Genomic DNA, 268316 nt, shown 5'->3' on the forward strand with positions numbered 1-268316 from the left:
TTTCGAAGTTTCATAAGAAACAATAAAAATTGCACTTCAGGTCACTTTTTTCATTGTACGAAACCGAAAAGTATTCAGAATTTACAAGATTTATGAGGAAAATGGAATGACATTGTATGGAGATAATTCTTTCATCTGCTAATTTGACCATTTGAAGATGAAATTTTGTAATGACGAATCAATTAGATTACTTATACCTAGATACCGATGGTAAATCTGTAAAATATACTTACCATATTTTAACATTCTATATACTATTGTTGTGTTATTTAATACAAAATAAGAATGTCCATATTTTTTAAAGTTTATTCACATTTTAAATGGTGATGTAATGATTATAAAGAAGAGTATTTAATCGATTCCATAGAAGATGGGAGAATAGTGCCTAGTTGAAAATACTGATTTTGAGCATCCAAAACTGGAGGGAAGCAGCTTTGGACAGACGTGGATGGAAGCAGATGCTGGAGAAGGCAAATACCTACTCCCAATATAGAGTTGTGGCGTCAAGAAAAAGAAGAGGAAGATAAAGATATAAAAAAGTATTAGTTGGTTAGATCAGTTTTCGTTTATCATAATTTACAAAATATTATAGCTGTAATAATAATTACACCCGCGATGGCCGCGTGGCTTAAGCGTCAGTCTATAGCGTCGTGGGTCCCAGGTTCGAATCCTGGGTCTGACGAACACACATATTGTTTTTCAATTTGTGTATGAGTCAGAGTATGGACCTAATAGGTTGAGTAAGTGGCTGACATCCATTTCTTGTAAAAACAAAATCTGTTAATACAAACTCCACCCTGTGGAGGCCCATATTTAGTAGGATCGGACATGGTCGAAAGAAAGTAGAATAATAATTGAGATAGCTACCATTTACTTGGTAAAATTCAATTTCACAAAAATATTAATAATAATATGTATACTGTTGTTTAAATCAGGGATTTTCAAGCTTTTCTTCAACGTTTCAAAAAAATAGGAACGGGATATAAAATTATTTATTGGGTGTTTTCAAGTCTCGTAAAATATTTCGCGAGGCACACCGTTGTATCCCGATGAAACGGTTGAGAATGGCTGGTCTAAATGATATGATATCCAATAAACGAATAGGTACACCTGACTTACTACCTACGTAATTAAAAAAAATCATAACCTGAAAAGGCCTTATCACCATGTGGGCCTTATCAGAGGAAGAAAAAATAAACAAAAAAAAAACATTCACCGAAAAGTCATCCCCTATCCATTTACTGTTTGTAAGTACGTAATGACAATATTAACAAAACAAAAAAAGCCGCGAACAACAATAATAATTAATTTGGAAAAAGAACCGCTCTTTTGTGCGTTTTGGCGGGAACGCGATAATGTTCCGATAGAAGTTTTTTTTTTAATAAAGAGTGTATGGCAGTTCGTCTCCAACTATTTAACCTTTCGCGGTCAATAGTAATTAATAAGTTATCATTTTGATGTATCGCTGTTTGCAAGGAAGATTTTAAGTTTTTGCTCTTTTCGTCACCTCAAGGCATTTGGAAAGAAGTTGCCTGGAATAGTGATTCTTGGAGACAGAATCTGGAATAACCCGAGACCTATATTCGTTTATAGTGCTAGAAGAAGATCAGTGTCGTTCAGGTTAGACATTTTTTTATGAATATGCGTTAAACAAAATATATCATAAACTCATATAATATTATCAGTCAACACTGATGCAATACACAAAGAAAAACCCTCACCTATGATAATGACGCATTTACGATGGGTTTACATTTAAAATATATCTTAATTGTTTATTCAAAATTTTATTCTGTGATCATAATCAAATCTGTTGATTCTGTGAGTAGTGGTAATTCTTAGTTCAACATCTTTTCTATTTAATGATATATGTATATATAATATATTATATTGGTCTCTTATATGAATCTTCGATATGCCTCCCCAGCAGTTACCCAAGACTGAGGTCACCACGCACATCACAGTAAGCTGCCGCTACGAGAAAAAAATGTGTGTAATGTCGTTTAGAACTTTAAACGAACATTGTCAACAATGAGGTCACCTCACGTTGTACCGCACTGCATCGACACCTGCATGACTCAATGAAAGTTTTTTGTTATTTTATACGTGCCTACACATTTTCGATTTAATTATGTCAAGATCGCGTGTTTTTTGTTTTTAGCGGTTGGCAGGTTGGGTTCTGTTCAAAATATTATCTATGGATATAATATAGCAAGTAATTTTAACATACGCACATGTAGAAACTGTTAAAATTAATTAAAATTAGCATGAATAATTAATAATAATTCAAAATACTAATACATTAGAGTTGGTACTTTCTATCATTGAATGTACAGAGGTGGTGTGATCGTTCAAAATATTCTGCAAAATGACGAAACCATAAATACTAAATTTGTCGCCGTGACAGCGGGATAGTATGCGACGTGCATCTCAATATAATCAAACTTTATTTACCTTTTGCACAAATTGTACGATTATCAATATTTTACATAATATATGTCTTGAGGATAAACCAAATGTTTCCACAATTTTAGATATTTCCTCATCTCTTATAGAACGGTGGCCAAATTTTTATCCCGAATCTCGGTGACAAATTATCCGAATTCAATCACATCCCGTGAACATGATAAGTGTGTGTGTATAAATCGGTCGGGCGCTGGGTGGGCGGCATGCTTCGACCGATTTCATTTGTTTTCCCTCCCAAAAGCGACTCCACGAATCGCGCTGAACAGCTGAACGGGGCGAGCCACCTTCCCGCCTCGGCTCCTCATTTCCCGCCCGTTGCGGGTATCAAACAGTTTTTGTATTCGCAGACCTGTCCTTTGTGCGTTTGACGTTTGCAAACTGGCCAGTGGCGGCGCTCGGTATTTTTTTTTTGCGGGGACAAAAAATAATTGAATTCCTTACCCGTCGAAAATTATATGAATAATTATTATAAGGCGAAATTGATACAATGAGAAAAGTAACAACGATGAGTTGAGAGCACCTGTCGTTTAGTAGGTAGGTTCTTAGCATGGGCCCCCAGGCCAAGATGTTTGGCGCCTCTTCCCAACCTACCGCAAAGATTAAGGGCCGTGTAATGTTCTACAATAGTGATCCCCAAATGGTATTCTGCGGGTTCCGTGGAAAATAAAGGGTTTTCCGTGTATTTTTCGAGATTTTCGGCATTTTTAAATAAATCAAGTTGAATTGTCGGCAATCGGTATCATATTATGAAGCACTGATCGCGACCCCCTTTGTGACAGCCAAGTAACATGTGGCTCTTCGCCATGTTGGATAAATAGTCGGTTTTATTAATCAGGAAACACTTCAAATAATTATAAAATAAAATTACAGTCGTGAAATAGCGTCGCAGGCGACTTGTTTTGCTATTAGAGCAAATTTGTAGTGTGTGGTTATCTCACTGTAGTAGTCGATCTGCCACGCCGGACCCCCAGACTAGAACCTTGTCATCCTACCCCTTGTGGGGGGCATGTATCTAGGTACCTACTGATACCAATTAAAATAATAACTATTGCCTAAATCTCCCATCAAAAATCGTATAATCGACAGAATTGAAGAATAAATAGCCAACCCTATAACCTGTTTAAAGTTATTTTTTATTTATTAATTTAAAAAAATGAGTACATAACAAATTATTAATTCAAGATGTTCAGAATGAAAAGAACAGGTAAATCAAGTTAGTAGAGAAAAAAACTGACATTACATAAAAGACAAGGTTAGTACCTAAAAATGATGAAGAAAACCCTATTTGATTAGTCAACCTTATGACGCTATGAGATGAAATTATTTTGTTAACTTATAAACCTTATAATATTATGATCTGTTTGTTAACTGTGATGTGGTAGCGAATTAGTTTGTTAAATGACTTGTTGTTAATCATTTTAGTTTTGATATTTATTTCTAAACACGGTCAATATTGGAAGCTGATAGTGATAGCTGTAGATATAGGTAATTAAATCCGCCGCCAGTGCATTCCGGCCCCCTCTCGATAAGTATGACGTTTGGGGGGCCCCAGGCTACCCCCGTTTAGGCCTCATCCTCCGCGCTTAGTTTGGGCCCCCCCAGTCCCACTTACCCGCAGGTGAGCGATGTCAAAAACAGTGATTGTGTTTTCCCGCCTTTGCACTCTTTCCTCCGTGCCACGGGAAATACCCACCTACATAAAGAGCTGTGTTGAGTTGGTCCGATGGCATTATACTGAGCAATCGCAGGCCTAATTATTTGAGTATTTGGGAGAATGTGTTTACTTTGAAACTACACATAATATACATTATTAAGTTGTTGTGAGATATTGTGCCTACTTGGATACGACTACAGTGGCACTCGGTTATTACGATCACGGATATAGCGAGATCTCGAATGTAACAAGGAAACATTCGTTGACATTTTAGTTTATGATTTTCTCCATACATTTATTCACTTTTATAGCGAGCTACTCATCGGTTTTACCGAGCTAAAATATGGTCAAAATTTTTCTAAAAACTGTTAATGGTCGACTGTTTAAAAAAATTCGACCCTAAGACCCCGTCCAGGGTAGGCGCGTTCGGCGGAGCGTTGAGCGGCGCGCGCAACTCAAACGTATAAACGTATAAACGTATAACAAAAAACGACATTGTTTACGAACATTTTCAAACACGGTTAATACGTTTGAGTTGCGCGCGCCGCTCAACGCTCCACCGAACGAGCCTAAGCAATAAAATCCGACCGTACGGGATGCCGCCGGAATCTGATTACGTTTATGACACCAGTTAAGTGTCTAAGTACCTACCTAATTGGTGTTTTCGCCGACAATATTGAAAAAGTATACACGCATATGATTGAAATTACATGTAAAAGGTTGTGAAGTCACTAGGTACCTACCAGCGTTCATTACAATAAACAACTTCTTTAGTTTATGAATGCCATGTTTGTTTCGGGGAAAAATTCTAATTGTGTATTTTTGTGTTATGTGACCGCTCATTTAAAAATACCTATTCTCTGATATAACGAGTAATGATTATTACGAGCAAATTCAGTCGGTCCCATCTTCCTCGTAATAACCTAGTTCGACTGTATTATAATATTATGTCATTGGGTGACTCTGGTTGGTTCAACAAATTAATTAAATGGAAAAAGACAATGACCAAATTGGCTATGAGCCGCCTCTCATGGAAAGTTCGTAATAACTCAGGTAATAAAATGTTATGGCCGGTGCAGACTTTGATGTTTTTCAGTTAAATGTATAGTGTGAAATTCTAGATATTATGGGTTAACAAAAAGAAAATGCTACAATATGTATTCTAGATCTGTTACTACCTACGACTTCTGTTGGTCTCCTGGACGGAGTACAGAATGCCTTGTTACTGCAGGAGCTGAACATCAGTGAGAGACCGTTTTATATGCGTCTTATTACAACTTACCAGTAGGTTTCGAAAAATCAAAAGTTTTTGGACAGTATGACAGATAAAAGTGGAGGAGGGCGAACGCAGACGAGATGGAAAGATTTCACTGGAAAAGTTCTAGTATCCGCCAAGAGTATTGCATAAGATAAAGAAAGGGATTATGATTATAAATTGTTTATGGCCGGGTGTTATTTTTGCACTAGGCACTAGGATTAATTGTAATCTTTAGAGATTACTAAATTAATTAATTTCTTCTTCCTGGTGCGATATTCCTACGGCATCATCTCGTATTTGCCTTCACACAGGTTTGCCCAAAGCCATTTTCCTCCAGTTTTAAAATGTCTTTAAATCCAACTATAAATTATCCCTCTATCTTGTATAAGGTTGACCAGGTCTTCCTTTGTCTTACAGTTTTCTGAATGCTAGATTTTTATCATGCGTGACTCGTCCATCCTATGTACATAGCCCAGCCGCCTAAGGCAGACACATTTGATGGACTGTACTCTGTTTGGGCTCTTGTATAGGCCATTGTTGTGTATTCACCAGTGAACCAAACTAAGTTAGGCATTGGTTTGGTTTGGGGTTTATGAAATATTTTTTTTGTAGATGCGAAAAGTGGTTTTACTTTAAGCATGCAACTATCTCGGTGAATCTGAAAGTCAAAATAATTTGTTTTAAATACAGTCCTAAATGAAAATTGTATATTATTATATTATCTCTAGGATCTTTTTCGATTGACGACTATCCAAGGCTGTCTACTTTCGATTTTGGACATATTATGAAATATTCAGGTTCGATGTTTATATTACCCATCCATCTTGTACTAGAGCAACAAGCTCGTTGTTTGCATACTAACCTCCTGAAATAACCATAATAATATGAACATTATTTTATTACTCACTCGTAAAAATCAACATACCCATTCTTATAACCCATTTTTTCATGATATCCATACTCATAACAATATCAAACCTAGGCAAAATTGTTTTCTTATTAGAATCTGCTGAAATTTTCAGTCCGTTTTCCCAATTTCCCACGATGGGAGTTTTTGAATTTCGAACATTTATAGTGCTGTCTCATTCGCTCGCTGGTTTGACAGCTCGTATAGTAAGTCCGCTGTGAATATGTAAATCTCGCCGTAGCCACCCCCGTAGCAATGCTACGACATGCGTTTAAACTGCAATAATGTGTACTGAACTTGCAGAAGAAATGAGTCATAAAACATTTTTTAGCTGGGTATGTATGCGTATTAAGTAAGCATGCGAGATTTTCTTTAGTGTCTTAGAGAAGTCTTAAGAAGATCAAGACAAGCCAAGAGACAAGATATTAGTGTTTCGTAGAATTTCAATAAAAACAAGTTTACAAAACTAAACACATATTTTTTAGCTAAAAAATTATTTTCTCATTACACTAAAGGTTGAAACAGACACAATGACGATCTGGCACATATATGCTAAGAGCGTTTTAGTGCCTATGTTCATATCTATGCCATTCCGACATATTATACATATATATTGTATGACAGCTATGACATCGTATTTTCACTCCGTGACACATGGCGTCAACATAAAAAACGGGTTTTTGCGGCATATATGTGCCAGATCGTCATTGTGTATGTTTCTACCATTACACATATAACATATACGGTACATACGAGGCAAAGTTTAATAATATAACACCACTAAAATTCAAATAGTAAAACATGTATTTTCTTTCTAGTCCGTTGTCATGCACATTTTGTGTTGATAAGGCCTACAATCAATCTTGCATGCAAAATATACGTAATAATATGCCAGAGTCCCGTATGTATTGTTAGTTGCCACAACGTACCACTATATTATATACGATTACAATCTTAGGATGATTTGAATGAAAGTTATATTACATATAAAATATAAAGGAAAGATTATTAATAATTGACCCTCATTGATAAAGGCTAGTTCTTTAATTAAAATATGAATACAAAATTTTATCATTTATTTTCGAATTCATCAATTCGAATCTAAGACAAGTGCATATGTCTTTTGTTTTTAATACTTTGGAAAATACACTATATTCATAATAGAAGATGTGTGCCTGCCAAATTTTAAATATGATCACTGCAAAAGAATTTTGCTAACAATTCCATGATACCAAAAATTTGATAAGGATTCAATAATTATTGACGCCATTTTGTTTATTAAGTACTGTAATTAATGTGTGCTAGTAATAGACCGGTCACCAATGTGTGCTTTATGATTGTATTAATTATATCGTGCAGTATCTGTCACTATGGTAATAAAGCTACTTTGCCAATAGCGACGAAATCACTTTGTAAAAACATACTTACACATTGTGAGCCAGAGGAATAAGAGAATTTTATTTTTTTATTTTTATTAAAAAGAAATCTTTTAAATTTCTTTCAATCTTCGTCAACGTACTATATATACCCTCATACAATTGATAGAATTGGACAGAAAACCAAGCGCCTTCCAGTCTACGAACGTCGCTTGCTACGGTTGGTCGTGAGGCGCGCGTGGTCTCGCGTTCGAAACGTTCTCGCCACGTTCTATTTTCAAATATACCGCGATTTTCTTTACGGTATTATTAATTTGAATGTCGAATTTTCTCGTCTATGATTAATTATTTACCCAAATAATATAGGTAAATAAAAAAAATGTCAATTTAAGACACGTGAAAAATATAATTTTATGATTGAGAGTTTTCATGAGTTTTGTGTGAGAGTATTATTATTATTATTTTACATTGAAGGATTATTTTGAGGTATTTATTTTATTTTTTATTTTCTGTTTGTTAATATAATTTATTTATTTTTGTCAATGATACATTTTCATATTATTCTTTTGTTACTGTTAATTCTTGATGGAACAATATGTTATTAAAAAAAATAAACACAACAAAATGTTTTTTTATAATTTTATTAGTACTAATTCAGCAATTATTAAATAATTGAATAAACGTACTTATTTTACAAATTATTATAAATTAAAATGTTGTGTAAAGTGTAATTTTATTAAGATATTTTCAGTTTATAAGTAATTTATAACTGTATTAATAATTAATCTCCTTCGTATTTAAGTACTCGTATATAATAAATAATATATTCGAATAATAAGGGGAATTCAGTTGAAAAAGAAAATTTTAAAATTTCACATTTTTATAAGCGTTTTTGTTTATATGTTTTTTTAATTTATTTTAAATATTATTATAAACTATATTTTGAAATTGTATTATTTGTATAGAATAGACGACTCATGATTAAATTTTAATTAAAGACATCATTTGATTAGTGTACCCACGTTACGCTTACCGTTTTAAATATATCGTCTTCTCAGCATTTGACAGAAAAGCATACGTCGATCAGTTGAATGACAACTTGAATTTGGTAAGTTAAAGAAAAACCTTATTTTAGATACATGTTTAAATAATTACATAAAATAGCATAAACATGGGTCAATCATGTTCTATTTTTATAGGAGTAAATAATTAATTGTTGAAATTCTAATGGATTTAAGTTTTTTACTACCATATTTGAGAATGGAATAGTACAACACTTAAATCCATTAGAATTTATATTCAAATTCCATGAAGTACCTTCAGTCTTCAGTATTCATATTATTAATTAATTGTTGGTTAAACTAAGCAGATAAGTCCTTGTATAATAATTATTCTCATTGCAGAAAGAAACTAGTTATTATTTTTAAAATTCAAATACTGAAGCAATGACACCGTTTATTTATATTATGACGTAGTCTTGATAATGAAGTGACATCCACTTATTCAACGAATAATTCACAAGATTTGAGAATTTAACATTGTTTTATTGAGCGTAGGTACATCATTTGAAAACATCTCATATACTAAAATAAATCTTTGAAAAAAATACAATGCCAGCGGAATTCGAACCCGTACCCACTAGATTCATGCCAACGTGCATTGCCGATTGAACCATGTGAGCCTTATCTCATTACGATGAAATTGACAAGTAGTTTTTACATCTTGAAGAGCTTTAACAAGTTGCGCTATTTTCTGGCAATTGGCTTTTGTGTTTTAAATTAAGGTTTCAATTACCTTTATTAGGTAGGTACTAACCGAGGTCAGGATCTCTACAAATTTTATTTATAAAGTATTTGCTAATAATTTTAAATAAACTATTTATTTAATTCAACGAATAATGTACTTACAGGATTTTAAAATGTATCATTCTGCGTCTTCTTTTTTTCAAAGATTTTTTCTTCCAATTATTTATGTTCGGTAAAAACTAATATTTGAAAGTACAATGAATATTAGTAGGTATTATTATATCAATGACGAAGGGTGGAGGTAAGCTGTGAAGATCCGACATAAATAGTCTACAATAAACATTGTCAGTCAAAAATATTTGTTTTCATTGAACTAAGACTATAATGTGTAGATAGCGTTTGTTAGCTTTTAAAATTCTATTAAGTCATGCCTAATCCAAACCATACTAGATTAGTAAAAACATATTCGTTTAACTATGAGCTTAATGAATTTAAAAAAAACTGACCAACACCATCTGTAATATAATATATTCTTAATTAAACGAAAATAAATATATAGATATGACTTAAATAGCTGCACTATTTTTCAGAATGCCCATAGCATACTTAAATTATTATAGTTTGGTTTGGATAGGGTTAAGTTAGTTGGATTTTAAAAACTAACCCGTACCATCTACAAATTGTATTCTTAGTTCAATGATAACAAATAAGTATGGCCAAAAAAATTTTGTGTGCACTATTTATGTCAAATCTTAACAGCCTATCTCCACCCCTCACCACTGTATTATATTATACGATGAAAAATAGATTTATACAAAAACCACTTAAATGTTGTTACATAGTCAATAAATTGAGATGCTGATGATTAAACTGGTACAAGAGACATACTACAATTATTAAAAAATTAATAATGATCAGTTTTATTACCACATACCTATTTATGCGTGAAATATCATTCGAACATGTAGGTAACGACTTTGTATGAAAATATTATAGATATGAGTATGTCCCATGGACATGATGTTTAAAATGTCGTTGTTATTTTCATAGCAACCGTATTATTATATAAAATGATTCGCCTTCCACTTTCCAAAACTATAAAACATTAATAAATTATAGGTAGGTACTTAAAAGAAATGTCAATATATTTTATAGAATAGTAATAAAGTGATATTTCACAATGATATTTCATTTACAGAATGTAGAAATAATTTTTACAATCAGATTGGTATTTGTAACTTGTATTCATTCAATCATAAGTACATTAATTATAAACAAATCGCGTTTAGGTATTTAAATTAAAATATTATACAATATTCATCTTCGTCGGGACATCATGACTGAGGATCGTGCCTCGATGACTTGGCTGTCTGACAGCGTTATCCACAGTAGTTCAACTAATACATCTCGCTCAGCTATATTGTATTATAATATTATATAGTAGTTATTTAATCCACTTACTTCAATAATTATCACGACCGATTTCACCCACTTAGAAAAGTCTTAATTTGTTGGCATAGGTTTCGCCGATTTACTTTCATAATTACTGACAAACCACCCAATTTGGCTCCTTCAGATGGATCAAGATTCAAGACCCTTGAAGTCCGGTGCGTAAGGCGCTGGCCTTTCATTCTAGGCTTGGCTATTTCTGAACTTGCTCCAAATTGTGAATAGTCTTTGAGTTCAATGATATATTTTTTTTATTATAAACATACGACATAAGCGTCAAGATTGATAGTTTTGACATAAAATAAGTCGTAGTCGGAGTGACACCGACAGTAAGAAAGCAATGCAAGAGCAGTCAATAATAGCAAATAGCAACCGTAACAATAATCAAATTCGCCCTGTGTAATTCTTTTGGAGTCACTATAATATATATTATAATCAAGTAAGTTAAATTAGTTGAATCGTCAGGTTAGGTAATTCTTTTAGATGGGTCTTACAATGCCATTGACTGTCTGTCACCAAATTATATCGTCTGTCCCATGGGTTTTAAGACATTTCGACACTGGGGACCGTCTGCCTTGAAGACGGTAGCTGAGATCGGTCGTTGCTTAACTGATATGATAAAACAGGTTAGTGCCGTTCAACTGAGTACCGGAGACAGTGAATGAACATAGGAATTCAAAAAGGCAATGCAGTCGTTGTTTTGGGTACTCTTCAGGTATTCAGGGGATTGGAGGTATTGTTTTATATGTTACGGAAACCTAGGGTATCAATAGTTTCATATGTGTACTTATTTCATTTAATATTAAAGCTTTTCTCAATGTGTACTCTTTTATTATTATTGTATAATGTAATTCTTTAAAAAAATATATATATTATAATTTAATACTATGGACGCTGAAGACGCACCCGGCGCGTAATGACCAGGCGGCCGATCGATGTAATTAACGTGCATTTTAAAGGTGGTAATTAAAAAATCATTATCTAGTCAGCAGCGAATGAACCAATGAAATACCTAAATATGTTAAAAAAGGATTAGGTACATACGTAATAAAATGTGAAACAAAGAAGAAAAAAAGTTAACCGAATATCTGAGTAATGAATCTGGAAATATTCGGTTATCCGTTTACGAAAAACATCGAGTAATTTAACATGCCTACCTGTGAGTAGTCGAACTTAGAATTCCAATCTGAAAATAATTATGATTGCTATTCCACTGCAGTATATGCTAACTAATGACTACTTGATTATATAAAACATAAGTGTGTTTTTTTAATAGCAAGTAAAAACAATATGCCGATTCTGCCGGCCATATGTTGTGTTTCGATATTCGAATGGACGCCATATGGCGACGCTCTCAAAACATTGCGACGCTACGCGATAGATACAAAGTAATGTATTTCTGTTGGCAGCGGCGTGCGAATCCGGCGAATGCGCAGGGCAATATTAAATGTAAAAAAATATCATTTAAACTTAACATATTTTTTAAAACAGTTTTTGTTATAATATACAGCTAAAATTCAAAAGGACAGAGTGACAATAATGAGTGTAGTGTTACTACCTTAAACTTATATATTATATTGTTATCTATCGACAAAGCAATAATTATAGTTAGGTACAATTGAAGCGCCTAGTTTCAAAACCCCCTAAAACGGTTTTTGAAAATTTTTGAGTTAGATATGTATTTAGATGGATATTTTTGTTACCTATATTATGGCCAAAGATTGAACTTTATAAAACGCCAAAAACCGTTAATGTGTATGATCAAAAATTAGGGTAAATTTCAAAACCCGCTAAAATGGGTGGGTGTGCTTTTCAAATACCCCTAAAATGCAAAGCCAAAATACTCTTTATAATGGAACGAATTAAAAACAAATACATAAAGTTCACAGATTTAATAGATATGATTTTTTCTCATTTTTCTCAAAACCACCTAAAATAGTTTTTCTCATTTTTCTCAGAACTACCTAAAACCGTTTTAGGGGCTTTTGAAACTAGGCGCTTCAATTTACCTACCTATTTAGTTAGCCCGCAGTGAGAAATTGTGAATTACGATTGTAGTGAAAATAGTAATCTTGCATATTTTATTGCATGCCATTCACAACAAGCGTCTCAAGTAAACTCTTCTCAGGGCGGTGTAAAGTATGAATATTAAAAAAAAAATAGGTAGAGGTGTTGAGTAGTATCAAAAAATATTTATTGCAATATGAAAAATACGATAGAAAAGACTTGTGAAATAATTATTACATAATTATAATAAATCACCAGAAGAACGCATTGAAGATATGAAATTTCAAGAATGTAAGTAGTATTTTTTGCATATTAGGCTAGTATTACTTAGTAAGTGCACCACATGTGAGACCCGTTCATCTTAAGCCCATATTCCATTGGCAGATTGCGTCTGGCCCGATCGTCTGCCACGACTGTCAAACTCTATTCTCTATGGTTTTCAAGGATCGTGAGCGATCGGGTCGAAAGTGGAAAATTTTCTATTATCCGTCGTGCGATCCTTTCATTATCAAGCGAAGATTGCCGAAAGCGTACGAAAATAGCCGAATATGCGCCTGAGTCATGCAAACGGTCGTTCATTTCATTCTACTGGTCGATTTCAACTGTACAACTACAAGATGGCGAAAACTTAAAAAATATATATGGAGTATCACCGAGGACACAGTCCTCGTCGAATAAATACACGCCAAAGATATAGTGTGGAACGTAAAAAACCCGCCATATTCAATGGCGATCACGCTGTTCTTCAGTTAGCCAACTTTTGACCCAGTGTTTTCGTTTACGGCGAGTCCTGACCGCCTGAGCCAGTTAAAATATAGCCATACTTGCTACAATAAATAAATTAGTCTTTGGATTATTCGATTTCGATATTCGAATTACTCAATTGGTTTGGAGATTCAAGCTCGCCCAGTTATTCATGATGTAAATTAACAATAAGTATACAAACTTTCTATAAATGTCAAACGGCCGCATAAATTTTAACAGATCTGATGCTCGCTAGCATCATGCTAGCATCTCGCTAGGTTTGACAGCTGACAGCTCAGTTTTGTTGACGTAAAATTGCGCGAGAATGCGCTCAGTGTAGCCACCAATCTAAGAAATATCTAGTTTTCACTCAACCTATATTTTTAATAATAGCAACACTACTATTATTTTAACCAATCAAAACAAGGACCAACGAGATTGAATCGTTGCGTGTAATTGCAAATAGCTAGCGACGACGGTTGGCGTCGATCGTTGGATCGGGTTGGGTCTGTGCGTCTGCCAATGGAATATGGCCTTTATGAGACCCATAGATATCTGTATTATTCGCAAACTAACATTTGTCGTATAAATTTTAAATTATTATAATTGATTTCGAAACATGAAAATCGGTCGATAAAACAGTTAGCAACACATTCTTGAAAAAGTTACCAACAAAAAGTTAGTTAATCATGGCTTGATCAACACAATACACGTCATAGTAACAGTTGATTTGTTCAATAAAATTTATTAAACATGCAGGATTATTTATTTGATCCATAAGTATATGAGTATTATAACATAACATACACATACATGCATTTTTATGCATACATGCAAAATAGGTCATCTACCACAATCAAACAGTACAAGTTCTTCGATTTATATTGTTTCCAACGAATCATTTTCTTTTTTTTTATGTCTAATATGGTCTATCCATCTATGTCTTTCCAATGTATGTGCTTGGTGGTCATTCGGTCAACCCGTTGGCACTTTGGTCTGAATTATGAGTTACAGAAAGTAAAATAAGTATTTTTCTGAGTGTAGGTAATATTAATACATTTTTTGTAAGTACAGTGAACGAGCAACTCATTGGGTCTTTAGTCTGGATTTTTGTGAGATACGAGATCGAACCTGCACTCACGAGCTCAGGGATCAGCGCTCTACCAACTATGCTATCGTGTGGCGTATTTGACGGTGTGGGCTTGAAAAAACACCGTGAGAATTTCCCCAAACGCGGTAATCGAACCCGTAACATACGGCCTCCGAGGCGGATACTCTGTCACTATCTTAGCGCAGGATTGATTGATTACCACTCGAATTAAATATTTGACCCGCGATTTTGAGTTATTCGAATTGAAATTTATTTTTTTCCCACCCATTAAAAAACATCCGTCATACCTAGATTCCAATGCCTAGATTATACCAAAGAAGAAAACCATAGGAGAACGGTTTTCTTGAATCTGAAAATTGAAAAATGAATAATAAATCTCCGGTGTTGCATATTAAAACCAGAGTCCAGATATTTTCGACAAGAAATGCATGAGTCATTTTCTATTCAAGACAGGTGTTTTAGAAAAGCTGTTATTAGCTTCCACCTGTTTTACGAGTTTGATTTTGTGTGTTTAGTATTGTTTAAAAAAAAAGTTGAAACATGCATACAGTTATGCTTCGTCGAACACCTGTTTAAATATTGGCAGGTCTGTGTACTGACACTGACATGGATAGAATATAAACACAGAATGTATATAGCCACTCATATATTGGTGATCAATGTTTTATGCATATCTCTGCAGGTGTTTAATGAGAACAGTTCTGTACCCCACAGGTAAAATACAGTACTTGCAAAAACTAACATTTTTAGTAGAGGCAAAAAATAATTCATACTGTTGTTTTCTTTAGTCATTCGCAAATATATGAAGAACTCTAAATCCATCGCATCTGACAACGCTGTCGGCCCATCTGAATCTTTGCGCCCTCAAGGCATCGGCTATAATGAATGGGCTTAAATGTTTAAATTCAAAGACTCAAAAATTGTGTTTTTGAATACTTGTATAGCCTTCATTTGTTTCTTTGATAGGGCTCCAGGTTTCACACTCATATAGGCGAATTTTGTCTTTTCGGACAGTAACTTAGACCAGAATAGATTCTTCAGTGTGAAGAACGCTGAATATTCACTCTTCACTCTTCAGTCTGCTGGCGAGTTAGGAGTTGGGAGATATTGGTTCCCAAGTAGGTACTTAAAAGCAGACGTTCAAAGATATGATTGATCTAGAGGTATTTATAAGGTTTATGAAGAAACTCTTATAGGCCTGGGTCATCCCCGGAGGAGATGGGCGGATAACGTCAAGAGGGACACAGAGAGGTTGAGTGTGACTGACTTGAGAGAGAGCTCGGCATAGCGCTTGCGCAGTCGGCCACGGCCTTGAATGGTCTGTAAAGTTTAAAGTATATTAAAAGTGAAATTATTCGAGCGTAATAAATCTAAAAGTACCTAATAAATGAAAAAAAAACAAAGATTTGAGTAGGTACATACGTAAAATACAAAATTCTTTTATAACACGAGTATTCGTTTCCATTCATCTTATTGAAGAAAATTCATCTTACTCATGAATTGGGCTATAGGTACAATGCTTGCTTTAATATTCTGATGCGGCATGTCTAAAAGACAAGACGGTGTAGATGACACAAACGGACACTAATTATCCTAATAATTATGACCACGCTTGCAATAACTCGTAGGTGAGAACACGTAGTTATATCCATTGCTAGACTCAACGTGCGGAGTGTTTGGGCACGTGGAATGTACCCGGAAAAGTGCAGGGGTCTGTGGTTGGAGCAAAGAGAAGTACCTAGTAGGCGAAAAAAATATGTAATACTGAAGTCAGCGGCACCTGTTAGATTTTGTTCATCCCGCCCTCTTCCACTGCCAAAATCAATAATAATTTATTATCTATGGATAATTTTTTTCTGAATGAAATCCCATACCTACTATATTGTGTCTGTGTCCGTGCTTGATATATTTTGTTAGTTTTGACAATGGTATTATACATGGCCCCCACAAGGGGGGGCTGACAGGGTCCTAGCCTGGGGGCCCGGGCTCAGGAGGGGTCCAGTAAGGCGAGTCGACCAGATAAGTGAGATAAATACACAACACAAATTTGCTTCACCAGTGAATAAAGTCGCCTTTATCAGCCCTTATCCTTAGCGATAGGTAGGGGGGCCCGCCAAAGATCCTAGCCTGGGGGGCCGCTTTAGGTTGTGGGGGCCATGGTATTATATATTATAACAAAATCGAATTAATCTGCACTATTTATTTATTATGTTACATGGTCGTTAATGAACACACTAAATCACTGTTGAATATTAGACATTATAACCCAAGAGAAGTTAGTATAATGTTAGTAGACCTCTTTCGTATATTATAGATGCAATTTGGCAATTTCGACTTTATTTTATTATTCTACATTTGAATCTATGTGTTGAAATGGCAGCGAAACGTCATCGAGCATAGACAAACAGTGTGATTATTTATTTAGTCGATAAATGGCGGTCACAGCTGCTGCCACACTGTACCGCCTCCATACTAAAATAGAACGCACGTGCGTCCATATTGCTTTCCAGAATGACGTTTCTCTTCCCGCCAAAAGAGAAAAAATGAATATCTCTCGCTGTGCGCTCGATAGTAAAGCGAATCCGAAACTTTATTCGACTTCGAAACTACGCGGAAAGTATTGGATGACGATTAACATAAACTTTATACATTGGTAGGTACACAGAATCGTAATATAGGCGCGCACACAGAAAAATGATATGGAGGATCCATTTTGAAAAAATATTCATAATTATTTTTTTTATTGATGATTAAAACAAAATTTAGCAGGTGTCACTGACTACCACATTTATTCCGCATACCTACTACTACTCATTGCTTCCCGTCGCTTCAACTGTGAACCAACCCCGACACTTTTCCGGATACATTACCTATACCCAGACATTATTCACCGATAAACACGTGGTCTGCAAGTAAAAATAAAGGTGTTCACCTAAGAGTTATTGCGAACTGTACGAACTGAAGGCTGACCGACAGCGTTGGACTATAACGCCGTGGGTCTCAGGTTCGAATCCTAGGTCTGGGAAGTACACATATTGTTTTTCAATTTGTGTCTGAATCAGGGTATGGACCTAATAGGTTGAGCAAGTGGCTGACATCCATTTCTCGTAAAAAAAAAACAAAATCTGATAATACAAACCTCTACTCTGTGGAGGCCCATATGATCCTATTAGGATCGGACATGGTCGGAAAAAAAATATTCTATTTTCCTAAATAATTTGTATTTTTCGACCTATAGGTACAGATTTTTAAATTTTGAAAGGACAAAAGTACGACATTCCCTAACTTGTTATCCAAATGGTTCACGTAGCAGAGGCTACGCCACATTTCGTAGCTTAAGAACGTCCGCAATTAGTGCGGGTGCAGCTCTATCCAACTGTTTCAGGTGATATAGCAATGCCCGCCGGATGGTGACCCCGTTAGGGGATGTCACGATAAGAAGAAGATAATATTTTTCAGTTTATTATATAGTTGGCAACTCGCTATAAAATATCTCGCGTCCCATGGATTGGGAACCCATATGGCAACGCATATACACACCGTAATAATCCTAATTAATAATTACATTGAAGAATAGTGATCAATAAAACTTCGCACTCTACACAACAATATCATTAAACCAGCCATACGGTATTTAACGATGACAAAAATTAAAGGGAGGAAGCACGAACAAATGGCTCTTCCCTCCTCCCGTTTCCAGAGCCCTCCCCCTCCACCCGAACACGTCACCATCTGTCCAATCTCAAAAATAGAACGCACGTGCGTTCCGTATCCGTTTCCTTATTAGAATTCCTCTTTTTTCGAATTTAATTCCATCCGGAACATCTGTGCGCTGCTCCTCCCGCCATAGACAAACGACTATTGCCAGAGCGGAGGTGGCGGCCATGTTTGAAAGGAAACCGGAATAAGGTATACTTACATACATAGTCTCCATTATTTATCGTTATCAGTCTGTAAATTATCTTTCTCATTCCTTGTTACTGTTCAATAATGAATTACAATCAATTTAGTATCAGTCTTCCACCACATAATCGAAGAGATATTATTTTTCTGTACATGTCACATCTCACATAAACATAATTAAATAATTAAATGACATAAAATCGGATATACCGTTCTGGGTTTCGCCTTTCTTTCTGCTATTACCGATAATGTCGTTCTAATGTAATAATACAATATTAGTAAGATGTGTGAATCTGTGCACTGCTGTGTTTGTTATTAATTATTGTCCAAAGCAGAACTAGTGTGATTTTTATTTAAAATTCGCGATCTTCGGCGTGAAAACGGTCGAGCAGTGGTCAACGCAAGCGTTTTTGAAGATTTTCTACCTGATGGAGTATCAGTTGCTCGCTGACAGTATCCGATTCATAATGTGACTTCCCCAGGCTTGTTTATGTTGTAATCTTGAACCTATTATAATAAGTTAAAATCAACTCCATCAACGTGAATAACTATCATATTAAATGTGCTGCATCAAAAATATGAAATGTCTACATAAAAAAAACATCCGGGGGATCCGACCGTAAATCAAATACCTATAATCATTTACCTGCCAATCCACTTGCACTAATTAACGTGAATGCAACATTAACGTTGTTATAATTTACGAAAAATAGTAATTAGAAAATGAAGCGACGTTGCCATGTTGTTTTTAGTTTGTTCTGGTAAAATAATATTATCTATGCATAGGTATTGTAATTAGTTTCACATAACGTCGATTCTAAGCATCTATGCATAGGTCATTAACACTTTTTTAAAAATATTTTTCGACAAATTAAACTACTTATGATTTAGGTATGTATAGGTGTGTATATAGGTAAATATATATTATATTAGGTGAGTTTATATATATTGTATTAAGGGGGGACATGCTCGTCGAAGGTCAAAATTGAGTTTTTATTGTATTTTCAAACCATGATCCTGGACACTCCTTAAACGTTGTAGATAATCTATTTATATAATTTTGAAGCCTTATTATCCTTTATAGTTATTTTACACATTTGATGACTGCATGAAGTATTTTTGTTACATAAAATAGTATTCTTTTAAACCTCTCGCTCTAATGTTTTAGAATATAGTCATATTTCGGTACAGAACTGTGCAGTGGTGTTAAGATTTTTTACATTTATTAATTTTTAAACGCATTTATAAAACCATTAGTATAATTTATTACGAGATAATTTTTGTAAAATATTCACTATAAAAATTATTTTGATAATCTCTGTGATCCCAAATTTGACAAGAATTAGGCATTTTATTATTCAAAAAATCGGCCAGATTAACACATTTGAAGATGATTCTAAAGATACTTATTATAAGCTATGTCTTTGACCATTCAAGTGTGATAAAAATCTTATGAATAATGATTGCTTTATAATAATTATTGACCTAAGAATAAGGTAGTGTTTTTTTGAAATACGCCATTTCTTTTGTCATTCCCTAGTGGTTAAGCTACAACATACGGCCGTAGCCATAAAATGACAAACTATAATTAAAGTAGGGAGTAAAATTATGTTAACGAGCGTGTTTGAACATGTACCTAACCGAATTTTTTTTTATTTTTTTTTAAACGGTACATGTTCAAACACGCGCGTCAATATCATTTTACTCTCTACTTCAATTATAGTTTGTCAATTTATGGCTACGGCCGTATGTTGTAGCTTAACCACTGGGGAATGACAAAAGAAATGGCGTATTTCAAAAAAACACTACCTTATTCTTAGGTCAATAATTATTATAAAGCAATCATTATTCATAAGATGTTTATCACACTTGAATGGTCAAAGACATAGCTTATAATAAATATCTTTAGAATCATCTTGAAATGTGTTAATCTTGCCGATTTTTTGAATAATAAAATGCCTAATTCTTGTCAAATTTGGGATCACAGAGATTATCAATATAATTTTTTATCGTGAATATTTTACAAAAATTATCTCGTAATAAATTATGCTAATGGTTTTATAAATGCGTTTAAAAATTAATAAATGTAAAAAATCTTAACACTACTGCACAGTTATGTACCGAAATATGACTATATTCTAAAACATTAGAGCGAGAGGTTTAAAAGAATACTATTTTATGTAACAAAAATACTTTATGCAGTCATCAAATGTTTAAAATAACTATAAAGGATAATAAGGCTTCAAAATTATATAAATAGATTATCTACAACGTTTAAGGAGTGTCCAGGATCATGGTTTGAAAATACAATAAAAACTCAATTTTGACCTTCGACGAGCATGTCCCCCCTTAAGGGGGATGCTTATACTATCAGAGGCGAAAAGAGGCACCTAACGGAAAAATACGAAGCTTGCAATTTGAGATTTTTTTTGATAATTTACAATTTCAACTGTAGTAATAAATAAATATGTATCTCAAAACATTAAAAAGATTTTTTATTTTTTTTTAAATTTAAAGATAAACTGGCAATTGTAAAAAAATGTAATAAAATGTGAATTCGTTGCAGGGTCAAATCTTATTACTTATTACATTATATTTTATGGCCATATTTATCATTAAAATTTAGTTTATTAAGTTTTAGATTTTATGTGGTGTAGATTTTTGACTAATTCATCGTTTTAATATTTTTTATATATATTTTAAAAAACATCGATTTAAAAAAAATATATAAATGTGTATAACTTGAAATCCTTTTTATTTATATCAACTCGAGCTTCAATACTGAGTGTAGTATTTTTATTGTTTAAAAAAATAATGATCTATTATTAGGTTTTGACGATTTATTATAATATGCTATCGAGTGTATTGTTATTAATAATATAGGGTTTTTACTAATTAGGTTTTTTATTGACACTTCAACTATTCATAATTTGTTTATTGTATTTTTTGTGACCTTTGAATTGATAGGTAGGTAATGGAGTTTTTACCTACTTTATTGTATTGATTTATTATATAAGCTAGAGTTAAGAGTGCTCGTTGTCAGTGTGTGTTTACCTTTGGTGAGTGTACACGGCGCCTGAAGATGCCGAAAGGCGAAACCCGGGTCGCAAAAAACGACTTAAATGGAATAGTACAGAGCTTGAATCCATTAGAACTTAGGATTTTGTTCAACGAATTATTGAACAAACGTAATTTAGAAGCACTTAAAAACTCATAAAGGTAAATTACATTGACTAAAATCAGATGGATGTGAGTTCAATCCAGTCTGGCCCCATCACGATTTATTCTAATGGATGACATTCGGTGTTTCTGAATTTTGCATTTTCGCTGTTTTTAATAATTAATAATCTCGGAATTGAAAATAATGTCCGGGATACCAATCCCTATATATAATACGTGCCGATCTTTTACCATCATACCATTACGGACGAACCCCCTTCTTGTAAGGATTAAAACCTCTAAGTCTCTCAAGATTCATTAATCATCTTAAAACCAGAATTTACAAAGGTATAGCAAACAAAATGCACTCGAATACTCTCTTCCCCAGTCTTGTATAAATAGAGAGTATACACTACTTATTCAGGGCTTGTTTCCTCGATATTTCGTAGACTTTAGGAGGAGGGGGTAAGATATTTTTCATAAATCCGAAGTTATTCGGAGTTTTAAGCTTGTCGCCAGCATCTGCGGTTCCTTAATTAGTGACTCAGACGTTTGCTAAGACTTCAAAGGGGTACATGCACTTCGCGAAACCACGGGTCGCAAAAGCTTTTGGTTTTCATATTGAACGTATTTTATTTTTTTGCTAAAACTAAGTGACAGTTTTATGTAGATATCTTTTACAATATAAAATAAGACAATCAATCAACAGTAAAAATAATAAAAAATCATATATAAATGATAACATATTTCACTAGGGAAAGCCCGCGATTTCATTCGCGTGAAATACGAAAATAAAAATCGCGGGGTTGCTGGCAAAAATTGCTTAGTCGATAATTAACGTATTTAGATGGATTACTTGTCTATATATCGTCTTTTAAGAAACAACACCGCGTAAGTCCCCATTTGGCGGTTTTGAGTTTTGAATAACATTCTGTAGGTAAAAAAATCCTACACCGTGTTTCTTTTATGGAAAAATTCTTTTTGAATGAAAAAATGTTTTTTTTAACTAAACACAAAAAAAAAAATAAGTTAAAAAGTATCAATTTTCAATTTTTTGAGACGTTTTTTGTTTCCCCTGAAAATTTTAATTACTTAATTGACTTCCGCGGTGTTGTTTCTTAAGCGACGATATTATGAATATGTATGCTAGAAAAATTTCAAGGTCATCCGATAAATAGGACATGTACATATAGCGCGATGAAATAATTACACTTATGTCTGATTTTAGTGGGCATATCAAACTTTAAAATTGCAATTACTCCATAACATGATTTAGAGTCTTACCAAGTTTGGGAGTAACCCCACGAATTATACAGAACGAAGAAATATACTAATAAAAATGGCGTACTTCAAAAAAACACTACCTTATTCTTAGGTCAATAATTATTATAAAGCAATAATTATTCGTAAGATGTTTATCACACTTGAATGGTCAAAGACATAGCTTATAAGTAGTATCTTTAGAATTATCTTCAAATGCGTTAATCTTGCCCATTTTTTGAATAATAAAATGCCCAATTCTTGTCAAATTTGGGATCACAGAGATTATCAATATAATTTTTTATCGTAAATATTTCACTATAATAATGTCAACATAAATTATACTAATGGTTTTATAAATGCGTTTAAAAATTAATAAATGTAAAAAATCTTAACACCACTGCACATGCATGTACTGAAATATGACTATATTATAAAACGTTAGAGCGAGAGGTTTAAAAGAATACTATTTTATGTAATAAAAATACTTTATGCAGTCATCAAATGTTAAAAATAAATATAAAGGATAATAAGGCTTCAAAATTATATAAATAGATTATCTACAACGTTTAAGGAATGTCCAGGATCATGCTTTGAAAATAGAATAAAAGCTCCATGTTGACCTACGCCGAGCATGTCCCCCTTAACTACTCGTGAAGAATAATTGTTGCAAGTGCGTTATTTTCGTGAAGTTTTATCTTAACTTCGGAACCAGCTAGTGTTTAAAAAAAAGCATGACCCGGCACTATTTTATTTAGCACTATACCACAGTTTATTGATATGTCGTCCATTTATACTACATATTAAATTGGCCTACTCGTATAATGCTTATTTTGTAACGTAAAAAAATACTTTCTATTTTACCTGAAACGTTATGTTGTAATAATCATAGCTAAATATGTGATGATCGCACCGAAGCTCAATTTGTAATAAATATTCAGAAAAAATCTAATGAATAGGTAAGTACATAAAATATACTAACTTCGTCAATATTTCGTGAGGTGGTAGTGTTAAGTTGTGTTTCTCGAGCGGAACTCGTGTTGATGACACCTGCGCGAAAGCCAATATCCTTAACGATATTAAAATCAAAGAACTTTTAGTTTTAGCAACCGCTGCCGGGAGCATTGACATTTCAAAGTGTAGTGTAGAGATGCAAAACATTTTTAGTTTGAGGGATCCGAGGGATATTTTATGAAAATTCGAGGAACCTCATATCATAATTTACTGGTGACAACCAAACATTGTTTACGAACTACGTATATTATTATAAATTGATGAATTTTCTCGTGCAGAACCCACTTTCAGTGTTGACTTACTAAAATATATTGGCGATAGGTATAAAATCTCATTGATTAGTCAAAGACTATCCAAGTTTCTTTTTCGAAGTTTTTGCGAATATAATTTATTTGGTTTTTGAAATATTACACATGTACCACAATATCATGATCTGCTTATGACAATTTTAGATAACTTTTTGACACCTTTCTATAATATCTCGGCAATAATGGTATGGATGTTATCCTTAAGTGCGTCAATAGTTTATGGATTGTTGGCATGTACGTATTCTTTCACATAACCCCAAAAAAAATCCGATGGTGTTAAATCGCATGATCTTGAAGGCAAATTAAAGACGCTAAATCTTGAAAATAAACGCCAATCGAACATTTCAGGCAAAAATATTTCTTTTTTTAATTGATTGTATATGTTGCCTAAAGTTACAGTAGATTACAGCATCATATCCCTATTATAATTGCCATTAAATCTCTTGGATAAGACACTGATAATTTCTAGATACTCTAATCACTCAATATGTTATTACCGCTCTATAAGCATCTGTCAAAATATTATGAGAGTATCATTTGTTTTCTTTCATGACCTTATTAAAATAATTAATGTTTCATCAGATTTTTCAAATTTAGAATTTGCGTTTATAGTGTAGGTATGTTTAATACGTATTCTCTTTGCCTCGCTCTCTTATACATATTTTCATATACGTCATCTCATGCGCTACATATAATTCAAGCCAAATATAATAATATATAAGGTGACAATGTGTTCAACAATAACCGTCACGGTAATATTATTATAAAACTAAGCTTAAAAAATGGTTTAGTATTTTTAAAACATCCTAATGTTATTTTGTTTGTGGGATTCCACGTCGGCGGTGGATAGGTGTTGTAGATGTGAGACGGTAGTAGATGTTCGTGATGATGGAGGAGTTTATTTACTGTAAAAAAGCACACTCGGTACAATATAATAAATACATCAGTGTTGCCATATTTTCAAATTGGAATTATAATACAGAGCCTCCAAAATTATAGTATTTGGGGGAAAAATATAGTACGCGTTGTCATCTGTTGAAAATGTATAGGTTTTTTGTTTCTCAGAAAAAAATAACGGAGAATTTGAGAAACTCAGAAACCCCTTTTTATTTAGGTACCTCTTCCGACCAAAAGTGCTTACGGAAGAATTCAATAAATTTCATTTTAAACCAAAGTCAAGGGATTTTTTTTTACGTTTTTCGAGCAATTTTTTTCTAAGTTCTCCAAATCTTCCTTTATTGCGAAATTATAGTACTTTGCACCAATTTATCGAACGGCAATCTCGAAATTTGAGTACTTTTTACATATTTTTTTCCGATATTCACAATTATAGTATTTTGGGCGTACTATAGCTGTTTTATATCGTACATAGTACGCGGACCAAAATTATAGTAAAAATACTATAATTATAGTACGGTTGGCAACACTGAAATACACTGACAATACGGTGCGATGTGTTTTTACCGGGAAGTTATAATCGAATGGCATTCCCAAACAACTACTGTGATCCGGTATGTATCGACGTACTCACAATCCAGATAATATATTGAACATAATATTTAGGAAATAACTATTATAATTCAGTCAGCTATTTTATATCGAGCTTGCGATAATTTAATATGGCTGACTATATGGAAAAAACGGATATTACCGTAATTATAATAATTGAAAACAGCAAACAGAGCGACGTTTGCATTCATACACCTAGACTACACTTCATCATAACACATATCTCTTGATAATGGCCTCTGCAACGAGCCCGAAACATCGAGGAAAGATGGAATAAGTATACGCGGTGGAAACCCAAGCATCTATTACGATAAAAAAACAACCGCGAAAGTCTCAAACATTATGCAAACAGCTATTTACTGAGTTTGATATAATTGGAAACTACGGAAATGGATATTAAGGAATTCGTAGTTGTGGTCAGCTATTTAATATTGCCGATTAATATGCCGACACGGCTTGAGTTGTTTATCCCCATATGTTTTAACCCAATTACAAAAAAGAAGTTGTTTTTTTATTTAGAAAGCTCTTGAAATTTTACGTGGAACCTTGGACACGCGGTACCGTGGATGGGAATTACTGATATTCAAAAATGTTCGGTTTGCTTCAAAATACCTACTCGATTTTACGATTAGATATGTAAGTTATTTTTCTGTAAGCGTGTACTTGAATTTCGAAGAAACTTACGTTATCTTTTCGCCAGATGTCAATGTTCAAAATTTCTCGCTGCGGTCTCTTTTTCTTAAAAGTTTTCATTTTTTGAATGCATGTAATTATATACATTAAAGAAAGTAATTCTTGATCGATCGGGAATGCTGCCGAAAATTTCAACGGGGTATTTTGTTATAATGAAATACGATTTATAGTAACAAATGCAATACGCCTGCGGTAAATAGAGCCAGCAGGGGAGGATTAGCCCGGCGGGAGACCGGGAATCCCGGTAGGCCGTCGTGTCCGAAGTGTTTTTTTAAGTGATTTTTTTACGCTTGGAAACTATAGCAATTTCAACAGTAGGTATAGTGAATCCAAGTAACGTCGAATCGTTATAGGCGACCAGTACCCCCTGACGTTTCGGTTTGACAGCCAAGCGCACTACCATACCGCCAGTTGAATGCAGTATTCTAACTCACATTTTGAAATATTTTGCAGAAGAATTTTTTGAAACGGCCTACTTCAGTTATTTATTATTTATATGGAAAAGTGTATGCACCATTTTTTTCATCAATAATCCTACTAAAATATTATGATGCATCCATTTATCCATAAAGATAATAAATAATTTCAGTTTGTTTCAAAAAACTCTCTCCTCAAAAATTTCAAATGTAAGTTAGAATAGTTCTGCATTCAGCTGACGATGTGCACCATTCAGGGAACAGAGTATTAATGGGAACTGAAATACCTAATGGGTGTGGAGTAATAGGCAACCGATCTCGAGTGTGCAAGAATATAGGATAAACTTAAAGACGTGTCAAGAATACGTAATTCTAAGCTTGTCCTTCGTTCTGACAACTGCTCTCGGTTTATTTACTGACGCTCATTCAATATTGGTGGATTTGGAGGTTGCAACTTACAACACACACTACTGCACGTCTATAACGCGTGTTTCATTTTCGTAGGATACACTCATATTCAAAAATGTAGTGCTGCTTCAAAATGTAGAGTATTAGGGTAGGTATAGCCTATCGGAATTCCATTTATTAATATGTTCTGTGGCACTATTGATGCCAAAATAATACACCAAAAATTTAAATCGCAAAAATTGATAGTGGAACCGCCAAGGCGTCTATCCATGCAACAGCCTCTGGTTCAGCTCGGCATATGGCTGAAACTCTTCCGCAGTATTCACATAAGCTGTAGAACTCTCCAATATGGTCCGTAGTCTGAATCTAACCACACTCTCAAAGTAATGACTCTTCAAGATGCAGGAGATATGGATATGCACCATATTTGCGTGGAAGCCTAATAGAGCTGCACACGTGCATGGATATACATACACAACGAAGTTACCATGTGATGATAGGTATGGGTTTACGAAGGGTGTTGATTTATACTTTTACACTTATTGAAAACACTGATTCAGGGACATTACGTAAGTATATTTCGCTTTACAGGAAACAATTAATTATTAATAACATTTGTAATCGTAGGCTTTGGCGCGAAAAAGGTAGCGAATCGTATTTAGAGGCGACGTAAGGGCCCAAGGGTAGGTAGCCGACTGCCCGTACCTACCCTCGATCCCTCGTTTGCCTAGAAACAGATAACGGTAACGTACTTTTTGTTTGTTTCGCTGTGCATCATCGTTTAGCCTTGACTCATTTACAGTTACAATAATATTATCATTATATTCTCAACTCTGTCGATTGGAGGATTGTTGATGGGGGATTTAGACATTATCAGTGCTCGAAATGGAAAATTTCACGAACAGGAACGCTCGACAATTTTCCAAAAATGTGTGATATTAGATATAATAATATCTGTAACATAAAAATATCTTTTAGTTTTACATGATGTACTTTTTTCATCATCATCTTCGCCCAATACGCTATCGGCTATAACAATTAGTGGTAACATACAAATATAGAGTCATTTTAGTTTACGAAATCGTTTTCTAAAAAATACATTAATAATTATACAAATATAAATAACTAAACGTATATGAATCTAATTGGAGTGGGAAACATTATTAAAATACATGAAATAATAGACAAACTAATCACAATTTCCCATTGGTTTCGTTAGTAGTTTGAATAAAAATATGCAACTAAGAGTGGATAGAAATATGAGTGAAGATACTTCGGTTTAAACAAAATACGTGCCGCTTTTTTCAAAGCTCTGCTTTTTCGTAAATTCGAAATATTTTGATTATGGTAAACTATTTTTAATCAAATTAAAATCCATCGTATACGAAAAAGCAAGGGCATGGTTTTTAATAAATTAATTAAAAAAGTATGCAATACGCAAGATTTACAAATGTAGCATTCTTTATTAAATATGAATCATTTTAAACAACCTCAGAAGTCTAGGTACATATTATTAGAAAAAAAATATTTACATCATGTGGACATGTAGGATAATTTATTCTAATAGGTTTCCAATGTTATAGAAATTGTTATATACAGGGAAATTTTGCATATATTTATCCCATTGGATTCTGATTGATTTATTTAAATATTTTTATTTCGTATTGTACCTTAAACAATACAAAAAATTTTAACATGCATACGATGTTCACGAATATGTATCTATATTAATTATGGAATTATTTGATTAAGTTATTAAATGTATTATTATATAAGTTTAACCATCAAAAACACAGTTCATTCAACCCGAAAAATATCCATATAAAATTAAAACAATAAAGGAAATGATATTTATTTTTTTTGTCACTCAATGTAAAATATTATAATAGATTAGGATAAATAATTATTATCTGGCGATTCCGTAACGTTGAGTAGGTAGGTAAAACAGCAAATACGTAAGTTCTGGTCACAGGGAAAATCATGACTGTATTTACTATTTAATATGAAATATTTGACCCCCTTAGAAATTATTAAAAAACAATTTAAGCTATTAAGTACCTACAAAGAGTTTTTAAACGATGTCAGAGCACAAGTTTTTCGGAAATTTAAAAATTTAGCAAAGCAGCTGCAATAGTTAGGTTTTTTCATGTATGCAATAATAATTATTTAGAACCCAACCCATCAACCTTGGTCGATCTAGTGCTGGACGAAGGCCTCCCTTATTTTATTCCATCTCTCTCGGTACCTACTTAGTTTTTCACTGCAAAGTATTTCCGCTGAATTTCGTCAATTCATCAATAATGTAAGACATATAAAAAATAAATTAGTGTAGAGCAGCAAAACATGGGGGTTAGGTAATGGGAAACCAACAAAAACACAACTTAAAATGTTTAAATTTGGAAAAATAAGGAGTCTAATTTTGTCGCTTCCTTTGATGAAAATACTTATCATTGGCTGCATACAACTTAATATTGATAAACAATAAAACTGTATTAAAATAATATGTATGAACTTGCAAAAAATAAGTGTCTCGTTTTATAAATTAATACTACAGTAAATCTACATTACAATGTAAAATAGCTTCCAACCTTTCCTTACAATCAAAAAAAAATTCGAAATACATTATTGTCCCATACATGCGACAATGCAATAAATCTTATTCATGCCCCTGTGCATTTCTTTGTATACAATTTTATTGTTTATCACCATTGACGCAAAAGGTTCTGTCTATTGGTGCATTAAAGGCCAAATTCGTTGAAAACAGTATTGTCTAGAAAATATGTTAGTTCTCAAATACGCTGTCTTACACTTACTCTATCACTATTTCAAAAAAACTTAAGTACATTATGTACGGGTCATAGAAAATTCAGTGGTTCTAAACCAGTAAAATTATTTTTTAATAAAAAAAAATATTTATGTTTCTGTACCTTTGTACCTTTCAATTCATTTTTGTAAATTTTAAATCTAGCCCGGAACGTAATAATATTAAGTATGACGCTTGAGGATTTTACTAGACGACTCGCTGTCCGTCGGATATTTTACGAACCGGTACGCCATTTTCGAGATTTTAACGAACAGGAACGCCATCCTTGGAAATCCCACGAACAGGAACGGCGCTCCGGGGCGTTCCGCTCCATTCCGAGCGCTGGGCATTATGATATTTGGTAACAGTGACCATGTTGCAATCGACCAAAATCCATTCCACGATTGACACATTAGACATGTCTGCACTCTCAGCAGGCGAAAGCAGCTCTTCCTGTCGTTGTTGTTTCGTATTATTTAAAACTGTTTATATTTTCTCGACGTGGTTAATTTTCACCGTATTTTTACTGGAAATATCCTGGACAGAACAAGTAAGAATTATTATCTAGTATTCTGTCAAAAATTCCACAAGATAATCTTATTCTGATATAATAAATAAATCTGGGCTACCATACATCATTTCGCCCAAAACCTTCATCTCTGTTTAGTTCGAAACAGATACATACAGATCGTATCTACTAACTGAAAATCTCCCCAGCCGTAAAGGGTAGACTAGGGCAAGCACCCATCTGCGAGAAAATTACTTAAAATCATAATATATAACGAGATTAGAGGAATTATTTCGCCCGTATGAACCTGCTACCCGTTCCTCGATATAATTTTTGCTCCAAATTGCCTGATAAACGCCAGCGTTAACGATTCGCTAGGTATTTTCTTCCATTATTATAATATAAGTATACAATTGTCAAGACTTTCTTTTCTCGTCACAATCTTTAGCTGCATACTGCAAGCAAGGATGCATGGTTGTAGCAAGTGCTTGAAATGGAAAATTTTACGAACCGGAGCTCTCGATAATTTTACGAAAATATCGACTATATTATACTATACTAGATTAATTGTAAAAGTGATTTATAAAAAAAGTGTGTTATTTTTTTATTATATCAAATATCTAGCTTAGACGGTCAAATTAATATTTCCACGAGACGGAGCGATAATTTTGGGGATTTTATGAACCGGAACGGCGCTCCGGTGCGTTCCGATCCATTTCGAGCCCTGGTTGTAGCAGTATCAGTCCCGTGCAGGTTCATTTTGTTTTTCTTCTACAATGCTGAACATTCGTCTTTCCTATTTCTTCCTCTCTTCTGATACCATCTAGTACAAAATCTTCCAATACTTCGGCGCACCGTTCAAGACCTATATACTAGAATATTTATTATCCACCGATCATATCTTTTCTTACGGGGCTGGCCCACTGCCGGTGGAATCTCGGAATGGTATTGACGAAGTCTGTGAGCTTTGTTCATCGACGGATTCAATGCAATTAACATCGATTGTTCCATAACTCGCAGTATTCAGTTAAGACTAGGGATTCCAATCCCGGGATCCCAAATCCCGGGTTATTTTCGATACCTATGAATCCCGGGATTGATAAACATAATCTCGAAACTTTTGGGATTGATTTTTTTTATCAATTTTTATGGAAAATAAAATGAAAACGAAAATATAACAGAAAAAATACTTAACAAATAACTATATTAGAAATAAACTGAGTTTGAATGAAGTTTGATTTATACCCATGTGTAAGTTGCCGATTCATTTTATTTTTTCACATAAATTAATAAAAATGAGAAAGATTGGAAAAAACAATGTTTCGCACTATTAACTAAGTAATTCCACCATGAATGATCTCATACGTTAAAACGTTTAAAAGTTTCATATTTGGCTGACTAATTAGATTTATGAAGCGGAAAGGCCATAAGTACACCATAATTTGCTTTACTATTTTAAATCTCGCTAACCCATTCATTAAGTCTTTACTATCAGAAACAGCAATCTCATATTAAATTCACATTATTATTTATATTAGAATATTATTTATTCCATTAAACTTATGTATTTCCAAGATTGAACGTATACAATATTAACAATAAATGTCTTTAATAGTATAAATTATACTTGATTTATTTTTGACCGATTTTATCAATGTTATTTGTAAATATAAAATTTTTATATTAACAATGGAAAAAAAATACTAATCCCGGGATTGTTAATTTGTAATCCCGAAATCCCGGGATCAGAATTTTGGCTCGGGCTTCCCTAGTTACGACTTCTCAAACATTGCGTTTAAAGATTGGATCCAAATATATCCGAGTAGAATTTCGGGTATTAAAGATTGAAGCCGATTTATAAAATATGGCAATGACTTCTGAAGAGAAACCAAAACTACACACGTTTGTAATAAATGATAGCCATTTAAATGTAAGTTTTTAATATTATAATTTTACAAGTTAGAATCTAGACGATTTACCCGTAAAAAGAAAATAAAATTGGGCAAATGGTGAGATCGACATACAAGTAAGTCTCTCGAGCCGTGCTGTCATGACGAAAAACAAATCAACTAAAACTGTAATCGACAACCCAGTATCTACGCTGATCGACACGTAATAATAAAGTAGTATTAGCTCGTGGTCACAAAACCCGCATACTTATTTGCGTGTAGATCAGACCACATGAATCGATAGCAACATTTGAGTCACATTTATTATATAGGGGTATATAATGTTATCTCTATTTAATGTTATTTATATAATGACAATTAATAAAAAAAAATGCTTATAATTTACAATATAGAAAATTACTGTAGATGTAATAATAATATATATCAGGTAAGGTTACTTCGTCTTTTTCCAAAATACGACCAATGTCACAGAACATATCCGTGGCTTTATCCAACTGACTTTCTCTTAGGCATGCTTACATACTGCAGTCTGCAATTTAGAAGAAATCTTTATTTAGCTACGTATTCTTTTCGACTTATACGAGGTATAAATGAGAACTCTGCCATTCTGGGCAGTGTTGACCTGTGTGTCCCTGATAACTATCTTAGAAATAGAGACCATCAGTTGTTTATTCTCCCAAGGTGCAGAACCAACCTGCCATTGGTAATGCCAATTGGGAGAGCGATAACTGTGTTCAACGAAATTGCTTCGGGTGTTGATATATTCCACCTACGTGAGAATGAGTTTAGGTGGATGGTGGATGTTGTTTTATAAATTATTAAAATAGGGTCTGCTTAACTCATCCGGTGTTATATTTATATATCTTTGTTTCTATATGTCATGTTGTGAATGTCTTAAACTTATAATTTGTAATGTCCACAATATGTTAAAAAAATAAATAAATTGAACAACAGCGACAGACATTCTGATACACATATCTACAAATATTCAAAGAAATTTAACCCCGCAGTCGAAAATTTCGACATCTCCACGGAATCTACTTTCAAATACATTTTGTTTAAAAAAGGTTATGTTAAAAAGTACTATATTATATTGCTGCGAAAGCTGCGAATCCTCGTGAAACACTTAGCAGCACTGTGAGGTCGCAGAGTTCCACGGACCCGGTAGGGAATAACTGAGTCCTAGGAACTAAAATATGTTATTCAGTACGTTCATTTTCGCATAATTTATAATGATTTACATTATTTACAACATGGCGCGGTAAGTAACAATACTTTGAAACATCCTCATATCGTATACCTATATTGGAAAAAAATCCAAGGCAAAATAGCAATGTGACTAGGGATTCCAATCCCGAGCTATTTTCGATACCTATGAATCCCGGGATTGATAAACATAATCCCGGGATTTCGGGATTGATTTTTTTATCAATTTTTATGGAACATAAAATAAAAGCGAAAATATAACAGAAAAAATACTTTTAATAAAAAATAACTACATTAGAAATAAACTGAGTTTGAATGAAGTTTGATTTATACCCATGTGTAAGTTGCCGATTTATTTTATTTTTCCACATAAATTATTAAAAATGAGAAAGATTGGAAAAAAACAATGCTTCGCACTTTTAACAAAGTAATTCCACCATGATCTCATACGTTTTACGGCAATTTCATATTTGGCTGACTAATTAGATTTATGAAGCGGAAAGGCCATAAGTACGCCATGATTATTTGCTTTACTATTTTAAATCTCGCTAATCCATTCATTAAGTCTTTTATTACAGTCATTTATTAGTATTATATATGTATATTATTAGTCACATTATTATTTATATATTATATATATTTAATATTATTTACTCCATTAAACTTGTGTATTTGCAAGATTGAACGTAGATATACAATATTAACAATAAATGTCTTAAATATTATAAATTATACTAGATTTATTTTTGACCGATTTTATCAATGTTATGTGTAAATATAAAAATTTTATATTAACAATGGAAAAAATGCCAATCCCGGGATTGTCAAAGTGTAATCCCGAAATCCCGGGATCAGAATTTTGGCTCGGGATTGGATTCCCTAACTGTGACTACACCTCTCAACCAGGAAGCGAAGGATGTGATATCGAATCCAACTTGGTATTTCTTTTCTTATGTACCTACACTGTTTCTGAGGTTTTTCTAGATTTTATATTTTCAACAAAGAGAATTGTTGTCTTGAATAAATAAGATTAAAATAACAATTAATTATTACAGCTGCTGGACTTTAAGACAATTTTAGAGATGTCCACTTCATCAGTTCATAATGGGCCAAATCAGTATTAATTATATAGCTCAAAATGAATCCATTTGACAAATTATTCACTAACCGTTTAAAACTTTCCGCCGATGAATTATACCTACCTGGCAAAAAGTTTCAGATTAAGCTGCCGGAAAATAAGTTTGGGAATGCGCCCCCTGCTTAGTCCGCCACTGCCCCGACGCCATAAATAATGGCCGACGGCGCTGTGGGAACCACCTGCGACCGCCAGCGCCGTACCGAGGCGCGAAAAAATTGAGCCCAAAAAGTGATTAGTTGAGACAGCGCGAGTTATGTTTTTTTCCTTGTACAATATAACAGCTGATAAATCATAGAAATCTTTGTTTTTACAAAGAAGCGATCCGAGCAATATACTTTTTATCAAGTAATTTCACTATTCAATATAACCCCACGATGGCCGCGCGACTTAAGCGTCGCCCTATTGTGTCGTGGGTTCCAGGTTCGAATCCTGGTTCTATGCTGTAACTCGGGACATTGAAGGCACTCGCAAAATGATGCCATCGTGACGTGTGCGCAATACACGTATCGACGCGAGGCACCCAATGCGCATGCCCACCATAGATATTATTATCCCCACACACTTTTGTGTATAGGGACATATTTTGTTAATAACGATACTATTTGAGTAGCGTAAATTCACTCCGGTAGGGTCGACAAAAAATGTGTCACAATGATGTCATATAACGTCATTTTCGAGTGACTTCAATGTCCTGAGTTACAGCATAGCGGTATCATACATATTATCAGCGGTATGAGTCAGAGTATGGACCTCATAGGTTGAGCAAGTGGCTGACACCCATTTCTCGTAAAAACAAAATCTGTTAATACAAACCTCCACTCTGTAGAGGGCCCATATTATGATCTTAATAGGATCGGACATGGTCGGAAGAAGAATTTCACTATTTTGTATGCGGCTGATTTTCACAGACCATTGAATCCCAACCTTTTTTGTTTGGTGGAACCCTTTGGACATTTTCTTGAATATAGAGAAACCTGAAACCTGCGGTAGGCTGAGCGACATATTATGAAGATCCAGACAGGGAAATTACAAAATATATGTGTGAAGCGGTAGATAATGACATACCGTGTCAACCTTTTACTATTTTTAGCTTCGAAGACCTGTATTAGCGTCGCATTTGAAATTTTTGATAGGATAGTTATTTTACATAGTTTTGCCATGGGGGGCTGACAGGACTCTAGCCTGGGGGCCCGGGCTCTGGGGGGCCGGGCGTGGTGGGTTGAGCTGATAATTGAGATAAACACACATCACAAATTTTCCCTAATGCGGAAAAAAGTCGTCTGCGGCGCTATTTTATTTACAGAGTTTTATTATTTTAAAATGTCTAGTTCCGTGATGTAATTTTTGATTATTGTGTGTCGATATTCGTCAACTCCATGATTCAAATGGATTTATTCAACAATACAAAGAAATCGCTAAAAATACACGGAATACCTTTAATTTTACCTGAAACAACATTTAGAAAACAATTCTGTAAAAAGTCCCACTGCCTTTAATCATAGCGATAGGTAGGGGGGCCCGCCAAAAATCCCGGTCTGGGGGCCTGCTTCAAGATGTGGGGTCATGAGTTTTGCCCACAGCTAATGGTCAGCTGAGTAAACACACACTATACAATAATTAATAGTATAGCAATAGAATTCATTACAGTGCTGACAATATAATATCGCTTGAACACCTGCATGAATTTACTGGCACTAGTGTGTAAATTAAATTATCGCGATAATAACTGTATACACATAAAAGTGCTGACTGTCTCGCCAATATCATTCTTCAAGCGTAAGCAAGACGCGTTGTTGCCATTGTATGGTGCTATTTTTAATAGGATATGAATGTTGGTAAACGTCAAAATGCATGCAAGTTCCATATATCGCGTGAAAAATCAGAAGCTTCTGAACTTTTTGATTCATGTATGCAATCTTGAAACTTGCACCATAATACGTGTTTACACGTGCATTTTCTTGTTATGGCCGCGATAATACGTACTGTCAGCAGTAAATACATTCACGTATAAACGGTGTATAACGTTATCGTGAAAGTTTTAAATGCTTTGACGCAAACAAATTGAACAGTGCGCAGTAGGCGGTGGAGTTTATTACAGACAACTGGGTTCTTCAATGTTTACTTTAAACTTTAAAATACTTAATTTTGATAGGTCAGATTAAATCTTTTTTTACTCTTACAAAATTAGTTTCAAGTTATAGGTTTTCCAAATTCTCGCGTAACCTTTGATTCGGCTCGCGTAATGCCGTAGATATAGAGTTTCCAATTGATTTGTGATTAGTAGCATATTAGCGATATATAATATAGATATATAAGCAATTCATGTTTATGAGATCAATTTTTGGCTTTTCTTGCCAATTTATATTATAGACCACCTTTTCTTGCTGTGAGTCGAAAAGGTCTTGATCAGAATCAGAACTATGTATTTACTTAGTTTTTTCTCCTGGTCAGTGAAAATAACAATAAATGAACAAGTGGTTTTTCAAAAGAAATTAAATCAAATGACAAATCACTTAATTATGAAAGATGTATGGTCACCGTACTGATAATACATGAGTATCTATTTAAATAATAGTCAATATAATATGATCTCAAAAAGACACTCATGCAATACCTACGGATAGAAAAGTCCTCATCAATGCGATAGTGTATTTACCGTGGGTTAATCTTGTTTATATGTAAAATGTATTTGTGCTAATAATGGTACCAATATATTGTTGAATCTATGATCAAAGCTTAGTCGGCTCGCACATCAAAGCGCGTCTCGTCTGCAACGTGTTGAATACGTCGATAAGACGTCATCGTTATTTACAAAACACACGTTGACAAATCGCATGCGTTTCGGGCTACGAGTCGAAGCCGCCAGAACGCATACGCACATCTACAAATTGGTCATTATTATACTGGCTCACCGTCCGCCGCAACCCAATATATCTACGTTTCGAGAGGTTACGCGCAACTTTCGGTCTTAGAAGGTTTGATTTATGGCTGTGCGGCAGACGAGGCGAGTTTGTGTTGACCCTTGCACAATATGTATTCTTTATATTTTTTTTAAATATTTTATTAATTCAGTATTACAATAATCAAAAATTTTATTTGAAGTTGTACAATGATAACGGGTTTTTTTCATTTTATTAAAGACATACATTGGGGACGATTATGAAACCAGTGTATCCCGAGTCCCGACTTGAAAAAATATGTTACATATTTAATTTAGTCCCGGATTGAGAAAAGAAATATGGTAGTTAAGGTGAAATTATTATAACTCGCTCTTTGTCAAACGATCATATTCTATTTCATGTTATTAAAAAATAATAATAATTAAATTAATTGAAAAACCTTGCGGCCGCCCCTGCGCTCCGTCACCAAAAGGGTTTGATTGAAAACGGTGCGGCGGGTGGTGGGCCCCCGCGGGAGGTTCGGCGATCCAAGGCTTCCCAAAGGGTGGCCCGTCGTAAGATGGGGGAGAGGTGGGCAAGTCAGCACCTGCGGCACACAGCAGTATAGGGGCCACGTACTTAGTTAGCCGCCTCGCCGAAGTGGGGTAATGTGTACGTACAACTATTTCTACAGACGGCGTTGTATTTTTCAAGTTTAAATTGAGTTTTTGATTAAGATGTACGGATTATATTAAATTTAAGCTTTTGTTTTAAATATCTATTGTGCATCAACAACTAAACAAATGTAAGTGCGTACATCTTGACTATTTTTTGCGTTTCCATATATTGGAATTCAGTGATTTCCAACCATTTTATTTGGTGGATGGAATCCTTTCGACATTTTCTAGAAACCGATAGTCAATACATATTAAGTTTTGGACCTAGCACAAATTTTTGGTAAAAACTTAAAATAAACTATTGAGTTTGGTTTTATGACGAAATTAGTCTTGAGTAGGGATTCCAATCCCGGGATCCCGAACTATTTTCGATACCTATGAATCCCGGGATTGGTAAACGTAATCCCGAAACTTTCGGGATTGATTTTTTTATCAATTTTTATGGAAAATAAAATAAAAATGAAAATATAACAGAAAACATACTTTTAATAACATATAACTACATTAGAAATAAACTGAGTTTGAATGAAGTTTGATTTACTACCCGTGTGTTGCCAATTCATTTTATTTTTTCACATAATTTATGTGAGGTATAATGAGAAAGATTGTAAAAAAACAATGCTTCACACTTTAAACAAAGTGATTCCACCATTATCTTAGACGTTTTACAACAGATTCATATTTGGCTGACTAATTAGATTTATGAAGCGGAAAGGTCATAAACTATGATTTACTTATTTTAAATCTCGCTAACCCATTCATTACGTCTTTACTATCAGAAATAGCAATCTCATATAATATCTGTAAACACTAAAGACAATATTAACAATAAATGTCTTTTTTTCAAGATTTTTTTTTGACCGATTTTATCAATGTTTTTTGTGTAAGTATATAAAATTTTCATATTAACTATCGAAAAATGCCAATCCCGGGATCGTCTAATTGTAATCCCGAAATCCCGGCATCAAAAATTTGGCTCGGGATTGGATTCCCTAGTCCTGAGCATAAAAAAGTCTCTAGACTTCCTTTTCTGACCGGAATTTGTAATTTTGATTGAAAAAAATTTCGGCACTGAGAAAAAAGTTTTCGAATACCTGCATTGATGTTTTCATTCAGTATTGCAATTTCTATGTACATAAATTATGCAACTAAAGGGTTCTCAAATTAGTGCCCGCACTTCTCAGCAGCTTAGAAAAATTCAGAAAAAAGTGGGAAAGTATATATTGTGTGCGTAATGAGCTCTGTAAATGCAATTTGAAAACAATATTTTGGAGAACTTATTTGTGTTCAGCACTAGATAATATGTTCCTAATACTTGGTGGACAAAGCAATTCATTCATCATTCCATTTACGACGATATACTTTTGTGAATCTGTATTCAGTTTCTTCTAGGCGGGCATGAAAATCGTAATTAGCAAAAAAATATGTATGACAAGTATATCTGTATATTTATATTTGCATTTTAGGCAGTACAAAGTTCATTTTACAACGTTTTTCTTAGGTCGTATTCTTATTTGTCCGGTGGTTGTTTGTCCGGTACACATCTTGCAATCGATTTTTAACTAACTTCCCGACTAGCTAGACATTTGAAACTTTTAGAATACATCAGAACACGATGCCAATGCATTTTTTAATACTTTTAGCCATCTTTAAGTAGAATTGAATTCATGTTTGGTTAATTCTGTTTTGTATAAAAAGTTATTTCGATACCATTAATGGTTGCTAGGGGGTCCTAGCAACTAAATTATTAAATAATATATTATACGCGCGTTACTATGGAAATCAATATGAAGTGAGATTTCATTATTCAGTATTTCTAACAAGTACAAATATTTTTGATCGTTTAAGCTAGTCAAGTCAAGTTTATATGATTCAACAGAAAATATAAAAAGTTCTTTTTATCTTGTAATTATTTTAGTATTATTTGTTCACGTGAATGTGAATGTGGTGTGAAAAACTACAATAAGATATTAATTTCGTAAGGGATGCCAACATCAATAAAAAAAAATAAAGGTGCGGGAAATAGAAAAAGTTGAGAACCTATGATATCACTAATCTGAAAAAGTTTAAGTAGGTAGGTACTGAATAATTTTATTTACTTTGTAAATATCACGTGTACATGTTGCACGTTAGTGCTCATGCTATAAATAAAGGATTATATTGTACCTATAGCTGTGAATGTAAATTACGGGTATTAATACTATCGACTGAGGGTGCTTGATGGAAATTGAATTTAAATTATAATTGATTTAAGTTTTCTACTATTCGATTTGAATCGTTTTTGCGACCCGGGTTTCGCCTCTGGGCGTCTTCAGGCACTATGCATACTCACCTATGGTAAATGCACACTGACATAACGAATACAGTTTTAATTCTCGCTTATATAAAAAATGAATATAATTGTTGGGAATAGTGGATTGTTTGGAGGATCGTAAATAAGCAACGTAGTTTTAATATACGATTAACTTTATTTATATTAAGCTGCATGAATATTATTATACAGAAAGATCACATTTTATATGCGCGCGTTACAAATGACCGATGAGAACTAAATACTATTACGCCACACACACAGGTGCGGCGTAAGAGTGGGAAGTAGAATCTGTCTCCCTCTTACAAACAATAGTCGGTATCTAGCAGAGTCGCACAGCGAGCGCTAGATGTCGACACATACTTCTTTATTCTTATATTATTAATTATATTATTTAATTATATTGTTATATTATTCTATTAGATGGCTATCTCTCAACAATAGTATTATAAGATAATTAAGAAAGTAGATAATAAGGTTATTGAAAATTTGATTGTTTTATGATGATTTAATTTGGTTTCTTTTATTGAGTTGTTACCGATTGTATGTGGCTTCCAACTTCCACGCAAATATACAGTGTGTGACCGAATTCGGCGTGGCAATTATGTGTTTATATACTGCATACGTGGGGCTTGAAAGAATCACCACTTTGCGAGTGTGGTGAGATTCAGACGTGCAGAGTTGCATATCGTGGAATCATGCAACTTGTATGCTTTCCCCGAAGGAGTTTCAGCCATATACCTACACCAGACCAAATAGGAAGCAATTGAATTAATTGATTACTAGCCAATTCCATTGTGTCCTGTTACATTATAACTACCTAGTAGTTCTGTGATTATTATTTTCTGATGTATTTTGTTTTTAACAAAATGTTTTTTACTATCGCCTTATCATTACATAATATAATATACTGATAGGTCTATTATATTCGTAGTTTTCAGAGATATAATAACTAATAAGTAGGTACATATTAATTGCAAATAATGCAATATGATTTGGTTAGCGTCATCGTGTTGAAGTAATATATTATGCTATGATTAACTGTCAATCATGTGCGCAATTTTAAATTTCACGCATTATAGATTATACATACGCTATAGCAAATAATGACGCTTTGAAAATTATTCCGTGTAAGTAATTAGCGATGCTATTAAAATTCTACAAAATAATAATTATCCGACCTTCCATTGGTATTAACCACTCATGCCCGACGGCCTGGATATTAATTTATGTATTCAAAAATGTCAAAATTATGTGCACGCTGCGCCATATTCTCGTTTCTGTAAGCGCCAGCTGTCAAACACCCTTTGGCCCCCGTCGCCTTGCGCTCTGATTCTCCCACGTCTCCCCCCCAGAAAGCCTCTACTTAACGAATAAAAACACAAATGCATGAATTATGTTCAGTAATCTTCTGCAATTGTATTGCGAATTTTGCAACAAACTTTCGCGCCACGCTGGCGACACTGGAAATCTGGGAATATTCGAATTAGGAATAATATTATTGGAATCATCAACAATTAGACTTTGTGAAGATTAAAATAGTTTGTTGTAGTAGTTGTTATGTTTAAAACAAAACAGAAAACATTTTTTTAAATATTTACAAGATAAAAAGAACTTTTTATATACAACGTTTTTTTGAATCATATAAACTTGACTTGACTAGCTTAAACGATCAAAAAAATGTCTACTTGATAGAAATACTGAATAATGAAATGTCATTTCACATTGATTTCCATAGTAACGCATGTAGTACCATTATTGGTTGCTAGGACCCCCTAGCAACCAATAATGGTATCGAAATAACTTTTCATAAAAAACAGAAATAACTGAAAAGGAATTCAATTCTGCTTAAAGATGGCTAAAAGTATTAAAAGAATGCATTGGCATCGTGTTCTGATTTCTAAAAGTTTCAAATGTCTAGCTAGTCGGGAAGTTAGTTAAAAATCGATTGCAAGATTTGTACTGGACAAACAACCACCGGACAAACAAGAGTACGAGCTAATAAAAACGTTGTAAAATACCCCATTAGGTATATTCCTTTCCTCTCGACCACGACGTATATGATATTTCGCATAGATTAATAATAACATAGTGTTTGTACCAATTTATAAATGTTGACTGTTTGTATTAATTAGTAAATACAAATTAAATGTAAGTTTCACAGCAGCGTTTTTCTTTGATGCAGATGACGCAATCGATTCGTCAGAAGATTTAAGAGGGGGCCTCGAAACAGTTCAAAGTAGTCATTAAATTATTCCGAAATATTTAAACGCGTATTTCTGAGAAATTAAATTTAGAATATTACCCATAGCATAACAAAACCCATGAAAGTCTTTGTACACAAAAAAGTAAACCACTGATGTTAGTATGTGTCATAACTGACATCCTCATTGATATGTAAACGGGAGAGATGAAGCAGGTACTTACATTGTTATATTAGGTACGTTGGTACTATCAATTTTGTTTTATGGTTTTTGAAATATTTTTTAGGGATGGGTCTCAAAATCATTCAGAGCCTCTGGCCTCCAAGTCTTTAAACGCGCCACTACAGCTACAGCTAACAACGTTCTGAACAAAAGTGGGAAACAATGTACGACTTGATGTCTTCAGAAGTAGAAGTAGGCACCTGTCTCGTGTGATACTGATACAGATCATTGAAGGATACAGAGTATCTCATAGAACTGTAGATGATCCGAGACTAGATATTGGTACTAAGAACTACTAGAAACTAAGACAACAAAATATTCCACTAAATAATACTGATATACCTAGTTGTCAATTGAATTTTTAAGTGGTACCTATGTATAGGTGTGTATTTTCGGGTCAGGACCTTCCCAGCGTAGGAGCAGAAAAAATACAACTTATTTAAGAGTACGGAGTATTCATTCTTCTTCCTCTTCGCCAGCACCTCATGACTGGAGATCGTGACCCGGAAAATATGGTTGTTGAACGCTTTCTCAATGGGTGCGATCCACTACTTCGGTATTTACGACACGCAAGGCTTGCGGCCACTGAAAGACCCATAGGGAACACTTTTCGGTGTAATATCATTATTTGGTGTATACAATGTGTGCTATAGTAATCTAATGCAGACAAAACAGCGGGGACAATACAAATGCATACTAACAAAATATTGTTAAATTAACATTAACGTGGTTAAAAAAACAAACGATTTTTGATGGGAAGATAATTTTTTAAAGTTTGTTATTGAAGGAGAGTAGCAAAGTGCTTCATATTTATAGCCTGAATTTAAATTCCCGGCAGTATAGGTTCACAATTTATTGTTAAATACATGTGAACAAAGATTTTGAAAATTTCATTGTCTTATAGGTATAATATAATATGAGAATAAGAATATTAAGATATTAAAAAATTTAGGTATTATGGTACAAGTTGGTTATGGGGAAACCAGGCGGGAACCGCGCTAATTGTCATAGCCGATTTTGGCAAAATTTATGAATTTCAAGAATGAAAACCTAACCTAACCTAAACTAACCCAACCTAACAAATAATCCAGTATATCGGCTATTTTCAAAATGTGTTTGCCGCTGGCTTCCCCATAACCATAACGGTAATTTTTCTAGTTCCTTATATACCTACCTAGTACCTACACCCAAGAATATAAAAAAATGAATCAGATAAATATTGTTTTATAGTATAACATTACTACATGAATATAAAAAAGATTCGCATTAAAAATGTAATAAAAATGAATTCGCCATATTCTGTGTGTGTTCATGAAAATAATGTATAAATTGACCCGGCGGCATGTTCGACACTGGCCGATAATAATTTATGTTGAAAAATGCTCAATTTATGTCCACACCGCTCTGGCCACATTTCGCCAGCCGCCAGCTGTGCCTCTCCTACATTTCCCCCGCGGGTTCGCCCTGCCCCCATCTACTCACCACGTAGAAAACAGTGATTTGTAAAGAGACGCATGCGGGCCGCATTATTCCGCATTTGTGCGCTTCCCAACCGCATCAAGGCACGCGTGCGATATCATAATACGTTTATACATAATTTCGGAGAATGGTACTTGAATCCATATCCATCGAAATTAGGGCCAGAGCTCATGAGACTCATCCATAGACCGAAACCGCATGTCATTTTAAACCGTGTGCCGTACTAAACTTATGATTTCTGTTCATGGAAATATATTTCCACTAAGAATATAAGAGTCTGACCTTATTTGTTTAAGTACGTACATGACGTATATATTTAATAACAATAGATACTGTTCGGTTATCAGGAATACAGCGGAAAACACATTTTGAAAATCCCCGATATACTGGATTATTTGTTAGTTTGGGTTAGTTTAGGTTAGGTTAGGTTGGGTAAGGTTAGGTTAGATTAGGTTTGGTTAGGTTAACCTAACAAATAATCCAGTTTATCGGCTATTTTCAAAATGTGTTTTCCGCTATATTGCTGATAACCGAACAGTACCTAACAATATATTGTTTCCGTGTACAGAAATAGTTAGAAAAGTACGGCACATTGTTACAGTCTGTGAATTGGTAGTATTTATTCTCATTGGGTGCATGTTTATTTTAAACAAGGGGTTGAAATGGACCGGAGCGTACGGGAGCGCAGATCCGATTCATGAAATCAAATAAAAAATCAAGTAAAAAATAATTTGACCGTCTGAGCGAGGTAGCATTTAGATTTAGCAGGTAGATAACAAAAAAAAATAACACTTATTTTTTACAAAATATACATCAAATTAGATGTGTGGTAATATTTTCGGAAAAATTATAGAGCGCTCCGGTTCGTAAAATTTTTCATTTCAAGCGCTGTTTTCAATATATTTCCGAATGAAGTACCTACATAATATTATGTTTCTGAGGCTGATGCAAATAATAGATATGTAGGTATTCAATGAGGAATGTGGCATTCTTGTTGTGGATTTAGTATTGGTAAAACAATAAATTAACCATAATACGTTTATTGAAATTAATTCTTATTGTGGCATGCCTTTATTACTGGGTTGCCGCGGTTGACGTGGATATGCGGTCGAGCTTTGCATAGACATCTGGCCAAAGCAAACCGACCTAGTATCCGCGTCAACGTGGCAACTTGAAGCGCCGTTTGGCTTAGATCTTAGAGATGCGCTTACATTTTGGCAGTCCAATCCTTGGCCAATGTTATGGTCCCATCACGGGCTTTAACTCTTTTACATGTTATTAATTGTATAGCTGGACGAGTCAGGCATGACTTCTGTGGTTTCCTCTGCATGACAGTTGAAATTTGGAGGTTCATCGGAATATCCTCATTTTTTTATATTATCCATTGTCCTGATCATTTATTATTCACCAAACTACAACGTTATTACATTGTATATGACCAGACTATTGTTTCACTTTGGGGTTTTCTCTCTCTGCATAAAAGGTCTTCTGAAAAACAAGAATCTTAAGATTTATCAGGGCTCGAAATAGACCGGAACGCACCGGAGCGCCGTTCCTGTTCGTGACATTCTAAAAGATACCGTTCCGGCTCGTGGATTCTTTGAAAATTGCGTTCCGTTTCATGTTATTGAGATAATATTGCATGTAGGTATGTAGTTTTTAAAGTTGTAAGAACTGATTCGTGGGAAAAAAATTCGCCTGCGGCGCTGACAAAGGATGTATGTTATTTATTAATGATTAGTCCTAACCTGAAAAATAATTTGAAATCACAAAAGAACCTTGCAGCGAAGGAATACACAAATGTACGAGCTTCTAGAATTATGAAGATAAGAGCCCAATTCTAAGAAAATTGACGAAAAATAAGTGATTTTGCAAAAATGAGTAGTGTACTCATTTAAAAAAAAAAAACTACATTTTAATGTTGTATTGGGGGGGGGGGGGTAATGTGTATTAGCGCATAGCCCCTTCAAGTATAAATGAAACCCGGATTATTAGGCATATCGCCCTTATGATATCCGAAAAATATTTAACATAATTTGATATTTTTGAATGATTATTCAGCGCTCCGGTTCGTAAGATTTTCTATTTCGAGCACTGAGATTTATATTTATTTATCATTCTCGAGAAAGAAGATTGCAGATTTCTTAATATTTCACGAGAATTCTCGATTACAACAACGAAGCAGCGTAACAAATCAACAACAGCACGCTATTTAAATTTTATTGTATTTACAACGAAAAAAAAATCTGATGCTACCATTTCAACCTTTATAAAATCGTTCTTGAATCGCCATTAAATGTCGTAAAATAGTATAACATATAGTTTAACATATTTTCATCAGATAATATTTGTGTTGTGTTCATTAGGTAAATTAAACATTGAATATTCCCATACGAAATTTTCCACACGGTTGGCAATATCTGAAATATGAAAACAACCCAACCCGTTCTACTCGCGCCGTCTTCACCCCGCAGCGGCCTTCTCGCTTGGCCGGCAGTGATTGCGAAACTTTTCGTGGAACGACCTGCCAATTATAAGGGATGATAAATCAGCATGTTGCCTATTTCCCTCGCAAACTAACTACCCCGATAATTCGATTGTTTTATTTCAGTAGCGTAACAAGCCTCCGCCAAACTTTTATAAACTTATCTTAAAATAACACATTAATAATTAATGTTGTTTTAAATCATGATTGATCCCCACTCCTCACAATTCTCCCATTACACATGTTCCACTCAATTTGGCAGTACCTATATTCAAACGTTAAATTTTCGGCTAAAGGCTTTATGTTACGAAGTTATCCAGTGATGCAAGTAGGTACCACTGAATAGATTGGTATAATTATTTTCTGTTACCATTGTAGTGCTGTGATAAATTAATATAAATTGGATTGATTTATTTTTCCAAGACATTTACGCTCAGAGTAATAATATAAAGAGTGTCGGCATTGTTCGGCAAAATGAAGCCGTGTTTCTTGCGTATAACGCACAGTAGAGTCTCAATTTTTACAACGTTTTTATTAGCTCGTATTCTTGTTTGTCCGGTGGTTTTTTGTCCAGTACAAATCTTGCAATCGATTTTTAACTAACTTCCCGACTAGCTAGACATTTGAAACTTTTAGAATATATCAGGACACGATGCCAATGCATTCTTTTAATAATTTTAACCATTTTGATGCAGAATTGAATTCATTTTCAGTTAATTCTGTTTTGTATGGAAAGTTATTTCAGAAAAATCTGTAAAAAGTAAAAGACTATTATTGGTTGCTAAGGGGGTGGTCCTAACAACTTAATTATTAATATATACGTCCGTTACTATGGAAATAAAAATGAAATGTGAAAATGACATTTCAGTATTCTAGATTTGTTTGTTTGTTTGTTTTTTATTTACTTCATATCAAGTACAAGTTTGAGCATATTGATCATAATAATTCAACAGAAAATTTAAAAACGTTGTATATAAAAAGTTCTTTTTATCTTGTAATTATATTATTATTAACTTAACTATTAAACGTTAACACCATGCTGCTTCTCAGTACGGCTACGAAATTAAACACAAAAAATAATTACTACTTTTAACACAAAAACAATAAATTCCAGCAACACGTGCTTGCAGTTTTTAAATGACTGCAGTCATTCCAATAAATATTTACCGGCGACGTGTACAAACATTATTTAATTCAGCCGTAGAAATTATATATTACTCTAATCCATATTACGTAGATATAAGCATGCGGAATGCTTTCTCACTCCCACTCATGGTTCGTTATAATTTAGTAACGTTGTATTTAAAATTGCTGCGGAAACTACGTTATACTACTTAGCGAGACGTCGCTCTTCTGATGAATCTGACATCCGATTGGACAAACGTGTCGTGAAGTAATATTTTAACTGTAAATAGTCCCGAAACGTGCGATAATCTATGTATGTATTACCTATCAAATTTTAAAGTAATTTAAAAAATAAACTTGATTATCAACAGTTAAATATTGAAAAGATAAAGTAGGTATAAAAACCAAACGATATTTCTTTGACATTTCCACGCAAACTTTTGGGGTTATAAAAAACCTAAAAATTGTTTAAATAAACAGATATATATATATATATATATATATATATATATAATACTTAATTTAATATTAACATTAACATTCTTTGTCCCTATTGCTTCATATAGGTTCCTTTATAATAGTGTCGCTACATTTCAAAAGTCCACATTGAGGTATTTTTGACTTTTTTGCGAATTGCTGAAGAACTACTGCTTTCTAACATTTCTGCATTATCAAAATGTGGAATTTATTAATTTTAAATATTCTATACTCGAAATAATATAAACTTTCACCCTTGTGACTGTGTATTTGAGAAAACAAAAAGCTGTTTTTCTCCTATTCGTCTATTATGGACTTGGCTGATTTTGAAATCTAGCGACACAATTTATGTTTGTTATGAAAACAAGTTTCAACCGTGTACCCTCTTAATACAATAAATTTAACAGGGTTGTGCTATTTTTATAAAATTTCGAATATAACATTTCTAAATTTTCTAAAATTTATCTGTCACTAAGTCGCACAAAAAAGAATATTTAAAAATAATTCCCACCAATTTAAAGAAAAAAAATACCGGCTGTCTGTTTCATACATGCTATAATATAATTCACTTGTCCTAACCCTCACATCAGTCATGTAAATTACCATTTTCGTTTCTAAGCCGTGCATGTGATTCACTTAGTTGAGGCTATATTAACATTGTTTTTACGAGGAATGCGTGTAACCTAGTCCATTGGGTCAATATTCTGATTCAAATACGGATTGAAAATCAACATATATTATTTTTCCCAGCTTCGGGATTGAACATGTGACCAACAGCTTTATAGAGAGCGCTTTATTAACTACGCCATCGTTCAATATTGTCTTAAAGAATAGTTAAGTTGCTGAAGGCATTTTAGTTATTTCCCTTTTTAATAATATTTTTTTCGTTATAGGTACACATATTCTTGGTTTATGAAGTAATATTCTTCATTGTTGAAGATTAATTATTGTACATTAATCTAAACAAAAACAATCATATGGCTGCTGGTTATCATAGTTAGAAGAATCTGATAAAAACATACATAAATCGACACCAATAAATCTAAGAGGGCTCGCACATCAGAACTCGCCGCATGCGTCTTACGACGAATTCGTCGATGTGACGTCATCGTAAACCAAGAAACAAACGTTATCAAATGGACCTTCGCAGATTGGCCGATGCAACTGCAACTCTGCGACCCTGCGACATTCGTCTAGTTGCAATGGCCATAAAACTTAAATAATCGGTTCTCGTCTGTTTAGTGGAAGCCAGCGAGAAACAAATTTTGAAAATAGTAGATATACTGGAATATTTGTTGGGTTAGGTTAGGTTATCATTCTTGAATTCATGAATTTTGTCAAAATCGGTTATGAAAATTGCCGCGGTTCTCTCCTGGCTTCAAGTAAACAGACTTATACCATTAATTTAATCTAATATAACGATTTGAAAACATTTTTCATTTTATAATTATTTGTCTTTAATAAAAAACAGGGAAATAAAATATTAATAATAGTCGGTTATAAAAACTAACTAATGTGTAAGGACGAGACGTCCGGGGGCTCTGGGTATGACTCCTGATGAAGTCACAATAAATTTATGTAATTTTCATAAAGTCTGGGAGCGCGGAGATCACACACGAGTATTTTTACCGGAAGCAAGCCGCTCCCGGGTTTTTGTACGAAGGGTAGTGTCTCCTTCTCATCAGTGACGTCCCGTGAGGGTAGGCAGATTGAGCGTCGCTTGGGGGCGGCAGTTACTCAAAGGGCGGCAAATCGAGGAGAATCATTAGGTATATATAGAAAGCTACCTAAACTTAGTAATAACGGAAATATCTTTCCATTAAAAAAATCAGCTTACTTGTTGAAAACAAAATATATCTTTTAATTAGATAAGTACTATACAATTTTCAACAGGGCTTTATTTTTTTGTTGGGTTCGGGATGTCTAGTTTACTTCCGTTATCTTTGGACATCACGTTCTTCACAGTTACTCGCGAGTTATGGAAGTTGTCAGGTGTATTTTTAAATGTACCTATCTGAACCGTAGACTCGCAATATTGTTTATTGAAGTAGAGATGGCATTTAAGTTAAATTTAGTAGTATAGGTACCTATATCTTGTTAGTAATGTATTTATACAACACAATTCTTAGATATTAGAGTCATGAAAGTATGATAAAAAAGTACTGTATAAAAAAAATGAGGCGGCATTTTGGCACTGCCTAGGGGCGGCATTTTGTCTAGGGACGTCACTGCTTCTCATCAAGCGTCAATTTTGTGTATTCTATGTTTCATGTCTTTGTGCGAGAATACAACAATCTTGCAGCGTCACGACACTGGAGGAAAGAATATCGACGACCACGAAATCAAACAAACATCTTTACATCGGTCTCCCCGACCAACCCAGAGATAAAAACTACAGATGAAGAAGATAAGGGCCAAGTGCCCAGGTGCCTTATGGAAAAGGAAAGAATACCCCGAATAATAAAGCCTGGGCGACTGAACTACTATTTCACTATTACTACTACACTGATGTCATTAGGCCGCATAGTCTGTTGCAGTGTTAAAACAGAACAATAATAACCCAGTATTTTTCGGAAAATTTCCATAAACCCTCTCAATAAAATTCGTACATGAACAATGTTTGTTGGACACTCGGCGATTGTAATTCGCAGCTGCCTTCATATCGATATTGTTTCCCGCCTACGAGGGAAGCCCCTGGCTAGCTTTTCCCGCGCAGTTTTCGCGCCCTTTTGCGTCAGGCCACAGGTGTTGGAGATAACTGGGTATCTATTGTCTTATCTGTCTTTGATCTAATAGATTTGATATTTATCGCTTTCGTATTCATTTCGTATTTATTGGAACGGTTCTGCGACTTATTATAAATAACAATTCGGAAGAGCTATAATCAAAAGCGTTTCTTGAAATAACTTTTACAATTATGCCGCAAAAAAATCTTTTTAATAGGTACATTCAAAGGGCGTGTAATTATTAATAAAATCTGAAACCCTATTCAATACATAGGTAAATTACGTGAATACAAGACGTGATGGTTGAGTTGTACGGTCTTTAAAACTACTACAAACTATGAGGCTGGTGCCAAGGCCCATTATGATAGCCAGGTCGTGGCACGAAACTGTAAACTTTGATAGTAGTGCTAGTTATTGTTCATACTTCAAATACATTATGGTAAGCTGTTTGTAGAAAGTCATGATTGTTTCATAAATAAATGGTAATACGTTAATTGATTTTATTGAAATATGCAATGGAAAATCTTCATTTACTGCGAACAGGTTATTACATTATATTCGAAGATAATCATTTTGTAGAAAAAAAAATCGATAAGCATTTCATAGTTCATAGTACAACTACAAGTTTAAATCGTCGTAATTTAGTAAGATGCCCGTAGCTTAATTGGAAAAGCATTCTGGCGCAAATCCAGTAGATACAGGTGCAAGTCCCGTCGGGTGTCGTATTTTTACTACAAAATGATTTTACAACGTTTTTATTGGCTCGTATTCTTATTTTTCCGGTGGTTGTTTATCCAGTACAAATCTTGCAATCGATTTTTAACTAACTTCCCGACTAGCTAGACATTTGAAACTTTTAGAATATATCAGAACACGATGCCAATGCATTATATTAATACTTTTAGATATCTTTAAGTAGAATTGAATTCATTTTCAGTTAATTATGTTTTTTCTGAAAAGTTATTTCGGAAGAAATCCGTAATCCAATGTACTATTTTTTTTTTTGAAAATTTAAAAAGTTCTCTTTATCTTGTAATTATTTTCTAGTGTGTATTATGTATACGATATTTTTTTATTATATATGTTCAATATATAGAATGTTACATTCTCAAAGCTTGTGTCTTATTCGTTGAATAAAAGAGATTGTTTATTAAGTAGGACGTATTGCATTAATTACTACAGTTTCCGCCCTAGAAGCGTCACGAAATGAAAAGTTCTGAAAACCTGTTAAATTACTTACCTATTAAGTGCTTTGTGACAATAATAATTAAGTATTAACGAAAGTGGTCATGCCTACATTGAGGTTAAAATGATTGTCTTTAGAACTATTACAAACTGTCAAATTAACAACAATTTTATTAATTCAAATCAATTACAATATTATTACCTATCAAAAGAATATTGTACTTTTAGTTCCTTTCATCCGTGTAGTCATTATCTTTGAGCAATAAATCTTGTCGGCGAATTAATAAAGTAAAAACAGTATTTCATAGGTGTTCTTAGTTCATATTATTCTCACCTGGTCATTTCCCACCCATCGATAACACAATCCTTTCTATATTGTAATGTCTACTAGTATTTTCATCTAGCTGGCTGGTTACTAATAAGGGTGCAATAATAATATTTTTTGAATCCTGAAATTTCAGGAATTCTTATCAATACAATAATTTTATCTCTCTCTCTCTCTTTCTCTTTTGTCGGAAGTTTTCTACTTTGTTGGTACCACTGGATAACTAGATTTGACATGCGATTGTCCCTTCATCCTATTTAAGCTTTTTAGTGAACTCTATTAGGTACATCGTGTATCCTTGTTTGTTCAGTTATTTGTCCTTTTGCATTATGCTCGGTAAGCATATCTCCATACCACGCTCAGCGCGACTCTTATGCGTCAAATACATTATCATCACGTTATGTGCTGTCACAGTAAGCTGCCGCTACGGGAAAAGTGTATAATATCGTTTTTCTTGGTATTTAAAATATTATCACACTGATGCTCTCATCCCGTAGCATATTTTGAACCTTTAAACGGACATTGTCAGTTAGCAAAATCTGCCGAAATCACCAGCATGAACGGCACTATTCAGTGAACGTTTTTTTTCTATTTTATGAAGGCCTACACATTTTCGACTCGACGTGATCATAATATAATCGCCGCTTTAGTTAATAATTTACTTTTCTTTTTATGAGAATTCGTGTCTTGTACGTCTATGTGATTACGAGAAGTAAAAAATAATGTTATATCTGTGGGATTTGTTCGGCAGACGACCAGTGAAACACGTGTGGACACTTTTGATATCCGTTCATTTGATTCGATTCTTTTTCTTATTGTGCCATCCCCTAGCGGAGGTCGGCCACCATCAAGGCGATCTTATCTTTGTCGTCTGGTACCCGGAACAGTTCAGTGGAGCTGCACTCGTACCAATCACGGAGGTTCTTAGACCACGAAATGCGGCGCCGTCCTGTGCTACGCTTCCCATTGATCTTTCCTTGAATGACAAGTTAGGGAATGCTGTATTTTTGTCCTCTCATAATGTGGCTGAGGTGCTGTAGTTTCCTGGTTTTGATACTACGTAGAACTTCTCGGTCCTTCCCCATTCGATTGAGAACTTCAACATTTGTCACCCGGTCAGTCCAAGGAATTTTGAGGATGCGCCTATACAGCCTCATCTCGAAAGCTTCAAGTCCCCGTGACATCTCTTGGTTTAGCGTCCATACTTCCATACCATAGAAAAGAATTGAGAGAACATAACAACGTACCATACGCAGTCTCAGACCTAAGTTAAGATCTCGATTGCTAAGGAGGCGTCTCATAAGGCGCTCCTTGCGATCTCAATTCTAGTTTTTATTTCCTGAGACTGGTCTCATTTCTCATTGACCCATGTACCTTAATATTTATAATGGGTCACACGTTCGACTGGTTCGCTGTTAATGACAAAATTTGTGTTGGTGTCTGGTGTTGCTATTTTTGATACTAGTAATAGTTTTGTTTTCTTGAGGTTCATTTTTTAACCATAAGAATTACTGACCTCATTAACCTTTTCTACCAGTTGATGTAAACTCTTTAAACTATCAGCACAGTATCATCGGCATATCGTATATTGGTTGATTGATTGATTCGATTATTTTATGTTAATTATTTATGAACGTATGTGTTGCAACTAGAGACGTCAAAAAGTATCTATACTTTGAAGTATCGATACGATACCGATACCTGGTATTGATAATTTTTCTATCGATATGACGTACTTAGTTGCAACACAGGACAACTTTATATGGCTGTGTAAAGTTAGTGTTACTTCTAAATACACCCGCGATGGACAGCCTGAATCGGTGACGACAAATACCTAAATAATGGCGATTGCTCACATCACAAGCCAACGAGTAGTGTCGCATGACTATTTTTTCATGATAATATGCTGTCACTCCACTTGTGACAACCGCCAAAACCCTTAGTCCATGTAACAACTATTCAGGCGCGCACACAAAAGGGGTTTTTGGGTCCGGACCTCCCCCCACAGAAACGGAGAAAAATAAGGATATTTAAGTACCTAAATACTTATTCTTCGTCAGTGATGACCCGAGTGATTTGGCTGTCAAACAGCCATCTCCGAGGGTTGATCATCTCCTCTCGGCAGTCTACGACAAGCAAGATTGTGGTCACTGGAAGACCCGCGGCGCACATAAATTGGTGCAACTGAGCCGTCTAATGTTTGTTTTGATATTACTATGTGGCATGTCTAAAGGACTAGACAACGCGGACGACACAAGCAGACACTAACAATCTAATTAGTATGACCGTTAAGTGAAGCGCATTCGATATCCACTTGTGTGAACAACCTTAGTTATACATGCAGGCCAGGTATTTATAGGTTAAATCAAAGCGCGGAGTGCCTGGGCAATGGGGAATATACTTGTAAAATTGCGATTATGACACCTGCTAGATATTGTTAACCTCACCCCCTTCCGCCAAATCAATACAAAATTTTAATGATTTTTTTTTCAAAATGGACCCCGCCCAAACTATTTTTCTGTGCTTGCTACAATTCGACAAACGTCTGCGATCTTTTTACATTTACGTTTACATTTTATCCTAATAGTATGTTGTGTTTTCGTAAGAGAGGCGATCGCCGGCACTAGCATCACACGAGCCCTGGCGCTGTGCGGTATGCATTACCCATTACCCGATTATAATATTTATTTCAATACCCCATCAGGCAGATTGGCGCGCCCCCCGGGTGGCGTTAATGCCCCACCAGCGCCACATTTTCGCTCTAATGTAAAATCCATCGATGGGATTCCGCCCGTCCCGGCGCCAGATGCGACCACACGGCGCGGTCGGGAGGGCGGCAAACGGGGACGGCATGGGGGTGGCCGACTGACGAGAGGAATTGTGGTCACTTGCTGGATTTCGCATATGGAGTTTTTTCCACTGCGTATTGAATGTGTAATTAATAATGTTTCTTAGTAATTTACATACGTCAAACATAACTGAGGTTTTAATCTGATAGCGAAATTAAAGTCAGAGGGAGAAAATATGTAGCTCCTTTAAAATAAAAGAATGCAAGGTCAATTTTCAAACAAAGTTATGGTTCGCTTATCGAGCATATCACGAAAACATTTTAACTTCAGGATTTGGAGAGTTATTATATTATTATAGAATTTTTTTCTGTCGTCGGGGCTTCTTCGGATTTCTGTACGTTATTTTGTAAATTCCACAGATACCACTCGGAACAATTCTACAAACCAGGGTTTCCCAAACTTTCTCTGCAATGGAACACTTCGCAAACCCTGAAATTTTAACGGAACACTTAGCTTATTTTTTAGATTGATTCCTACTAGTTAAAATTGAAAAAAAAATGTTATTAGAACACATTATTTATTTAGTTATTACATATGTTTAAATATACAACTATAATATAAACATAAAAATATGAATAAATAAAGCAATTAGGTAATGACTTTGATAATTTTGAGACCTTGAATTGCATATTTTCTTTATATATAGCACAATATTGGTAAGTTGCATTCTAATATCTGGTGTGGCGTCGAGCTTGTTCCTGCACTTTGTTTTCGTTGCAGCATAAATAGAAAATCCTGCTTCGGATAAATAGGTAGTAGAAAACGGAAGTAAAACAATCATGGCCCCCGCATCCTGAAGCGGCCCTTAGGCTAGGATCTTTGGCGGGCCCCCTATCTATCTCTAATGTTAAAGGCAGTGTGACACATCACATTAACATTTTTCAAATGTTGTTACAGCTCAAATTAAGGGCACTTATTCAGTGTATTATTAACTATTTTTTTTCTATTTTTAATACATCTACTTTCATCATGGAGTTGTCGAGTATCAATACGCAATAATCAAAAATTACACCGTTCAATTATATAATTTAAAATTAACAAATATTAATAGCTATGAAGTATAACAGCACCGCAGGCGACTTTTTTAAACTATTAAAGCAAATTTGTAATGTGTGTTTATCTTACTTATCTGATCAACTCGCCACGCCGGGCCCACCCAGAGCCCGTGCCCCCAGGCTGAAGCCCTGTCAGCCCCCCCATTTGGGGGCCATGAAAACAATAATAGCTGGTTTAAAAAATTGGGGTACTCTACTGAAAAATTCGCCCAGAAATCATTTAAAGGCTTGCGCTTAAGTCTACTGGTTTAGCTGTCACGGAAAATGGATTCCGAATCCAGGAATCGTCCTTACTAGTTTTCAGAAAATATTGCAAAAGTGTATAAAACCTTTCCAAATTGTCGCGGAACACCTATTCAGGTTAGGGAATTCAACATAGTTTGGGAAACCCTGCTATAAACAATGCGGTTATCTATAATAATTGAGGGACTGGGACAACTGGGCGCCACACTGACATACAGAAAGTAGACGAGAATTTATCTACTACTACATAGTAGTTTTAATTCATTTTGCTTTTAATATAATGTCTTTTATTGCGGATTGAGAATTATCATGCCTGAGGCTCTATATAAAATTAAAAGAACTCTCCTCTCGTTAGATGCTATTAGAACTTAACCATAATATGCACAATTAAATCATTATCTACGTGCGCATATTTAAATTCTCACCAAGTATTAAATAATAATATGGGTAATAATTTAAATACAAATAGTAATATTAAATATATTGTATTTTAAAAGTAAGTACCTACTATATTATAATTCACGAACGTCTATTTATTTTTGAATTTCATTCTATCGCGTGGCGCCCAGTTGTCCCGTCGCCGAATCAACCCATAATGCAGTTCTGCATTCTGCACCCGAATCGACCCATAATTATTGTTAACACACCGCACTGCGTCTTTCTTGATTCCAAATGCATCCGATTTTAATCTAGTAAGACGTGTTAACTGTGTTACTCAACGACATTTTGACAGATCGCGGTTAACGCGGTCATGGGCGACCGTGTTAAAAAATATCACGCGTGACAGTTAACTTCCCGGGACAATTAATTAACTTGCCTGGATGCGACATATCATATTTATCATTTTTTTTACTAATTGATTTTTGAGTGAAATGATGTATTTGAATATCCTTGCTGAGAATAGAAATTCCTTGTTAATTGGGAAAAAAGATAGATTGTTGCATTGCTGCAAACGTCAGGAAAATTACTTTGTCATGTTTAACATTAAGCCTTTCCACGCGGATGGTACACCTGTTGTACACTAATTAATTGGCCATTCGATATAATTAGCATGTTATTTAAATGCGGTAATTAAATAGTAATTAAATGCTCCGCAGTCAACAAGTTAAAAACATTTAGAGTTCTTGACATTAAAAAAATCATAGATCCGCTTTCTTCTGAAAACTTCTATTAACACTAATGTCTACTTAAAAAAAAAAAAACTCTTTCATAAGTGAGGGTTTTCAAAGTGTTTTTTCACAGGCCATGGTCACAACTAGGGAATCCAATCCCGAGCCAAAATTCTGATCCCGGGATTTCGGGATTACAATTTGACAATCCCGGGATCCCGGGACTGGTCCCGGGATTGGCATTTTTTTCCATTGTTAATATAAAATTTTTATATTTACAAAGAACATTGATAAAATCGGTCAAAAATAAATCTAGTATAATTTATTCTATTTAAGACATTTATATTGTATACGTTCAATCTTGGAAATACACAAGTTTAATGGAGTAAATAATATTGTAATATAAATAATAATGTGAATTTAATATGAGATTGATGTTTCTGATAGTAAAGACATACTGAATGGATTAGCGAGATTTAAAATAGTAAAGCAAATAATCATGGCGTACTTATGGCCTTTCCGCTTCATAAATCTAATTAGTCAGCCAAATATGAAACTGCCGGAAAACGTATGATATCATGGTGGAATTACTTTGTTAAAAGTGTGAAGCATTGTTTTTTCCAATCTTACTCATTTTTAATAATTTATGTGAAAAAATAAAATGAATCGGCTACCTACACATGGGTATAAATCAAACTTCATTCCAACTCAGTTTATTTCTAATGTAGTTATTTTTTATTAAAAATATTTTTTCTGTTATATTTTCACTTTTATTTTATTTTCCATAAAAATTGATAAAAAAATCAATCCCGAAATCCCGGGATTATGTTTATCAATCCCGGGATTCATAGGTATCGAAAATAGCTCGGGATCCCGGGATCCCGGGATTGGAATCCCTAGTCACAACCAAATTTTAATTCACACTCACATTACGTACCTAAGTATTTATTTCACTTATTCATGTATCCTACCTTAGATGCATTCAATAATTCATATTTGATCATTCGTCGATTTTGTCAAAAAAATATATCGTCACGACGATACAGCGTTTTAATATTTGCAACTGAATATGCAATTGTTAATTTGGTCAAGTGTTTTTTGTACTGTTTATTCAGTTGCGTACTTTTTTAGTCATTATAAAATTTATGTAAGTACCTATATGCAATTAACAAAAAAACATTATTTTTGAACAGTTGTCAAAACTGGGCATATAGGTATAAATTAAAAAAATAATTGTTTACAAAATTAATTGAGATCACAATGTTCATAGTTTTCACTAATGACCAATTATTTTTCGCACCATAGAGTAAATGTAATGGATAAATATTATTTTGTGTTGGTAGTCAGAAATAAATTGTGAATAATTTTATTATGTATTCAAATTGCTTATACTTCGAATGTAATACGGTTAGGATTTTTTGAGTTGCTGTTTATTATTTTATGAGGAAAAACATGGTACGTAATATGTTAATATTTAACCTCTCTCGTGATGTATTAAGGAATTTCATGTCTTTCTGTGCAGGCGTGCACACAAAGTCCGCGGTTTTCGGGTCCCGGATCCCCTCCCCCAGAGGTGAATAAAAACTAAGTTTTCGTCAGGGCCTCATGGCTGAGGATCGTGACCCGGATAATTTGGCCATTGAACAGCGTTCTCAACGGGTTGGCCACATTCCGTGTCAAGCAATGCCTGTTTCAATGGCACTCATGAATTGTTGCAACCATCCACGGCATACAATGTTTTCTTTAAGACCCTGAAATTTGTAAGCTATGTGTTCATCGCTAGAATCCAAATGCGGAGTATCTTTGTATAGGGAATATACATGGAAAAATGCTGGAGTCAAAAGTCGTTGGTTGAAGCGACAAAAAGCTATAAGAATAAAGCATAAACGGTAGTTGGCGTAAATACGGATGTCAGCGGCAGCTTTTAGCTGGGTCTCACACTTAAACTCGCTCGTCTGCCGCACAGCCATAAATAAAACCTTCTAGGAACGTCGCTCCGATGTTACATATGAAGACCGCGCACACCTACTTAGCGATAGTCGGCAGTCGCGAGTAACCTCTCGAAACGTATATAATTAGATGTGGCAACCAGCGAGCCGGTATAGGAATGACCAATTCGTAGGTGTGCGTATGAATTGTGGCGTCTTCGACTCGCAGCGCGAGACGCATGCGGCTTGTTGCAAGCAGCGCTAAAAACTAAAACAACGTGTGCTTTGTGAACAACGATGACGTCAAATCGACGTATTCAACACGTTGCAGACGAGACGAGATTTGATGTGTGAGCCGGCTTAGATTCTGTTAACCTGCCTTTTCCTGCCACCAATTTCAATAATAAATTATTATAGATTTTTTTCGGGTCCCCAGGGGTGTGTATAATATGCTACTTACCATGTCCATTCCTGGTGCATTATTTCACTGGTGCTGTGTTTTTTTTAAATTATTAATAACCATGTCCTTGTTTTTTCGTTCAAGGTAGATGTTAGTAATTTTAAACAATCACAAACACCCACGCTCTGAGAAAAACACATAAATATTGTGTCCTCATCGGGATCGAACCCAGGACTCTCGGGTGAAAGGCCAGCGCCATATTTGTTATGACTAGTGTTGCTAACACTAGTCATAACAAATATACGTCAAATACTTTTATTTATACATCATCAAAATACGGTAAAAACATGCTATAATAATATGATAGTTATATTGTTATCTATATAACATGACATTGGTGCGTACAGTATCGGGGTTCCTAGAATTTGCGAGCGCCACTCGAAAACAGCACGTGTAAGTTCCCACGATCTTTCACTGTTTAGTCTGTACTAGCTCTATCAGAGGTATTCTTTATTGCGGTGTTTCGTAAGCTCTGGTAGAGAGCCCCTCACACCCCAATTTTCTTTTTCTCACGGATTACAGACCACGACGGATAAACATGCTTATATAATAAATACGAGAATAATAGAAAACAAACCACAGACAAAATAATATCCGGCACTATGATTTTGATTTATTTTCTGTGCTACAACGAAGGACGCAAATCATTGTATTTATCTCAAGGAATGAGTCCAGGGTCTTCGCCTACATTATTTGCCTACAGACATCGGGAGTTATTGTCTAATACAATATTTTTTAATGTTAATTTTTTAAGTAGGTACCGAATTCTAATTATGGGAAGTTTCTAAAAGTCTTGTAGACTAGAGCTCTTTACTAAGATTGAGGGACCTTTTTTGGATACCCACTAAAAATTATTTTTGTATTAAATGACAATAAACTGTTTTGGAAATAAACGAAAACTACGAGTATCTAAAATTAAGTTTAAATGAAGGTGTAAGGATGAAAGTAATAAAAGTGAAATGTAAGTTTACAGTTTTCACTCCATCGTACCGTATATTTAATTTGGTATTATACTACAAAATATCTTTGATAAAGATTCTATTTATAGCAATTATTTCAATACGATTCTTTTATAAAACACGAGAGGAATAGTATTATAATTATACTACAAAACATATTTTATAAAAGTTATGCTGAAAAAATGGACAACGATTAATGTGTGTTGACTTGAACGTTTATAATATTATGTATTTTATTTCGATTTTTGTAATCTATGTTCCGAGTATTATATTATAATATTATATTGTAGTATTATATCTTATATTATTTGTATTCTAAGAGAAACGAATGGGTTAGGAAGCAGACAAGAGTACGCGATGTAATAGACGTTGCCAAACAGCTGAAATGGAAATGGGCGGGGCACATTGCTCGCCGAAAGGACGGTCGCTGGACGAATGCCGTCATCCAGTGGTACCCAAGGGGTACGAAACGGCCACAGGGTCGCCCTAAAAGCCGCTGGATTGACGAACTGGTAAAGTTCGGCGGAAATACGTGGCAGCGAACGACACAGGACCGAGAGAGTTGGAGAAAGCTTGGGGAGGCCTTCATCCAGCAGTGGATTGAACCCCGGCTGATGATGATGATTTGTATTCTACAATCATTAATTTTTATGGCTAATTTCTTGCCGTCTTCCATTTTGAAACGAGTTGTTGAACAGTGACCCAGTGTTGTCATGCTTACTGCAAATTCAGTAGGTATGTAAATTCTTATTCTTTCTTCTTCCTATGCCATTTCCGCCCCTTAATTGGAGCATATTATGGACACCACGCGGCGCTTTCAAAAATCCCTGTCACTCGCAAGTCTTCTTGCTTCGTTCCAAGTCAAACCAGCATCCCGTAGCTCCGCTGTATACACTCTGTAGATAAATACAGCGGCAGCGGCCTTCCAGGACGCCGGAATCCGGTCGGCTTGAAGAACAGGCAAGCCAGGTTGAGGTTCTCTTCTGGCGTCCGCAGCACGTGGCCGAGCCAGGTCCAACGTCGCCTCTTCACCCTCAGCGTGATGAGAGGCTGCTTTGTGCATTCTCTTATCTCCTCGTTGCTCAAAAGTCATACCCACCGCACACCTAGTGTCCATCGCAAACATCGGTTTTCGAAGCTCAGTATACGGTTTCTCTGAGCCTTCGTAAGGTGCCATGATTCGCTACCGTAAAGCAGCACCGTCCGAATGCAAGCGTCGAATAGGCGGTATTTGGTTTTGACCGAGTACAATCGTGAGTCCCAGACATTACGCATCGAGTTGAATGTTCCTCCAGTCATTCCCATTCGGATAGCGAGCTCTTTCTGCAAAATGCCATCTCCTGTGATGTGTACCCCAGGTACTTGAAGCTGTCGACGCTCTCGATGTTTTGTCCGTCGCTAATCAGAGGGAAATCTGGATCAGGACAGGTGCTATTACACAAAACATTGGTTTTCAAACCAACGCGAGATGAGTTGTTATGCAACCTGTCGATTGTCTCTTGAATGCCCTCGATTGAGTTGTCGAATTATAATATCAGTAATTCGAGGTAAATTACTGATATTTAATATTGGATTAAATGTAATATTTGCTTGATTTTTTTGAAGATACTTACTTATGAAATTATAATGCTTTGACGGGAACTAATTAAATTTTCATCAAGTAAAATCGTTGAGTTTTATAGGTTTTTGGCAATCTACAGCAAAGATACCTTTAATAAAAGATCTATTTTTGTCTATTACATACATTATAAAAGTTTTAATAAAAATATTATTCATAAAACGATGTTTGACAAAGATCTTCTACTGTCTGACATTGACATTATTTTATGAGAAAAGTTTGCCACGCTAATTGAATAATATATAACCTGTTTTCAGGAAAAGTCCCCCGGAAACCACTAAATCGATTTACTCAACGTGAACTCACATATGCAGTTGGATCTCTTAAAATTTAAGAGATCCAACTGCATGTGATATATTTAAGACTTAAATCATCAGTAGGGAATCCAATCCCGAGCCAAAATTCTGATCCCGGGATTTCGGGATTACAATTTGACAATCCCGGGATCCCGGGACTGGTACCGGGATTGGCATTTTTTTCCATTGTTAATATTATAAAATTTCTATATTTACAAATAACATTGATAAAATCGGTTAAAAATAAATCTAGTATAATTTATACTATTTAAGACATTTATTGTTAATATTGTATACGTTCAATCTTGGAAATACATAAGTTTAATGGATTAAATAATATTGTAATATAAATAATAATGTGAATTTAATATGATATTGCTGTTTCTGATAGTAAAGACTTAATGAATCGGTTACCGAGATTTAAAATAGTAAAGCAAATCATGGTGTACTTATGGCCTTTCCGCTTCATAAATCTAATTAGTCAGCCAAATATGAAACTGCCGTAAAACGTACGAGATCATGGTGGAATTATTTTGTTAATAGTGCGAAGCATTGTTTTTTCCAATCTTTCTCATTTTTATTAATTTATGTGAAAAACAAAATGAATCGGCAACTTACACATGTGTATAAATCAAACTTCATTCAAACTCAGTTTATTTCTAATGTAGTTATTTGTTATTAAAAGTATTTTTTCTGTTATATTTTCGTTTTTATTTTATTTTCCATAAAAATTGATAATCAATCCCGAAAGTTTCGGGATTATGTTTATCAATCCCGGGATTCATAGGTATCAAAAATAGCTCGGGATCCCGGGATTGGAATTTCTAATCATCAGGTTCTAAATAAATATCTAGCAGGTTCAAGAATGTATAAAATACTTTAAATGTAAAATGTAAATGTAATAAGCACGAACAAATTGAATAAGTAAATAGTATTAAAGAACTATATACATATATTATGATTCTACATTGTATGTTTTGAAAAAATATGTTCAATTATTTTTGATAACACGATATTTATATCACGACTTATTTTATGCCAGACAACTTTATGTTGTCATCGGGTTCCACGTATATAAAACGAGTATAAAATCATTGTTAAAAAAATCAAATTGCATGATCAGCATCTTTGTTTTGACTTTCATTATTAATTTTTGATCATTCACCACCTTCAAATTTATCTTGTTTAGGGTAATTTACCCCCGTTTATACCGTTCCACTAGAGAGACGAGAAGTATCCAGTGTATATCACACATTGTTTTATTTATATGCTTACGCCTTACATCATCATCGCAGCCTTTGAGCCCGTACAAACTGTAATTTTTAAAAGCGCATATTAAGGTATATAATATATTATTAGTAATTCATAGAAAATTGATAAATATTTTACATAATTTTTTTAACAATACCTACAACAGGCCGTGAGACTCAATGACAGTAGTGCAGTGAGACAGTAGTGTGTTTATTAATAAAATAGACACAATCATAGTCACCCAAGTGTTCAAAAAATTCTTAAAGATATTGTGACTTCATCGCGAATCGACTTTGGGGCCCTCGGATGAAAGACCCAGCGGCTTACGCCTTACGTCTTGACACAAAACTGTACTCTTTGGTGGTAGTGCTAGTTAGCTAGTCATTGCTCATACTTCAAATGGAATATGGTAAACTGTTAGTAGAAAATGACGAGTGAAGGAAATATGCAAATGAAAATTTTCATTTATCGCGAACAGGCTACCGCGTTGCATTCGAAGATAATCAATAACTTTACTAGTACTGCAATCGTAATTCTCAATTCAGTGCCACGGCCTGAATATAGTCAGACTTGGTTCTTTATACGGACAGATAGCTTATTCGCACAACTATTACGTACGCAATGTAACATTGAAGCATATTAATAATCTCTTTAACAACTGTGTATTGACCATTATTTTAATTAACCACATATACTTGTAACGTTTTACAGTATGGATTGTAGTGTATCCATTTATGATTTTGAATAATTCTATTGTATAGTAAATTTAATGAGATTTACAATCAGATTCCCCCCCCCCATTCATGAATAATGCAGCAACCATAAAGTAAACAAATAAACAGTAATAACTAATAATAAGTATCTTGTATCGGGTCTAGGACGATTCGGCGCCAGTACAACTGGGCGCAACGCAATCGAATGAAATTCTAAAATAAATGTACGAAATAAATGTAAGATTATTATAAGAACTTTTAAAATATATATTTAATACTAGCTGACCCGGCAAACGTTGTTCTGCCATATAAATTATTTCTAGTCAGGGCTCTAAATGAACCGGAGCGCCGTTCCTATTCGTGAAATCGGTAAAATTTTCGCTCCGTCTCGTGGAATAGATAATTTGACCCTCTGAGCTGGATAGGCCATATAATAGAAAATCTAACACTTATTTTTATGAAAAAAACACATAAACTTTGATAACTTTACTATGTAAAAATCTTCAGAAAACTGTCGAGCGCTCCGGTTCGTAAATTTTTCCATTTCGAGCGCTGTTTCTAGTAAATATTTTGTGGGGATGGGATCTATGACAGAAAGAGGAATAGAGCGCTGTAGACGATGACCGCCGATAAAAACAAAAAACATCAACCATTCATTTTCTCAATTCAAAATGAGTAATGATGTTCATAATGAATGAATTACCTGTGACAGGATCTCGTTATTTAATGTTTATGCAATATCCGGCTTGTCCCTTCCAGAAAATTAGCGGATATTGGAGAGCATCGTATGAACGGTGTGTGTCAGCGATGAACTCCAGATTATTTTTTCTTCTTCGAATCACGATTTCTCGCGTCGATGTGCGGTCGCCAACCATGATTCCAGCAATGTCGTCAACAACAGTCGCATTGAATCGACGTACGTGCTCCCCAGCTGGTGTTTTATCAGGATTGATGACAATAGCGTGATTGTCACTTTGCAATTCATGCATGTGTGCTTTGAAGAATTTCAATAATTCATTGTGCTCATTCAACAGGGCGTCCAGTTCGCCGACAATGCGCCTGGCATTAGGCGAATTGAGGCTATTGTAGCCGCAACGTGCATTCACATGATTGATGTCCTCACCGCCGCGCCCATGAAGTAGATTTGTAATAATGTATGTGGTTCGTTTGGCATTGGCAGCAATGAGCCTACTTTGTGGTATACTTGGCCTTTGATTTTGAATGTAGAATAGAATTGTTGACCATTTGCCGCAGTATTGTGAACTATTTCTGTTGCTCCGGACGAAGTCATTTGGAAGCATGAATTGAATGTGCGAATGGACTTCAGGAACAGGTTTGAATCTGGAACCATGCCGATGAGCAAGCCGTTCAATGGTTCTGGTGGTATCTCAATTTCTGATAGTTGCACTTTTCTTGATGCGCAACACATCCCGGCTGACTCATGTTTGAATTTGAGCGCATGACAATGGGGACATTCTTTGTACATAGCACCAATCAGCACTTTCGGATGAGCGGAATATTCAATATCTGGCTCGTACTCGAATGCGAGACGAAGGAACGAAGCGGATGTAAATGTTCGATGTACTTGTTGGCGTTGTCGGTCATTTGCTGTGCGTGTGTTAACTACAAACCGGCGCGCTTGGCTCCGTTCCAATTGTCGTTGTTGATTTCGTTCAGCTCGTGCTTCTTGTGATTGAGATGCACGCAATTGCGACATGCTTACACGCACGTTTTTGTTATCTTGTTGGATTTGTTCATCTGTTCTTTCTGCTCTACTATTTCGCATGTTTGTTGCTTTATTCGTTCGACGGCCCAAATGACCCTTCTTGCGTCTTGCTGGCATTGTGCACTGTAATACACGCACATAAAAATAGATAAATTAAAATAAATCGTACAAAATTTTGCACGCACTGCGTTGTGATATGCCGAATGAAATATCAAAATGACGCGACGCTTCTCTTGAATTCTTCTCGGACGTAGCACCATCTGTCATTCAACAACATAAATGATTTCGTTCTGTTTGAATTACGAACGACGGTTAAATTTGTTCATACAAAAATAATAAAATCGCGATTAAAAAATGGGAGGGTGGGGGTAGGAGGGTGAAAATTTGGGATTATAGGTATTTTTTGATGCCAAATAATAAAAAAAAATACAAAAAAAAAATTGTCAAAAAAATAAAAGAAAATTTTTCTGGATAGAGATACCCTAATCACCTAGCGGTATGAAATATACTTGTTGACCTATTCTCATACCTAAAAAATATACATAAAAAAATTCATAAAAATCGGTAGAGCCGTTTCGGAGGAGTTCGACCACAAACATCGTGACACGAGATTTTTATATATATAGAGATTATCATTTATATTTACATTACATCTCTATATAAAAATCTCGTGTCACGATGTTTGTGGTCGAACTCCTCCGAAATGGCTAGACCGATTTTTATGATTTTTTTAATGTATATTTGTTAGGTATGAGAATAGGTCAACAAGTATATTTCATACCGCTAGGTGATTAGGGTATCTCTATCCAGAAAATTTTTTCTTTTATTTTTTTGAAAATTTCTTTTTGTATTTTTTTTATTATTTTGCATCAAAAAATAGCTATAACCCCAAATTTTCACCCTCCTACCCCCACCCTCCCATTTTTTAATCGCGACTATATATATAAAAATCTCGTATTATTATAGATATTATTATTTAATACTTTGTGAGAATTTGAATATGCACACGTAGATAATGATTTAATTGTGCATATGTTTAAGTTCCAACGAGAAGAAAGTGCTTTTATTTTATATACCTAAAGCCTCAGGCGTGAATATCTCAATCCGCAATAAAAAAACATTATGTGGAGCAAAATGAATTAAAACTACCAAGTAGTAGATAGAAACTGATTAAAATTCCTCGTCTACTTTCTGTATAAATCGTAACAAACGTCTTTATTATATTTCATTCGATTGTACGGCGCCTAATTGTCCTAGCGCCCAGTTGTCCCTTTCCCCTTTTATCGATTGTCAAAATAATGTGTGAATTTATAAATCCGCGTGATTCGAATCCATTAACCTTGGTAAAAGAGTCGAGCGATCTGATATCTACTGCACCATGCGCACAAACACCTATCGATCATAATGCATTATAATTAAATTTAAACAAGGCAAGCTTTTAAATAAATAGTATATTAATTATAAAAATTACCCACATGCTTGCAGGCTTTACGATGTATTTTCGGGTGCAGGTGTGCGAAATCTTTTACGGCTGCGGTCGGTGCCAGGTGTTCTCAACGCAAGGGTAGGAGTGAGCTCATCCCTAGGTACAAGCTACCCCCTCACTCTTGCAGCTACACTTCGATAAGCATGCTACGCCACCTTGGTAACACACCCCCCTTAATGTCAGATGTTTGGATCATATTAATATAAATGTAATTTATCAAATATTATAATAATTATTTACTATACTTTTAATTCAGAATATGAAACAGGTGTTTGCAATAAAATTGAAAGCCGCAAAGTAGGTTTAAAAATAATTGTCTCGAAGACAAAAGTAATGATGAAACCTAGGTCTGTCTATAATCGGCCTTGTGATACACTGATTTACCGAACCAAAAGTTGAACCAAAAGCATTAATGGCATTCAAATCGAGCAAGTCAACAACTACGTCTATTTTGAACAACACATGCCAATTGATGATGGTATGTATGACGAGATTGCTCCTGTGACCTCCCATTGTGTCTTATGCGTAAAGTGTTTAACCAGTGACTGCTAGAGTATACGCCTCATAACTTTGCACTCCGGCTCTAGGATGAAAATGATGAAATATATTCTAAAAATATTTTTTTTACATATATTATCTATTTATTTATGTATTTATTAGGTACTGCATATTATATTAGTACAAGTGAATATCATTTGAACTGATAAAACGTATACTCTACCAGTAACATGGGGCTCCATGACAAAACAGAACAGCCAGGGGAAAAATAAATCATTCATTTTTGTGGAATTTATTTATTAATAATTAATAAATATATATATACATATTCAATATAACAGATAATTTGAGGTTTTTACGCCGAATGACCAACATGCAGTGATTAGGTACATTATAAAATTTTATATACTCTATAAATATATAAAAAATGCATTATTTTCAAAATAACGGTTTTGTAAAAAAAAATACATAAGTACCTAATAAACATTAAATTTGATGATTTCATTTAAAAATTGTAAACTTTTAAAATATTAAATATTTATATATATTTCGTTTATAAACTTAAGTTTTTTAAGTATTTAATAAATAAATAGATTCCAGAAAATTTCCCCTGGCTGTTTTGTTTTGTCACTGTTCTGTTTTGTAATGTTCTGTTTTGTAATGTTCTGTTTTGTTATGTTCTGTTTTGTATTTATTTAGAAATCAAAGAATTACGAGTAGCGTAACGTGACCTGGAAATGTCCATGTTGAGCATAACGTGGAAAGACTACAAAATAAACGAATGAATAAGGGCAGACAAGACTAGATTTGAGTGGATAGATTGACAAGCTTATTGACAAAAAAAACTATTACACACTCACTGATAAAATTTATGTTATTATGAACATATTAATGCACAGCATTGACAACTATGTTAAAGTATAAATGATAGAGATTAGATCCTTTACAATCCGAGTTTACTGTCGAGTAACGCCAGTCAATATTTATTTTTAGTGATCGTCTGTATGTGTCATCCGTCTTTAGGGGTGGGGGGAGGGGGGGGGGAGGATTCAGATACAATGTGATGTCACAAAACTGATATTATCTAAAAATTAAATATTGCGTGAGGATATTATACTTATTAAAATCGATAATTTTCCACTATATTTTCTAAAAAATAAATGGTTGTTATAAACAAATTTTCCTTGTACTATACCGATCGATAGTAAACTAAATTATTGCTATGCTTTAACTAAATACCTATCCTATTTTTTAAAGAAAATAAACATTATTGATTTAGCATGAACGTTGACAATATCTGCCTGGCGCAATTCCGCATCGGACCATATTTTTTTCATTTCTTATCAAATTATTATGGGAAAGAAACACCTGCCGCTCACCTGTGCGAACCGTTCTTCCTGTTCCGTTCCTGCCTCGGGTATCAACGTCCTTCCGCCGTCTCTATCGCAAGCCGCCACTGATGCAGTTCATTTTTTTTGTCATACTTTCTCTGTTAAAATACTACATTGCTGCAATTATTATCGCCATTCATTTCTGATATGCGACGGCAACTGTGATTTATTTTGACGCATATGACGCAATCGATTCGTCAAAAATTTAAAAGGGCCCTCGAAGCAGTTCAAAACAGTCATAAATATTAAAATATTCCAAAATTGTAATGAAGCTTAACAAAAACCGTGCAACTAACAATAAAGTCGCCTATAACATGAATACAGAAACGGATACTAATTAGAAATAAATATAAAGTTTACAGATTGAAGTACTTTAATAAAAAATGTGTGTCGTCGATATAATTTAGAAGATAATGGAATTTAACCACTGCATGCTTTGATGGAAGGCCCCCTTGTTTCGCCTACCCTCGCTAATGTTTTTGCAGCGTTCGAAATGGACAATTTTACGAACTGGAGCGCTCGATAATTTATGTAATATTTTTATGTACCTAAGTATTATGTTATACAAATAGTGTATTAGATTGTTTTGTTATATACCTGCCAAGATTAAACGGTTAAATGGGACAGTCTGGTGACATGCAAGATTTGGAAATAATGTTGTCGGTGCCGCAAGATCAGAAAATTGAGGTTTACGTCACATCGTAAACATTAATAATATGATTACGATAAGTTTCGTATAAACTTTTAAAATTTATATTTAAATATAATATAAGTAATCAGTTTTTAATAATTCACGTATAATCGTAATGACGGAGCAGCAATCCAGGGAATTCCATGAACAGCCGCTGCGCTGCGCTCCGGTGCGTTCCAGTCCATTTCGAGCGCTGTAATTTTTGTATTTATAAATACACAGTTTTGTTTAAATTACATTATGTACCATGTTTTATGTTATTAAATATAATTAATATCTTAAGATAAAAGATTAATCATGAATTTCCAGGATTTTAGAATAAAAAAATAAGAATATAAGTCTGATCTTTTTTATAGACGAAAGAATCATAATAAGATTGTTAGGTCACATTACTGACTACAATTAATAATATAATATACCGACTAGTTTTACTAATACTATATTACAAAATTAAATATTTTTCAAAAAGTGCACTTTTGTCCTCGCGAGGTTTATACGTTATGCGTTTATGTCTGGTGCGCATTTGTCCGGAAACCTAATTATGGATATAGTTATTATAGATAGGTTTGTGAAACTATTTAGGGCTGACAGAGTGAAGGTAAAACTGCCATGGTAAATAAAAATATAACGCCGCATGTCACAGTTCTCACGGCCCGGCCCTTTGGTCTAATTTTACCGTTAAGGTGAAAACTCTGCCTACTAGAGGCACCTGGCGGAAAATAATGAAGCTTAAATTTAATATAATTTATTGAAAATGTAAAAAATGTTATGTCAATACGTAATAATAAATATTTTTTAAAGTCATAGATAAACGTAAAAAAACGTTTTAAAATGTGAATTCATTGAAGTAGGTACAAACTCAAAATTTTACCTATACATACTAACGAAGACATCATGGCCCTTCGTTGCGGGTCTAAAGGAAGAAAATTAAATAAATGAGACAATGGGGGGGGGGGGGGGGGTTAGGTATACAGTGGTTTTTTTTTCCTTTGAACTCACAAATCAGCACTGCGAAATAAGGGGTCCTGAATAGAAATTCGTTTTTTTAATACGATGATCATTACAAATAATAAATTTAAGATGTTCACAACACGACATTTAAAAACAAAGAATTAGTATTAAAACAGTGCAAAGAAGAAAGAAATATATGCAGTATCACAAAAAACAGTAAGAAAAGTAAAATTATAAAGTATGGAAGCACACCGAATGAGCAAAATGGACCCTATTTTAATAAACTATAAAACAACGCCCACCTATACTCATCCTCACGTAAGTGGAATATATCGACATCCGAAGCAATTTGGTTGAATATATTTATTATTAAAATTTAGTTTATTAAGTTTTCTATGTTTTGTCGTAGAAATTTTAGACTTATTCATAGTTTTAATATTTTTTACATTTATTTAAAAAAAACATCGATTTTTGTAACTTTTTTATAACTTGACATCCTTTTTATTTATATCAAATCGAGCTTCGATATTGGGACCATACCTAAAATATGTGTAGTAATAAGATGGGGTCCTTTGACAAATTCACATTTAATAACATTTTTTTACAATAATTTATATATTTATATTGACTAATAAAGTTTATATATTTATATTGACTGAAAATAAAAAATATTTTTCTGTTTATGTTTTCAGACACATCTCTATTAATTAATACAGTTTACATTGTAAATTATCAAAAAAAATGTCTCAAATTGCAAGCTTCGTATTTTTCCGCTAAGTGGCTCTTGTAGGTAGAGGTATCGCCTTAATAGAAGAACATGTATAACGTTATTAATATCTACAGCCGGCTTGTTTCGGATACAATTTACCTCGCAATGAATGAATGCTACAGTGCTAATTATTCGCGATTTAAATTTATCTTTTACATCTGCAAATGTTTACAAACCGTTTGAAAATCGGCCGATGAACAGCAAAGGTATCGATCAGAAAACAGAAGCCGCATCAATTAGGCCAGTTTTAGATGGGCGGGTAGGTGTTTGATTAATCAGTTGTATTTAACCCGATCTGACTTAACGAATGTTTTCCATCACTTTCCTATTTTATTTTTCTAATAGTAGTATTAATAGTATTCGCATATCGTATCGCGTTACCTGCCTGCATTGTTTGTCGAAAACTAACTAATTATTTCGTTTTTTTTTTTTTAAATTCTATTATTCAACCAATAAGTAAATCACACGGGCAGTGCCGTAGGAAAGTATGGACGAGTGGATTACATGATGGACGAATCATCTGGGAATAAAAATGACACTCACTTTTTTGTCGGGTCTGCCGAATGGCATAATCTGTTCTAACGCACAATAAAGGTGATATTGCTATAAATTTCCGATCCTTTTAGTCGGGTCTGCCGAACGGTTCGGTTCGAACGGGCTCGCTCAAATGAACATTGCCACTAGAAACACTATGCTAACGCCATTACAATAAAGGTGATATTGCTATAAATTCCCGATGCGTGATATCGCATAATGGAAATTGCGTGACGTCTACCTATACATGTGTGAATATCGCTGTGCGTGAATTTAATTGCTAGCTACTGTATTGAGTGCGTTGTCCATTATGTAAATTATACGTATTATATTTATAGATATACCATCATATTACATCGTCCGGAATTTAGAACAAAACTTTTCTTCTTTTTCGGCCATATCCGCCCCTTAATTGGAGCATGTGGAGACCACGCGGCACCTCCAAGAATCCCTGTCGCTCACCAGTTTTCTTGCTTCATTCTAGGTCAAACCAGCATCCCGTAGCTCCACCGTATACACTCTATAGATAGTATTTAGCGGCCTTCCAGGACGCCGGAATCCGGTCGGTTTGAAGAAGAGGCAAGCCAGGTTGAGATTATCTTTTGGCATTCGCAGCACGTGGCCGAGCCAGGTCCAACATCGCCTCTTCACTATCAGCGTGATAAGAGGTTGCTTGGTGCGTTCTCTTGTCTCCTCGTTGCTCCTCCACCGCACACCCAGTATCCGTCGCAAACATCTGTTTGCGAAGCTCACTATACGGTTGCTCTGAGCCTTCGTACGGTGCCATGATTCGCTACCGTAAAACAGCACCGTCAAAATGCAAGTGTCGAATAGGCGGCATTTGGTCCCAGTCCCAGACATTTCGCATCGAGTTGAATGTTGCTCCAGCCATTCCCATTCGGATAGCGAGCTCTTTCTATAAAATGCCATCTACCGTGATATGTACCCCCAGGTACTTGAAGCTGTCGACGCTCTCGATGTTTTCCGTCACTAATCAGAGGGAAATCTGGATCAGGACAGGTGCTATTACACAAACCGTTGGTTTTCTTCGCGTTGATTTTCAAACCCTCGCGAGATGAGTTGTAAAGCAACCTGTCGATTGTCTCTTGAATAGAACTAAACTTAACACAGTATACAAAGTACTGAATTATATATCAAATATTAGCACGTGGCTCCCTCACTCAGCGGACTTATGCTGGTGGAGCTGTCGTACCGGAAAGAGATCGCAGTATAGCATTGACATAAAAAAAATGAACCGTTGTTCGTGGAACATTGCAGACAGTAATGCTCCAATATTATTATTGATTTTGTGTCAACTATCTGATAATAACACTGTCATTATTATCACATATTTGATAGCTACGACATGAAAATTACAAGCACATACTAGAATAAAATTTTATATAAATATTTACGATATGACTGTTTTAATAATAATTAACACACCTACCTATTTTCTTCAGTCTTTCCTTGTATTTCAGTGGTTTTATTACGTATTTTCAGTGACGTCCCTAGGCAGCGCCAAAATGCCATTTCATTCTTTATACAGTATTTTTTTTATCATCCTTCCACGACTCCAATACCTAAGAAATGTGTTGGATAAATTACTAACAAATTATAGACTGTAAATATTCGCAAATCTGCTCGTGTCGTTTCTGGTCACCAAGGACGCCAAAGGGTAACGGAAGTAAACTAGACATCGCGAACCCAACAAAAAAATTACAGCCCTGTTAAACCATTTATGTTAATTAATACATTATGTTTCCAACCAGTAAGCTGAATTTTTAATGGAAAGATATTGCCGTTATTACTAAGTTTAGGTAGCTATTTCTCCTCGATTTGCCGCCCTTCGAGTAACTGCCGCCCCCAGGCGACGCTCTATCTGCCTACCCCCACGGGACGTCACTGCGTATTTTTTAAGTGTTTCATTTACTTATACACGAATTTGATATCAATGGTATACGGCCATCTATTTATGATACAACAGCTCACGGTGTGCTGTGATACGGGCAACTACGCAAGTAAAAATATCCGGATAACGGGAGGAGTTTCGCTGAACGTGCAAAAATAAACAAAATGATAATTTTCTTACGTCGAGACCTGATAGATGAACGCCAGCTTAGAAGAATCAAGGTAGATAAAATTAATCTAAGATTTCAATACAACTTTACGAAATCTCTCTGTTGACCACTGGATACATGATACATCATCACCTCTACTTGTCTATGGTACGGGATATAGTATATTATATTATTATTTTCGCGCTGCAAAAATGGGCGGGAAACTAGCGGCTTCTGTTTCACGTCTGGATCTTTCCGGCCTGCCTGTTTTATGTCTTGGCGGAGTGCGATGACGCAATCCACCAGCGCTCCGGAGCCATATGGCTACTGTGGGATGCACTTGAAACAGACCAGGCTGGTAATGTGGACCCTATCAAGTGCATGCGATGCTAAGTGCATATTTAAAGCACATTTTTGTTTAGCGGGAAATAATCTGCTATTTGTCGTCTGTCAAATTAAAGCATTTTTGTTATTATGAGATATATTGAGGAGATTACTATTCACATGTCATTTTTTTCTTTAAATTTAATGTATGTTTGTATTTTCGTTGAACTTCATCAGTTCGACAATCGTTTTAGGTCAGCCTTGTCGCCGTTTTGCAGTGGTAGGCAACTGAAAAATAATCCTAATTACGGGTCTTGGATTTTGTTTTATTTTCAGTATTTTACTGATACAACTTATTGAACATAAAATATTATATTGTACCTATTATTTTATTAAATATATTTTACTAAAAAAAAAATGATGCTTGCATTTACGCTTAAAAATTTAACGACTAGTCGGTCCTTTTATCCAGTGGGTTACTGGGAATTGAGATCACTGTGCATAAAATAACAGCCATTACACAATATGCGCAAAGGTATGAAGGTTTTGTCTTTTGAAACATAGATCGTTTCATATAATGAAGTAAGTAAACAGTTTCGATAACTCGAAAAATATGTAGATATACAAAAAAACTTTGGATTACCCCAAGGGTTTGTTTGCACGTGTTTGATGGTATTGTTTTACATATACAATGTTTTTAGGTTATTTAAATGTAAATGTCTTAAAAAATAGGCTTTAAATAATCCCCAAGTATAGAGTCTTCACCACTCCCGTTTAGGGTACCTTCTACTATTATAACAGCATATGTATGTCCATCTGTTATCCATTTGCTGAACGTAATCTAAGAGGGGTTCAAAAATGACGAGTGGTACCAATGAAATCCACAAAATAAACCGATGTAGCCACTAGATCTTGGAAAACAGGTTTTTCATTTCATTTATAGAATTTCCCACACAGAGTTTGCACAGGAAATTCTGTTGGGACGTGAAAATTAATTGAAAAACTTCAACCAGGACATCACATAATGTCTTGGTATTTTAAAGGACACTTACGATACATAGCATCTGAGCAATGATGTAAAATTCATTTGGACCCAGGATACAATTTTCTTTTCAAAGAAAAGCTAAAAGAACTTCTCGACTTTGATGATAAAAATGGCGGGAACTGTTGAGATTTTTTATGCGCCCTTCCAAAGAATTTATATGCATAATGTATTATAGTGCTCGGCCGTAGTGGTTTGGCGGGCACGGCGCGGCGGCGTCTTGCGTTGGCGTTATACGTTGAGTTTCGCAAGACGCCGCCGCGCCGCGCCCGCCAAACCACTACGGCTGAGCACTTAAAGCCAAAGACGACACTTATAACGGAAAATTATTTGGGAGAAAAGCGATTGAAAAAAATAGTTGGCACATTATTGAACATAGTTTGAACACAACATTCATTATTAAAAATATTTTCTTAATTTTTTAGCACCTAATCATAAAAAGATTCACTATCGCTGGTCTATGACATATTGTCTCTATATTGTAAGCCCCATAAATCTAAAACAACCTTTTTTCGGGAGAAACTACAAACCGTATTAAACAGAATTTTGAAAAAAATAAAAAGGGAACAAAAACTCTGTAAAACATGATAACGATTCCTGGTGTTTAGAATGTTTACAAAATGTTCCCTAGTATGCATAGGTACGACTAACGAGGTTTCTGTGTATTGAATGTTGAAATGATTAAACTATTATGGATACAACTAGAAAGGATACCAGGTGGATTCTTGAATGTGGCGATGTGCTAGTATACTGCACTGTAAGCATCTGACAAACAGATTCTGTCAAGCTATTGTGAGCTTATTATATCATTTGTATTCTTTCACGACCCGATTAGAATAGGCGATTCTATTTGCGTGTCAGTTTTTTTTCAAATTCCGATTTTGCGTTTGAATACCTCTTCTTCCTGTCTCGCTCTCTCCTACATATTTGCATAGTTTTTATCTCATGCGTTACAGACAGACAGATAGATAAATCAAGACAAACATAGTATATTGGAATAATCATACACATATGTAAATATTCGATGACACTAGCCTATTCAATAAATATCTTATATTAAAAAATGGTATTTACCTACTAGTTTTACAAGGTTGACTGATGATATGAGGTCTAGGATGGTTTGGCGCCTGGACAACTGGACGCCATGCAATTAGAACAAGACGTTAGGTACCTACTTATACGTACTTTAAAAAAATATTTAATATTATTATTTATATTTAAATTATTATATTATGATTTAATAGTTCGTGAGAATTTAAATATGCACACGTAAATAATGATTTAATCGTGCATATGTTTAAGTTCCAACGAAAAAAGAGTTTTTTTTATTTTTATATAAAGCTTTAAGCATAGTAATTCTCAGTCCTCAATAAAAAAACATTATGTTAAGAATAAACTGAATTAAAACTACTAAGTAGTAGATAGAAACTGATTAAAAATCATCGTCTACGTTCTGTTTACCTGTCTACGACAGTGCGGCGTCCAATTGTCCTGGCGTCCAGTTGTCCCATCCCCACGATATGCCATCATCTTTCAATACTCCGATGCATAAAATATTATTTTTATGTTGGCTACTCCAATCCAACTATGTACAAAACTTTCTGGAATTACCATCATATTAATGTTACCATACTTACAGTTTATACTATAATTATTCAAATATAAGCTTGGTTCGTAACAAAAACAATCTGAATTGAAAATTACAAAATCTGCGTTACAGTATGGTTATGTTGTAATGAAATAGAAAATCGGTAATACTTGTACAACTGAGCAGCGCAATTTGTTCCCTTACCAAATGTTGCAATTAGCCATACGTGTTTTCCCACATATTCCCATCGGTACAGTGGCGTGGTAAATAAAAAAGTCACGGAGTGCTAATTAATTAATAAAATATATATTGTGTTCGTAGAACACGCATAGTGGTAGTGAAATTTACGAATATGATCACGCCATCTTTAGTTCGTTGTATAGTTGATTTTGTTAAATGTTGTATTTCTAAAATAACATGTTTAAATACCACAACTTGTTGGTGGTACAGCAAAAATAATTAATGGAAGAGCGAACAATAATTATATAATTAGTGGTAAATGTTGGTATTGATACAATATGTCTTAAAAACAATCAAATATTAAATTCTATTAGGAAGTATACATTTTGGTAAGCGATGCCAATTCATTGATTGACTGATACTGCAGGTGTAAAAGAGAGAGCGAAATGCAACGTTATAACCATAGAAACCCTTTGGTTTAAATTTTTGTTACAATTTAATTTCCAACGAACTTATACTCGCGACTAAAATAATTTCACTAAAAAAATCTTAGAAAGAAACTAGGCATCAGTGAGAGACTGTCTTCTGTACTGTAATTTGAATAAAAAAAATAAACAATAAAGGTGCACGGAAGCACACCGAGTAAACTAAGTAGATCCTATAATATAAAATCATAAACCAATGTCCACCTAAATTCACCCTCACGGAAGTGAATATATCAATATTCAAAGTAATTTGATTAAACACAGTTATTGCTCTCCAAATTGGCATTACCAATGACATGTTAGTTCTGCACCTTGGGAGAACAAATAACAGATGCTTCCCGATAATTAACAGGGGTACACAAGTCAATACTACCAAGAATGGCATATACTTCCATTTACAACGCGTACCTTTCTAAACTTCACATCGTAGTATGTTAGCATACCTAAGAGAAAGTCAGTCAGATAGATAAATCAACAGATAATATCCGTAAGTAAAGGAGTCTCAAAAATTTCTTCTGAACCCTCTCCATCATAAGACCGTACCTCAATTGGTGCAGTACCCAAACAATGGATACATTCTCAAGCTTGCCAGATCGGACATCGGATTTTACCGAAAGAGTCAGGAGTCATGACGTTTTCAAACGTAACCTATCGCCCTTATTAATATTGCAATGGTTACAAGGTAATTCTTTGGCCTCCTTTACCAAGAGCGTAACAATAACATGGTGTAACTTTCACGTCGTAGTTATTGTGTGTTTTCTTTTGCAAGCCTTAATTAACGTCACGTGATATTATTTTGCACGCCACTGCAAAGGCGCGCAAGTAAAATCACCCTTTTTAAGCTGTTCCGCCATTCCACTCACGGCTACGGACTTAAATTTCGATTAGGGAATGACATCCTTCTCTGCGAGAACCAATTACATAATTCGTAATTTTTTATAACAATTGTTTATGTTCGATGGCTTGGCTCGCTCATCAGCTTCCACAACTATCTAAACCCACTATTGGATGGAAGGTATTGAGCTCAATTGCTAGTCCCTATATTCTGACTGATTTGCAGAACCTTTTGCGATAAATTCACTTGTGCGTTAAACTGTCATTGGGTGTTAAAATTATACTTAGTTACGAGGTAGTCCTAGAAGTACCCGACCTAACAAAGAAAACACAAAAAATTGGGAAAAAATATTTTTATTTCTCTACGTAGTCTCCTTTTAGGTCGATACACTTTTTACAGCGATGTTCAATAGCTTTGATACACTGTTTATAGTGAGAATCGTCAAGCTCCTCAAAATGGCCATCAACCGCAGACTCCACCTCTTCTGTTGTTGGCAAATCTTTTACCACTGAGCCATTTTTTCAAGTTTGGAAACAGAAAATAATCCGAGGGGGCTAAATCTGGCGAATAAGGAGCGTGAGGAAGCAATTCGAACGTTAACTCATTGATTTTGGCCATCGCGATAACGGATGTGTGAACTGATGAATTGTCCTGATGAAACGAAACTATCTTTTTCGCCAAATGCGGTTATTTTTTCATGATTTCATCACTCAAACGCTGCAATAAGTTTGCATAATACACGCCATTGATTGATTTTCCTTTCTTAAGATAATCAATGAAAATTACCCCACGCGCATTCCAAAAAACTGACGCCATGACCTTGCCTGCAGATGAAACTGTCTTCGCCTTCTTTGGAACCGATTCTCCCCTTTCAGTCGATTGTTTTGACTGTTATTTCGTCTCAGGTGTAAAGTGATGGACCCATGTTTTATCCATGGCTATGAATAAACGCAAAAACTCTTCTTTATTTCTGTGAAACTTCGCCAAACACTCGATTGAAACATCCTCACGATGCTGTTTTTGTTCCATTGTGAGTAATCGCGGCACCCACCTTGCGCACAGCTTTCTTATGTCCAAATTTTTAGTCAATATGTGATGTACAGCACTTTTTGTAATGCCTACCATGTCTACTAGCTCGCGCAATTTCATTCGACGTTCATCCAATTCCATTTTGTGGATTTTCGTCATCATTTCTGGCATGGTCACCTCATTTGGTCGACCACTGCGATGTTCGTCTTGACAGCTCGTACAGCCTCGTTTAAACTCAGCCACCCAATATATTACTATTGTAAACAACGGAGCAGAGGCCCCCAGAGTAGAATCTAGGGCCACTTTGATATTGGTTGGACTGAAGCCTTTCAATTGAAAGTATTGTATCACATAAATATGACTAATTTTTTCCATGTTTACAAATTCACTGAGAGCGTTCACTGTTGATGGATGACAAATAATTACTGAACAACGTAGCGTCGTCAAACTACAAACTTGGGCTTTATAAGGTTGGTACTTTCTATCATGGTCATTATTTTCAAACAACGACTGCTATCTATACGTCAGGTCGGGTACTTCTGGGACTACCTGTATATTGCCGGATTGTTTTTATTCTTTGATTTTTACATTCGTATTGTGAAAAGATTTTGATCCGTTCTATCAAAACGATTCGGTTTCCCTGTTTGGCTACACTTTGCTATATTTTAGAAGTGGTACAAGGTACAATAAATAATATTGTTTAACTATATAAAAAAAAACTGCATATGATTATTGCATCCCATTGATTACCGAGTATGTATAGATACTTCCTGATCCACATAATGTACAGCAGTTGACAATATCCTTCTAAATGTGGCAAATTAAGGTTGAATATGATTAAATAACGTGTATTAGTTACATACATTATATATTTAAATTAGTTTAACATTTTTCACCAAGAATAATTATTGACAGTTAACATTATAGTGTTTTGTTTTTTTCTGCAATCGAAGTAATTAATAATGGAGCTCCGTTTATAATCCTTTCTACGGAACATGGATCTATATTTATTTGTTGTCATTATTTAATCTATTGGTTTTACTATCAGTTAGCATCTATGGCTGCAGGTAATTTGTACAAAAGCATGTGTACACAGGAAAATTATTGGCCGATACCTTCAAACCGAATCACAAATGGCAGTAAAGCATTCGAGTCAAATGAAATATTGATTTAGTAATAATATTACTATTTTTAAATAATAAGAAGCATATTATAAACGACGATATTTATTTAAAAATTCTTTTATAGTGTCTTATTATTCATTGTGGAAATATTATTAATTTAAATAAAACGCAATTTAATAATACTAATTCCACTTTTATTATGGTCGATTTTATTTAATATAAATCATTTATGCACCTAATTTTTGTTGTTTGACATGTAGGTAAATAAATTATTAAAATGCCAAAATTATATCAATTCATTCCAGATTTAATTAGAATGTGTTTTTACCCATTGTATTGTGTCAAAAAATTAAGAGATTTGATGAAGAAAATGAAAATGTGGTATACGAGATAGGCATAGCCGCATGCGCACGATCGATATTGCGAGTATGGCAATTAGCGCGGAAAAAACTCCAACAGATGTCACCGCCGGAGAGGTGTGGGTCTCGGGTGCGGGGTGGCGCCCTCGCTAATCCGCCTTTGATGGTTCGCGTCCCGGCTATAAAATACGCTCTCTGATTGGCCATCGGGCGGGCATTATAAAACGTTTCGTTTTCCCGCGCAAAATTACAACAAAGGAGGGCGACACAATCAATATAATTTGGATGCAATGAAAGAAAATATCGCACATTTTCATAATGATAGACAGATTTTATCTAATCTGGCAATAACATGTTGTAAGTAATTAATAGTAGTGAGGAGTAAATTATCATTTTCATTCCAATATAACGTCATTCGAGGATGTAAAACCAAAAGTGCATAAGCGATGTTTTGGCGAAGACGAGTTAAGCCTCAATTACATTGAGCTTCTTTACGAGCTATTTATTGGCGAATTTACAATCTGCCTGTAAAGTCGCCCAGTGTAATCATCGAATAAGCTAATAAGCAGGTTGTAAACACTCTACCGAGAAAAGTTGAAAGCCGGTCAACTTTACACGCTACACGCCGGCGTGTGGGCCTACTGCGTCTACGCAGTAGAGCGCAGTACCAACCTCCCGGTAAAAAAACGAATTACGTTCCGTCAAAATAGTCGCTGGCTTGTGGCTTCTCAGCAAATGGAAAGTTTTGTGTGTAATCATCAAATCGCAGTAGCTGAATCGCCCGCTATTAAATTCGCCAATAAACAGCTCGTAAAGAAGCTCAATGTAATTGAGGCTTTAGGTACTCACTTAGAGGCAACAGTGTGTTTGGGGACTTAGACGCCCGAGTGGATGACTGATTTAGAGGTCCCACACGACAAAAAATACATTAATAACCATAAATTCCAAATATCAACGTGCCCAGTAAAAATATAAATTTACCTCTTTCTTTTAATAAAATCTTATAGGTAACTAAAAATAATTCTTAGTGATGAGACATCATAGTATTAGTGATTATGTTATTTGCCCCTTTGATGTTAGTTGCAGGGATTAAGTTATGATTTAAGTAATAGGTACATACCTACTCAATTTGTGAGACATCTTTTAGATGTTTTATTATATTTATTGAATGATTGTATGACTGGATTGATCTGTTTCGAGGCCACCTTTAAATATTCTGAAGAATCGATTGCGTCATCTTGTTAAATTGTTTAGAATTTTGTTTTCACAACCCTAAATACCTCATAACGTTAGAAAATAATATATAAGTAATTAGCAGGGAATACAACAAAAGGGAAGTGCCTGCGTTACCTTCTGGGTGTGACTATAAGAATTTTCAATTATCGACAGTGAATAAATAGAGGATAAGCTTAAAGACGTGTTAAATAATATATTATGTGTGTGTCTGTGTTATAATATGCATTAAAATGAAATGCACATCCAATATTAATGATATTTGAAGACAGTCAGTGGGGTTTAATTTTCTTGCATTTTATGGGTTGACTGCAATGACATTATTAATGGACAACGCACTCAATACAGTAGCTAGCAATTAAATTCACGCACAGTGACATTCGCACATGTATAGGTAGACGTCACGCAATTTCCAATATGCGATATCACGCATCGGGAATTTATAGCAATATCACCTATTGTAATGGCGTTAGAATAGTGTCTCTAGTGTCAATGTTCATTTGAGCGAACCCGTTCGAACCGAACCGTTCGGCAGACCCGACTAAAAGCATCGGGAATTTATAGCAATATCACCTTTATTGTAATGGCGTTAGAACAGATTATGCCATTCGGCAGACCCGACAAAAAAGTGAGTGTCATTTTTATTCCCAGATGATCCGTCCATATTAATGTCATTGGTTGACTGCCATTAAGTCATAAACCAAAACTGGCTTCAAAGTCTTAGTCAAAGAATGTTTTTTGCATTTCTATCGTATCTATGGCAATGTATTCGAAACCAATAACAAATTGCTACCTACCCCATTTAATTTTGTTTCTACTGTAAAATTACAAATTGTCCTTACGTGCCCATTCGTCTTGATAACGTCATTATGTACGTCGTTAGGTAGGTACTTTCACACTTTACAGTGATAGTTTAAGTTGCCCGGATGAATCATTCGCAGATGAATTATTTTGAAGCCCCGTAGTATAAAGTGGTTATCTCGTCTTCTGTGACGCCATACGTCAGGATGCACTTTGAGTCCTTCGTTAAATTGTCGGTCCAGTTGATGATTCTCTCATTTTAGCCATTATGCCCAGTGGAATAGTTAGGCCGGATATTCGTCGGGTTGGCGACCCAGGACTTATTTTCCGGGTTGGAGCGCGCTCTGACAGTTCTCTAAATAGTGCATAATTAATATTAATTTTGAATCACGCAAATATAAAAAAAAATACCGCTAGTATGTTTAACGAAAGAAGAAATTAAGATCTTTAATATTTTATAATAGGTGTGTAGGTATATTGATTTTCAGTAAACATGGCAAAATACCTATATTGCCTTTTAATTTAATGCGGTTTAATTCGATGTTTTCGTCAGCTAATCATCGAAATATTTTGATTTGAAAAGCTGATCGTGGTTAAAGGGGGGGGGGGGGGGGGGGGGAGCATAATTAATATTTCAAAAACCCAGTGACCCGATAATCCCGTCAACTCTGTTACCTTCTGATCCACTAAACGTAAGGGGTTTCATTGGTATCTGTCGTCATATTATAATTCATACTTGTCACAACGCTAAAGCTTTCAATGAGAAAATTGACATTAGTTCCTTACCATTTTAATATTCATTGCTCTATGACGTAAAAATGTAATAATTACATGTTTGATTATTTTGTTTTTTTTACAGATAATGGAGGGAAAGGTGATAAAAGAAGAAATCCTCGACAAAGATTCGAATCCTGGCAGTGTCACATATGCGGGAAGCGGCGGAGAAAATTCGCGCAGGGGCAAAGGTAATATTTTTATTATTTCTAAACACGTTGTGGCTCAACAACCCAGGGATGGTTCTAGCCTCTTGCTAACTTTCTCCATCTCCTCCTAACCTGGGTCAATGTCCTCCAGATTTTGGGCCTGTAAATCAACCTCCGACCGTTCAATCACCAGGATTCCCCAACGGTTGAGCGCTGTCCATTCTTGCTACATGGCCCGCCCATAGGAGCTTGGCAATATTAAAGAATGCGGGGATACATTCTTCTTGGAAGAGGTTATAGAACTCTAGGTTATGCCGAATACGATATTCTTCTCTCTCAAGTATATACTATGCAGCACCTTCCTCCCGAATAGTTTAATGTCTGTTGATCAGCAGTTTACCATGTCCGATAATATTAAGATCACAATATAGGCCTCCACAGAGTGGAGGTTGTATTAACAGATGTTTGTTTTTATGAGAAATGGACTCTAACCTATTAATGTCTGTACTCTGGGTTCAATAATTCTTTAAAAAAAAAACACGTGAATTTTTTGTCAAACCTGGGATTTGGAACCGGGACCCACGACATTACCTGTTAGGCCATGGTGGGAACGATACGTAACCGATATTGATAAAACATTGTTGTTACCGATGTAGTTGATATGTTAAAAGTGATCGAAGTTACAAGACTAAACTTCTAAATATTAACCTTCTTGCAACGATTCATCACGATTAAGTGAAGATGTCAGATAGCAGTGATGGGGTGGTGAGGTAAAGTATGAGTAGAGTACGTGTCTAAAGTGTTGATAGTATATTCATAATAGACGGTTCGGTGTACAATATTATCAATCATTTTTATATTTATTTACCATTTTTTGTCAACGAGAGTTGGCAATACTGAATCCGGTGCGTCGACTCAATGGCTAGTCAAGGAAAAACTTTGGAATATAATAAATTATTTAGCAATGCTGACTATAAGTCAGGCCGGGGCACTGAATAGCGAGTTATGATTGTAGTTCTAGTTAGTACTGATTATTTTAGAATGCAATGCGGTAAACCTGTTCGCAGTTAATGAAAATTTTTTCATCATTCATTTTACACAGTTTACAGTTAACAGTTTACCAAATTGCATTATTTGGCTTCGTTTTCATTTGGATACCAAAGTTTAAAATTAAATGAAAAGTGCTTGATATAATTGAGTTTTTGCCTACTGTGCAATAACGCAAATTGATCCAAGAGTCATTTGGTCTAATAGCGAAGTAGGATGAATATAAACGTCATTCTGATGTTTAAAAAAAATCTCCCGCGTAAGTTGAAAAGGAAGTAATTGAAAAATGTGATTTTTAATAAATCCTATAAGTTATGATTATTTAATTCGCGCACGGGATCGTTTCACGCCAACTTCCCCTTCGACGAGAAAGGGAAAAGGGGAAATAAATGTTGCTGACTCGGAATTATCTAGATCTTTATAAACGAAAGATCAGCGTTATTCCTTTAGACTTTAGAGTTTTCACTGCAAAAATGATTTTAATACTATCAATATTATTTGAATATGTTTAGTTTATCTAAATTCGTAAGTGAATTTATCTACTTTTGAATGTGAAAAATTGGCAAGTAGGTACTATATCGAAATTAATCAAAGTTTGCTTGGTCAAGACTCTGTTCTTCTCCATTTTTTTATTGCGATGATACTAAGATATAAAAGAAAAGAAATTACATAATAATGAAACGTGTTGTTGGAAGCGCATTCTAAAGATTATATACATTAAATACAGGCACCCAGTGTCTGAAGACTAAATTGAAAAACTCATTAAAAAAAAAACTGCATCAAGCCCAAAAAAATTAGGTAGGTATGTGATATTATTATTGAACCAGTACAGAACCAGCATCATCTTGGCACCCAGAAGTCCGTATCGAACAGTCATTTTTTTCCAGAATGCAAACGACGCTTTCGGATCTCTTGAGAATTTTCACTCGCGCTGATTCGACAAATTTGCTAGTTGACGAAGTTGACTGCCAAAAATGAGCCACCCCGCTAAACGCGGGTTTCTTGGCGACATTGTGGTGTAATCGATAATACAATTTCAGTAAGTTGTTAAAATGGTAAACACGGACTAATACATCTATCAGGAAAAGACGGAAACACTTTTTGATACATAACCTCAATCGACTGTCAAAGATGGCATACTTTTATCATATTTTAATAATTATTTGCCGTTTCTACGAATCCTAATTATTAATCTAATACCTCATCAACACCCGAAATCAAAACAGCCGAAATAAAAATTTACGCGTTGCAAAAAAACTAACAGCTGGCGAAAATGAACGTACTCGGCAATAAAATTAAATATTCCATTAATTTTTATTTTTTATTACGCCCATAAATAAGGTCTTTAATATTTAGCGTCGGATAATTCATCTCAAAACTGCTACGGCCGCCATTTGCGTAATACCTTTTGCCGCGCTTTTAATTTATCTTGGAGGAGATTCTTTTTGCGCGCAAAAACGGTGTTGCCAGTAATTGGACGGCTTTATTTGTGATAATTTTACAATGTTTTCGGCCATTTCTCAGTTTATTTAGCTAATACAACATAATGTATAGTTATTTCTTATACTCATTAGCTAGAAACACTTTAATAATACGTATTCTAATCAGATAATAATGAAACAGAGCATCTCCTAATATTTTCGGTTAATTAATTGGATCACTGCTGGTCAGCGCATTGATGCCTTTTGAATGTGTTGTTGATGCCGAATGCTTAAAATTTCTTGGACCACTAATCATTCATTCAGAGACTCTAAAGTTACCTATGTCGTATACTGGAGAATCTGGAGAAACTATTAGCCTTTTCATTCTAACCTGAGAGACGCAGAGAATCGTGAAGAGTGGATATTCTTCGTTGTGCAAAAAATAAGGCAGTACTTATATCGGTACTATTCGGTTAAAGCGGATACAGCGGAAAACGCATTTTGAAAATAGCCGATAAACTGGATTATTTGTTAGGTTAACCTAACCTAACCTAACCTAACCTAACCTAACCCAACCTAACCTAACCTAACCCAAACTAACAAATAATCCAGTTTATCGGCTACTTTCAAAATGCGTTTTCCGCTGTATCCGCTTTAACCGAACAGTACCCTTATATCAAAATGGTCACGAGCCTCGGTCATGAATGAACGACCGAGAAAAAAACGGATAACATGCTAAAAAAGCGGTCCATAATGAAAAATAACCCGGTATTAGACGACAGGCTTAAACAATCATACATCACAAAGTTTTTGCATTATTGCTGAGTAACTTTAACACGTGAATCAGAACCTTTTGCTTCATTTCAGAACACTCTCATACATTTCATTCTATGCAAGTGTTTACGAATACAGAGCCATATATAAATATCACAGGAGATGAGAGAATTATAACCACAGACTGTATATTATGATTCATCTAGGGCCTAGGCAGACCATGTCTCAAGGAAAGAATATCTAAACACTCTAGAGACTAGGTAGGTACTGTAGTTTTCTGGCTGTGACACTGCGCAGAACTTCCTGGTCATTTCTCATTAAATTGAGAACTTCAACATTTGTCATTCCAAGAAATTTTCACGATGCGTCTCGAAACCATCAATTCGACGTGACTTCTCTTGGTATTGCGTCCATACTTCAATACCACAAAAAATAATTAAGAATACATAACGAATCATACGCAGTCTCAGACCTAGGTTAAGTTCTCCATTGCTAAGGAGGCGTCTCATTTTGAGAAAGACGCTCCTTGCAATCTCAATCCTAGTTTTTATTTCCTGAGACTGGTACCATGTCTCATTGATTCATGTTCCTAAATATGAATAGTGAGTGGGTCACTCGTTAAATTGGTTTGCTGTTGATGACAACACTTGTGTTGGTGTCGCTATTTCTGAAACTATCTATTTGTCTCCGTATAGGTATAATTTTCCCGGATCACTAAATAATCCTAGAATAACTTCTTATTTGAGAATATAGTTTAAGTATCGGATACTGTTTTGCATCCCTAGGATAAATTTTGGAATTTGTCTTCACTTTCAGTTGTTTATGTATGGACAAATTAGGTCTCTTTGGTCTTTAAGATCTTTAATACATATATCTTAAATATTTATCTCCAGCACGTATCTCCCTGCTTTATTCACTTATCATTAAAGTAGTCTTTCAATAGATACATAATTGAATTTAAAAACCGTAATTGTTTTACCATTGATATCATCAACCCGCATAATATGTATTTTCTAACTAAGTAAGCACTCAATTTCTAGTCCAAATAATTAATAATTCGTTCAAAGTCACAATAAACTATAATACAATGATGGAAAAAAAATATTGACGATAAAGTCTTAACCTAAACCCGGGAATCAGATCGAAAATAGTAATATGTAATGTCCTTTCGGCCTGTGTTCAGACGAACTCTTCGTATCAGTTGGAATGACAAATTTACGAACATGGCCAAGGTGATATTTTCGATCATAAAAAAGGTCAAATAATTATTAATTAATGAATGAATTTAAAACTATAATTCCAGCAAACTTTGTTAAGATCCACCTAAATACCATATGTTCCAAATGACTTAAAAAAATATTTAAAAAAAAACTATTGTAAATTATTTTATTTCAACACTGGGTCGTTGATATATTTTAAAATGCCAACCATTACATTAATTTTAAAGATAAATAATTTGAATTTGAAAACCAAAAACTAGAAAAAATCTTTGGATAAGATACGACGCTGGGGTGGAATTGAATCAGCATCCATCGGATTTGCGCTAATGTTTTTTATCATTGAGCCACCTTTGTTCTACATAATTACGACGATATTAGCTAGTATTCATACAACTGAAATGCTTTACAAATTGCGTTAATTTTGGCAATATGATTTTGGTGATTTGAATCATGGTACCAATAATTCGTAGTAATTAGTTTGATTCATAGCAGACGGCAGGATTACTCAAAATTTTAATTTTAACTTGCACGTGCTAATAATTTAATAAAAAAAAATATTTAATAAATAACTCACAATATTTGAAAAATGCAATATGTGAAGCCTATATATGGTAATCTGAATGTTCTCAAATTTTATGAATTATTTGTTGATATTGATTACATTAATATATTATAATCTATATAAAAATGAACGATATTATTTTATTTCATATAAATACAGATGTTTATAAAATACCGCTCGGTGAAATTCTTGAAAAACGTATCATACGGTTTCAATGCTATTCTTACATGTTATTTTTTTAATAAATTTTCACGGCCATAATGTATACCTAAAACTGTTAACAAACAATAATTTATATTATGTCATTATAATGTCAACAATGTTTTAATATTATGTACCTAGATAGGTATTACAGTTTTATAGATAGAGTTTCTACTTGCTATAGTTACACTATTTGGTATTATCTAATTTGTGTCCAGAAATGAAATATAATTCAATTAAAGATTCCGGTTCCTTATCGTGCTTATCTCAAATAATATTTATTTGGTGTTGAGATGAGAGGATGCGGGGGCTAAAGAGGCCGCGATTGTAAGATGCAGGTCCCTGCATACAACTTCAGTTATATACGGATTGTGTCATTTCGACAAATTACCCGACATACCCTTTCAACTTTTACACTGTGTGATCCATAGAATTCTTCAACGGTCGGCATGGGTAAGTAGTGTAAGTACTAAAATGTTTTGATAGCCTAGTATTAAAAAAATAAACTATAACAATTTACAATAAATAGTGTAACTATTTTGTATTTGGAATACCAAGTAAATAAATTCCACATATTACATAATATAATATATATATATATATATTATACACAGGCCATGAGGCCAATGAGTAATGTAGTTAGTAATATTAGTGAAATAATTATACCGAAAACCGAACCCGGAGCCTCCGGATGAAAGGCCAGCGCTTTACACACATTACGAGGGTCGCATAAAAAATCTAATATTATTAAATAAATATAACTTAATAATGATTATCGTTATTGGATAATTATTGTCAGCCGTACTTCAATCAAATCAACCAAAGACGACCGATTGTCCGAATGGAAAGGATAACGTTTTACCGAGTGCAGGAGGAGGCATTCTTCAGACAGTCAGTGGTCAGAGCGCATCGGGAGGCGTAAGCATGGTTTATTGGCGTTAGCGAGCGGTTCCGTCGCTGCACCGATAGTATAATTAGTCTTGATATCGTTTTGATGGTCATGTATGGTTTAGAAAATTTAGATGCGGTTGGTAGCCGGTAATCCACTGCGTTTCATCTGCTCGCATAGAATGGCCCTAAGAGCTCGCGCCCACTACAACAGTTAATCTTAAAAACATACTAAAATACTAGAAGGATACAATTATAATTAAATCAAATAGTATAAATAAAAATGAACGTAAAATAAATTATTTCAGAGACCCGAGAAGTTTAACCGAACAATGTAGAACCAGAATTGTAAATACTTATTATTGTATCATAATATACATTATTTTTTAGATAAAAGTGGTTTCTATGAATTAACATGCGACGACTGTGACTGCGTGTACATTGGAAAGACATCACGAAGCTTTCATATTACGAAAGACGCCTATAATGAGTCATTTTTCATATATTCTAAAATAGCCATAATTTCTGTAAATATAGGTATTTTTTTATTGTGGGAATAAAGTGGTTTTAATATTAAATATTTTAGAATTCTTAGGAATACATTACACTGTTGACAGCAATAGCGCAGTACATAACAACGTTTTGAATTCTAATTGATTCTCACAACTCACTATTTTCCAAAATATTTATTCACCACTTCCACACAATTACGTAACACTTCCACGTAATTTGAAAAGCTGTATTTAATGTGTAAATAATTATATTATATAAACTCAAACAAACGTAAAGTTTTGGGTATTTTAATGAGCGATACCATATAATCGTTTTAAATAATGATTAGGTATTATATGGTGAATAAATACTAGGTAAGTGAGTTTTGATAAATTTTATAAAATCCAAAAATAAAATTCGAATCTACTGTAAAAAACTAGTTTAAAAAAAATTATAGATTTTAAAATATCTTTAATTTTTTCCGTGTTTTTAACGTAATATTTTTGTTTGGATTTGAAGTCCCTGACGCTTTGCGAATTAATGTGAAACGAAAAAATGTTCCTCGTCTGGTAATAGAATGGGGGTACCCTCAGATCTAAGCCAGCATGAGTTTGTATTATACAGTTACTGGCTTAACTGGCGAGAGAGTTCAGTAGATTCGAACCGATGGCATTTGCTTGGGCTAATTTGTTTCGTTACCAATGTCAAAAAATATCAGAAACAATCAAACAGCGTGACATATTATTTTCTCCGCGGTATTTGAAATTCGAATATCTACATTGAAAATAGAACGCATATTGAAAACTTAATTTATTTATGCAGTCAAATTCTAAATACTATAAATTTCCGATAGACTAAGTTTTCGAAATTCGAACGTACTATAATTAGTACAGAAATTATCGAAATTTTTATAGTTTGTATTTTAAATTAAAATGCTAATATTATTCCTAATATAATGTAATGTGTATCTATGGTATATTATGCTTTGGTCAATTTAGTTTTGTTTTTATCAATACTATTAAAATGAAATATTTTGACGTAAATTATATAAAGCAATGTTTTATAATCTACAGAAATAAGTATGGTGGCCAAAAAATCAGACAAAAGAGACTGCTAGAGTTGGACCACTAATTTTCTTACGAACTCTGAAGTGAGTGACCAATTTCAATATTGTTTGCATACAAATGTGGAACTTATGTCAAACTATAACTTAGTTCAGCGATTTTCATTGGGAAACCTTAGAAAACTCCATTTAAATGCACAAAAAACATTTTACATAATATTATTGTAAAACAAAAAAACTTTATAGGCACCTACCTACTGAAGATGGTGTAAAAAAGTATACAGAGATGAAAGAAATAAAAAATTGTAAACTTAATACAGAGTACAAATATATTAACGTGAAGTTGGAAAAGGGTTAACTAAGGTTATTGATTACAGTAGTTGGAAGTCATTTTTGTTTACGTCGCCATGTTTCAATGCTCCCAAAGTAGGTATATGCTTTTAGTTTTTCTATATCTAATCATTTAATTATAGGTGATTTAGTAATTTATAATACTTATAAAGAATTTTCGTGATGAAAAACATCTCAAAAAATGAAAAATATGCAATTGAATCTACGTCTATGGCACATAGTATGTAGGTATAACAGGGCATATGAATAAAAAACATAGGAATTAAAAACATTCTGGAGTTGTCATTCAGTGTTGTAATACAAACATTTATCATGCATATCCCTATGTAGGTACCCAATACCCATAGTGAAATATTTTTGGCATGAACAAATTCCAAATAATTCGTCAGTTTATTATGTACTTACTAAAATATATTTTTTTGAAAATTTGAATGCACCATGCAAAATTAATAAGGCACATTCATTGCAAATGTTTGCCATTCTGTGATTTGTGAAATGTTTTCCCAGTTTTAATTTCCATCGATTTATGGGAAGTTTTTCCTCCAAATTTGTTTTCTTATTTTCATTTTTGTTGCGCTCCGTTCAGACAAACCGTTTCAATGATGGTTGACAAACTGTGGTGCGATAGTAGATACCTATGTATTTTTATTTTTACACATTTGTTATAATATGGAAATATTCTCTAAACATATTATGCATAATACTTTTATGGCAGATTTAATTTAAGGTACGAATAAATAAATAAATTGTAACTGTTATATTTATGCATTAAGTGTGACCGATAACCATGACTGACTATTTTTGTTGTTGGCTGACTTTGGCATCAGTACTGCAGGAGAAAAATCGAACGAATTGCACTTATAATAACGAATCAAAATGATACGCAAAAACTTACATTAATTATTAAATAAGACAGCATTTAATTGGTGGAATTACATTTTGAATGGTAGAAAATACGTAGATTCGGAGTAATTTAAAATTTTCGGAGCATTAGTATTACATTTGAGATAAATATTAGATTCCATAAGAATGAATAATACATTAGTATCATGTCTCTCAGTAAGTAATAGTTATAATATGTATTATATAAGGAAGAGAGACATCGTTTTTTCTTATAGCCTTGATAATTATATGAAAACTGAAATATTATTTAGAAAAGCATGTATGTGGATTTTAATATAATTAATATTATAATGTTGTAAAAATTACTTTAGTTCTAAATTATTTTAACGTTTTATGGAGTAAGTTAATTAAAAACGCTGTGTTTATCGTTCTTAAAAATTTAGTAACTGTTAAAAAAATTAATGAAAAATTAAAGTTTATCCTAAAATTTACTTCTTCATTCTGGTGCTTCAACCCTATGTGGACCTGTGCTTCTTTTGGCGTCTGTCTCCATCCAAGGCCATAGTCCAAGGTTATCTCCAGTTTTGGACGCCTAAGATCTTATCACTGCCAGCCAATTTTTACTAGGTAGACACGCCTTGTAGGCCAGCTATTTTCGGAATAAAATAAATCTTTTTAAAAATATGAAATAGGAACGGAATGATAAATATTTGTGAAAACTTAACAACACAACATGTTTATAAGTTTATCGTGAATATTTTCACACCAAAATGATAAATATTGTTTAGAAAATATACACAGAATGTTTATTCAGAAGTTATGACGTTTACAAGAACCCGCGAATATATTCGTCCGTGGCCTGACGCGACATAGGTACATGCTTTGGCGAGTTAATTCGTCCGGGGCACGGATTAGGTTAATTAAAATCCAATATGACAATATTATCTCTCCATTTTATACGAGACCAGGTAACTTTATTTCTCACACGTGGCTTTTTTTACCTGTGTATATAACATAGCTATATGAGGATTTGTTAGACTATGCGATGTGCGGGCTCCTGTAAAAAGCGTGTAACTTGTTATTGTACCTTACAAAAATTTACGAATATTACAATGACAGAATTTCATTAATTTTCCCATTGTTCTCAGACGTTGGTATTCGATATGATTATTGAAGTATTAGTAAGGAAATCTCGACAGAAGAGATTATCAACACTATGAAAAAAGAGGGTACTGTTCGGTTATACGGAATACAGCAGAAAACGCATTTTGAAAATAGCCGATAAACTGGATTATTTGTTAGGTTAGGTTTTAAAAAATCTTTTTGGTACTGTTCGGTTATACGGAATACAGCGGAAAACGCATTTTGAAAATAGCCGATAAACTAGATTATTTGTTAGTTTGGGTTAGTTTAGGTTAGGTTGGGTTAGGTTATGTTAGGTTAGGTTAGGTTAACCTAATTAATAATCCAGTTTATCGGCTATTTTCAAAATGCGTTTTCCGCTGTATTCAGTATAACCGAACAGTACCAAAAAGGGTTAGAGAGACTTTGAAGCAAAAAACAGAAGCCCACATGAAAGTAACTTCATACGGGTACGGAAAACTAAAGAAAACTACTCGCGCTTAGAAAAATTCCTAACCATAATGAGATGCAATATCTTACTGTTTGACGTTTGTAAAAGATTCATGAAGGGTTCCTTTCTTCTTACTTTGCTCTCGCAAAAAAGTTTGAGAGCACCCAGATAAGAGGCCCTGATTTATTTGTTTGAATTTGGAGTAAAATACTTTAATGTGTTCCCGCCTTAATTTGCGTCCCGCGTTTTGTTTATTTGTCGCCATGTTTACAACTTGTTTGCTCACGTATTTAGTATTTTGCGCTAGGATTTAAAAAAAATGCAACGGTAAAATAGCGGAGAAAAGTTTAAAAAATCTTTAAAAAAATAAGAATGAGTTCTGCGGCAGCCATAACCAAATTGTAGATTCACGGAGAATTTACCGTGAGATGAATTATTGATCGCATACGATATAATTTAGTGGAGGCGATTGACTGAAGTGGCGCGACTTTGTGCTTGCCTATGCATTAACACTCGTGCGTGACAGGGTGAAGTAGTAGTAATATTTCAGCTTGTATATATTTAATAATTTTCTGAATCTATCCGCGCGATAAATTGTCGTGTTATAAAATGGTTTTGTTGTGCAATAATATTTAAGAGACCATCCGTAGACTAAAACCGTATGTGGTTTTGAACCGTGTGCAATTAATATTAAACGTATGATTACTGTTCATGGAATTATATTTTCACTATGTTGATATATGAGTATATTTTATTCATTCATGTATAATGCAGCAACCATAAAGTAAACAAATATGTATTATAAAATTCAATTGAATTAGAATTCAGTATTCATTTAGTCAATTTTGCGCTAACCATCGGGTTTACGTGTTGAATATGATTGTAAAAACCTAATTGATCATTGATTCCTAATATAAAACACAGGACTAATACAGAATGAATCTCTATTTTAAAATATTAATAATATGTTACTTAAGCTATGTGTCTACCAGTTATTAAGATGTAAAAGGGTATAGATAGAGAGCGTGAAATGAAAAGCTTGGAATTGCTATTTTCTTGGCGTGCAAAAAACTGCTTTATTTATTGCTTTGCACAAGGCGTTTAGTGAAATTATCCGTAAGCCGGATTTGCAGGCAGTTAAGACTGACGCTTGGCCACCTGTCGTCCGAGAGCCGAAGCCCCTTCTCCATTTCCGCCAGCCATAAGTCAAATTTACCGCCAAATACGGTCGCCATCTTTTTATTAGAGTCGTGACGTCATATTTACTAGGGAAACTGGTTGCTAACTAGACACTTTTAGATTTTTAGAATATATTAAAATGTATTTTTGTATTGTCGTAGGTCCCAGCTCGAATTCTGGGTCTGACAAAAACACAATATGTGTATTTTTCAATTTGTGTCTGGAGTCAGAGTATGGACTCAATACGTTGAGCAAGTGGCTAACATCCATTAGTTTGTATTAGTATTAGCAAGTGACCGTATAGAATTCTTGCTAATGCCTATATTTTATTTGAGTGACACTTTTTTATGCGTGACAAGCCGTCGCTGTAGGATTGGTTTGTCGAATAGACCAAATGTTCAGGAGACGAAAAACAAATTTCATAATCCTATATTTAAATACACGTAAAGAAAATTGAAGTCAGCTGGCGCTATCGATCCATAGACATGCAGATTACCAGATACACACGCTGCTGATTTTCTATTCAGTTAATCGCATTAATAACAAAAAAAAAATTTGTTAATTTTTTACCACCTACTTACACAAGACATATTCTTTATCTTTTTAATGTAGTCCTGGATTCCAAGTATGGACATGTCGAATGAATGGCTGGAAACTATTTAATATTTAAATATGAAAAAAGAAGAAGACGCGTTATCATACTCGTATCGTAAAACCAATGATGATTATCATGGAAACGCATGGCGAGCTTATTTGGTATCAAAATAATGTATCGACTCATTAAATGTACACTGAAATGATATGGGTATATTTAAAAACACAAACCGATCATAGTTTTAATGGATAAATCATTAGGTGCCTATGTTCACGGTAAAGACAATCATATGATTGGTTGAATATGAGTTTATAAAGTTGTTTAAGATTGCACGGATAAAAGATTAGAAGTAACCAAAGAAATCAGCTGTCCCAAATGCGCCATATTGAATCCATTCGCATTTCCCCCGATTCATTGAGCGTCGTTTGTTTTTCGCTCAGAACATATTTGACGTCTGATGGCGCCCGCTAATTGGACGAAATTTCAAAGACAGATGACGCCACGGGTAGGTAGTACATTTTCCTCTTTTTCTTTTTATACGTTTCCCGCGGAAAACGGTCGCGGCAGATGTTGCCAGGCTGTCATATTTTTTTAACTCCCGTTTTTGATTGCCAGGCGTTACGGGAAAACTTATGTACGGCGATTATCAAAAGTAATAATGTTATTATGCTAGTTGGTTTATGGTAGACACCGAGCGCCATGGATCGATGGAAACATTTTAGAAAGTTTCGTAACGATTTCTTTTGTTAGCCTGGCCGAGAGGAGGTACACACATACTTATCTAAATCTATCTTTCGATTCTATTATTAACTAGCATAACATATTATGATTAACATAAATGTCAAATTATTATATATAATTATAAAATAAATAAACCGCTATAAGAAAGGGAGAAATAAGAACTGATTTTTGAACTATACAATGATTTTTTTTTTGTTAGAGTTGGTAATTATAGAATTGGTACTATTTTACGTTTTGACAGCACTGACATGACAACCTGCTATATTGTCCTCTTCTTTTGTTATTTACTTACTTAGGTACAATTATTTGTGATTTTCACGATTGTTAATCTAAATTTGCATCATTGCATGATAGATAAACTTGCACCAATGTAAGGCGGTTTTTCGGAGTGATGCCTTTGCAAGTAAATCGCACAGCACGTAACCAGAGTTTGTTACAAATGAATCTGCAATGCAAAATTACGCAATTTAATTATTACCATAAGGCGCAATGCTCATAGTGAGCGGCGTGGTGGTAACGCGGACAAAATTTTGACGAACAGTGTCACCACTCCATCAAATTTCAATATAAACTTATACTGCAGAGTCAATTAAATGTGACGGGGTGAAAGGGGTGGTTTAGTTTATCGCCACCAGTGGGTCTATTCTATGCTTATCGACCGCTAAAGTGATAAAGTGAAAAATATTATCAAACTTAGGGTAGGTTTGTATCAAAATATTAGCACTTATTGTAACAATTACACGAAGCCGGTTTTTATTGTTGCAATAAGTGCTATATTTTAACAGCACCTATCTTGCTGCTGTTAAAATATCGCACTTATTGCAACAATAAAAACCGGCTTCGTGTAATTGTTACAATAAGTGCTAATATTTTGATACAAACCTACCCTAAGTTTGATACTATTTATCAATTTAGTGTTCGATAAGTATAGAATAGACCCACTGAGATTCTATTGGTGGGTCGCCTTGCGGGGAGTCTATGAGAAGTTTTGATTCTTGGATGTAGATACGTATCGGATTAACTTTCAATAGTTACGTCTATATCATAACATGCATTAAAATGTGCCATATAAACGAAACACGTATTAAATTTTGGTAATAATTGAGGACAACTGGTGCGCTTTTTGTTTCTTGCGTTTTATGACATACCATCATAAATTAATAAACCAAAATCTGCTTCAAAGTCTTGGTCCACGACGACTGGTTTTCATATTTCTATCATATTAATCTGTTGTGTTTTATTATTGAGTTCAATCGGTTTGAGATCTTCGTTAATTGATAAAAGATGCCGCCGATATACTTTTCGAGATAATTAAATACACATAATACTATAATGGGCAGTACAGTGGACGTCTTCTCTTTGTGTGTGTTGAACTATGCCTCGTAATCTTATTGCAAATTTCATACCTCAGCATGCAGCCTTATGTAGATTAGTTTTTAGTTTCACTTTCATATTATAAAATAAATATATATTTGTATCAAATCAAGTTTACATTATATTAAAAAATACCAAAATAACCCCTGCACTATGACATTGTAATAAATACCTTACTTATTAGAATAATAGGAAACCTTTCGATACATTCTGACTATGTGTAATTTTTTGTCAATTCATTTTAATGGATACAGTGCAGTGAGTTTCCGGCCAAGCCAGTCGATGATTTTCTGTAGATAGTAGATTTAGTGATTTTAGCAGGGTTGTGTTATTGTTTGACTATAAATGTATATTAAATTTAAAGCTTTGCTGTAAAGTACCAATTGTAATAACAGTGTGATCCATGACTTTTTTTAAATAATCTAGTAGGAGCTTTTTACTTTTGACATTTTGAAACCATGGCAATTTTTCTTCCTTATTTTCTATGTGCCAATGCCCAGTCTCCACATTTCTGATAGGTCTTCCACTTTCATTATCCATCTAATCAGTCCCGGCATTTATAATCCTTTTTATAAGCCAGGAAGTCATCGAAGGCTTGATCATATCCTTGATGATACTACAGTGTGTACAACAATCCCTGTCCAATGTGTTCTGTTAGGATATGTAAAAGGTTGTGAAAAAATAAAACTGGAAAGCTTGACTAGATTGAGAGGATATCGAACACGATTTTAAGATTTTTGAACTTTTTAAAAATCGCTACTGTAGTTAATAATTATTTTAATTTTCTCAACTCAATAATTTATTCAACTAAGTAAACTTAACATATTAAAAATTAAAAACTTTTACCACAATACATGAAAAAATATATAGAAATAGTTGAGTACGTCGAATGAGTTACGTAGACCCTATTTTAAGAATTAATTATAAAACAACATCCACCTAAACTTATCAATTTCCGAAAAGATTTGGTTTGATACAGTTATTGCCCGCCCAATTAGGATTACCAATGGCATGTTAGTATTGCATATTGAGCAACCGATACTCCGGATTTCTTAGATTGTTATCAGGGTTACAGAGGTTAAATAATGGCAGAATTCGCATTTGCACCGCGTATTAGTAAGAAAACATACATTAGTATAAAATTATTAATCGCACGCTGACATAATAATAATATGTGGCTGCACAAAAATAAATGATACTTATTTAATTCAACCCTGGCGATCATGCTGTGCCCAACCCCCTCTCAATGTTGAGTTTGTATGCAGAGCAGTGGAACGTGCTCGCGGGCTAGCGCCGTGGATTGGCCCCCAAGCACGATCCCATTAGCGACGCCACTGTTTCGAATTAATGGGGGGAGGGGGGTTGTATCCGAGATATCAATTAAATAAAAATATACATGGAATTCGTCGCTGTTCTTTTTCATTTCATTTACATACTGCTCAGTTTTTTTATGAAATCCTTTTCTTAAAACTAAGGAGAATTTGGTATAGTACCTACAAAATTACCAATTCATTCCAAGCTGCTTTCTTTCATATCTTAAATAAAGACGATTATACACAACATAATATATTAATTAAACTGTGTTTACGTGGTAGAACTCTCTTATAATAGTTTTAAAACAAAGTTATTTCTGTTAACAATTCTACGTTAATCTAGTCATTTACGTTGAGAGCTGTTCAATTCAATGGGTATATACCCCGAAAAAGTTGTCAATCTAAATGACTCAATTAAAAAATAATTTAAATTCTAATGGATTTAAATTTTGTGCTATTCCATTTGAGTTGTTCTTTGTGACCCGGGTTTCGCCTTTTTAGGCATCTTCAGGCACTGTGTACCAATGGAATTACCAATGGAAAATACAGACTGACAACGAATACAGTTAATTCTAACTTATATAATACATTAGTAATCTACCCAGTAGGGGTCCGAAATCAAAAACCTCTTGAGTGCGCGCCTGATACAGTGTATACACAATATACAAATAATATAAACCAATATTATTTGTCATCGTAAATATTTCATCGTCGTAAATAAGGATTTCCTCTTTTCACCAGTATCATCATCAATATAACATAATAGCGCCTGTACACGTGCATGGATTTGCTGGCAGTAATAGTGTGTATTTTAAACTATCGCGACAATAACTGTTTACACGTAAAAGTGCTGACTGTCTCTCCAATCTCATTCTTCAAGAGTGAGCGAGACGCGATGTTGTCATTTTATGGTATTATTTGACAGGTAGTGAAAATCAGTTTACCTCAAAACGAGTACAGTTTATTTTTTTGCTGGCAGGTTCGCCACTATCGTTCTACTGCGCAATCCCTCCTGTTGCATGAAAATTCAGAAGCTTCCAAGCTTTTTTGATTCATGCATGCAAGCTTGCAACTGCAGGATAATACATGTTTACGCATACATTTTCTTGTTATGGCTGCGATAATTACTAACTGTCAACAGTAAATTCACGCACGTGTAAACGGGGTATATTATAAAATAATATGGCTGTAATATTTTTATTCAACTCCTAACCGATTACGAGAAATCATTTTGAAAATATTCATAACCGCAGCAAAGTTTTTAAAGTATTTTCTATAAGACCCTTACTTTAAAGCATCTGCCTATTCGCAGATTTTAACATAATATTTTCCATAGAATAAAGAGTCATGTGCGAAAATATTTAAGTCTCCTGGATCGACAATGTATGAAAGAGCCACTGGCAGTTTAACTGGAAGATAGTGTGTAAAACTTTATTTGAGGACTTCAAATTTATGACAAATAAAATCAAAGAAAGTGTTCCACACCTTATAGTGGAATACGTACTACATAGTATTGTGTTTTATTTCAATTAATAATAGTGATATTATCGAATCGTGTGTAGAGAATGTAAATTGTAATACGTACCTTCCTGCGTTTCAAATAGGAGTGAACGAGTTCGGAACGTATTGCGGGGTAAGTCTCGTTTTGTAAAGTTTAGTGTCGGAAGAAACCGCGCCGCGGGCGATTGGTGGAAATTAAATTTTGCAAACCGAACGCTGCTGTCGCTAGGGGTATGCCTGGCTAAGTTGAAGAGTGGGGTGAGAGGACTTTATTGTGCAGTGGTAGTATGTTGCATACATGTGGTAAAAATGATAGGGAATATTAAATGTCGTAGTCCTTAATTAAACGAAATAGAATTTATTCATAAATAATTACAAGATAAAAAGAACTTTTTATATACTTACAACGTTTTTAAATTTTCTGTTGAATCATATAAACTTGACTTGACTAGCTTAAACGATCAAAAAAAAAATTGTACTTGATAGAAATAATACTGGCTAATCATTTTGACATATCAAATTGATTTCCATAGTAACGCACGTATATATTAATAGTTTAGTTGCTAGGACCCCAGACCCCTAGCAACCAATAATGGTGTCGAAATACCTTTTCATACAAAACAGAATTAACTGAAAATGAATTCAATTCTACCTAAAGATGGCTAAAAGTATTAAAAAATGCATTGGCATCGTGTTCTGATATATTCTAAAAGTTTCAAATGTCTAGCTAGTCGGAAAGTTAGTTAAAAATCGATTGCAAGATTTGTACCGGACAAATAAGAATACGAGCTAAGAAAAACGTTGTAAAATAAAATAAACGTGCGGATCTATATATAGTTATACCTAGTGTCATTAGTGACTCTAAAAGTAACAGTTAATTTTGTATATTTTCTCAAATTCATTAAAACATACGAAATTTTAGCTTATTCAAATTATTGTTATAAGAAAATTGTTCATTATTTTACTTATATTTTAATTTGGTATCACGTCCAACTACTAAGTTTAGTATTTTTTATTGTATTCATAGATATTGGATAAATAAACACATAACTGTTTTATGGTTGTTTATTGTTTCATGCCTATTTTAATATTACATGAATAGTCTGATATAATTATTTTGGTAGTTTTCTGTCTATTGCGGACAAACACAGTAGGTATGCGAGTGATGATAATTCAATTGAGAGATTATCTGTGAACTGCTTAATTGAAAGGTTTGATATCGACCGATATCGTTAGTTCTATTTTACATCGATAGATATTATTATACATTAACTGCATAAAATCTTTATTTTTAATCTGGGACACTAATAATAATCAACGTATATAATAATATTGTTATATCGGTATTAGTCAAGCACACCAGTGGGTCTATTCTATGCTTATCGACCGCTAAAGTGATGAAGTGATAAATATTATCAAACTTAGGGTAGGTTTGTATCAAAATATTAGCACTTATTGTAACAATTACACGAAGTTGGTTTTTATTGTTGCAATAAGTGCTATATTTTAACAGCACCTATCTTGCTGCTGTTAAAATATCGCACTTATTGCAACAATAAAAACCAGCTTCGTGTAATTGTTACAATAAGTGCTAATGTTTTGATACAAACCTACCCTAAGTTTGATACTATTTATCAATTTAGTGTTCGATAAATATAGAATAGACCCACAGGTAAACATAATTAATTTATTGTTGTGTTATGTGCCACATTATGACAAGCAAAAGTACGTATAGTAATTTTAACAGAATTTGTTAAACGTAAGTTCAAGACATATATATTATAAAAATATATGAAAAAATATTTTTGTCAAATTATATTCATATAGCTGTAATAGTTAGTCATATTATGTCTTTGCCGATTGGAATATTTATATAATATTTTATTTATCTTTAAGATTATTATATTTATGTATCTCACAATCGCATTGATTTTTTCACTATTTCTACTGAGCTCGGTTTACCATTTATTATACTATACAATAAATTGTATTAATTATTGTGCATGAAGCTGTGATTTGAAACGTAGATAACTGATAACCTACTAGGCTAGAAAAGTGCGGTTTTATTTAGTTTCTTTGTAAATTTTTTTGGGGAAACTGGTATGCAATAAAGCAAACTTTTTGGGTAAACTGGTATAGATAATACAAGAAAAGAAAAATACGATATTTTGTATCGTTATTTGAGAATAATTTAAATACTGGACCATAAAGCGTTGAAAGATTGTGGTCCTGAAGTATAGGAAAATAGGTAGAAAACGTACGCCATAGTGGTGGAAGGATCATGTGAAAGATCTCATAGAAACTTCCTTTTTTCTGTCTCAACGGTAGTATAAGATAAAATAAAACATTCTGCCTTATTCAGATACGAATATAAGACTATTGGAAGACGATAACGTAACTGAGAAAACATGACAGTATACCTACAACTTAGATGAATTAATTTTTTACTCACTAAGTTAAATCAGCACGCCACTGCATTATGCTAGGTGGTTTTAGAATGCGAACCAGTGCAGGTGTTTTGGTACATACTGTAGTACAGCTTCTCTCTTCCTGTTTACTAAATATAATAAAATTTTACTATGGAATATATATATATATATATATACCTCAGTACATACAGAGTTTAAATAAAACGTCTGGGCACATCTGTACAATTCTATATTACAAATTACACGTTGAAGTATATCCGTCGGTTGTAAGACACCGATCAAGAAAAAATGTTATTTATTATGTAGAAATAATTTAAATTAACAATGTTATTAATTAGTTGGCGCCTACCGTAGGGCAGAGTTAGGCCCGTTTCAGACGGGACACCGGTGTCGCGCTCGATATACTATAGGAGGCCTTTGTATTCGAATAAATGGGTCTTTGTATTATGTTTATGAACGCCCCAGATCTAATGAGTCAACGCGTGTCGGTACACTTTTCCGTCGGCCGCTACATTCTCAAGCCGCCGATACACTTCTTTTTATTACCGCAGCCAGTTTTATGTTCTAATTTATAACGCAAAATTATGCGTTGACTCATTAACTCTGTGCGTTCATAAACATAATACAAATGTCCCTTTATTCGAATACAGAGGCCTCCTATATTATATCGAGCGCGACACCGGTGTCCCGTCTGAAACGGGCCTTAAGTTCGTTTTATCCGTGACTCCTGAGTTCGACTCCTATTGTTAAGTCAAAGTCATATGTTATTTTCACATATCTTACAATTTTTACGATCCTGTACCTTCACAGTATTTTACAGTACTATTTTTACGATATGACAGTAGTTTAAAGTGGAAACGTCAGTTTTGGTAGCAAATTGTGTCATCAATATTTGCCATTTTGTCTAGAAATATTTATGATTCTAGAAATAGTTAAACTATAAAGTGAATAATATCTGAAATGTAAAATATTTAAGACTCTATTTTACGTGACTTCACATCACATAACGGACGAGGTTAATCAATCTACTAGTCATTTTTTTCTAGCTCGGAGCGTATGTGGTAAATAGTATATTAAGCTAATTGGTAATAAGTCAGTTCTGTAGTTCATCATATTTATGTATCGAGACGGTTAATTGTTACAATAAATTAACCGTCTAAACTGTCAAAAAGTGCTATATTTTAACAGCCCCTCTCTTAGCTAGGTTAACTTCTAGAGCGATATAGACAGTTTTGACAGTTTAGACGGCTAACTTATTGTAACAATTATAATACCTCAATACATAAATATGATAAACTACCATCAATAGTCACTTATAGTCGCATTCTATATATAATAGACCCCAGTGGCGAAGGGTGAAGGTAGGCTGTTAAGATCCGACATAAATAGTGCACATTAAACTTTGTCAGTCATGCTTATTTGATTTTATTGAACTAAGACTACAATTTACAGATGGAGTTGGTTAATTTAAAAAAATCAATTAAACCCTGCCTAAACCAAACTATAATAGTTTGGGTATACTTTGGGCAATGACATTAATATGGACGAATCATCTGGAAAAGAAAATGACACTCACTTTATTGTCGGGTCTGCCGAATGGCATAATCTGTTCTAACGCCATTGCAATAAAGGTGATATTGCTATAAATTCCTGATGCTTTTTGTTGGGTCTGCCGAATGATTCGGTTCAAACGGCTTCGCTCAAATGAACATTGACATTAGAAACACTGCTCTAACGCCATTACAATTAAGGTCATATTGCTATAAAACTGTCCGCTTGCTTGTAGAGTGCAGACGTGTTTCGCCTCTCTCCGCAAACTTTTTACGCCGTCACACCGCTTACTATCAATATCTTATTTCTGACCCTGCTTTCTACTGTTTTCGATCCCGTTTTCACGTTACTACCCGCGCCTGCCCCTGGACTTCAACCTGATACCTTTTTCGAGTGCTTTTTCCCGGGAATTTCCCGGGATTTGTGACTATTTGTGACTTTCGTTTTAGTGCTCGTAATCCGCTCTTTGTGTACGAACCAGACGCTCAAACCAGCTCAAATTCGCACAGTGAACTAACAACCGTCTGCTTAACATAGCAACGGTTTTCATATGTGAATAGTGAAAAACCACAGTGACTTTTCACGACTTCTTAAGTGAATTGCTGTCACAAGTTGCATTAAATTGAACTTTGTACCCGCCGTCAGCTGCCATCGCAGCTACATCAAGATTCGATTAGCAAGAATTCTCCAATCAACACTGAAGACCAAAGTTAATCACCATCATCAGTCTTGTTAACGACCCAGCAGCCAACTGTCTTCTCGTAAACAGTTCTATTAAGCCCCCTCCGCTCTAAATCCACACTCCCAAATCCACGCCCATTTTTTAAATTTTTGGCGTCAGTCTCATTTCGACGGCCGTCCATAGCGGGCGGTCATTCTGCCCCACCCGCATCGATAATTTTTTGAATATAAATTCTTTTCATAACTTAATTATACCTCTCCTCTTTTCCATATTATACCTACATCCAACACATATTGGACTTGTAATTTTTTCACGTTTTGTCCTTTTTGCATATTATACCTACATCCAACACATTTTGGACTTGTAATTTTTTCACGTTTTGTCCTTTTTGCATATTATACCTACATCCAACACATTTTGGACTTGTAATTTTTTTTTCACGTTTTTGTCTTTCTCCCTCTTCTCATTATTTTTACTTATACAGTATATACTTAAGCCAATTCCGCCAAAACATCGTATCTGTTGCCTGCTGTACCCTCCCTCGTGTCCCTGTCCAACTTTGGATAGGGACCATTTTTGGACCGCGGGCCCAACTTGACCTCCCCTGACCCAAAGTCAAGGGACCCCATTTGGACCCCGACCCTTCACTTGAGTACCCCTGGTAGTCAAGTAGGTATCCACTTGGCTACATAACCACTACTTCGCTTTGGCCGCCCATAAAAGTGTTTAAACACTATCACTTCTTAAACGCCACACTACCGGCCGCGTAACGGACCAAATCCAATACAAACACCGCCCGTTTCTTTCTCTCTCACATCACGCGACGCCACGCGACTGCATGCCCAACATGATGCGTACTCCTCCCCAGGAGGGTCCTGATCCTCCCGATCCAAACAACTCCTCAACCCTCGTGGCATCCACCTCGGGGTCCACCGCATACGCCCCATCATCGGCCAGGACCAGCAAAACAAAACAACGTTCGCCTAAAACTCCAACCAAAAAAACAACGAAAAACACTTCTCCGAACTCAATCGAAGAACCTGAGTCAAAAAAATCAAAATCCAGAAACAACCACCAGCCGCCCCCCCACAAGTAGATGAAGACTCTTCCTCCTCTGGCGAGGATTACGAAGTGGACGTCTCCCGAATAGACCCGGACCAATATGAGGACATCTACACCGACGTTTCAACCTACCTTAATGAGGTCATTACGGCTTTCCGCGGCAAACAGGCAGGTGCCAAGGAACGCATAACAAATGCCCTCCTGAGTCTGTCTGAAGCCCATAGCCGACAAAATCTGGCCATGGCCAAACTGGAGCGGAAAGCAATCGTCCAAGAGGCTAGGATCCTGCACCTCGAAGGACTGCTGAAGGACAGGACCTCCGGCCTAAACATCCAAAAAAAAGCCATCAAGGACCTACACGCCCAGTCCAAAATACTCAAAACCATCCAGCCACAAGCGGCCACAAACGTCATACCCACTGTAACCACTCCTGCAATGTCATGGGCCACAGCACTGGGAAGGAAAAGCCGCCCACCCGCGGCGAATGCAGCAACACTTGCTCCACCCTCCACGTCAACTTCCGCCAACCAGTTTCCGTCCCTACTTCCCCTCGCCCCCAGACCGGGAGTTCTCTTCTTCCCGACCGGTTCTGGGGAGAAGAAGTCGGATACCACGAAGGAAATACTCAAAAAGGCCTTCGACCCCAGGTCTCTTGGAGTACAAATTACGGGTATCCGTAACATAAGGAACGGAGGTGTCATTGTTCACCCCCGTTCTGAAGTCGAGGCCAAGGCTCTCATGAAAGCCCTGGAGACCTCGGAGGCTGCCCTGCGAGCCGAACTCGCCGGGAAAAAACAGCCTCGCGTCATAATTTTCAACCTTCCATCGACCCTTACTGAATCACAACTCCGGGAAGCCATATTCACCTCCACCAGGGAACAGACCGGCCTGCCAGAAAAGGCATACAAAGACATCAGACTGAGCCACAAAGCCGGGCCAAGAACCGGCAGATGCCACTTCGTGGTCTTCGCCCCGGCGGCTATCTGGTCTGCCCTAATTGCAGAGGACAGACTCTACATGGGGTGGGAATCCTTCCCCCTTAGGGATTACGTTGGGGTAGTTAAGTGCAATATTTGCCACCTTTTCGGTCACATGGCCAAAGGATGTACGAGCAAAACTCCAACGTGCAGCCACTGTGCCATCACCGGCCATGACCGCGAGGACTGCCCCAACAAAGGAAACCCCCCCAAATGCGTAGCCTGTCACAAGCACAAGCAGCCGTCGGACCACTCCACCGGCAGTCTTGACTGCCCAGCAAGGCTCCACGCTGAACTGCGTGAGAGGGCCATGGTGGACTACACTGCCACGCGATGATCTCCTTCGCTCAGTTGAACGTCAACCTGAGCGACGCCGGCTCGGCAGAGTTAATTGAGACTATGCGGGCCAAAGGCCTGTCTCTGGCGCTGGTACAGGAGCCGTACCACTGGGCCACTGAAAGGGGCCCAAAAGCCACTAAAAAGGGACTCGGGTGTGCGGGTCTTGTCGTCAGCGCCAGGGGTGCTGAGCCGAAGGCCTGCGTTTTCGCTCTTGACCCTCGCCTTGGCGTGCTGTCGCTCTCGCACCTGTCAACTGAGTTAGTCGCGTGTGCAGACATAAGCTTTCCCGGAGGAGGCAGCGTGGTGGTTATCTCCGCCTACTTCAGCTTTAAGAGTACAAAGGAACACGTGGCATCAGTGCTCGACGGCATCCTACGCGCAGTTGGTGGCAGGGATGTCATCATCTGTGCGGATGCGAACGCGCAATCCCCCCTCTGGGCGCCCGTGGATACCCCCCTGTGCGACGCGGACGTCATCGAGGAGTTGGTTCACCAGCACAACCTGGTCGTCCTCAACGACCCTAATAGCGTGCCGACTTTTGTGTCGCACGCAAACTCCGGAAGTACCCACATCGACATCACCCTGGCCACTGAGTCCGTCGCGAGACGTATCAGCGGCTGGAGAGTCCATGAGAGCGCTTCCATGAGTGATCACCGGTTGATCACTTTTGAGCTGGCCCCTGAATCCTCGCACGATGGCGGCTCTGACGTTTCCCCAACCCCTCCCGCGCGATTTAGAACGCGCGACGGGAATTGGGAAAAGTTTGAAGAGGCGCTTTCCAAAAAGCTTGACAGGACATCCAGAACCCGATTTCCGGACCTACACTCGGCCGCCTCACGACTGACTGCAGACATCACCGGATCAGCCGAAGCTTCACTCGGACGCTGCAAGCCCAAACCACCAAGCCAGTCGCCGTGGTGGACGCAGCATGTTTCTCGCCTGCGTGATCTTTTCAGAAAAGCGCGTAAGGCCCATCAACGTGCACGCCTGCGCAAGCAACCACCTGCCTCCATCGATCCCCTTGCAACCATGGCCAAATCCACTCGAACGGAATACAAGAAAGCAATCACGCAAGCCAAGAAAGACTACTGGCGTAATTTCGTCACCATTAAGGGAGGTTCGGACCCCTGGGGCCCTCCATATCGCGCACTGAGGCTGGGACTCAGACCGACGAGCCTCTTGTGCGGCATCGAGAAACCGGGTGGCGGATTCACCAGTACCGAGTCTGAAACGGCTGCGGTCCTACTTGAGGCCCTCATCCCCCTGGATGATGAATCCAGGGACGATGACGCCATGAGGATGGCCCGCTTTGAGGCTTCTCTTCCCATCGACACGGATCACTCATCGTTGCCTTCCGAACAGGAGATCAATCACATCGTGCGTTCGTTGATTGCTGGCAAGGCCCCGGGCCCGGACTGCATTGACAATTTACTTGTCAAACGCACATGGGCCATCGCCGCGCCAGAGATTACAGCCCTCTTCAGTGACTGCATCAGAAGCGGCACGTTCCCCGACTGCTGGAAGAGGGGCTTACTTAAGGTAATCCCCAAAGCTGGCAGCCGAGAACCGTCTAGCCCTAAAGCCTACCGCCCTCTAACACTTCTGCCCGCTCTGGGCAAAGTGCTGGAGAAGCTACTGTGCCACAGGATTGAAGCCCACCTGGAGACACACTCGCCGCTTTCCGATAAGCAATTTGGATTCAGAAGAGGCAAATCAACAGTCGACGCCATTAGGAACGTGATTGCCATTGCTGAAAATTCTCGCCGTAAATACGTCCTAGGAGTTTTCCTGGACATTGCAGGTGCGTTTGATAGTGCGTCCTGGCCTCTTATACTTCGAAAGCTCCGGCTGAAGAGACTACCAGGAAATTTGTTCGCGTCAATTCAAAGTTATTTCACGAATAGATCGATCGAGTTTCGTGTTGGATCAACAACAATAGAGAGGAAAACCAGCATGGGATGTCCCCAGGGCTCAGTCCTCGGGCCCCTTCTCTGGAACGTACTATTCGACGATCTCCTTAGAATTCCGCTTCCAACCGACTGTACTGTCATTGCCTACGCAGACGATGCGCTGCTGCTGGTCGAGGCCGACAGCAGGGCGAAGATTGAGAGCACCGTTGGCGAAGCTTTAGCATCAATTGAGGCTTGGGGTAGATTAACTAGACTATCATTTGCACCTTCCAAGACAGAAGCCATTGTCCTTAAAGGACCGAGACGACTTAGCTGTTCGAGACTACCCACAGTCCGATTCGGTGACACGAGAGTGAAAGTGTCGAAGATCGTCACCTATCTAGGCGTCAAAATGGACACAATGTTAAATTTCCTACACCATGCCGAAACCCAAGTCCACAAGGCTGGGGCGGCCTTCCAGAGGATCGGCCGCATGGCTGGTGAAGGATGGGGCTTAAAAGTAAGGGCGCTCAAGATCGCCTACGGCGCCATTTTTATGGGAATAGCGGCTTATGGCGCCAGTGCCTGGTGCCCGCGCATTCCCAAGAGTGTCAAACTTAGAATCTCTCTTTTAAGAGGACAGCGCAGCGCGCTCCTGTCCATTACCAAGGCCTACCGTACGACATCAACCGACGCGCTCCCGGTCCTGGCCGGTATTCTCCCACTTGACCTGCACATTCAGGTCAGCGGCGCTTCAGTGTTGCTCCTCAAAGGTGAGGAGGCCGACGTTGGTGATTTTCATCTCGTCCCCCCCCCTGGACGAGCCGGCGAGGGATTAGCACTACTGAAGCGCAAAATTAGACTCATGTCGCTAGATGCGGCCATTAAGACCTGGCAGCGAAAATGGGACGAATCCACCAAGGGCCGGCACACATACAGCTTTTTCCAGACATTCAGTGGCGAATGGAGATAACCAAGTATTTGACTCCAGACCATTACACCAGTCAATTTGTGACTGGTCATGGTGGTTTCGCTGGCAGGCTCTTTGAGCTTGGACTTGTAAGCCATCCGACATGTCCATGCGGATGGGAGGTACAGGATGCCAATCACATCCTATGGGAGTGTCTGAGTATGTGCTCCGAACGGGAGGAAATGCTCAGGTCGGTCCAACCAGCTGTTGGACCCATCGGCCCGTCCGACCTGGTTGCTACTAAGGCCAACTATCTTGCATTCAAAAAATTTGCGGCGTCTTACTACGGGCGTGAAGATCTCTTCACATAAATTTTGCTGCCTGTATGATTAGCTTCGTTCTTTGTTATATTAAAATAGTAGCTTCTTTTTCTTTAAAGTAAATTCCATGTGCTTTTTCTCTCCCTGGCACTTTGCATTAGAGTAAACTCAGTAAACTCAGTCAGAGCTCACTTTGAGCGTAGCAACCTAAGTCTTGGGCATCTTCTCCCAGGACACTCCCAGGCCAATTTTTAGATGCTTCACATCACCAATTGATGGGTCCCGTGATACTCTCGATTAAGACCGAGGGTGGTACGGGGCGGGTTTTGGTGGAGGGAATTTAACTTCAATGCTATAAATTCCCGATGCGTGATATCGCATAATGGAAATTGCGTGACGTCTACCTATGCATGCGACTGCGCGAATTTACTTGCTAGCTACTGTATTGAGTGCGTCGTCCATTAATAATGTCATTGACTTTGGGCGATCCGACAAAAATTTTCATACCTTTTCATTCATAGTTATTTGTTTTCGTTGAATTAAAAATACATATTACACTTCATGTTGTTGGTTAGTTTTTTATAATTCAGTAAATCATGCCTAGACCAAACCATAGTAGTTGAAAATAGTATTCTATCTATTAAATATCCTAAATTATGTATGATTTAATGTCATAATTATAGATATTTTATAGATAGATGAGAATTTTTTGACTATTATCTATTATGGCTTGGTTTTCGCTGGGTTTAATTTAGTTTTAAAAACTTACCAACACTATCTGAAAATTGTAGTCTTAAGCCTCAATTACATTGAGCTTCTTTACGAGCTGTGTGTTGGCGAATTTATAATCCGCCTGTAAAGTCGCCCAGTGTAATCATCGAACAAGCTAACATGTTCGATGATAACAAATACGTATAACTGACAAGGTTTAGTATGCACTATTTATACCGGATCTTAACACCCTACCTTCACCCTTCGCCACTGATAGACCCACTGGACTAAACTTCTGTTAAAACACTGCCTAAAAGAAGACCAAGAATTAGTTATAGTCCAATAAAATTAACACTAATAATCAAAAATGTAATATGTAATTTATGAAAAGGGTTATCGCGAATTACCACCAAGTAAATGCTGAATCTCTTAAAAATATGTACATAATTATTATGTACCTTGTTCACGCAAAACTAAACAATAGAGAGACAGGCGTAGCGCGTAGTTGGAGCTTTTACTATCTAGACCGTTTCGTAGATACCACTGATTACAACAAAAGTTGAGCGCGATCAAGAATGAATTCAGAGAGGAAAATTAAGTTTTTTAGAAGGGGAAAGTGGGGTGGCCCCGGACCAGACGAAAACACGTTTTCCAGACAACCTCCACCACTCATGAATAGAATTAAGTTTGTGATAAGAGTGAAATGTTTTGCAATTTGTCTGTTCTCGGCGGGCGGGTAAACAAGAAGAAGCCGGATTTGTTGTGCTTATATTTTGAAATACTTTTTACCTTAATTTATAATAATATTGTGTAATATAAATGTATTATACCTCTAACTAAGCTTTCACGGTTAAATTCCACTATTGGGAAGAAACCCACGGTGGAATTACATTTAAAAATAGAGTTAATTTAAATAATTACAAGATAAAAGAACTTTTTATATACAACTTTTTTAAATTTTCTGTTGAATTATTATGCTCAATATGCTCAAACTTGTACTTGATATGAAGTAAATAAAAAACAAACAGATATAGAATACTGAAATTTCATTTTGATTTCCATAGTAACGCAAGTATATATTAATAATTTAGTTGCTAGGACCACCCCCTTAGCAACCAATAATAGTCTTTTACTTTTTACGGATTTTTCTGAAATAACTTTCCATACAAAACAGAATTAACTGAAAATGAATTCAATTCTGCTTAAAGATGGCTAAAAGTATAAGAATGCATTGGCATCGTGTTCTGATATATTCTAAAAGTTTCAAATGTCTAGCTAGTCGGGAAGTTAGTTAAAAATAGATTTTTACTGTATAAACAACCACCGGACAAACAAGAATACGAGCTAAGAAAAACGTGGTAAAATAGCAAATGTTACCACGTGTTAAATATAAATCAAAACACTAAAAGTACATTTTTAAACATAGTTACTAAAATCTACAGAAAGGAAGTTTCAGGGTATGGCCTGTTTTTTTATATACCCCAAAAACAATGACGGTGTGAATTTACATGATTACATTATATTCAATAAATTTAATACGTTGTTACTGTTCATAGCAAAACTCGGATGGCAGATACATAAGCGCATCTATTCTATACACAAGACTGCTTTCGGCCGCTATCTAGGGTAGGAAGGTATCCAAGTATTAGCACTTATTGTAACAATTACAATAAGTTAGCTGTAATTGTTACAATAAGTGCTATGTTTTAACAGCACCTCTCTTGGCTGTAATACATCTTAGAGTGAGATAGACAGTTTTGACAGTTCAGACAGCTAACTTATTGTAATTGTTACAATAAGTGTTAATCTTTCGATACATTCCTACCCTAGTTAGCTGCCGTAAAGGCCGAAAGCAGTCTTGTGTATAGAATAGATGCGAAGAAAGCGTTTAACGTCCCTAATTTATCTTCGTATAAATTATGAGTAACACAGTAGCCACACAGAATATTATTGGCATGATCTTAACTTTAATTTAAAAAAAAAAAAACATTATTTTTAAAATTTATTAACAACAGAACCAATTACAATAATTTATAATATTGACGAGTATAATAAATAAAATAAATGTATAAGTGATCGTCCCAATAACAGGCAAACACACAAAACATAATTAAATCAAACAGAAATACAGTTATGAAACATCACATACATTGGAGAGAGATATTAAAAGTAATTACAAGAAAAAAACAGATAGTACCCATTTATTTTATAAGCGAACGGAAAATTGAATACACAAAAAAACATTAAAACTATTTGAAGAGTGTTTGATATTATTTAAAGCTTGGTTGATTTCGCGCGTGTTTAAGTCAACCAATAAGGTAACGTTCGATATTGAAAAGGGCGTCTCCCATGCTGTAGCATCTGGCAAACTCATGATAATGCCACGGAAATATGTGCCTTATGAGGAGTAAATTAAAAAGTGAGGTACAAATAGCGCTACGTCCAATTTTATTTTGCATATATTTATTACATTTAAGAGTTTATCGGCTGAAATAAATTGCTATTTGGTTCTAATTTTGACATAGAATGCAACGGGAAAATAGTCTCATGTTAAAACAAATAATTGAAGCTTGAAACATAAAAACGTTGTTTCTCGAAAATATTGAATTGTGGACTTGTCGCTTTTTGTAATTAGATGCCTCATATGACAAATTTTGATGTCCTCAAATTCTTGGGAAAGAACCGAGACGTTCTGCGTAGTATCAAAACTAGAAAACTACATTACCTTGACCACACTTTGAGATAACAAAAGTACAGAATCCGTCAACTTAGTTATCCTAAAGCTGAAGACCACGCCGAAATTTATGGTTTAAGAATTGGTACTAGTTCAGCTCTAATGAACTGTTACGGGTGGCGGATAATGAATCTAAAATATCCCTGATGGTGGACGACCTCCGTTATTGGCGAATTTTCGTAATATGATAAAAAATATTATTTATATCATTATCATAATATATTTGTATAACAATAATTATTAATTGTGATTTTAGAGACATCCTTAGTCGAAAGATTTATTCGTTTGTTAAGAAAACATAACAATCAGAATCTTCTCAACTCTTTCGCGCAAAACTTCGTAAAACGTGGGGGGTGTTATGGGGGGATCGACTACTTAATCCTCCTTTACAGCAAGGGGCGCGAGAACAAAACCATCCAAATTTATTTAAATAAACTGAAATTCATGGTAAACTATTAATTTAAATTATATTTGAACATGAATAATTTAAAAACACCTCAGACATATACAACGACTAGGAAAAATCTTTAAACAAAAATACGAGCGGGACACGAACACGCATCTACTGAATCTGCGCCAATTCGCTTTACCGATTAAACCATGTGAGTCATGTTTAATTACGATGAAATTAACTAGTAGTTGTTAAAATTTTTGAAAATAGTTTAACAATCATGCCAAAAATATGTAATTATGCCAACCGTAATGCATATTTCTAAAGGAGAAAGGAGACAAGTCGACTGATCGCTGCTGAATGTATAGATACAACACAAAAACATAATATTATGTAAATTCACAAACAAACTTGTATTATAAATAATATTATTTGGACATATTTATCTCTCTTTTCATGTGTAGAATTATTAAACATTAAATTGGCATTTGTTTGTAAATTATGCATAACCTTAGAAATATCGTAAATACAATTTGTTTTATACATAAAGAAACATAATATATGACAATAATTCTGTAGAAAGTTATAGGTGTAGTTTTAAAAAAAATCACAGAACATTTTGGAAATACAAAAATTGAAAAAGATACTAAAAGTAGATTGTAAATATTCAAAATGATCCAAGATAATAAGTTTATAAACGTAGATACTCTTTGAGTAGCTATCAAGCATGAAGATGAACTATCACACATAATACACAGATATAGTGAATTATTGGCATGAAAAAATAAATGAAAATGTTTCGATTTGTGTAGATCATCGTGAAATGGCTCATTTTTATTTCATATGCCAAGTGAGATGGGGATTAAACTAGATCATATCCATGACGTTGATCGGGGCAGTCGAAAATTGAATTCGCAGAATCAAAAAGGATAGTTTTTACTTGACAGTTTCAAGTTTTCAACAGTTTTAAGCAGAGACAGATTATTTATATGTATACTTGATAATTGTAGAATAACTGAAATTGAATATGTCCTCCACTGTTAAGATTCGTGATGCATTTTAATCATATATGGAGAGATCCCTGTATTCCGCCGTCCGAATAGATGAATGTACTAAAACACCCGAAGAGTCCTGAGCTTGATGAGCCATTTCAAAATTTCCATTCTGGTTATGTTACGAAAGACCTGCAGATCTCTCTGGATACATAATATTTTAAAGAGCCAATCTTTCAGAATGAAGATATTCGTTATATTGGCAATAGTTTACCGACATAACTATCGACTAATAAGGAGTGTGTAGAATTAAATATAATTTGTATTGCACTATTTCTAAAATATAATTCTAGCAAATAAAATGCAAACTCAATTATTAACTAAAATATGTTAGAAAATAATGCATCTCTAACTTTATATAATCTTGTTCTTCGTACAAAATATATAAAAGTAAAAATAAAATTTATAAATTTCATTGTTGGCTCTCGTTCCACACGTGTACTATCACTAAACGTTGTCTGGTGTTGATAGGTTTTAAAGTATTCCGCCCTGAATAGAAAATGCCGCTTGCGTCGGACTGGTAGGCGGCAATTTGGCGAGTCTGCAGCTTGGATGTGGGCGGGAGGTGTCTTAAATCAATTCATATACTTATTAGAACGAACGAAATGTGGAAAATTATTCATTTGCTTACTTAAGCCTTTCAATCTCTGACCTCATAGCATAGAGCACACCTAATGTCACGCTATTCCCCTCGATCTGTTCCCAGGTCTATACAACTCATTCCATGACATACCTTTTACCACAGAACAGATAATAAATAGAATACCAATAGGCTATATTCAATACGCCGCATGGTGAAGCAGGCTTTTGAATGTGTGAGTGTCCTACGAAAATGAAGCACGCATTATGCACGTGCAATAGTGTGTGTAATACACCAACATTAAATGAGCGTAAATGCATAAACCGAGAGCAGTTTTTAGTATTCGACGTTAAACGTATTCTAGACACGTGTGTAAGTTTAACCCGGATTCATCCTTACTCGAGTCGTTTACCTGCTATCGTCTTACCCGTTGTGTATTTCCGTTCCCATTATTTCTGAGTTTCCTGCCTTTTACAGTGGATCGCCCTTGTACCTCGGGTGCCTATTTACATAATGACAAAAATTACATCTTGTTTATTTTCAATGTGCGTTAGATTCACTTGGAATATATTCTTCGGCAGTTTTGTATTACCATCTAAAGTTTAAAGTCTGGTAAACTCAGTCAAAGAACAATAAATTGAGAAGCATTGCTAACTTAGGCCTTGTCTCAGTTTCAAAACGTGTTCGCTACTAAACTGAAGAGACGCGACATGCTAGTCTCCCAGTCTCTCAGTTTCCAGTCTCCCATAAAAAAGTGGTGCCAATATCAGTAGATTCGATGAAAAATCATATTTTCTTACCAAATTTGGTAGCACTGAATTGAACTGAACAAGCAATAACAAGTCAAGACGTCAAAAGTGAAAGATGAGCGAACCGATTTTTAATTAAAAATTTGTGGCAGAAGTTGAGAAATATTCCTGCCTATATATTTACAGGCTGCCAGAATATTCCCGTGCGGAAAGCTTAGAATGAAGAAGAAAAGATAATGGGTTTGACAGTTTGTGGTTGTTAGATTATTATTGCAAGTTGATTTCAGTAGCGCCATGTGCGAAGCATCAGTAATTGGCCAGTTAATGAATTTCATCAGCAACCAGTTAGTCGGATTTTAGTTTCTCATGAGCGAAAGGCCTTAACGTTTTCCTTGCCAGATCTAGCATTTTTGAACAGTTATCTGGCCACAGGCGTTTTCCGTTAAATCTACTCTTTTCGACATCTCAATATGCTTACAATTTCTTTTAATAAAACTGGAATATTACACCAGATTTGTTTTAAAATCAACACACTAATCTTTTGCATCTTATATCGGCACTGGGACAACTGGGCGCCAGGACAAATGGGAGCCGCACTGTCGAATAAAATAACGTTCATTAATCAAATTAATAGACGTTCTTTACGATTTGATACAGAAAGTAGATGAGAAAGTTTAATAAGTTTCTATCTAGGTATATTCATAAACTGTAAACTGGGCGTAAAAACGTGAAGGAAAGAATTAAACAGTCGAATTTTGAAGTAGTCGTGAAAAATATTGTCTTTTTTTATTTTGAGGACCCTAGGCAAAGTGCTACCCTTAAGGCCATTGGACCCGTTTTTTCCTGTCTTCTCAGAATCGTGGAAATGGCAAGGACGTTTAACACGAATTGACACATAATAAACACTTTATTTATTTAAAATCTAATAAATAATATTCAAATAAAACTTTTTGTGTCATTAAAATTTTCTGATTCGCTTTACTTTTTAAAATAAATGACAAATAGTCGGTCCTGTTTTCGAAATTGGCCAAAACGACTGTCACGCCACAGTGAATTTTTGAACTTAATAATAGTTTTGCAGGTATATATTGTATGAAAGAAATGGGTAAAATAATACATTTGATTGATTAACCCACGTACTTTTTTTAATATCAGAAAAATAAATATTTTTTTATTATAATATAACATTCAAGTAATACTGTAAATAATAATTAACAATGAAAAAATGAATAAAACCCTATAAATTCGGTACAATTAGTGACGCTATATTACCAAAACACGTCGTACGTTTTCATGTATTTATCCTATTTTCAGACAATTTAGAAATATAATTATTTTGCAAAATTAACAAAAAGAGACCATTTGATCGATTAATTCATATAGTTTTTCTAATTTCTCATTTCTAACCTTAGTAGGCTTCTGAATTTCAACGGGTGATGACGTCTTTTTTTCCAAAATTTTATCCGTCGCGAACAGTATTTTAACTCATAGAAAAATGACCTTTACTCACATTGCAGTAACAATCAAATTGGCAAGACCACATGAAGTAGACCAGGTGTTATAATTTGTGTTGACAAATCAAACATCATAAAATACCAGTAAATGTCAAACAGAAAAATGTAGTTATATTATATTATTTATTATCTTGTAATGCAAATGGTTGCAGCATGTGAGATATTGTAAGATAATTGAATCTTATAACCACGATGGCTACAAAGAAGTCCTAAAGGTATTCGTTCGGTGCAACATTTTTAAAAATAAATATTTTGGACTTGAGCAGTTTAGATAAAATATAGGTGGACTTTAATTATTTTGATAAATACCTACTTGGTTGGGCTTTAAGCGATTTGAAAAACTTTGCATGTACTTAATACAGTTTTAATGTACCTGGGTCGCCATGTTTTGTTATTTTCAAAGGGACGTATCCAGGAGTATGTTTATTGGCATTATCAATAGAAACAAAATAATATTATTTTTCAAGGTCTATTTATTATTGATGGTTTATGGTTTATGTCACAAATAGTAAATTTGTAGAAAATTTAAAGTAAAATACGTTTTCGAATGCTGTCATAGTAATGGCCACTGAAACATGTGTCATAATTTTCCTAATCGTCAAAATAATAATAAAATAAGTGTTTTGGGGCACAAAATCACGTATATGTTTTATGATGTATGTATTTTTCAGATGGTTTGTGGTAAAATCTTTTTTTTTTCATACTGCCACAATTCAACTATTCATAATTAATTGTTTGTTAAATTTTTCATTGTGCACTTTGACTTAATAGGTAGGTGATAAAGTTTTTACTTTACTTTATTGTATTAATTTATTGTTAAGTGAGAATTAGCTGCTTTCGTTAACAGTGTATATTTGATGAGTGCGCATCCTGACGATGTCGAAAGGCAAAACCAGGATCGCATAAAACGACTCAAATGAAATAGTACAAAACTTTTAGAATTTAATATATTTAATGCCGAGTTGAATTTAATGGAATCACCTTAGGCATTTATTAGTAATTATTTAACTCAAGTAAAACATATATTGAGGTAAGAACCTATTTCATTGAATAATAAAAACAATATTACTCTTCACATCACAAGTGACAAGATTTATATGAATTGTGTATTGCCTGAACTCGTTGATCCTAGACTAACACGGTCGATGGATATAAGAAACCCTCAATATAATAATTATCAAGTTAACAATTAATATCTATCAATATAATAATATCAATTATCAATTAATAGCTATCAATAGAAAAGAAAATAAAATTATAAAAAAAAACAATTTATAATAGTTATTCTAATACATTGCAACCGTTAAACCTATACACTAATTAAGGAACCAATTATTAATTTTCTATACACTAATGTTCCGAAATCCTCCGCGGCGACCAAAACGTACTGCCGTCAAATACACGCTTTTATAATAATTGTTTCTTAAATCATAATTGTTGTGTACTAAATTTAAAAAAAAACGTTCCTCGACAAATATTCATTGAATTGCTTTCTTTTATGAGTCATTTTTTTATAATTTAATAAAAACGCAATAATAACAGAAATCTTTTATGCCATCTTGTGAATGTTTTAAACTTATAATTTGTAATGTTAGCTTATGAAAATGAATAAAATTATATTTGTTTACACTTTCGTGTTTTTTAGTATTAGATTTTTTTTTGAAAAATATTTGCACTGAATTTGAACTGAACTTAGAATGCCACCCACTTTTATTTTAGTTGCAAATTGTCTGAAAAATTATTAGGTACCAACACCAACATACCTATGTTATTATTTTTGCGACTATCTTAAACAGACTAAATTTAATACATAAAAAAATCTTTAAATTGACATACGCGTCATTTACAAAGAATTACAGCCTTTACACGAAACTTACCATCAAACAGTAGCACGTTTTAGTAGGTCGGTGGCGCTAGGTTTGGAGGTATCCTTGTGAGAATGTTGCCTGTGCGATAAAGTGCCTTTATAATATTGTCACCTCAATACTACGACTATATAACTTGATTTTCACTGTTTTTGAGATACCTATTGAATATGATTCTACATTATTTTCCTTCATTATTGACCACTTGAATGGTCAAAGACATAGCTTATAATTAGTATCTTTAGAATTATCTTCAAATGTGTTAATCTTGCCCATTTTTTGAATAATAAAATGCCCAATTATTGTCAAATTTGGGATCACAGAGATTATCAATATAATTTTTTATCGTAAATATTTCACTTTAATAATATCGATATAAATTAAACTGATGGTTTATAAATGCGTTTAAAAATTAATAAATGTAAAAAATCTTAACACCACTGCACATTTATGTACTGAAATATGACTATATTCTAAAACATTAGAGCGAGAGGTTTAAAAGAATACTATTTTATGTAATAAAAATACTTTATGCAGTCATCAAATGTTTAAAATAAATATAAAGGATAATAAGGCTTCAAAATTATATAAATAGATTATCTACAACGTTTAAGGTATGTCCAGGATCATGCTTTGAAAATAGAACAAAAACTCCATTTTGACCAACGCTGAGCATGTCCCCCTCAATTAAAGTTTAAATTTCATTTTCCCAATAAATGACCAAATCAGAGTTTATAGTTGTCAGGATTTATGTTTCGATTATTTTTAAATTAATGTGTCAATACTTTATAATGAAGACACCTCATCGTCTGCGTCAGTGAAAACGTATCGTTGTAATATTTTTATTCGTTCATGATCTGCTATCTCCACGGGATGTGACCGCATACGCTACAACTACATGACGTTGCGAGTCAGCCGGTCTGTGAGGGACGGTTTGGGAGTCCTGCCCGCCCGTCAGTTCACCGTAGAAGTACGGAGCATAATATGATCGATGTCATTAATTATATCACACAAGTTTCAGTACTCAACCGTTAAAATTTTAAACAAATGTGCTTTAAAAAACGTTGCTGGACGTACGGGGGTGAGGTTAATAAGTATTTAAAAGAACTGAGTGAGAAACTAGTGACCTGGCACTATTTTATTAAGCACTACACCACTGGTGTCACTTCTACCCCTCAGCTCTTCGTTTAATCTCGTAAAGCACAGTTACACATTGGTACGTAACGTAATCCAGCATCTCAATTGGATAAACGTACCGTTCTGACTGATATCTCAAGCTTCCCCGGAGGCCAAACATTAATTTATCCTTTACCTCCTTCCCTTTGTGGTCATCGCCATACCTTCGTTGTTGGTTTGCCAACTAAACACTTTGTATACAATAATGTACATTCATAATGCTAACAATACTGCCCTGAAGACGACTGTATGTCTGTCTAGATAGTTTTCGGTAAACGCCTTTGTTGGTATTAATATTATGAAAACACTATGTTGTTATAATATGGTTTATAATCATTTCATTAGTTTGGTTAATTAATTTATATATTATATACCTATATACTTTTCATACTTATAGACCATATTTCACTTTCAGTCTTAATAATCGAAGTGCTAGTATATAAAGAGATGATAATGTGTGTAAATAAAAAATTAAATTTGAAAATGCAACAGGAATATTTAAACGTATGAGATTTATTAAAACGAAATCAAGTAGATAAATACTACTGATAAAAGCATACATAGTTTACAATGCATCACTTCGATTAAACTGAGCTTCAGTATGGTAACATATCAATTAAACATATTTGCTAACTGATTTTTTTTAATTTGCAATAAAATGATAAAAGTTGATTTTAAGATAAGTATGCTAATCAATTGTTGAAACCTATGCCTACATAATGAATCACTGAGATTTTTTTTAAATTATAATACGCCGTTTAAAAGAAAAAAATACAAGTGTTGCACTCATTAAAATTGTCCAGTAACTTCTAAGTAACAGTGTGATAACTAAGATACCCACTGTTGATAATGGTATACAAAAAATTCTACCATTGTCATATATTATTATAAGTCCAGAAAAAACAAAATAAACATATAGTTAAAAGTATTTTTAATGTTTTGATATATTTATTCCAAAATCAAACAAAAATAATGTGAATTAGAATTAGGGGGATGCATATAAACGCCATTTCGTGAGATTCTTAAACATTTTCAATGTAGTCGGATTGATAAACCATAAATAAAATGTATTTTCTGTACGTTTCGTATTGAAAATTTGTGTGCTGGTTTTGTTTGAAAAAATGATTTTTGTGAGTGTTCGTTTAAATATTCTAAATAACGATAAAAAATGTATAAAAAAACTCTCAGTGCAGCCATGGAAAATAAATTTTAGATCGCAAATGTATAATGTTTAATAAAAAAATAATCTGCAATGTGAAGCGACTTATAGAAGATATCAATCATTAGCCTTAAAACCATTTTTTTTATATTTTATATAGTCCATATTATGGCCAACTTTACAGTCAGTCCAAATTTTGTACAATTGAGTTATTAATTTTTTTCGTGGTTTATGACATGTTTAATAGCAGTAAGTCGTAATGTCGTTAATAGTAAAAAAAAGTATTAGATGTCTTTGGAGGTAAAAAAATGCTAGACTGTTTTGGAAATTAAACATATTAAAGCTTGAAATATTGCAGAACAATAAAATATCTCTTCTAAAAATGTACATATATATTTATACCTAAATAACTACTTGAAATCTTCTAAATTTTCTCACTAACAATTAACAGATGTTTCATACGTAAAAAATCCACTAATTTGTCTCTACTGTAAAGTTGGCTATAATATGGACTTATCATAGTTTACCTTTCGCATACAGACGAAGGTCTATAGAACAAGGGTTTCTTCAACGTCGGAGAAATTAAATGAAAATAATTATTATTACACAGTCATCGTCAAAGCAATATAGGTAGTAATGTAATAATAGTAATAATGTATTACCTGCATTCATATAAACGTCCGAGTAAAGGCATACACAGACGTTCATTGTTAAGTTGTTTCACCGTCCGACGTCTTAAAGGACCGACGCCCGGAGGCCTCGAGGCGTCCCGGCGCATAGTAGAGTGGCGAATACTCTTGCACGGCCGAGTGTTGGCAGCGGCAAAGGGATAAAGACGCTCTGCCAGCGCCCGGAGCGTCGACGCTTCGCCGGAGACACGTGTTGCGGGCACGTGTCGGCCACACTGCCGTGATGCTAGGGGTAGTTAATCACACAGAACTGTACAGTTCATATAAAGCTGTAAAATTCTCCATTCTTGATAATATTATTATTAAATACTTATGTCAGTAGATAGCCAGACTACATAAACCACATTTTTAACAGTCAAACCTACATTCCTTATTTATTTATATATACTTACAAAAATCAAAAAAGAAAACAAAATTATTATTATTATCAAAAATAGCGACACCAAACACCAACACAAGTTTTGTCATTAACAGCGAACCAATAAATATTGAGGAACATCGGTCAATGAGAAATTGGACTATTCTCAGGAAATAAAAACTAGAATTAAGATCGCAAAGAGTGCCTTTCTCAAAAGTTCCCGCATTTCCCAGTGGCTAAGCTACAACATACAGCCGTGGCCATAAATTGACAAACGATAAATGAAGTAGGGAGTAAGATCATGGTAACGCGCGTGTTTGAACATGTACCGTTTTTAAAAAAATATTTTTTTTCGGTTAGGCCACTGCACCACTGCACATGGATGTACTGACGTATGACTATATTCTAAAACATTAGAGCGAGAGGTTTAGGATTATTAATAAATTTAGTTATAATAATATTTAGTACTTTATTAAAAAATAAAATTTTCTTTTTAAAAGCTTAAAATACCTCATAATTGTTGAATAAGCCTGCTTTGTGAGACTAGCAGTTGTCTTCAAAGGGATCTACAATCCTTTAGGATAATATTCAAGGATCAGCTAACATTCATTTCAGTTGATTAGGTGTTTAATTACTATTATTCTCCTTAAACGAATTTTGCATAGATATTAACGTCCTTACAACATAATCTTTATAAAACTACGCACAAAAAAAGTCATATGTAATTCTAGCAGTTAAACGACTCTTAATTGTGTTCAAATCTATATTTCAATATGTTAATAATCAATGTAAATCAATAAAATAATCAAAATCCTTCTGTAATAATAATGTTCACCCATGTTATAAGGTTGGATTAAAATGACTTAGTGTGATCTGTAAAAATCGAGTCATCAAATCAATAATATAACGTGCACTTAAATGTTAAATAAACTGCCCGGAACAACTTCCCATCGGAGCAAATGTGGTGTGGTGTGAGATTTGCTATTAATTGTGCTAATGTCATGTCGTGAACGCTTTAAATGTATAATTTGTTATGTTCATTATATGTAAGATAAATAAATTTGAAAATTTGAATTTGAATAAATATAAATAAATTTGAATTTGAAATAAAATTGGTATAGGGGAAATTTCAAATTTTGGTATGTAAGTATCTGTTAAAAAATATGTTAATAATATTGTTTAGCTTACGAGTACTCCACACGTGCAATTTTGTTAGATGGCAATTATTTGATCTATTCTAGTCAAAAACATAAATAATAAAAATATAATATTATAAAAATTCTAAGGCACCCAAGTTATTTTGTTGAACCAATACCATCACATGGCTGTAGGTAGGTCCAATCACTTCGATATAATTGCACTTTGCATGTTCTGCTACATTGCGTTTGAATTTCTTTGAAGTTGTCTGTATAGCTTACTCACTCCACATGCATTTTTTTTAGATAAGCAATAATTTTTAGATCTAACTAACTAAACTCATTCATTTTAAGCATATAGACATTTTAAAAAATATCAGGTCACCCAAGTTGTTCCGATAGCATTTAAAATTTGTAGTAATCAATAAACAAATAATTACAAGAAAAAAAGAACTTTTTATATACAACGTTTTTAAATTTTCTGTTGAATTATTATGCTCAAAATGCTCAAACTTGTAATTTATATGAAGTAAATAAAAAACAAACAAACAAACAAATATAGGATACTGAAATGTCATTTTGATTTCCATAGTAACGCACGTATATTAATAATTTAGTTGCTAGGACCACCCCCTTAGCAAGCAATAATAGTATTTTACTTTTTACGGATTTTTCTGAAATAACTTTCCATACAAAATAGAATTAACTGAAAATGAATTCAATTCTACAGATGGCTAAAAGTATTATAAGAATGCATTAGCATCGTGTTCTGATATATTCTAAAAGTTTCAAATGTCTCGCTAGTCGGGAAGTTAGTTAAAAATCGATTGCAAGATTTGTACTGGACAAACAACCATCGGACAAACAAGAATACTAGCTAATAAAAACGTTGTAAAATACGATTTAAAAATGACACTTTCGGACAATAGAGAATAAATTGTCATGTACATGTAGTTTGTATGCAAATGACAGAAGATGGGATAGGTATTCGTTTGTTTGATTTTGTAATGAGTGATTTATAGAATGAGTGGATAGTATGCAAGTGACAGTATTTGCGACCTTCTTTTGTTTTGTTAATCTTGTTAAAATGTGTAGATATGAAAATAATTCGTTTTGAATTTGGAATGGTTTTAAAATGTAAAGGTGTAGACAGAGACACTGTAGACATATGTGACTAAATCGGAGAATACCCCTACAAATATTATAATGGTTGATATCCAATCCAAACATTCAAAAATTACCTACGACACTGGAGACACCTACGAATCTAATATTTATTCAATTTCGATGTGTAATAATTTTATGATCGTGGTATTGAAAATCCATAGACACCTAGTTCATTATCCTGCGTCGAACGCAATAAACTGCGTTAATTTATTCAAGACAAAACTTTAAAATAATAATAAATACGAATAGGCATTTCGATTAATAACATAACTCCGCAGTGAAAGTATTTAAAATATAATATAAGAGGAATAGAATATTATTAGACAATGCTCGTGGGCCTGTAAATGACTAGCTGGCCCATTATACTTCAGTCTCTTTCAAAACTAAAAGTGGGGCATGATTGATCGCCGGAGTCCAAATCCTTTTCCACGTCTTCTTTTGTTGGGCTTTCCCCTTTTCGGTTTGCGCCTAAAGCCTCTGCGTTATGAAGGGAAATTGGCGGGAAATAAATCGGGATTTTTTTGCTAGAAAACTTTCTAAGAGGTCTGTCACATCAAACTAACCAACTGCATGCGATGATTTTTATTGTTAACTCGATCGATATATACATTTATATTCAATATTAAATTATATATACTAGTCTAGACATACTACGTCGTATCAAAATGAAAATAATTGTGACAGCCGAGTCGAACAAAAGAAATTAAAATCGAATCCAAAATATGCAAACTTTATTTGTCGCGAAAATTCAAAATTAGAATTGGCAGGAAAGGTAATATTTTGAACAAACAAGCTTTGTATTTTTATATGTAGATGTCAGTAGAGACCAAGTAGGAAAAGAAAATCAAAACAACTATGTAAAGCCGAAAAAAATATTATATCGTGGAATAGCATTATAGTTATTAAAATACTTTAATTGCATTTAATGCAGATATATTTTGATTCTATGATTTCCTACCATATAATATTTTACATCGTAATCTAGAAATCATTTATATCCTTTTATAAAAACAGTATGTATGTACCTACGATAAGAATTTGTTAATAATAATTACAGTATATTATATTATTTATTGTGTGCAGTGTCGTAAATAATAAATATGTACCCATCAACTACCAGTGTAATGATTTCTTTCACTACGAAAATCTATAATAAGGGATTGGTATTTTTCTGGCGAGTAAATTTTAGCATAGGTACTATACAATGTACATACATTTAATAGTTCAAGTGACGCCATTAGACAGGGTTCCACCCTTAATCAGAATTTACAATAATAACGACTCTTTCTATTTTTAGTCTGAAATAATTTGTTCATTCTACTATATCTTATTTTTTTCCAATATTTTAAATGAACAAATGCATTTTAAACTTACTTGCACAATGTATTGATTGATTGCATTACCTGCATACACCCATGGGAAGTCATAATATGTTGTAATACTTCCTATATTTTTATACTTGAAGCGGCCACTGTTTCATAAAACACATTTTATATATTTTTTAGCATTACAGCATATTATTTTATTTAACAAAAAGTTTCGATTCTTATTTTGAACGTAAAATTACACAGTGAGAAAGAAGCTTTGTTAATGGGAGTTTTCCGAATCTTCGGTTTGGCTGTTGTCTTTATAAATTAAAAGACAATAATGGCGGCATATTTATTGTCTGTGGAAATCTGACGGTTTTTGTCTATTGTTTATCGTATCTGCCCTTTTCTGTAAGTTCTCCAGCTATGGCAAAGGGGACGTCCGTATCTATGTGAAATAAACAGATTTAGCATTAAGTACATACATATAGACAAATAATTTATGTAATTAGATATGCAGATTATGAATTAATTTAAAATTAATAATATACAATAATTGAAATTTAATTACTATTTTTACTTATACTATTTGTTTGATTGATTAAAAAAAATAATCGTCAAGACATATCCAGTACCTGCTTATAACAGTGATGGTTATATGTACATGTAATTTATTTGTGATAGTAATGTTTAATTGCGATTGAAATAAGTATATAATTTTGCTTACTTCATAATAAATAGTTGATGATAATGATAGGTAGGTACTATCGAGTAGTTAAGTACGTATCTACTTTTTATTCATCAGAATTTTTCCTGTTTTTGTTTATTTTTAACAATCTACATTCAGAAAACAATATAAACTACTTATTACTAGGAATTATTGTGCTAAATTTTCTATGACAATTTACTGTTTTGAAATAAACATCGTATCGTTAATAAATCGCACGTATTTTTAAAATTCGTACAATTTACCGCTCGGTTCTACTGGTTTACGAAAATGTCATCCGTTCTTAATGGTCTTCTGCCAACTTTGATGTGTGTAAATGTTTTTAGGTCATGATGTTTTCGAATAGTTTACCGTATAAGATAAATATTGACATTTTTATGTTGGTAACAAATACTAGGAGTCCATGGCTTGATTAGGAATGTTGCCTATTCGAAGAAGAAGATATTATATCTATACAATACTACAATATTATAGCTGGAAAATGCACTAATATCTTTTGACAGAGGTGTCGCAACATTTATTAAAATCTATCTCATGCAAAGCGTCTTTTCTATATGTATTTATTAACGGAGGCGTAAAATGTATCATAAAAGTAACGAATCGTATAAGGATCGATGCTTTTGAGATGTGGTCTTAGATGGGTATTGTTATCATCCCTTGGTCTAGTTCATGGGTGGCCAACCTTTACAGCAGCCGGGCCAGATTCTAAAAATGAAATTTCCTGCCGGGCCGCACATCCGATTTTTTTTATTATACAAAACAAAAAAGAAATATATATTAATAAAACAAAACAAAAATTAGAATCAAGCGTATTTATTAGATTACACTTTTTTTAAATAATAAAAAATAAACAACATAATATCAAAATATTTTTTTTTAGTGAGAAGTTTTTTTTTGTGTGGCAAAACTAAGTAAGTGCATCAATATCGATATCGAGTGATGTTGTTCCTACACGCAAACAGTTTTCCAAATGCACATCAGTGATTCGTGTTCTCACTCGGGATTTGATATGCTTCATCCGAATAAAAAGCTGTTCACACGTGTACCTAAGTGTTTCCAAATAACGAAGTCATCATAAGAGTATGTTTGTAAAATGCAGGATATTTCTCCTTGTCCAAACATGTTTTGTAAAATTCTTCCAAACCAACCTGATGGAATTTCTCCTTTAACTGTTCATCGCAATATATTTCACAATGTTCCATTTGTAAAATTACCCGGTAATAAATTCACGTCTACGGAGAATGGCGTTGCAAATGCAGCAAAAAGCACACGGTACTTTTAAAAATCTTGAGCTAATATCTCAATTTGCGAAATTGGCACATCTAGCGGGAGCATTAATATTATTTTTATTTTTTCACTGCTCCATGGGCCACAAGATGACACCCAGTGGGCCGTATGCGGCCCGCGGGCCATGGGTTGGCCACCCATGGTCTAGTTTGAGTACCTACAAATATAATTATCATTGAAGGCCTAAGGATAAAAACAGACTCACAATCATCTGTCATTTGGAGTATGGAGATATTGGTCATGGTTTACAAGTGGTAAACAGATGAACCATTTAAATCAAGAATGCAACAGAATACATTGCTGTTGGCAATTTGCTCAGCTTACTCCAGAGATCACTGAAGAACATTGTAAGAAGAATAGTGATTTCACAAGAATATTTAGTAATGAGACAACAATTAAGAATACATATAACCGCATACCGTGTACACAATGCCTGAAGATACCGAAAAAACCCGGCTCGCGATAAACAATCTTAATTGGATTTCACTAATTAACAACATTTTAAATCCTAATTGCTCCCCACCCTCACGATTTTCCCATTACAAATTTCCACCCCCTCTATTCAATTGTAATTTGGAAATTTATCAGCTGCGCCGTTTTCACGTTATGTGGCTTTATTTAGACCCCCCCCCCTCAATCATACAATTAACAAAAAACTATATTATAAAAACTCAAACGTATAGTTTTTTTAAATTTTATTTGATAAAACTGTTGATAAATATTTTCATATAAGTACGTGGTAAATTCAATTTCATCATTTGGTAGTAGATAGAATATTATTAATTAAAATACAACACAATATTATAATGTAGTTCTTATTCCACTTAGTTTATAATAATAGACTATGGTGTTATTTTCACGGATTTTGTTATGCTTTGGGTACTCAATGTACTCAATTTGGTGTAAACTATTAATTGTGTAACTTGTTTGAAATCTTGCGTGATTTTAAATTTTCTAATGAATCGATTGCGTCATTTGCGTCAAATAAAATCGCCCCTGTATAAAAATGTGTGGTAGTTAGGAAAATCCTGCTTGATTAGCAATCATATCGAATAAGCTCGAATTGCGACGGATGTCGAATCCATTTCGAATTCTATATATTTTTGATATTGTTTCAAATCGTTTAGGTACCCATATTTTATAAAAAGTTTGAAAGGCCCCCCTTTATTAGTTCAAACTCATTTGAAAAGTGACGTCCCTATGTGAAATGCCGTCGGCAGACTTAGAAAACCGTCCCCTTCCATTGATTAAAATTATATGCACCTACCTATTTTACTAACTTAAACTAACAAATGCAACAAATATCTTGAAAAAAAAATGACATACATATCATCTACTGAGTATACGAGCATTTTTATGAAGACTACTCTCAAACAGTGATGGTTTTAGGTACGTGAAGGTCTGAGACACCGACAAGTTTAGAGGCCCTTATGATTTATTTAAACTAAGATGTTGGTACTTTCTAACGAAGCGACCGCATTGTTTACTAAATGGAATACCGTGTCCAGAAACTTGCACTTATGCAGTTCGCCGTATCACATTTCACCGTAAAATGTTGTATCGGAAATAAATGGCTGTACATTAAAGACCGTCCAACCTCTTTGGGTCGTATAGTCCTGACTTAAATGCATGTCTAAATAAAACACGGTTCTTGTCGGCTTACACTTTACAGGAAGCCAGCAGCAAACAAATTTTGAAAATAGACGATATACTGGATTATTTGTTAGATTAGGTTAGGCTATGAAAATTGAATTAATGTTCATATTGAATCTAATAAAATTGGAGACCTTATAGTATACCGTCATCTCTTTCCGATAAAAAGTTCACGGCGAACTGTGCTACGGTGAAATGTTTTTCGTACAATTTACATGTAACCATGGAAAACCCCCTTAATAATTTTCCGCCCATAAGCAACGCATAGCCTGCCTACCCTTACGGGACGTCACTGCTTTTGGAACACACATAAATTAATTCCTATACTTTTTCCACGGCCGCTGTGATATCAACTATCCCCGCTGGCTTAGCTCACATCGTGTTGACGATAGGCGGCCGGCGAGGGTTAATTTGGAGAGCGCACCCACCACGGAGCCGCGGCTGCCGACTCAGTGCCTACCGACTGAGGGCTGGGGAGGAAAGATAATGCTCGCACTTTAGCCCTTTAATGTTGCTTCCCACCTAAGCGAGCTCGTACATACAAACTCGATGCGAACGCAACTAGTGAAATGTATCTATGTGATGTAGTAGACTTATTTATCTAGGACACTTATTTTGGTTGCCGTATTTTTATATGCTGAAATAATCCTAAAAAGATATACAAACTATAGTTTTTTAGAACAATGATAATAATACACGGATATTTTTGGTATTGGATCTTTTAAAGGTATAGTATATTTGTCTCAAGATTATAGTATAATTATTAATTTACTCGCGGAAATAAGATTATATTATAATTATATTACGATTGGCAACACTGACAACGAAAAATAGGATATTCGATTAAATAAATTGAACTATGAAAAGAAAGACCTTACTTATACCTTATACGTTATTTCTGTTAAAATATTTAAAATTATTTAGCAAACACATGAAGCATTGTTAAGTTGGTAAACTCCACAAATATGTAGGTACACCCGTTAGTTGTCATTTCCATTTTATTATTCAGGTAATGGCTACCTATCATTTTTTCATTTTTTATGTTCATTATGATTACTTATTCGAGTGCAGTTATAAACGATTTTACACAGATTTTACAAGATTTTTCAACTGTATGAAGATGCTGAAGTGTAGTATTATTATTGGCTGCTTATTATCTTTTTTATATTCCCATTGGCAAATAAATTCAATGTTACTTGAAGTTAACTTAATCAGTGGATCATAGGTCATTTGCTGTTTTAATTTCATACATATATTTAGGCTCCATCTCTATAGAAAAAGATTTTTTCAATGAATCGTAATTATTCACTTATGAAAAGTTCAGGGATTCAATAGAATATGTGGAAATATTGCCAAAATATATAGAGATAATTTAGATGAACAATCACAATTAATTATGTATGGATAGGTTATGGCATGCATATTGCAATACGACGACTACTCCCTTTGGCACTTATTAACAAGCCGTCAAGTTTAAATTGCAATCTGTCAATTCATAATATATTAATTTTACCATAGCATAAACGTTCCGTAATGATTTTGAGTATTTTAATATTAAAAATTATAAATGGCTTTGTGCGTTAAACGTGTTTTTTATGCATATTTATTGCAACAACTAATGTCAAAACCAAAACCAAATTCTTCTTTAGAAATAGAGTATGGAAGTAAAGCAAAAGGGAACCCTTAATATTTATGAGCGTTTATGGGATACTACGGAAGGTTTAATTGGGTAGATGAAGAATTTCTTTAATAAAACTTTAATATAATAAAAACAGAATCGTGAATACAATTAGTCTCCACCAGTCTTTACTCTGGGCCTCCTTTCAAGGGTGGCGATCGCCTATTCGGGGAGAGCAGATCAACCTCGGGAGGCGGCGACACCCTCGCCCTACAGTCTGCGGGCATTCTGGGCCCAGTGTAGGCCCTAGGCAGGCAGGGGGCTCAGACGAGCGTGTCTTATCGCGGTCCGAGTGGGACACTCGTGGCGCCTCGCCGATACCTATGGCAGGGATCGACAGTCATCGCAATCGGGAATAGTACACAACCCAAAAGAAAACTACATTAAAAATATCGCCGGAAAATTAAATCGATTTTTGGCACCTTTGCAGCTGTGTTGATATAAAATATACCTCAGTGATTTACACTGTGTTAGCGTAACACTTCAACTTCGTAATAATAAAAATGGAATATGGAACCATTGACTTATTTATTACATGGACGAATGACAACAACATTTTAGTATATTCCTAAATTTAGTATGTCAGAATTCCATATTTTTTATTTTTCGCAGATAAATACAGATGAGAGTGACGGGAAAATGATCTCTACCTGCATTTTAATAGAGATCAAATCCCCATCATAGTCAGGCCATGACACAAAACTGTAAACATCGGTCGTAGTGCTAGTTATTGTAATGCAATACGGTAAACTGTTTGTAGAAAATGGTGATTGTTACATATTGAAATACATGTTAATAATTTGAACGAAATATGCACTCAAAAATCTTCATTTATTGCAAAGCAATTTACCCCATTGTATTCGGAGATATTAAATAACTAGCACTACCATCGTAATTCGCAATTTAGTACCAGGGCTTGAATATAGTCGGCCTTGGTTTAATACGTAAATTTATTGTTACTTTAATTTAATTTAATATATAAGAAAACTACATTTTGTAAAGAAATTTTTAAGAGAATTGTTAAAATAGTATGTTCTTAAAACTGAACTATATTGTAATAACGGCAATTCTTAGAGATTTTTGACAGATGTTTGTAATCTTTCTTGCAAAAAGTACAATTATTCTGTTTAGATGTTGTATGGAATGACGTCCTGTAGATATTACGATGAATTTATAGGACAAATAATTACATAACATAACCTAACTTCACGTATATGTAGTATACCCTGAAAAACTCAAGTTGCCTTCCACTACAACAGCGAGAGAACCATTGGTGAGATTTTTACTTAATATTTTGTGGTGATAGTAAAACCTTCCGAATTGAATAATTATAAAGTTAATATTGCTATTGAACGCAGAAGACGCAATAATATTGTTAAAACATACGTGACGTATAAGGAATTTAACTCCTCGCCCCAAAAACATTGACGAATTAATCTATCATCTGATGAAATGTGTATGGAAAGGGAAGAGGTGCTCAAATCGGTTCAACTAGCTGTTGGTCCCGTCGGGCCGTCCGGCTGGGATGCCACAAAGAAAATTTGCTCTAATACTGCAAACGTGACCCCTTCACCTACATTTTCGGCAGTTTTCTGTTAACTTTTATCTATATAATGCACAATTTTTATTTTTGCCTCTCTGTGCCCTCTTCTAAAATGGTCACTCGCAATTTAAAGTCGGTAAACTCAAAAAACATTTGAATACGTCACGACATCGGTCTTAACGGTTACTGAAATGAAAGTGATCGTCACTTGTTTATGGCTTGGGATAGCACTATTTTTTTAAATATTAATTCAGGTCCATATGATTGTTCGTACTTACCAATGGTTGGTAAACCCTGGATCGCGCTTATATCGAGGCGCGATGGAGATTTACATAAGACTGGGACGTCCGTCTGGGACACGACTCTCGGCTAAATATACCGATAATACGCATGCCAATGGTTGGTTTAGGCTAGCTTGTATTTCGTTGATATGATTTTCTTACATTTAGAATGACATTTATCTTATTAGTCAAAAAAAATATTATAAAATCAACATTCATATAGACCTCCAGAGCGGTTATAATTTTGACAACCTTAATTACGAGAAATAATTGTCAGCCGATCTCTCAACCCAATGAATCATAGATATGGGAAGTACCTATACAAATCTAGAGGCGAACATTCTACCACTTTTCCACTGCTATTCATTGCAGGCGTACCTAACACGATCAAGGAAACACAGGAAACAGTATAAAAACGGATACTAATGGAGGAAAACGAGGTGTAACAATTTCTAATCGAACAAAAGAAAATAAATGTTTTTTTTCTATATGTAATATCTGAATATATAAAAAACTAAAATTTTAATCGCCTAGGTACTATAACAAAAAGTGGATCTTAGCCTCCTCTGTGTCTCTTTATATATAGTTCAACCTTCAACCGAGCGTAACCTAGGATTAGGTTTCTCGACCATTCCTTTTCGATTCAGAATAATGGGTAGTCGGTTTCTCACATACTTGAGCATGGTTTATCCAACGGAGTCACCGCACTTTTACATGTAAGAACAATAATGATAAGATATCGACGTTATGTATAACTAATTATGTAGGTACCTACAAAATGCGTTGTTGACACATAGGCAAAATAATACGGCAACGTCGCTTTTGACGATTGAAAGTACTATCATTTTTTTACCGTAAATTATAAAGAAATAAATGTTTTAATTATTGACATACAGCGGTAAAAGCGAGAAAATGACACAATACGATTTGACTAATTATAAGTTAATATCAACGTAAAATTTTTAATTGTTTATTTGAATAACTGCACGAACCGTGGATATACTGTTTCTAGGACTATTTTTATTTATAATTTAAAACGCCACTATGATCATTATTTACAATTCTCGTGTGTACCTTTTTAGTTGGTGTTTGTAAGATAATCGGTACTTGATACAATCAGTGTCCGAAACCAGTAAACGACATTTAACACTACTTACATTTATTTCATTTCTATTTACAAAGAGTACTTATTGTATAGCTGTCACTTTTGTTTCAATTTGATACTAAGATAATCACGTAGGTATTATCCGTGGTTTACAAAAAAAATCTTAATCTTCAACTTATTCTTTTCACAATCGTTTTCTTTTTTCTTATTGGTAAGAATTTTTTTATTTTATATTTTTTTGGTATCTGTGTGGGTTGTTAAAAACTCGTTTACATTTTCTGTTTCCGAAAACCATCTCGCCTAATTTTTCTGTAATAACTTTATTTTATGAGTTGCTACATTTAATAAAACTAATATTAACAAACCTCTCGCAGCAAGTATACCTACTATCAACCCTGCCAGCCATTTTGTTTATTGTCTCTGTCACTTTATCTATGGCACGCCACGTGTTGACAATTTCCATCTCTATGGCTAGAAAAATGCATGGTCGCGTTTGGCGGGAAAACGATTTCGTAAAGGACAAGGGTCGCGCATGTCTATGATCGATGGATTGTCAATGTTTTTACGGGAGAAATGTTATTAAATTTGTCTCGGTATATTTACATATTCGGTGATGCATATTTATGATGTTTATTACATATTATCAAATAATATAACAATACAAGTAAGTATTCCATTTTTTTTAATAAAATGTATTGTCTCTTCTTACTCTATGCATTATGTGGATCTAAGCCACCATTATTATTTTGATGAAATTTAAATACGTCAACAGTAGTAAGCTATTTCATATTTTATTTAACAACAATGGTGATAGTGTAGTATAGAGAATTGTAATTTAACGTACAAGATGATCCTCGTAGTCCAATGTGTCAGGCAATTCTCATTCGGACGGTCCGGTTCCGATTTTCAGTGAGATCACAAAACTGAATACTTATAGGTACTATGTGATTTTTATCAAAGATGCGTACCTATAATACTACCTACTACTATTTTACTCAGGGAACTGTTCTGTGATTTTACTACAAGCCGTTAGCCAAGTGTTACCGTCTGTTAATTTTAATAGAAAGTTGTAAAAAATATAAGTATATTTTCTGAAAAAAAAATACAGTTCAGGAACATATTATTTCGTTTTGAATTCTTCAAAATTGTATTATTGTACTATATTATAATACGGTTAGCAACACTAACAACATGACGTATCATTTAGCCTCATGGCATGTGTAGTGTTAAAAAGAAAATAAAAAGAATTCCTATCAAAGATCTATTTTCCTATCAATCTTCATCCGGATGATGGACTCATCTATGATTTTCATATAAAAATCGCCGAAGGTAATTTTACTTGATTTCACACGCGATTGTGCCATTTTTGTACGTAAAATGTAAACAGAAGCCTGGACTTTATTCGGAGTTTGTATGAACATTAATGGTTAAAATTAGTGTCACCTTTATACGTTTAGAGCTTTGGCTTATGTACATCTTTGGATCCAATATTAAAGTCTGTGTTCCTCTAAGTATTATGGTAGTTAAATATGTGTATAAAACAATATTAATCACTATTATAGTGTGTTGGAACTATTATTGTAAAATATGGAGTCCAGACAATATGAACGCTGTATTCAAAAACAGTGCGCTTAATAAACAAAGGCTGCTAACAAACCTCTGCCACAGCCTGTGTGACCGTGCTGCAGATAATTTGGCATTCACTCGGGAAACCGATCACGACCTCTGTGTTTTAGATTTTCCGGCCATTTGAGCCTGGCCAGCGATCGGCAAAAGTGGCCGGCGTCCGGAAGAGATACGACCTGCGGGGTCATTCTGCGGGCAACACCGCCAAACCGAACACTGTCCGCGCCATTTTAATGACGTCACCCATCATGGCCGCGGTTTTATCTGCCAAATTGGCGGTCCGCCCTTAGTGGTAATAATAAGGAAAATCATGTCGATAATAATGGTAACGTACATACGAAAGGATAAGTTTCTGAAACCACCCTCAGTGTTTGGTGATTTAGCATTTTATCCGAACTTATATTAATATATTGTTTAACACAGGCACGTACACAAACAGTAATCTCAGTACCTACCTAACGGAAACATACACATTATTTAGGTAAATGGAATATCCCTTCTTCTTATTCTTCAACAGGACCTTATGGTTGAGGACGGTGACCCAGATGTTTTGGTTGTCAAACGGATTGGCCCATTCCTATTGGCATTCATAAATTGGTGCTATTATTTGGGGCATTCAATGTTCAAAACCACTTGAGGATACGATTAAGTGAACCCCCTTAGTTTTACTATCAGGCCAGGTTTTTATCGCTAGACTCAATATTAAGAGTATCTGGGTATGGGAAATGAACAATTCGGCAATTAAAAATAATTTATTAAGAAGATAATATTATCATCTATCATAGAGAGTTCGCCACTGCATTACATACATCACATAAATTGATGAAACTGATATAAGCCACTTTCTCAACACATTTAAAAAAAAATTGTGAATTGGCCAGACCTGGGATTAGAAACCCGGAACTCACGACATTATAAACTGATATCGTGGATCGTAGATCGTTTATTATCAATTATATGCTCCCAATAATATTATCTTCGGGAAAAACCATGTTCACTTTCAATTGTATATATATATATATTTTTTTATGTACCGAAATACTTTATGACCTACATATATTGTTATTATATACGTAGGTGAGCGTATATATAATAATTATGTCGCGTTAGCGTAAACTGTAATGTAGGTGCATATCGTTTAATGTTTTATTGACCCGTGTTTCGCTCTTTCAACATATTCATGCATTGTGCACATTCACCTATAGTAAAAGAATATACTACGGATTATCTATCTATACTAATATGGGATAATCCTTTGTCTTAACCATTTCTAAGCATTATAACTTCTTCCATTAGTTTATCTACTATAATATTATTAAAAATTAATTATTAGTGTAATTGCAGAAATATTAGCATTTTTATGTTTAAAACTTGAGAATCGTTTGTCTTCTAACGAGCTAATGTAAGGATACTAAGTCATCTTTAATATGGCTATAAATATTGTAGTAGTAACATCCATTTATCATACAAAGCTTAGATAACAATTATTATTCAAGTGTATATGTTATTATGATTTCTGTTGCCTACCACATTGAAAACTTTGTATTTCGAAAAAAAACCGTCTTCTCCAATAATAAGAATTTCGCAAACGTTTTTTCTCCATCTCAAAAGTGTGAGTTTTTTTTCATATTTTCGTTCACCATTAACCCTGTTGAGTTTTTCCAGCTGCTCTTGAAGCCTCAACGACGCGGGAAAACTGAATTGGAAGAAGGGGTGGGCAGGCGGGGGGAATCAGAGGTGGACTGGTTATCAATTATTACGATAGTATGACTATTTCTCGATATTTGATTGCATTCAATTATTTATAAAAATAAGTGAGAACCTTACAAATTATAAGTTTAAGGCGTTCACGTTATGACACGAAACATATGTGATAAAAATAAATACATACAAGTAGAAGAAAATACAGCGAGTAAGCCAAATAGACACTATTTTAATAATATATAAAACCGCATAAAATTAAATTCACTTCAAGCGAGGGGAATAAATCAATACTACAATCGGTTTGGTTAAACAAAATCATTACATTTTAAATTGGTTTACCGTTACCTATAGCATATTAATTTTACACTTTGCTAGAACAATATTACAAACTTATATATTTTAAAATTTTCAATTTGATGTGTACCTTACCTTACTTTGTGCTGAGTGTCCCACAGGGAACTGAAATACCTAACGGGTAATGAGAAGCAGGCAACCGATCTCGAGTAAGGAAGAACACGGGATAAATTTAATCACTTGTCAAGAATACGTCATACGTCGAATACTGACAACTGCTCTCGGTTTATGCATTGACGCTCATTTATTATTGCTGTATTACACACACTAATTCACGTCTGTAATTCGTGTTTCATTTTCATATGATACTCACACATGCAAAGCCCTGCGTCAAAATTTACTGTATTGGTATATAGCCTATCGGAATTCTATTTATTATCTGTTCTATGGAGTCCCAGGAGAAACTTCCCAAGACATTGGTTGGCGATAGTTGCAACTTGCATGGCGTATGCACACGCACAGTAGACAGATAATCCTTCATTTTTACGTTTACCAATTGTCATATCCTGTCAAATAGCACCATATAATGACCACAACGCATCTCGCTTACGCTTGAAGAATGAGATTGGCGAGACAGTCAGGATTTTCCGTGTCAAACAGTTATTATCGCGATAGTTTAATTTATACACCATTGGTGCCAGTATATTGATACACGTGTATAGGCGCTATAATTCTGGTGTATCCAATAGGTGTTTATGATGTCAAAATAAATTATTTTACATATTCTATCGATAGCCACTACACTTTAAAATAACAATTTAGCGATAATAACAATAGTGGATTAATATTATACAATGGTGACAACTTTTGTTGACAGCGTTTTTTTTAACTCCTGTAGGTTTATTAGTTTTATAATTATTATTATACTATAATTAAATATATATGTAGCCCATTTACTCATGAAATATAGATAACTTGTAGGCCTCATGTTCTTCTGCTGATTCCGGACCCTATTCTTGGTCGCACTCAAAACGGCCAGGGCGGCACTCGATCCAAGTACATCCGGCTGAAGTGTCGGACGTCGCCCGCAGCAGTACGTCGGCCGGCGTCCTATATTTTTCAAAAGGGCGCCGCGACGTCAAGCGCCGATCTCACGAGAACATTTTCTTTCCTTTACAATTATTATTGTTATTCTCACGGCAAATGACGTGCCTTTGTGTGTCGTACGCCTGGCGGTGAGAGTGTGATTTTCAATGGCGTCTGTTGTGCAACTTGTTACGGTTAATCTATTTTTTTTTTAAATTAATGTCTAGCATAGACTTTTATCATCATCATCATATTCACAACTCAGTGAAGACATTTTCAAGCTGATTTCACATAGATAAAGTCCAACACGTCGACGCGTATATATTCAGTAGTTGTAATATAATAATGATTTCACTGAGATTTTGATGGGAAGCATTAACAATTATTATTTTTATATTCCTAATCAGTTTACGTGAAAGTTGTTTTTAAATTAACTATGAGAAGCCCGCGTGACCTCGTTATATTATTTAATTCATATTGCATCACTCAGAAAAGATGTCATCTCCAATAAATCAGAAGGCCTATAATGAATTAGTTATATCTAGTAGTGATAAGTAGCTATAATATTTTATTTGGTTATTTCGTTATTATTTTCGCCAAAAGCTAAGCCAATTCAAAAGCGTGTATTTAAGTTGAAGGGTGGAAGTAGGAAAGTGTGATAGATTATAGTCTACTTAAAGTTGGACATGTCTGATATACACTATTAATAATATTATGAAATTATTGAGGAATTTCAATTATAGTACAATATAACCTTGAACATGCGCAAATGCGATTTCTTCTAGTGCATAACAATTATGCAAGGCGAATTGATAAATGCTATTTATCGACTGCACTTATAGAGCCTGTACACGTGCATGGATTTACTGGCAGCAATAGTACGTATTTTAAACTATCGTGATATCGTGACAATAACATTTTACACGTAAAGTGATGTCTCTCCAATCTCATGCGATGTTGTCATTTTATTTTTTCAATCATCATCATTTCATTAAGTACGTTGCATTATCCAGTCGTAGCAGTTTCAGTCATCTGGGATATATTTTACCCTGAGGAGATGCGTACACACCTCTGGTATATTAAGTGGTGGTAGCATCGCGGTCTCAACATTTCACAATATTATCTTTTCATCCCCATAAAGTGATTGTTGTTTTTATTTAATAAAACGCATTTTTTTAGTACTTATTATATTAGGACCGGTTTCGTCCGCCTCGGTGGGACATTTTCAACTGAATACATTTTTTTAAAACAATATTTATCAAACAAAATTCAAAGCGATAGAAATAATATAACAATAGGTACATAAATAATTATCCGTCCAATAATACCTTCCCAATAACAGACTAATTTAAAACTAATGAGGTTGGACATTAATATTTCATACTACGTCAGGGGCATTAAACAAATTATTTAAAATATTAAAAAAAACCACAAAATATGAAACAATCTACACTTACAATAACATTAATATCAACAAATAATTATGATTAGTCAAAATTTACAATAAAAATTGTATAAAAAATAAAATAAACAATATTATCAATTGAAGTGAGATCGAATAAAAAACAAATACAACCAAAATATGAGTCAAAATTAATTACTCTTGTCATAATGTATTCTTTATTGCGGATTGAGAATTACCATGCCTAAGGCTTTATATAAAATAAAAAAACTCTTTTTTCGTTGGAACTTAAACATATGCATGATTAAATCATTATTTACGTCTGCATATTTACATTTTCACCAACTATTTAATCATAATATAATCATTTAAATATAAATAATAATATCAAATATATTTTTAAAGTATCTATAAGTACCTAACGTCTATTTATTTTCGAATTCCGTGGCGTCCAGTTGTCCCGGTGCCAAATCGTCCTAGACCCGAAAAACGTGCAGCTGATGGTAAAAGACAAACGACTACTGCAGATCAATTATACAAGAGATATATATATAATTCTACGATGATTATAAGCGCTCCCCTACCCCTGCCAGTTCCCGTCCACTTTAAAAATTGGGTTTCGCGCCAAAAGCAGACGCTGTTGGCGGGAAAAATTAATAGCGACGCGTCACTCGCACGACGCGACGCCCGGCGCCGGCTGCGGGAACCCCCTTCTCCCGTCCCCATTATACATTTCTTGGCCGTATCGATATTTACCAGATGTTCCACGATACCATTGTACGCTGTACTTATATTGTGTGCCAGATCTTGTATGATTGATGATGATTCTATTATCAATTAATTGACACAAGGCATTCGATTTTGAGAGGTTATTATAATTAGCACTTTGCTAAAATATATTCACAAGAAGGTTTTTTTGTCTAATCATTATAATCTAATACAATTAATTCGATTATCTAAACACACTACTATTATTACGTATTAATGGACACATCACTTAAGGAATAAAAAAGGCCTTCATAGACGACACTGCTCATAAAAACTGTATTTCTAGAAAATATGAGATCAGTTTTTTGAAAAATACACTCTACCTTCTGTTACTACGGTGATTTTCCGATGCATTATTACTGTATAAATAATTGTTTGACCCAAACAGACCAAGTGTAATTTTATTCATTTCAAAAATTTCCGTTCTTTCGGGACAAAATTCGTAAAAATGTCAATAGATGACGTGTTAACAGTCTCCCAGCGACAAGACACCCCCATCAGGTTATCTACTTGAGAGAGATCCTTTTTTCAGTGAGTTGTCTAATCTGCCCATAATATAAATTCATATTTAAACAAATGAATAGGTGCTCAAATAATTATTGCTACTGGTTGTCGGGGCCCCGCAGCCTTTTTTATAGTGATTTAATATTATGTAACCGTGTTAAAAAGTAATTTAATGTCCTTTGTTTAACTAAATGTTTCATTAAATGTAGCTCTCTTTGTTTTAATAAAGGGAAAAGTGTCACCACGTGGTAAATGCAGTTTTTGAATAAGCAATTCGTTAGTAGGGCTCGAAATGGACAGGAGTGCACCAGAGCGCTGTTTCGGTTGATAAAAGCCCAAAATTATCTCTCCGTCTCGTGGAAAAAATGATTTTACCGTCTGAGCTAGGACCATATTATAACAAATAATTACAAGATAAAAAGAACTTTTTATATACTTACAACGTTTTTAAATTTTCTGTTGAATTATTATGCTTAATATGCTCAAACTTGTACTATGAAGTAAATAAAAACAAACAAACAAATATAGAATACTGAAATGTCATTTTGATTTCCATAGTAACGCACGTATATATTAATAATTTAGTTGCTAAGACAACCACCTTAGTAGCCAATAATAGTGGATTGGATTACGGATTTCTTCCGAAATAACTTTTCATACAAAACAGAATTAACCGAAAATGAATTCAATTCTTCTTAAAGATGGCTAACAGTATTAAAAGAATGCATCGGCATCGTGTTCTGATGTATTCTAAAAGTTTCAAATGTCTAGCTAGTCGGGAAGTTAGTTAAAAATCGACTGCAAGATTTCTACTGGACAAACAACCACCGGACAAACAAGAATATGATCTAATAAAAACGTTGTAAAATATATATATAATTAGATAGATAACTATGTGAATATTTTTGTAAAATTATCAAGCGCTCCGGTTCGTAAAATTTTCTATTTCATGTTCGTTATCCGGTGTCCTCGCAACAGTTCAAAGGAATAATACAATTATTATTCAATTTACTTACTAAAATCTTGATGCATAGTAATTCTCACAAATTAAATTCATATAAAAATTTTACCCAAAGCATAACAAAATCCTTGCAACGTCCATCAAATAATATATTATGGAAAATAAATGAATTTGAATTGCAGGATAGCTCAAATAGATAAATATTTCTACACAAAAAATAAGCCATAAATATTATTATGTATCACCAATGCCATTCTGAATAATCATTATTTTTAGTTAAAACCGTCCCTAAACCGGAAACTGATAGAACATAAGTTTAAATTTGAATACCTCATAAAAATAAAAAATTAATACACCTATTCAAATATTTTCCGAGAAACATTTAACTTTATCATAGTTTAAAATATATTTTAAAAGAATTTTCTACCGCATTCAGTAGTGAAATATTGAGGAGTCGAACATAACTTGGGTGTAATAGAGGTGCTAACTTAACGGTCACTGATAATTCTTCCTGAAAGTAGAACAACTGTAATTAGTTGTGAGGTAGGACGCAGGTGACAAGACAATTTGCTCTCAGTTTTAAAACTATCATTAGTCATAGATAAAGTTATAATCTGATGTGAACTGATCTTGAGGAAGCAGGAAACTGGTATTGTTAGAAACGTTATTTGAAAGTATCGTTTTAGTTAGAAGAAGAGAGTCATAATAATATATTGGAATATATTAAATTAATTCTATCATTCAACAATTTATCCTAGGTGAATAATGTATGGTAGATAGGTGATAGGAAACAGGTGTAGAGTTATTCTAACTAGTTAACACGAAAACACGTTTCCGTTATTTTGTTGATCCAAAATAACATGGATATCACTCGGGAAAATTCCGTATACGATGCAGTTATCTACAATAATTGGTAACAAATGGCACTGCGTCCTTACTTCATTCGAAATGGATACATTTGGAATCTAGTATGACGTGTTAAAAACATGTTGCGGTACTACTCAACGATACTTGACAGCTCGCGGTTAAAGCTGCCATTAAAAACATTTTTGTTGATGTTGGAGTTAAGTGATAATACGAGTATGTTAGAATAATTATTGTAGTTGTCAATAACGTCTCTAGGTAAAATGATGCCCCTAAACTGAATTATAATAATGCCTTCCCTTTCATTTTTAGCATCCACATGGTACGAGTAAATAAATTTATTACCTCGGTTATTAAAAATGATTAAATAATAGAAACAAATATTTTAACTTTTGATATACATATATACTGACGTTTATAGTTGGTAGGTACCGACATTGGCACTCTCCAGAACATCTAAATTTCACGAAACTTATTCTCAAATAATGTTCCTTCCTTTATGTATTTTAGAATATGCCACCCCTAAGCAGTGCATGATTAACCTACCCCCATGGGATGTCACTGCTCTGAGTGCGTACAAGAGTAGCAAGGGACTCCCATATTTAAAAAAAATAATTACAAAAACAATTGTTCCTCAGATATTTAATTTTCTCAAAATCATTTACAAGACCAATCTCAGAATTCACCGAATTTCAAACTCCTTTGGAATTTTTTCTCTTTTTAAAGTAAGTGATTCTCTTGAATTTCTGTAGAGCGGAGTAATGTCCAATCGAGCATGCAGATTCGCTGATCTCACCGAAAAACTTTTAAAACACCACACCGAGCCACACTAGCGCAACACCCGGTCTTAATCGGACGTATCACGGAAATCACCGTTTGATGTAAATCATCAACTTTTTATGACTGGGATGTTTTGTGACAAGTGCTTCGCTTTCAGGCATTTTCAGACACTATGCACACTCCCCAATGGCAAATGCACACTGACATTGATAGATTTTGACAAAATGTTTGTTTTTATACATGACTCTTTACTTGTGTAGGTAATGAGGTGTTTACTCTATTCTATTGTAGGTATTAATTTATTATATAAGCGAGAATTAACTATATCGATGTCATTCCTGAAAGCGTTTAGTGTCTGAAGATACTGAAAGGTGAAATCTGGGTCGCAAATAATAACTCAATTGAAATCAACGACATTATTAATGGACGACGCACTCAGTACAGTAGCTAGCAAGTAAATTCGCCCATAGTGACATTCGCACGTGCATGGGTAGACGTCACGCAATATCCATTATGCGATATCACGCATCGGGAATTTATAGCAATATCACCTTTATTGTAACGGCGTTAGAACAGTGCTTCTAGTATCAATGTTCGTTTGAGCGAACCTGTTCGAACCAAACCATTCGGCAGACCCGGCAAAAAGTTTCGGGAATTTATAGTAATATCACCTTTATTGTAATGGCGTATTGTAACAGATTATGCCATTCGGCAGACCCGACAAAAAAAGTGAGTGTCATTTTTTTTCCAGATGCTTCGTCCATATTAATGTCATTGATTGAAAAAGATAGTAGGTACAATAATTATATAAATCAATTATTTAAATTCAAATTCCATCAGGTACCCTCGGTCGATAGTATTTAAAAAAAATATTCAATATAATAATTAACGCTACTAACCATGGATTAAAAGGGCTTTTATTAAATAAAAAAAAAACAGCATAAGCGCACTGTCAGTGTTGCCTGATCCCTTCGTGAATTTGTGTCGTTATCAGCACATGTCGGGAGACAGTCTCTCCCCACCTGGCAACATTGTGTAATCCACACCCCAGTGAAGTGCACAACAATTTTATGGGAAGTATATTTTGGTATACGTACGAGTAAGTGTGAAAGTTAGCTGAATTCTAAATTTTTAAATATATTCGATATACCTATTATCTTGGGTTGAGCGTGATGCCGGTTCCAGACGAAAATATTGAATCATACCAATTTGAACTCTGCCGTGTAGACATACCAATAAAATATTTATTTTGATTTAATAGTTAAACTCGATTATCTCAACACTGCTGGTGATCAGGTTCAAATATTTAGGCGCCACAGTTGCTGACGATAGCAGTCTTTCCAGTGAATTTGGAATCCGCATGGGTGTGGGGGTGTTTGCATTCATCCAACTTGGAATCGCACGGAGGTTAGGTATATATATTATTATTGATGACAAAATTTCGTTTTTTCAACTTGTGTGTACTACCTGAGTACCTGTGAGACATTCCCTAGCTTCAAAGGTCTCGACTTTTGAGCTTTGAGAGTCGATATTGTAGTGTTTCGAATGCCGCCAAAGAGTGCGACACTCCATAGCCGTAGGCGACCCTCCACCACCCCGGAACGGTGCTACACAAGCGATCTACATGCTGCAGATCTCACATGGCAGGAGGCGCGAAACATGACAGGATGAAGTAAATAAGCTTGTCGCTCAACACTAATAAATAACACTCACAACAAGTTATAGCGATGATGATAATAATATAAAACTTTTAAGAAATCCATAATTCCATCTCCTCGCGCCAATGATAACAAACAAAATGAACTCATCGTGATTGTCGTATTTTAATATAAAACGATTTACCCTCTGTGGAAAACTATTTGCAAGACACTGCTGTAGAGAGCGCACACACAATCTCTTTGGTACACACTGAGGGTTCAAATCCCACTCGTCAAAAGTTATCTGTAGTGCACAGTCTACTATGCGTTGGCCAATAAAACAACTATACCTACTATCAGTGGTGGGCAGACGGAATATGGGGTGACGGATCATCTCTAGAGGGATTAGGTCGAGCTTCCAGTAATCTGTCGTATATTTTCACCAATAAATTATATATTTAGACAGTACAATATTAAATTATCGTCTGTATTGGATTTGATATCCGACAATGCGCAGGGCACGAGATCAATCTTTAAGAGCATACATAAGTGAAACGGCAAATAATTTTCAACAGTAGGTGGGACGAAATTTTTCACTCGTCGCCAATCGGAGACCGACAGTCGAGGTGTGAGCACGTCAATTTTTTTTGTGATGGCGTTGGAGGAATATATTCTTAAATCGTCTAAAGATGACTAAAAAACGTTACATTACATATTATGTACTTGAAAAAGAAAATATGTCAATGAATACACTATTATTATTACTAATATAACAATAACATTACATGGACACATGTTGAATTTTTATGATACATTATATTTCGTTCGGCTCGCGTCATTTGCACAATCCGCGCATCGCCTAGTCACGATCTTTTTAGACTCCACAGAGTAGAGGTTTAGTTTTTTTTCACTTGCTCAACCCATTAGATCCATACCCTGACTCACACACAAATTAAAAAACAATATGTGTACTTGCCAGATCCAGGATTAGAACTTGGAACCCACGGCGTTATAGTTCAACGCTTAAGCCGCGCGGCCATCGTGGGTGTAAGTACTTTAGTAAGATAAATATCATGATACATACAACAATATTATACTTACTGACCAATGAGCTAAAATATATAGTAAATATAAAGTATTTAGTAATATAAATAGTACGCAAAGAAATTGGTTTAGAATAAGAATATTTATAATACTTACAAACAGTGCGATAACGATTAAACCGCCCGCTATGGATGAGTGGTACAGTGTTCGTTTCCGATGCTGTAATTCGTGGGTTCGAATGCCGCATCTGACAAACACTGTCGTTTTTCAGTGTGCATTTTGACCAACTCGCAACATCAAAAAATATGCAACCTCGCTTTCTTTTTTAACAAAAAAAATGAGTATAATTGGTAAAATCGACGCTTACGACGGCTTATGAAGATTCAGAGACTGCTTTAGATCGGGCACGTGCATATAATGTCGGAGGATATACCAACAAGGTGGGCTATGTACGCAACCCCCGAAGGTAAGAGAAGACTTGGACTGTCGAAATTTAGACGGCTGGACTGTGCCACAAGAGATTTAAGATACTCGGTCAAAGCAACTGGAGAGTGTTGCTGCTGGATCGTCTAGAATGGAAGAAGTTTTTAAAGGAGGCCAAGACTCGCCAAGGGTTGTAGCGCCATAAATGATGATGATGATAATTTAACAATAATTTCAAAATACGTATTTCAGTTTCGCAAAAACGTGCTAAAACTCATTAATTGTTATTGTGAAAACGTAAAGCCTTACAAATTATTTACCACAATATACCTCCACGAAGAAACGGATACTAGAGTCTGTCTTCTATAAGCTGGCGTTCACGTCACGTCGTTTGCGGACGGAAAGCATTGTGCCATCGCGTTCGACTGTTGCAAGTTTTTAATGGGAGGGAATGCAGTGTTAAGATGCTGAAGCGGGGGGAAACTGACGCCAGCTTATAGAAGACAGACTCTAAGTGGGTACCGACGTATATAGATCCACCAGTATAAGTTATCCGCTGAGTGAGGACGCCACATGTAAACATTTGAGATATTATTATTCAATAATTTTTATATGGTGATAATCTTAGTTCTAAATTCGAACACCTGACGATTTATGATGGTATATCTATAAAAACAACCAGTTTATTTCACAATTTTGATATTATGAATTATTTTCTAAATTCGCTGCACTATAATAAGTCAATCAAAAGTACATTTAGTAAGTTTTATCTTTCAAATGACGATATATTGGTCAAGGTGTATTTATGGTATACAAAGCAGTGCGGTGACGATGAGGTATGAGCGGTGGGGGCTTAGCAGACGTCGCGGTTTCGTCTGCAGGTGATCGCTCCACAAAGCCCACTACTACACCAGAGGAACGGACAATGCCAGCTTTACCTTAGTTATATGACGCTCGGACAACTGAGCTCCGACTGCGTAATTTATTGTTGAAGATATTATGATAAGAATAAAACACGTACCTAGGAATGTATGACGTGCTTTCTCGCAGAACCAAACTGGTATTGAACGCATTTGGGCGTCTGAAAAGTAGGTATCTTCATTTTTTTCATTTCACGTTGGAAATGGTCCATGAGGAATCTATTACTGAAAGTTTCAGATCGATAGTGCCAATAGAAAAAAGTTAATTTTTTCAAAAAAATTGTATGTAGGTATAATAACAGAAAAGGTTGCAGATTTTATTTTATCATTTAAAGTTTTAAGTAGCTCGTAATATATGTATATATTTATTTAATTGGTCAGAATTGTTTCAGGATTCACTGCGGAGCATTTAATTACTTTTTAATTACCATATTTAAATAACATGCTAATTATATCTAATGGCCCCTAATCAGGACACAACAGCTGTGGCGTTCGCGCTGTAAGGATTAAATGGTCATGTAATTTTATTTTATTCAACAAATAATTCACAAGATTTAAGAATTTAACATTCTTTTATTGAATATCCATAATACTTAACATTATAACTATATTATAGTAGTCAGTGCACACGGGCGCGATTCCCGAGGGGCGCAGGTTCGAATCGTGCTTCCAAATGATGAATGTTAAAGTAACAGTAAAAAAACCTCCACTCTGTGGAGGCCCATATATCAGGATCGAACATGGTCGAAAAAAAAATACAGCAAAATTATTTCCAGTGATAAACAAGTGAACATGGTGATATACACACAGATTAATAAATATAATTCAGATTGGCTATATATACCCCAATATACTACGTTATGAAGCAGGGCTTTGAAAGTGGGAGTGTCCTACGAAAATGACATACACATTATAGAGTGCAATAGTGTGTGTTGCAACCTTCAACTACACCAAATATTGAATGAGCGTCAGTGTATAAATCGAGAGCAGTTGTAAGAACGAAGAACAAGCTTAGAATGATGTATTCTTGACACGTGTTTAAGTGTATCCCATATTCTTCCACACTAAAGATCGGTTGCCTGTTACTCCACGCCCATTAGATATTTCAGTTCCACCAAGAAAAACGACGTCACACACTTTTCCCCCGTAGAGGCAGCTTAATGTGACGTCATGTGATAGTACGCGACGTGTATTTCAATATAATCACAACTTTACTCTCCGTGTTTATAGATATCGTAATACTGTTACGCCTATGGTTTATTTCCATTTTTCCCGTGAAACTCGTTTAAAAGACAATAAATTATTAACGTCCTGTAATTTTTTTATTATGTTTTCCTTGTCATCGTGTTTTTTTGTCATGTAAAAATCTTGATAGGCCGCCATTAAATCTGATTGCATGTCCGTAAAAAGCGTCGCGTCCCACTTTTTGAGTGAATGTTTAATGGACGGCTGGTTACCCTATCGTGTCGTGAATGAAGATTCTGAATTATCAATACATGTCCCAAACGTCAAAAAGTTATTTGTACCTACATGGTCACCCGAACCAACATATCCAATGATAGAAATTGTATATTAATTGAATTTGCATTTTCGTGATAGAACATTTTACAACGTTTTTCTTAGCTCGTATTCTTATTTGTCCGATGGTTGTTTGTCCGGTACAAATCTTTAATCGATTTTTAACTAACTTCCCGACTAGCTAGACAGTTGAAACTTTTAGAATATATCAGAACACGATGCCAATGCATTGTTTTAATACTTTTAGTCATCCTTAAGTAGAATTGAATTCATTTTCAGTTAAAACTGTTTTGTATGAAAAGTTATTTCGACACCATTATTAGTTGACAGGGATCTGGGGTCCTAGCAACTAAATTATTAATATATACGTGCGTTACTATGGAAATCAATATGACATTTCACTATTATTTCTATACAAATTTTTTTGATCGTTTAAGCTAGTCAAGTCAAGTTTATATGATTCAACAGAAAATTTAAAAACATTGTAAGTACCTATATGAAAAGTTCTTTTTATCTTGTAATTATTTTTGTTAATTTTACAATTGTTAAGCTGACAGTTGTTTCAATATGAATGACTATATTAACAGTAAACTCAGTCAAATGTATTTATTCTAATTTAAATAAGACTACAATGTGTAGATAGGGTTTGTTAGTTTTCAAAATTCAATTAAACCTTACCTAATCCAAACCATAATCGATAATAGTCAAAAAATATTCGTTTATCTATAAAATATCTGAAATAATGTCATTAAACCATTCATAATTTAAGATATTCTATAAATACCTAGAAGAATATTTTTTATCGATTACGGTTTGGTTCAGCAGAACTTAATGAATTTAAAAAACATCGAAAACAAATAAGTATGACTGAAAAAGTGTGCATTATTTTTGTCGGATTGCCCATAGGATACCTAAACTATTATGGTTTGGTTAGGCAAGACTTAATTGAATTTTAAAAATTAACCAGCACCATCTGCAATTTGTATTATTGGTTCAATAAAAACAAATGATTGACAAAGTTTAGTGTGCATTATTTATGTCGAATCTTAACAGCCTACCTCAACCCCTCTCCACTGATAGTTACCTACCACGAACTTTGACAGAGCTCATTCATACTTCGAATTATATCTTCTTTGCTGAAGAACAACTCACAGCCAAACTAAAATTTATAAACATCTTAAGTCGAAACTTGAAATCGACATGTCGAAGGCAAACCAAATGTTTACAGAAGTTGCTCACCTTTCTGTAACAGTTGATGCAAACCAAAACACCCATTGTAAATCAGACGACGAGTGTTTTCACTCAGAGTATTAAAGTAAAGTTGTTAGTTTTATTTAAAAAATGCAAAGGTTTATTATTTAGATACGCAACATTCCATTAATTATAAAAAAAACATAATTCAATTGAATATTGCGCGATGTGCAATATTCAAATGATTACTTTGATCAGATTTGAAATTGAATGAATAATATCATATGCTTGTAAATTATTATGTTAAGCCGACACTAATGAAATAGACAGACAATTGAAACAACAATGGACATATTAATGATGGGTTCAATGGTGTTTGTTTTAACTATAGTTAACGCAAGACTTTGTGAAAATAAAATTGCAAGTAAATTTACTTATTCTACCAAAAATTAACTCAAAACCTTTCCTTCCCTTTGCGTATCGAAAAAGGTGCAAAAATCGAAAAAATTTCCATACACACATTTTAACAGAAATATATATTTTTTTTTAAATTGACAACAAATGCATATAATATTGTGTCAACGGCGTTCAAATTTCTTTTTATGTTATTCCGATAATCATCAAACTGATGTCACAAACCTATGCACACATTATATTATAATTACATTTCACTATAAGGCCATGAATGCTCCTATTATTTTAACGTGCTAAATTATGTTGTTTTATTTCTCACGCTACTAAATAGGTACCGACCTACCTGCACAGTCAAAAAATCGATGCGCATGGAAATAAATAAACTAAATATCTAGCGTTTTTTCAGCACATTTAAAGCTGTTGGAGGTATCAAAAACGCCACAAGCCACATGCATTTTCTACAAGCTAGATGCCTCTATATATAACAATATTTAAACTAAATGCTACATATATCAGGTAATGAAAACGGTAATTTAGCAACGCTGGTTTCAGTGTTGCCAACTCTCGTCGACAAATTTAATAGTATGTGAAAAAAGTAGAGAAAATTAACTACATATCTCTCTCTATCTCGTTTAAAAAAATCTATGTACGCGCGTTAAGCGTCAATTACATTGAGCTTCTTTACGAGCTGTTTGTTGGCGAATTTATAATCTGCCTGTAAAGTCGCCCAGTGTAATCATCGAACAAGCTAACAAGCAGGTTGTAAACACTCTACCGAGAAAAGTTGAAAGCCGGTCAACTTTACACGCTACACGCCGGCGTGTGGGCCTACTGCGTCTGCGCAGTAGAGCGCAGTACCAACTTCCCGGTAAAAAACGAACTAAGTTCTGTCAAAACAGTCGCTGGCTTGTGGCTTCTCAGCGAATGGAAAGTTTTGTGTGTAATCATCAAATCGCAGTATCTGAATCGCCCGCTTTTAAATTCGCCAACAAACAGCTCGTAAAGAAGCTCAATGTAATTGACGCTTTAGCAGCATAAAAGCATAATCAAATTAGAATGATATGTATTTATGCACAGTTATTACTGTTGGTATTGTTAAATAATTTTTTTATAAATAATTTGAAAATGGTAATATTAGTTTTAATCATTCTATATAATATTATGTAATATTATTTCTAATCTATTTCCCAAGATAACATCTCTGAAAATTGTAAACATCATCAGCTGACGTTTACGATGTTTAGTAAGAAAATTTTAATGTCGGACTAGACTCCAGTGTTACCATATCGGGAAAAATCACGGGCTCTAAAAATCACTTATTCGCTAATTGCAGAGACATTAAATTATATTAATTGTGTTTTTATAGTTATTGAATTTATTTTGTATAGTTTTCATATTTCTGTCATCGTTTAACAATTACAAAATAATTTACCTAAACAATGGGAAAGAGAAATTTTAAATATGGTATTATTTTCAATAGAAAAACGGAACGAAGCGAAGGTGACCATACGCGGCGACGTCATTTCCACTTCGGTAACGGTTTCTCAATTTCACTACGTCCCAAAAAGACGTATAACTTCAAAAACAAATCAGCATAGTAGCAAATTACATTTTCGCTACGTTAGAATAAAGTCAATAACCTAATATGTTTACAGGGAATCGTTGTTAACCATTAGATCCTTGTACCTACAGCTGTTTTGGCAGCGCCCAGATTTCGGCATTGCATGATGAGATTATGATTAACGCAATCACTGCTGACCTGTTAATTATTATTTAATTACCACATTTAAATATTATGTTAATTATATCTAATGGCCAGGTAATGCAAAAGCGCCAGTCGCGTTGTTAGCACTAAATGAGTTTTAAAGTGTAAATAGAAGAGATGATTTATTTGTAGTGGTTTAAGTGTTATTTGTCGGATTTTCTTTACAATATTACACAGGCCTACTATTTCTTATCACCCGGTATTTCTAGGGATGGCGTGCGCGAAACACTATTGGTACAAATCACATAATGCACATTGTATCATCGATTTGTCATAATGATTTAGAAACATAAATTATGCAAAAATTACGCCTCGTTATGTGGAAAATCACTTTTACGGAAATATAATGTGACATCTGTCACGCTGCCTTATGAAAATAATATAATTATTGAGTTTTTAACGTGGACAAATCGATAACATAGCATTCTGTCATTAAAATATAACGTGATTTCTATTTGGATTCTAGCAGGAACGTTCAGCGGCGATTTTATTTAACACATGCGACGTAATTGATTCGTCATAATGTTTAAAAGGGGCCTCGAAACAGTTCAAACCAGTCAACATATATACAATTAAGTATTAAATTTGGTAAATGTGCCGCAGATGCCGTCATGAGATGTTATAACTTTCTTTTTAGACCAAACCAAACCTAACATAACGTAACCTAACCTACCTCAACCTAATATTACCTAATATAATGCTAGTTTGTGATAATGATGCATCAAAATGTATGAAAATTTCAAATTTTAAATTAACAATTATTGGATCGAAAAGCCGATGCGCCGACAGAAAAAGGTATTTATTATAATTGTGTCTATGCAATAAACAGTTTTCGTAAAAAAAAAAAATATAAAAGCTCATGATGGCACGGCATCTGTGGCACAATTACCTTAAATTTTACCAATATCTTATTTTTTAGAAATTGAGTACCTACGTATAAAATATTACCCAAAACATAACAAAATTCGTACAACTAACGTACTTAACCATTATACATACCTACTTGTAAACAAGAAATCCACCACTACTTAATACATTAATAATAATATTAACACACTTGCAAATTTGGTAGTTGGAAATTAGGATTTTTATTTCATTTTGAATCGTGAGGGGGGGCCTCAAAATCAGTCAGCATCGCGGGCCTCCAAGTTCCTAAACCTGTGTACGACTGTTTTACGGGTAGCCCCTGCTGACTTACATGTTTCAAGTCAGTCGTACATGAACAACGCATGTCTGTTTTGAAATAAAGAAATTTATTGTTTCTACCAAAAACAAGCAATCGTTGGCCGTTTTGGATGGTTCTAAATACATAATTGTCATGACGTTGACAGGGATTTTTTTTGATGAAAGTATGTAGGTATATTGATAAACTGTGTTATATTATCGTATTATAAAGAATAGAAGAAAAAAGTAATTTGGTTACTCAGTGCATCATATTTGAGTATCGTCATTAATTTTCTATTATTGGATGTATTTTAATAGCGTTCCCTTTCTATTACTTAAAGGTAGCGGCGGTGGAAAGGAGAGGTGCCGGAGTCCAGGATCTCCCGGATTAGGAGGATCTCCAGATGGATCACCGTCAAGTGGAGGAGCAGTGAGGACCAGCCCACACCATAATGGAAGCGCTGGTAATATTTCCCCCCCTATTTTTTGTCATCATTCAGTGTCAAAATATTGATAGGTATATGTATTAAACGTACTTTTTTTACCATCATGCTTCGGTATTGGAATATAGGACAAACAGACACCCGCGTATCTTGTCATGTCAGACTTGCAGTGTGTAGATCGCTCTTGGATCATTACTGTAAGGGAAGGTCGACGGATGGCACAAGGGCGCTAGAAATTACATTCTTGGGTGGCATCCGAACTACATGTTCAAACCACGTGAAGCGTCTCTTTGCTATCACGCCATCTGTAACCAAGGACTGACGCATCAACTATGTAAAACAACGCGTATTTTTTATGCACAGTCCTGTTGTTTTTCATTGGCACTATAATCCAAAGTGGAACTTGGCTAGAAACCATTGTGTTTATGCTCTGGATCCAAACCAGCATTAACAAAAAGCATGTGCATTATTTATAAGACGCGGAATCGAAGCTGCGATTCACGGGTTCGGTCGTTCATCGCGGGAACATTTTAAATGATATTTAACAATATTTGATTTTTAACAGGTTCCTCGTCTCCAGGAGTGGCAGGCAGCGGCGTAGACAATGGCGTCGGCGGAAGACCGCCACCAGCTCGCCTCAAAAGGTTCCTCTCGACTCTCGTACAGTTTGCTGCCGAGATGAGCGGCGACGCAGGGGAAAGAGTCAGGTCACTGGTGCACAGTCTGGTTGTGAGTAAAGATATTAAATTCGTATTCTTCTTCACGCGCCGTCTCGTCTACAACGGTTAGCAATCGTCAAAGCGATCTCCACCATTGGTGCTGTTAACCGGAAGATGTCTGTTATGCAGCCATGTCGCTGCATCCTTCAGCCATGGTATCCACCTTATTCCTGGAGTTTATTTGTCTTGTAATTAAATTGGTAAACACGGACAATTTTATACTCCATGTTTTGGAATATGGCACAATATTTTGATCTTTTGTTATAGGTACTGCATTTAACTATGTACGTATAGTGTAATAATAATGTTCATTGGCAATTTTTGTAAATGTTCATTCAATATTGTAAACAATAATTGTACATTATATTAAAAAAAACTTATTTTAAGCTTGTAATACCAACATAAGCCTAGTGTTAGTAGTACTGACAAATAAATATTAGACAACGAAAATGTGACATTGGCTATAATTTAATCTGCAATGAAAAATGGCTTGCAGTTGTATTAATCATTAGCCTAAGTAGCCGTTTTCAGCTTCCCCTTTATACCTATATACGCCTCAGCAGCTATGTACATGGCTTGTGTTCTTCTTCTTTATATTCGTTGAGTTGCAGGTACTCATTTTCATCACATCCACTAATTAGGTTTTCTCTTTCAGAGCTCTACTATCAGCGTGGAAGAGTTCCAGCAGGCTCTGCAGGAGGCTACCAATTTTCCACTAAGACCCTTCGTTCTTCCATTCCTAAGAGCAGCACTACCCCCTCTTCAGCGAGAGGTGCAAACCTTGGCCAGGAGCGCGAAGCAGGTTAGCATATTTTTAAACCGAAAGGAATTTTTGGTAAAATCACTATATAAAATGTATTATGACTGTGAATCACGTACTGTTCGTATTTTATTTGGATAAGAGTTTTAAAGCTGCTTCCGTATTTTTTGAATGTTTTAACTGAACTAACGAATAATAATTTCAATATAAACGTCTTCATTATTTTTGTTTACAAGTATGTTTGTTTGACATGAGTAGTATCATAGACATTAACTTCAAAAAAAATCTTCATAGAGAAAAATTTACCTATGTTTTCATCAAAGGAATATTTTATCCAAATATGGAAGCATATTATGCAAAATAAATAGGACATAACTGAATATGGCTATTTTCAAGACAGAATATATAATAACATAACAACGGTCTTATATAATCCACATGCCGACATGCAGTTCTTGCATACGGTGACTTCGAAGAGAACTACATCCTTATGTCTAGATCTATTGACGCCTTTCTCAGTGGATATCGAATCCGGAATCCCAGGTATGAGAAGCCAGTGTCGTATGCATTGGACGATGAGGGCAGCCGAGCATGTAGCATCATACACAAAAATAGCCTCTTATCAATCCATGCGGAGTCGCTGAAGGTTTCCAATTCGTCACCCGCCTGTATTTACGTTCAGTCGATTTGATAAAACCGCCAGCCCCCAGTGCCGAAATACCACCCGCCAGTCCCACGCACCGCACCGCGGCTGGCTGTGCAAACAAAATGCTGCGGGAGAATCGGGGGTATTTGGGGGTTCGGTGTTTCGGATGGGGGCCTGTGGGGATTGGAAACGAATAGGCGCCCCCGCAACAGATGGCGCCCAAGGCGGGCGGCGACACTTGCGCCGATTGTGGAAATTTCGCCTGATCTTAGGGGCGGTTCTGAAGTTTAGGGCGATAGTTTTAACTAGTGTTGGTATGTACAACGTTGATTAAATTTAATAATTGTTTAGTCTGCAATCATCTATCAAAAATCCAATCAACGTAACCCTTATCAAAATGTGATATGTCATATCTAACAACAAAACATACTAAATATAGAGCAAAATTATTAATCCTCCAAAGTCGCTTGTTTGTTTTTGTAATAATCAAAAACTCATTACCGACGTATGACTCCAATTTACTCAATGAACTGCTACAACCTCCCTCAATTATTGTCTTTACAAAAATCACAAACAAGTACAAAACATGATGTCTTATAAAACATATGTACTTACTTGTGATGTGTTTTTTACCACATTTTTATTAGCTCGTATTCTTGTTTGTCCAGTACAAATTTTTTCTTGTGTGTCTAGTCGTAGCAACTAAATTATTAATATATACGTGCGTTTCTATGGAAATCAATATGAAATGTCAAAATTACAATATCAGTATTTCTATCAAGTACAAAAAAAGTATTTATTAATACATAGAATTGTCAAGTTTATATGATTTAATAGAAAATGTAAAAACGTGGTATTTAAAAAGTTCTTTTTATCTTGTAATTATTTTTATATTCTAACCGAAATATCAGCACGATCATTCAGCGTTATATACACCGAGTCAATGCCGACTATATTCATGTCGTGGCACTGAATTGCGAATCACGATGGTAGTGCTAGTTACTACTTATCTTCGAATGCAATACGGTAATCTGTTCGTAATGAATGAAGATTATCGATTGGATATTTCGTTCAAATTATTACAACAATCATCATTTCCTACAAACATTTTACAATATTGGATTTTAAGTATGACTAATAACAAGTTCTAGCGATGTTTACAGTTTTGTGTCACGGCTTATATGTGTCGTTATTTTATCTATGATTCTTGACCGGTGGCAACTACTACAAATCATTATAGATTTTATATAATATTTTATATTTACATTTCGTCGCAAACTCGTTCTCAATTTTCACTGAATGGAGAAAAACACCATTAGTGACAATCAGCAAAGCACAGACTCAACATGCGTTACATATTGATTGATATATAGATAAATCAAGACACAAATACAATAAAATAATATTACATGCACCTGTGTGTAAAAAAATTGTTATTTTTTCCTACCAACGAGTTCAATTTGAATATTTTGGTTTGATGTGTTCTCTTTAAAATATATTTTTCATAGAATACTAATTATAGATTATTTGAGAACAAAATCTCATTCACAGAAATTCTCACTGTCCAAAATTGTTATGTAGAACTTAAAATTGCATATATGAAGTCGATTTACTCAATCTTGTCAGCGGTACACTTGTATTTGTTCAATACTCAGAACTAGAGTTGGGTATTTCCCGAGAAAATCTCAATTTCGAGATTTCCCGAAATTATGAAATTTTGAATTCTCGAGATTCGGGATTTCCAGAAAAGAATTCTCGAGATATCGGGAAATTTAAAAATACCTGTTAAAATCCTAAAATCGGTGTAAAAACAGACACATTCCAAAAAAATATGTTTTTTTTTTATTTATGTAAGAAGACAAACAAAATAGAAGTAGAAGAACAAACTGTCAATCGCTGCGTCTAACAATCGCGTACGCTTTTGAGACACAAGATTACCTGATGTTGCAAACATTGCGCTAATTTTGAGTTGACGTTGGCTTAATTGTGTTTTCTGTCCACTTTTTTTCGTATAGAAAATCGTTTATTCAATTAATATTTGATAATAAAGAAATCCCGAATCCCGAGAAAAGATTCTCGAGATCCGGGATTTCCCGAAATTTTAAAAATTTCAATTCTCGAGATACGGGATAGAAATTCTCGAGAATTCCCGTCGGTAAATTCCCGAAACCCAACTCTACTCAGAACATCAATTGTTAGAAAATTTGATTTCAATTCAATTATTGTTATAAAATTATTAATACTACGTATTGGTATACTTACTAAATTACAAAGTGGCGCAGGTATTGACAGCCCTAGTTGTATGCTTAGTGTGAGGTGGTACGGAGACGAAATAAGTAGTAGAAGGGTGAAGAAGCGAAGGAATTATAGAAAGAGTGTTGTCGGAATCGGCTGTCGGATTGAAAGGTTGCACAGCCTGCGTCGCTTGTGACTGACGCGGTACTTATGTGAAGGGCTGCCACATCTGCAGATTCGACCGTGCATCGAATTCGTCACAAAAAATAATTGATTGGTTTAAGTATTATAAATTATATATTATGGATTCTTATGCCGTTCAGTTTTAAAGATTTTATAATTTATAATATTCTCTTATCACGGAATAACTGTTTAAAAGCTATAATAAAAGTAACAATATCTTGTTATTAATAAATATCAATTTCATTTCTAGGTTCATAGAAATAATATATAAACGTTCAAGTATTTGTAATGTAAAATATTATTTCTGAATTTAGTAGCTGAAGTTGACCAAATACCACCAATATAAATATAATTCATCATTGGTTCATTGCTTATAGTTAAATATAATTGATTATTTTTTAATTGAAATTAACTAAATAATCAGATTATATTCAATTTAAAGATAACCATTTTTTGTAGTAATGTCAACAATAATTTCAAATGTGTGATTTTTGTCTTTTTTTCTTTAGATATATTTCAATAAAAAGCCTGTTATGTGAACATCGAATCGATATTAGTATTTAACTATTTTTATGCTCGACATTGATTGTATATTATATCATAATATATTATTAAAATTAATACTTTTGACTGGGTGTATGTAAAATAATTCTTTATCGAACGGTTTCTGTAAAACTTCATAAATTCAGATAGATCTTATGAATCCACAGTATGCGTGGATTGATTCAAATAAAACAATTAAAAAAACCTAAATTTCAGGAAATATTATCATAATAATAATATGAAATGTCACCTAGCTAGACTAACTAACGCTAAATCAGTAAGATTATACATCTGAAAACAATAGGAAAACATAACATAGATTCACTTTAGATTAGGTAAGAAAGTAAGATGTTTAAATTCAGCCCCATTAGATTTGTGAATCCAACAGGATGACAAAATGTCATCTAGTAATCTGAGTATATGCCAATGGCTGCACGATTGTGAAATCCAATAGAAACTATTCGTTCCAAGGCGCTGAGCTTAGCGGAATGGGAAATAACATTAATAACGTATTTGTCTACATGTTTAAAGTAGAAGTAGTTACGTTTGATATTTTATTCGAGGTAGCTATTAATTTTCTCAGTATACGAAAAATCGATTAAATTGTATAAGTCCATGTAATATTTACAGAAATACAATATCTATCATTCAAAATAATCACCGTTCAAAGGTTTTATTTATTACACATTTATTATTACGATTTTTCACGCTTGAGTAGCGAGTTACGATGGTAGTGCTAGTTATTGATTATCTTTGGAAAAAATTGACCATGTCCGATCCTAATAAGATCATAATGGGCCTCTACAAAGTGGAGGTTTGTATTAACAGATTTTTGTTTTTACGTGGAATAGATGTTAGCCACTTGCTCCTATTAGGACTCCAAACATAAATTGAAAAACAATATGTGTATTTGCCAGACTTAAGATTTGAACATGGTACACACGACATTTAAAACCGACGCTTAAGCCGTTCGTACATCATGGGTAATGCGGTAACCTGTTGGCAGTATATGGATGTTTTCGTTTAAATATTTTGAAGTATTACCATTTTATAACGATCGTAATTTTTAACCAGTTTACCATATTGCATTCTAAAAATAAACAACTGCTTATCCTACGATCGAAATTTGCAGCTTCGTGACACGGCCTGAATATAGTAGTCTTTGGTTTGAACAAAGGTAGTTTACTCGGCGAAAAAAGCTACGTATTTCAAATTAGAGAAAAATCGCGTGTGTTTTGGCATCCAATAGACTGTAATCAAACAAATCCTACATGTGTTTTGCTCAACCCTATTAATAAAACACACGATCCCCCTCCTTTTTCCTCCCCAATGCGGCGGTCTGCGTAACAGCTGTTCCCGGACTCGCGCGACACAAATTTTAATCTGCTGCCACCCTGGACGCCCTCTGGAGGGTGGGGCCACCTCCGGCACAGGTGCGCCCCTAACAAAACGATAAGGCTTTAGCAGAGACGTCTGATATCGCCCACACTACTCCATACTTGCAGCCCATTATGTCTCCATGCTTACCATACATACTATTATTGTTATTAGTTTTTGATTACGTTCATTTATGTAATAATCAATTAATGGCCTTTTAATTGATATAAAAACATGTATATACCGAGTACAAGCAATGAAAGTGAAACGTGTTATGTTTGTATATAGTAATTTGCATATTATATTTTGCTATTTACTTAATGAAAAAATCATTTTCTTATTTTTTAAATGACAAGCATCCAATATAATTTTCTTCATTCTTACAATCATTAAAAATATATATTGCCATATGTTAAAATTGTCACAAACTAAGTCTTTCAAAAATCGATAATTTGTTGGTTTGCGTCTACAATAATAGCTTTATTCTATACTTATATTAATAAACCATTGTTGGTTGATACACGAAATGGCGCAAACGGTATCATGGCACTTGCTAATCGAAAAGTCTGTAGATCGATCCCACCCACAGTCTTTGATTTATATTTCGTTTGTCAAATAGATCAGCGGGTCTATTCTATACAAAAGGCTGCTTTCGTCCGCTAAAACTGCTAACTAGGGTATGTTTGTATCGAATCATTAGCACGTATTGTAACAATTACAATTAGTTGGTATTAATTGTTGTAGTAAATGCTATATTTTAATGGCATGCCCCTTGGCTGTGCTAAAATTTAGAGCATGAGCGAGAGAGAGACAGTTTCGACTGATTAAACGGCTAACTGATTGTTACAATTATAATAGTTCAATACAAAATGTATGTAATACATAAATACTAACACATTAGCACGTTAGTGATCGATAGTCGCCTTTTGTATAGAATAGACCCGCATGACATTTTTTTTGTCACCGATCAGCGAGATTTTGATTTACCTTTAGTCTTGGTAAACCTTGTTACTATTATATTCACGTATTTAAGCTCCATCTTCATAATGAGGAAGGGTTTCTTCGACGTCTTTGATAATAACTAATCTTAGTATACTCGTATAATATAAACTACGCTAATAAATTTCCATATTGAGATGTCTAATCTGTAATACGGTAAAAAATGTGTATTCTTGTCTGAGTTTGATTTTATTCTTTCAGCCTCCACTTCAGTACGTGCGGAGTCATGAGGCGGTGGCGCTGGAACCTGGTGCAGCAGACCCAGCAGACATGTTCTTGGGAGCTCCTGCATCTCCCACACCTTCGAAACGGGGGCCTTCTGACTTGTAAGTCTAATTAATTTATCACGAACCATGCCGTTGCTTTTTCGTACAAGTTGGTTCAAAGAGATAATTACACTGAGTTACAATTATTTACACATTCGCATTTGTGGTTATGATATTAAAAAATTGCTAGATTACAGTTTTAGGTGAAGTCTCCAATTAATTATATCCCTCAAATTTTTCTTTGAATTTTGTTAATGGCCAGAATTATATATATTGTGTAGGTATGTTCTTGTGTTATTTTATTTTTTAGTATTTCGTGAGGTGTTTGGAAGTCAATCTCGTGATTATGTTGTATACACAGGGTTTCGAGAGCACATCGCTCCTTTTCTAGTATTGGGCAGTCGTTGATGACATGCCACACTATTTGAGACATATATACATCACATGGACAGTAGTAGTCGTCCCTCAATATAAATCTTTTTGGATTAGTTATCAGTACTCTGTGACTTCTGGGTCACATGAAATAACTATCGAATTTATTTTCTTTTCTCCTTCGTAAATCGTACCGTGTCATATACTTGATGTCATATTCTTTGAATCTGTATAGTTGGTAATAATATGTATGTTAATCTATATTTCAAATATTTATTTTTAATTTAAAACTTGTCAGGTTTGGCGGTTTCGTGTGTAGCTATTCGATTTAAACGTTTATCGAATAAAATTCGAAGAGGTCAAGAGGTACATATTTCTTAATATGCTATCAGTGTTGTTGAACACAACATACTGATAAAAAACTACAGCTGTTACACACGTGTAAGTCCACAAAACTGTTCATTGATTTATTCTGTTGTAAATAACTAAAATATTAATATTTATTTGAATTTATTTGTTTGAGTTTTAACGGAGAACTTTTTCAATGCCTGACTCTTTCAGAAGATACAATACTATATTAATACAATCCCTTCATCCTGAGTGTACGCTGATAATACCTTACGAAGGGTGCAAAATTTTAAGGGTGGTAAATCAAGAATGCAAAAACTATATATTATATTAGTTTTCATTTTTTTTTCTGGAATGTTTGTTAGTTAAATAAAAAGTGCATCATTGAGGTGATTGTAATCATCATGCAATGACACTAGTAGATAACTAAATAAAAAAACATGTAATTAAATATAATTTACTAAAAATTTAGATTTCAAAAAGTTATAGCCTATCTAAAAACATTAGACAGGAAAATAAATATTTTTTAAATTCAAAATAGACTGAATACAATTTAATTAAAGTGAGCATTCTTGGACGGTTTCAGCGTATTATTACTTATTTTTATACGTTCTCACGAAGATCTCTACGATACTTTTGAATACTATGTAGATTTAATGCATTTTTAAAAATTTTATTTAAAGAAAATAGATTTTTTTTAGAAAATAAATATGTATTTAATCTAATCGGGTTTCATTTTTGTAACAATTTGGTGCTATGTTTTTCGATATTCTGGATTATTTATTATTACTTCGACTTTTTAAAGTCAACTCAAAACTGGATTTTTAGTACAGTCTGGTTTCAGGAAGACGATATATAAAATAATTGGACTGTCCGTTTCCGTTTGTTCGATTATAACATATTACTAAAAAACTACTCTACCAACAGGTATTGACTTACACATCTTATAGAATACTATAATTTTAACAGATATTCACATTCTTTCAGTGCACTAAACATGGTTACTCCATACAACCTTCTTCTAAAAAAACATTTTTTGTTATTGATATCTCTAAAACTCTTAAGGTTAAAATATAAAAACATCTTACTACAGTAGCCAAAACATAGCTTGTCACTTTGCGAACACGAATATTATTATCGCTTTCCTTCCACACAGATTGTTTGACATAACATTTATGGAAGTAAAACATATTAAAAAGCGCATAAGTACAGTGTTTTATTATTTATAGATGCTCTTGTCATGAAGGAGAGATGTAACATTCGTTTCGCCAAGTGACATGCTATCAAAATTTGACTATAGTTGAAGTGATTAAATAGCAGCGGTGAAGTGTGGGTAGAAGGGCGCGTTCTTTTATATGTACAGTCGTTGCCTATCACATTAATTTGAAAAAAAAATCAAATTTAAATATGTCTGTTACACTAGTCATTTGTAAAAATTATAACGTGGCTTCACGTTATTTCCTACAGGTTATTTTATTGTATAGTGACACATCTATCTTCTTTGAAATTTGATCAATTGAAAAACTTTTTATGAAACAGTTTTCAAATTAAGATGTTTTAGTGTAAATATGGTTTGAGAAGCTCATAATTTAATGGAACCACGGATAAGAATATAAGTCTTTTTTATCAAATAAACAATTGAGTTGATAACATCCGGACGCCAATTTTCTGTGAGAGTTTTTTTAAAGCTATTTAGAAGAGCGAACAGCGGAACACGTATGAAGTCTGTGTTTTTTTAACACAAATGAAATCAGTTGACAAATAACATCAAGTGACACAATACCTAGGTACCGAAATAATTATTTATTTGCCATAATGTCGACACGGTTTGGTTTATTTACAATAATTTATTTAGTGATATTATATCAATTTTTAGTGGAAAAGTGTTATGCAGAAGTTACCTGCACGCGTTCCACTTTACAAACAAGTATTGCTTCCTGCAAAAGTTCACTAAAATACAATGTCTTCGAAGCAAACAGTGTTGTGACAATATCCTCTAACACTTCACCAGTTCTCCAATTAAAGGCGACCAAATGCGGTATATACAAGATTAACGCAGGTGTATTTACAATATTGAAGTTGTTGACTCATTTGGATCTGTCAGATAATAATTTGAGCTCTTTGGCTGGAATAGAAACGCTGAGCGGGCTGTTGTCTTTGGATATATCCAACAACTGCTTCACGACGCTGGCGCCATTGAAGATCTTCGCCAATCATCCAAGGCTATACAAGATAGTCATTAGTGAAAACCCGATAGATGCCTACAATGACAGAATATTCATTGGAAACAGCGACTTGATGAGTTTGGATATGTCACAGAATGATTTGACAGCTGTGCCGGTGAAGCTGTTCGAAAAAAATATTCAAATGCAGAATTTGAATATGTCACGGAATCGAATAACTGCTTTGTCGCCAAATATTTTCATCGGATTAACGAATCTTAAAGACATAGATTTGTCAGAGAATCGTTTAGTGACGTTGCCTCCTGTAATATTCAGTAAAAACTCTTTAATGCGAAATATTAATCTATCAGGAAACCGATTTAATAATTTTGACATTGTAGTATTTCAAAAGACAACTAAATTAAATACATTAATTGTTTCGCGTAATAGATTAACAAACTCTTTCTGGAATGTGACCAAATCATTAAAAGAATTGATTGAATTGAATGTTGATAAAAACGCCATTGATGAAGTATATTCATTTGTGAATTTCCCGAACATGACTCATCTATCAGTGACGTGCAACGATATTGGACAACTTCCGTTAGATTTTTTTAGTGCCAATACTGATCTGAAAAAACTCTCGATTTATGGAAACCCGTGGAAGTGTCCGTGTTATCGTATGATGTTGACGTTAGCTGAAAATAATGATGTGAAGATTATTCAAGGTTATCAGACAAACTATACTTATCCCGTGTGTACATTTGTTGAAGATGAACAGAGTTGTGATGGTGAAAAAACGGATCCTGCACTATGGAAGGATTGGTTAGATAACGGTGGCAAAATAGCTTGCGATGAAAACAAATTGCAGATATTACAGAATTAAAAATATTAACTTTTACAAATTTAAATACACATCCATAGTTAGTTATCTACAAGCTGCTGACTAAAATGTATAATAATAAAAAAATATTATAAATTTGATTAAGTAATAATTTATAATATTTATGTTACGAGTATATAATAAATACACTGTATTAATTAGCTATTTTAAAACTCAAGTACTAATGGGTACCTATTGTAAATCAAACTATAAATGTATTTTATCTTTTAATTATTGTCTGTAGACGTAAGTGTTATGCGGCAATATGCATAATATACTCACGTCCTATCAAATACCTACCTTATAAGTTAAATGATACTTTTATACCATTTTCGATCCTAAAATGATAATATGGGTATCCACAGCGTGTGAAAGTTTGTTTTTATGAGAAATGAATGTTAGCCACTCTTGTTTAACCTATTGGCTCCAAACACAGGTGTGCATTTGTATAAACTGACGCGAAACTAGTCTGCTATCGTCTGCATAATGACATTATTCTACACTATTTTTATTAGTATATACTACTTTTGTTGTTTTAATTTAATAAAACGCATTTTTTTGTAGTACTTATTCCACTTTCAATCAAAATTAGGACCAGTTTCGTCCGCCTCAGAGGGACATTTTCAACTGAATACTACAAAAAATTCGTTTTATTAAATTAAAACAACAATACAATGCAGTTCCACCGTGAATTGACAGTTAACAAAATAAAAGAAATTAAAGTATATACTACACTAGTCGTCGCTATAGGATTGGTTTGTCGAATATCCGTTTTTGTCGAAATCGAACTTTCAATGCACAATGTTTTTGTATCTAAATGGACTAGAGCCATCCTTTTCTTTAAATTACTTTGTAATGGTAATTAATACAACATTCGTATGCTGTAAAAATAACAATTTAAATATCTCCATGTATTTATGAAATTTGTTTTTCGTCTCCTGAACATTTGGTCAATTCGACAAACCAATCCTACAGCGACGTAGTATTAAGAATTTAGAAGTCATGTAGCTTTTCCAGTATATCGCCAACACTCACAGCTGTTTTAGATATAAATATTTTTATAGATTTTAAATATACAGTATTCGTGACAGTAGAAGAACTACTTTTTTAACAAGCAAACGAGACACTAATTGTAAATGAAAATAAAAAGTTTTTTTCCAATAACGTTTATTTACGTCGATAATTTGTATGACTGTAAACATTATATATATATATATATATAATATGTAGCTATGTACACTTTTTGATGCACATATTATTTTCGTTTGCTTTCGGGCTAATATAAATACATGCTTATCTCGGCCCACTATGCCGGTAGTTGGGTAATAGATCACTCATATCCGTCGCAGAAATTCTACTTTTGTGAGCATGATACCGAACCCCAACGATTGCACTTTTTTTGTAAAATAGATGTTGACAAACAACGTGACTCCTCCATGTGACACCGCCGCGTTACGATTTTTCAATGTATGTCATGCCAATAAATGTATCAAGTATACGATAAAACAGTTTACAACTTAATAGTGATTTTAGGGATATAAGTGTAAAACTGTAAATTATGTAGATATAGGGAATTAGACATCAGACAAATTCATATACACTTGGTGTAATTAGCGACTGGTAAAGGTTTTTTTCGATTAAATTAAATCTAAATAATTACAAGATAAAAGAACTTTTTATATACAACGTTTTTAATTTTTCTGTTGAATCGTATAAACTTGACTTGACTAGCTTAAACGATAAAAAAAATGGTACTTGATAGAAATAATACTGAAATGTCATATTGATTTACGCTCGTATATATTAATATTAATAATTTAGTTGCTAGGACCCCAGACTCCTAGCAACCAATAATAGTGGATTGGATTACGGATTTCTTCCGAAATAACTTTTCATATCAAAACAGAATTAACTGAAAATGAATTAAATTCTAGTTAAAGATGGCTAAAAGTATTAAAAGAATGCATTGGCATCGTGTTCTGATATATTCTAAAAGTTTCAAATGTCTAGCTAGTCGGGAAGTTAGTTAAAAATCGATTGCAAGATTTGTACCGGTCAAACAACCACCGGACAAATAAGAATACGAGCTAAGAAAAACGTTGTAATAAAAAATAAGATATTATTTTCTCTCGTGGTTATCCAACGAAAACAAATAAATATGAATGAAAAGGTGCACAATTTTGTCGAATCTGTTAAAGTAAAGTATACCAAAACTGTTATGGTTTGGTTTAGGCAGGGTTTAATTGATTTTTAAAAACTAACTAACACCATCTGTAAATAATAATTATTGTAGTGTTAGTTCAATAAAAACAAATACTTATGAGTTATGACTAACAAAGTTTAATGCACACTATTTAAGGCGTGGTTATTAAAATATTGTATGGTCACTGAGTTATTAAAATATTACTATCGGCTTCATCGCTTGCTTGTATTATTTTCGGTGGATAAATAGACAAGGTAAGAGGATGCTTTCACCTGGCGGTGATGCGAGGAATCACGCGCGTTCGCCATTCAAATTAAGAATGTGGAAATACTTGTGTTGTACTTGACAGGTTAATTAATTCGTCGGACGTGCGTTTGACACTTTAATTGCAAAAACTAAGCTGTGGCAACGCGATGTTCGGAAAGCGGGAGCGCGATTTTCAAAAGTTGTTGCAAACTTTCGCGATGTGGAGCGAGCGAGGGGTTTGGTTCTGACTCTCGCCCGATTTAGACAGTGGCGGCACGCGCAGGTGTGTCTGGGGAGGCTCACCATTTTTTTTTTAATAAGTTACATCTTTCTTGCAAGTTGAATCGGATCAAAAAACTTTTCAAATAAGAACTAATATTGAGAACCTATACTTTTGATAATTACCTATACACATATATTTTCTTTATACATGTAATATTATGAGAAATGTACTACTATTATCATACCAACAATTTCATAATAACCCTTCTTTTTCTTATGGTATCTTGAGAGAAGCCTCACGGATGGTTGGGTGTGTTCAATTCTTTACATCATCCGATAAACGGACTCGCTATTGTCATGGGGCTATTGAAATCTTGGTTTGTGATAAAATTTTAATGTTACAGGAGAGATAAGAAACTGTTCTATAAGTCAGTGATGAAGTGTGGAGGTAGGCTCTTAAAATCCGCCATAAATGGTGCACAGTAAACTTTGTCAGTCATACGTATTTGTTTTTATTGAACTAAGACTACAATATGTACAGATGGTGTTGATTAGTTTTTAAAAATCAATTAAACACTGCGAAACCAAGCCATAATAAATACTAGTCAAAAAATACTCGTCTATCTATAAAATATCTAAAATTAAGTAATTAAATCATGCATAACTTTGGTCATTTTATAGATAGAATAATATTTTTTATCTATTATAGTTTTGTTTAGGCACGGCTTAATGAATTTTTAAAACAACCAACAATATGTGTAATAATATGTATTCTTAATCCAACGAAAATAAAAGTATGAATGAAAAAGTGTGCACAATTTTGTCGTATCGCTCAAAGTATACCAAAACTATTATGGTTTGGTTAGGCAAGGTTTAATTGATTTTTAAAAACTAACCAACTCAATCTCTAAATAGTCTTAGTTCAATAAAAACAAATACGTATGACTAACAAAGTCTAATGTGCACTATTTATGGCGGATCTTAAAAGCCTACCTCCACCCTTCGCTACAGTTATAAGCAGACATTTTGACGGTCGAATTTAATTTTTTATAAGCCTGTGAATAACTATATAATACATAAAAAATAACAGGTAAGATGAAAGCATGGTAGACGTATTGCCCATTTCCCCATTGGAAGTCTATATTTCCTGAAGTTGGCAGCGCTTTAAATTTTCCCGCCCGTCTGACACAGCGAGGCATTTTTTGCAACGTTTTTATTAGCTCGTATTCCTATTTGTCATCGAGTGGTTGTTTATCCGGTACAAATCTTGCAATCGATTTTTAACTAACTTCCCGACTAGCTAGACATTTGAAACTTTTAGAATATATCAGAACACGATGCCAATGCATTCTTTTAATACTGTTAGCCATCTTTAACTAGAATTTAATTCATTTTCAGTTAATTCTGTTTTGATATGAAAAGTTATTTCGGAAGAAATCCGTAATCCAATCCACTATTATTGGTTGCTAGGAGTCTGGGGTCCTAGCAACTAAATTATTAACATATACGTGCGTTACTATGGAAATCAAAATAACATTTCAGTATTCTATATTTGTTTGTTTGCTTGTTTTTTATTTACTTCATATCAAATACAAGTTTGAGCATATTGAGCAAAATAATTCAACAGAACATTTAAAAACGTTGTATATAAAAAGTTCTTTTTATGTTGTAATTATTTATTATATTCTTTATTCTAGGTTTTGGCGGTTTATTGAATTTCGAGGTAAATTTTAATGGTGCGTATGACTCATAACAACCCATTAACATCCTCAAAATAATACATTGTTAAGTTCGCTCGTCTTGTAAAAGCAATATGCGCAACAACAATATTTGCTAAATTCACACACCTTTATTGTTTAAGTGTGAGTTACAATATATGTTTTTAATTAAATGCGTTGATATGGTATAACAAACATTTGGAGACTTTAGCCATGCACCGTAGAAAGAACGCATGTCGTTTGTTTTTCGTGACTCGAATGACCTAATTAATCAGAACGAGACATTACGCGATGACTTCGTTCACACTGGAGTAACTCATTTCCCATCACTGGTTCCAAGTCATCGGTTGGGTTGTATTAGAATATTATTAGATTGTGAGTGATGGCTATTCTGATATAATCCGCATAGGTGATAACGATCTTTTAGCTCTAGCCTGAAGACGTAAGAAATTTTCCAAGTACGTTTATTTAATCATCTGCACAAGTGAAGTCTGAGTCTTTTGGAAAATTTTGAATTGGGAGGAAAAAAATCGACGCCGTCTGTAACGAAAACCCGGTTTAAGTACCGCCGAAGTTAGTGAGTGCCAGAGGCGTCGGCGGCGTCGACTGGTGACATCTGTTGGCAGTATTATAAAACTACTGGCACCCCCTTCCCCATCTCTACATAGTGTAAACCCCACGAACCCGCTTACGATAAGAAAATGGAAGGGAAAGTATCACTTAACACTATTTGAATGTCATCGATAGTTTGTTGACTATAATATATATATCCTCGGCATTTTCCAAACTGTGATACACGCACCTCTTTAGGTAGGTACGCGAACGATTTGAATTGTGACTTTCTTTTGTGACTTATCGCGCAGTATTGTCAGCCTAGAATAATTAATAATAAAGTATTGTATATATCAGTGGTGGCTTAAGGCAGTAGCAAAAGGTGGAGGTAGGCTGTTAAGATCCGCCATACACAGTGCACATTAAACTTTGTTAGGCGTACGTATTTGTTTTTATTGAACTAGGACTACAATTTACAGATAGATGGTGATGGTTTGTTCTTAAAAATCAATTAAACCCTGTCTAACCAAACCACAATAGTTTTGGTATATTTTGGACGATACGACAAAATTATGCACACTTTTTCATTCATACTTATTTGTTTTCGTTGGATTAAAAATACATATTACACATATTGTTGATTCATTTTTTTCAAATTCGTTAATTCCTGCCTAAACAAAACTATCACAGATACAAAATATTATTCTATCTATAAAAATATCCAAAGTTATGTATGACTTAACTGCATAATTTTAGCTATTTTATAGGTAGACGAGTATTTTTTGACTATCTATTATTATATCTATCTATTATGGCTTGGTTTCGCAGGGTTTAACTGAATTTTAAAAACTAACAAAACACCGTCTGTAAAGTGTTGTCTTATTTCAATGAAAATAAATACGTATGACTAATAAAGTTTAGTATGCACTATTTATAGCAGATCTTAACAGCCTACCTCCACCCTTCGCCACTGGTTTAAGGACATGGTGACCCGAGGTACTCACTAGTTTTGATGCCCCCCAAAATACATAAATTCCTACTACCAACGTACCTACTAAAAATATCAATATGTCTCGTTCTTGGACAATAATTATTGAAGATGACAGTCATACAACATAATAATATCAGTGGTTTATTTTTTAGGTAGGTACAGGCAGGTTGGTATCTGTTTGAGAGGTTATATTATAAGTCCTTTTGATGGAATTTGCAAATATTCAGTTATGCTTTCGGTATGTAATAATTTTGGTATAATTTAATAATTTTAAGACTATTTTGGCTTGTTTTAAGGCCACTTTTTAAACTTTATTGTGAATCGATTGCGTAATAGAAAATCACCACTTGTATTTTTAATATTGATGTGGATTTTATGTGCGGTAAGTTTGTACATATACTGTATAGTAAGATCAAATAAGTACTATTACCTCGCAATAAGACTTTGTCGGAAATACTGTCAATACTTTATTTTTAAGTATTATGAAAACAATCCCTATTTCCGGTTTAGTCGTAGGTACTATACGGACGAGAATTATACGGATATATCTTAACATCATTGAACGAGGGTCCATTGTCATGCATTTACGCAACTCAAAAGGTGGAATGACGAAGACGAAAATACACTTATACTTTTTTTTTAAATATGTCAATTAATTATACATTTTTTTAATGAACTGTTTCTTTTATGTAACAATTGAGATTGTAGCATTCTCAAATCCTGTGAATTATTCGTTGAATAAAAGAAATAGTTTATTAAATTATTAGCAAGTATAAGTGTGTTATAAAAACTAAATAATGGAGTGATCCGTCACGTCGGTAGGTAATTAAGGAATTAAAGCCAACATTGTTACCCAATTTGATAAATATTTCATGTAAGAACTTTGAGCAAGTGGCTGACATCCATTTCTCGTAAAAACAAAATCTGTTAATACAAACCTCCACGATGTGGCGGCACATATGATCTTTATTAGGATCGGACATGGTCGATCATGTAAGAACTACTAGTTTAAATTGTCGTAATTAAGTAGGATTCCCGTTGCTTAACTGGAAAAGCACACCGGCGCGAAACCAGCGGTTACGGGTTTTGTAGTGAGTTTTATTTATATACCCATACGGTTGGAAATGCCTCATAAATAATATACGCATTAAAAAAATGTATCGGATGGAATATGTATCTACCTACCCACTTCAATCGTATTCTGCGTATCTTTACCGATTAAGATATCGGTATAACTTTTTAACTTTGGTTCTGAGGTGTTTTCTTAAGTTTCTTTAATATCGTGTTATGTTATATCAATGACGTATTAACTGAAATCAAGCGCACACACAAGGGCGGGGAAGGTGGTTTTTGTTCCGAAAATCTTTTCGTGTTAATACTACAATATGCACACTGTAGAATTTAGATGATAAAGTATCGCGAATGTCTACGTATAAATGAGGTGCACAGGGTGTTTCAAATCTGAACAGCCGTCGCATCAACTGCTGCGAGTATTAGCAATTTTATATCAAACACCGTGTGTGCTATGTATTAAATTTATAGAAAGCCGTGAGTAGTTTTTAGTATCTGCAGACTCAATATTCTGCATGCATAGTAAGAAGCTAATGGCTGATATAGGTTGACAATCAAAATAAGTGTTTGAATCAATGATGTTGAATAATAACTTTTTCTAGTCATAACTCTTTTGTTGGTATGAACATTAAGTACATACGTACTGTTCAATCTCCCATGTTTCAGAGTGAGTTATAGTTACCAAACTCTGCAATTTAATAAGGGATAATAAACAATAGCCATGTAATAATGTAATTCAGTGGCGAAGGCTCCATAGTAGGCGATTATTTAAAGCCTACCTACTACGAAAAATAGATCTTCAAGCAAATAATTTAAATTAAATAAAATAAATACACTGAAAAATCTAAGATAATTGATAGACAACTATTGTCAAAATTCAGAAGTACATAGCTTTATTTTATAAATTAGTAAGGTTTATAACCATAACTACTGCCGCATGGATTCAAATATGCTATGAAAATATTCGATGGGAATTTAAGATGTGGTTTGTATGCGTTTTTAGTCACGTGACGCCACTGACGCCAGTCTCTGTCTGGCTTTTTATTCCAAAATCATAGGCTGTTTAGTTAGCGCTTACATCCGCACATTCATTCAAAATAATTAATAATTAAAAAATAATTTCTATGGGATTCAATCACATATACATATTGATTGTTGTTAAAAATATTAAATAATTTATCTCGCGATTTTTATTTATCATATTATTTATACCTAAGTCTGTCTTTTAAATATATAAGTATTTTAAAATGTCTAGTTTTACGGGTTAAATTATAAATTGTTATGGAACATATTATACACAACAACGGATATTTTCAAAGATGATAGATAATATATTTTGAGCGTATGTTACGTTTATAGGAAAATACATAATTCAATCTAATTGCTTATTTATAAACTAATTATATCAAAATAATTGAGATTTTGAAATTTCATCGATTTAGTGTACCTATTCATCAGTAGTAATATTGGGTTATCTTCTTATTTCCCGTAAATATATCTGACAAGCTTGGTTACTCCACGGCCTACCTCTTTCCAAAAGTCACCCTTCGCCACTGTGTAATATAATGCAATACCTACGGAATTACTTGATAAACACAGGTAAGGGGCATCATATTATTATGGTGATAGGCGATAGCACTACAGACCCACACCGGATATCACACACAAGACGACAATTAACTAATTAAAATGATATCACCGAAAATGTACGAAAAGGGACACGCACTTCACGCCCTTTCTTTTTTTCTTCTTCTGATTCTTTGTAACGCGTATATCTTGTCCGCTGTATATTATGCACTTGCATTTCCGTTGAATTAACTTTAATGTTTTAACTTTCGTGAAAGCTTATTGTTTCCCGATCGTCTTCTCGCCATCTAGTCTAAATATATCCTTGAAGGTAAATCACCTGACAATTACCTTCAAGACGACGGAAAACGTAAAAACTATGAATATTACTCAGGAGTTGAGTTGCACAGAAGTCCAGTCTTTAGTAAGGAGACGAAGGAAGGATAACACCATCACACCACATCAGGTTCATGTTAACCTAAGCCACCTGATTCATTTGTCTTCTTCCCTGAGGGACATAACAGTACGTTTGTGTCAAAATTCACTATATTAGGCAGTCACACGAAACTGTAAATTTAGATTGTATAGATCTACCATCATAAATTGGCATTTCAGCGAGGGCGCTAGTATGACATTGAGAATATTACCATAACTAACAAAAAAATGGTAATTTATAATTTTTTATTGGTAGTAGATTTCTGTACAAATATTATGCAATCCATAATTCAAGAAACATGTTGTAAAATTAAATGGAATTTGTAACAAATTTATCCTCGATAAACAATTTTAGTTTCAAATTCGACCGGCTGCCAACTTACGATGGTAGATCTTTAGTACTAGTTATTGCTAGTACTTCGAGTACAATATGATAAACTGACTGTATAAAATGATGATTGTTTCATATTGAAATAGATGGTAACACGTTAATTGAGTTGAACGAAGTATATATACAATTAAAAATTTTCATTTAACTGTGAACAGGTTACCTCAGTGCATTCTAAAATAATCAATAACAAGCACTACCATCATATTTCGCTATTTAGTGCCCCGGCCCGTCTATTAGTCGGCCTTTGTTTATGTATATAGTCCAGTAATAAAAGGGGTTTACCTGGAAATAATTCCCCTAAAGGGGAGACTTTGCATAATAGGTACTCGTATTTATAGTAACAGTATACCAAAAACAACACTGGTAATGCTATGCTACTGCCGCCATCTTGGTAAATAGCGGATGATTTAGTATTTCATCTATATCTTATTAAAAGTTGAAGATAATAAAGAAATATATATTTTAAATGGGAAATTTTTGTATTGGGACATAAGGTGTGAATGTGAAAACAGATTTTGAATATGAAATTTAAGCTAATTTATGTGACCAAAATATAATAATTCCTATTTTTCGATCACGGTAATAGTTAGGTCAACAATTATAGTGTGTTCTCGGTAATGTGAAGTGAACGTGTACGATCCAAAGTGACATTCATGATCGGAAGAATAATCGAGGCAGACGATCGGCGTGAAAATTTGGCAGTGTTATTATTGGAATTAATCTGGGGTCCGCATTTCTCACTGTCGTGGTAGATTTAACATCTCTGTGAAATTAATAAAAATAAATTTTAAAACAAAAAAGTAAGCTGAGGTCATAATTAGATGTTTTTAGAATTACGCATATTAAAGGTAAACAGTTGGCAGAGATAAAATTTGTATTGAATGTAAAATTTTAATTAAATATAATAATGAATGCATATTTTAATGGTATTTATTTTGCAAAATAAAATTTCCACTTCAAACAATGAAGTCGGCAAAAAAATATTGTAACAGAACATGATACATTACATGTTACGAAAAGTTACGAATAGAGTATAGAGACAGAATTGCCCTTATTTTATCTACTGATTGTTATTTTGTAATATTTTCCGATGCCGTAAATCGCAGTTTACAAAGAATATCATAGTTGTGCTAACCTAATAGATGCACACATAAAATATGACCACTTTATTTATATCCTAGCTAGTAAGTTGCATATCCGACAATCACCATTATTGTGTGTTGGTTTTTAAAAAGTTTGTTCTTATGTCATTATTAGTGAATCCAATCCCGAGCCAAAATCTTGATCCCGGGATTTCGGGATGACGATTTGACTATCCCGGGATTGGCATTTTTTTCAATAGTTAATTTAAAAATTTTATATATACAAATAACGTTGATAAAATCGGTCAAAATAAATCTGGTATATAATTTATACTATTTACGACATTTATTGTTAATATTGTGTACGTTCAATCTTGGAAACACACAGGTTTAATGGAGTAAATAATGTGAAAGTAATACAGTTTTATTTATTTATGAAAAGATGACAAATACAAATACAAGTTCAATTGAAATAAAAAAAATGACAAATGCATTAAAAAACATGGTGGAATCACTTTGTTAAAAAGTGCGAAGCATTGTTTTTTCCAATCTTTCTCATTTTTATTAATTTATGTGAAAAAACTAAATGAATTGGCAACACATGGGTAATAAATCAAACTTCATTAAAACTCAGTTTATTTCTAATGTACCTAGTTGTATGTTATTAAAAGTATTTTTTCTGTTATTTTTTCGTTTTTATTTTATTTTCCATAAAAATTGATGAAAAAACTCAATCCCGAAAGTTTCGGGATTATGTTTACCAATCCCGGGATTCATAGGTTTCGAAAATAGTTCGGGATCCCGGGATTGAAATCCCTAGTCATTATCATTTTTATTGAAAAAACTTCTTAAAAATAAATAGGCACACTGATTTGAGGTTTTCTTTTGAAAAACTATACATATAAAATATCTACTATTTACCAGTTATATTCTCGGTAAACTATTAACTATCTATAAATTTAACTGATCGCCGGCATTAATTTTATCTTCAACATTTTCCACGATCGTTTTTCCCAAACCGTACGGGCTCTGAATCCTCGTCCTCAAATAATACGTCCCTCTGGCCCCGAAATCCGCTCCGTGCCCCATTCTAGTATACTTCATAGTCCCCTTGAACCCGATACACCATATTTTCGGCAACGGCGTGATGGAGGAACACTTCCTTGCCGGGAAAGCATCAGGGTTTGCTATGGACTCCTCGTATAGCATCCAGGATCGCTCGTGACTGCATGTAGATAGGGCACAGCCAGGTTGCGTCCGGCCGCCGTTTGGATAGAAGTCGACGTCTCCTAAAATAGTAATACATAACGGACATTTATTTATTGTATTGGTAATGTTATTATGAATGGTCGACGCAAAAGAAGGAGAATCTCTCAATACTTTCAGTCATATGGAGGGTGAAATGCTGAAATTGTTGGAGAGATGTACCTAAACAGGGAATATTTTTGAATGAAGTCACGGTCAGTACTGAAGTGGACACGAGAATGCCAGATCGGCGTCATATCGTAACTTAGGACAAATTTGATAATGTAAACAGGCACTAAACTGGCCGTGAAAATGTGATAGAATCGATTTATTAGTCCAACTTCGATGTGATTATGGTAAAAACAAAAATCTTCTTTTTTGTTCCGTTCATATGCATACGACAACTATTAGACGTTACGAGTCTGATGTTCGGTTTAGGGACAGTTTGGACATGGGTCAGGAGTCCCGTACGTGCATCAGTCTGGTATATTCAGTTACGAAAGTTTAAAAATAGAAATATTAAAAAAATGGAGGAAGATTGTGATTTTGAAAGACAGCGACCCGGTACTATTTTATTTAGCACTACGCCACTGGTACGATCCCTTACAGTGTAAGAACACTGACAGTACGAAGAATAATTATTATGAAACAAGCTGATAGAGTTAATTTGGACATTTCCCGTATATTATTTACAAATAGTATACAGCAGATCTCAGCCTGTGATTTGTGGACGTGAATAATTTGTGCAATATTCTTAATGTCGGTAGTTCCAACATGGAAATACAACCATCTTCTTAGTGAAGTCTGTCCTGAGTAACCTCCTTCACTCGGTCGCTACAATGCGCCGATACCATACTTTCCCTCTGCTGCACTCGCTCTGAAGGCTACTGAAAAACACCAGTTTCCCCAGATTAACCTAAGACCTAAGAACAAGACAAGCCGATTAGTCCATTTTTTTTAATCTTATACGTAACACATTTTTTCTTCCGACCATGTCCGACCCTAATAAGATCATATGGGCCTCCACGGAGTGGAGGTTTGTATTAACAGATTTTGTTTTTACGAGAAATGGATGTCAGTCACTTGCTCAACCTATTAGGTCCATACTCTGACTAAAACACAAATTGAAAAACAATATGTGTACTTGTCAGACACGTGATTCGAACTTGGGTCTGACAAACCGCGCGACCATTGTGGTTTGTAACACATATGCACTCATAATACTAAATAATCATAATACATAATTTAAATCACGACTGCCATAGTTTACACTAGATTAATGAATGTTGATTTCTTATTTTTTATTGAAGATACTTTGTAGTTTTGAAGACCGTCGTAAATACACCAAATATTGCAAAAATCCTAGAATTAGTAACACAGTTATTACCCGGCGAGTTAAAGATATGTGATCAAATCACTAATTCAAAATGATCATACCAACTCTATCTTCTAAGCCAAAAACTCCTCCATCTGTGTGAATAACGTCTACGAATTCTCCGTCGCTTGCCGTCAGTCGCTCATCAGCTGTCTCCAGAAAGAAGCATGGTCCAGCTGGATCCAGACCAGTGATTCTGGATATCTTCTCTTTTACAAGTTGGAAGTATGTCTTTCCTGCAAATCCAGCTATGTGAGCTCCCAAGCTGTGGCCAATAATATGAATCGATTCGGAACGAACACCATCTGAAAATTCATCGTTACATGTCTATAATGTTCTTCTGCTGTGTTATGTACTGTCACAGTAGACTGCCGCTACGGGTGAAAATATGTAATGTTGTTTTTTTTGTATTTAAAATTTTATCAGACTGATACTCTCATACCGTAGCACATGTTGAACCTTTAAATGGCCAGAACAACAATAAAGTCACCTCACTCGTATCGCGCTACATCGCCAACCACATGACTCAATGACCGTGTTTTATTATGTTCTTCACGCCTGCGCATTTTAGACAAACATCAAAACGAGTGCTCATTGTTTTTATTTTCTTTCTCTATGGATTTTCTATTGATATCTTATCATAAACCGTAACTTGTGTGCTATTGGAGCACGGGCATTATAATGATCAAGACCGATTTCATCTGCTTTAAAGCGGCATTTTTGACTGATACAAGATAACACATAATATTACTGCTAGTTATACTAACGTATTTAGTGCTGGAGGCTTACTCATGATTAATTACTATATTATTATATACATACTTTTATTAAATTCCACCAGTGTCTTTCCAAGTTGCTCGCCTATAAACCTCACGCACGTACTGGCTTTATAATATAGATTTCTGATTATACTCCCAGAGTCCAAAGTGAGAACATTATAGCCCGTTGCCTTCACCAACGCCTGTGATACTCTGCTAGGAGCTGGACTGTCAGAGTTTGACATGAATCCGTGGAGGAAAATCACAAGTGGCAGGCTTGAGTTGAAACTTGGCGATTTCAGGAGTTTGTCGGTGGCATCCATTATGTTGTAGGTCTCCTTAAATCAAATTAAATGCAGTTTTTAGCAACTTATTGTAAAAATGTCAACCGATAATAATTTAAAACAGATATTTATATTGAATTTCATTGAATGTAGGTTCTATGTATGTTAATTGTGTTGACGGCTATTTCGGTAAATAAGAACCATCCTGCAAACCTATTCTAAGATGTTAACTCCAAAATCAGTAAAAGAAAGACAGTATTAAATAATATAATATGTCGTATTCATTCGGGAAGTTAACTGTCGCACCGCGTTAACTGCGAGCTGTCAAATGTTGTTAAATAGTACAGTAAAGTTAATACGTCTTAGTTGATTCTAATCGGATGTATTTGGAATTAATTAGGAAGACGCAGTACCGTGTGTTAGAAATTATTATTGTAGGTAACCGCATTGTTTATGGAATTGCTCCGATACATAATTATATAGATACACGTGTTATTTTGGAGCAATAAAAATATCGGAAACATGATACCATGTTAACTATTAAGAATAGCCCTGATGGAAGATGATTTCATAGCCCGAGACGGCTGCCAGAATTACCAACTCGAAAATTGTAAAATTAAAAATAACAAAATCTAAATTTCTCAATACTTACAAGTTTACAACGCAATGCAATCAATGTAATATTGATGAAGAATAAATTATTTGAGAATAACAAAGATATCTCACTTATCATAAAACCCTAAAGCTTAAAAACTATTATGAGAGTATTCCACTTTTTTTTTCTTTCACGACCCGATTAAAATAAACGAGTCCTTTATTTTGGTGTCAGTTTATTTTTAAAATTTAGAATTTGCGTTAAGTATATTTTTTATTCACCTTACCCCATTTAATACGTATTTTCACTGTCTTGCTCTCTCTTACACTGTTACATAATATATGTTTTCTCTCGTGCGTTACAGATAAATCAATGTGATTATAGTTAGTATCAGTTGGCGAGATAACAATAACTAAAATGCATATTTTCACCGAAAACACAGTATGCTAAGTCAATTGTTATTAATTTTGTACAATAACGAATTGTTTTCAAAACCTTTTTTCCATTTTCTTGCCATAAATCTATGGTTAGCCTTGACACATCTGGCTCGTGGATTAACAGTTGTTCATATTCCAAGCCGAAGTAGTTTTTCACTGCAGTACCTGTAAGAATTTAAATTGTCGGCTTGAATTAAATTATTCATACATACCCATTCGAGACTGTACTAACTACCATCGAAAAGATGCGTCTAATGTTTAAAAAACTTTCCATTTGATAACTAAGTTCTCAAAACGCAAGACAATAATATCGGGTAAATTTGTGAGAGATTGTAAATACGAGTGTAATGTTGCAAATCCGGCAATGAATCTATAAACGAAGGTTTGTCGAAATCAACTATTTTTTTTTATTAACAAGTAAAAGTTTTACCAGTTTAAATCCTCTAGAATTTAGAAAACCAACAATTTGTTTTGCGAACAGATGTATCTAAACCAGAAGGTTTTATAATTATTTATTTTTTCAGTCGGGATAATTGGCAGGTTTTCAACTTTTTTCGGTTTCTGGAATTTTTAGCTGTCTGTCCTAACAATATTCAGGCACGATGTAGATCAGTGTTTCCCAAAATGGACGATACTGCAACCTAATATGTGTTGGACAATTATTGTGACGCGTTGAATATAAATAAAAGGGCGGTAGAATCAAAAAGAAAACAGAATACAAATTGAAAATACTGTTCGTACATCGTTGGCCTATTGCATCATGGGTCCCAGGTTTGAATCCTGGGTCTGGCAAGTACACGTCATATTGTTTTTCAATTTGTGTATGAGTCAGATCTAATAGATGAGCAAGTGGCTGACACCCATTTCTCGTAAAAACAAAATCCGTGACGAAACAAAACCTCCACTGTGTGGAGGCCCATATGATCCTACTAGGATCGGACATGGTCGAAAGAAAAGAAATAATAATGAATGTAACATACAATTAACGCTCATGTCCACCGACAGATTTTAATAAGCAATTAGTATTGGAAGGTGAGCCTATCGGCAGGAATGTGTATCATTGCGTGCTTACAATACGATACTATGAATATGCTACATGTATGAAATCTACTTTAGATTCATCCTGAATTTTGTGACAAGCAAGTGCAATATACAATATATTATATTTATTATTTTACTCGATAATTTTATAATTTAAACATCAGAGTATCTTATGTACAACAACACCTTCCTTTGGCTGCTACGATGTTTTTCAAAATCCGGGCTAGGATTGCTACCAATAATTGTCGATAATTAAAAGATTGTTTACCAATACCAAGAAGAAAGAAAGGACACCTTACCACTCTAATTGATTCTGCGAAATCTAAATATTATGAAAACACATTTCGTAATTAATTTATGTTTTTGAATAGATAATTAGGCAATTAGATATCCCGCGCTGCATGTACTGTTAAAATTAATTGACATATCTCTTTCTCGCTCCATCATACGGGCGATCGCGAGAGCGAGCAAAATGCATGATCCGCGCACAGAGTTTTGATTTTTACCAGTTATTGGAAACAATCGGTTATCCCACACGAGGGATAATACAAAGTAGTGGAATTAGGAAACTACCCGGCCGAAAAGATAAATTTTGCATTGTGGCCTCGTTAAAAGATCGCGTACAATATGCGTGCGTGATTTGTGAAAAAGGTCTTCATGGTGTTTGTTTATTGAAACATTTAAAATATGTGTTGCAAATGATTTTCTTTCATTATTTTTTTATAAATGAAACTGTTTTTATATAGCACAAATCCACTTTACTTTAAACACTGAGTTGAGTAAAAGTCTTTCCCATTGTTTCAAATGCATAAAATAAAATAAAACATTGTTCTTCCACCAAGAATTTGAGTGTAAATAATTTTTTTTATATGGTAAACTGAAATTTGTATTTGGAATTGTTTTTATTGTAAAAAAGGTGATGCCATGAAAATACAATAGTTATAAGTTCTAAGCCTACCCAGTCACAAAACATATTATATGAATCGGGTTATATTACACAACAATAAAACTAAGTAGATAAAACAATGTTTCGTACCACTGGTGCAGTACAGTAGTATGTTCCCAAATTAACTTAAAATTTCAGGCATCAAAAGCAAAACGACGATCGTTGTTAGCATTTCTGGCCATTATCAAAAACAACGATATATCGTTGCGTAGCATTCTATATTCATATAATAATAATGTATATTAATATGTTAAAATAAGTAAAAATGTGGATATGAAAGAATGCTAATTTGTTATTGATTTTCAGGAGAGCATCGAGTATTTTATTTCTGAAAAGAAGGCAGTAGGCCCAATAAGTTTGGGAATCTCAATTATTGTTGATGATTCATTTTTAGATAGTTCTACATTATAGACTTAATTATATGCTCCATCTGGGAAAGTAGTATATGGGTTAAAGGGGGACTGACAAATAACTATCTTACACAGTGGGCATTTACGTTATCACCGTTCGAAGCGCATGTCTAGATAATGACTTACTTTATTTTGAATATAAAAAGGGAAAATGATATAAAAAGGATATATATTTTTTATAGAAAAGAAATCGGTCTCCGGCTCAAGTTAAGGTTTACGATATTAGATTATTTGGGATAAGGGCTGAGATTTGTTGGGACCTCAGTTGGGACTTTCACAAAAGAAAAACGAATTATTCACATACGTACCTACCTACTAAAAATGTCGTATATAAATACAATATACACATGCAATTCTACTATTGTCAACAAAATATGCATATATTATATATTATATTGTATATACTAGCAAATATTACCAGATGGCAGTACCACCTCATACGCTAATGTATTTTCAGTCTTATGTCTTTGTTCTAGTGTTTCAGACTCGGTTATCTATATGCTGCTGCGTCAGCCTGTTGGAGTCTGTATAGACTATAGAGTCTCCTGCATGGCCCCCACAAGGGGGGGCTGACATGGCTCTAGCCTAGGGGCCCGGCGTGGCGGGTCAATTAGATATTTAAGATATTTGCTCTAATAGTAGGTAAAAAAAGTCACCTGCGGCGCTATTTCACAAGAGAGGATTTTACATTTAAAATATAAGGTCGTTAGATGCATTTTTATTGTTTTGTGTTGATACTTGACAACTACATAATTCAAGTAGACCTCTAACACAATCTTGAAAACGCTTCTGTTGTGCGTCACACATGCCATTAAACTTAGCGATAGGTAGGGGTGGCCGCCAAAGATCCTAGCCGGGAGGCCATTTTAGAATGTGTGGGCCATGGTCTCCTGACTTTTCCGAGCACGCCATCGCTGAGCTCCTTCATTTGTTAAGCGGCGACGCTTAGTTTAATGTTTATTTCTTATCCACAATGTTTTCTCCACATCTCTATTATAATTACTCTTAAATCTCTTGAATAGCACACAAAATTCTTATTTAAACGCCACTATGTTGATTTTTTTAAACCTTCATTGTGATTTATTCACTCCTGATTTTTTAAATTTGAATCGAATATATTCTTATAAAATAATATATTTTCAGAGATATATCTTTCCTATCCGACACCATATAGGTACCTCAATGTGTCACAAATTAATATTGTAATGTCGTTTAATACATTCTATAATATAATCGATATGATATTACCGCACTGCAAGAATCCGTCGAATTATTATTAAAGTAGGTATCATTTATTTTCTTTCACGACCCGCTTAAAATAAACGATTGTTTTATTCCAATATTTTTCAAATTTTGAATTTTCGTTATCGTGTACGTTTAATACGTCTTCTACCTGTCACTCTCTATCTTTTTTAAATTTTCATATATTTTCTCTCATGTACAGATATTTAAAGACAAATTTAATACATTATTATAAGACAATGCAGAATACGAAAAGGTATCGAATCTAAAATATCATTACAGGTTTTTTTTTTCAAAAAGTGGTTGCTCAGAGCATAAGAAAGGGAAACTTTAAATTTTATTTAAATACGTATTGATTAATTAAAGCACTTTTAAATTTATATTACCTATATAAAATTGCATGCTCTCAATTCTATAGCACCGCACCGCACTTCGTTTTAACTACAAAAAGCTGGAGATTTAAAAATCTTCTGTCCCTGAATGACCGATTTGGTGACCGTTTTAATATTTTAAGAATCGGCAAACATCGTGGTCCAATGCGACTTCTCATACCCATGGTTTTGATTCTAGGTGAGATAGTAAGTGGTATAAATTCTAATGGATTCAAGCTATGTACTATTCCATTTGAGGATGAGGATTAAGGTCTTACAAAATTTATATATGTATGTATGAAAATGTATGGATGAGGATTTAGGTATGTATAGGTGTATATTAGATGAGTTTATATATATATTATATTAGGCGAGTTTATATGTACTTTTTTTAAATAATGTTATAAAAAAGTAGGTACATACCATGTAAGAGTATTATTAAAGACTAATATCTCATTAGTTAACCCCATTAATTAATTATTTTTCTTATAATTGACGATTTACACCTTTTGAGTGTAGTATTTGTATTGTTTATAAATAACAATGATCTATTATTAGGTTTTGACGACTTAATATGCTATCGAGTGTATTGTTATTAATAAGATAGTGTATTTACTGACACTTCAACTATTCATGATTTGTTTATTGTATTTTTGTGACCTTTGACTTGATAGGTAGGTAATGGAGTTTTTACCTACTTTATTGTATTGATTTATTATATAAGCTAGAGTAAAGAGTGTTCGTTGTCAGTGTGTGTTTACCTATGGTGAGCGTACACGGTGCCTGAAGATGCCGAAAGGCGAAACTCGGGTCGCAAAAAACGATTTAAATGGAATAGTACAGAGCTTGAATACTTTAGAATTTAAATTCAAATTCCATCAAGTACCTTCAGTCCATAGTATTAATAGTAAGTGGTAGGTATAAATCAATATAATTTTCTCAAGCCTAGGTGTTTCTGTGAACACCACTGTTACTGGACTATTTTGGTATATTGTGGTGTTCAAAAAAAAAGAGAAAAAAATATACTGGAATAAAAAAATTATGAAATTAAAAATGGTTTCATTATCACTACTATTATTTTATTAATAAGTTTACTTACAGTTTCTAAATATCGCTGTTATGAAATTCCTCTCGATCGGAGTTGTGATGGCCGATATAACCTTTATATTGGAACCTACATTATCAATTCCAAACGAAGAAGAGATATATAAAACAATGAAACAAAATATTATATTCTTCATTTTTTATCTAGTTCGATCTTCCTATAGATCTTCCGTAGAACTGAATAAAAAAATCTGCAAGACTATTACGACTTATTGGTGGGTAATAAGATATTTACTTGGATAATTTATAAAATTGCGATAATTTATGACACGCAAAGCACTTACCCTAATGCAAATGGATGTAAAATAAGTACATATATGTGGTTATCAAAAAAATAATAAATATATAATATACTGAACTTTTCTCTCAATATGTTGATTATGTCAATGTGTCACGCAGTGAAGTCCCTAGATAAAATGCCGCCCCTAACCAGCGCCAAAATATCGCCTCATTTTTTATACAGTATTTTTTTCATCCTTTCATGAGTCCAATATCTAAGAAATGTATTGTATGGATACATTACTAACAAAATATCAGACTAATTATTCACAAATCTGCACGTGTCGTTTCTGGTCACCAAAGACGTCGAAAGGCAACGGAAGTAAACGAGATATCGCGAACCCGATACAACCAGTGAGATTTTTTTTAATGGAAAGATATTTTCGTTATTACTAAGTTTAGGTACTTATTTATTTCTATATATTCCAAATGATTCTCCTCGCTTTGCCGCCCTTCGAGTAACTGCCGCCCCCAAGCGACGCTCAATCTGCCTACCCCCACGGGACGTCACTGGTGTCACGAGCTATAATGGCATATTGCATCATCTTATTGGAACCACATATCGTCCAGATAAAAATCATCTAATTCATGCCAGAAAAAATCGGTAATTATGTTACTGTAGAGTTTTCCATTGCCATTTTCGTTTTCAAAAAAATATGGTCCAATTATTCCTCCAGACTGTTACCACACCAAACTGTTAATTTTTGTGGAATTGTAATCGAAGGTGGAATAAAGAAGTTAATATCAGGATAAATTTATAATTATTATTTATTAGTCAGCAATTATTAACATCATACAATGCATTCACAAGTAAAATAATATTACATTACTTTACAATGGAAATTTTATCTAAGTGACGTAAAACATAAATTTATTACAGTATTAAATTAGTCAATTATTTTTTTAGTATAAACATATAAAAACACAACTTAATTATTAGTAGGTAGGTTTATCCACTTCTCTTAAATACTTATCATCTTCATCTAAACAAATACAAATATATCTATAGCAGAAAGAATCGACAAGTTGGGCACAACGTGTAAGGATAATAAAATTAACCGATGGGCGAGGGAACTAAACTTATAATAGTCTGCGACGTGGTAATGTTCGATAAACAAATTAAATGACAATGATCTAGGCATATACGACAACATAATTGCCGAAGAAATTCAGTCATATAGCGATACTAGGAAACTCAACATTAATAAGAACTGACTTACCTTTACTAGTGTGGTATAACAGAGTACAAAACTCAAATGTGGAAAATTGTGTGATTAACTTATAAACATGTTAAACAATATGTTATTTTACGTCTGTCTGATAATGTTTATTAAAGTTTGACACGTAAACGTCACGCCCATTCAATATTTGCGAACAGTCGACTCGCTTTGTGTTCCTTGGTTTTATGACCTAAAATAACAATGCGGACCCTGCTTCAAAACTGCTACCACGCCCCGTAGGGTAAGTCAATTTTCATTCAATTTGTGTTCCGTGAGTGGTATTTAAAAAAGAACAACCTCAACCAATGAGGAGGTGCTTAAAACTATACAACTGATTTTTCTCGCCGAGTTACCAGAATTTGTACGTACATGTCATTAGGATCGAAAGAAACATTAAATAGTTGTTAATTTTTATATTGATTATTTTAATAATAAAATTTACATAATGGAAATTGGGAGATTTAGAGACCTACTCAATTATTTTTTATTTGAATTTATAAAATGTATAATGCAATATTTTATATTGTATTTGATTATCCATTATCTACATAAAAATACATTACAACAAGGTACTGTCAAAACTCGACTTTTTTACTCGTTCATTGATTGATCGTCCATTAGTCAGTAATAGTGCAGATAAATTGGACAACTTTACTTGTCCATAGACTGAAACCACGTGCGGTTTTGTAGAGTGACATATTAAACTTCATGAATATATATTTTCACTACAATACACTAAAACAAAAAAATCTGTCAATACAAACCTCCACTCTGTGGAGGCTCACGCGATCTTATTAGGATTGGACATGGTCAATATATGTATACAGAATATAAATTATACAGTCAGACGCTTATAGACTTAGTGTAAATATATTTATATTAGACAGAAATCATAAGTTTAGTATCATGGGCATGGCTCACATACAACTCACAGACAACTCCATAATTCAAATGGATGTATTAAAAATTGAAAAAAGTATACAAAAAACACTAAATAATTTGGAAAACGCTACTTTAGAGCGTCACACTGCCTTTATCCTTAGCAATAGGTAAGGGGCTCGCCAAATATCCTCTGGGGGCCCGCTTCAGGATGTGGGGGCCATGATTATAGTACACGGTTCAAAACCGCATACGGTTTCCGCCTGTATGGATATTTTACTCGGACATTTGACTCGTCAATGGAACGTCTCCATCGTGTGATAAGAGGAATGGAAAAAAAAACTTAGGAAGGTCTTCATTTTAACGTGGATTGGTGGCGGTTGCTGATGAGTTTGATAAAGTGGAATATTACATATTTTAACGCAGTTATCTTGATAACATCAACAGTAAAGTTACATACAAAACAATACTAAATAAATAGTCAGATGATATTATTAAAAACGAACAAAAATACAATTACTTAGCAGGTACAGTAAGTTTATCGATAACTCTTGACTATTGCTCATCTTCATCCGAGCACCGGAACTAAGTTTTTCAAAGTGGTCTTGGGCACGGTGGAGATACCTCCTTCCTTCAAACCATACGGCGACGAGCCAGCCGTCCTCAGAAAATAGACTCCTCGCGCTGATTTGTCGCAGTCCTTGCCCATGAAGGCGCGGGGTTCTTTTTCGCACTCGCCCTTCTGGAACTTTGCCCACGAGGCGCATTTAACGGCAGGAAAAGCGTCGCCGATCTTTAAGGATTCGGAAAATAGTTTCCAGGCTCTGCTGTGGCTGCATGGGGGGATCGTGCATCCGGGCTGCGCCTCTCCTGAGTTAGGGAAAAAGTCCACGTGTCCTAATGGTAAAAAGAAACATGTTGATCATCGTGTATTGAATACCTATTAATTTTTCATTGTTTAAATTTAATATTAAATTTATGCACCCTGTGGTGTGATAATAATAAGGTGTTCTGATAAGCTAGTTGAATTTATTTTTGAACAGAGAATTTAATTTAAGTAACTATTTATTATTTGTATCGTTAAAATAATTTAACATTTTATAATTTGATAATATAAATATCTGTATTCGTGTATATTCTTTACCAGTCAACAATGTCTTTGTATGTTAAAAATATGCCTAAAACCGTCAGGAGTGATGCTAGAATTATTATTAATAGTAAACTTTTGGTTTGTTGCGAAGAAGAAAAAAAGCCAATACAATATTTAAACAAGCCCCTAGCACGCGTTGCCGCCATGACGGGTACGTCAAAATGCAGTGTTGTAATACTACAAATATTTCCCCAAATACTGGGATTTGTGTTTGTATCTAGGGGCGGCAGGTTATATGAAAGTATGGTGAAGCAGGCAAGTATGGGGATAAAGTATGGTCAGGCAGGCTGGTAATCAATTTGCGGCAAAATTTCCACGTTAACATTATATTATATTGGTACGTTGTAATGACCAAAGTAAATCTTCCGTGATGCCCTGCATTTTTTGTATATTATCGTGTAGCTATGTCTCGTAAGTTGTCGGCTATTGTTGGCCGGCTTCATTCAGTTGTATGAGAAAGCCTTACCTCCTTACCCCTCTTTTTATTTAATACCTCTATGGTTTGCATATTATGTAGCTGTGTGCATCGTAATCGTATTTCATTAATATTTTTAGATATATAATTAAGTATAAATGATCATTCAAGTACACTGGCAGTGTCATAATAAATTGGGAAGAAGAATATTTTCGTCATTAAACCAATTATTACGTAGATATAAAATTTACAACAATGCTTAAGGTAGTAGGTATATAGAAAGATAGTATATACTAATAAGTAATCGATATCATAATACGATCTTACCGAGTGGTTCAATGATTCCAAATACTCCGGCATCAGAGTGGATAACATCGACGAAGTCAGCGTCAGTGGATTTGAGCTTGAGATCAGATTCTTCCTTGAAGAAGCAGGGGCCTGCAGGATCGAGACCGGTTATTCTGGCGATGCTTTTGCCGGAGTGTTTCTTGTAAGCTTTACCAGCAAAACCGGCTATGTGCGCGCCCAGACTGTGACCCACGATGTGGATTTTGCTTCCGTCCACTCCACCTGGAACAATATATTTTTTTCGTGTTATAAAATTATCTAGGTAACCCGGGAATACAAAAATAATGCTGTATAGATAATACAATAATACGAGTATATACTACAATAGTCACAGTGTAGTGAAACAATCTTGAACTTGCGCAGATTGCGATTTTTATTGTGCGCACGAATTATATAATAATATGGTGAATTAAATTATTGTTACCAATACTAAAATATAGTTTAATAATAATTAATAATAAAATAATATCGTCACTGTTCTGGCAGAGAGCACTAATTCGAAAAAATGACATATTGAGTTAGAACCAAAATGTTCCTTATTTCAAACTTTACAGTCTGGAAACCTTCTTAATAAATAAACAGTCTTTATTTTAAAATCATCCTTTTTACGATTACTTAATAAATTCAAACGATAGACCATTATTTCAAACATTCAAACAACTTCAAAGTCAAATTACTCAAAACTAGTATTCTCCAGTTAGTGTGTTCTGCCAGAGCAGAGACGATATGTATGAAATGAATTATTGATTTTTTGGCATACGCTCTTTCACATTTCACATATTCAAAAAAATACCCATTATTCTTAAGTTATCAGTGTTATCACATACCTGCAGATAACTCTGCCAGAATTCTGCCAAGTTCAGTTCCAATAGCCCTAACGCAGGTGCTGGCCTTGAGGTAGAAATACTTGATCAATTTGCCAGAATCCAGAGCTAAAACGTTTGTGTCTCCGCGGTCCACCAATGCTTTGGCAACTTCCACGACTGCATCACCCACAGAACTGGAGAGGAATCCGTGCAGGAATATGGTCGTTGGAAGGTCTTTGTTGATCGTTGTGCCTGACAGAAGAATAGGAGTGACTTCGGTGATATTGAAGAGGGTCTGAAAAAATATAGCGTGTTCAGTTAAATTTTAAATAATAGCGACATTTAAAGTGAAATTTTATTACACAAAAAGGGCCCACCAGAAAATGCGACAATTATCACATGAAACACATTAAGAACCAGTCCTTTTCGGCAGTAGATGGAAAAAAATATTTCGCTGAAAACAACTAATAATTATTCGTGTTAGACCTTGTCCAGATGGCGCGTGTCTTACCGCGCTTTACGCGCGAGTACCAAAAAATGTGCTGCGCCCATATAACGCGATTAATTTGACAGTGAACAAGCTAGGTGACGTGATTCATTTTGAAATGACTATAAAAACGTCGCGCGAGTGCTTGCGATTGTTGCGCGACAGACGTCACGCCGTAAGTGCATGTGGACGGCTCAATAAGGTCACATGTATACCTAGAATGCGCGAGAGTTTTTACGCGCGAGTCAAATCGCGCTATCTGGACAAGGCCTGGCGTCGTGGGTATAAGCAAGTCAAGCATTGCATAGAGGCGGCTAATGAATGAACGAATATAAATTATTACAACTATTTCGAGCAGTGGGTTTTCGCATGAAGCAGACGATGCAATCGCTTTATTATCGACACATTAGATAATCATAATTTGTTATATCCACAAAATGTCTAACTCAAACAACTCAATTACAAAAATTAAAATGCATATCGTACCACTTTCAGACCAAACGGGCAGGGTTTATCTATTTATAATACCTATATATCAAATCGGCTCAAACATGTCGCTAATTATAAGACTAAGAAAATTATTTTTTTGTAAGAATTAATTACCTTTTCGATACCTTTCCACAATGCCACAGCCAACTTGGAGACGTCTGGTTCACTGCTTCCGGTGAGCTGTTTGGAGCTCACTCCAAGAATAGTTTTCACAATGTCACCTAGAATATAAATAATATGAGGTCAATTTAATTAAATAACGATGTTGTAGACGAGAAGGTTTGCTGTGCGGACATTCAATTTCGATTACAAGATGCTTAGGTATCCGGAAAAATTGTATTTATAAAAGTTATTGGAAGTCATCTTAACTCTTGCACTTCATTGCAATAACCATTAGAATAGATTGTGCCTACTATTGTTTTACTCCAACTAAACTTTCGAAGTTTAATTTAACTATACTTGAGAAAACACTGCCTTCTATTGATATGTTATGCAGTGTCGTACCAAGGTTTCTTTAGTTTCTTTCATATTTCCGCTTTTTTATTTTGTTGGGGCAGCAATTTCGAGCAGGCTTGCATAGGACATCCACACTTGGTGCGGCGGCCCTGGTTTTAAATGACTGATAGTTGTGCGCTTGTGCGCGCGCACACCTATCAAAATGTGCCCGCACACATGTTTTCATCCCCCGCACAGTCCTCACACAAAAATATTGTAAAAGAAAGCAACAATTCAAGTGAACAATACAATTGCTTGCACAGTTACATAATATGTATATTATAGTACAATAATTAGGTATAGAAAACTTATCCCCTACAAAATGTCAAAAAGGAGTGGATGTGATATTTCAAATGCGATCATTAAGAAGAAATTCTGCGATAAATTTTAATTGGAATGGCTATCTGGAATCGTCAAAACAGAAATGCCATCTTCAATGCATTCGCAAAAAGTAAGAATTGGTGATATATTTGTTTATTCGGAAACAGATGATTGTCAAATGCATCATATGCTTCGCAGCAATTATGCAAGAAGAATAATTCACGTCTGCAAAGAAGTGGATTGAATGGAGGTTGTATCTTTTAAAAAGGCATTTAAGTAAAAAAAGTACACCGGGATGCTGTTACGTAACTCAAAATAATAACGGAAACACCCGAAGAACGAATGAATAGGATTGAGATCGCTGAGCGCAAAAATCTGGTTGCGATCTAGTCAAAGTGTTGATAATGTACTATTGGCTATAAAAATAAAAGATTCTATGCTTTCTGTACAAGATATCCATAATCGCATTAAATACACAGATATTCCCGAAAGCTGGCGAAGTAAAAATTATACGTTCGAATTAGTCGAATGCAGTAAAAGATTTTTTTGACGAATTACGGAATTCTGCAAGTTTAGTATTTAATATATTTTATCAACGAATACTATCGATTTTTTTCTTTATTTCCTATTTTTTATTTACTTCAAAAATTATCGTTTGTGTTATTATTATATAAAATCACTGAAATTAATAAATACATTAAAATATAATTTTTAATGAAAAATTGTATGTGTGTGTCTATGGGGGGGGATGTGTAAATTTACCGCATCGGGTACGTATGTACGCCACTGCTCAAGTGAGTTGATGATCCGCACACATAATAGAACAATTAGAGGGAACGTTGGTTATGGTAGAGAAAAAAAGTAAGCGATTGAATAAAAATATTGTTAAAATCACGGTGGCTGGGGTCACGGCACATACATAGTCGCGAGAAGCAGAAACAGTGGGAACGATAGAGAAAGGCGTCTGAAAGAAAAACCTGCATATATACAAAGATGATGGTAAAACTCAAGATAGCCACTACTCACAATTCTGCAAAGTACTCGAAACAACCACCTTCTCCACTGGAGTAACTACAACTGTCACTGTCTTTTCTCCTGTAGTCTGGATGTTGGTGAAAAGTTTGCCAATCTGGCAGACTGTCGGGCTGGCCATCATCAGAGCACAGCATACTGCCAGCATAAATATGCTTGGATTAGACATCCTAAAAAAAATATTGATAAGTTTATATAGAAATTGATATAATCAGAGATATATCATTTTACAAATCGTGCTTCCTATGCAAACCATTTTTTTTTATACCTTTTCGTCAATATGTCATAAATTAATTTCCAATGTCGTTTAATACTTACTATATACCTACTCGATTTGCTAGTACTGCACTGTAAGTATCTGTCAAACTAATATGAGAGTATCCTACCATTTGTTTTATTCCATGACCTGACTAATATAAACGATTCCTTGATGTCCGTGTCAGTTTATTTGTGTTTGCGTGTATGTTTTCTCTACTGTATCGCTCTCTTCTACACATTAACTTATGTTATCTTTCATGCGATACCAGTGACGTACCGTAGGAGTAGGTAGGTAATGTTATAGGCATAATATATACTATATAATACATATAATATATATTATAGGTAGGTATATAATATATATATGAAGGCACATTATAAAGGGCGGCTAATGAAGGGACGAATATGAATATTACAAATTTTTGAGAGCAGTGGTGGTTTTCCACGAAGCAGACAAAAATCCTGACAACATAACTAGTGTTGTATTATAATACCCATTGTAATATTTATATGTTATAACGGACAAGGATGCCTCCATACCTGTCAGCGCCACAGACCTCCACGTACCTCAAAATCCCTCTATTTGAAAGTAGGTTTCGTGGAAATGGTCTAATAAAATTATCAGTAGATGGTGTTTATCGGTATATGATGTGGATGTCAATTAAAAAATGTTTGGTACGTATATTTCTATAGCTGAAAATAAATAATAAAATAGATAAGTAGGTACTATCATTTCCCTCCATTTTGGTAAGTGAAAAACATGCTGTCACTTTTATTTTGTTGTCTGGTTTTTCGTCTGGATTTTAGGACTTGGATGTGAACAAATAACACACCGGAATTATTTTGGAAACGGCAAGATATATTTAAGTTAATATTATATTATAATAGTTACATTTTTAATAACTTATTTTACGGAGGACGAAATGTACGTGCTTGCGATTTAGCTGTTTGCAGCGTTCTGCCCGCCATCTTGTGTTTCGCATTCAACCAGAAGCATTGTCAAAAAGGCGACGTTGCAAATATTTTTCAACCGTCATAAGGTACGGCATTGCCGGCTCTATTATTTTTATTATTTATTTTCGTAATCAGCGCTTTACTATTTGTTGGATTTGATACCGACTCGGGCCACAGAGACAACCCCAAATGGGGACCATACGGGGGTGTAACAGTACCTTCATAAAATTTGAAACTAAAAATGAAAGGGGCGGCATTCTCAGCTTGCTTAAGGGCGGCACTTTGTCTATGGACGTCACTGTTCGTTACATACAGGTATATAGATAAATCAAGACACAGCAATATAAGTAATGCTTATAAGGAGGAATTTATCCAAACCAGAATTATTATTTCTAACATATTTTCGAATATTTATACGAATACTTTTTTCAAATGTTACCAACAATGAGGTTATTCTGCCAAAAGGTAATGCAAATTGCATAATATTATACTCAATAATTATTGCGGTTTTTTTTATAGATAAATCTGCATAATAATATGCAGACGCTTAACAGTGATGCATTTAAATAATTAGAATAATCTCCGTTCATTTTATAATATTACAATTCTTAGATTTCTGACGAAAACAAGGTAAACGAGATTATTTATAATGTATACTGTATGTATACCTATGTATGTTCATGTAGTAATTTGTAATAAAGCTAGAATGCGTTGTTTCTTTGCAGATTAAATTGATCTGATCACGATTCTTCGATGATTATATAGGTACATATTATGTAAGACTGCATACTTACTGATTTATAGAAAAAAGTAATTGAAAAGAAAATTCTATGATGTTAGTTGACATTGCATAGTATTATTGTACATAATTAAATTTATAAATAATGGTATTCACCAAATACACTTACTAATTAGGTTATGATACGATATTATTTGTTCAATTCATAAAACCATTGCCACATTTCAGTTTCATTCAAATTTAGGTTCCGTCTAAAACACGTTAAAGAAGATTTTCTTTAACGTGTTTTATTGTGTCTCATATTCCGTCAATCAAACGACATACCACCAGATTTTCTGGTTACATAAAACGTAGTCCACAGTAGGGATTCCAATCCCGGGATCCAGGACTATTTTCGATACCTATGAATCCCGGGATTGATAAACATAATCCCGAAACTTTCGGGATTGATTTTTTTATCAATTTTTATGAAAAATAAAATAAAAACGGAAATATAACAGAAACAATATTTTTAATAACAAATAATTACATTAGAAATAAACTGAGTTTTAATGATATTTGATTTATTACACATGTGTTGCTAATTAATTTTATTAAAGCTTGGAAAACAACAATGGCACGCATTTTTAATAAAGTGATTCCACCATGATCCCGTTATACGGCAGTTTCATATTTGGCTGACTAATTAGATTTATGAAGCGGAAAGGCCATAATTCCATGATTATTTACTTCACTATTTTAAATTTCGCTAACCCATTCATTAAGTTTTAAATATTATTTATATTAAAATATTATTTACTCCATTTAACCTATGTATTTCCAAGATCGAACGTACAAAATATTAACATTAAATATCTTAACTAGTATAAATTATACTATATTTATTTTTGACCGATTTTATCAATGTTATTTGTATCTATATATAAAAAAAATATATCAACAATGGAAAAAAATGCCAATCCCGGGATCGTCAAATTGTAATCCCGAAATCCCCGGATCAAAATTTTGGCTCGGGATTGGATTCCCTAGTCCACAGCAATATACATCAACTTTGTGAATATAATATGTCTTCATACGCAGGTAAAATCGTGGTAAATCGTATAGTATTAAATAAATTATTGCAAAATATGAATAATTTTAACACGAATGTAATAATTTATGTGGTATTTGTTAAATTTGCAATAGGTATGTGCAACACTGATATTCCTCATGTGAAGACTTTGAATATTTTGCCCTGTAAACTACAATATTATATTATATACTTAATATACTTAATAATATGATATTATTAGATAATGCTGAAAAACTTAATAAAACTGTATCTGTTCCCAAACCAGAGGATGGGGGATAATTGCTACGGACATCGCAATTTTAATGTCCTCAAGTTTTAACTCTGATACAAAAAATGCATACCTTGTTCGCAATGCATACATTATCAAATCTCATTGTTTTACAAAATATGACGATCAACAAAAATAGTGTTTATTATTTTTGAACTTCGTATTCATTAGTATCGTTACAAATTATTGATAGTTAGTAGTAGTTCGCCAGACCAACACAAATAATGCTCGAGCTTTTAGCAGAAAGCAACCAGCATAATCATATCCTTTGGGATCTGTCACTATAATAATTATTAGTTGTTATAGGCGAAAGATCGCGATTTAATTTTCTTACAATCGAACTTAGTGAATACCTAATTGACCACGTCATATTATTATGTACATAACAATTATATTATTGTAGTGATTTTAGGTAAGGTTTAGTTAAGATATTCCTGACATTAAATAATGTGGTATACCTATTTATAATAATTCGTGAAAAATTCTTGATTTCGATATGGGTAGGTAAACGATTTTACTGTATTATGTAATTTTAGCGTATGATAAATACAAACTATTGATATCATTTTAATTTGACGGTTAGTTTTGCAGAAAATAAATATTATCAGAACTTATCTCGGTTAACAGAGAGAAATTATGTTCAAACTTTCCTAATTAAAAAAAAAAGTATGTGCTTATCGCAAATGGACCATGGGCTACAGATTTTTTTTTTATTATATAATTTATCTGAAACTAGCGTTAGCCAGTCTCTTCGTCCGCGTGAAATGCTTAAATAAAAGGCTGAGTTTAAGAATGTTGGTGGTAGGCGCGAGTTCATATTATTCCCTCATCTCACCTGACACCTCCACCGCAGTTGGTACTGGTCACTATACGTGCCCGTGATGAATTCTTGCAAGTGCGTTATTTTCGAAAAGTTTTTACTTTAACTTCGGAACCTTTTAAGATATCGAAATATAACTCTACTAACTTGGTAGGTATATACATACCAAAAATCTAGTCGTAAGTGTCACTAACAGAAGAATAAAGAGAAAACATATAGATATAAAGAAAAAGAAAAAGGTGTGTGTACTTATGTACGCGCGTTAGAAGTTATACCTACTTCTTTGGCGTAACAAAAACAAAACTTGTGATAAACTAGATTCTTTGACTAGCTCTTAATTATGTTGTTAAATTACACACTCAAGAAAAAGGACCGCTTATTGGAACGCCGTCTGACGTTTCATCGTTTGTTTACGTAAGGAATTGAAAATGGCCGACAATAATAAGTTCGCTGCCTAGGCAACGGAACAATTCTTAACTATATAATATTATACTGTATAATCGGTTGCAGTATCATACTGTGGCGTAAAGGTAGTGCGTTCGGCTGATAACCAAACAATCGGTGGTTCGAATCCAATCGAGTGCGTTTTTTTTCGTGTGAAAAAATAAATTATATGTTACATGTCACACGCCAAAAATACACTCTGATCTGATTTCCCAAACGTGCCAAAATAAGTATTACTTCAAAAAGATTACCTACATATTATTATTATTATTATTATATATTTTCAAATTACAAATGACACATAAAGGACATCAGATGAGTAACGTTTAATAAAAGTGAGGGTTTAAGAACTATCAGACTCAGACAAAATATTATATCAGTGGGGAAGTATGGAGGTAGGCTGTAGTGACATAAATAGAACACACTACCTACACTCTGTCAGTCATAATTATTTGTTTACATCGAATAAATACAAATTGCAGATGGAATTGGTTAGTTTTATTTTTAAAATTAATTAAGCCCTGACGCAACCATAATAGTAGAGGTAGGCTGTGGAGATAGATCCGTCAAAAATAATACAACCTTTTTCAAACATACATTTTTTTTAAAACTAAGAATACAAATTGCATATTATGGTTTTTAAATTTCGAATAAGCCCTACCTAATAAAATCGTAATAGACAAAAAAATATTCTTCTATCTATAAAATATCTAAATGCATTATATATTTTATAGATATAACAATATTTTTACTTGATATTACTGTGGTTTGCTACAAGATTTAATTGAATTTTAAAAAAGTAATCAAATCCATCTGCTAATTGTATTTTTAGCTCAATGAAAACAAATAAGTATGACTGACTAAGTTTAGTGTGCACTATTTATGTCGGATCTCTGCAGCCTACCTCCACCCTTCACCATTTATATATTATTATAAAACCACATAATTATATTCTTGCATTCTTATATTAAATAGTAATAGGTAGCTGTAAATATTATTGTCACCATATTTGTTGTAATTGTACACTCAAATCGATTAACATTTGTTTACCTAACATTTGTATTGAAAGTAATCTAAGCACACAATTTACTAATAGTTATAGTGTTCTGGAATTAAGCAGAGCTAACGTGACTATTGTTACGGTTTCTATCGTTGACTATAAATTACATATTATAATATTCTTGTTTCGTGTCGTTTAAATGTATAGTTGACCATAACAAAGAATTAATAGGCTTAATATGGATAACAACCATTCCCAGTAAAAAAATCTTTCAATATAAACTTTCTTCCTTCTTCACTTTTTGGGTGCCTATATGCTACGCACAGGAGCAAAATACTATCATTTTTTTTATATTTTTAATATACTTACCTAGAAGAATTAAATAAAATGAACAAACTATATGATTAATTAATTCATACATTTTGCTGCTGAACACTCGGAGACAAATTATGATAATTTTATTGATTACTAAGAAAAAATCATGACACTCATGGTTTATAAACTATTTTCCTGTATACTGTGCGCATACAGATTAAACTCCTGTTTCCTACGTGCAAAATATAAATTATTCAACTTCGAAGATGTCATCGACACTATTTCAATACAATATAATTTACACATGTTTATCCGTAGCCTTACTAGGGTCAATTTCGTTCAGTATAGTGTTATTAAAAGCTAAACATTATTAATATTTATTAAATAAAAAGTGTTTTAAATACCTTGAACTGTGTAATAAATTTGTCCGGTCTAAAGATGACAAATTTTCATGAACGTTGTTGACCTGTTGAGTGATATCGTGCAACTGAAGTGGCGACTGTATTAATTGCGAATCTTATAATACTATAATTATATACATTCTGCCGACCTTTAAGTGTTTATTGTCAACACCAAAATTAACAACGTTGGAGCGCTCCAGTGACGTCCGGTGACGGCAGGCTGAGAATTACCCTCTTTTGTTAATTAATTGCTTATTCTTCTTAACTCTTCATCTTTTATAAAGCTCATGAGAAGACAATTCTAAAACGACCAGTCGTTTAGTTCTACAATATTTTTGTCGTAATGACCCTCTTCACAGCTTCACAATCTGTCGTTAATATGCTGACCAACGCGTATGCCACCCTCTTCATAATGATGAACACTACGTTACCAGAAATATTTGCCTGACTGGGCAATTGTGAAAGCCAGCATAAGAGTGTTTTCATTCAAATCCGAAAACGTTAGCTGCCACGTATTTGGATAACTTTTGGTAAAAGCAGTGACGTCCCTAGATAAAATGCCGCCCCTAAGCAGCGCCAAAATGCCGCCTCATTTGTTCATACATTATTTTTATCATCCTTTCATGAGTCCAATATCTAAGAAATGCGTTGTATGGATACATTACTAACCAAATATCAGAGTAATTTTATTATTCGCAAATCTGCACGTGTCGTTTCTGGTCACCAATGACGTCGAAGAACAACGGAAGTATACTAGATATCGCAAACCCGACAAGACCAGTGAGCTGATTTTTTTAATGGAAAGATATTTTCGTTGTTACTAAGTTAAGGTACTTATTTATTTCTAAATATTCCAAATGATTTTCCTCGATTTGCCGCCCTTCGAGTAACTGCCGCCCCCAAGCGACGCTCAATCTGCCTACCCCCACGGGACGTCACTGGGTAAAAGTAAACATTAAAATCATATTGAAGAAGAAATAACGTGACGAAGAGATACCTATCAGTTTATTTTAACCATGCTTGAAAGATGCACATTCACACCAAGGCAGCGAAAAAAATGAGCAAACTATAAAGTTTTGAGAGTGCACTTCTTCCAGTTTCATCATAGTTATATTCGCATCACCAATATTCATAAGATTTAATTTTTTTCTACATATTGAATTGATTAAAATAAACGGGTAAATAAATTACTATTTCGTTCCAAAACGAAGTGCATATTTGGGTACAGAGAGGAGGTTATAATATCAACACACTCATTTGCAGATAATGTTTGCTAACCATTCACTCAGTTCATTAATACCTTTCTCAAACAAAACGTTAGTAGGTATGAGCAAATCGCGGATTTCGAAACCACTACACACGGTCCTGGAGAGGGGCGATGTGCCACTACTCCACTGTGGGAATAATAATAAAAATTACTTAACTGGCCCCAAAGACTGTCAGCTACTCTATGGTCGACTACACAATCTATCATTCAGACGTGTAGCTCTCCCAATCTTGAAACACCCTTTCCCCTATTAAATTATAATTCCACCTGTTAGTTTTTGAAAATAATGTTAATTATCTTGATTGCCATGTTTGGTGTTGTTTTACCGAACCATAGACGCACACAGAAACATTGTACCCATAATAATTTATTATTGATATTTAATGCGGGGAGGGGGTTAAAAAATCGGTACTGTTCGGTTATACGGAATACAGCGGAAAACACATTTTGAAAATAGCCGATAAACTGGATTATTTGTTAGGTTAACCTAACCAAACCTAACCTATCCCAACCTAACCTAACCCAACCCAACCTAACCTAAACTAACCCAAACTAACAAATTTAATAATCCAGTATATCGGGTATTTTCAAAATATGTTTTCCGCTGTATTCCGTATAAAGCCTCAATTACATTGAGCTTCTTTACGAGCTGTGTGTTGGCGAATTTATAATCTGCCTGTAAAGAAGCTCAATGTAATTGAGGCTTAACCGAACAGTACCAAAAAATCTAGCTTGCCACTAACTTCCGCATTTACCTACCCATCCTACCACATAATAATATAGCTTCTCGTCACTACAACCGCGGATCTCCCCTCTCTCATTTTCTGTAAGTTCTTCATACCCGGACCCAAACCCCCCCCCCCCCCGTTATGTGCGCGCCTGCCGGGCCAATTATTCGTCAAAGAACTTATCTTCGAATATCGGATGTTCTTTCCTTGATTCTCTCTATGGTTCCACGTCTTGCGTCTGTACTAATTATTCATAACTGTGACTTTTACAATAATTGAATTGTACGAGGAAATTTTAGTTATTTCTGACAATATTGCTTGGCCTTGGATATGTTTTTCAGCGCGAAGAAGTCTCTCGACGAGATCAAGGAAAATATTGTAAATATTATCGGCAATGTTCATTCCCAAATACTTAGGGTTGGATTATATTTTAACTCTGACCCAACTAGGTATTGCCATCGTTACGAATGGTACACTACCCATATTTTGTAAAATATCTTATAATAATATTACATGACAATTATTAAACAACAGTATATTTCATTTGTATAATAGATATCTACTAAAAGTATGTTCAATAATATTAATAATCAAATTTTACCTGATTAGCAAAAATCAGGTTTCTGCATCATTATTATTATTATTTTCCTGACATTAACAAAAATACTACTTATTTTTAAACAAAAATGTTTAAAACATAAAACAAAAGAGTATTTAAGGATAATTACAAGATAAAAAGAACTTTTTATATACTTACAACGTTTTTAAATTTTCTGTTGAATCATGTAAACTTGACTAGCTTAAACGATTAAAAAAATTGTACTATTGATTTCCATAGTAACGCACGTATATATTAATATATTAGTTGCTAGGACCCCAGACCCCTAACAACCAATAATGATGTCGAAATAACTTTTCATACAAAACAGAATTAACTAAAAATGAATTCAATTCTACATAAAGATGGCTAAAAGTATTAAAAAAATGCATTGGCATCGTGTTCTGATATATTCTAAATGTTTCAAATGTCTAGCTAGATAAAAATCGATTGCAAGATTTGTACCGGACAAAGAACCACCGGACAAATAAGAATACGAGCTAAGAAAGACGTTGTAATAAAATAAATTGAGTGAGAATAAATTGATTCTTACCTACGTATATCGTACTGACTACTAACTGACATAATAAAATTATTATTATTAGTATCAAAAAACGTGGAAATAATAGGATTGCAATTATATTAGGGCTTGCTACTGATTATTATTTCGCTATATGCATCAATCATAGGTAGGTATGTATTAATAATTATAACATTGAGTTATACCAGGGCTCGAAATGGACGGGAGCGCACCGGAGCGCCGTTCCTGTTCGTGAAATCGGTAAAATTATCGCTCCGTCCCGTGGAAAAAAATAATTTAACTGTCTAAGCTAGATAGGCCATATAATAGAAAATCTAACACACTCATTTTTATGAAATACACATAAAATTTGATAAGTAGGTATGTAAATATCTTCAGAAAACTGTCGAGCGCTCCGGTTCGTAAAATTTTCCATTTCGAGCACTGAGTTATACACCATAGTCTGCTTAGTGAACTTAAAAAAATTAACATCGTCAGAACTAATTTAGGTGGTAATAATTTATTATATAATTATAAAGTATTTTTGACCTCAGCGTAATTAGTGAATCCTTCATCTTCTTTTCATATTATAGAGTGATAAAAAATATTAAGCATTTCATTTATTGTTCAATTATATTACAGATAATCAAACATCAATTCACTGGCTATTATGGATTATTGAAAAAGACAAATAATATCCTTCGGTGCAATATAATATCAGGAAGTAAAAGCATATTAATTAATGTTTTGATATTGTTATTTGTAGGCATGAACACATTATAAAATAATATATTTTTACAGTACTTATAATATTTTGTAGGTATGTACATTAAAAATAAATAAAATGATTCATTTCCCTAAACACTTTAATTCGTTGTATATGCAGATAAAGCTTTCATAATTATACATAATATATTCAATTTAAGATGAAAAATGTTACCATGTCTAATGAACACAGATTTTATCATTCATCTTTAGTAGCAAGACCACGTAATGTGCCCTGAGATTCATTAATTTGCTCGAACCACGCCGAAATAAAAAAAAAAAAATTAAGAGAAGCATTGTTTTTTATGCAATGAAATTTCATTATTTCGTTAGATCATGATTTCCCAAAGCGGGTGCTGAAGAGATTTGTAGGAAGGCGTTAAAGTGCAATTGATTAATGCGGGTTTTAGATCAGCGCTCGAAATGGAAGATTTTACGAACCGGAGCGCTTGATAATTTTCCGAAAATATTTCCATATTATTTATGTAATAATTATATGTATCATAATATTTATCATATACCTTCCAAGCTCGGCTGGTCAAATGAATTGACTGTCTTTAAAATTATGGCAAGCAAGATTAGGGCATAATGTTGAGGTTTACGTCATAAATATATTTTTTTTACTATAAATTCGACAAGTAGCGTACTTATAAACTTTTTTAAAAAAATATGAAGTAAATTAATTTTATGACTTTTTAATACTCCACGAGACGGGCCGATAATTTTGGAGGTTTGACGAACAGGAGCTGCGCTCCGGTGCGTTCCGGTCCATTTCGAGCACTGTTTTAGATACATTCTTAATTGATGGAGAATTAAAACTTGCAGTAACAAGGAGAATTATTTTTCTATCGACAACGGAAGAATTTAAAAAAGCACTAATTGCAAAAACAGACCCACGCGTTATCGTGGATTAAATTAGGCGGTGATAAGAGATTTTTTTATTGCATTTCCGTCATCCTAATTAGTTGACCATTGATTTTGTGCGGTCATATTTTTTTTTGACTAAAAACAGGAACTGACTATAAATAGTTGACCGCGGATATCTCAGTATGCTGTTGACAAAACAATATAAAGCCTATTATGGATAAATTGGTAGTAAGTATAAAGTACACCCCATTGTTCATCATTCTAATATATAATTTTTGTGATTTGAATAAGTACCTACCATAATAATAGGAAATCTAATGTGTGTTTGTGCACTTTCAGATTGTATTTTTTTTTAAACAGTTTTCCATTTCAATTCCAAGTTGTTTCATCTCCCAACTAGGTAGGTTTTTTAAATTAAAAAATACACATAATTACATAAATAGTTTGGTGAAAATAAAAACAATCCCCTTACAATTATTTCAATATTAGTGGATGGGCGCTGAAAAATATCTTTGAAAAGGGGGCGGTGAGCCAAAAAAGTTTGGGAAACTATTAGGTAAAACAGCACGAAACATCGCAGACAATTATTATTGTACGAACCTAAGTAAATAAACAAAGAAAAAAACTGAAAAAACACAACATTAATTTTTAATTAAGTACAAACAATGCTGCCAATGCAGGGAATATGATTTTACGTAACAAAAATGGGACACAATTCACAAAGGATCATATTTTATGATTAGATATAGGTCATTGGCTCTAATTATTGCATTATTGGAATAAATTATAATAATATTTTGATTTTGACAGCTACGAAATAGGACCACATAATCTAAAAATACTAGAGATGGGCTTGACTAATAACATTTCAATGAACGGGTGACGACGATTGCGCATCATATTATTATTAATTAAATATTATGGTTGTATTTTAATGCATACGTTGATAAATCACTATTTCCTCTCGATGAACCTTTGTATTATGGAGGCAACTAGTCAGACATTTTTTACGAGGATTGTTTGTTAGCTAGTTTGACAACCTATCACATACATTGATTGCATTGGTCCCATATATTATAATATAGGTAAAATTGGCCTAACCACGGGACTTGAGCCTAGAACAAGAATAGAACGCCTAAAGTTTCCTCGGTAGGGGCGGCGTATTATTTTATAAAAATAAACCTATTGAACATACATAGCAATATTATTATAAATCATAATTAATTTACCCGTGCAGGCCCGGTTTGAAAAGGCCCAAACCAATCGCCTTATTTGTAAAATATAATAATATATAAATCGAATAATAATTCGAAATGTCAAAACATCCACTTTCCCGCCAACGGCGCCTGTCACCGAGCTTCCGAACAAAGAACACAGAGGGCGGACTCTCATAGTGGCAGCCCTGCCGGTGACGTCACTAACATGAACATAACAACAATTCGAAATTCGAATGCCAAATTCAAAAGAGCTTTCAATATTATATTTGACCTGTCGCTTGGAGTATGGCAAATGGCAATATACAGAGTGCTTACGCAAACAATCATAATATACCATACCAGATAATAGTCGTGGAAGTAAGAATTAGTGTTTGTTTCATAATCTGCTTTAATAAAATGATGTAGATAGTTCATGGTCTGCTGGCCCTCTATTCTACACAACTTTTTGCTGTTAAGACGGGTGCAAAATGTAATCCATAACCATACTATAAATTTATCCCTAAACACTCACATATGCTTTTCCTGGACTGTAGCATAATGCAGCCGCATATGAAAACTACAACTAGATAAATTTTTAGGTCGACACGACCACACTTTTTAGCTCACGGCGCCTTAAGTTTAAAAAGGTTTTTTTTTATTTGATAAGTTTTACCTTTATGGTTTTTTCCATACAAACACCGAAGAGCGATGAATAGTTTACTCATTGTTTGTTATTCAACAAACAAGTGGCAGTTATACCCCGTTTACACGTGCATGGATTTACTACTATTGACAGTAAGTATTTTCGCGGCCATAACAAGAAAAAGTATGAGTTAATATGTATTATTTTTTTTTAAATTTATTTAGGTCAACCAACAGGATCAATCACATATTATGATACAAAATATGAATACAACATAGAAAAAAATATATGGAAGCTTCTGAATTTTCATGCGACAGTATGGATTTTTTCGATCTGCGCCTGCGCAGTAGAACGATAGTGGCGAACCTACCGGCAAAAAAACGAACTATACTCATTTTGAGGATAACCGATTTTCACTACCTCTCAAATAGTAGGTAGGTACTATAAAATGACAACATCGCGCTTCGCTTACTCTTGAAGAATGAGATTGGAGAGACAGACAGCACTTTTACGTGTAAACAGTTATTGTCACGACAGTTTAAAATACGCACTATTGCTGCCAGTAAATACATGCACGTGTAGGTACAGGCGCTTTTACGACAAACTGACGTGAATGAATGATTTTAACATCAAAACCACAGCAGGTTTCATCTGGCAGAAGGATATTATATTCAACAACATTGATTAAAATCGATTTTTTCTAAACGTTGATTCATTTTATGTATATCGTAGGGAGGCTTTAAATCAGCAGGCGCTTTTGACATCCGCCTACGTGTAACACCGCTGAAATTAACACCTATTATGACCCATGTTATATGCGTAATTATTACACCACCTGGATACATTTACCCCAGTTCACTCTATAGTGTAGTATTATTTCCGGAACACGCTGTAAGATTTAAAGGGGAGAGTAGATTAAAAACTCAAAGAGAGATTTGAATAATAATATTTTCTGCGATGTAAATAAATACCGCGCGCTTTTTAAGCAAAGGATTCGGTTTAACGGTTGAGGAAATTGATATTGAAATGAGTGACATATTTCAATCTGGCAGTGAGAAAAATCTGTTGTACCTACCTAAATCAAATTATTTTATAAAATACTAGAGGGATTAACTAGTTAGTATCTACAATTACGTGAACATTCACAGAGTTTATCTCTACGAAATCTAATAAAAGTAAATTCGGACGTTATACTTAATCTTAATTAACTAATTCGATTTAAGGGAAAGTGTCAAAAATTTAGAAATTCATATTTAATAATATGAAGTCATTCGATGTATTTTGTTTGAGTTTTTTATATAAGCTTCAAACACTAAATAATTCTCTATACTATTTACATAAATTTGTGTAAGATATTTTGTTGGAATCGTATTGGATCCGGATTAGAATTCAGTGCTTCTCAATATTATATAGGTATTTTATAGTATATAAACATTACTTATATAAATATTAATTTAATACAATAGTGTTGAAAAGGAAATGTTCCCTCAAAATATTGAAAGGTTTGAGTGTCGAGTATTACACACATAGTTTCGTTGGTTATCAAAGGGTAATCAGTACGTCCCATGAGGGTAGGTAGGCAGGTCATGCGTTCTTTAGGGGCGGTACATTATCGTAGGCGGCAAATGAAGAAACGAATACGATCATTATAACTTTGGAAAACGGTGGCGGATGTCTATTAAGTGAATTTCGTTAGGAAGTAGGTACCGACATCTTAGTTTTTAAAAAGGGGTGAACTTTTCAGCGCCTCAGACCTTCACGTACCTACCTAAAACCGCCGCTGTTTGGTAGTAGGTTTCGTAGAAATGCTCTGCTCACCGGTAGATGGTATGTAAATGTAGGTAACTAGTTATTTTCATGATTTTTGTTGTCTGTTTAATATATACGAAAATGAAGATAAAATAAAGTAGGTACAACTAAAGGAATGTACTTAACAATTTTTTCATACAATGTGAGGTTAAAAATTAAAAGAAACGGCATTCCAAATCTGCCTAAGGGCGGTTCCTATATCTCTCAGATTGGCGAAAATATTTCGTGTTCTTCATTATACATAGTATGTTGTTGCCGACCAACCGCGCAAAAACTCTGTAATGATCATTTCAACAACAAAAAACCCACCCTACCTCGCTGGAAACTTTAGATTTCAAGTTGTATTTTATACTAAAAATTATTATCGTGCGCCTAAATAAAATTTGGAATATTAAAATCTGTAAAGCGAATTTTAGCTACGCTCTCAGAGGCGGCCATAGACAATACAATCCAACTGCCAACTAGAATATGTTATGGCGCCAATAATAATGGCTGCAGATGATGTACGAATTTTGATTAAGTGTCGTGGGCAAATATGTCGGCCGATTGTAGTCCCGTGTGCCGGCCAAACAAATTGTTTTGTCGATTCCGTGGCGATAGTCCGGCGCCTGATTTTGATGGGTGCTTTTAATCAATATGACAAAGAGAACCGCCATTGGAGTAGGCAGCTTTTACCTACATACAACATGCCAATGCCATTATTGTGATGTGGTGGCGCTGCGGCTTCGTATGTCAACATCATGAATATTTGGCGGGATGTATTGCCTGCTTTAGCTTTATAATGAGTATGGCTGTTCGCCCCAAACTGTTTTAGAACGTGAATAAATTGGCTACGAATAGGATTAATAATTATAAAATAATAACATACCTACAATAATGGGGATACATAGACAAATTTAATAGAGTATTAGCAATAACTATCCAATATAAATTGCTTCAATTACTATTTACATCTCGATATTTTTTAGGTAAACATGCCTAGATATTTGATGAAAACATTCTAGAAGAGTATTATATAATACAATATAGTGAGGGTGATTGTTTATTTACCCAAGCATGTTACCAACTATTATTTAATGTACCTATTACCAGCTAATTATTGTTAAAGTAACCACAAAATTGCTACATCAAGGTAATATTGTGATTTGTTTTCCTACCAATTATTTCATTTTACGTTTAATACAATATTATAGGCATTACCGTGGTTTAAATGCAAATGGGCTATCCGCTATGGTACCGCTATATATGGGTACCCAACCTTTTTGAGATTGGGAGCTACTTTTTATCTTAATTTTCATGGCGATCGACTTCTAATAAGAATCTTATAAGAGTTTTTGTTGTTGCTTTTTTAGTTCTTCAAAGTTACAAATATTTATTTTAAAAGGTTAAAAATCGTTAAATCTTCAAAAACATAATATTTTTTTGTAGATATGGGGAAGCAAGAAACAATAGAAAAATCTTCATCCAAGTTTTCTTTAATTCAAATATATGTAAGTATTTTATCAATATGCATAATTAGTGAGATATTTGACATTGTGTATGTGTCATTGGCAATCTTAAAATAATTCCGCTTATAAAATTACCTACTTGTTGCATAACACAAACAGTCATCAAGGCGATCGATCATCCGTCAAATGTGTTCGATATTTGAATTTAATAAATTTCATATGGGAAAATGAAGATTTACATAAATATGTAGGTACTTCGAAAAGAAGATAAAATCCGCAGATATATTATGTACGTCCTTTAAATATTAGTAGGTATTTTTCTGGATTCAGTACTTTCCATACTTATATCAGAAGATTTCAATTGTGTCAACAGTGACGTCCCGTGGGGGTAGGCAGATTGAGCGTCGCTTGGGGGCGGCAGTCACTCGAAGGGCGGCAAATCGTGGAGAATCATTTGGTATAATATAATATAAAAATAGGCACCTAAACTTAGCAACAACGAAAATATCTTTCCACTAAAAAATCAGCACAGTGGTTGGCAACAAAATGTATTAATTAACATAAAAGGTTTAACAGTTGTCAGGTGTATCTTTTAAGGACCTCAGACTCTGGTGTTTTGTGTAAGAGTCTAACTCAGTTATATTATATTTATGCGCTTTTTATATATAAATTTAATTTTGTATGTTTTAGTGTTATTATTTTGTTAGTAATGTATACATACAACACATTTTTTAGATGTTGAAAGTATGGTAAAAAATACTGCATAAAAAATGGGGCGGAATTTTGGCGCTGCCTAGGGGCGGCATTTTGTCTAGGGATCTCACTGTGTGTCAACGTAAAGTCATTTTGCAATTAAATCAACACGGTAATTCGAAAATCCCCACATCCATTGGAAAAATCATTACGATGGTTTGGGCTAGACTTTGAACATTATTTTAATTAAAAACATAAAAAAAAAATATTGATTTATAAGTAAAAATGTAAGAAATAAGTACTTAGGTAGGTAACTAAAAATTCATAAATTTCTAAATCTTATTTTTATCAAATCGAAATTCAATGTTGTGACCATACTGAAACTAATACATTGATTATCTGATAGACTTGACAATAGACTTAGATATTCGTATCACAATTTACCATAAATTATAATTAGTGCGTTCTTTTCGAGAAATTATGTCTTCTAACATAGGAACCTTTTAAAATATCGAGATGAATCTCTACTAAATTGGTAGAACTCGTCACCATTAGTCCAGTCAGGTCCGGTCTTAGGGCGTTTGGACCTACTGGGCCTAAACGGACCTCGCGGCGAAGGGCGTCTCGCCGTAAGTGGCTTCGGGAGTCGCAATAAAAAATATTTAAAAAAATAAAAGGATTGATTAAACACGGTAGGTACTTAATTGCTGTTAAATATTTAAATAAGTATAAAACATTTTAAATGTGATTACATTGTATCTACAATATTATCATAGAATTCTTGCTAAACATCGAGAAAAACATATTTCTAATAAAGTTAGTCAATACATAACTAAACTGAAATTGATATATATATACCAATATACCTATATTAAACATACTATTATTCAAAATAAACTCATTGGCATAAGAAATGAAATACAACACAATAAATACTATTAGTCGAATTAATACAAGCTGTCAATGTTTTACTGGTTTGAATTTTTCCAGATAGGTTTTTAATTGTTGGATACATACTGAAAAAGCCATTTTTATGATGAAAATTTAAAAAAACCCGTCTTGATTAGTCAGTTTTGATATATAATCAAAATACCCAGTTAATAATTGATACAATATCTATAGATAAGGAGGATAAGGAGGAGGAGGAGGAAGATAAGAGGATTTAAAAAAAATTCAAATTAACAATAATTCACACTGATTAGACCTCCCACCACGGAAGAGAAATTAATAATGTTTGTATCTACCCACCGCCAACAATGATCTACCCCATACATACGGGCCTCGCGCACATTACCCAATCCGGCCTCGTACTTGCAAGGACCAACCCTGGGTCAAGCAGTTTTTGAGTTATAATAAAACAAACAGACAGCTGATAAAAAAGTGTGCAAAATGGAAAATATTTTGAAATCACAAACGCACACTGAAAATATAGATTTAGTTGACACCGAAAAACTGATGCAACTATTAAGGGCGGACGTCCTCAGCGTGGGTCAACGCGCGTGTTTGAACATGTACCTAACCATTTTTTTTAAACGGTACAAACACGCGCGTTAACATCATTTTACTCCCTACTTCAATTATAGTTTTTCAATTTATGGCTACGGCCATATGTTGTAGCCTAACCACTGGGGAATGCCAAAAGAAATGGCGTATTTCAAAAAACACTACCTTATTCTTAGGTCAATAATTATTATAAAGCAATCATTATTCGTAGGATGTTTATCACACTTGAATGGTCAAAGGTATAGCTTATAATTAGTATCTTTAGAATTATCTTCAAATGTGTTAATCTTGCCCATTTTTTGAATAATAAAATGCCTAATTCTTGTCAAATTTGGGATCACAGAGATTATCAATAATATAATTTTGTATCGTAAATATTTCACTATAATAATGTCGACATAAATTATACTGATGGTTTTATAAATGCGTTTGAAAATTAATAAATGTAAAAAATCTTAACACCACTGCACAGTTATGTACTGAAATATGACTATATTCTAAAACATTAGAGCGAGAGGCTTAAAAGAATACGATTTTATGTAATAAAAATACTTTATGCAGTCATCAAATGTTTAAAATAAATATAAAGGATAATAAGGCTTCAAAATTATATAAATAGATTATCCATAACGTTTAAGGAATGTCCAGGATCATGCTTTGAAAATATAACAAAAGCTCCATTTTTACCTACGCTGAGCATGTCCCCCATTAACAAATAAAACTAGTCATTTCGATGTATTTATCGATTTTGTATATTTGAAATGCTCAAATTTTAAATTCTGATATCGAAACCATCACCATTCAATGAATACAGTTATAATAATATTGGCTTATAAACTTTTAACATTCTAATTGTTTATATAATAATATAATTATTAATTTAAAATTAATCTATTATTTTATTTTTCTTTGTCCACAGATACTACGATGGTCCTACACCCCAGACCAACGGCGTGTCTCATCACCCGTCAGGAATAAGCGGGGATCCATCCGACTACCAACCCCAACCGAAACGAGCTCATCCATCAGCACCCGGACTCCTCATAAACCCATCTCCCCTAATGACATTCCCTCTCCAATCAGCCCACGCGCACCTCTTCGAATACCCGCATCCGTACCATCTCAACTATCACAGTCAGGCATCTCTAGAGACTCCTAGTTTTCAGGATCCCAGGAGGGATCCGCAGCTGGCGAGGGATGGAGCGGCCGGCTCTGCAGGGGCTGGTCTTTTGTTGAATTCGGGGCCCCAGGGCTCCAAGAGTGACGAGGAATGGAAGAACATCAATACGATGTTGAATTGCATACTGTCAATGGTGGAGAAGACGAAGAGAGCATTGGCTATTCTGCAGCAACGAGGTACACATTTAATAAAATATTGTGTGTACAGAGCATTTTCTATTTTTTTTTATTCATTTCCCCGAGTATGAAACTGTTTGTAAATACCTACACTTCCTTAGTTGGCTGTAACCAACCGGTGTTTTGTCAGATCTATTCCGTTAATTTTAATACTTTTTAATGCAGCCCGAGTTGGGGCGCAAAACTGTAATTTCGAAATAATATGCACACATAAAATTTTAAGTAAATTAAGTAAATTTTCGTATATCGAGAATCAGTGCTAATTAATATAGTGTGCATAAGTTTACTAACTGGTCAATGAACTGGTTTTCAGAATAATAATACCTACCTAGTAATGCACGTGTGTAATTTTTAACCTTCGAAATATTAAATAAAAGCTGACCAGGGCTATAAATGTACCGGAACGCACCAGAGCGCCGTTCCGGTTCTAAAATCCCCAAAGTTATCGCTCTTGGAAAAAATAGTTTAACCATCTGAGCTATATAACAAAATATCTAACACACTTATTTTTATAAAATGCACATACTTACAATTAAATAACTATATTAATATTTTCGTCAAATTAACGAGCGCTCCGGTTCGTAAAATTTTTCATTCCAGTGGGTCTATTCTATGCTTATCGACCGCTAAAGTGATAAAGTGAAAAATATTATCAAACTTAGGGTAGGTTTGTATCAAAATATTAGCACTTATTGTAACAATTACACGAAGCCGGTTTTTATTGTTGCAATAAGTGCTATATTTTAACAGCACCTATCTTGCTGCTGTTAAAATATCGCACTTATTGCAACAATAAAAACCGGCTTCGTGTAATTGTTACAATAAGTGCTAATATTTTGATACAAACCTACCCTAAGTTTGAAACTATTTATCAATTTAGTGTTCGATAAGTATAGAATAGACCCGCAGGCCCTGAAGCTGACTGAATTCGTTGCACTTAATAATTATCGGCAAGAAGTTTAGTAATTTTTTTTCATAAAATAGAACTGTGAGCTTGAATAAAACACTATTCATAATACTGTTTGTGCAGGGATATTTACAGAAATAATAATAATTAGTGAATCAATTTCAATATTTTAAAACCTTTTTTTTTTATTTAAAATTTTTCAATAATTATTAGATAGGTATTAATAATTTTCATGTTTTTGTAAGGATCGTGGAATGGGGCAGCATTTTGGAATTTCACACGTAGGTGGCTGTCTCTTAGGGCGGGCCTGCTCTTATAGATAAATCTTAAATATAATATTTTTCAGGAAATGGCCAGGAGGCATATTCCCCTGAAGGTGCTGATATGAAAAGGGCGGCAGGAGAAATAATGGCTGCCACCGTTCGACAAACAGAAGAAAGAGTCGCAGAACTTCGCAGGCGAGCTGAAGAATCAGTTAATCAGGTGAACATCCAGTCTCTTCGTTTTATTTAAACGATTCAAATCTTTCCATAATATGTATGATAAACTTATGATCGAGAATTATTGATACCACTGATGTTTTCTAAACACTATACCCTCCATAAAACTTCTGGAGGAGTTTCACGGTGCCGCTTTAGTAATAAGGTAAACAAATACTGACTTTGAAGAATACTAAATATACGTGTAAAAATCATAGTCTATATTTGGCAATTATATTGGCTATTATATAATGTAAGGTAAGTATGTACTGTTCGACAATATGATCGATAAAGAAGTCCCGAATCCCGAGAAAAGATTCTCGAGATCCGGGATGGAAAATCTCGAAAATTTCTTGAGAATTCCCGTCGGGAAATTCCCGAAACCCAACTCTAGCGCAATGCGTGTTTAAATAATGTATCGGCTCTCTTTTTAGGTACAACACCTCTTCTTCTTCGCAATAAACAAATAGTTTACTAATAATAATTTAAAAATCATTCCTGATCATTTTAGACATACTGTTATTATAAAAGGTATCAAATTACGTCAATTTATAGATCTGTACACCACGGATTATGAGCGTTCCTCATTTGAAAACGGAAGTGCGAGGGAGGGGCTTGTTAGTTCACAATTTTAACACGTGGACAAGAAGTTCTTGTTCGACAGTAGATATTCACGTCATGTTAAACGCGAATTCACATATTGTGCGACGTACATAGTTAATTTTATTGCTGACTGTTACTATTCATTGTTTTATTGTGATGTCAGGTAAAGCGCCAAGCCGTGGCCGAGCTACAAAGGGCTGCAGCAGCCGAAAGAGCTCGCTTGGAGAGACTGCTGCGAATGCCTCCCAGCAGGCGAGCCACCAGTCAGTCACCGCCTCCGCCCGATCACCATAATGTAAGGATACCTCGTAGTTGTGTGACGTAATAGATTTTTTTGAATATGATATCCAAATTCTTCAGTCTTCAAAGAGGCTAAAATTAAATTTACTTTCATAGAAATGCTTTCTATATTCTGGCCGACATGTCATCATGGCCCTGCCCTCTTGGGATCAAACCCTCCCGTTGCTCTCTCTATCTGCCTGTTCCCTGTTTATCACACATACTCTCTTCATATCACATACATCTCAATGTCCATGCTGCCACTTTTGACATATCGGCCAGAACAAAAAAGTCATACTGTGGGCTGTGGCGATTGCTTCTCGAACGTTTGGTGTCATCAAATATTATTACTTGTACGAAGGTCGTGGACCGGACACGGGAACGGATAGGATTATATTAAAGAAGATGTCTTGTATTATTTCTGTTTTATTCACAGTTCTGGTATACAGATTAACGATAAATGGTTAGAATAGATGCCTGATGAACTCTCGGAATGTTGCATCAGAATTTTACTGTAAATGAATTTAATTACATGCTGTTAATCTGACTTCTGTAATATAAGTAATAATTAGTATCTGTTATGAATGAAGTTAGTTGTTTTTCAGGAGTTTCCTGTTCTGAGTTCAATAGTGCCATCTTGTGATTCAAATTCAAACAATACACATGGTGACATCATACCAAATCAGTTACTAATTTTTGGATAGGTGTCCCTATAAGGCACATAGGTACTCTAAGAATACCAGATACCTACTTCCACATTTTAAAAATCATTAATCATAATCAACCTGAGATTCAGATATGACCTCTACAGAGTGGAGGTTATATTAACAGACATTTTTAACTCTCTGTAATCTACGACTGTTAGAACCTCCATTTATGGTTCGGTTCCAGCGGAAACAACGAACGGGGTTCGGTTTCGGTTCTTTAAAAAAATAATATGCTTGCTTAGGTACTTATATTATACTTATGACTTTCCTACAGAGTTTAAGGCATATTATGGATATTTTATTGGGTCTAGGACGATTTGGCACCGAACAACTGGACGCCACGGAATTCGAAAATAAATATACGTTAGGTACTTAGGTATAGGTACTTTAAAAAAAAATATTCAATATTATTATTTATATTTCAATGATTATATTACGATTTAATAGTTGGTGAGAATGTAAATATGCAGACGTAAACAATGATTTAATCGTGCATATGTTTAAGTTTCAACGAAAAAAGAGTTTTTGATTTTATATAAAGCCTTAGGCATGGTAATTCTCAATCTGCGATAAAGAATGCATTATGTTAAGAGTAAAATGAATTCAAACTAATAAGTAGTAGACAGAAACTGATTAAAATACCTCGTCTACACGTGTCTACGACAGTGCGGCGTCCAATTGTCCGGAGGCCAGTCGTCCCATTCCCATTTTATTATGATATCAAAACTCAAAAAAGAAGTGTTTATTTTTTGACTGCATTTTCAACCTCAGTAATAAAAAAATATGTAAAACATCACATTCTAAATTATAATATGTATATGTGTATGCTGTGAGTTCTCAACTTACGACCACCTCGACTTACGACCATTAGACTTACTGCGAACAAAAAAATCCTAAAAAAAATTAAGTGTTATCACTCGCCGCATGCACTGCTGATGGAAATTAGATGTAGCAATCGATTGCGACAATTGCAATTCAAAGATTTGAAAAGTTGGACTCAGACACCGATAGATCTTCGTAGGTAGGTACCTCATTCAGTAAACGCTTGCCTGTTATAATGAAATTCGACTTACTACATAGGTGATGGAATGAAACCCCGTCGTAAATCTAGAACTCACTGTATGTCATATACCTAATAGAATAAAAATATTACAAAATTTATATATTTTTTTGTTAAGTGGAACGCCCTGACATTTTTACGAGATTCTGGGTCTAAAATAATTAAGGAGTTCTCAGGGTTTCAGTGTTCGGTCCTCATTCTATATCCTAGTCTAATACAAACACTTTAGATTGCCGGAACTTTTAATGGCCTTAACTAGCTGTTAAGAATACTTTCTGAAAAGGTAGTACGAACTCTTCTACTTATAAATAATCCAAAAAAAAATTGTTATGTCCCATTTCACTAAGAGTGAATGATTGATAATAATTAATGTTAACAATAAATTTCTGCATTTCTGTAGTCCTGTTGGAATTGCGGTCGGAAAGCTCAGGAGACTTGCAGCGGTTGCAATGTGGCACGATACTGCGGTGCATTCTGCCAACACAAGGACTGGGAAAATCATCATCAGGTAATCATTAAATGATTTCCAGTACATACATACTTACCTAAGATTAAGACACACCTGGTGGGATATTAAATTAGTTGTTATACATATTAAAAAATATAGGTACAGTTTCAATGAATTTATTATATTCAAATTGATATAATAAATAATTTCATGACAAATCCATGGTACAGTAGTAGCATTGGCCTCTGGAGCCATGGTTTGTGGGCTCAAATCCTGCATCTAACAAATTTCACATGTCAGTTTTTTTATCAACTTGTGTTTGATCAATAAGTAAGGACGCAATAGATTATGTAAATGAGTAACAATCATTCCTCAGTAAAAAGGTCTGTTAATATAATCTTCACGCTGCGTTTCCCAAAATGATAATAATTTATATTATTGTCTACAATAAGAAATATTTTACATTAATTTATTGATGTAAATAGAGTAGACATCTTTAATATGAGGTAGGTAGAGTGAAGGTATAGTTATAATTTATGGAATTGTCTAGTGTTAAATGAAATAGTGACGGAGTTTCTTCTAAAAAAAAATCTGTTGTAAACATACCATATTAGAGTGATGATTGATAATTTTGACAGAAAACAAGAGATAGTCAGAGCGACGCCGAGCAAGACAAAGCGAAGCATTAGACTTGAAATAAGTACAGATGAGAAATAGTTACTATAACAATAATCTCATTCGCCTTGCCTAATATTGCAGCGCACTGGAAAAAATTGCATCTGCCATGTTCAATGTTACATTATAATTAATATATAAAACTATAATAAAACACCTACATACTGTTACACCTCCGAATGGTCCCCATTTGGGGATGTCTCTGTGTATCTGGAGAGGCCCGAGTCGGTATCAAATCCAACAAATAGTAATGGCTGATTGCGAAAATAATTAAATAATGTTAAATATCTGACCGGCAACATTGTCTGAATGCCGTTAAAAAAAAATACGAATGGCAACGCCACATTTTGTACGGCTCGCAAGTGACCGTTTGTTTTAGCGGGAGAAGCGTTTTTGACAGCAACGCAGTAAGCAGTGTTAACCTCGCTATCCGTCAAAACCATAAATTGAAAAGAATTTGTATAAAAATGTAACTGCTTAGAATATATTAACGTAAATATACCTTGCCGTTTCCAAAACAATTCCGGTGTGTTATTTGTTCACCTCCAAGTCCTAAATCCAGACGAAAATCCATACAACGAAGCAAAAGTGACAGCATGTTTTCACTTTCCAAAATGGAGGGAAATGACAATACCTTTTTCAGTTGAATATTTTACAGAATATTACAGTATTATCTATTTGACCTGTGTTCGACACTGTTGCAAACTATAAATTGAAGGGCATATCGGAGTAAACATTTTCTCTAAAAGAGCACATAAACTTTTATTTCAACCTATAAGAAAACTTTATAAATCCCATATAACTACTGGTGATAATCATAATTATTATAATCCTTTTTATTTAAAGGTGTGCTGCGGCCGAGATCAAAAGCCTCCATCATCTTCTCTACTCACCGTCACATCACCCCCGACGCAACAACCGAAACCGTCACAACTCACCAGGTCTTCAACTCCAGTCACCAGCTCAACCTCAAACGACCGAATAACTCTAACAGCAGACCGCCTCACCCTCGCCACAGATAGACTGACGGAAAACCGACTATCGCTATCATCCTTGAACAACGCCGAGCGACTATTGACGTCGACGACCCAAGAGAGACTCGGGTTGGGAGTGTCGGGGGGACAGAACTCGGACAGGATAACTTTGGCGGGGCTGGGAGGCGGGCAGGGTCTGGTCAGCGGAGTTGGCGGTAAGAAATGACGCATTTCAAAGGCGGCACTGGCACCGGCATCCGATCCACAGCATTCCCAGAGCAACAGCGAGCACAGACCGCATAAAAAAGTGCGACGATGAAGTTAATTATTAAGAACACTCTTCTTTTCATATTGCTGAGAAGAAATAATAAATATTGAATATTTATAACGCATCGTACTTTACCTTCGCAACTTTCAAATGACATGTCTATTTCCAAAAACTTCATATGGTCAAAATGTAACGAAAAACTTTCAAAACCTACCAAACACATAACAAAAAAATGTTTAAAAATTTAATGACTATAAATACAGACACCGATTATTTAAAATGTCCCAATGAAATGTCATTATATTCAATTTATATTTATTGTGATGTAATAGCGCCTGTACACGTGCATAGATTTACTTGCACCAATAATGTGTATTTTAAGCTACCGCGATAATAACTGTTTAAACGTAAAAGTGCTGACTGTCTCGCTAATCTCATTCTTCAAGAGTAAGCGAGACGCGATGTTATCATCTTATGATACTATTTGACAGTTGTGTAAATCGGTTAATCCCAAAATGAGTCTGCACGGTGTAGTTCGTTTTTTACCGGCAGGTTTGCCACAGATATCGAAGTCCAATTGTCGTGTGAAAATTCTGTACGATAATACGTGTTTATACGTGCATATTTTTGTTATGGCCGTGATAATACACACTAATAAATCCGTGCACGTTTAATAAGGGTATAAGGTTTATTGGCTAACAATATAATGAAAGTGATATTAAAATCAATCACTTACTTAAAACTGATAAATGTCAATAAATTGTGGACATATCAGTTTTTGGAAAATAGGCGCAATATTTATAATTCTGTCTTCACTTACGCCTATATTTATTTGAAAAGAGAATTGTTTCTAAGTCTGATGCGTTGAAAATAATTGAACCCACTTCATAGTAACTCTAAATTTTCTGTACCTAGGTATATGTTAAAACATTTCCTATCACGAATCTCGTCTACAGCAAATAAACCCTTTTCAAATTCACAAAATATTTACTATTTAATATTAAGAATATGTCTTTCTTTTATATTATTATACTGTAAGTAGATCTCCTTTTGTGATTATAGATTAAATAATGAAATCTCACCAATAAACTAACGTTAAACACCTACTATATTATAATATTATAATATAATTTCCTAGTCTTCAATGTTATATAGCAAGGTATAAATTCAACTTTACTATTGTAAGTAAATTTCGTTTTATATTGTTTCTATGTTCCTTAATAGTTTGTAGTTTAATTATTATAATAATGGGACCGCGTTGTGTAAATTTATAGATCAATCAGTGGCCTGTCAGGACAATAGTCTTAATTTAGGGGGAGGTACTAATCTTGGCCTTACTCGCTCACTTTTAGTCTTTCTTTTTTAAATAAATTTAATTTTTGTACACTTGGAACCCAGCTATTATTAATATACTGATATTATTGATTTGAAAGTTTAGATACAATATGTTAACCTTTTCTTTACGGCGCTAATAAATTCTGTCCATTCTGATGATGTCAACTTGGGTTACCGTACGAGATTGACAATAGTACAGTAGGTAAGAGGGAAATGCCTATTTTGGCAATGTAAATAAATCTAACAAGGTTTCATCATTATTTGCTATCTATAAATTAATTGATCACAATATCAAAACTTATTATACGAATATTTCCTTACATTCTTACAGCTTACAAGTCATAATACTATCTTGATCTCACCCTTTACTTTCATATCTCTTTCACACAATTGAGTATGTTTCTCTTTGTTGCATATACTTTTAGATCTATCTCTATCATTGCCGACTCAAGTAGAGAGCCGATACTTTTCCAACGACTGGTCATACTTTTTCCGCCCCTCCCGTTGTTGTCTATGGATGACCGGTCATTATCTGTCATTGTTCTATAGAGCAGTGCTCCGCAACCGTTATGCCGCGAGACAATGCTAGGTGTGCTGCGGTGCATTGCTCCTAATAAAAAAACACAAATAATTTTGTATATTATGCATTTGCGGACATGGCTGGTAATATATTTGAGCACCTTCATGAACCTAATATAGATGAGTTACATGATAAATAATACACTAGCATAGATCAATGCTACATATTTTTGGAAATCTAAATTACCACCGGTTTTTGTGTGAAGGACTAGTCTGACTTTGACAGCATTGCTGATGAATAACAGGAATGTATATTATTTATAAATAACACTGATAGTTAATATATTTCATTTGAGAATTTTTTATAATTCAATTTGAAACGAGAAAGGGCGAATCAATATGTCAAGAAATCTGGGATCTGATTTTGACAGCTGAACAGTGGACCACTCGTTGCTTGTGCAAAAAGATATGCTCAGGCTTTATTAAATTAAAGATGGCGCTGATCTCTATTGTAAATTAAATCTGACAGATAAATTTCAATTATATTATGTATTTACTGGATAATGCTATCAATTTCGAAAATAATAACATTTTAGTTAGATGCCATATTGATGATTTTAAGAATAGCCAAAATATTAAGATGACAAAGTGCATAATATTAACTGAAATATTTACAGTTTATTGGGTTAACCTAACGTAACATTACAGTAATGGGAGTTACACAACTTGAAGCAAATTGCTATCTATTTAATATATGCGTTATCATGTAATTACTTGAAATATAAATAAATACCAAAACCTCAAAACAATCTACCATAAACATAAGAATAACCACCTGCTTAGTAACTGTGAGCTATCATATCGACCGTGTTTAGGAAAAAGGACGTAACCCTCACTGAACAAATTTTACGGGAGAGACAAAAAACATTTTTTGAGAGATTTTAGTTCAATATTTATTAAAAAATAGGCACAGACATTGGGTGCATGATGATTGATGATTTGGTATAATATATTTTCGATCTAATAATAATTAACGAAGTTATTACAGAAAAATCATTCAAATTGCGGATAAATGCTTTTTCCCATAAGTTAAAAATTAATTAATCTCAATTAAAACCTGAATTTAGATAATAGTTCGGCATTTGCGGCTTACTTCCTTTTTATAGAACGTGTATTTACTTGTAAACATTGTTAATATCTAATAAAAGCACTTTCAAAAGAAAAATCGAGGGTTACGCACTTTTTCCTAAACAGTCAATATATCAGACGTTTCAAAGTGGCAGATTGTAAATTGTTTTAATAAGTAATGCTATTTCTACAATAGGCCGTGACATGTATTTTTACGGTGGTTAAAATGCGTTGGGCTACTTCACAAGTACCTACCAAAGCTTTGTCATCTCTCAAATATCTATGTAATGGCGCTCAAAACTCTGTTATTGTTGAATGTTTAAATTATTCTTATTTTATTTGAACAGATGGCATTCATTACTCTTTTTTTATATCTTGATCTATGAATACATAACGAGGTCCAATAACTTTGTATAAAATTTACTATCCACATAAATAATTTCACATGGAGGTGTATAAATTGTCAGGAGAGAGGACAGTACATATAAAGTTAAAAACATTTATATATGACTTTCACGGATCGTTTCCACCATGAACACGAGACGAAGAGACAGAGTGGTGGCTACAATGCCAAATATTGCAAATACTTACACACCCTCCAAATACAGACAGTTTTTGTACTTCCATGTTTCAATGTGACTGAATAATCATAGACACTGAAAATTACACACCTTTAGTTTTGTATGTCATGTAATTAATTCTTTGTGGGATTGATGTAATATTATTAGAAATATTATTTATGAATGTATTGATGGTATAATCATAAGCAATTTATTGGAAGAAATTGTAATGAGCATCCCCATAATCGAAAGAGTTTTATCTTGACTACAGGTCTGACTATTTTGTATTGTAATTATTTTATAAATAATGAACTTGGATATTTCAGATTTCACGAAGGAAAATAACACAATTGTTTGGTTGTCATGAATGGGGCTGCACCTTACATATGACATTCAAGTCTAATACCAAATTCTCTATCAGACTGTGTATTATTTGTTAAATACAATAAGATTATCATAATGCACATTGCTCATCGTGAATTATTTATTAAGAGTGTGTATGACTGGAGATAAATACTATTTCACCAATGAGAATATTACCGAAACTTTAAATTCAACATGACACACAACTGTCCGAAAACAAGACCTCGTCGATAACCGAAAGTCGCTCTAGTCGCATATGGAAGACTTCTCAGTGACGTACCTGTCATGGCGGCAACGCGTGTTTAAATAATGTATCGGCTCTCTTTTTAGATGCGACTCCTTATCTTCTTCGCAATAAACCATAAGTTTACTAATAGTAATTTTAATATCACCCTTATCGTTTTATATATATTTTTATTATAAAAAGCATCAAATTACGTAAATTCATAGATCCGTACACCACGAAAGCGTAAAATGAAATGATAAATTTAAGGGCGTTCCTCATTTCAAACGGAAGTACGATTAACTGTATAGAAAGGGGCTTGTTAGTTCACAGTTTTAACATGTAGACAAGAAGTTCTTGTTCGACAATACAGTAAAAATTTTATAGCATGTCATTTGCCAAAACGAATGTTCTATCTCTCGTTCACAATAAAAGCATCTATAAATAATAAAATAAGTACTATACGAACTTTTAAATAATATAGTATCCTAAATTTACATTCATAAAACGTTATGTCGAACAATCCGTGGAAGGAAAGCGACAATGATATTCGTGTTTGCGAAGTGACAAGCTATTTTGTGGATACTATAAGACGACATAGACGAACAATACTTTTTTAATGTAAAAAAAACCTGCTGCTTTTCTCTCGAGACATCTTTGAAGTTTGTTAAAACATGACATGCGGGTTAATGACAGTCTAGAGATTATGGCAATTTAACCATACGCTACAAGCATGCACTAGCGAAGTCAATTTTGTCGACGGTACCAAAGAATTGTTTCCAATTGGCTCCGTGTGTGTCAGTAATATATGCTTTGTGAATGTCAACCAAATTACATGAATGAAATGAAAAAGTTTGAGAACATATACATCAAATTATTGTAATCTCCGTGTATTTAATTTTCCATGTTAGCTTACTGATTGGTGTAGTGTGTCCATCATTATTCACTTCTCTCAAAAACATTGCAGTGAGGATTGCTGCGCTATTTATTGGATTAAAGAATGATGGTAGTTTTCCTTGAGGGTTTCACTTCATTGTGTAAACCAGTGACTTTCAAAATTACTCATTTCACAGATAGATGATAAAAAAAAATTAAAGCTATGGGATCAACTCTCAAAAGTTAGTATTATACACATTCTTTTCATAATTTTCCAACCCTTCAGTATGTGCCGCGTCCAAGAAACGCATGATCTGCCACAGGATATCCTCTGCAGCTATCATTTCATTCAGATATTGAATCTATTTGGTCTCCTCTCCACATTAACTTCTTAAAAGTATTTTTGAAACCATCCAATCAAAAACCAATTCTATAGCGAAAGAGAAAACATTTGCGGTCACAAACTGGTTCGACAATCAAAGGCAAAATCTTTCATTGTGACACCGCATTGAACATTAGTATTGTAATCTCCTTTAAACTTACATTAATACCTCAATGCAACGGACTAATACGAATGAGATCGAAGTCTATTAAATCGACATCTGCAAAATTGAGGTTTTCCTATATTGTGGATCTCTGCATTTCAATAAGTTACTTCAGGAACCATTGATTGATGTTAAATTATAAATATTTGATTCGGGAAAGTGCATATAATATTAAAATGATGAAACGTCTCTAGTTGTTAGCAATAGTTTTTATATCGAAATATGATATTTTATGTTATTAAATGTTACAATTCTTTGTTAAGTATATTTATATCATGTCTTTGTAAATATAATACCTCCTAAACTGCAATATTAATGACCAAAAGTTATTGTTTGTAAAGTATTATTAGATGATAATATTATGTGTTTATAAATAGGATAATTAACTAATATAATAATGTATTAAGTTATTTATGTTTTATATTATGGGATTGAAAAATAGTACCAGGGTTACCATTTTTTTTTTATCGTAAATTTCAATAACCTTTTTTAATGAAATTTTCTGGGAATAGGACTTTTAAAGGAGAAGCATATTTTGAATTAAGCCTCTTCCACGATACATCGCAAATCAGAGTCGTTCAACTGCAACACAACCGATCAGAAACATGCAGCACAGCGGCATCCATGACGTCAGCTTCTACGGCAGTGTGTTGATGATGCTGATGATTTCTAGCAAATACTACATCAGAATTATTTTGTCATACCGCTTTTCGCTAAAACAGTTTATTTTAAATTATGGCGTAATTTCTATTTAGAGCCCTTTTTTCTATATTGAAAAGAATACTTTTCCATATATTTCGACATCGGGATCAAATAATGTAGGGTATCCATGAAATGCATGTGTGTATAAGAATAAAAAAAGGAGTTATTTGGACAATGAATGTGTCATGAAAAGTCATTATCAACTTGCATCATACAATTCAAAAAATTACACATGACCAAAATTACTTGGCTGCTAGTTGACCTAAATGAATTTATCGGTTACATGTAAATTGTACGTTTTATATTTCACCGTAGCACAGTTCGCCGTGAACTTTTTTATCAGAAAGAGATGACCGTATACTATATGGTTATCTCTATACCACCTAGATGAAAAAGTTACGTGTTGTTCTTAGAGCAGTACAGACAATAATGTTCCAATTTAAACCTAACCCTAACCTATCTAACGAATAATCCAGTATATTGGCTATTTTCAAAATTTATTTGTCGCTGGCTTCCTGTACAAAAACCGTGTATGTACTATACGATCCAGAGGTTGAACTGTCTTTAATAACGACCATTTATTTCCGATACAACATTTCACGGTGATGTGTAATACGGCGAATTGCATATTATGTACAAATTTCCGGACACGGAATTTATCATTTCAAACAAGGAATGAATATCCTAATTGGCACAAAGGAGAATGTTATACTGAATACTTCCAAGATTTTATTCCATGTTTTCTGTTAAAAATGTATTATTCAAATAAAATATTTTATTTTAAATGTTCTGAAGCTTAAGCGTCGGACTATAGCGTCGTGGGTCCCAGGTTCGAATCCTGGGTCTGATAAGTACGCATATTGTCTTTCAATTTGTGTATGAGTCCAGAGTATGGACCTAATAGGTTGAGCAAGTAGCCGACATCCATTTCTCATAAAAACAAAATCTGTTAATACCAACCTGTGGAGGCCCATATTATTTTATTAGGATCGGACATAGTCGAAGTAAAGATGAAATTTCATATTTAGTTCGGTAATCCCTGGTAGGTTTGTTCAAGGTGAATAAATGAAACAACCAAAGAGTGAACAGATTGTCTTCGTAAAATTATGAAGAAATATTTATATATAATATCCCAGTTAATTTATAAGTAATTTTAATATTTAAAGATACCAGTCCAACTCGAAACAAAATACAAATTAACTACCTATCTTTATATTTACTGCCCCTTATATTTATATGGTTCTTTCTTATAGTGAATGTCTTTTTTAAAAATACCAGTTGCAGGTCCGCGACAGATAAGATATCACAAATCACATAGAAGCCCTGGTACTAATTATTTACTTAAAAAAACCTTCTTGGAGTACCTGTGCTTAAAGATAGACAACTTGGTGAACTATAAAATAAATAAGTAATTGAAAGTACCCATAAATAATAACATCATGAACTAAATAAAACGCAATGAAAAGTAATTCATTTGTTTTCATTGTTAATTGAATATTAATTAGACCTAAAAATAACCCTGCCGTGTTATGTCTAAATGTGAAAATTATGTAAATTTGTTTCCGATGTAAAAAAAATGCAATGATTTTAAATTATTATAATGATGACGAATCGAAATTAATATAATATATTGCCCCTATGTAAATAAACTACAAACTACTTTAAAAAAATGATTGTTTTATTTATAATAAGTATTTCATATTTTTTACATGTACATACCATATATTTTATCTACCAGCGAAATGAAACATTATTTAAAAAAGTATTTGTACTTTTTGTATTTGTAAAATCCATAACATTCAAAACACAAACATATTTCAAATTACAAGTGTGTTCGTCACTTGGTTACATTATAAAGATTACATTAACATAATATGTATTTCGCTCATATGACGAATTTTATCAATTACAAAAATGTTGAAAAAAATCTTTTTCTATACAGATGGAGTAAAAATTTAGATTCGCATACTTAGTTAATTAGATACATGATTACACATGTAGATATAAATTGTCCCAAGCAGCTTTTACAGTGCAGCTAGCAATGACATTTAAACAGCAGTGGCGAAAGGGTGGAGGTAGGTTAAGATCTGACATAAATAGTGCACACTAAACTTTCAGACATACTTATTTGTTTTCATTATACTAATACAAATGCAGATAGTTTTTAAACTTCGATCAAACCCTGCATAAACCAAACCATAATAGATAAAAAATATTCTTATATCTGTAAAATATCTAGTTATGAATGATTTAATGACATAATTTTAGATATTTTATAATTTATTAGAAGAATATTTTTAATCCAGTTGTCATGGTTTGCTTTGGGCAGGGTTTAATTGAATTTTAAAAACTAACCAGCTCCATCTGCAATTTGCAACCTGCAATTATGTACAAAATAAGGCCTCCACACCTCACCATTGCTAATCAGTATTAGAAGAGAAATTCAAAAGTACCAGAACAAAAAATCTTTCTTGAAGAGTGTTCTATTATCATGAAGTCTTAGTAATTATATCCTTGAAAACGTTCTTTGTTCTCTCTTCTTTATCGAGAGACGACTGCCAACTCTGAAAAGATTTCTTGTACAGCTCCACCTTTAGTTTAGTAGCTACGACTTGACCGAACATTGTAGAGTTTAAAATGAGGCTTTTTTCTGAAAGTTCTTCCATTATTTTGACTTTCTGTTCAAAACTGGACGTCTTGAATATCTTTTCTATAGCCCTGGATCCATATTTCGATATGGCAAGCTCCTGGAATGTTCCCTGCAAAGAAATATATGCATTACATATGTGTAGCAATCAGACCACTCAACATTACAAGGGTGACATACTTTAATATATCGTATGTTTTGTTGTCAAAACAAAACAAAGTGACGAAAGCCATTGCCAGCATTTCGCAGCTAGATCAATAGTGTCTACTATGATTTTTTTAACTGCAACAAAGTCTCTTGGAATATATGGACTGCATTTGTATAAATAGCAAGGACGATCCTTAACTCGTCCATCACTTGGTCGGAGTCCGGTCACTCGACACAGTCAACCGTCATTCCACTCGAGTCCAGTCTCTCGGTTATATTAACAGCTCGGTACATCAATAGTCAGTTCATTAATATAGTCAATCTCGTCATTACATCCGTACCCACGATTACATTACTCTGTCATCTTTATCATTGTATTTATTTATTCTTGTATTGATAAATAAATTCTCTCCTCACAACATCCAAAGAACTATGTACTTCATTATCTTCACACACATCATCAACCCTTCATATGTAACAGATTACATGATTATTCATGTGTTTTAAACTTAAATTTTAAATGAAATAATGGAATAAGAACACAATAAAAAATTCTAAATACCTTCAGCTTCCTCGTAAGAACCTCCCTCGATTTAGCTCCAACAAATTGTCCTTCAAAGAATCCATCAGCAATGTGAGAGCCTTTCGCATCACAAAATAAAGTCACGAGTTCCCTGGTCCCCATCGCCAAGAAGCTATCAATGACCCTCTTAGGTCTCTGGAACCCCAACAGTGTCTGCAGAATGACAGAGCCGTGCACACTTACGAAATACGGTTCGCTGTGTTTACTCAGGTCCACTCGGTCCATGGGAAGGAGTCGGGCGCATAAGACGGCAAAGTGTTTGTGGTTTTCCGAGTCTGAGCATTTAAGGGCTTGCTCCAAGGCCTACAATAAAAATATTAATATTATTATGGAAATAATATGTATTTTCCTATCATAACACCAATATTAAGACGCTTGTAAACGGGTTACATTTTACAGGAATGTGTGGCAAAATGCCAAACACGTAAAACTGCTGTTCCACTATAAATTTGCATTTATGGTGCAGCTAACCATGACATTTACGCAGCAGTGGCGAAGGGTGGAGGTTAGCTGTGGAGATTCGGCATAAACAGTGCACACTAAGCTCAGTCAGTAATATTTATTTGTTTTCATTGAACTAGGAATACAAATTGTAGATGGTGTTGATTAGGATTTTACATTCAATCAAACCCTACCTAAACTAAACCACAATATGTAGATACAAAATATTCTTCGATCTATAAAATATCTAGTTATGTATGATTTAAGTAGGGTTTCATTGAATTTTAAAAACTAACTAACACCATTTGCGAATTGTATTCTTAGTTCAATGAAAACAAATAAGTATGTCTGACAAAGTTTAATGTGGACTATTTGTGTTGTATCACTACCGCCTTCGCCACTGGTATGTATGATCGATGACAAAACTGTTTTTTGCCAGTTTGATTACGTTACAGTACCAAGCAATTGCAAGTTGAATTGGTTTTTGAAAGTTTCACAAAAAACGCATTAATAATGATTCTTTTTTTACCTGAATAAACTTCACTTGTTTACATTGCAATCTGTGACAGGCTTTGACAATAGCAACAATCACACCGGTATTACTGCATTTGAGTATTTTATCAAATTTGTCGGCCAGCTCATCAAACATTGGTTCAAACTGGAAACATAAAATAATAATCGTATCAGTTAGTACAGCTACAGCTAAAAACACAGCTCCGCATAGATGAGTTTTTGCATATGGAATCCAAACTATCGATATCCAAAACTCAACTGATTCCTTATAAACAAATTTTGTTCTCTCCTCAGCCTACATAAAGTTAGATGGAAATTGGATCCTGAATGGGTCTTGTATTCAATAGTACCGTAGAACCTCGATATAACGGACTTATGACAAATGTGAAAATTGTTAAACACATCCTGTTAATGCTATACATGTTGAAATCCAAGTATAAACAATGTTAGCGACGTCATTCCTCTCGCACTCGAATTCAAATCATAATGCCGTTGTGCTCGTATACTGAACGTAGCACTAACGTTTGCAAGCAGCAGTTTAATGTGTTTACTCAAAGTGAATGGATGCATTTATTACTCCATTCAATAAGTTCGTTAGAAGTAGGTGACGGTGACCCTGAGTTATCACATCATGACTGAAAGTGAAATTGTTTTGGAAAATGAGGATGGAAGTGAAGATAGCGAGGAAGAAACAGCACTGTTTTATGAAATTCAATTATATTAAACGCATTTTCGTAATTTTCGAGTTAATTATAAAAAAACAGCAGACTTCAAAAGTGCAAACAAAACTTGATTCTTTTTTCAAAGTAGGATTACCGAAAGCATGCGCGTCGACATCGAACATTGATGTCACTCTACAACGGGTGTGTCTGGATATATCATCCGAAGACGAATAAACAGGATTTATGTTTTTATATAACAAACCCCCCCCACCAACATCAGTCCATTATATTGAGGTTCTACTGTACAATAAAGATGTGTATTAGGCTCCCATATCTTGTGTTATCAAAAATCTGTTGTGGTTGTTTGTAAGACAGAGAGAAGTGAAGTCATATCTAATTTCAACTTCCTGTGTCATGTCTGCAATAAGGGAAGAGCAGTATACTGCATTAATATGTAATTTCCTGAAGAAAGCAGCTATCAAAGCATATGAAGCCATCATTGTAACTGTGAATCAGTGAATATTTTGAGGCGCTCTTTGGATTTAACCACAGCGCCGAAGTGCTTATTTTTAAACTCTCTGACGTAATATACGTAAAATTCCATATAATATGCAGCAACATTTTTGCTATAATGTCATGTCATCTGTACATATTGTAATCATGTTACCTAATGCGGGACTCTAGGATAGCGTAACAATCAAAACATGATTTTCTCAAACAAATGGCTGACAGCTTTAATTTTATAAATTAAACAATCTAATACAAACTACATACCTCTTCTTTCATTTCACAATTGTCAAATAGTCGTTGCACAGTAAAATTCAACCCCGGCATTGTTGACAAGACTTCAAGCCTATTTATAAACAACTTTGCATAAACTTGTGTGTATATCTTTGATCTGGAAACCTGAATTATCGCTTCCAGTAACCGTACAGCTGGTACTGAATCGAATACGGGTGGCAAATTCAAAGGTTTTATTGAACTATCTTCATCGACATCTTCCAAATTGATATCTTTAATATCCTTTTTATCGTCAGTGTCCTCATTAGGATTAGTTACAGTAAAGCTTTCATCCAAGAGTTTTTTGCTTATTGATCTGCATTGTTTTTTGCTTGTATTCTTTAACGCGTATATAAGAATTTGTAATAACCCAGATGTGAGCGTTTCGTATGGCATGTCGACAAATTGGGGCCACAATGACAACCGCGTTGCATGTTCTTTAACAATATCCTTAAATTCATCAGGAACGTTACGGTAAACGAGAGGCATACTGTGTTTATTATTATTAACTTTTGGTTGGTCGGCGTTTTTATTACCGAATAAATTTTCTTTTGGTTTTTCACAAGGTGCTGAAACAACACCTCCGAGACATTTTATGGACGTGCGGAGGATTCTATTCGCGGACGGATCCCAAACAAAATCTTCTAAATTATTTAATAAATATTTTGACATTTTTATAGTGTACGCGTGACATTTTTCAACATGCTCTTGCGGGTAAGTTGCTACTGATTCTTTTTTAATTTCTTCCGTTTCTGTCTTTGCTTTTTTCAATGGTGGCTGATCTGAGTCGTCGTCTTCTTTTTCTTCTACCACCGGCTGTGATTGAAGATGTTGCGTGGCTCTGTTGCAACAAACTGTCAATAGCTGTTCCAGAACGAAGCTTGAAAAGTTATCAGAACTCAAAACGCGGAGTTCGTCAGAAAAAGCAGTCATAAACCGCTCGAGAGCTTCAGGGGAAGCGTAAGGAAGAAGTTGTTCAACAATTCTACAGCCGAGTTGGTTACAAGAAAGAGTTATCTCTTCATCGATAGTTCGCTCCAAAACATTGTTGACAAAGTTACCTAAAAGTGAAAGTACAATGTTTTTACAACGTATTTTGAAACAAGTTTCATATAGCGCGCGTATTGTACATAATTTATTAAATTAAAGTCGTGTTATTGAATATTTACCCTTTTCTTCGTCGTCGTCAAAGCCATTTTTCATCACTTCTAATATGCCAACGAAATAATGATACATGTCCTCAGATATCTTGGAGCCCCTTCCCCAGCATCCCTTTTTTTCGTATTTCTTTGCATTTGATAAAAGGGTTTTCTTTTTCTTCCATTTACGTTTGGGAGGCGCTCGAGAAGTATTAGGAGAATCCATGATAAAAGCACGTGTATTAGGTTAGTATTTATTTATTATGACAATGACATTTCGTAGCAGTGTAGCCAGATTAGATATTAAGAGATTAATCGTTTGAAAAGGAAGTAAAGAAGTAAAGAAACAGTAAATTAAAAAATTAGCCATCTTCTAAAAACAATTTTTTAAATTTAACTTAATTTTAAAAGTGCTATATATTAAGGCAAGGATAGAATGTAAGCTTTTGTGCTTATTTTCAATAGCTTATATCTAATGAGACTATAACTTAAATGCGTTCACTAGATACGTGTTAGAGCCTAAAGCAAAAGTGGTAAAATATTGAAATAAGATGTGAATTGAATTAAAAACATTCAAAAATAATCATATTTCAGGTTGTCAATAGTCTTTTAAGTGTAGACTTTAGAAAATAAAGTTGCTTGGGTGATTTTGTAAAGAATTGAGAAAAGGTTTGATTTTTGTTTTTTTTTCACTCATACACTGGCAATTCTCTAAAAAGATCTCTACTTTATCTTACTTATATTGGTTAATGTGGTTGTCGTTAGAGGTCCAGGATTTCGAAAATTATCTAAACTTAACTTATTTGGTGAAAGAAAATAACTATTTGTCATTTTATCGTTACAAAAACCTCTAAGATCAAAATTATAATTAAAGACTCGCGATATGTCGAGATATGACGGACGTTTAAAATATTGAAACTATACCAGAGACAATAATTATTGAAATAGTTGTAATATCCCGCGCACCAGTGATGCCAACCGTACTATAATTATAGTACAATACTATAATTTTAATTCCGCGAAAAATGTAAAATACTATAATTTTACGCCAAATATACCAAAATACTATAATTTTAAAGGATTCAAAACGAAAAATGTTCCTGTACTATATATTTTTTAGAAATACTATAATTTTTACGCCTTCGTACTATAATCAGCATAGAAAAAGATGGCAACACTGCCGCGCACACAAATGCAGCCAATTGGACAACGACAAAGTTTTCTCTCTCCCTCTAATAAAAACATACTTTATCAAATTTGTTTCGAGATTCGACCGTTGTATTTTGTTTGCTTGCGTCAGTCCGCCATTTTACATTTCTGAGACAATTTCGGTTTTGATTGGACAAAGTATTTAAATCACAGGAAGTGGAAATCTTGCATCCGACAGACTGTAGCGGTTATATTGCTGAAATTATTCGACTAAATTCTGACATAAAAATGGCTCAAAACGTCGACCCGCATTATTCGATGGCGACGAATCCGTCAAAACATAATGATGACAAAGTAAAACTGAAAGATAATCACGCCGTCAGCAAAAGGTAAGTCGAATACATCCATCAGCCAGTACCTGTTAAAATCTATAATCTTCAATCAATCTCCATCGTATTATATAGATATCATTATTATTACACTATCAATAAAAATACATCGTACTCTAAATAGATAAAAATTTAGACAGCTGTAGTGTAAAGCCATTGAAAGATGAAAATGCCGTTGCACAAAGTGTGTGAAATACTTGGGAATGAGTCAACACTATTGTTTTATCGGGCGCTTTATTCTGCTTACCTACATATTTGCACGTTATCTGAATGATATAGTTTCCATGCAAATATACATTAATTCGATCGACAATCAGACAAGCTCTCCCAAGGTGTTTTCGTTATCATTTAATTACTTAAACCGTTAATTTTTGCAGCATTGTGAGATCTATTCGGAACGTATTCACTAGGTACATATTTTGATTTAAATAGTTTGTTCGCGTAATTATAACAGTTAAATAAACTTGTTCAAATTGAGGAAAAATTTGAATCCGCGTTGTATCACTTGTCTTTTCGGCCCAAATTCTTATAAGAATGATGGCAATTGTCTCACCTGGTATTGACAATTTTCGATCGCCGGATTAGCGTCTCCTAAGGCCAGTAATATTTTATAGAATGCAGAAGAAAATGCAGTCCATATGGGTCAATTCATAGGTATTCAGACACTTGAGTAAGTGCAGAAATTGGCTGCATGTTCTTCATGCAAAATTAACTATAACTAGCTGAGCCAGCTGGCTCTCGCCAGTCTGTCTCGCTAGGTCTTGCTGACAGCTTGGCGTCCTAATGAAATGATATTGGATTTTAATAAAATTGTGAAGTATGCAGAGACGGCGCCGTTTGGCATGTCGCTGATTTGTTACTTTTACAATTTGCAAGTCGTTACTGTCGATATAAATTTAGCGTCATATGTATAGTCTATTATGGATTTTGGCCTTCAGGATGTCATCTGATACCATCCCAGGCTGCTAGACCTAGCATAATACCTGACAATTTGATTGCGATTGAATATAATGTAATAGAAGAAGGTTAGCCATATAAAAAATAAATTTAAACTATTAAGTTATTTTGTTTCATTGTCTAAAAAAATGGTTGCAGCCATAGAATAATATTAAAAAAAAAAAAAAATTGAATTAAAATTTTAGCGATAATATGTTTCACGCTGCGGGACGTTCATATCGAAACAAATGTTGATAAAAGAAGAAACATATAGATCTGAGAGGAAGTAATTATTAGGTTGGAAAAGAATTCGTCCAGCAGTGTATTGATATAAACTGATTATGATAATGGCATTATAAATAGGTAGATTATGTATATTATATAGCGATTATTCATAGGACCAAAAAGAGTGGAATCGGCTTAGAGAAGCCTTCATCCAGCAGTGGATTGACCTGGTCTAATGATGATAACGATGAAATGAATATATTATATTGAAATATTTGATAAATGCAGCAATGTATATATGAAACAGGAATGGAATTAGTTTTGAGAGGCCTTCATCGAGCAGTGGATTGATCCTGGTTCATGATAATAATGACGATATAAATGGGTAGGTAAATTTTAATATCACCAATTTTAATAGATATAGCAGTTCATATGACCAATAGGATTATTGATACAACCTTCATCCAGTAGTGGAATGCGAATAAGCATAGTGATACATATTAATTCTTCTATATAACCACGCGAATGGAAATAATGGATAATACGACGTAGACGACTCATAGTGTGATTAGGGTATGAAATTATCATAATTCACTATTTTATTTGCTTATACGCACGCATGCATTTTACTAATATTATGTAATAAAATATTTACAATATAAAATGAAATAATATTATATACGTTGTGTAATAATTACATATAGTAAATGTCATTTTTAATAATTTACCTCCCTAAAAATAATTATGTTTACGTTGTCTTTGAATATAAAAGTTCGAATAAAAATATTTTAGTCTATGTTTGTTATTGTGAATTATTGTAAAGCTGATAAAATAAATGACAGTCGGATAAATGTCAAAAAATGCAATTAATAAGATTCTGCGGTACAGTTCTGTTATGAGGTATTCAGAGGAAAACACATTTTGAAAATAGCCGATATGTTAGGTTTGGTTAGGTTAACCTAACAAATAATCCAGTATATCAGCTATTTTCAAAATGTGTTTTTCGCTGTATTCCTCATAACCGAACTGTACCAGTATGGACATAATAGGTTAACCGAGTGGCTAACATCCATTTATCGTAAACATAAAAAAATCTGTAGTAAATGTGCCGCAGAGGTGGACATGAGATTTTACAACTTTCTTTTTAGACCAAACCAAACCTAACCTGGAGAGTGAAAATAGTTAGTTTTAACACCACATTTCATAATTGGGGAAAGAGAATAATTGACCTCAATACTTATAATAAATAAATTTACTTCAGTGGGTCCAATTTCAAACAGTTTGAAAAATGTAACACTGATCGGTACTATCAAACATAATTGAAAAACGTGAGCAGAATAGTGCATAATACTATTATTTTAAATAACTTAATAATTTGAAAGTCAAGACAACGTACCTATCACAAAATATGTTATATATGAAATCCATTACAATTTCAATTCAAATACCATCGTTATACATTAATATATACATATCTACGTACTCACCGTAATTACTATATTACCAGATAAATAGAATTAGGTTGGAGAGAACTTCATCTAACAGTAGATTGATCGAGGATGATGGTGATTATAATAATGATTTGAATAGGTACCTAGGTAAATATTATCACAAATTTGATAACATAATTTGTGTACGAAAGGAATGGAATTACTTTGCTTGAACAGTTTGATGAAGGTTTGGATTGATTCAGGTTTTTGAAACCCACAATGACTGAGTGGCTAACATGTCGGCTTATAATGTCGTGGACCTGACAAATACATAATATATTGTTTTTCACGGTCTAAAAATATAATATCAGATATGAATGTGACCGTAAATAATATACGTCAAGTGTTGCACTAAAATAATGTCATAATGACCAGAAAACCAGAATGATGTTTTAAATCAGGAGCATATGCACTTACCTGTCGTATAACTTCATCAACAGTAGATACACAATAGGTATTTGCTTCACAACTTAAATTAGAATGGTGACGGTGACACATCATAAACATACAGCTGTCAGATTGATGTGACATGGTATACTTCGCCGGTAATATGAATCTAATATTATAATTTTATATTATCTAATAACAACTTCAAACGATTGAATGTATTATTAGGATAAGTATAGTGTTTTAATATAATATAGGTACACATGTATTAGGTAGTTTTATTTAACCTCTACTGAAAGCGTAATATTATGTTAATTAAGATCGCACCAAATCGCTTGATTGAGAATAATATCCGGATTAAAAATTCACTAAAACATAAACAATTCGCCAAATCACTTGATTGAGAGTAGTATTCGTTTCGAAAAGTCACCAAAACCTAAATAAACATCTCTTGTTTCTAATACAAAGGCATTATTTATCATATTGTCATTACGATTGACGGAGTAGCCGCCATTTTGAAATATAATATTTTCAGTGTTGCAAACACATCGAAAAAATAAATTCCCTAATTAATATGTGTTGTAAAAAAAGTCACGTGCCGATCGAAAATCTATTGTAAAACAGTCAAAATAACCCTAAAAAACCCTAAAAGACAACGAAATTTATCAAATTCCATACTTTTATACTTGAATAAAGAACGTTTCTCTACTGAATTTTTCATTTAAACCTATTGGACATGACGAATAAGTCACACAATCGCTCGCAAAAACGGGCACAGCTGTAGGATAATAATATATAGGAGATGCTAATGCTCCCCTTCAAAATGACCTATAGTGAATATTGACATTCTTTGATACACATTGAAACAACGGCACTGTCTAAGTATGGTGAACATTTGCTACCCATGGTCCTCGCAGTACAAATGTTGCTCTCTTCACAATGGTGTCTGTCCACATTTACAATGCTTGGGCCATATAGAAATTAGGCAGATGGGACAATTTGGCAACACCAACTGGATGATAAACATCTGGGTGCTACACAAGTCAATGAAATACGTAGACGGACAGGTATAATATAAAATATCCACCTATAATAAGGTGAGGTTTGTAATTGTTGCAAAGACTCGTGTCATTGGTGTGGTTATACATTCCAATATGGAACCATATAGCTACAGTTCAGTGCTAGGTTTGACTGTTAAAGCACACCATCAACTTGAGTCTGCAACAACCATAAACTTTGCTTTATGGTAAATATTTCACATTAAACTTGTTTGTCTACTTATTGATCAGACATGTGTATTTTTTCGCACATTTCATTCACCTGAACAGTGCCCAGATTTCCATCATTATTAAAAAAAACAAATTCATTGAAAGTGATCAATTTCAGCATGTTTTCTTGGAATGTCATATTTTCTACTTAAATTCTTTGATCTGGCACATGTAAGGGTTATGTTAGCCGGCCGCGTATGACGTGGCTGCATATACATAACGGGTGCGGAGGTGGGAGTTTTACACACCAACCCCTCCCCCCTAACCATTCATCACATGTCACCTAATATGAGTAGGCAAGAAGCAAAATGGCTTTTCTCCAATTTTGTAATGCACGTGAGTAGTCTCTTTGAAATGTTTAAATTAGATCAAATAACTTCATTATTTTTAATTAAAACGATGGTCAATGTAGCTCGGCATGCTATAATAAAACTTATAATGTACCTAAAATCCTCAAAACTGTGATTATTTTTATGCACATATCTCAATGTGTAATTGATAGCGAGAAGCCCTTTTGCTGTTGACCTGCTCCCTAAGCTGGCTCTCACATGTAGACCTGCCTCGTCTGTCGCGCAGCCATAAATCAAACCTTCCAAGAACGTTGATCCGATGTTGCATATGAACATCTACCTAGTGACAGTCGCACATAACCTTCTAAACATATAGATATTTGGATGCGGTGAGCCGGTATAGGAATGATCAATTCGTAGGTGTTCGTATGCATCCTGGCGTCTTCGACACACAGCATGGAACTTGTCGATTGCAACAGTAGATTTTTTTTTCAAACTAAAAAGCCACATTCGACCAATCTGCAGAGCTCCATTTGTCAACGTGTGTTTGGTGAATAACGATGACGCCACATCGACGTATTCGACACGCTGCAGGCAAGACGAGTTTTGATGTGAGAACCGGCTTAGACTGAGATATCTATCGATGACCTCTATGACCACGTTTTTTACGTGTGTAGATCACATGTAATAGCAAAAAAGTGGCTCTGTTTGAAAATAGATATGAGATATTTCTTCAATTCTCATCTACATACTTACATCAATTCACATTTAATTATTGGATGTTAACTTATGGAATGAATTGATATCACTGAAGATCATAAGAGACTTAATAACGGATACCATTGCCCGCACTCCCAGTTAAACAAAATGTAAAATGGTTATAATATATGCCTATTCCATTATAGTACTTTTGTCGTAGAAGTTTTCATTTTTTACATTATATTGGGTCAGGTTTTAGGTCAATGTGTTTTTAATCTCTGATATTTTTTACTTTGCAGGCTTCAAAAAGAACTGATGGAATTGATGAGAGCCGCTGACAAAGGTATATCCGCATTCCCCGAGAGTGAAAATCTATTCAAGTGGGTGGGGACGATCTGCGGGGCGTCGGAGACGGTGTACGCCGGGCAGCGATACAAATTGTCTTTGGAATTCCCAAACTCTTACCCTTATTCAGCCCCCGTAGTAAAATTCCTGACCCCCTGCTTTCACCCCAACGTAGGAGCCGACGGCACGATATGTTTGGACATTTTAAAAGACAAATGGTCGGCTCTCTACGACGTGAGAACGATACTCATCTCCATCCAGAGCCTACTCGCCGAGCCCAACGTGGACAGCCCGCTCAATGTGCACGCTTCAGAGCTGTGGCCCAGTCAAATCGATTATAAGAAATATCTAGACAACCATTACGCCAAGCACAGAGACTCGTAGATCAATTGTCTTCGCTTCGCGTCTCTTAGGTTTCAAATGTGAACAATACGATGAGTGCTCGATTCATTCACGACATTTCAAACGATTCCTTGCAATATATTATTTTATAAAACTGTATTTCCTCCGACACAAACTCTATGAAGTATCTGATACTGTTTTCGATTCCAGTGGACAGAGACACATTACTGTGTATATTTTTTTTGTATGATTCTTTTTAATTGGTAGTAATTTTTTTATGTCTGCAATATATTTTTATTTATTATAATAATTATAAAGTGACTTGTTGTTTTTTTTCCTATCAATACCTACTGACCTTTATTGATGCACAAACGATTTAATATATTGTAGGTATTGCGACACGTTTTAAACATTTTTGTGAACTGAGTCACGCTGGTTATTAACCTTTGGTTGATGATTTGGCATAAATGCAGTCAGTGATCATGTTCAGCATGTTTCAACTCTATTATGTGTTACATTTATCTGAGTCAAGAAGGTTCAAATTGACAACAAACTTATAATTTTGTATGAGCAATCTGTAGTGTTCATTTTTAAAATACACAATAGAACCTCCCATCATCCGGATTACTTTTTGATCATCAGTTTCGTATGATTATAACCTAATGAAATTATGCATGTGAATAAAAAAAAAAAATTAGCATGTGCAAGTATGTTTAACCTATAATTTGGAGAGATCCCGGTGTTGGCTATGGAATCAAAGTAACTATTGGTACCTTGATTCAAGCCAGAAAAGCAGATTGGCAAAATTAACACAATTTGTAAAGTATTCCATATGTATGAATATTAGGTAGGAGCAGTTGGCTCAAAGGTAAAGCAATTGCCCTGAATCCGATGGATGCAGGTTCAATAGGTGTATCTATAAAAATGTTACATTATCGAATTTTGTGAATTATTCGTTAAAAATTAGAAAAGGTGAATTTTTCAAAAAATTCTTGGTTTATTTTGGATGTAAAATGTTATTTTTTTGGTTATCTGTACCACCTTCGTCCCCAATTGGTCTGGATAATCTAGGTTCTACTGTATATAATTGCCATTATGGAAAAAGGGCATAAAAATTAAAGTAAAATTCAAATATTCATTATGGATACACCTAATTGTTTCTTCCAAGACTACAGCATAGATAACATACATAAAGACTACTGCACAAATGTAAATGTGAAAATGAGATATGAAAGGCAAATGTACATACTTATTGTCTGCAACACTGCATGCATGGTTTCTGAATTTTTATAAATTCTATCAACTTGCGTGACATGTGTGCACGCACGATTTCATGCGGTAGTGGTGACCTGGATGGCAAAAAACAGCACACAAGAAACTTGTCTTGCTTACACTTGAAAAATGAGATGAAAGTGTAGTTTGCACGCTATTGCTAACAGTAAATCCATGCATGTGTACAGGGGCTAGAATTATTTTATGTGTACACTTGGTTGAGCAAAAACAGTCTACAGTGAAACTGTTCTTGTTTATATGCAGCATATTATATTGTCCTAAAATTTAGGATCTAAATTATATAAATAAATCAAAAATGAAAGTGGATCCGACCCTACTTAAACAAACATGAAACAATAACTAATTGAAGCCAGGAATTATTCATAGTAATTATGTAGTCAAAAACTTTATTTGGACCAATGACAAAAAATAAAAAAACTAGTTTCAGTTGGGAAAGCAATACCAATTACTATGATTACATTTGTTGTATTTTCACTGTCCACTGGTTTCTGGGATATACTGTGCCAATATAATTGAAATATGTACACAGCTTCCTACGCAAACCAGATGACTACCCTTCTCAGGCCTCTAAATTTGTTATACACTTCATCGCTGGTTGTATGCAACATAATTGCAACAGCCGCCCAATTTACCTTTATCGCATCCAACGTATTTACGCTTATATATAAAATATATGGGAATAGCCTGTATATTATTTTGCAGTGAAATAATAGCCAACTCGCAAATTTAAAATAAAATTTATTATTATATACACAAAAAGATTCAGTTTACAGATGTAACAAGGAATGTTTTTTAATACATAAGTAAATATGACTTAAATAATGAGTTAAATGAAATGGAAAAAAAATAAAAATGATTACGAATGTTAAATGGATATAATTTAAATACGGCGATGATTAACTCTTTAGCTACGATAAAGTATTAAGGGGCAGCTCTACAGAATCGGCCTTGAGAATTGAAAATATGATTTTTTTACATGTGGTCCATAATAACTGGTCTACTAGTTAATATAAAGAGGTTGCCGCCAATGCTTGTTGTCTCAATAAACTCCCTCCAAGTGAAGCTATGGGGTGACCAAACAATAGTACTTTCTAATAAATGTTACTAAATTCAATATGTTTACAGTTCTTTGGTGTGAAGTATTGCAACTGATATGATGGATATGATAACTTTTTTGATTATGTGTTAGCCACGATATAAACTTAATAATATATTAATAACTTTTTAACCTGAAATTGTCCGAGAACTAAATATACGAAGGATGTTGACATACATATCTACCTACATTTTTATTTCATGTGCTATCCAAAAAACATTACTAATGAATAGTGTTTGTTTGTAATGTTTAGGACCTACGTATTAAGAATAATAGGTATTGTTTAATTCTAATGCATATTTTTTAAAACGTAGAATTTAGTGTCTGCCTATTATAAAAAGAAAGTGACTTTTTATTGACTGCGTAACTTCACTTTTATACTAGTGAAACAAGTGGTAGGTAGAACCATTATTGCATGTAAAGGCAATGGGCGAAATAATTTATATCATGTGTGCCTAAAAATAATTATTAACATACAGTCACTAGACACATTATTTTTTTATTAATCCATCCGACTGGCGGGCGACGCCAGGGCTGTCGACGCAATTAATTGTATTGTACTTTTAAAATTTTATTTATAATATATTTTATTCAAGTTTTGTGCATCTAATGCCGGGTCCACACTGGCAACATGTCGCTCGACAACCTCGATAAATTTTACGATAATTATCATACTTATCGTAAAATTTAACGAGATTGCCGGCGACATGTTGCCAATGTGGACCCTGCATAATATCCACTGTGGTTCACGTAGTGGCATGGACATGTTGTTTCTGGGGTCAACTAATTCAAGAAGTAAACACCCATGATAGAATTTTTCTAGTTTTAGTTGCATTATATTCCAAAACTCATTTCCGATTTTATAAATGGAAATTTCTTGGTGTACATAGTAAACAAACCTACGAATAAAAAAAGACAGGAAGGAACATACTGATTCATCGCCATAAAAACTGGCAACCAAATTCGCCATTTTGGAAAGCGACGACTTTGCGAAAACAAATATCGTGTGGTCTGCACGTGTGCGGTAAACTTAAATAGGTAATTTTGTGTATTTTATGTTTGTGTATCATGCATTGTTGGCCATATTTTCCGGTCTTTCTTGATTGCCGTGACACAATATGTTCCTTCCAGTCTTTTTTATTCATAGAAAAAAACAGTATGTTCTATTAGTTATATAATGTATTATGAATCTGTAATAAAATAATACACAATTAAAATATTTTCAAATTGAAAAAAACACATTTTCCTAGCTTTGAGCCGTGCTCACTCATGAATGTCATTCTTCATTTAGGTAAGTATATACAAATTTTGGTGTTATCTTGCAAATTAAATAGGTATCTGACCTTTTCACTATATTATACATGTACCTACATGCAAATGTATTGTTTTCAAATAATTGATATGGATTATATACCATCGTATTATTTTCTCGAAATCATAAACATACTATAATGGTATTTGAGTATCAACCTAAGCTCAATTTGAATTAGGTAATAATAATAATATACCCGTAGATATATCAATAGTATGTTTACTACGATATCCACCCAAGTTATCAGTATGTACATACAGGTTTGGTTAAAAACTATGACGAAATTAACATTTTAAAAATATTAATGCATATAATATTTTGACAGCCCTGTTGTCTGATCGGCGGACACGTGCAGTTGTTTATCAAATAATAATGTGTAAGACGGCCGAGAAAGCCAATAATATTTTTTTTTTTTTTAAATAAAATCTCCGATGATTAGTGATTTTTGCGAAAATATCGATTTAAATTAACGTCCTAACGACGCCGATGTCCTTTTGATACTAGATTATATTTCAATCTCCTTCTCTTGAGCCCCCTCTTAATACTCCATTATTTGACTAGAAGCTAAGCAAGAGACAAACATTATTTGAAATGAAATGGAGAAAAAATTATAATTAGGTTCACTAAAATTATTTTGGAATATTTATTGGTTCACACAAATAAATCAGACATTGGGATAAATATGTGTACAATAAAAAATCAATGATGCGATAATACTTTCGAGTGAAAATTAGTTTTGTTTGTAGACGATTTTACTTATGGGATCATCATCACAACCGAATCGAATGTGCACATTCGTCAGTTTACTCGAACGCCTTGAACGAATGCATGCAATTACCGGCTATGCGATCACCACATAACCGAAAACATCACTTTATAGGCCCAGGTGCCATATATAACAGTCGGGTATCTTTGGGAGCGAAGTCTGTGCAATCTGAAGACTAAGATAGATGTCATTATGATGTACCGTCTTTTTTCATGAATCAATATTTCATAATCACAAAATAAAAAAAGACTTTCAAAATATTCTTTAGTCAACACGTGCATTATACATTTAATTGAATTGATACATATATAATAATATAATTATGTAGTAAAATTCCCATCGAAGTTTGCAAAAATTGTCTCATAATTTTTAAGAATTTTGCATTCTATATTTGCCATATTTTTATTTCACGATCCATTCTTTCCAAATATGGCTTTATCGTTAATTTTGGAATAAAAACATTTAAAATAATATTATTTTATGTTTCTAACACACTGTCATTAAATGTTTATTCATATGATAAGACATTTATACATCTCCCTTCAAAGTCTACAGATTGTTAAATAAACGATACCGAAAATCTTTTAACCTTTGTGCTATATGGGCCGATAATATATCCACTTAGTCTTATTATAAACTATATAAATTTAAGATACATGTTAACGTTGAAATTAATCGCTGCTGCAGAGTATTGCAGCATTTATCTCTGAAGCTGTGAATCATGAGCTGAAATTGGCAAATTTGTACATTTTATATGTGCGTTTGATCTAGGGAAAGGACCCAGTGGGTTGGGTGAATCATAACTATTTTTATTTTTTGCTTTCGATCATTTTATGGCTGAAATGCTCTGTTTAGGAGCAAAAATTTTTATTTACCAACTTCAAACAGACTTACGTTAACTCGTAATAAGATTCCAATTGTATTTGTTGCTAACATGTTTTTTAATTGGCTCTACAATCCTGTGCATATGAACCACCTCACGAATAGGTTTCTTAACTGATTTTTGTTTTGCGAGAAATGGATGTTAGTCATTTGGTCCATACTCTGGATCCAAACGCACATTGAATTTTTACCAGTGATTTTAACTCAGGACCTTAAGAATATTAAGCTAGAACAGAAGGATATTAAGCCTGACGCGTAGCCACTCAGTCATTGTTTTTACACATACAGTATAACCCCTATTTTACGTTTTTTAAGGGACTGAAGAAAAAAAACCTAATTGGAGGGAAAATGTAAAAGGGGGGTATTGAAAAAAAGAACATTTAAATTTTATGTTTCTAAAAAAATAACGTTTTATTAAAAAACAACATTCAATTAAAATTTTTATTGAAAAATCGTTCGAATGTCACGACCCAATCATTGTCAAGTGCGCGTAACTCGCATATTTTGAATATTTCCGACGTAAATCGCGGGAAAGAAAAACGTAAATGCGGGTATTAAATGTACTGAAATACATCGGGACTGAAAAAAATACACGCAATTGCCGGGAAAACGTGAATTCCGGGCACGTAAAAACGAGGTTATACTGTAATTGATATTGTAAAATAATGATGAGTCATAAAAAAAGAGAAACAGAACATTATTGATATTAATACAAACTACATAATTACAATCAGCATAGATAATATAAAATACAACACACGATAATAAGTCATTCAGAAATATAACATTGCATTAGTAGTTAGGTGTATATGTAGGTACTAGATCCAGAAAAGTATTAACTGCAAAGTACTAATTCTCAGATAAGATAACAGTATCATTGACAAAAAGAAAACACAATATGCCACGCTCTAAAATTTTTGAAAATTTACTTTAATTTACTTCAGGTGAGAAATTCTTACCTCTTAGTCTAATGTATACACTGGCTTCTCATTCAGGTTCAATTCCCGTTGAGGTTGCAACACATCTATGTGATTTTCTCAAACCGTGAGCAGGTATTAAGGGCCAATAGTTAAAATTTGTCGTAATTAGTATATCACCTTGTAGCATAGTGGACGATGCGCACGGGGCGGGGCGTAAACCCAAGAAATGCAGGTTCGAATCCTGCCGGGTGTCTTACTTTTTTCAAAAAGAGTTTTTCTATCGGTTATAATATATTTTCTCAGAAGTGTTTTTCAAAATTATGTATGTTCAATAATTAGAATGGTACATTCTTAAATCTTGTGAATTATTCGTTGAATAAAAGAAATAGTTAACAGTATTTTTGTTCTTCCTAGAAAATTTTGAATTTGTGACATACATAATATTACTGTTTGTCAAATGATACCGACTTTTATGATACCCAATTTAATAATCCGATGTAAATAAATATCCATCAGTAAGTTCATATGTAAGTAATCTCGTTAGTGATTTAACTCGTAGCAAAATTATTGATAATGTATCCGTACATACACTTCTAACAGTATAACCATAAAATACTTGATGCCATCGATCCATCAGTACAAGTTGTCCGCTGAGTGAGGGCGCCACATGCAAACATTTTTTGGCATATTCAAAACTTTTTATATTTTGATGAGTTTAGTTCTAAATTCGAGCACCTGATGATTTATGATGGTACATTTTATAAAATGGACAGTGTTATGAAATTATAGATCAAAGAATATTTATGAAAAAACATGATATTATGTACTTAGTACTTATTCCACACAATTGATCGGGACCAGTTTCATCTGTTTAAACGAGATATTCCCATAACATAATTAAGACAAGTACAGGTGCCAAAATATAATAAAAAAAAATTAGTTACGAGCAGTTTTCAGATTCACATGTAAGCCACCTATTTATGTATTTAACTGTTTGATACAAAAAGATTTCAGAATTTTATTCCTAACATTGGAGTATATCCCATGGACATGTATAAATATATAAAAAAAACAATAAATATTTGTAAATCTTTCGACACAGTCAGTATATTCAATTGATATAGAATAAAACTGAATTTTAACGGACATTATCTTAAGGCAAGAGTTATTAAAACGATTTGACAATTAATAGTCAATTAATTAATTATCTATAATGCCAAAACCAAATCCATGCATTTGATTATTGTACATAACATTATAACAATTGCAATTTAAAAAATAATTCTGGATTTAATATTAGGTAGGTATATGAAATTAAACTGACCGATACACAATTTAATGACGATTCAAAAACATTTATAATTTTTAACATATTGTGAGATAGCTACTCCCACACTTTTATTAGATTATCTAGCGTCCTATTTTCAACAAATCAGAGTTGTAGAGATAACAAACGGTGGTACTATCAAAAATGTTGGAGAAAACTGTCTTCTGCTAGATCATGGTTTCCCAAAGTGGGTACTGAAAGGATTACTGGCGGCAAGTAAGCAATAATAAAATTTGGTGATATAGGCTCATCTTTCTCAACACAAATTATTTTTAATTTTACTGATTTGATTAATAATAACTTTATTTTATATTTAGAAATACAGTGCAACCCCCGTTTTACATGTCTGGAATTCACGTTTTATCTCTCTTTGCGTGTAGTTTCTGTAGTCCTGTTTCATTTTAGTACATTTAATTCCCAGTTTTAAGTATTTATTTCCCGTAATTGACAACTTAAATTTTCAAAATTCAATTCAGTGCATGACATCATCGAAATTAATTCCAGATGCATGCGTGCACTCTATTTATAGACAACATGTCTGCAGTGCCCAAGACCGAGGTTACACAACGCAACGGTTACACAATGATTGTATAAGTTTATTGTTTATTTTTCAATACCCTAAATATACATTTTCCCTTTCTTTACCTTTTTTGTCAATCCCTTCAAAGACGTAAAATAGGGGTTTCATTGCAAGTAGTAGGAAGGGGGGTTTTTTGAAAAAATATCTTTAGGGAGTGGTAAGCCAAAAAGATGGCAGTTTCCCTATCAAAATCCCTGAGGTAACTTTCTGTTTGTCATAAGTGCCATTTTTCTATGCATTTTGATTTCAGAATTTGATAGAAAATTAGACTAGCACATCTATTCTATACACAAGGCTATGTTTTAACAGCACCTCTCTTGGCTTTGTTAACTTTATGACAGTTTAGGCGTTAACTTATTGTAACAATTAACTGCCTCAATACATACATATGATAAGCTACCCTCGATAGCCGCCTTGTGTATAGAATATGTGTGCAGGTCTTTTTTTGCAGCTTCATTTTCATAAATTTAAGCTACATACTTACAGAAAAAGGTTTTCTTCAACATCTTGGGGTAATTGAATTTGCAATGTAGAGTTGAATTTGATTAAAATAAGCTTTGATAATTCGGTGTGCTCTGATAACAAGTATTTTTTTTGTATATACCAGTGGTGACGGATGGGTGGAGGTAGACTGTGGAGATTCAACATAAATAGAGCACACTACACTTTGTCAGATATGTTTATTTGTTTTTATTGAACTAAGAATACAAATTGCGGATGGCGTTAGTTATTTGTTGAAATTTAATTAAGCCTTACTGCCTAAACCACAATAGTAGAGGTAGGCTGTGCAGATTCGACAAAGATAATACACAATTTTTCAGTCATACTTATTTGTTTTCATTGAATTAAGAATACAAATTGCAGATGGTCTTTCGATTAAACCCTGTCTAAACTAAACTATTTTAGATAGAAGAATATTTTTTTATCTAATAATAATTATGGCTTGCTTTAGGCAGAGTTTAATTAAAGTTTAAAAACTAACCTACACAATCTGCAATTTGTACGTCTGACAAAGTTTAATGTGCATTATTTATGTCAGATCTTCAGTCTACCTCCACCATACGCCACTGGTATATATATATAAAGTGCCTTCATAATATATTTAAGGTAATATAATATATTAAATTTGTCAATTCATCTTATAATCATAAAAATAATTTGCTAAATAAAGATACTTGGGAAGATAAATTATCACATAAAAATGTTACACGCAATAAAAATTATTGTAAAAGTATTAAAGCCTAACTATTTACCCTACGTTTTAATGATTACAAGCAACACGAGTAAAACAGTTATTGTACCGCCTAAAATAAAAATACACCTCATTTTCCCGTTCTTCCTATGATACGTATCGGCCTTTTGCAGCTGTTTGTAGCCTTCTTTGACACTGACCTCTGTTTGCTCAACGTTATAATCGATTCTGTCGAGGACAGTTCCCTGGTCCAGCACCGAGTGGGATACATCTTTGAAGATGTCGTGTAAGTCCATGATGGATCGAACGATTTTGTTCACCTCTTGCTCCCGGTGCTGTGCCATCTTTGTGTTGTCTTCTTGGTAAAGAAACATTTGCTGCTGAGACATTCTGGCGTTGGCCGGCTTCTGAAATGCTTCATCGATGTCTTGGTCTTCTTCTTCAAAGAATATACTGGAATTTCTACTGTTCTTTGGTTGCATTTTCGACGACGATGCCTCGCCATAGGAATGGTTTTGATTTGTGGTTTTTAGGTCTAGGAAATTTGATCCATCGTCCATGTTGAGATCGTCAAAGTTGGGTAATTGAAAGAATGCGTTTGATCTTTCTTCTCTCGAGGTGATCGATTTTAAATATTCGCTCTGTCCTATTCTGAACGTTAGACTGAGATCTTGAAGAGTGGTCACGAGGGAAGACAGCACATTGTGGGTGAGACGCTGTTCTAGAGATGAACCTTAAATAAACCATAATCGTATGTACTTATCGCTGATTATGAGATATATTATATAATCAGGTACCAAAAGATTTAATTTAATATTTAGGTATACTTTGAATAAACGCAGATGCGATTTCTCGCAGATGCAGTGCACAGGAAATAAGCATTATTGTTATGGTTGTTATTCTTGAGTGCACTTACACCGAACCTATTTTATTGCATTGCTATTTTTTGTTTGACACTGTTCCGACTATGTTTTATTCTCTGTCAAAACTCACGGTAAAGTGGTATGTTTATAATATTCTATTGCATTCAATTTTATAACCATATTCATTCCTTATCGAAAATCACAGAGTGAAGTTTATATTAAAAGACTTTTTACAAGATATTGTTGGTAATTTCAGCCGAGGGGTCGAAGCTGCGACCCACGGGTGCTTTACCAACCAGGCCACTGTAGGCGAATGATAGCCATACAACATCACAACCTTTTTGACCATTATGTTGTCTGAAAATGAGCTATCTTCCAATTAAGGCTATACTTCAGCTGAGGCATGGTCTAAAACGATCGTGACTATGCGACCCGCAGATTGTCCATTTAATGTTATGTTTATTGTTATTTAAGTAATAATAATAATATATTCATTGACATGTTTTGTTTTTCGAGTAAATATGTAACATTTTTTAGTCATCTTTAGTCGACTATCGCTCTCCTATTGGCAACACTTGCAAAATTACGTCCCACCTACTGCTGAAAATTATTTGCCGTATCACTGAAGTATACCCTTAAGATTTAACTTCTCTACATGAATGTCAACATGGCATAAGACCATGAACAGTCATAAAATACATAATAAGATAAATGCTATTTGTGTGACTATTGTATACTGTAACTAGAATGCATTTAAGTTACTGAACAGATAGTAGTAAAATTGATAAAATTTAATTCAACAGTCTCGGCCGTATATAAAAACACCAGTGTCTCTTACCTTGTCTACATTGCCCTTTAATGACTTGAGCCAGCCTGTGTGCCGTGGAGAAGTGCCGTGATATTTCGGAAGTCAATCTTCCAGCTAATTCTTCTTCAGCACAGCTGTCGTCCAGAGTGGGCCTTTGGACGTGGCGGGAGTGAACTTGCTGCAGTTCAGATATCTTTGTGCGAAGTCTGTTGCAACGGGAAATCAAATGAAACAATGAAGATTACATTTCAAAGAAGGAATTAATTACATACGGATAGAGCGGTGATTCTCAACCGGGTTCAGAAATTTTGTAACAATCCGCAAGAGCTTGCGAAAAAGGATACCTGTGGGTCTATTCTATGCTTATCGACCGCTAAAGTGATAAAGTGAAAAATATTATCACACTTAGGGTAGGTTTGTATCAAAATATTAGCACTTATTGTAACAATTACACGAAGCCGGTTTTTATTGTTGCAATAAGTGCTATATTTTAACAGCACCTATCTTGCTGCTGTTAAAATATCGCACTTATTGCAACAATAAAAACCGGCTTCGTGTAATTGTTACAATAAGTGCTAATATTTTGATACAAACCTACCCTAAGTTTGATACTATTTATCAATTTAGTGTTTGATAAGTATAGAATAGACCCACTGAAATCGTAATGGTAATAGAGGTGATAAATAAAAGGTTTCATTTGAACTATTTTGAAAGTTTAGCTTAATTAGATATGAACGAATAAAACTTGAGGAAATTTAGTTGTTAATAAGAATTATTGTGACTGTTTACTATGCACTGTTACTTTTGTTCATATCATAGCGCTAAGCTGTGCACGATAACATTCCAATAACAGTACATCATTGATTTGTTATGAAAGTGTGTTTTGACAACCCAATCATTGGTGACAGATTAAGACAGGTGTGCAAATAATACAACGGCTGAAAGGAGATGACGAAGTGAGTAATTTTATTGTGGATGGGCGGGGCGGGGCGCGTATCATAATTTTAAAGATTTTCTTTGCATGTATTCTTTTAAGACGGCCACGCAGAAATAATACAATGTAGTAGTTGGGTGGTAATGAATTTGGAATTTTTTTTAAATAAACACAGTAAAGGGTAGCATTTTAACTAACTTTAGATAACTGCTTTATAAATAAATACCTTTTGTAATTTACCTCTCTGCGCATCTATTCTATACACAAGGCTGCCACCAGCGGCTATTGAGTGTAGTTTATCATATTTACGTATTGAGGTATTATAATTGTTACAATAAGTTAGCCGTCCAAACTGTCAAAAAGTGCTCAACAAAATGTAGAATAGGAAACACTGTATCCATGACGTTGGTCTCATCGCTGCCATTTTTTTTTATATTAGCTCAATAGTCAAATTGATTGTATATGAAATTACGACATACGTCACAGTTTCTCAATTATAAGGAAACTTGAGTTACCTGGTCATGACATACTGGGCCTCCTCCAAGGAATCTGCCCATGCAGGCGGTAGTGACGCCCCGCCTCCCGGAGCCCCGCTGCTGCCCCTCCGGCTGAGACTTCCACCTTCGATGTCAACACCTCGGAGACGCAATGACGCTGATTCATCGCGCAGAAGCCGCACTTGATCTGACATAGTCTAAAAATAGATAATTTTATTGTAGAAAGTAATCAATCCTAACAATCTAAAAGATTTATTTGAATTTAGGATGCATGAGCTTGTAGATGAAGGTTGCAAAGTAGGTTTAAACATAGATGTTTCGAGGACAAAAGTAATGGATTATCTGTTTGAATGACCTAGTCAAATTGAATGGGTCAACATTTGCGTCCATCTCGGAGCACATATATTTATCGACGGAGTTATATGACGAGATTGTTCGCAGAACCAAACTGACATGGAGCACATTTAGTTCCCTGAATATTTACATTGGCCTGCTAAGTCTGCCATGCCTGTAAAGTGTTCAACCAATGTGTGCCACCATGGCTCATGCATATATGTTAATCCTTAATGTAAGATAAATATGAAAAACTACGAGTAGGAAAGGTGAATGTTGGGCATAAAGTGGAAAGACCACAAGAGAAAGCAATGGATAAGGATGCAGACAAAAAAGCATGGATGGTCTGTAGCATCAGTTTAAGAAGAAATATACCATATTAATATTTATTTTTTTAAAACATGTCTGATCTTAAAGAAGATTATATGGCCATAGGTTGCATTTACAGTTTTTTGTTTTTACAAGAAATGGATGTTAGCCACTTGCTCAACCTATTAGGTCCATACTATGACTCCAAACACAAATTGAAAAACAATATGTGTATCTGCCAAGTCCAGGATTCAAACCTGGGACCCACAACATTATAACCTGACACGTTAGCCGCTCGGCCGTTATTAAGCCGACGCAGTGGCGGCTAGGCCATCGTTGGAATATTAGTATACACCGATATCTGGTTATGTGCCAAAGCAAACATGTTCGCGGATATGGCCGGGTGTACAGTGCTGGCCATACAAAAAACGTGGACTTATTCGCCTGTCTTTGAAGACAGAATGCCAGTCTCAGGAGTTTGTTTTGAATAATTTAAAATTCGGAAGAATACTGGTCCAATAATGAGACATTTAGCATATGACTGGTGAGTGTTTATGATTATCTTTCAATATACCTACCTATTTCACAAAAAAGAAAAAATAAGGTTTATTTTTGCAAAGAAATTCGCGGCCTCTCACATGCCGCCACACAAAACCTCCCGGCACTGATCAGGTTTATATATATTATTGAGAAAACAGTTGTCCTAAATTCTGAGGAATACATTTTTTTGTCGGGGGAGATGCTTTTTATTTTGGTAGTATCTTAATGTTTGTTACTTTGACACACATTTACGGAAAAGTTCAAGGACATACGTTAAAGTGCCCACCACCACCCGTCATATATGCATAGCCGTGGATATGCACGGCCGCTTTCTATGACGCTTTAAACGTGTCTGAAAGAAGTGATTTTAAGTGCTCATTCCGTCCCGAGACGGAGCCGCACGGGACTGATGCTGCAACCATGCACCGTAGTGCCTTAAGAAGAAAGTTAGGTAAGGTATCATACATTTGATACAATTAAGAGTCCATTAAAGCTATGTTTGATCAATATAAATACTTTTCCCAAAAAGCATCTTCCCCAATAAAAAGGTATTTCTCAAAATAACTCTTATTACTTCGTTGAAATAATCTGTTTACAGTATTTGTTCTTTGATAAATGAGTATTTACAATGTGGTGTGATACGGCATTTACCAATGTGAAAGATAGTAAGTTGTAAGATTACAACATATTGGTCAAAAAAGTACCTAAAAGCAACAAAGTAGCTCGGTCTGAAAAGACAATTTCAAACCTGCTGCCAATTTATTTTCAGAGATACCCATTACATCATTATTTGCGAATTTTATTTAGTTGAAAGGAAGCTGATGATAATAACATTCTAGAGACAAAATGGCATGCAAAGTATGAAAGGATCATCGTTTTGTGTCAACCCATTGAAAAAAAACTACGAACAATCTGTTTACCTGTTCGGCGTATATATGCCGGCTTTGTACTGCATTGTTTCGCATCAGAACAAACACGTCTGTTAAACTTCTCGTCGACATTTTCATATGAATAATTTGACATAACGTTACACAAAACGGTTATTATTTATTTACAAATAAATCCATATGCATTTACGATAGTTGGGTCCACAAATTTTGACGTTTCTGCTGATGACATCTGTTTAGTGCTGCCAGGAAATTCATATTAGGATCACAGCCCTATCCTTCATGGATGATCTTTATTTTGTAAATCCGTGATTTGATTTTTAAATTTATTAATCTGTATCATAAAATAATCATATAAAAAATAAATTATCCTATTATAAATTTATGTACTTCTTTGGTTTATGATACCATAGATAATATAAGTTGACATTGAGTAGACCATAGACTAATATCGACTGTCAAAAATTAAGAAAACAAAACTGCTGTCAAACTTTACGACTTACGTTGTTATTTTCAGTATCACACGTCTCATAAATTGTAAGAAACATGCCTTTATTGGAGTAATTTATTTGTAACAAAAACATCAAAGGTGCTTTTTTTTCAATTTTAAAAGAAAACTTTCATAACCTAAAATGCCGGTTTATCAGGAGCCCGATGCCGAACAATTCCAACAGTTCCCTACGCACAATATCATCGTTATTCACCCAGGATCCCTTTACGTTCGCATGGGTAGAGCTTCAGATCTGATTCCGGTCAAATCGCTGCACTGCATCGCTAGAAAACGACGGCTCGGTGGCATTCCCTACACGGACCCGTTTATCCCGCCATTCGTGACGAAAACAAAAGAACTCGTCGAAGAAATGGAAGAATGCAGACTACAAATTTCGCACACTCTTCAAAGCTGCATGCAGTCGAATGGGGCCAGGCGATACGCGACCCCTCCCCAACAAATTGCTGCGTTTAATCGGCGATCGCCACCAGAAACTGTCGGTGTAGTGACCCCTGACTGGATGCAGTTTAATAGTGACGTAATAATTGGGAAACAAGTTCTAAATTTGAATCCGGATGACCCGTTTAATGTACATTTTCCATATAAGCGTGGCGACTTTAATATACATGATGGAATTGGTGGATCACTAACTTCTGTACTAAATGATATTGTAACAATTTGGCGGTGGATTATACAATTCAAATTGGGGATACCAATAACCGATTTGGATAAATACAGATGTGTTTTATTAATTCCAGATATTTATAAAAGAGGTCATTTAAAACATTTGGTTTCATTGCTGTTGAATGACTTAGGATTCGGACATTGCTTCTTAGTTCAAGAGAGTGTTGCGGCAACTTTTGGAGCCGGATTAGGATACGCTTGCGTCGTTGATGTCGGTGATCAAAAAACTGCAGTGACTTGCGTCGAAGACGGTATCTCGCACAGAAGTACTCGGCTACGTATGGACTACGGCGCTGCGGATGCATGTCAAACTTTAACTTGGTTATTGCAAAAAAGTGCATTTCCTTACACAAACTGGGATGAAAATTTCCCACAAGATGCTATGCTAATGAGAAACCTTTATCAAGAGTTCTGTCACATAAATTTAGACACGTGTGGACCTCAAGAAAAAAGCTTCACTGTCCATAAACCCGGATTAGATGTAGAAAAGTATACATTACAAGTCGGAGACGAATGTATCATTTCTCCTTTAGCCTTATTTAATACCGATTTACTGTCTATTACCGGAAGTAAGACAACTAGAACGCAAACAGTCCAATCTAGCGATCCGGAAGATCCGTTTGACGCGGAATATTTACGAGAAACCGGTAGAAAAAGAGAAAATGTCGAAGGTATGGTCGGCGGAAACGCTGACGTAACAGGAGGACTCGATGGAACAATGGAAATCCAACAATCTGTAAACCCTGATGAAGATATTGTAGTGGACGCTTTGGAGAGCGGCGCAGTCGAAGGATTGATACTAGCGCCCGAACAGATTCTAGGATTGGATGCTGCCGTTCTACAATGTATAGATCGGTGTCCAAACGACGAACTGAAACGTAAAATGTACGCCAGCATTCTTATTGTCGGCGGCGGTATCAAGCTTCAAGGTCTGACGAGATGGCTGCAGAATAAACTGGCATTGCAGATACCATATCTTTACAAGACTGATCAAATTGACATCGTTATCTGCCCGAAAGATACTGATCCTGCTGCCACGGCTTGGAAAGGGGCTGCGATAATGTCATGTCTGGAGTCTGCCAATGAACTTTGGGTGAATCAGAGTGAGTGGCAGAAGTATGGCGTCAAGATCTTGAGAGAACGCGCTCCTTTCATCTGGTGAATTATTTAAGTATATGTATCACAAAATGAAGTGAAGTTTTATTTAGACACATTGTTAGAAAAAATATTTTTCATAACACTTGTATCGACATGCTGTTGTTCCATTATTTTGAGCTATAAATAAAATCTAAAGCTGCGCAGGTTCAAATTCTGGATCTGGGAAATTCATATGTTGTTTTGTCAATATGTATTTTATCAGAGAATAGATTCAATGAGTTGAACAAGCATATAAAAAATCTGTTACAAATAACCTCAATAAAACGCAGTGATCTATTGTATAAAGAAATTTCTACTCGAAAGTTATAAAACTTGATTGAGCAGATCTGTTACTATAGTACAGTGTCTGTCAAACTGTGTGCCGCGAGAAGTCTCAGGGTGTGCCTCAAAACTCTTCATTTTAAATAATGCCTATTCATTTAAATTTTCTAAAAGCCTCATTTTCTGAGCTGGAGTAGTCAGCATTTTGAATATCGCTTTGGAGTCAATATCTTCAATTGGCTACATCTTGCAATTAAATCTCTGTTGCCGTTTGGATCGTCGTATCTTGGTAACAATTAATAATAATTTGGTTTTTCAGCGCTCGTGGAAATGAAATAAAAAAAAAAAACGAGAGCGGTTACACTTGGTAGACGAGGAGTTACGTGTTTGTTTATCTAATTTAGAGCCATGTTTTGACAGAATTCTTTCCAAAAATCAACAATTGCATTCTTTCCACTAATAAAATTATTACCACCTATGAATTCTTTCGACCATGTCCGATCCTAATAGGATCATATGGACCTCCACAGAGTGGAGCTTTGTATTAACAGATTTTATTTTTACGAGAAATGGATGTCAGCCACTTGCTCAACCTATGTTTATAATAATATAAATGTTGATAAAATATTAAAAATTTTTCTTACCTACAATATGATTTTTTCCTTTATTCATATTGATAAGGTACCTACATTTACTTTTTGAAGTCATTTTTATTTGGTGTGCCGCGGAAAAAATCCCATTAACCAGTATGCCGTGAAGTAAAAAAGTTTGGCAGACACTGCTATAGTAGAACAATTGAGTCATCGAGTCGCAAATCCCACTCTGGATATTTTTAGAACCTCCCTATTTATAAATTACATTTCCTTGCAAATTCAGATATTTTCTTATCTACGTAATATATTATGTATGAAGTGAAAACTGTTTTTTGTGATTCAAGTAGGAAAAGTAGTCAGAGCAATAGACCCACAGGGGGGGTTCCAATGTAGCAAAAAAAGGAAGTGAAAATTTTTTACTATTATTTTTATGCGAATTCAAGCTCCTTGCTCTTGAGGAATCTTTTCTATGTTGGCTAAACTGGACAAACATGGCATCCAATATGATTTGTTGTCAAGTTGTTGGCCGTATTATTTAATTTGGAATATAATAAATAACATTGTTATTATACCTTGGTACATATGACATACGTTCATTTTGATTTCTACATTAAAAAGTAATGATTTCAGGGCAAATTTAAAGTACTTCATTCTTTGATGATACGGGTACTGTATAGCTGCCATTCTGTTTATTTTTTATTACCTAAGGAATTATTGCACATCATCAAAGTTTTGTAAGTTCAGTAAATTTTATTATCAACAACACTGTCGAAGGAGATTTTTTGTTTAAATTTTTGACAATTCAAGCATCATGAACATGGACTCTGACAACTGTAAGTTTTCTTTGGGGAAAAATAAAACAAGCTTTTCATAATAATGAAAAAGTTTCAATACAGTATTATTTATTCAATTATGACGACAAGTACATGCATAATTCGACAGCCGAGTATGAAGTAGTATAGTTTTGTAAATCATGTAGACAATATAAACTAAATGATGATTATTTTGTACATTACAGTCATATTATACAATATACATGTAGGTTTAATTCATATCTAAAGATATTGGATGTGAAAATTAACATTCAATTACCTACTGTATAGTGAAATTAGGTACATTGCTGCAATATTTCTGGTGACTTATTTTATTAAAAATGTAAAATTGGACTCCTCGCAGTCATAAATAAATACCCATGGATTATATTTTGTATATGACTTACTTATTGCATCATATGGTTGGTGGCCATAAGTCAGTAGGTATGTATTTAGATTTGATTTTTTTTTAATTTGCAGCAGAATACATCACATGGTGTAAGATTGGCAAATGAAAATTATCAATATTATATATATTAAAACCAAGCAGTATTAGTATTTCGTCGTCAGTTAATAAATGGATACTTAATTATGACTGACTTTAGAATGAGATTAAAAATATATGAAAAGACAATTAATTTCTATAATTTGTATAGATAAGTACACTTACATTCTTATCAGCTATGTAAATGAACAAAAATATGTTTTTTTTTCAAGTTTGAACTATTGTATATGGAACTATTTGAAATAAATAAAACGATGACTTAAAAATATTTCCAGACTTTTTATTTTCTGAATTAAATATTATTTGTTTAATTCTTGCTGGACAGATTTTTAAGTACGGACTGCAAAAATTACACATTTCTATAAAAAAAAAAACAATATTTTTTTAAAAAACATGATTGACTACTTATTTTTAACTGATACTTGCATCAAATAGTGTAGTAAAATATGAAACTACAATTCAACATGCGTAATAATAAAATTACATTAACATAAATACTCATTTACTTACTTTAAAACTTTCTTTACCATGTTATAATAAATTAGTAACTAATAAATATAAAATAAAAAATCATTTCAATCTAAAATAAGTGCAATAGAGATGACAATCACAAAAAGTATGTATCGTATTGACACAGGATGAGATTCAAATTATATACATATTATCGTTATGTAATATCAAAAGGCTTAATTAAATCAATTCATTTAAATTATTTGATACAATTAATAAAGCATACTTTGTCACCTCGGTGGTGAACTGACCTATTTATACACTATTCGTGTCACAGACACGTGTGTTGAATTTTTTTGTCTTATAACTTTGAATTTATTATTTATATAGCTTCACTACCATATTATTTGATATTTTTAAAGTTGTTCAGTCAAATAAAACCATTTACGAGATATTAAATGGATAATACATGATTTATGAAAAACCTCAGTAAACATACATACTGGAAAAATGGCTGACCAAGTAGGATTCGAGCCTCGTATCCTATTACTGTCCGGGTGACGGTTCTCCCAATTGAGATATTTCCCACCTATGACTCTGCGAATTAAATCTAATATCCGCGTCATTGAAGGTATTCCAAAACATCACCAGCTTTATGATCAGTGTACATAATGCTATTTCTAACACAACTCATAGAACCAACGCACAACATCAGCCGAATTGAATTAATAATAATATGGCTAGTAATTTGAAACAATTAAAAAAATAAATAAACATTGGTTCCTAAGCAAGCGGATCATGTATATGAGAGGGTAGAGTGGATATATCAACAGACATTTTTCCGAGGAATGGCTGACAAACAAAATATAAACCCAAAATTGCGTGGCATCATCTACAGATAACCCGTTATCTGTATCATTTGACTAAATAAATTATAAACAGCATTTCAAAAGATTATTGCTATCCTTCATAAGAAAGGTATAGGTATTTGGGATATTTTTCCCATACATGGCCATATTTCTCAGAATACATGGAAATTACACAATACCTCATATTTTTAAGTTACATAAGAAGCTTACTACTATATATTGATATATTGGCAATTTTAATTTGATGTTAAACAATACACCAAACTCTCATTTAACAGAAAATTTTATTCCTAAAAAGTTATCTGTTAATTGAAATGTACGTCTTATTCACCGTTATCTAGGTAACCCGCAAATTTTCAAATTAAAAACAATCCATGAATCGAATTTGGAGACTAAAGCAAAAACGAGCGTCCACAAAGCAAAAATTCAGTGTATTATACTTTTATTTGTAAATGTACAAGCAAATTTGGCATAGCATAAATAGATAATAAAAAACTGAATTCAATACATATATTGTAATATAAATTCAACAGCGTATCATTCCTTAAAACTATCGTAATTTAGTTACAGTTTTTAACTATGATTTTAGTTCTTTCATCAGAAGCATTAAAATATAATAGTACAAAATTATTAATAATCAGTGTCTAATTTATTATTAAATTATGCAGATAACTGTAAATTGAATACATTCGTATAAAATCACTTCTTCGTGAGTAAGACACAGTTTCATGATTGTCTACATTTTTTGTTATTATGAATTCCATACTTACAACTTACAAGTACGTTTCAATTCACATATTACATTTATTATCTTAATAACAGTAAAAAAATTACTTACAATTAATACATATAATTGAATTGTATTATTATTGTTGAATAATTAAATTTAGAATATGTTTACAAGGCACCGTATGCAGGAACACAATGCAGCGAATAAAAAAGTTCTACTTGGGTGGAATTGCAGATTATGTCCAACACATGTAATTGCATAGATAACACCACACTGCGGCAGAACGCAGTGTCTATGGGCCAAATGCAAAAATGTCTACGTTATGTAAAACTAGCTGTACCCTATACATATTGTCGAATAAGAACTTCTTGTCCACGCGTTAAAACTGTGAACTAACAATCCCCTCAAGTGCAGCTCGCACTTCCGTTTTCAAATAAGTAACGCCCCCTAATTTATCATTTCATTTTATGCTCCCGTATTGTATGGATCTATCAATTTGAAGCTTTTTATAATAAAAATATGTCTAAAACGAACAGGAGTGATGATAGAATTATTATTAGTAAGCTTTTGGTTTATTATACAGCGACTTCCTGTTATCGCTGATTTCTTTTTGTTGGCCTATAGTTGACAGTTTAATAAAATAATATGGCAACGTCGCTTTTGGCAATCGAAATTGCTGTCATTTTTTAAATTCCGAATTCCTCAAATATTTTAAATACATTCGCATTTAGCATTTAGTGCTAACACTGCGACTGGCGCATTTGGAGTACTTGGCCAATATATATATTTAAAGTGTTATTAATGTGGTAATTAAAAGGTCAGCAGTGGTACATTACACTTACATTACAATGGTAAAAGTACGAAAACTAGACAACATAAATTGAAGACATCATTGAGTGCTAACACTGCAACTGGCGCGTTTGGAGTAATTGGCCATTAGATATAATTAACGTGTTATTTAAATGTGGTAATTAAAAGTTCAGCAGTGATTGTGTTTTAATGGAAAAAATAAACTGCAATAATTTTTTTTTATCAGAGGTTTAATTGAATAAATACACACCGTAGATAGATTGACCCTTGCATTATTGTATTGATTATTACACTATTTTTGTTCATTATTCACAAATCTCGTGTGTACATACTAAATGTATGCTAATTATTCATTCCAATGGTCTTTTTTAGTTGGTATTTATATAGATAATCAGTACTTGATACAATTCCGATGCATTTGAAACTAGTAAACGATATTCAACACTATTAGTTACAAAAGGTATTTATTTGACAACTGTCGGTTTTGTTTAAATTTCGCAATAATGCACCTGAAAATTAGCCAAATAGTACATTGAGTCCACCTATTAAGTCTATACTTCAGTTGAGGCATGGTCTAAAACGATTGTGAATACGTGACGCGCAGATTGTGCGAGCGACGCGTGATGAACAAAACATAATTTGTCATAAAAATTCAACATGCGTCCATTTAATGTTATGTTTATTGTTATTTAAGTAATAATAATAATATATTCATTGACATGTTTTGTTTTTCAAGTAAATACGTAACGTTTTAGTCATTTTTACACGATTTAAGAATTAATTCCTCCGACGCCATCACAAAACAAATTGACGTGCTCACAGGTCGACTATCGCTCTCCGAATGGCAACGCGTGCAAAATTACGTTCCATTCATTGCAGAAAATTATTTGCCGTTCCACTGAAGTATGCTCTTAACAAAAAATACATCGGGCCCTAAAACTGACCTGTCACTCTTTTTGGTGATTAATGGCCTCAATAAGTTGATCGAAATAACGAAGATCGACGAGAAAAACAATTCAAGAGTAAAGTCATTTGATGTTCCAAATTTCTCAAGAGGCCTTCAGAGTTTTGTCCGCACTTCTTGATTTTTATATATCTGAATCTATGGTACCCAAAATTTCTTTCCTTCGCCGATTTGCTCCACTACATTCGGTCCCTTGATGGCTTTATCTGAATATTATGTATATATGATCAAAGGTCAATCATTTTCATTATATTATCACAGATTAATTAGATTTTTACACAAAAATGAAGATTACCAACATTATTAATCACATAACATTTATTTATTATGCCTTCGATTGGTTTGATTCAACCGTTATTTTAAGCAAATTAATCGCGCAAATTGGGTATATTTCAAATGATTCACTCAATTCTTTTCCACTTTTATTTGGTGTGTGTAACATAGTAATAAAAAAATAATGTAAATTCATATTTCAGCTTTTTTGTTTCACTTCATTGTAAACTGGAAACCAATTAAATTTTGGCACAATTTCACTTGTGTTTTGGCACAAAAACACTACATAATAATAATTGTGTGTGTATCATTTGTAAACTTGACCTATTGTGACACATCATTTGGCGAAAATACCAAGCATTCTTCACTGTAATAATATTAGTATATCTAAAATATGCACATTGAGCATTCAACATTAATTATAAGCAGTTAGAAGTGCGAAATAATACTTTCACATTAAAATTACACTCCTTAAATATAAAGGCCCCACATATTAGGTATATTGTATA

The 268316-nt window shown here is 34.1% G+C and overlaps 7 protein-coding genes across 7 annotated transcripts; 3 read left to right on the forward strand and 4 right to left on the reverse strand.

The window, feature by feature from the left end:
• Positions 1-7857: 7857 nt before the first annotated feature.
• On the forward strand, positions 7858-224210 carry nvy (CBFA2/RUNX1 partner transcriptional co-repressor nervy). The gene is made up of 11 exons (XM_085961023.1): positions 7858-8147; positions 85494-85599; positions 158122-158244; positions 158789-158952; positions 159598-159744; positions 165887-166011; positions 217150-217586; positions 218840-218976; positions 219739-219870; positions 222022-222129; positions 223591-224210. Exons 2-11 carry the CDS (start codon positions 85497-85499, stop codon positions 223942-223944), a joined length of 1830 nt encoding a protein of 609 aa, XP_085817149.1. The 5' UTR covers positions 7858-8147; positions 85494-85496; the 3' UTR covers positions 223945-224210.
• On the reverse strand, positions 181145-185825 carry LOC147077951 (pancreatic lipase-related protein 2-like). The gene is made up of 3 exons (XM_085940047.1): positions 183652-185825; positions 182876-183140; positions 181145-181482 (listed from the first exon to the last, which is right to left on the reverse strand). The coding sequence occupies exons 1-3, from the start codon at positions 183892-183894 to the stop codon at positions 181145-181147; spliced, it is 846 nt and encodes a 281-aa protein (XP_085796173.1). The 5' UTR covers positions 183895-185825.
• Positions 191900-204298, reverse strand: LOC147077952 (phospholipase A1-like). The gene is made up of 6 exons (XM_085961026.1): positions 204197-204298; positions 197917-198092; positions 196189-196295; positions 195120-195393; positions 194272-194514; positions 191900-193276 (listed from the first exon to the last, which is right to left on the reverse strand). Exons 2-6 carry the CDS (start codon positions 198089-198091, stop codon positions 192948-192950), a joined length of 1128 nt encoding a protein of 375 aa, XP_085817152.1. The 5' UTR covers position 198092; positions 204197-204298; the 3' UTR covers positions 191900-192947.
• Positions 224211-231322: 7112 nt separating the features above from the next.
• Positions 231323-237420, reverse strand: LOC147077953 (nucleolar protein 9). Its single transcript, XM_085961022.1, has 5 exons — positions 237180-237420; positions 236005-237071; positions 234585-234713; positions 233594-233917; positions 231323-232996 (listed from the first exon to the last, which is right to left on the reverse strand). Exons 1-5 carry the CDS (start codon positions 237373-237375, stop codon positions 232727-232729), a joined length of 1986 nt encoding a protein of 661 aa, XP_085817148.1. The 5' UTR covers positions 237376-237420; the 3' UTR covers positions 231323-232726.
• A 1021-nt stretch (positions 237421-238441) lies between these two features.
• vih (ubiquitin conjugating enzyme vih) lies at positions 238442-244990 on the forward strand. The gene is made up of 2 exons (XM_085940164.1): positions 238442-238687; positions 244282-244990. The coding sequence occupies exons 1-2, from the start codon at positions 238587-238589 to the stop codon at positions 244709-244711; spliced, it is 531 nt and encodes a 176-aa protein (XP_085796290.1). The 5' UTR covers positions 238442-238586; the 3' UTR covers positions 244712-244990.
• An 8451-nt stretch (positions 244991-253441) lies between these two features.
• Positions 253442-259581, reverse strand: Syx16 (syntaxin 16). Its single transcript, XM_085961011.1, has 4 exons — positions 259242-259581; positions 257158-257336; positions 255739-255914; positions 253442-254770 (listed from the first exon to the last, which is right to left on the reverse strand). The coding sequence occupies exons 1-4, from the start codon at positions 259326-259328 to the stop codon at positions 254100-254102; spliced, it is 1113 nt and encodes a 370-aa protein (XP_085817137.1). The 5' UTR covers positions 259329-259581; the 3' UTR covers positions 253442-254099.
• A 53-nt stretch (positions 259582-259634) lies between these two features.
• Positions 259635-263966, forward strand: Arp8 (Actin-related protein 8). Its single transcript, XM_085961024.1, has one exon. The coding sequence runs from the start codon at positions 259841-259843 to the stop codon at positions 261542-261544; it is 1704 nt and encodes a 567-aa protein (XP_085817150.1). The 5' UTR covers positions 259635-259840; the 3' UTR covers positions 261545-263966.
• Positions 263967-268316: the final 4350 nt, after the last annotated feature.

Source organism: Rhyacophila brunnea, unplaced genomic scaffold (genome assembly GCF_057557595.1).
Source record: "Rhyacophila brunnea isolate RB1 unplaced genomic scaffold, BYU_Rbru_1.0 scaffold_12, whole genome shotgun sequence".
Lineage (NCBI taxonomy): Eukaryota > Metazoa > Arthropoda > Insecta > Trichoptera > Rhyacophilidae > Rhyacophila > Rhyacophila brunnea.

What these genes read in the sequence shown, in the direction of transcription:
- nvy (XM_085961023.1), top strand. Translation starts at nt 85,497, where the DNA reads ATGGAGGGAAAGGTGATAAAAGAAGAAATCCTCGACAAAGATTCGAAT. An exon ending in CTGAAGAATCAGTTAATCAG is followed by an intron (nt 218,977 to 219,738) that starts GTGAACATCCAG and finishes TTGTGATGTCAG; the next exon opens with GTAAAGCGCCAAGCCGTGGC. An exon ending in CTCCGCCCGATCACCATAAT is followed by an intron (nt 219,871 to 222,021) that starts GTAAGGATACCT and finishes GCATTTCTGTAG; the next exon opens with TCCTGTTGGAATTGCGGTCG.
- LOC147077951 (XM_085940047.1), bottom strand. Translation starts at nt 183,894, where the DNA reads ATGGATGCCACCGACAAACTCCTGAAATCGCCAAGTTTCAACTCAAGC. An exon ending in AGCAACTTGGAAAGACACTG is followed by an intron (nt 183,141 to 183,651) that starts GTGGAATTTAAT and finishes AGAACATTATAG; the next exon opens with ACATGTAACGATGAATTTTC. An exon ending in TGGCTTAGAAGATAGAGTTG is followed by an intron (nt 181,483 to 182,875) that starts GTATGATCATTT and finishes TTACTATTTTAG; the next exon opens with GAGACGTCGACTTCTATCCA.
- LOC147077952 (XM_085961026.1), bottom strand. Translation starts at nt 198,091, where the DNA reads ATGTCTAATCCAAGCATATTTATGCTGGCAGTATGCTGTGCTCTGATG. An exon ending in TGTGGAAAGGTATCGAAAAG is followed by an intron (nt 195,394 to 196,188) that starts GTAATTAATTCT and finishes ATATTTTTTCAG; the next exon opens with ACCCTCTTCAATATCACCGA. An exon ending in TGGAATCATTGAACCACTCG is followed by an intron (nt 193,277 to 194,271) that starts GTAAGATCGTAT and finishes TTTTACCATTAG; the next exon opens with GACACGTGGACTTTTTCCCT.
- LOC147077953 (XM_085961022.1), bottom strand. Translation starts at nt 237,375, where the DNA reads ATGGATTCTCCTAATACTTCTCGAGCGCCTCCCAAACGTAAATGGAAG. An exon ending in ATTGTGAAATGAAAGAAGAG is followed by an intron (nt 234,714 to 236,004) that starts GTATGTAGTTTG and finishes TTATGTTTCCAG; the next exon opens with TTTGAACCAATGTTTGATGA. An exon ending in TTCTTACGAGGAAGCTGAAG is followed by an intron (nt 232,997 to 233,593) that starts GTATTTAGAATT and finishes ATTTCTTTGCAG; the next exon opens with GGAACATTCCAGGAGCTTGC.
- vih (XM_085940164.1), top strand. Translation starts at nt 238,587, where the DNA reads ATGGCTCAAAACGTCGACCCGCATTATTCGATGGCGACGAATCCGTCA. An exon ending in AATCACGCCGTCAGCAAAAG is followed by an intron (nt 238,688 to 244,281) that starts GTAAGTCGAATA and finishes TTTACTTTGCAG; the next exon opens with GCTTCAAAAAGAACTGATGG.
- Syx16 (XM_085961011.1), bottom strand. Translation starts at nt 259,328, where the DNA reads ATGAAAATGTCGACGAGAAGTTTAACAGACGTGTTTGTTCTGATGCGA. An exon ending in GCCCAGTATGTCATGACCAG is followed by an intron (nt 255,915 to 257,157) that starts GTAACTCAAGTT and finishes CCGTTGCAACAG; the next exon opens with ACTTCGCACAAAGATATCTG. An exon ending in TAAAGGGCAATGTAGACAAG is followed by an intron (nt 254,771 to 255,738) that starts GTAAGAGACACT and finishes GGTTTATTTAAG; the next exon opens with GTTCATCTCTAGAACAGCGT.
- Arp8 (XM_085961024.1), top strand. Translation starts at nt 259,841, where the DNA reads ATGCCGGTTTATCAGGAGCCCGATGCCGAACAATTCCAACAGTTCCCT.